Source organism: Pipistrellus kuhlii, unplaced genomic scaffold, assembly GCF_014108245.1.
Source record: "Pipistrellus kuhlii isolate mPipKuh1 unplaced genomic scaffold, mPipKuh1.p scaffold_m20_p_31, whole genome shotgun sequence".
NCBI lineage: Eukaryota > Metazoa > Chordata > Mammalia > Chiroptera > Vespertilionidae > Pipistrellus > Pipistrellus kuhlii.
This window is the reverse complement of record NW_023425531.1, coordinates 5,744,976-5,964,344: the sequence shown is the minus strand read 5'-3', so window position 1 is coordinate 5,964,344 and position 219,369 is coordinate 5,744,976. Positions and strand designations below refer to the sequence as shown.

At 49.6% G+C, this 219,369-nt stretch overlaps 13 protein-coding genes and 3 pseudogenes across 34 annotated transcripts; 6 read left to right on the top strand and 10 right to left on the bottom strand.

The window, feature by feature from the left end:
• The first annotated feature begins 2,094 nt into the window (after positions 1-2,094).
• PGAP6 (post-glycosylphosphatidylinositol attachment to proteins 6) lies at positions 2,095-12,223 on the top strand. Of its 4 annotated transcripts, XM_036460291.2 has the most exons (14): positions 2,095-2,249; positions 4,981-4,989; positions 5,454-5,631; positions 5,711-5,903; positions 6,121-6,248; positions 6,458-6,726; positions 6,821-7,140; positions 7,965-8,055; positions 8,135-8,258; positions 8,681-8,817; positions 9,397-9,575; positions 9,648-9,794; positions 10,901-11,017; positions 11,806-12,223. In XM_036460291.2, the coding sequence occupies exons 1-14, from the start codon at positions 2,135-2,137 to the stop codon at positions 12,100-12,102; spliced, it is 2,304 nt and encodes a 767-aa protein (XP_036316184.1). In that variant the 5' UTR covers positions 2,095-2,134; the 3' UTR covers positions 12,103-12,223. The 4 variants fall into 4 exon arrangements, with proteins under 4 accessions (XP_036316184.1, XP_036316185.1, XP_036316183.1 ...); XM_036460292.2 differs by lacking the exon at positions 4,981-4,989; XM_036460290.2 differs by lacking the exon at positions 4,981-4,989 and having other exon boundaries at positions 2,095-2,258.
• A 1,623-nt stretch (positions 12,224-13,846) lies between these two features.
• On the top strand, positions 13,847-17,047 carry MRPL28 (mitochondrial ribosomal protein L28). 3 transcript variants are annotated; one of them, XM_036460321.2, is made up of 6 exons: positions 13,847-14,003; positions 14,165-14,462; positions 15,162-15,314; positions 15,624-15,758; positions 15,848-15,934; positions 16,600-17,047. In XM_036460321.2, the coding sequence occupies exons 2-6, from the start codon at positions 14,175-14,177 to the stop codon at positions 16,705-16,707; spliced, it is 771 nt and encodes a 256-aa protein (XP_036316214.1). In that variant the 5' UTR covers positions 13,847-14,003; positions 14,165-14,174; the 3' UTR covers positions 16,708-17,047. The 3 variants fall into 3 exon arrangements, with proteins under 3 accessions (XP_036316214.1, XP_045426264.1, XP_036316216.1); XM_045570308.1 differs by lacking the exon at positions 13,847-14,003 and adding an exon at positions 14,021-14,039; XM_036460323.2 differs by lacking the exon at positions 13,847-14,003 and adding an exon at positions 14,035-14,056.
• A 12,375-nt stretch (positions 17,048-29,422) lies between these two features.
• Positions 29,423-110,828, top strand: AXIN1 (axin 1). 7 transcript variants are annotated; one of them, XM_036460282.2, is made up of 12 exons: positions 29,710-29,779; positions 33,822-34,777; positions 71,634-71,774; positions 80,542-80,638; positions 84,787-84,924; positions 88,769-89,298; positions 89,888-90,058; positions 92,169-92,414; positions 94,348-94,455; positions 96,046-96,213; positions 97,297-97,469; positions 110,810-110,828. In XM_036460282.2, exons 2-11 carry the CDS (start codon positions 33,903-33,905, stop codon positions 97,421-97,423), a joined length of 2,601 nt encoding a protein of 866 aa, XP_036316175.1. In that variant the 5' UTR covers positions 29,710-29,779; positions 33,822-33,902; the 3' UTR covers positions 97,424-97,469; positions 110,810-110,828. The 7 variants fall into 7 exon arrangements, with proteins under 7 accessions (XP_036316179.1, XP_036316180.1, XP_036316182.1 ...); XM_036460286.2 differs by lacking the exons at positions 29,710-29,779; positions 110,810-110,828 and adding an exon at positions 29,423-29,549 and having other exon boundaries at positions 97,297-98,122; XM_036460287.2 differs by lacking the exon at positions 110,810-110,828 and having other exon boundaries at positions 29,707-29,779; positions 97,297-98,122.
• Positions 98,465-101,671, bottom strand: PDIA2 (protein disulfide isomerase family A member 2). The gene is made up of 11 exons (XM_036460303.2): positions 101,458-101,671; positions 100,659-100,865; positions 100,443-100,576; positions 100,225-100,362; positions 100,038-100,154; positions 99,820-99,945; positions 99,554-99,751; positions 99,340-99,460; positions 99,078-99,259; positions 98,712-98,819; positions 98,465-98,587 (listed from the first exon to the last, which is right to left on the bottom strand). Exons 1-11 carry the CDS (start codon positions 101,654-101,656, stop codon positions 98,543-98,545), a joined length of 1,575 nt encoding a protein of 524 aa, XP_036316196.1. The 5' UTR covers positions 101,657-101,671; the 3' UTR covers positions 98,465-98,542.
• On the bottom strand, positions 101,806-104,241 carry ARHGDIG (Rho GDP dissociation inhibitor gamma). The gene is made up of 6 exons (XM_036460325.2): positions 104,035-104,241; positions 102,862-103,041; positions 102,700-102,783; positions 102,442-102,518; positions 102,295-102,358; positions 101,806-102,211 (listed from the first exon to the last, which is right to left on the bottom strand). Exons 1-6 carry the CDS (start codon positions 104,105-104,107, stop codon positions 102,012-102,014), a joined length of 678 nt encoding a protein of 225 aa, XP_036316218.1. The 5' UTR covers positions 104,108-104,241; the 3' UTR covers positions 101,806-102,011.
• Positions 106,802-116,769, top strand: RGS11 (regulator of G protein signaling 11). Of its 3 annotated transcripts, none has more exons than XM_036460308.2 (17): positions 106,802-106,880; positions 107,230-107,326; positions 107,407-107,457; positions 107,633-107,736; positions 108,564-108,615; positions 108,698-108,756; positions 108,971-109,047; positions 109,220-109,301; positions 110,328-110,396; positions 111,394-111,417; positions 111,491-111,552; positions 111,669-111,782; positions 111,878-111,993; positions 112,128-112,215; positions 112,303-112,441; positions 115,840-115,922; positions 116,008-116,769. In XM_036460308.2, the coding sequence occupies exons 1-17, from the start codon at positions 106,812-106,814 to the stop codon at positions 116,129-116,131; spliced, it is 1,410 nt and encodes a 469-aa protein (XP_036316201.1). In that variant the 5' UTR covers positions 106,802-106,811; the 3' UTR covers positions 116,132-116,769. The 3 variants fall into 3 exon arrangements, with proteins under 3 accessions (XP_036316201.1, XP_036316199.1, XP_045426265.1); XM_036460306.2 differs by having other exon boundaries at positions 111,388-111,417; XM_045570309.1 differs by lacking the exon at positions 108,564-108,615 and having other exon boundaries at positions 107,633-107,800; positions 111,388-111,417.
• A 1,958-nt stretch (positions 116,770-118,727) lies between these two features.
• FAM234A (family with sequence similarity 234 member A) lies at positions 118,728-146,371 on the bottom strand. 2 transcript variants are annotated; one of them, XM_036460300.2, is made up of 13 exons: positions 146,280-146,368; positions 131,635-131,720; positions 128,082-128,379; positions 126,006-126,122; positions 125,489-125,683; positions 121,676-121,806; positions 121,179-121,311; positions 120,786-120,915; positions 120,350-120,490; positions 120,031-120,106; positions 119,659-119,814; positions 119,080-119,182; positions 118,728-118,998 (listed from the first exon to the last, which is right to left on the bottom strand). In XM_036460300.2, exons 3-13 carry the CDS (start codon positions 128,344-128,346, stop codon positions 118,787-118,789), a joined length of 1,659 nt encoding a protein of 552 aa, XP_036316193.1. In that variant the 5' UTR covers positions 128,347-128,379; positions 131,635-131,720; positions 146,280-146,368; the 3' UTR covers positions 118,728-118,786. The 2 variants fall into 2 exon arrangements, with proteins under 2 accessions (XP_036316193.1, XP_036316195.1); XM_036460302.2 differs by lacking the exons at positions 125,489-125,683; positions 126,006-126,122 and having other exon boundaries at positions 146,280-146,371.
• On the top strand, positions 124,456-124,540 carry LOC118731672 (annotated as a pseudogene).
• A 2,179-nt stretch (positions 146,372-148,550) lies between the features above and the next one.
• LOC118731619 lies at positions 148,551-150,697 on the bottom strand (annotated as a pseudogene).
• Positions 150,698-157,232: 6,535 nt separating this feature from the next.
• LUC7L (LUC7 like) lies at positions 157,233-188,884 on the top strand. 8 transcript variants are annotated; one of them, XM_045570304.1, is made up of 11 exons: positions 157,236-157,416; positions 158,236-158,306; positions 159,298-159,392; positions 166,488-166,586; positions 176,615-176,725; positions 178,160-178,303; positions 180,374-180,550; positions 181,354-181,442; positions 186,760-186,795; positions 187,689-187,856; positions 188,539-188,884. In XM_045570304.1, exons 4-11 carry the CDS (start codon positions 166,491-166,493, stop codon positions 188,666-188,668), a joined length of 951 nt encoding a protein of 316 aa, XP_045426260.1. In that variant the 5' UTR covers positions 157,236-157,416; positions 158,236-158,306; positions 159,298-159,392; positions 166,488-166,490; the 3' UTR covers positions 188,669-188,884. The 8 variants fall into 8 exon arrangements, with proteins under 8 accessions (XP_045426259.1, XP_045426257.1, XP_036316210.1 ...); XM_045570302.1 differs by having other exon boundaries at positions 157,340-157,416; positions 158,236-158,653; XM_036460316.2 differs by having other exon boundaries at positions 157,349-157,416; positions 158,236-158,653; positions 186,766-186,795.
• Positions 188,885-195,844: 6,960 nt separating this feature from the next.
• HBQ1 (hemoglobin subunit theta 1) lies at positions 195,845-196,782 on the bottom strand. Its single transcript, XM_036460331.2, has 3 exons — positions 196,530-196,782; positions 196,191-196,395; positions 195,845-196,078 (listed from the first exon to the last, which is right to left on the bottom strand). The coding sequence occupies exons 1-3, from the start codon at positions 196,622-196,624 to the stop codon at positions 195,950-195,952; spliced, it is 429 nt and encodes a 142-aa protein (XP_036316224.1). The 5' UTR covers positions 196,625-196,782; the 3' UTR covers positions 195,845-195,949.
• Positions 196,783-198,509: 1,727 nt separating this feature from the next.
• On the bottom strand, positions 198,510-199,366 carry LOC118731627 (hemoglobin subunit alpha-like). Its single transcript, XM_036460328.2, has 3 exons — positions 199,198-199,366; positions 198,815-199,019; positions 198,510-198,732 (listed from the first exon to the last, which is right to left on the bottom strand). The coding sequence occupies exons 1-3, from the start codon at positions 199,290-199,292 to the stop codon at positions 198,604-198,606; spliced, it is 429 nt and encodes a 142-aa protein (XP_036316221.1). The 5' UTR covers positions 199,293-199,366; the 3' UTR covers positions 198,510-198,603.
• Positions 199,367-202,939: 3,573 nt separating this feature from the next.
• LOC118731626 (hemoglobin subunit alpha) lies at positions 202,940-203,804 on the bottom strand. Its single transcript, XM_036460327.2, has 3 exons — positions 203,642-203,804; positions 203,245-203,449; positions 202,940-203,162 (listed from the first exon to the last, which is right to left on the bottom strand). The coding sequence occupies exons 1-3, from the start codon at positions 203,734-203,736 to the stop codon at positions 203,034-203,036; spliced, it is 429 nt and encodes a 142-aa protein (XP_036316220.1). The 5' UTR covers positions 203,737-203,804; the 3' UTR covers positions 202,940-203,033.
• Positions 203,805-206,015: 2,211 nt separating this feature from the next.
• HBM (hemoglobin subunit mu) lies at positions 206,016-206,813 on the bottom strand. The gene is made up of 3 exons (XM_036460332.2): positions 206,650-206,813; positions 206,276-206,480; positions 206,016-206,178 (listed from the first exon to the last, which is right to left on the bottom strand). The coding sequence occupies exons 1-3, from the start codon at positions 206,739-206,741 to the stop codon at positions 206,050-206,052; spliced, it is 426 nt and encodes a 141-aa protein (XP_036316225.1). The 5' UTR covers positions 206,742-206,813; the 3' UTR covers positions 206,016-206,049.
• A 504-nt stretch (positions 206,814-207,317) lies between these two features.
• Positions 207,318-211,108, bottom strand: LOC118731524 (annotated as a pseudogene).
• Positions 211,109-212,976: 1,868 nt separating this feature from the next.
• On the bottom strand, positions 212,977-214,066 carry HBZ (hemoglobin subunit zeta). The gene is made up of 3 exons (XM_036460330.2): positions 213,912-214,066; positions 213,370-213,574; positions 212,977-213,209 (listed from the first exon to the last, which is right to left on the bottom strand). Exons 1-3 carry the CDS (start codon positions 214,004-214,006, stop codon positions 213,081-213,083), a joined length of 429 nt encoding a protein of 142 aa, XP_036316223.1. The 5' UTR covers positions 214,007-214,066; the 3' UTR covers positions 212,977-213,080.
• Between the last annotated feature and the right edge of the window lie 5,303 nt (positions 214,067-219,369).

Genomic DNA, 219,369 nt, shown 5'->3' with positions numbered 1-219,369 from the left:
AATCCAAAACAGCAGGAGAGGGGAAGGCCCAATCTGAAAATTCCAAAGGAACAAAGGATCTCTTTTGTGCTTCACACCTCTGGCTTCCTTCTTCCTTGGGCTTCCTTCCTCCCTAGGTCTCCAGCCTCCACCCCCCACTTCAGTGGCCTTACCTGACCTTGAGTTTGGTGAGTCAGCTTCTCCAGTTTACCTCACCCCCTCCCTCAGTACAAAGTTCAAAAGGTACAAACAGGTGTAGCACCCCACCCCCAATCCCATTACTAGCCACATGGCAGATGGTTCCCTTCCAGCTATTCCAGTGCCCTTGCTACTGGAATCTTATTCTATGCCTTTGAAATATATATATATTTCAATATATATTTCTATATATATATATAGAGAGAGAGAGAGAGAGGGAGAGAGAGAGAGAGAGAGAGAGAGAGAGAGAGGGCAGTCACTTTCTGCCCTTTCCTTTCCTGAGCTAAAGCTAAATCTGGTAGACCATTTCCAAACAGTACACAGAGCTTCTGGGTTTCCTTTTGAAGTTGCATCATGTTATAGTGTTTGTGTCACGGTATGGGCATCCATGAATGGAAAATTCCATCCCCTCATGACCAACCTCCACGGGGAAAACTCACAGAGTGGAATAACTGAGGCAAGGCTGCTCGGATTTGGAGGCTTCCTACAGGCTCACTACTCATAAGAATGTCTGTTGGCTCCCAATCTCCCCCTTCATGTTTGATCAATTGATCTTTGCAGACTTGTTAGGGGAAAGGCAAAAAGGAGCATCTGGGAACTTTTTAATTTGAACTGAAAACTATCAGGAGGGAGGTTAAGCTCGTTCCTGTTCATTTGCATTTCCTTTTGTATTGGAAGATGGGTATTTTCTCATTGATTTGTAGGGGTCTTTATGATTAATCGTATTAAGATTGGCCCTTTGTAACACAAGGTGCAAGCCTGTCCTCTCCAGTTCATGGCTTGAGTTTTGTTTGTTTTTTACTTCACTTAGGTCGTTTTTGTTCTGCAGAAAACGTTTCACCTAGTTGAATTTTCCAGGGTTGCCTCTAAAGACTTCTGAGACTGGGGCCATATTTAGACATGCCTTCGCTTCTCCAAGACTCGAAAATCTTAGCCAAGTTTTCCTCTAGTCACCGATCATTTCCTATTGACGCTTCAATTCTTAGTGTTTGGGATCTTTCCCGAGGTAAAGGGTGAGGAGTTAGTACCACTCACCAATGTATAATTCCCACAAGTCTATTTTCAAATGTGTGTGTGTGTGTGTGTGTGTGTGTGTGTGTGTGTTTACACTCGTTTCAGCTTCGGGGAGTGACAGCCCTGGAGTTCAGCTCTGGGGGGTGCACAGCCCTGGGGAGGCAGAAACGGGTGTGGGGCTCGCCAGCCTGTGAGCGGTCTCCGCTCCAGCCATCCCTGCCTGCCCTGCCGCGCCCGGCCCACGATTCAGTGAATCCACAAACACTCGCGTCCCGTGGGACCACTCGGCGCCTCCGGGAACCCCTGGGAGCTCCCTGAGCATCTCCCGCCGCCTGGAACCTCGTGTGCGTTTTCATTCCGCCCCGAATTCCCGCCTCGGCCCCTGGCCCCCGCGCGCATCCATCCCGCCGCGCACACCCCGTCTGCGCCAGCGGTCCCCCTCCGCCCACGGCCTCACTGACCCTTTTCCCCGTGTACCCTCCGTCCCCTCGGCGGCCCTGACCGCGTCTGCCCACCTTCCCCCGACCCCGGCCTCGGGTCCGCTCCCTGGCCCCGCGTCAGCCCCACGGCACAAGCCGTCCACACCCCGCACCGCACCCCGCGTCACCCCGATCCCACGTAGCCCTGATGCCGCGTCGCGCTCCGTCCCGCTCAGCCCCGCGTCGCTCAGCGACACCTCCTTCCCCAGGCCCCCGCCCCCTTCCAATACCCCCCGCCGCGCCCTCCTCCGGATCCGGGCCCCGCGCCCCCCGGCCCCCGCTCCGCGCTCCCCTCCGGCGGCTGCGGGCGGGGCGGGGCCTCGGAGGCGGAAGTGCCCCGGGCGCCGGTGTCTGGGACCGGCCGGGCGATGGGAGCCGGGGGCAGGGTCCGCGGCGGCTGCCGGGGCGGCGGGAGCAGGTGGCCCAGGACGCGGGCCGGGTAGTGCCGGGCCGGGCGCACAGCCATGGGCCGGGCGGGGAGCGGGGCCCGGGGAGCCGCAGCGGCGGGGGCAGCAGCGGGGCCGCTGCTGCTGCTGCTGCTCCTCGCTCGGCCCTCTCCTGCCGCCGCCGGCGACACCAGTAAGAGCGGTGAGAGAGCGGGGCTGGGGCGCCCATCCGCCGGCAGGGGCTCCGGGTGGGGTTGGGGGCGCGGCGGGGGCGGGGCCGGGATTGTGACTCACCTGGGGGCATTTTTGCTCTCACCTGGCGCGGGCTCTGTGCCCAGGTCCCCCCACCCCGGCCTGGGGGCGTAAGTCAGTCTCTTCCGTGTTCGAGCGATCGGGGTGTATAGGACGCGCTCGACCCCTCCTCTGTCCCAGGTTCGGGTTCGGCCTAACGGACCCCTTGGAGCGCGTCCTCCCTCTCTTCCTCCTCCTAACGCTGGGACGTGGTGGAGGGCGGGGGGGCGAGGGGTCCAGGGGGACTCAGCTGAGAGGCCGCTGAAAAGAAGGGTTAAGCAGTGCGGCTTGGGGAGGAGGGGGGGCAACTGGTCTGGAGAAGGAGCAGAGTTAAGGGAAAGTTGCACAGATCCTGGAGTAGGGGCCCAGGTGGGTGTCATGTTTCCAGTTTCCACCCTTCCCACAGTGACCACCGCCCGAGTGCAGCCTTTCAGCAGCTGCCTCGCTTCCTGGCGGGAGGTGGCCCTGAGGAGCTGGGTGGGCGAAGATGATTGGGAGGAAATGGGTACTTCACTGGCGCTGGTGAACTTGCTTCCCTTCATTTGCATTTCTGCATCCTTGAGAGGCCCCAATCTCCCCGGACCTGAGAGGGTGCCTAGACAGGAGGTGCTGCCCATGGGGTTCTGCCTGGGGCTTGGGGGTGTTGTGTAGCTCCCCTGACTCCTATGGCCTGAGACTCCCATGGGAACAGGAGGCAAGGCTGGCAGGGCTGCTTTGCAGAGGCCCAGGTGCCCTCCCTCCCTGGGAAGTTAGGCAGCTGTATCCAGCACAGCCTCGGACCGATTCACCTTGATCTTGATGCTCCCAGCCCCTCCTCCTTTTCTGAAATCTTGCTCCTCCAAGCTCCTGTTTCTTTGAAGACTGTGCCTTTGGTTTCTGAGCTTGAAACGAAAGGCGGTTTCTCAGAGATGACTCCTGATTAAGTTGCTCCATGAGATACTGCCACCCTTGTTTTCTCCATCCTTGGGGCTGGAGTGGGGTGAGGGGTCACTGGTGGACAGTTTATGGAGATGGAAACCTGGGGCAGCCCCTCACCTCCTGGGCCTGCTGGGGGGGCAGACAGCAATGCAGCGCTGGCTTCTGGGAACTATGGGTCTGCAGAGGTCCTGGCGCGGAGGGTGCCCTCACTCAAGTTCCCAGGTCAGGCTCAGGAACGTCCTTTGTTCTCACAACCTGTGTCCTTGGAGGGGGCTCTGGGGCAGGGCAGGGGTACAAACGGCCCTTACTCCCTGTTATCAGAGATGTGACTTCCGCATTAGCTCAGACTGATGTGTTAATGGCTTGGCATGTTTACCAAGATAACAGTGTGAGCATCTTGGGCGGGGAGATGGGGCTACAGAGATTAGGGGGTATCCTGGAGGGGCTCTGTAACCCTGGGAGTGCAGACCACTGCATCCTAGGGTGACCTTGAGCACATCTCTGATCTCTTGTGCATCTGCTGAGATGTCACAGCTGCCAGCTGGGTTCCAGCTGTCCTCCAGCTGGTGGTGCTCCAGGGCTGGCGGGGCCAGAAGGACTTGCCTCTCTCAGGTCAGAGGGCTGTGCAGTGCAGTGTGACCTCCGCTTTGGGACCCCCTCCAGAGGCTAGCCCCACTGGCTGACTGTTTCTCTAAGGCCCCATGGTCCTGAGGTGGGGGTGGGGAGCTATCCCGTCTCACCTCCCAGCCTTTGGCCCTCGTCATATCATCCTAGGGGCTGCAGGAGCTTCAGGAGGAACTTGGTGCTCGTTGAGTGGCTCCTAGCCGCTCACCAGGTGGGACCTGGTGGCCAGCAGACACCCAGAAAGCCTGGAGTGTGTCCTATGTGGAGCCTACCTCTGCCTAGCCCCCCCTGTTGGGCTCCTCTGGAGCTCAGACTCTGTGAAAGTAGGTTGTTATATTTTCTCAAGGTTCCTCCGTTGGAAGGTCAGGAGGCTGGCAGGAGAGCCAGCTGCTCTCCTGGCTCCCTCACCTGCTCACCTGACTCACACTGAAGGGGCCCCGGGCCTGCTGCTGGGGTTGCGTGAGCCAGCAGCTCCCTGCAGGGTAGAGGGCGGCACCCCCAGCCTGGAGGAGGGTGAGGCTGCCCTCTGCTGTGTCCACAGGGTATTTCTTTCAGAAGCTCTTGTACAGCCATTCACCTTGGAGGGAGGGACACCCAAGGGGAGGTGCTATTCACCTGAACCAAATCATGAGGAACCGGACCCAGAGAAAGGGTTGGATACCCAAGGTCATGGGGGGGGGGGGGGGGGGGGGGGGAGAGCACGTGTGCGCGCACAAGGCCTGAGCTGGTACTGGGTTCAGGATCCCTGCCATCCATCTTAGGGAGTTGTCTGGATCCCAGGCCTGGTAATCCACCTATGGGAGTGCAGAGCAGCCTGTTCTGTGGGAGTCCCAGTAGGGAGGGTCCTGGGTGGGCACCCCCACTCCCTCATGGGGAAGGTGATTACACTGTAGGACCCAGACATATGCTCTCATGGAGGTTGTGCCTAGTCAGTGGACACTCCAGGGGGCCCTAACCTAGATGGGGCTCAGGCCTTAGTGCCGAGTCTCAGAAGCTGCTCAGAGCTGCTCCAGGAAATGTTGGAATGACAGGAAGTGAGCAGGGAGGGCAAGTTTTTGGAGTGTGTCAGGGCGGGGAGCGGGGGGGCTGAGGCCACAGAGGTGGGGACTGAGAGTCACTGCAGGGATTGGGGTGTGGGGAGCCCCAGGTAAAGCCCTGGGCAGAATAGGGGCCAGGTGTCCTCTGGTCCCCAGGGCTGGATAGGTTTCCAGCCTGGGGTCCCCTCCACCCCAGGGTCTCTGCATGCCACCTCTCTGGGTGAGGGGACTCAGGCTGTGTCCCAAATCATCCTGGGCCTGAACTCCCTCACTTGTCAAGTGGGATCAGTTGCCAGAGGCAACTTCCAGGGGCTGTAGGGGGGGCAGGACAACAACCTGTGCCAAGGTGAAAGCTGGAGTGCCAGGCATCCCAGGGCTCTAGACCAGCCCACCATGGCTTCCCTCATCCTTCCTCTCTGGGGCCACGCCGGGGGAGAAGGGCCTCTGAATTCTCTGTTTGCCCCGCACATGGGGGTGGGGGCACCCTGGGGCACCCCTGGTCGGCTGACAGCGCTTTCCTCCCGCAGACACCCGGCTGGTGTCGGAGCAGTTCTCGCAGTCCCCGCAGAAGCTGTCTTTCTACAGCTGGTATGGCAGCGCCAGACTCTTCCACTTCCGCGTGCCCCCGGACACCGTCCTGCTGCGCTGGCTGCTGCAGGTGTCCCAGGGCGGTGACCCCACGTGTGCGAAGGTGGAAATCACCGTGTAGGTGCCTGCCCGCCCGCCTGCCCAAGTCTGGCCCAGGGCCGCCATCTGATGCCCGCCCTGCTGTCCTCACCTCCAGGTACTTCCGATATGGTGCCCCTCCTGTCATCAACCCACTGGGGACCAGCTTCCCTGCCAACACCTCCACGCAGCCCTCCTTCCTCATCAAGATGCTGCAGAGCAATGCTTCCATCAACATCTCTCACCCGGCACCTGGGGACTGGTTTGTGGCCGCCCACCTGCCCCCCTCGTCCCAGAAGATTGAGCTGAAGGTGAGGGGTCTGCTCCTTAGAGATAGAGGGGCAGGACACATCCATGCAGGAATGCTGGTCCCTGTTATTTACCTCCTCGGAGGCAGACCTTGTCAAGGTTCTGCTGTAGCCCTGCCTCCCCACCCGCCATCCCCAGCTAGGTTCCCTGGTCCAGCCCTCCCCGCCCAGCCTGGTCTGGGCTCTCTGCTCCTGCCCCATCTTCTCATTCTCTTCCTAGGGCTTTATTCCCACCTGTGCCTACATCTTCCAGCCTGACATGCTGGTGGTGCGGGTAGCCGAGGTCTCCATCCTGGAGCCCAACACTCCCTTTCCACAGATTCTCCTCTCCCGCCCCAGCTACCTCAAGTAAGTGAGTGTCTTGGGGGAGGCCCCGCCTCCGGGCTTGATGGAGTGGGTGTTACCACTTCCTCGCTGGGTGAGGAAGGTTGGGTTCTGGGTTCTGTGTCTTGGGATCGTACTGGGAAGTGGAGCAACCACCCGGAGTATGACCAGTGAGGGGGGGTGGGTCACTGGAAGTCACAAAGCCTGAGCGAGGCCACCCCCGTTGGCTGCAGGATCTTCGTCCCCGAGTACACCCAGGAGCTGCTGCTGGAGCTGCAGGGCTGTGTGTCCAACAGGAGCCTGGGCTGCCCGGTGCACCTCACTGTGGGCTCAGCCACTCTGCCCGGCAACTTCCAGAAGGTGCTCACCTGCACTGACCCCCCCCAGACCTGCCGCCTGCTGTTGCCCTCGCCGCCCTGGGACCGGTGGTTGCAAGTGACAGCCAAGAGCCTGGCAGGGCCTCACACGCTGGTGGCTTTCAGCACTTTAGCTTCTCTCACAGGTGGGCTGCATGGGGAGGCGGGCTGGGCGTGGTTCTGCCCCCTGCCTTCTGTCCCCAGCCCTTTCTCCGGCTGAGCGCCTCGTCCTCCTGTCAGTCTGCAGGCCTTGGATCATGAACTTCCACCACCTCCTGCAGAACAGTCCAAACCAGAGCCGAAACACTTCCAGCGGCCTGCTGCCCCCAAGCCCCGGCTATCAGGACCTTGGCAGGAGCAGCCCTGCGGGGGGCGGCCCCTTCTGCCTTCTGAGCTACCAGGTCATGCGGGAAGATGTGGACGTGCTGTCCGTGCACTTCAGGCCCCTGGACAGGGCCTCCGTGCTGGTGCAGTCAGACACGCCTTCGGTGATGCGGCTGCACCTCAACACGGGCATGGACAGCGGGGGCTCCCTCACCGTCTCCCTGTGGGCCAACAAGGTGAGACCTCACAGCCCAGCTCAGCTCAGGCCTCACACGCTCCCAGGACGAATGATGCTGCTCAGCCTTCCTGCCCTGACGTGATCATTGACACTGGGCTGGGGTGGCATTTCCGGTAACAGAGTGACCCTAGTAGTGGGCCTTGGACCGGAGTAGGAGCACCACTTACAGAAAGGGAGGCTTGTTTGTTTTGTTTGTTTCTTTTTAAAAAAATATATTTTATTGATTTTTTTACAGAGAGGAAGAGAGAGGGAAAGAGAGTTAGAAACATCGATGAGAGAGAATCATTGATCAGCTGCCTCTTGCACACCCCCTACTGGGGATGTGCCCGCAACCAAGGTACGTGCCCTTGACCGGAATCGAACCCGGGACCTTTCAGTCCCCAGGCCGACTGTCTATCCACTGAGCCAAACGGTTTTGGCGAGGCTTGTTTGTTTTTTAAATCCTCATCTGAAGATGTGTTTTCACTGACTCTAGAGAGAGAGGGAAGGAGAGGGAGAGAGAGAGGAGAGAAACACAGAGGTGAGAGAGAAACATCAGTTGGTTGCCTCCAGTACCAGCCTTGATTGGAAATTGAATCCGCAACCCTTCGGTACACAGGACAAAGCTCTAACCAACTGAGCCGCCCCAGCCAGGGCGAGAGGCCTGTTTGATAGGCCCCTGTCAGCAGTGTGAGGGCTGTGTCTCTAGAAATGGGACTGCGGGTGGGATCAGGGGCCGGGTGTTGCCTGGCCTGCAGGGGAGGGTCCTGGGAGGGCAGTGGGAGCCACAAAGAGCGCCCAGCATCAGACTTCGGATTGACACAGCACGGCCGCCCCTTTCAGAGTGTGATTGCCAACAACACCTTGGTAAAGGTCTGCGTGAACGCTGCCTCACCCTTCCTCGGCTTCAACACTTCGCTCAACTGCACCACAGGTATGGGCGGGAGCATCTGGCTGCGTGACCCGCCAGCCTCTCCAGCCGCCTCTTACGGGGCCTTCCCGCTCCCCCGCAGCCTTCTCCCAGGGGTACCCCCTGGCTCTGAGCACCGTGTCACGCAAGGCCAACCTCATCATTCCCTACCCCGAGACGGACAGCTGGTACCTCTCCCTGCAGCTCGTGTGCCTCCAGAGTCCTGAGTAAGTAAACTTGGGGGCTAGGGTGGGAGCCACCCAGAGCTGCCGGGTGGGGGAATCATTGCATTCAGGACCGTGACTGGGCTGCCTGCGTCTGAGCATGAAAGTGACCAGCAGCACTGGATAAGTTGCCTTCCGGGTACAAAGTTCTTTCCTTTTCCACATGGCCACCCCTCCCCGGGCAGGCCTGGCAGTCAGGCTCCTGAGGGGACTGGTTCAGCACAGCCCTAGCCAGACGGGGAGGCGGTGTGGTGCGAAGGGGAAGGAGCATCTTGGCTTCTGTGGGTCTCACGGCTGCTGTCTTCCAGGGCCCAGGGCCTGGGGGTCTCAATTCTGGGCTCATGTGTCCAGTCATGACTGGAGCCCTGGCTGAGACTGGCCAGCAGACCTCGGCAGCCAGCTCTCCTATGGCCCCTTCCTCGCAGGGAGTGTGAGAAGTCCTCAGTCCTCGTGGAGACTGCCTTGTCTTTGGTGCCCTGCTTGAATGACTGTGGACCTTACGGCCAGTGCCTCCTGCTGCGCAGACATGGCTACCTGTATGCAGGGTGTAGCTGCAAGGCAGGTGAGGGCCAGGCCTGGATGCCTCCAGACAGTACTGTTGACTTCTCAGCCCTGTGCCTTCCTCTCGGAGCCCATCCACTCTGCCAAGGCTGAGAGCACCCTCACAGAACAAGAGCAAGTGCCCTCTCCCACTCCTGCCACATGCTCCCCCAGGCAAGCACAGCAAGACACCCCCAGAGATGGTACTGCCTCTGACCGTGGCCTCCTCTGCCCACATCCACCCACAGACATGTCCCATCCCTGACTCCCACCTGCCTACATCTGTCCCAAACCTGCCCACACGTGTCCCATGCCTGCCCCATACCTGCCTCCTACCTGCCCCACACATTCCTATACCTGCCTCACACCTCTTTACACCTGCCCATGCCTGCCTCATAGCTGTCTGCCCCTGCCCACACCAGCCTATACTTACCCACACGTGCCCCACTACCTACACCTGTCCTCGCACGCTCCTCGGTGAGAAAGGGACTTTTTTGCAGGGCTGTGGGTGAGGGTGGGCGCTGAGGTTCAGAAGCGCCTTCCCCATTAGCCTGGCCTCAGTCGCCCACCCTCAGCCCGCTCGGCATCGCCCTGCCCACAGGCTGGCGTGGGTGGAGCTGCACGGACGACAGCACAGCCCAGACCGAAGCCCAGCAGAGGATGGCGGTGCTCCTGCTCACCCTCAGCAACCTCCTGTTCCTGGCTCCCATCGCCCTCTCCGTGTACCGCTGCCTCCTGGTGGAGGCCTCCGTCTACGCCTACACCATGTTTTTCTCCACGGTAGGCTTGCCTGCTCCCTTGGGGATGGGGTGGGAGGAGGTCTGGGCCTCCACTCACCGCCCTGCCCTGCAGTTCTATCATGCCTGCGACCAGCCGGGGGAGGCCGTGCTGTGCATCCTCAACTACGACACCCTCCAGTACTGCGACTTCCTGGGCTCCGGAGTGTCCATCTGGGTCACCATCCTCTGCATGGCACGGCTGAAGGCAGCCCTGAAATACGTGAGTGGCCTCCTGACACCCGCGTCTGGGTTCTGAGGGAGCAGAGGCCCTTGCATGCTGAGGACGAGATCAGAAAGAGGGTTCAGCTGCTGCCATTAGAGACCTCCCATCTTTCTTTCTTTTTTTTTCTTTTTTAATATATATTTTATTGATTTTTTTACAGAGGAAGAGAGAGATAGAGAGTTAGAAACATCCATGAGAGAGAATCATCAATCAGCTGCCTCCTGCACACCCTCCACTGGGGATATGTGCCTGCAACCAAGGTACATGCCCTTGATCGGAATCGAACCTGGGACCCTTCAGTCCGCAGGCCGATGCTCCATCCACTGAGCCAAACCGGTTTTGGCGACCTCCCATCTTTCTTAATGGCCAGTCTCCCTCTGGAAGAAGCCTCTGGCAGCTGGAAGGGACAGTGCTGGCTGCTTAGAGCACATGTGTCAAACACAAGGCCCGCGGGCCAAATCCGTCCCGCCAGGCCTTGCAATGTGGCCCGCACCGCGCTGTCATCACTGCACTCTGCTGCGTTTCCATCACAATGACAGTTTATGACTGTTCAGTAAACCATTCGGCCCGCGATTTAGGCTGGATTTTAGATTTTGACCCCTTCTCTGATTGAGTTCGACACCCCTAGCTTAGAGGATTCCAGAAAAAAGAAGGTGGAAGATAGAGTTAGGCGAGGACCTTCCTAGCCTGTTTCTCCCTCAAGGCTCTATTTAAATCAGATGCCTAGAGCCCCAACCCAGGCCAGACCTCCCTGAGAAGCCCCGGATGTGCTCCTGGAGTCTCTGGTGCTGAGAACACTTTGGAGCTTTTTCTGCCACCGCCGGGCGTGGCTGATGGGGACATGTGACCCGGTGTCCTGCCTGGCTAAGTTGTGCCTTAGGATGAATCAGTATCTGGAGGAGAGGTGCCTCCCTCCCTGACAGTGGAGCAGAACAGCGTGCCAGCAGCTCCAAGGGTGCGGGCAGAGGTATTGGGGGGCAGTGGGCCAGTAGCAGGATGACCAGCATGCCCAGGCCACATGCTCCTGCTGGACCGGGTGCCATCACAGACAACGTTGGCCTGGGGTTCCTGTGACCCTGTGCTCGTCTATGTGCCTTGCACAGGTTCTGCTTCTCCTGGGCACGCTGGTGTTCGCCATGTCCTTACAGCTGGACCGCAGGGGCGCCTGGAACATGATGGGGCCTTGTCTCTTTGCCTTCGTGATCATGGTCACCATGTGGGTAAGGAGTGCTTGCCCAGACCCCTTCTCTTGGTAACTGGAATAAGAGAATGTTGTCTCCCCACAGGCCTCCTGCACTGGGAGAGGAGAGCCTTGCCACTGATTCTGGCCATGTTCCTGGTCCTGAGTCTGAGTTCTCTCTCCTCTCTCTCTCTCTCTCTCTCTCTCTCTCTCTCTCTCTCTCTCTCTCTCTCTTTCTCTCTCTCTCTCTCTCTCTCTCTCTCTCTCTCTCTCTCTCCCTCCCTCCCTCCCTCCCTCCCTCCCTCTCTCTCTGTATGTGTGTGTGTGTGTGTGTGTGTGTGTGTGTATATATATATATATATATATATATATATATGTTTGGTTAATCCTCACCTGAGGATATTTTTCCATTGATATTTACTGAGAGAAGTGGAAGGAAGAGGGAGAGACAAAGAGAAACACCAATGTGAGAGAGACATCAATTGGTTGCCTCCCCCACATGCCCTGACCAGGGCCAGGGATCGAGCCTGCAACTGAGCCCGTGCCCTTGGCCAGAATCGAACCCAGGAACCTTCAGTCTGCAGGCCGACACTCTATCTACTGAGCCATACCGGCTAGGGCAAGTCCCCCACGTTTGCTGAGGCCTGGGCACTGGCACTCCAGGCCTGTGTGGCTTCATGCTGAGGCCCAGGCCTGAAGACCCGGCAGGTCTCTGTGCCCTTGAGCCCCTTCCAAGTGTTGCATATCCATGGTCCTGCTACCCATGGGTGGGCCCCTGGCTGGGAGCTGCAGCCCCTGTGCCAATGCTCTCGTGATGGTTCTCTCCAGGTGTACCGCTGTGGGCACCGGCGCCACTGCTACCCTACCTCCTGGCAGCGCTGGGTCTTCTATCTCCTGCCTGGCATCTCCATGGCCACTGTGGCCATTTCCATCTACTCCTCCATGATGACCAGCAGCAACTATTACTATACCCACAGCATCTGGCACATGCTGCTGGCGGGAAGCACGGCGTTCCTGCTGCCACCACGTGATAAGCACACTGAGCCCTGGACCTGCTCACAGAAGCTCACCTGCCACTATCAGATCTGTAAGAACCACCAGGAGGAGCTGTACACGGTGACATGATGCAGCCAACTCAGGGACATGCACAGCTTCGATGACAGCCTCTCCAGCCAGGGGCAGGACCAAGGGAGAGGAACCCTGTCCAGACAGATTTCCGACTGAATAAAATGGCCCTGCTCACCCATTTGCTTCCTCCTGCCAAGGAGAGGACCACATCCCCCAATTCCCTAGTGCTGTCTGGCTGCCAGCTGACCCCATCCTCTGCTGGTCCCAGCTGGTACCTGCAATAGCCCCTGGGGCCAGGGCCTGGCTGCCTGGAGATCACAGGTGCCATTGGGAGGCAGGTGCTGTGTTCTGCCGGCCAGGGGATGATTGGAGATGTGGAGAGCGATTCTCTCATCACCCTGTTCTTCTGTGAGGCTGTGCTGTGAGACCCAGGGAGGCAGAAGAGGCTTGAGCCCACCGACCCCCAACACACTGAGGCCTGCAGCTGTGCCTCTGAATGCCAGTTTATCTTGGGTATGGGGATGCCCCCTGCTGATGCAGTTGCCCTGGGGAGAGGTGACGTGGCCACCAGAGAGCTGATTGGCATTGGGGGACCTAGGGTTCAGCTGCCAGGAGTGGTGACCCAGGAGAGGCTGGCTTCTGGCTATAACGCCCTCCTCTCACCCTCCCTTTGGTTCTCAGCTTTGAAGCTGCAGGCCCCTGAGAAGAGCTTCCTGGGGAGGGGGCCGCCAGCTGCTCTGTGGGTGCCAGCAATGTAGGGTATACTCTGCTCCAACTCTGTGTCCCCACCCTTCCCCTGGGCCCTTGTCTGCTGAGCATCCTCTTGATTTGCTGTTAGGAGTGGAGGTGATGGCTGCCTCCCTGCGCTGGCCCAAGCATGTGTTTGGTTAGGGGGCTGCTAGTGAGACCTGGCCCAGCCTTTTCTCTCTTCTGTGGGGGAAGCAAAGTAAGAGGCAATGATCGCCCCAAGAAGCAGTTCCCTGCCCCTTCCCAAGGCAAGAGCACAGGGGGCTGCTGTATGAGGGATGTGGAACAGGGTCCTGGGAAGCATCTGCCACTGAGGCCAGGCTCAGAGCCCTTGGGGCAGGCATCTTCAAACTACGGCCCGCGGGCCACATGCGCCCCGCAGAGGAGTCTGATCCGGCCCGCCAGGTTTTTTGGGCAGTGAGCGCAGCCGAGGTGTTACAGTAGGAATTAGTAGTTCATATAGTCCGGCCCTCCAGCTCTCTGAGGGACCGTGATCTGGCCCCCACTTTAAAAAGTTTGAGGACGCCTGCCTTGGGGCTTCCTCCGGGGTGTTGTCCAGGGTGTAGCCTCACTAGAGGTCTCCACTTCCAGTCAGTCACTCTGCATGTGGCCAACGTAACATTCGCTAGGCTTATAAAGGGGAAACATTTGTATGTGGTGTTTTTTTGGGGGGATAAAACTATTTAAGACTAATATATTTTTAGCTCTGACTTCATTGTGATTCGTTAATTTAATATTCTACAGTTATATATACTTTTAAAATCCTCACCCAAGGTTATGTTTAGAGAGGAAGGGAGAGAGAGCAATGAGATCCTTTGCCTCTCCCATGGGTCCTGACAGGATCGAACCCGCAACCCTTTGGTGTATGAAATGGCGCTCCAACCAACTGAGCCGCCCCGCCGGGGCTACAGTTATATTTCAAGGCAAAAGTTTTTACTTTTTTTTTTTTTTTTTTGCGCTCCTGGAAGGAGAGCAGGTAGGCCCGGGGATGACAAGTCCTGTCCCCCAGGCTGTTGCTCGCCGAAACTGGCCTTTGTGGACGGTGCCTAGCGCTGCCTCCGGCTTCGCGGGGTATTTTTCACGGTCCCTAAAGGCGGAAAAGTGGGCGGGATAGCGATAGAGTGACGGGCTTTGCGGTCAACCAGTGACTGGCGGGGAGCACGTGACCGCAGCACAACTTCCGGTTCCGGCGGGGCGCGGAGCTCGGAAAGGTACTTGGGTTCTGGCGGGTTGTACCTCGCTGAGAGGTGAGGTCGGGAGCCGGGTTAGCTCGGGGGGGTTTGAGCTCGGGGTTGGGGTAAGGGTAGGGCTGGGCTAGAGTCCGGGGTTTAGCCGGGCTGCGTCGTGATGGCGGTCTTCTGCCCCCTGCCAGGCTGGCCGCGATGCCCTTGCACAAGTTCCCTGTCTTTCTATGGAAGCGGTTAAAGTTGCGGGAGGGCATCTACTCCCGCCTGCCCCAGCACTACCTTCGCTCACTGGAGGAGACGCGGACGCCCACTCCCGTGCACTACAGGCCACACGGGGTCAAGTTCAAGATTAACCCCAAAAATGGGCAGCGGGAACGTGTGGAGGACGTGCCCATTCCCCTTTACTACCCCCCAGAGTCCCAGCTGGGGCTGTGGGGCGGCGAGGGCTGGATCCTGGGCCACAGATATGTCAACAACCACAAGGTGGGTGAGCAGGGCAAGCTTCAAGGGGACTTGCCCGGGGTTTTGCTGCTCTGGACACCGGGCCGGGCTCCGAGGTATCCGGAGAGCACAAGGGAGACCGACCAGTCCCAGGAGGGCTTACAGTCTGGTGAGACAGCTCCCTCCAAGGAGCAAGCTAGAGTGAAAAGGCACAGTTCTAGGGAACACAGCTCTTTGTAAGACCAACTGGATATCCTGACACAGGGTATGATCAGGAACAGCAAGTGGAGAGGCCTGTGTGGTGAGGGGTGAGGGGTGTCTGCAGTCACCTGTCAGCTTGAATCACCATAGTTTTCCTCTGACACTGCTGACACAACCACCTCCTCATCGCATTCTGACACTCACCTGAGGGCACATCTCCCAAGTCTGTTGGGAGACATGCTGCCTTTGGTGGTAAACCTGGAGGGAGGGATTGCTAGCAGAACCCTCTTGGGGAGGCCTCCCAGGCAGGCGGCCCCCTTTGCCTTCTTGGTCCCTGGTGTGGCATGTGATAACTCATGTAACATGTAGTTATGATTGTGTGTGTAGTGTGTCCGGAACACACACCAGCAACCTTGGCAGTCTGGGGAGCCAAGTTGGCTGGGTAGAAGCTGACTTCTGAATGGGCAACCAGGTCTGTGTTCTGAGTCTCTGCTTTGTTGGGAGGAGCAGCGATACTCATGAAGACTCTTGCTTTCTCAGCTCTCGAAGAGGGTAAAGAAGGTGTGGAAGCCACAGCTGTTTCAGCGCGAACTCTATAGTGAGATCCTGGACAAGAAGTTCCCTGTGACTGTGACGATGCGCACCCTGGACCTCATCGACGAGGCCTATGGGTTTGACTTCTACATCCTGAAGGCAAGAGGGGTCTGATGGTCAGTCAGAGAGGGGAGGCTAGGTCACAGCAATCACTGGGGCTCGCGGGTCTCTGGATGGAGGCTCACCAATGAGATGTGAATGGGACCATGCCCCTTTGGGACAGCCCAAAGTTTGTTGCTGTGAGCATCTCTGTTGCTCTCCAGGGCCCAAGTGGACACAGCCTCCCCTTTTCCTGTTCTTGGCTCTTCCTTCCTCTGTTCTGGCCTAGGGACTGCCAGCTGCTGGGAAGTATCCGGGTGGGTGGGATCCTGGCAGCAGCACCTGGCCCCATTCATAGCTTCCTGCCAGACCCCGAAGGAGGACCTGTGCTCCAAGTTTGGGATGGACCTGAAGCGAGGGATGCTGTTGCGGCTTGCCCGACGGGACCCCCAGCTGCACCCAGACGACCCTGAGAGGAGGGCAGCCATCTATGACAAGTACAAGGTGAAGGTTTGGGCCTGGACTTCCGCTCCTCGTGGGCCCCAGGGACTGACCACCTGGCCTCACCACATGCTCCTTGTCTGCCTGCCCAGGAGTTTGTCATCCCAGAGGAGGAAGCCGAGTGGGTCGGCCTGACACTGGATGAAGCTGTGGAGAAGCAGAGGCTTCTGGAGGAGAAGGTGAGCTTGTGTGAGTGCCAGCGGCCAAGCAGACAGATGGGGAGGGAGGAAGTGCACTGCCTTGAATGAGGGGCTGCCCACACCATGTGGGCTTGGGAAAGAGCTGCTTCGGCCCAGCTCCCCAGCCGGAGCCACAGTCCTGTGGATTCCACATGGCACATTCCCGCCCCTCAAGGTTCTGACCCTCTCCTGCTCCCTGTGTCCCACTTCATAGGTTCAGGGACAGAAAGTCTCTCGATGATAAGAGCTGGAATCTTGCGCTGTTGGTTTACTTAGCATCCCTCAGGATCTTCCCAGTTGAGACCTTTTGTGTCTGTCCCTTAGGAGGGTGTAGAGCCTGTGGTAGCCGCCAGGACAGAGAGCCCCCACCTGTGGCAAAGCAGCTGGCTGCCTCTGTTCCCTCTGTTTAGTTTCAGCCGTTTCCATTAAGCCCTAAGCAGGGAAACCAGAAGCAGGTGCCTGATTCCTGCATCCCCAAGGGAAGGCTCTCTGTCTCATGACAGGACACTATCCTCTGGACTGCGGGCTGAGGACCCTCACGAGCTGTGGCCAAGCCTGAGAGGCCTAGTCCTCTAATTCCTAGTTCCTCCTGGTGTTTGGCCAAAGGCAGCTGGGTTTCTGTCCTCCCAAAAGTGCCTCACTGTGACCCCGTCTTGCCCCTGTAGGAGCCCGTCCCTCTGTTCAAGGTCTACGTGGAAGAGCTCATTGAGCGGCTTCAGCAACAGGCACTGTCTGAGCCGGCCGTGATGCAGAAGAGAGCCAGCGGGAAGTGACCACATAGTGACTGACCCACCCTGGCAAACTCACATTCCAGGCTCAGTGTGCCTTGCCCTCCGGCCAGCCCACTCCTCCACCTTTTGGCACCGTGGATATGGTCTGGGGCGATGGAAGAGCCACTGTGGGCAGTGACTGAACCGTTCTTGTGCGTGCTGGCTGTGAAGCTTCTGGGTGGGGTGGACTGTGTGGAGGCCCTAATGGGCCTCGGGTCCCAGGATCCCTAGCGGCCTGGAGCCTTCTCGCTGCTTCTGAGGTCTCTTTTCCACCTGCAGCAGAGGCCCAGGCGAGGAAGGTCCACCACATTTGGGGTCAGCACAAGTAAAGTATTGAGCTGGGCCATGTGTGTGCTGTTTTGCTTAGAGGATTGGAGTTCTCCTGCATATTCCTTGACCTCATTACCCCCTGCCCAGGGACCCTGGACATGGCTGAGAGGGGCGGTGGTCCCCAGCTGAGCTGTGGGACTAAGATTTGTTTTGGGGGTTTTCTTTCCTCTGGGGGAGAATCCTGAGAAATCGAAGGTGTTCCGTAATAGAGCAGGATGGTGCTTGCCTCTCTGCAGTGCACATCCTGCCTGTTTTGGAATGTTTTCCAGAGCAGAGGCAAGGAGGCTGTGGCCTGGCTCTGGGAGTGACCATTGTCCATGCTGGCATGCCCTTTGGTGTGGTGAGCACCTCCCATCAGCTCAGAGGTGCAGGGGCCCTCAGAGGGCATTAGGGGCAGTGTCTCGCGGGGAGAGGCTCTCACAGAAGCTCTCTCAGCATAGCCACCTGCACCTGCAAAGCCACACTTGATTTTAGGCCATTCACCCTGAGGCCTTTCCTGCTCTGAAATTTCGGGGTGACGTGGCCCTCTTCCCTGACCCTTACCTGGAAGTCCAGCATTGAGAGCCATTAAGGTCCCTGGGAGCACAGGGTTCCCCTGACTTGGTCTTGACAACTGGCTGAGGGACACTGGGCGCCCCTGAAAGGTGATGTGGAAGTGACAACACCCAGATGTGTTCTTGGTGTCGTAGGCCAGAGAGGGCATGCAGTTGGCCAGTAGGTATGGCTGGTCAGGGGTACAGCTGCAGGAGAGCCCTGGAGATTTCACGGCTCATGAGGTCATCATTAGTCAGCACCTGCCTGGGGGGCATGTCTCCAAGATCTCTGTCCTTAGCTGTGTACACTGTCCTAGTCCCACACACTTCCTCAACCTTCCCATATACACCAGTGACCTCTCATGTAATGCCCCTAATTTATGAATAGTTTTGAAAATATATGTTTTTATTGATTTAAAATCAATAAAAGGAAGGGAGAGGAAGAGAGAGAAACATCAATGAGAATCATTGATCAGTTGCCTCCTGCATACCCCCAACTGGGGATCAAGCCTGTAATCTGGGCACGTGGACCCTTGAGTAGAATCAAACTTGGGACCCTTCAGTCTGTAGACTCTTCTATCCATTGAGCCAAACCGGCCAGTGCAACAGGTTTTTTTTTTTTAGTTTTTTAAAAATATATATATTTTATTGATTTTTTACAGAGAGTAAGGGAGAGAGATAGAGAGCTAGAAATGTCAATGAGAGAGAAACATCGACCAGCTGCCTCTTGCACACCCCCTGCCGGGGATGTGCCCCCAACCAATGTACATGTCCTTGGCCGGAATCGAACCTGGGACCCTTCAGTCCGCAGACCGACGCTCTACCACTAAGCCAAACCGGTTTCGGTGACAGTATTTTGTTAATATGCAATTTTAACGAATTTCAGGGAGGAGGGGGAGAGAGAGAGAAAAACATCAATGATGACAGAGAATCATTGATCGGCTGCCTCCTGCACGCCTCCTACTGGGGATTAAGCCTGCAACCCAGGCATGTGCCCTGACCAGGAATTGAACCGTGACCTCCTGGTTCATAGGTTGACATTCAACCACTGAGCTGTGCTGGCTGGGCAACAGTTTTAAATATTTAAAAAATTTTACCAAAAGCTGACAGTTCCCAGTCTGCCCCTGTCCCAGCTCTGGGGGACCAGCATGACCAAGCCCCGTTGTCTGAACTACAGCCTCTGGCTTCAGCCAGATTGGCCAGTCCTCCCCATATTTATGTCCACATCACGGTCTGAATTGAATCCAACTGATCCCTTTCCAGCCCCTCAACCTGTCACCTAATGTTCCCAGTTCATTGACCTTGGTTCTCAGTCACCCCTCACTAAACTGTTTTCCACGTCAATGAAGGCCACAGGTCGGGGCTCCTGGTCAGATTCCTGCGATCACCAAGGGACCTGGGGCTGGCACAAGGTAGGGATGAACGTGGGCATCTGTTTCCCTGTCAGCACTGGTGGATCAAGGGAGTGTGTCCCAAGTCCTGGCTGGCTCTGCCCCCTGCTGCTGGCTCAGCATGGCTTTAGCAGGTCACTCATTTCTCTGTAACAGAGGCTAGACTGAGGTGGCAGTCTGTGGCCTTGGCCCTGAACTCTGAAACATGAGCTCTCTCCTGGAGGGAGGCAGCATCCATTTGTTTCCTCAAATTCTCACTAATACCCTTGACTCAGCAAAGGTTAAGAAGCCCTCAGTGATTGACAGTCATCCTCCACCACAAATAAAACAATAACCCAGCTCTGGGACAGGCCACTGGCAGACTGGATCCATTATACTGTTCCATCTTTTAGGAGGTGGAGGTGGGGAGGGACACGTGGACTATATGTGCTCACATGTCATATGGAACTAGGAGCTGAGCCATTGGAGCCATTAGCCACATGTCCCTGCCCCCATATAGTGCTCCAGGCCCTGGTCATCTCTGCTGTGTGTCCTTCTGAGAGTCTCCAATGCCCTCTCCATGAGATCCTGCAGCACCTCAAGTCCCTGAATTGGGTCAGTTGTACTGACCAAGGTCAAACCTGCAGAAGCCAGACTTAGCCTGTGCTGGCCTGGGTCAGACCCTCAGCTGTCTTGGAACCCTCTTGATCCCCATGTGTTTACGGGACAACAGCCCAACCAGTCAGCTTCAGTGTCAAGGGCCATGGTTGGGCTGTGGTCCCAGGGTAGAACATCACTAGCTACGGACTGGGGAGGGGTCCCTTGGGACTGGGGCAGTAGAGTGGCCGTCAAGACCATGTTATGTCCACTGTCTCATTCTGGTGTCTGTCTCAAGCACCAGGAAGGGTGCAGCCAGGGCTAGGGCTCTATAGCTCTCTTCATCCTGAGGGTGTTGCTCGAGTCCTGCTCTAGTATGCACTGGCTGCACGTTGGTGGTGCGTGTGGAGAGAGCAGATGAGGCCTGGGCACCTTTGTCCCTGCCCTTGGTCCTGTTAGGGTCCTGGGAGCTCAGAGGAGCCATTGTGAGGCCCACCCTTGTGCACCGTCTGCCCTTCCCTGAGCCTGTATTTGAACTTCGTCCTCACTATCCATTTCCACCCCTTTGAACCTTCTGCCGGCTCCAGACTCCCTTCAAATCCCTCCTCCACCAACTGCCTCCAAGCTGGAGCTCTATGCCAGATGAACCCCCTTAGCCTTAACCCTGTGCTGTCCAGCATTCTGCCACAGCAAATCGGAGCCCTTACCAGCATTCTATTCTCACCCCCAAGTTAGAGCTGCAGGTTCAGGGCCCTTTCTCACCATCAGGTGACCCAGGCTTTGCCCCTGGGTAAGTGCTATCTGCTGGTGGCATCCTATCCTACAGGGGAGGCCCTTAAAGTTGGAGGCTCAGTCATGTGACCAGGTAGCTTAGGGTGGAGGCAGTGTGAAGTGTAAGTTCAGGGGGCTACCTAAGCAGCCTCTTTGCTCTGGGGCTCTGGATCCAGCCTGGCCTTCCCTGAGGAAGGACCCTTGTTGATCTGTGTTCTAGGCTCCCCTAGCTCCTGGGTCTTCTGGCCTTGGCAGTGGCCTCAGCAGCCTTTTGGGCCCCAGAGACCTGCCTTAGTCCTGGCCTCTTCAAGGGTCTTGAGGCTTATGCCTACTCCTGGCAGCCCTGTGTTCAGCAGGTATGGACTGGGCTGGGCCAGAAAGCTGGGCTTCCAGGTGGCCTTCTTAGAGACCGTGACCAGGTGGTGCTCATCCCAGGAACATTGGGACAGGCCAGGGGCTGTCACAGAGATGAGGTGTGAATTGCTCTCTGCTCTGCAGCACCCAGGAGTGATGCTGTGAACTTTCTGAGAAGTCCTAGTCTTGAGACATCTGGGAAGGCTTCACCAAAGGGCCTGGGGTGCAGGTCAAGGAAAGAGCAGGTGCAAGGTCACAGGTGTGTGGCCAACTTCTGCAGGGCCGGAGAGTGTCTGCTTAGCGTGGCCCAAGTCCCAGAGTCCTACAGGTAGAGGCATAAGATCTGTAGGCAGCAGAGCTGTGCCAGGGCCTTTGAAGGCTGAGAGGGCACTGTGTAATTGTGTGTTCAACGGATTAATCAGAGAACAGAGGAGAGGTTGGCAGTCAGAGATAGAGCTGGCAGGCCCTTTGGGGTTTGAGGTGGATCAAAAGCTTGGCTCTGTCCACCTGGGGTTGGGCAGTTCCTTCTCCTCTTCCTCCTATTGCTCTCACCCATTATTTTCTCATGAGACTAGGCCTGGCCTTCAGTCCCTGGGGCAAGCCTAACCTGAAGCCCTCCTCTTAGCAGGTCTGTAAGGACGCTGTTCCTGTCTCCACTGAGGGGTCAGACAGGGTATGGAGCAGCCTGGGACATGTCCCGAGAGGGACAGGGACCCTTTGCACTGGACACTCATGAAAAGAACACACACACACATGCAAGCACATAACAGCTAGTGCGGGAACAGCCACCATCCCACCATGCCTGATCTGACCCTCTGAGGGGACCCTGGCGTGGACCCATCAGAGGCGCTGCCTGCTCCCTCAGCTGTCAGGAGTGGCTTGGGGGTGGCGGTATCTAAAGGGGCTGGTTGCCATGGCTACCATAGGGTTCTGAGGCCGTCATCTGGTCCCTGCCTCAGCCAATCGGCGGTGGGAGCCCGAGCTGCAGCCTAGAGTCACGCTTCTTCCTCCCAGCCACACAGTGGCCAAGAGCAGGGACTCGCTTCCTGGAGTGGCTGAAAGTGCTCAGACGGACAGCCAAGCCCATCATGGCGGACCGCAGGATGATGGGGCGCGAGCAAGCACACAGAGCCAGGCAGGTGAGGTAAGCCGGGCGGGTGGATGGACTGGCGGATGGATGGGCAGGCGGACAGGTGGACATGCTCCCTGCTGCCCTTTGTTCTTATGGCCGAGGCCCTGCCCTCAGCCGACCCTGCCCTCTGCACCCTCACATGCACGTACACGCATAACCGCACCCTCATTCTGAGGCCTTCTCCCCAAATGTCCCAAGGAAGGGTCATGGGAAGAGAGACAAAGGAAACAGCACGAGGCAGAATGAATCCACCGTACTACGGTTCCGAAAATCGCTCTCATGGTCTTTCACATTAGATTTCACATGGAGGCGGCATCAAAGACCCCCAACTGGCCAGGCCCTTGGCATAAAGCCTGCCTGCCCCTCTCCCAGCCACCGTTCCCAGGACTAGGCGACAAGCCATGTGAGGTTTAAGGGACAATTTTTCGAGAGAGAAAAAAAAAAAAAAGTAAAAAAGTGAAAAGAAAAAAAAAAAGGGAAAAAACGTCCACCTATAATGGCGAGCGGCCAGCTCAAGATGGATCAGAGGAGCCAAATCCCATTACTCGGGACTTCAGAGGACAGGCCCGGAAAAGACAGCTGCGATTAAGAGCTTGTAAATGGAGTGTCCTTTGGAGATCAAAGAGGGACATGCTTTTGTGTTTATATGTGTGTGTCTGTGTGCGCGCAAGTGAGTGTGTGTGTGTGTGTGTGTGTGTGTGTAGAAACGTGCATCGTGGGGGTGGCTGCTGGGGGGCCGTGTGCCATGGCATGGGGAAGTCTGGAATGTCACCTGCTCATCAAGGCCATGTTGCTGTGTCCTTGGTGCTGTGTGGGCATGTGGACACGCCCAGGGGGACCGGGCTGGGTGTAGGCAAGGCCTGGTCTATACCACCCCCACCTGGCCTCATGCTGCCAGCACTCTAGAAAGGGGTCCTGGTTGGGCTTTGTTCCCTCCACCTGGGCCTCCACTTTCGCTTGGAGTCTGGTCCGTCCCCAAGTTCAGCCCAGATGGGCCCGGCAGAGCCAAGAGCACAGGCCCAGACACACACAGAGCTGGGTGTGAGGGCGGCGGTGGCTGCCTCTTATGACCCCAACTGCCACCCCACTTTTCACAGAGGCCAAGAGCTCCCAGATGGCCTGGCAAGCGTGTCCAGAGGTTCAAAGCTGTCGGCACGATTGTTAGGTTATTAGTTAAACTCTAAGAAGCAAATCTTTTAATCCACTGTGGCAAATCCAGTGCACTTTTGTTTGCCAGGACAGATTCCGCAGCAACAAAGGGGCCTGGGGAACCCCGGCATGCATAATCACATACTTATAACTTGGCAGTGGCCACGCAGGGCTCCTAGGCAGCAGAGAGAGACATAGCAGGACAGCAAAGTGCAGGATGGGCAGTAGAGGGGTCAGGGGTGTGCGCCGGCTGGCCTGACGGGCATGTGCTGTGGTGAGGGCAGCTGGCCTGTCTTCCATCACCGAGTTATGCAGCTACCAACTCGAGAGGTTGCCCCTGGTCCCTGGAACTGCAGGCTTGGGAGCAGGGGGGACTGAATGAGATCCATCAAGTGGGGAAAATAAACTGCAAAGGATCGTGAGAGCTCCCAGCACTGGGATGAAGTGGTCAGGGTGGGAAAGGGCATTCCAGGTGAGGGAAGTCCCCCTGGTGTGAGGGTCAGTGCAGCTGGAGGGAAGGCAAGTCCAAGACCAGAAGGGGAAGTGGCCCAAGGCCACTCAGGAAGGTGAGACTTCTTCTGCTGCTTCTAGAAGTCTGGCCGAGGCCCTTCAGGCACAATACCCTTTCACTGGGACAACACCTTTCCTAGGAAATGGGCCCAAGGTTGGGGGTGTCTAGCAGCTCTTTCTTCTGCTTGTGATGTGTCTGAGACACAAGATCTGGGGCCTCAGCCAGCCATGGGCTCTATCCCATGGCTCAGGCCCATTCACACAGAGTCGCACAGGGCCCTCTGAGGCCATTGGGGTTGGGTCAGGACTCTCACTTTGTTGAGGAGGATATTCTGGCTCAAAGAAGTACCTACCTTGCCCAGAGCCACCCGCTAGCAAGACACAGGCAGACTGTATCTCCAGAGAGCCAGGAGCTGGGCCAGCTCTGGCCATACCATCGATGTCCCTGAGACTCCCAAATAGGGGTGGTACTGGGTTGGTGGTAGGCATGCGACTCTCCCCTCCTCTTTCCCAGGCCCCTGTAGCTGGCAGGGAGCCTGATCCTCAACAGTCACCCTCTAGCCCTAAGCCTACTTGACTATCTCCTAGACCCGTGGACACATCCCTGGGGTCAGATTCCTCCAGAAAGGCTGTGGAGGAAGGTGTCTCTGCTGTGTCCCTCATCCTGGAGTGACAGGACCCCTCTCAGGACACTGAGGATGAGACCTGAGTTGGGGAGTAGGTAGAGGGCACCCTGGAATAGATAGTGCTACCCTTGGGGTTCACATACCTTCTGCCATGCCACTGCTTTTCTGTTGGCCTTGGGACCACCAGAGAGGTGGGGACTGTGTCATGTCTAATGGTGAGTTGTCCATGCAAGGGACATAGGATGGAGCAGGAACCATCGGGACAGAATGACATATAGCATCAGGGTTAGAAGGGGACAGTCATGCCAGATATCATGCATGCAGTGGTGGACACTGAGCTGACACTGGAGCCAGCTTGTTTGAGACGAAGCCCTGTTGCTATTTCTATAATTCTCCAGTTTGACGAGGCCAGGACCACTCCTGGGGCATCTGCCTCAGGCAATATCATCTGAAGGCTAGGTGAGAGAAATCCAAACAGCAAGAGGGATGCAAAATGTCTGGACAATATACCTGCCCACAGACATAGAGGGTGAGAGGAGTCAAATATGAGAGCAGGTGGGGGACTGCCTGATATAGGGTTGCCCAGGGGTGACCCCAGCCTGGAGTGCCCACACATCACTCCAGGAAGCTCGAGATGGCACCTTCTTATTGGTCCTGGGGCCCAAATTGAGGTGACTGCAGCAGTCATAGGGTAGTCCCCCACTCTTCCCACCCAATGGGTCAGTTCTGTCCTACCCTTCTCCCTCGTCCCGAGTCCTCACCCATTGGTCTTGCTTTGACTACTGAAAGGTTGACACCTGCTGCAGAGCTTTGTAGTCTTCATGTGATCATAACAGTGATATCATATAGAACTTCCTGAACACAGAATGGAACCCACTCCTAATTCTGCTCTGCAGCTATAACCTGGTATTATTACCCTGGGCCAGTTGGTTAGTCTTCTTCCCTTTCTTTCTTTCTTTCTTTCTTATTTTATTTTATTTTATTTATTTTATTTTATTTTATTTTATTTTATTTTATTTTATTTTTAAATTTAAGAACTCGTTCTCTGATTAGCCATTAGTTCCACAAAATTTTTATTTTATTTTATATATTTTATTAATTTTTTACAGAGAGGAAGGGAGAGGGATAGAAAGTTAGAAACATCAGTGAGAGAGAAACATCAATCAGCTGCCTCCTGCACACCACCCACTGGGGACATGCCTGCAACTAAGGTACATGCCCTTGACCAGTATCAAACCCGGAACCTTTCAGTCTGCAGGCCGATGCTCTATCCACTGAGCCAAACCGGTCTTGACAGTCTTCTTCCCTTTATATGCCCATGTTCTTTTTTTATTTTTTATTTTTATTGTCCACTGAATTTATTATTATTATTATTATTATTTATTGTTTGAAGTAATACAAATAGTAGTACATATATCTCCTTTTTTTTCTCCCCCCGGCCTCCTCTACCCCTCAGTACATACCCTCACCTACCCACCTACCCTGCCCCAGTGTCTTGTATCTGTTGGTTATGCTTATTGCCCATGTTCTTTATTCACAAATACAGGAATCCTGTGTGTGCACTCTCCTAGCTTTTCTTCTTGGTGTTATATCTTGCGATGTGCAATGGTTCCACGTCCTTGGTTGGCTTAAAGTGGAGGCTCAGAACAATACCTGATCCCTTCCCAAGTTCAAAACTGATGGAAAAAGGACACAAGGAGGAGAGACAGAGGCCAGGGCTAAGCTTATGGTTGGGAAGGCGGCTGGCCAGCATTGCTGAAGCTGTGCTCCAAACGGAAGTCCACTCCTCTCTCCTCAGAACGGGATGAGCCAACGCCTCCCTCCCCCTACCTGCTTATCCACTCCTACCTCCCTCACTGTGGTCTGGGCTGAGGGTCCAGGGAATGGACAGCCTGAAAGGGGCTCAGTCTGAGGCTACCACCTCCACCTCCCTGTAAAAGTTGGAATCAGTACACTTCTTCCTTGTCCTTCCTCTGCACAGTATCCCATCTCTGAGGCTAGTCTCCTGCTGCTGGTTTTCACCATCCTGCATTGGGCCCTGCACACAAACACACACACATACACACACACACACCCTCCGCCCCCTGCCATGCCTCAACATACCTCCTTGGTGCATCTGGGATCTCTTTTTATAAATTGTCTTCCTCAGCCAAGTGCATGAACACATGTAAGTCTTCAAAGACCATTTTATTTCAAAATGTTCCTTTTATGTCTAAATTGAAGAAAAGAATTTCATTCCTGCTCCTAAGGTTTTTGTTTAGTCCTAGAGAGCCTGAACAAATGTCATCTACAGGTAATCAAATCCAAAGTCCTGCTCCCAGGGATGGGGAGTTCATTTTAAAGGGCCTTTGTAATGAAAAGGGGGTGCTTGATCTCGGAGTTGACCTGTTCAGAACAGAGATTTCTTTTTTTCTTTTTTTTAAATAAAATTTTATTGATTTTTTACAGAGAGGAAGGGAGAGAGATAGAGAGCTAGAAACGTCGATGAGAGAGAAACATTGACCAGCTGCCTCTGAGATTTCAGTAGATGTATCTGGTTTCAGCTTTAGGTGGTTGATGCAATCTCCCTGCCAGGTCATCTCTGCGTCATTGCAGGTCCCTAGTGTTGCCCTTCCTGCCTCCCTCTCTTCAGAGTCTTCCCAGAACTTTCTCCTCTGGTCTCCTTCCCCCCACCCTGCTGGTAACCTCCCCTCCATGACCACAGCCATAACACACTGTAGAGTGCTGGTGCATTATCTCCAGGCTTTCTGACACCCTTCCTGTCCCTGCAGGGCAGGGACCCTGAGGAGCCGGAGGCCCGAGGGCCCTGTTCTGGTCCCAGGGCCTGGGGACATCTGCCATCATGGGCCAGGAGGAGGACGGAGGTGGGCACAACCCCAGAAGCCTGGCCTGGCCGCAGCTGCTCTTCAGAACCAAGGCAAGTGCTGGGGCCCGTGACTAGGAGAGGGGAAGTGGCCTGAGGATCATTGTGTGGGGTGTGCTGCTGTCTGTCCAGTCTACCCAGGACTCCTGCACCCACACTGACCCTAATATGCCATGAAGGCCACCCATTCTGTCTCCTCTAAGCCTCTGAGGCTGAACAGGGGAGAGGAGGGGCTGCAGGGGCACCTACTGTGGGGCCTGAGGCCATCCTAGCAAGTGAGAGGGACACCCACTGCCAGACTCTAGTGGGGCCAATGTGGGTTCAGGCGTACAGCTCCTAAAATATGCTGTCCTCTCCACAACCTCTGCCCCTGCCCAGCCAGCTTCTAGGCAAGGTGATGGCTCTTAAAGGTGGCCTGGGTCCTCAGCAGACTGGGGATACTTCCAGTGGCCTCCATCACTCACTGCTCCCCTTTCCTACAAAATCCTGGGCACTGGGTGCTTTGTTGAGTCTTGGGAGAGGCAGGCACCACTGGTGGGCAGCTGTGTGGGAGGTTGGCTGGTGGCTCAGGCAGCCCTGAGCCAGGATTTCTGCTTCTGCCTGGGTGATATATACAAGGTGATGGTGGGCAATAAGGGTGAGCAGTGTTCAGGAGATGTGTTGACATCAGAGGTGACCTGGGGGCAGCTTAGTGGAAGCATGAAGTAGGCAAGAGCCCAGAGGTGCCCAGGAGTGTGTGGTGTAGAGAAAAACCACCAAAGGGGCCTGAAGGGCTGTGTGCACCAGAGAGCAGGCTGTTGGGGAAGGAATGAGTGGAGGAAGTGTTGGGGAACCCTGGGACAAGAAGAGGTGAGCCGGTCCTTAATGTGGCTGGAGTGGCAGCATCCTTGTCTGTACAATAGCAGTATAGATGTCCCCTGAGGGCTGCCAGTAACATTTCTCCATGTGCTAAGCCCAGCGCTTTGCAGGGGACAGGGTCTTGGGTGGTCCATAGGTGGTGGCAGAAGCAATTCTTTAGGGGCAGTAATCAATTCTGGGTGCCATCATCTTTCCCTCAGGGAGGGATGGTGGTGGGGGTATGCAACACAGATTTGGCAGCAGCTGGGCTTACAGGTTAGGCAGAAGCTGCCATGGTGACAGTGATGGGGAGAGGGATGGTGAGTGCAGGGATCAGGACACCCAGAAGCCTGTGTTTTCAGGCTGGTCTGGGCAAGGGAGGCCCGCAGGCAGTGATGGGAAGGGGAGCCCTTGTCTGGACCCTAGATGGTGCCTGGAAGAAATTGAGGCAAGTGGTCCCAGCCAAGGTGGGGCTTCAGCAAGCCTCAACCCACAGCTCTTTGGAAGTTGGGGCTCCTGATAAGTGACAGCTAGCATTTATTTGATGCCTAATACTATCGGATGTGTGCCCTGGCTTTGAGTCCAGATTGCCTGAGGACTCAGGGAAGGCAGAGCCCAGACCACCTCCTCAGCGTCCTGGCCAGCTGGGGGGAAGTGGGCATGAAGAAGGGAGAATCACGGGCTGGACATCACCAGGGGTTCAGCCTGGCTCTGCCCTCTAAGTGCCCTACTCCTGGACACCTGCTCCCTTCGGTGCTCTGGACACTTGTGAGGGTCTTGCTGTCCAGGGCCAGCCAGCCCCAAGTTCTCCAGTCCCTCTAGTTAGCCCGTCCGTCCACCGGTGCACGAGCTTGCCCCGAGGGCCTGTGGGTGCTAACTTTGGTATAACCCTAATCTGGCTGGTGGACATCGTGTGGGAGGCAGAAAAGGACTGCAACCCGGTATGCACCTTGCGGAACCGGCCATTAGCTTGATGCACCAGCCCAGGCCTTCCTGGTGACCACAGTCTTTAAGGAACCTCGCGGGGGGCGTCTCCACATGCCACTTTGCCCTCTTCCAGGTCCCCTTCTACAGTGTCATAGCTTCGCCCCCGCCCCCGCCCCGCCCATAGCAGCGCATTTAACCACGCCCACTCACTCCGGCCCCGCCTTACGTCCCAGGTCCGCCTGAACGCTTTTGGTCGCGCCTCAGAGCTCAGGGCCAACCCATTCGCCCAGTCCCCGCCCCCTCGACCGAGGCCCCACCTCCACGATCTTAGCCCCGCCCACCGCTCTGGCTCCGTCTCTCTCCGCCCCGCAATCACGTTCTCGGCCTCGAGCACGTGACCCGGCCCTGCCTCCTTGTCCGAAGCTCCACCCCCAAATGTGGAGACCCTCCCCCACTCTCTCCGCCTAATCCCTGCGCTCCGGCTCAGTCCCGCGCTCTCTGGGCCCAGTTCTCACTCTTGGCCCCGCCCCCACGTTTTTGGCCTCGCCCCCACGTTCTCGACCCACCCCCAGGCCTCCGTCCCGCCCCCATGCTCTCGGTTCCACCCCACGCTCTCCGCCCCGCTTCACGCTCCGGTTCCCGCCCCCACGCTCCCGGCCTTTCCTAATCTCGGGCCCCGCCCCTAGCCCGGCCCCGCCCCCGCACTTCCGGGCGGCGCCGGCGGGGGCGCTCGGGCCTGGGCTTCGGCACTCTGGGCTTGGGCTCCCCGCTCGGGGGAACGATCGCTGCCGCCGCCGCAGGACCGGCCGGAGTCGGGCCGGACTCGTGTCCTCGCGGAGCAAGCCGGCGAGAGTGGGCGGCCGGCGTCGGCGGCTCCGCCGCGGCCTGCCTGCGCCCGCCTCGGGGCCGCCGCGCCGCCGCCGCCGCCGCGATGGGGGCCGCCCCGGGCCGCGCCCCCGCCCCGTCCCGCCCGCCGCGCCGCCGCTGAGCGCATGGGCCGCGCCGCGCCGCGCCGAGCCGCGCCGCCTCGGGAGCCGGGCCCGGGGCCCCGCCGCCGCCGCCGCTGCCGCGCGCGGGTGAGTAGAGTGGGTAGGTCGCGCATTCCTGAGGGGCGCGGGCCAGTGCGGCCGCCTTTTGTAGGCCGCGCAGGCCAGGCCGGGCGCGGGACCCGGAAGAGGGGCTCGTCGAGTGCGGGCCCCGAGCAAGTGCGGGGAGGCTTTGCGGTTCGAGAGCGTGTGAGGGGAGGCTGTGCGGGCCGGGAGTGTGTGCGGGGAGGCGTGCTGGAGTGCTCAGGCTGTGCACGGAGGGTGTGCGGACTGCGGTGATGTTCGAGGAAGGTGTGTGTCTAAGGCCGGGAGGGCAGGTGTGTCAGAGAGTGGGTGCCAGCAGGGGGTAGAGAAGACCAGGGACGGTAACCCCGGGGGGAAGAGTGCTGCGTTTGGTTCAGGAAGGGCAGACTCCTGCTCTAGGTGAGTGGAAGGGTGTAAGGAAGACCCAAGATTCCGAGAAGAGGTGGGGATTCCTCCTGGAGGAGCCTGGGTCTGCAGCTGATGTGTTTGATTGGATGATGCCAGGTGCGTGTTGTGGTCTGTGGGTTTAGGCATGTTTCAGGGTGGGGGTAGCGTGCAGAGTAACTGCTGGGGTGAGACTTTGTGTGCAGGGACTCTGGAGAGGCTGGACAGAAGGAAAGTCTCTTTTTCCTAACTCCAGCAAACAGTAGGAATGAGTGAGTGCGAAATCCAAGGAGAGCTCTCCCTCTGAGGCAGAGGTGCCTTAGGCAGGGTCCGGCTGCTGGTTTATCTGAGTGGCTGTACTCTTTCAGGTTGATGCACCCAAACTCTGTCTTGAGAGTCTTAGATTCTACCTTCACATCATATTTTGGAATGCATCTTCCATGAAACCAGAGCAGGACAGCCAGGGCAGTGAAACTTAGTTCGGCACTAAGGACAGTAGAGAAAGGTAAATCAATTCTCTTGGAATTTTTCTCAGTTCACCTCTCAGATTTATAGAGCTCTTAATTATGCATCTCAGCCTCTTATTTGCTCCCACTTATGTTCTCTGCGTCTTCAGGAAGAGTCTTAAGCATCCTTGGACCCACAGGGCTTGTTTTAGAGAACACACACAGTCTAAAATCTGACCTTCCAAGATAACAGTATCAGGGGTTCACTTAAAAAAATTTTTTTTTATTGATTTCAGAGAGGAAGAGAGAGAGAGAGAGAGAAACATCAATGATGAGAGAGAATCATTGATTGGCTGCCTCCTGCACTCATCCTACTGGGAATCAAACCTGAATTCAGAATGGAACCTGGGACCCTTCAGGCTGCAGGCCAATGCTCTATCCACTGAGCAAACCGGCTAGGGCTGGGGGTTCATTTTTAAGAACTTATGTTCAGGAATAAGGATGGGGAAGCATATACAGTACAGTGTTTCTTATCAGGTGTTGGTGTGTCTTGGATTTTTAATTTCACAAAAGCTAGGTGGACTTTTTTTTTGGTTACATTGGTTATTTAAAATTTAGGTCGTGGTGGGGGAATGGATTACATGTAAAACGGTAGCCCTTCATCTTTCAAGAGTTTAATTAATGGACGGTTGGGAAAATGTCAGTCATGTTGTAGGACTTCCACACTCCATATAAATAAACAAGACGATCAAAAATTATATTTGAGCCAAATAAATAAATATATACACATCAATAGCATTGAGCTGGCTGCTATGGTACCCAGGGGGTATGTCATCTTGGCAGTGATCAAAGTAGACTTTAAATGTGGTATCAGAATTGTAGATTCCTTTCATGGAATCCCTTTATTGATGGTGGTTATATGCTGTTGGTCAGATTCAGTGCTTGTGGGGATTTACTCTAACCTGAATTAATGTAACTGCTTTATGTGTGGTATGTACATGTGTGCACACCAAATACTTGGTGTGCTTCTCTGTGGAAACCTGGAGGTTGTGGGAATTGGAGCACATTTTTATAACATCAGTTATTTGGGGAAATGTTCATGTGCTTCCAGAAACACCAAAGGTCTTCTGTCAGTTGATAGCTAAAATAGATATGAATTATAAGAAATGTTTCTTTTGGGCAATGAAAAATAGTGTAAAATGATTAGGGAAACTTGTTCACATGTGAGTTAAAATGTCAGTCTTTTAAGATAGACTGGTAATAAAGGGCTAAATCTTGAATTTACTGCTGTTTCTATAACATAGTAGTTCAGCATCTGTAAAGAGGTAACATTTGGCATCTGTTGCAAGTGTCATTTCCCTTTATGTCAATGAATTAATTATTTATTGGTATGCATTAGTCGCCAGACCTTGTGTTAGGTGCTGTGAGTCCTGCAGAAAATGTTTGAATTAGATTGCTACAGATCATTTACATAGAAGTCATAGCACCTTAAGAGAAAGTGACAGATTCATAAGTAGCTTTCCATTCCATCACAGTGACTTGGTTCTCTCTTAATGCCAGTGAACTACAGAGTATCTCTAGCTCAGGGGCTGTGTGCAGGCCCTCTCCCCTGAAATGGTGTCCTGGACAAGACGACATTAGACATCCACAATCTGGTATGGAGCTGAGACATACAGGTATTCATTCTGTGTTGAAGTGGTCCATGAACAGCAGGGTGCCACAGCACACCGGTCTTGACCTTAAGAACAGGCTGTTTCTGCTGAGGCTGAAATTAAGCCTACCCATTCATTTTCATAAAAAGTCATTAGCTGCAGAAATGTCATTTGGTGCACATAATTGTGACCTCCATCTCTGGATGCTTTTTAATCTAGCCTTTAGCAGCGATTGGTGGGTGAAGTGTGTGCAGTGTGAGAATGCAGGAGTTGGGAAAGGATTACATGTAGGCCAGGGCCCAGAGTGGAGTGATGGCAGAGAGAGCTACCCTTTGTGCTGGTACCAGATTTTAGGGTTTTATTTTGCTGCTTCTGGCTTTTTCAGTGCTCCAGGCATGTTGGACCTGACATGCTTCTCTCCATCCACCTCTAGGCAGGCCATTTACATCCTGGCAGTCACCCTCTTGGCCAGGTTGCGAGGCATGGCACAAGCTTGTGATCCCCCACAAGGATGTGTCAGGGAGGACCAAAGACATGGCAGGGTGCTGATCCAGGGCAGTCTTCCCTCAAACCTCAGGCAGACTTGTAGCAGCAGCAACAAAAACCCTCATGGTTCCCTGACTTCTAAAAGAGTGAGTGGTTTGGTGTTTAGTTTAAAAAGTTAAATCATGTGAGTTGTTACGCTTCCTTCCCTAAAAGTTATAATTGTATTGGATTTCATTTTTTCCATACCTTTTCTGTCCCTCAGTAGGATACTCTCATTATAAGCAAGGTTTTAAAGGTACAGTGCAGCTTTCTGATGGGAGCATTTTTAAGATTGTCCACATTGGTGACTTGAGAAGTCGTGCGTGTGTGTGAATGTGGGTGGTGTCCTTTGCTCACTCACTTGAAGATGCTGAAGGTGACCCAAAATTAACTGCTCTTATAGGCATATATTGAGCGTTAGAAGAACAACTCATTGTATGTTTGCACATGTGAGGCATACTATTATAAGTATGAAGTGATGGAGTGGGCAGAATGCACAGTGGCTGAGGACCTAGAGAATGTCGGGTGCAGACACAACTGCCCACCTAATGGTGTGTGATGTGCCATCCTTTCTGTATCTGAGTCTCACAGTGACCCATGGGGCAGGTAGGGTGGTCATCTTTAGTTCACATGTGAGGGATCATCTTTCACCCAAGTTTGTACAGCTAGGAGGACTAGAAGCACCTTTTTCCTCCAGTCCTCCTGCCTTCCTGAAGCTTGCAGAGAACTGGCCGCTCAGCTCTGTGGCCAAGATGGGAGGTCCCCAGGCTTCTGGTCTCCGTCATGTTTTCACAGACGACACTTGAAGGGTGTGGGCTCTCTATTTCTTAACACAGAGGAATTCTTGTTGTTGTAAAAGTTTCCATTAATGGTTTTAATAAGCAAAACCTTATGATGAAAGGTTGCAAATTTAAAAGGAATTTCTGGCTTTGAGTTCGAGTGGGAGGGCATCATTGCAAGTCTTGTCTTGAGAAAACCTCTATGGTCATGTTTCCATGGACCCACCTTTCCTAATCCTTGTCCTCTTAATGGTTTCAACAGGACAGATTGATTCACTTTGGAGCTATAAGTACTGATGTATTAGGGTGCAGCGCTCATTGTTCATTGACGCAGAGTCTCAAAATGAATATTCAAGAGCAGGGTTTCCCCTTGGACCTCGCAAGTTTCACCGAAGATGCCCCCAGACCTCCAGTGCCTGGTGAGGAGGGTGAACTGGTGTCCACAGACCCCAGGCCCGTCAGTCACAGCTTCTGCTCTGGGAAAGGTGTTGGTATTAAAGGCGAGACTTCAACAGCCACTCCAAGACGCTCAGATCTGGACCTGGGGTATGAGCCTGAGGGCAGTGCTTCACCCACCCCACCGTACTTGAAGTGGGCCGAGTCATTGCACTCCTTACTAGACGATCAAGATGGGATAAACCTGTTTAGGACTTTCCTGAAGCAGGAGGACTGTGCTGACCTGCTGGACTTTTGGTTTGCCTGCAGCGGCTTCAGGAAACTGGAGCCCTGTGACTCAAATGAGGAGAAGAGACTGAAGCTGGCCAAAGCTATTTACCGAAAATACATCCTTGATAACAATGGCATCGTATCCAGGCAAACTAAGCCAGCCACCAAGAGTTTCATAAAGGACTGCATTATGAAGCAGCTGATTGATCCTGCCATGTTTGACCAGGCCCAGACTGAAATCCAATCTACCATGGAGGAGAATACTTACCCCTCATTCCTCAAGTCTGATATTTATTTGGAATACACGAGGACAGGTGCAGAGAGCCCAAAGCTCTGTAGTGACCAGAGCTCTGGGTCAGGGACAGGGAAGGGCATATCTGGATATCTGCCCACTTTGAACGAAGACGAGGAATGGAAATGTGACCAAGACATAGATGAAGATGATGGCAGAGACCCTGCTCCCGCCGGCAGGGTGACACAGAAGCTGCTCCAGGAAACAGCTGCCCCTCGGGCCTCCTCAAGTAGACGGTACAGCGAAGGCAGAGAATTCAGGTGAGTCAAACACAAGCTCACCTCCCAGAGGGAGAACTGGCAAGGAAAGGTGCTGGTAAGGAATGGTGTTGTCTTTCAACCCCAAGTGGGTGTACTCCTGTTGCCATGGGTACATTGTGGTTTTAGTTCTTAGTCATGATATCTTCACATTTGTCATTAGATGTTTTTAACATTTTTATGTTGAGGATACTTTGAGAACAGACTAGCCTTGGCCTGTGTTGCTCAGTGGTTAGAGTGTTGACCCCATCACCAAAGGGTCACAGATTCGATTCCTGGTCAAAGGCATGTGCATGCCCTGTTGCAAGTTTGATCCTCAGCCCCAGTCAGGGTGCATATGGGAGGCAACCAACCAATGTGTCTCTATCACATTGATGTTTCTCTCTGTTCCCCCCAATTCTTCTAAAAATCAACAGAAAAAATATCCTCATGTGAGGATTAACAACAGCAGCAAAAATAATGACTAAAGTATGATGGAAAAATAAAATAAAGGGAAAAAAAGGACAGACTAAATATATAGCTTTCTAAGTCATTTGGAACATAAGAATTCTTTGAAGTTGTGACATTTACACCTTGTTAGCAGTAAAATTTGTATCCTCTTGCATAGAAGGTGGATTTACCTGGTAGGGGTAGTCCTTCTGGCTTAATAAAGGGAGGTGTGGACATTTAGATACATCAATACTTAGAGAATTCTGAATCATTGTATTTTATAATGGTCTAAGATTTTTCTTAGAGGCTGGGAAATGGTGGCGAGGAGGCTGTCAAGCAGCAGGTTGTCTGAGCACTTTGGGAACTTTTGTGGTTGCTTTTCTAGAATTGGGCTTTTTTTCCTTGCCAGCAAAATGTATTAGTGCTTGTGTGTGTGTGTGTGTGTGTGTGTGTGGTCAGTGCCCAGCAGCCTGGGGGCATTCTTTGCATGTTAGGCACATATGCAACTTTGGAGATATGAAGTGGTGCTATCAAGAAGTTGTTACAACTTAGAAAACTCGTTTCTTCATACTCTTCTTGGTAACCCCTTTTGTGGATACTAGAGGTATATTTGGGCATAGTTGGAGCCTGTTGCTGATGTTAGCAAATATTAGCAGGGCTCTTTTGTTTTCCACTCATTTCCCCATAGCTGGTCTAGAGACTACTGCAGGTGAAACTTTGAAAGCCCGGAATTGGCGTGACCCTGTTGATTTCATCAAGATTCTGAAAATACATCCCCAGGTGCTGGAATTCTGACATGGAGTTTTTAAAAACTTGGATCATTTATTCAGACTTACTGTGACAGAGAAATTGATACTTGCTAATAAACACAGGATCAGACATTTTTAAGGTATAACTATCCTTCAAGCGATGTGATTCAGGATATGCTCTTTTTTTGTTGTTGCTCCTCACCCAAGGATATTTTTTCATTGATTTTTAGGGAGAGTAGAAGAGAGAGGGAAAGAGAGAGAAACACTGATGTGAGAGAAATATATCGATTGGTTGCCTCCTGCATGAGCCCTGACCAGGGTTCAGGCCGGATGAGCCTATAACTAGAATCGAACCCAAGGATCCCTTGGTCCACAGGCTGGCTCTCTATCTACTGAGCCAAACTTTGAGATAGTTTTTGTATGCCTTTTTGCTACTCTCTTTAGCTAAACGCTGTTGGTTTAGCAAGGTTTTTATTTCTTTATTTGGAATTTAAAAAAATATATATATATATTTTATTGATTTTTTTTTTTTTTACAGAGAGTAAGGGAGAGGGATAGAGAGTTAGAAACATTGATCAGCTGCCTCCTGCACATCCCCTACTGGGGATGTGCCTACAACCAAGGTACATGCGCTTGACTGGAATCAAACCTGGGACTCTACAGTCCCCAGGCCAATGCTCTATTCACTGAGCCAAACCAGTTAGGGCTATTTGGAATTTTTATAGGTGTTTATTTGAACCAAAACTGTTGACATATGCCAGGGAATAAAGCTTTTAAGCAAGCTTTTTAGACTAGAGTATATCATAAAATCCTGTTAAGGCTAATAACTGACAAAGTTTTAAAAACTTCACCTAAAAGTTTTCATAATTGATTAGAACAATTTTAAGATGGGGTTAGATTTGAGGCCTGGGATTCAGGGGGGAAAAAAAATGGAGCTTAATTCTGATTTCTAACAAAATATTCCTGAGGGCTACTCCTCCTCCAACCATCTCCAGTCTGTACACTTTTCGGTTCTTAAACAACTTTGCTCTTTCTTTGGTTCTACTTGTTATAACGAGTCCTTGCTATCAGATTAATAGAATGTGTTGACTCTGCCCATCTGATAGTATCTTATCTAATAAAGAGGGAATATGCTAATTGACCCTCAAGCTGTCACAAAAGATGGCAGCTCTCCCAGCCAACCAGGAGGGAATATGCCAATTCACTGCTCTGCCTTCAAAGATGGCAGCGCCCACAGCCAATAAGGAGGGAATGTGCTAATTGACTGCCTGCCCTCAAAGATGGCGGCGCCCAGTCCCCTCAGTCCTACCACGGTGGCAGTTCCGCAGCAAGATCGTTGCATGTACCTGCCTCTGGAGTCCCCCAGTCCTCTCAGCCCCCCAGCCGCCCAGGGCTGGCCTGAGGTGCAGGCAAGCCTCAGATTGGGGCTGCCCAGCCACCAAGGGCCACCCGAGGCTCAGGTAACCAGGGCCAGCCAAGGCTTGCATTGCTGGCAGTGGCAGCAGCAGAGGTGTGTTGGGGGCATAGCCTTCCCCTGATCGCTGGGTCACCTCCCACCCCTGAGGCTCCCGGACTGTGAGAAGGGGCAGGCTGGGCTGAGGGATACCCCCTCCAGTGCATGGATTTTCATGCACCGAGCCTCTACTTCAGCTATGAGGACTGTGGCACACTTTGTTTTTAACATGCCTGTCCTGAGCTGCTGGTGGTGAGGGAGCCTGGAGTCCTGTCTACAACAGGATATTTTCCCATTTGAAGTTGCCTATGGTGCTTTTGTTTGTGGAGAATCTCCGATGTTGGGTAATCATTTATGAGCACTGACAGGATAGAGTTCACATTTCACTTGTTCTGTGGGATGTGCAGTTAGGGTGCACTAGTTGGAAGTCACAGAAACTCCAATCCACTCTGACTTAAACAGGGAAGGGGATTGGCTGACTCAGATGAAAAATGAAAAATCTAGAGGCAAGGCCAACTTCAGGTATGGTTTGATCTGTATTCCAGCCATTTTTCTTTTTAGGACTTCATTTTTTTTAGAGCAATTTTAGATTTCCAGCAAAATTGAGATGAAGGTACAAAGGCTTTCCATATATTCTTAGCCCAACACATGCACGGCTTCTCCTATTGTCAACAACTCCCACCAGAAGTATATTAATTGCAGCTAATGAACCTATATGGACACATCATAATCATCCACAGTTCGTAGTGTTCATTAGAGTTCACTCTTGGTAGTGTACAGTCTATGGATTTGGACAAATGTATAATGACATGTACCTACCATTATTATATCATATAGAGTATGTTCACTGCCCTAAAAATCCTCTGTTCTCCACCTATTTCCCTCCCTCCTAACTCCTGGCAACCACTGATCTTTTTATTGTCTCTATAGTTTTGCCTCTTCCAGAATGTTATATAGTTAGAATCATATAGTGTATAGCTTTTTAAAATTGGCTTTTTCACCAAAACTGGTTTGGCTCAATGGATAGAGTGTCGGCCTATGGACTCGGGTCCCAGGTTCGATTCCGGTCAAGGGCATGTACCTTGGTTGTGCAGGAGGCAGCTGATTGATGTTTCTCACTTTCACCTCCTTTGGGTACATACCCAAAAGGAGTGCAATTGCTTGATTGCATGGTGGAACAGGTTTAGTTTTTCTTTTTTAAAATATATTTTATTGATTTTTTTTTTTTTTTTTTTTTTAATAGAGATGAAAGGAGAGGGCTAGAGAGTTAGCTGATGCTTTATCCACTGAGCCAAACTAGTTAGGGCCTGGTTTCTTTTCTTTTTAATACTTTTTAAAATTTATTTTTAGAAAGGGATGAAGAGATAGGAACATCAGTGAGAGAGAACCATCATTGATTGGCTGCCTCCTGCACATCCCCTACTGGTGATTGAGCCTGCAACCTGGGCATGTCTGACTGGGAAATCAAACCAGTGACCTCTTGGTTCATGAGTTGACGCTCAGCCATCCACACCAGCTGGGGTTTCTTCATTTTTGCCTCTGCTTTCCTGTGACCACTTTCAGTAGCCTGCTTTCAGATTGGCTACTTTGTGTTGGAGGTAGCTGCCCAATGGGCTCCCTTTTATAATATTAAAAGGGTAATATGCTAATTAGACAGGACGTTCAACTGGCCATCCTTCCGGACAAAGCTGCTGCGGCAGGGGGAGGGCAAGGCCCTAGCAGGAATTTCATGCATTGGGCCTCTAGTGTTTTATAAACAAACTATGGCCCGGTGCACGAAATTCATGCACATTAAAAGGGAATTAGAAGAAAGCTTTTAATATTGCTATTTGCCCTTTCTCTATAATAGAAGTGTCAGAGATGAAAGAAAATTAGTAAAATGTATATGAAAATCTCCCTCCTGTCAGAGTCTGGGGCATACCTCGGGACCTAGAGCCAAGTCTCCACCCACCATCCACATGCACTTCCAAAACATAGGAGAGCCCTGACCATTTTGGCTCAGTGAATAGAGGGTCGGCCTTCAGACTTGGGGATCCCGGGTTCAATTCTAGTCAGGGGCATGTACCTTGGTTGGAGGTGCATGCCCATTGGGGAGTATGCAGGAGGCGGCTGGTAGATGTTTCTCTTTCATCCATGTTTCTGACTCTATCTTTTTGTAAAAAAATCAATAAAATATATTAAAAAACACACACATATACACACACAAAATAAACACAGGAGACCCAGCTGGCCCCACCCTTGTCAAGCCCTGCCAAGCGAGGGGCTGTGGCCAAAGGTCCTCTGTCAAATCCTGCCAGGCGAGGGGCATGGCCTGAGGTTCCCGTCAAGCCCTGCCGGGCAGGGGGCACAGCCTGAGGGCTCCTGTCAAGCCCCGCAGGGTGGGGGGTGCAACCTGAGGTTCCTTGCCCAGGCCAGTCACCATGCAGTCTCAGGTCCCTGCTGTCTAGTCATGACATTACAGCATCCTGGTTAATTTGCATATTCCTCTAGTATATAGATTATATAAATAGATGCTTCCCAAAGTCATTGAAGGAGGTACTCAGTTTGTTCTGAGTGACTAGGGATGCTGTGTGCTGCTGTGTCCTGCCCAACATAATCATACAAGGGCCTGATTCTGTGCTGTTGAGCTTACACAACCAAGTAAGGCCACCCTGGAAGTTAAGTGCGGTGCCCCATCCAGATAGCATGCCTCTCCTCAACAGGGGAGAGTGATCTTCCAAAGGAAGATGTGTTTTATGGGGAAGAGGGAAAGGTAGTGTGTGCTGAATAGGCAGCTTGTGAGGGCCCACTACAAAGAACAGTCTTGTTGGTAGGAAATGCATTTCCCGTTGATGACAGGTGCCTCGCTAAGTGTTGATTCTGTATGGAGTTGTTTCTTGTCCAGCTGGCCATCTCTAGGATAGGATGACTTCGAGGGACTCCTGAACCTAGAATTTACCAAAGGGCTGCTCCGATTGTACTGGCTGGTGGTGTTCTGTCTCCCTGTACTAGACATAGTGCTTTCCAGTCCCTGATAGGAGGCCACGGTGGTTCCTCATTTGGCTTTACGGATGTACATGTGGTTGTTTCTTTTATAGCCGACTTAAGAAAGGTTAAATGAGTCTTTTACTTAGTTAAGTCTCTGTCAAAATTGAGAAAACAGTGATGTTCCTGACCTTTTTCTACATTTATCTTACTCACCTGGGATCATTTCAGCCTATGAGCTAAGGCAGTGGTCGGCAAACTGTGGCTCGCAAGCCAAGGTTTGCCGCTCTGTTGACTAATGAGTTTGCCGACCACTGGTAAACTAAATGTTACTGTGTAGTTGAAAGCGGTGAGGATTAGGCAGTTGTGGCATATTGTGTGCAAAGAGGTAAAGGGTAGCATATGACAGTGGTCGGCAAACTTATTAGTCAACAGAGTGGCAAACCGTGGCTCCCGTGCAGTTTGCCAACCACTGGGCTAAGGAATTACAAATTCATACTTGTTTTCTTGTTCTATGTGTGGCAGATTTTGGCAATTATTGCCCTTTTTAAAAAATATATATTTTATTGATTTTTTACAGAGAGGAAGAGAGAGAGAGAGATAGAAACATTGATGAGAGAGAAACATCGACCAGCTGTCTCCTGCACACCCCCTACTGGGGATGTGCCCGCAACCAAGGTACATGCCCTTGACCGGAATCGAACCCGGGACCTTTCAGTCTGCAGGTCAACGCTCTATCTACTGAGCCAAACCGGCTTCGGCGCCACTGGTTTTGATCATCAGCAAATGCTTTCCATTTCTAATTTTTATTTATTGATTGATTTTAGAGAGAGAGGAAGGGAGTAGGAGAGAAAGGTTAAATGAGTCTTTTACTTAGTTAGGCCTCTGTCAATTGATTTGTTATTCCTCTTATTTATGCATTTATTGGTTGATTCCTCTATGTGCCCTGACTGGGAATTGAATCTGAAATTCTAGGGTATCAGGGCGATGCTCTAACCCACATGTGTCAAACACAAGGCCTGCCAGGCCTTGCAATGTGGCCCGCACCGCGCTGTCATCACTGCACTCCGCTGCGTTTCCATCACAATGACAGTTTATGACTGTTCAGTAAACCATTTGGCCCGTGATTTAGGCTGGATTTTAGATTTTGGCCCCTTCTCTGATTGAGTTCGACACCCCTACTCTAACCAATGATAGCTATCTGGCCAGGACACTTTCCATTTCTGCTATCTGCCCTTACCTTCCTCATTGGCTAAGTTTCCTGAGGACAGAGTCTCAGTGGACATGTTCTTGCATCTTCCTGTGAGGCATTCCTGGTCAGGGTTGGTTATCTGGGCTGTAGCCAGAGAGTGGACTACGGATACTCTTCACAGCAGAAGCAACTTGGTGACTTGTGGGTCCTTTAAAGGGTGGGCAACCAGCTCTTGTTCTCCAAGGTCACCTCAGAGTTTGGTTTATTGACTATATATATTTCTGATAATGCCTTCAAGAGTCAAGAAAAGAAATATAAAAAGAGGAAACACCCAAAAGGTATACAATATAATACGAAAGGCAGAAAAGTAAGATTGATTAGGGTTCTGATTTGAGTTCGAGTGGAGTGGGGTAGAATCTGGCCAGTGGCTCTGCTGAAGGGGGCCTAGCTGCAGAGGGCTCCACATCAGCAGGGCAGAGTGTGTGTCTGCTGTGCTTGAGGTATGGTTGGCCACAGGTTACGGGTGTCTCAGGACACACTTGTCTTGTTCATAGTGAGCCTGTTAAATTTACGCTCTAGCATGTTCTCTTCACTGTTGAATTTTATTTATTTATTATTTTAAAAAATATGTTTTATTGATTTTTTACAGAGAGGAAGGGAGAGAGAGAGCTAGAAACGTCGATGAGAGAGAAACATCGACCAGCTGCCTCTTGGAACACCCCCTACCAGGGATGTGCCTGCAACCAAGGTACATGCCCTTGACTAGAATCAAACCCGGGGCCCCTCAGTCCGCAGACCGACGCTCTACCACTGAGCCAAACCGGTTTCGGCTTCACTGTTGAATTTTTAGGCCATTTATGATGCAAGGTAGCTCATTTAATTCTAGCTCTCCCTATAAACACCCCCCCCCCTTGTTTTTTCTTTTCTTTTCTGTTGCTGTGCTTGTAATTACTCTAAGCGGGGGCACAAACTTAGGGAGGATGTATGGCCCTGCTGCTCTTCCCTTGTCATCTTCCAGATGTGTGATTTGTCTGACTGGATGAATTCTTTTAACTGTACAGATGATCCCAAAATATAATAGATGACTGGAGATGTTTTTAGACAAGGCTTATATGCTGTTGCAGGGTTTTCCAGATGAGTTTAGGAATCTTACTCACCTTGCTGGCTGGATGGGGAGAACATTAAGCTTGGTGGTTTAACTTAATGACCCCTCACTTGACTTTTCTAGTTTGCAGTGTCTTGTAGGGTCAGCATTCTGTTTGTGTACTTTAAGGGAAGTTAAACCTCTCTGTACTTATCTGTAAAGTGGGGAAGTTGAAATAAGAACCTGCCAAATGAGGTTGCCATGGAGGTTCCAAAAGATAATACCTGAAGGGTGCTTAGACCAGCTGCTGCCTGCACACAGCAGGTGCTTATTAAATTTCAGCTCTTGCTGTGGTTCTTTTTCTTCATCATCATTATCATCTGAATTTAGTGGTCTGCTAAATGTTGTGAAATTAGCATCTAGGTTGGTTTCAAAAATAGGGTAGAGGCCCAGCCTGTGTGCTCAATGGTTGAACCAGGAAATCACGGTTCAGTACCTGGTCAGGGCACATTCCCAGGTTTTGGGCTTGATCCCCAGTAGGAGGTGTGCAGGAGGCAGCTGATCAATGATTCTTTCTCATCATTGATGTTTTATCTCTCTGTCTCCCTTTCTCTCTGAAATAAATAAAAATATATTTAAAAAATAGGGTAGAGAATAACACATTCAGATTTTAGGAATCATATTTTCTTAAAATGGGATATGTTAATTCCCCACCCCAAACTTGTTCCTCTTGTAATCATTCTTCCTCCCAAGACAGATATCAACATCTAACAAGTCTACCCAAATCACCTGATTTCTGCTTTAGTGACCCTCACATTCAGTACAAGAGCACATCCTAGACTCCCCTCCAATGTGTGTTGAATTCCTCTGCTTCTCACTGTGCATTCTAGCTCCCATCTCCTGGACTGTCCACCTTTTGGCTGGGTCTCGGCCTTGGTCTCTTCTCCCCATAACACCGAAAGGATCTTTTATTTATTTTTATTTTTATTTTTAAATAAATCTTTATTGTTCATATTATTACAAATGTTCCTCATTCCCCCCCCCTCCATTGCTCCCCTCCACCAGGTTCCCACTCCACCCTCTGCCCTTTCCCCACCCCCCATTGTCCTCATCCATAGGTGCACAGATTTTGTTCAGTCTCTTCTTGCACCCCCCACTCCCCTTTTCCCCGAGAATCGTCAGTCCACTCCCCTTCCATACCTCTGATTCTATTATATTCAACAGTTAATATTCAACAGATTTTTTAAATAAATCTTTATTGTTCATATTTTTACAAATGTTTCTCATTTAAAAAAATATATATATTTTGTTGATTTTTTTACAGAGAGGAAGGGAGAGAAATAGAGAGCCAAACCGGTTTCGGCACAAATGCTCCTCATTTTTCCCCCCGCTCCATTGCTCCCCTCCACCAGGTTCCCACCCCACCCTCTGCTCCCCCCATTGCCCTCATCCATAGGTGCACAGTTTATGTTCAGTCTCTTCCCACACCCCCCATTCCCTTTTTCCCCGAGAATCGTCAGTTCACTCCCCTTCCATACTTCAGATTCTATTATATTCACCAGTTAATATTGTTCATCAGATTTTTTTAATTCCCTTGGTTTTTAGATTCATTTGTTGATAGTTACGTATTTGTTGTTCATAATTTTTATCTTTATTTTCTTTCTCTTCCAAAAGAATCCTCTTCAGCAATTCATATAATTCTGGTTTAGCGATGATGAACTCCTTTAGCTTTTTTTTATTTGTGAAGCTCTTTATCTGGCCTTCGATTCTGAGTGATAGCTTTGTTGGGTAGAGTATTTTTGGCTGTAGGTTCTTGCTATTCATCACCTTGAATATTTCTTGCCATTCCCGTCTGGCCTGCATGGTTTCTGTTGAGAAATCAGGTGACAATCGTATAGGTACTCCTTTATAGATAACTACCTGCTTTTCTCTTGCTGCTTTTAATATTCTCTCTTTGTCTTTTGCTTTTGGATTTTAATTATGATGTGTCCTGGTGTGGTCCTCTTTGGATTCCTTTTGTTTGGAGTTCTGTGAGCTTCCTGGACTTGTAAGTCTAATTCTTTCACCAGGTGGCGGAAGTTTTCTGTCACTATTTTTCCCAATATGCTTTCAGTATCTTGCTCTCTTTCTTCTTCTGGGGCCCGCATAATTCTGATGTTGATTCGTTTGAAATTGTCCCAGAGGTTTCTTACATTATCTTCAACTTTCTGGATTCTCTTATCTTCTTGCTTCTGTGGAGGAGTGCCTCTGGCTCTTTGTGTTCCAAATCTTTGACTTGATTCTTGCGATCTTCCATTCTGTTTTTAGGACTCTGTATAATATTTTTTATTTTAGACAATGTATTCTTTATTTCTAGTTGATCCCTTTTCATATCCTCATAGGTCTCATTTATTTTATCAGCCTTTTCTAGGAAATTCTTGAAAAACCTTATAACCGTGGTTTTGAACTCTATATCCAGCTGCTTGTTGTCATCCATTTCTTTCGTTTGTGATCTGTTTCCTTGTCTCGGCATTTTCACAGCTTCCCTGAGTTGGTAGGGTGGCTTTGTGTGCTAAGGTGTCCTATATCGTTCAGTGGGTCAGTCTCCCAGTTACCTGAGGTGGACAGTCTTGGTGTAGCCCTTTGTGGGCAGTGTAAGAATGTTGTTGTTAAGCCTTGCTATTGGTATTGTTGTTAAGCCTTGTTGTTGGTATCACTGGGAAACGTTGATCTCCAAGCCAAATAGCTCTGAGGATCAGAAGTGTCTCAGCTAGGAGGGTTTCTGTATTACTTGGATGGTGTGGAGTCTCGGGGTGGCACAGACAAGCTTTGGTGAATCCCGCAAGATTGGTTGCAGGAGCATGCAACTCTTTGGTATAGGTGCAGACAAGCTTGGATTCCTGTCTGTCCCTCCCTAGGAGAGTCCTAGAAGAGTCCTATTCGCGGCGAATGAGAAAGCTAGCCACTGGAAGGGCTTCTGTGCTCCGCTTGGATGGGGTGGAGTCTCGGGGTGGTGCAGACAAGCTTTGGTCAGCCCCTCCCTACGAGGGTCTGGTTTCTGAATCCACAATAATGGCCGCTGGCTTCACACACCTCCTAGAGATCTCTGCGCACTGCCTGACAGTCTGACCTCTCCCTGTCTGGGGCCATCTATCAGAGCAATAGGGTGGTTCTGTTTTCCTCCCAAACAAGAAAGCTAGCCGCGCATTAGCTGTCCGCCCTCTCTGCGCACAGGGAGTAAGCCAGTAGTGAACTTGGCCCGCCCTGTCCGTGCTCCACAAGCAAGCCAGCAGTGAAATCGGGTGGCCGCCTTTTCGCAAGCGCAGTTCACCGCACCTTCACAGTTCCTGAGATTCAGCGTGCCTGCTCTCTCTCCTTCCCAGATGGTAGTGCCTCCTCTCAGCCATCCGTTTGATGCTTCAGGGCGATGTTTCCCCTGTTTTCCAGTTCTGAATTCAAAATTGTTGTGGTAGGCTGCATTCAGGTGTCTACCCTATGCCACCATCTTGGTTTCTCCCCCAAAAAGATCTTTTAAAAATTCAGGTCTGGCCCTAACCAGTTTGGCTCAGGGGATAGACATTGGCCTGCAGATTGAAAAGTCTCAGGTTCGATTCTGGTCAAGGGCATGTACCTTGGTTGCAGGCACATCCCCAATAGGGGGTGTGCAGGAGGCAGCTGATCGAAGTTTCTAACTCTCTATCCCACTCCCTTTCTCTGTAAAAATCAATAAAATATATTTAAAAATAAAATGAAATAAAAAAGCAGGTCTGGCTCGGGCCAGTGTTGCTTAGTTGGTTGAGCGTTGTCCCATGAACTGAGAGGTCAACCGATTTGAGACCTGGTTGGGGCACATGCCAGGTTGTGGGCTCGATCCCCAGTAGGGGGCTTGCAGGAGGTGGTGGATTGATGTTTTCCACATTGATGCCTCTCCCTTCCTCTTCCACCCCCCAAAAAATTTGATTAAAATATTTAGGAAATAAATAAATAAAATAAATGCTAGTCTGATCACACTATCCCTTTGTTCAGCCCTGTTGGGACTTCCCACCGCACCTGGAGTCAACCTCAAGCTCCCCATGCTACAAATATGCTCACAGTGGATTCTGTCATAGCAGCATCAACATGCTGTGTGCATTTTATTTTTTAAAAATATACTTTTATTGATTTCAGAGAGGAAGGGGAAGGGAGAGAAGAAACATCGTGATGAGAGAGTAATCGATCGGCTGCCTCCCGCATGCCCCCCATTGGGGATTGAGCCACAACCCGGGCATACTGTGTGCATTTTATATACCTGTCAGTGGAGTAGGATTGGCCATTATAAATTTTTTTTTAAAGCAAAGTTTTAAACTAGTTACAGGAGAGTCTAAAAATATTGTTTTCCTTTGCTTTAGTCATATAAAACTCTGATCTTTGACAGGTTTCAACAAAGTCCAGGAAAGTGTCTGTGGTTAACCATCAGACTGAAAAATTCTGTAATAGAGGGGGCCCCTTTGCCTGTGCCTTTGTATTATTGGATTTATGAAAGGGAAGTGCTTACAGAGAGCAGACAAGCAAATGTTGACTGAGGTCCTTTGCATGGACCATGTTGCCACTGGCTATTTCAGGAGAGTGTGGGTTTGGTGTATTTGGTACAGTGTGCAGGCGTGTGGGTATTGCTTGTGTGGTTCTTGGAACTGCCTGGTGACCAGCCCATTGTCATTTTTATATGCCAGTCAGAGTCACAGAGATTTTAAAAAAAGATGTTTTTATTTTAGAGATAGTAAGGGAGAGAGAGAGAGCGAGAGCTAGAAACATCGATCAGCTGCCTGCTGCATGCGCTCTACAGGGGATTGAGCCTGCAACCCAGATATGTGCCCTGACCGAGAATCGAACCAGTGACCTCTTGGTGCATGGAATGATGTTCAACCACTGAGCCACACCAACTGGGCAGCATCATTGAGATTTGGTTTTAATTCATACACACAGGCTCCATTAATCTTTTCTGAAATCCTGAGTTTATTTATACCATGCCGTTTACCCTGCAGTTATTAGAAATGTGGGATTTGGCTGAGTAGTGGTGGTTTGGTTGGGAAAAGAAGGCTGTCTAATAATTCTTCCTTCAATCCGTGATCAGCATGAGGCTACATACCTGTGTGTAGAAGAAATGTGCTGCTTTGTTTTTCCCCTTTTTTACATTTCAGTACAAATGCATGGTTTTGTGAGCCATTTAGGGTCCTCTCAGAGCCTATTAATTCCAAAAAGTGTTTGATCTGAGGTATGCAATAGAGAGGTAAGGGAATAGAGAGTTTGAACTCAGTAAAACTCTCTGTTCCCTTTCTGAGACCAAGTCTGGCCTTCACACTGCTTTATCGTCTTCAAAGAGGCCACACACAGGCCGAGTTTAAGGACCTCTGTGCTGAAGAGGCTCAGCTTCTCCCCTCCTCATTCCCTCTCACAGTGGATCCCCATTGCTGTGTGGATTACAGCCTTGGCCACCAGCCTTCTCTGAACTGTTGAGACTTCTTGTAGCAGCTGGACTCAACTCTTGTTTGGACCAAACTTCTCCAGTTTTAGGGCAGAGGTGAGCTATGGCTGGTGAGCACCATCCTTAGCCCCCCAGCAGGAGGGGGCTCTTCTGCCCATTTCTGGGCCTTCTATTCACCCATTTTTGTGTGCTTATAATGTTGTTTTAAAAAATCACCATCATCATCATCATCATTATTAATTTAATAAGTCTTTACTGTTCATTTTATTACAGTTCCTCTTTCCCCCCTCCCCATATCTCCCCTCCACCCGGTTCCCACCCCACTGTCTTCCCTTACCCCTCCCCCCACTGTCCTCATCCATAGGTGTGTGATTTTTGTCCAGTCTCTTCCTGTACCCCTCACACCCCTTCTCCCCTGAGAGTTGTCAGTCCACTCCCTTTCTATGCCCCTGATTCTATTATATTCACCAGTTTATTCTGTACACCAGATTTTTAATTCACTTGATTTTTAGATTCACTTGTTGATAGATATGTATTTGTTGTTCATAATTTTTATCTTTACCTTTTTCTCCTTCTTCCTCTTCTTAAAGAATACCTTTCAGTATTTCATATAATACTGGTTTGATGGTGATGAACTCCTAAATTTCAGCTTGGCTGGGTAGAGTACTCTTGGTTGTAGATTCTTGCTAATCATCACTTTGACTATTTCTTGCCACTCCTGTCTGGCCTGCATAGTTTCTGATGAGAAATCAGCTGACAATCGTATGGGTGCTCCCTTGTAGGCAATTAACTGTTTTTCTCTTGCTGCTTTTATATTCTCTCTTTGTCTTTTGCTCTTGGAATTTTAATTATGATGTGTCTTGGTGTGGTCCTCTTTGGATTCCTTTTGTTTGGGATTCTGTGAGCTTCCTGGGCTTGTAAGTCTATTTCTTTCACCAGGTGGGGGAAGTTTTCTGACATTATTTCTTCAAATAGGTTTTTAGTATCTTGCGCTCTCTCTTCTTCTGGAACCCCCATAATTCTGATGTTGGTGTGCTTGAAGTTGTTCCAGAGGCTTTTTACACTATCTTCAAATTTTTCGATTCTTTTTTCTTTTTGCTTTTTCAGTTGAGTGATTTTCAAATCTTTGACTTGATTCCTTCATTTCTCTAGTTTGCTCTTTGGTGTCTGTATAATATTTTTTATTTCAGTCAGTGTATGTTTAATTTCTAGTTGGTCCTTTTCCATATCCTCAAGGGTCTCTCTCATATCTTCGAGGGTCTTACTAAATTATCGGCCTTTTCTAGGAAATTCTTGAAAAACCTTATAACCATGGTTTTGAACTCTTATCTCCAGTTGTTTGTTTTCCTCCATTTCTTTTGTTTGTGATCTGTTTCTTTGTCTCCGCATTTTCACTGCTTCCCTGAGTTGGTAGGGTAGTTTTGTTTGCTAAGTGTCCTATATGGGCCAGTGGCTTGGCCTCCCCAGTTACCTGAGGTGGGCACTCTTGGTGCAACCCTTTGTGGACTATGTGTACAGCTTTGTTGTAGTTAAGTCTTGATTGTTGTTGGTATCAGTGGGAGGATTTCACTTCCAGGCCAATTGGCTGTGAGGATCAGCTGTGTCTATGCCAGGAGACAGCCTTATTGCAAAATTGCAAAAGCCTCTGTGCTCAGCTTGTATGGGGCAGAGTTTCAGGGTGGAGCGTATAGCCTCGGCTTCCCGTCAGCCCTGCCCTATGAGGTTCCTGGGTCTCAGTGTCCCTAGGTACTCGCTGCAAGCACCACTGAGAGAAAGGCATCCTCAAGTTTCACCCGCTGCCAGACAGTCTAGTCTCTCCCCCAATGAATCTGGATTCCCAGATTCTCGCCCAGAACTGGGGTTCACTGCAGTCCAGAGCCTTTATCTCCTTCCCACTAGGGCAATCCAGCAGCACAGTCTGTGCACATTCACGTGTGCGCCTCTGGAGCTCTGCCTCTTGCTGCCCCCTGAGTTTCCGCCTTACAGCCCAGATTCCCCCTGTATGAGTCTGGGTCCCCAGAGTCTCTCCCTGAACTGGGATTCAGTGCAGTTGGAGCTGGGGCTCAGCGCAGTCCAGAGCTTTTATCTCCTTCCTGTTAGAGAATGCCAGCCAGGCTCTCAGCCACCCCATACTCTCCGGCTCTGTTCTCTCCGCTCTTGCGTGCCCGTGCCTCCATACCTCAGGCTTTTACAGCTCCTCTAATTTTCCTTGTGGTTTTCTCTTTCCTTCTAGTTGTAGAATTTCCAGTCAGTCAGCTTTCCGATGGTTCTTTTTCTTCTTTTTTAAAAAAAAATATATATTTGTGTGTATATATATGTGTGTGTGTGTGTGTGTGTGTGTGTGTGTGTATATATTTTTAATATATTTTATTGATTTTGTTCAGAGAGGAAGGGAGAGAGAGAGTTAGAAACATCGATGAGAGAGAGTCATCGATCAGCTGCCTCTTGCACATCTCCCACTGCGGATATGCCCGCAACCAAGGAACATGCCCTTGACCGGAATCGAACCCGGGACCTTTCAGTCCCCAAGCCGACGCTCTATCCATTAAGCCAAACCAGTTTCGGCTTTTCGATGGTTCTTGATGATATTTGTTTTGTCTTTTAGTTGTATTTTTGAAATTGTTGTGCGAGGCTGCAGTTTAGGTGTTTACCTATGCCGCCATCTTGGTTTTCCCCTTATTATTTTTTATATTGCCCCTCTTGTCTTCAGTCTCTAGGGCAGTGTCTTCTCTTGAACAAATATTTAAAAATAATCATAAAGGCCCTAGCCAGTTGGGTGCAATGGATAGACTTGTCAGCCCACAGACTGAATGATCCTGGATTTGATTCTGGTTAAGACCATGTACTTTGGTTGCAGGCTTCATTCCCAGTCCCAAAGGGGTGTGTGGGGGGCAACCAATTGATGTGTTTCTCTTACATCAGTATTTCTTTCTCTTTTTCTCTCTCTCTTTCTCCCCCCCTTCCATTCTCCGTAAAAATCAATGGTAAAGTTATCTTCAGGTTAGGATTAACAATAATAAAAAATAATCATAAAGAATGTTGCTTGTGCCCTGGCCAGTGTGGCTCAGTTGGTTGAGTGTCATCTTATGCACTGAAAGGTTGCTGGTTTGATTCCATGTCACACCACATGCCCAGGTTGTGGGCTCAATCCTAGATAGGGGGCAAGTAGGAGGCAGCCAATTGATGTTACACTTTCACATTGATGTTTCTCTTTTCTACCTTCTTCTTTGTCTTTATACACATACACATGCGTGTGCGTGCACACGCACACACGCACTCTAGAGGCCCAGTGCGTAAAATTTGTGCACGGGGTAGGGTCCTTAGGTCTGGTCAGTGATCTGGGCCAATCAAGTTCCCTGCTTCCCCATCTCCCACCTCCTTCTCTTATCATCTGCCACGTGTGGTGCCCCCCCCCCTCCTCTTTCCCTTACTCCCTCAGTGCCCCACCACCGCCAGTCGCCCACCATGTTCCGTGCCACCCCCTGGTGGTCAGCACACATCATAATGAGTGATTGAACTCCCAGTCTCCTGGTTGAATTCCCAAGGGGACACTTTGCATATTAGACTTTTATATATAAATAGACACACACACACACACACACACACACACATTTCAGTAAATTATTTTTAAAAAAATGCTGCTTACTACCTTGTTTGTAATAGAATGTCCCATAGCAGGGTTACTTGCACAGGGCTTTTTTTAATTTTTTTATTTTTTATTTTATTGAGTTTTTACAGAGAGGAAAGGAAAGGAATAGAGAGCTAGAAGCACCGATGAGAGAAACATTGATCAGCTGCCTCCTGCACACCCCCTACTGGGGATGTGCCCACAACTAATGCACATGCCCTTGACTGGAATCGAACCCGGGACCTTTCAGTCCGCAGGCCGAGGCTCTATCCACTGAGCCAAACCAGTTTCGGCAGCTTTTTTTTTTTTTTGTACAGTTGGAGAACATAGGCTTTTTATTGTCTTTTTTTGTTTATTTTTACATTTTACAAAATTCTATATAATATATTTCTTTATAATTATAAAGTATATTATTAAAATATGTACAAAAGTCTATCACAAGAAGATCTGAGTTGAATGCAGCTTTTCAAAAACATTTTTTTTTTAAAAAAAAAAAGAATGCATGTGGCTCAATGGATGGAATGTCAACTTGGGGACAGAGGGGTCCTGGGTTCATTTCCAGTCAAGGAAATGCCTGGGTTGTGGGCTCGATTCCCAGTACAGGGCGTGCAGGAGGCAGCCGATCAGTGATTCTCATCGTTGATGTTTTTATCTCTCTCACCCTCTCAATAAAAAAAAAAAAAGTAAGGGGTATATATATCCTGTAGTTCTGGATAATGTCCACTTTGTATTTTAGTTGTATTTTTTGAAATTGTTGTGCGAGGCTGCAATTAGGTGTTTACTTATGCCGCCATCTTGGTTTCCTCCCCTACATTAGCTTTTGAGGACTGCTCTTGATGGGTATAGAACACTAGGTGGGCAATTTCCTCTCCTTGCTTTACCAATATCTTTCTATTGCCTCTGGTCACCATTGTTTCTGTGGAAAAGTTAAGTGTCAGTCTTACTGCAGCTGAAAAATGGACCTTTAGAGAACTGACTTTGTTCTGCCCTCTTGCCCTCTATCTGAACCATAGGCATTCCATCTTATTCCCATAAATTTTATTAGGACTGCCTTTTAGGCACAGATGGTCCAGTGACCTGTTAATTCCAGAATATAAGTAAACCAGATAAGTAACTATGCTATTTCTAGCTTCTGTAAATATGCTTGCTTGAATAATGGGAAAATAAAAAGGAAGGGGGGCTGGAAATCTGAGCCTGTGACGGAAATCTGGTGTACATTCTTATGGTCTGGTCACTGCTCCCTCTTAAATCGTTTGTCTTGCAGGACCTGTTTGCTTAAGCATTGTTACCATATTGGAAAGGCCATAAACTATAATACTCCCAGACGGAGTTGTCAGGCCTGGCACCAGGCCAGGCCTTGAGATAGGGTCTCATGGCAGCAATCCTAGAGTTTTCCCCCCCTCTTTTTGCCTTTATAAGCTTATCATTAACTTCATTTTAGGACCTCGAGGTTTGGAATAGTGATAGCCCATTGCGGTTGCCGTAGGCTTTGAAATAAAAGCCCAAAATTCTACCCTCTGGCTGTGGTGTCTTCTAATGGATTCACTGAATTTTAATATAACATTGCAAATTGGAAAATAATTTGTAATTTTTTTTTTGGTGTTAATGTTAAAATTTTCTTTGCCTTTGGTAAAACTACTGAAGTTTTATTGAGTGTGTTTATCTTGCTTGAATTTTTAAAAAAGATATATTTTTTATTTCAAAGAGGAAGGGAAAGAGAATTATTGATCAGCTGCCTCTTGCATGCCCCACAGTGGGGATTGAGTCTGCAATCTAGACATGTGCCCTGACCAGGAATCGAGCTGTGACCTCCTGGTTCATAGGTTGACACTCAACCATTGCGCCACACCAGCTGGGCTTACTTGGGATTTGATGTGCTTTTTGAATCTGTGGCTTGCTGATTCTCATTAATTTTTTAAAAGTTTTTAGTTATTAACTTTTCAGATATTGCTTCTGCTCTAGTTTCTCTCCTCTCCTCTGGGATTCCAGTTATTCATGTTAATCCTTCCTTCTTTCTTAAGTCTTTTCATGCTTTCTGTTCTTTATTTCTTCACTATACGTCAGGGTATTCTCCAGCCCTACCTACCAACTCATTAATGCTCTTTTTTTATTTTAATTTTTTTTAAACTGTCTTTATTTGAGATGATGTGATAGTCTATGTAGGACATCCAATGGAATCTCCCAATTCTTTTTTTTTTAAAATATATTTTATTGATTTTTTACAGAGAGGAGGAGAAAGGGATAGAGAGCTAGAAACATTGATGAGAGAGAAACATTGACTAGCCATCTCCTGCACACCCCCCACTGGGGATATGCCCGCAATCAATGTACATGCCCTTGACCAGAATCGAACCTGGGACTCTTCAGTCCGCAGACAGACGCTCTACCACTGAGCCAAACCGGTTTTGGCTCATTAATGCTCTTTAATTCACTTCTTTCACTAATTTCCCTTCAGTTCTCTGTTCTCTACTATGAGGGTTGTCTGTTGAGTTCTTCAGTTATTATAGTTTTTAGTTCTAAAGTACTTATTTTTTAAAAAAGATTTACAATTCTCTGCTCAAAGTCTTCAACTTGTCTTTTTTTAAACATATATTTTTATTGATTTCAGAGAGGAAGGGAGAAGGAGATAGAAACATCAGTGATGAGAGGTGATCATTGATCAACTGCCTCCTGCACACCCCCTACTAGGGGGGATGGAGCCCGCAACCTGGGCATGTGCCCTTGGCTGGAATAGAACCTGGGACTGCTTAGTCTGTAGGCTGATGCTCTATTGACTGAACCAAAGCAGCTAGGGCTCCCCCCCCCCCTTTTTTTTTTTTAAATATATGTATATATATCAGAGAAGAAGGGAGAGAGATATAGAAATATCGGTGATGAGAATGAATCAATGACCAGCTGCCTCCTGCACACTCCACATATTGGGGATTGAGCTGGCAATCTGGGCATGTGCCATGACCTCCTGGTTCATAAATTGATGCTCAACCACAGACCATGCTAGCTGGGCAAAAAAAAATCCCATTTTTAAATAGTTTTTTTTTTTTTTTAAATTTTATTTAATATTATCTTTATTGTTGTATTACAGATGTCCCCCCACCCCATTACCCACCCCACCTCCCTACTCCTGTCTTCTCCACAGGCATGCACCCCACTATTGTTTGTGTCCAAGGGTTATGCATATATATGTAGTAGAGGCCCAGTGCACAGATTCGTGCATCAATGGGGTCCCTCGGTCTGGCCTATAGGGATTGGGCTGAAACCAGCTCTCCGACATCCCCTGAGGGGTCCCAGATTGTAAGAGGGCAGTTCTTAGGTGACACACCCCAGAATCGGGCTCCCCCCTCTCCGGTGTGTCACCTGAGAACCACAGCTGCAGCTTGGCAGCTCCTGCGTTGAGTGTCTGCCCCCTGGTGGTCAGTGCACATCATAGTCAGATGGTTGAACAGTTGGTCGTTTAGGCTGTTATATATGTAGATATGCATGTAAGTTCTTTGATTGATATCTTCCCCCAGCCCTTCCCTCTCAGGCTCCTCAGGTTGTTGCATGCTTCCGTATCTCTGGATCTGTTTTGTTTGTCAGCTTATTTTGTTCATTAAATTCCACATATAAATGAGATCATGTGATACTTGTCTTTTTCTGACTCGCTTTTTTCACTTAGCACAATACTCTCCAGGTATCTCTCTGCTTCAAAGAGTGAGAGATTCTTTTTTACTGCTGCATAGTATTCCATTGTGCAAATGTACCACAGTTTTTTTTACCCATTCATCTACTGGTGGGCACTTGGGCTGTTTCCAGATCTTAGCTATTGTAAGGAACACTGCTATGAACATAAGGGTGCATATATTGTTTTGATTGGTGTTTCAGGCTTCTTAGGATATATTCCTAGAATTGGGATCACTGGGTCAAATGGCAGTTTCATTTTTAATTTTTTGAGGAAATCACACTCCTTTTCATAGTGGCTGCATCAGTCTGCATTCCCATCAGCAGTGTTCTGGGGTTCCTTTTTCTCCACATCCTCTCCAGCGCTTAGTGTTTGTTGATTTATTGATGGAAACCATTCTGACAACTGTGAGAGTGGTATCTCATTTAGTTTTAATTTGTATCTCTCCAATGATTAATGGCATGCAGCGTTTTTCTATATGTCTCTTGGCCATTTGTATGTCCTCTTTGGAGAAATGTCTATATAGGTTTTGTCCATTTATCAAAGGGGTTATATTAACCCCTTATCAGATGTATCATTGGCAAATACGTTCTCTAATAGAGTGGGTTCCCTTTTCATTTTGATGCTGATTGCTTTTGCTGTGCAGAAGCTTTTTCATGTAGTCCCATTTGTTTATTTTTCTTTTGTTTCTCTTGTCCTAGGCATTGTATCAGTGGAAATTTTGCTACGTGACATCTCTGATATTTTGCTGCCTATGTTTTCTTCAAGGGTTTTTATGGTTTCACAATTTATATTTAACTCTTTTATCCATTTTGAATTTATTTTTCTGTATGGTATAAGTTGATAGTCGTTTCATTTTTTTACATGGAGCTGACCAGTTATCCCAACACTATTTGTTAAGAGACTGTTTTTACTCCTTTATCAAAGATTTAATTGAATATAATGATTTGGGTCTATTTCTGGGTTCTCTTGTCTGTTCCACGGATCTAGATGCCTGTTCTTGTGCCGGTACCAGGCTGTTTGGTTACAGTGGCTTTGTAGTATAGCTTGATATCTAGTATTGTGATCCCTCCGACTCCCCCATCCCCAAGATTATTGTGGATATTTGGGGTCTATTTTGGTTTTATATAAATTTTTGGAGTGTTTGTTCTCGATGTGTGGAATATGCATTTGGTATTTTAATAGGGATTACATTTAATCTATAGGTTTCTTTGGGAAATATGGACATTTTAATGATGTTAATTCTACCAATCCATGAACACAGTGTATTTTTCCACTTGTTTATATCTTCTATCTCTATTACCAAGGTTCTGCAGTTTTCTGGGTACAGGTCTTTTACCTTCTTTATTTCTAAGTATCTTAATTTTTTTCATTGCAGTGGTAAATGGGTTGTTTTTATTTATTTATTTATTTATTTATTTATTTATTTATTTATTTATTTTTAGTTTCTCATCTGAGAGTTCATTATCTGTACTAATAGCCTAGATGGTTGTCACACCTTCACGCATCATGCCTTCACGTGGTTGCAAGATGGCCGTCACAAGATGGCCGCACACACTGAGGAGGTGGGGCCCAGCAAAGGAGGTGGATTACCGCAGAGGAGGGCAGTTATAGGTGATCATGCTGGCAGGGGAGGGCAGATGGGGGCAATCAGGTTGGCAGGGGAGCGGTTAGGGGGCAATCAGGCTGACAGATAGAAGCAGTTAGGGGCAATCAGGCAGGCAGGCGTGCAGTTAAGAGCCAGCAGTCCTGGATTGTGAGAAGGATGTCTGACTGCCAGTTTAGGCCCAATCCTGCAGGGGACATCCCTTGAGGGGTCCCAGATGGGAGCCGATGCAGGCCGGGCTGAGGGACACCCCTCTCCCTTGCACGAATTTTGTGCACCAGGCCCCTAGTTGGTGTATAAAAATCCCAATGATTTCTGGGTGTTATTTTGTATCCTGCTACATTGCCAACATCCTTTATTAAATCTGGTAGTTTTTTTTTATGGAGTTTTTAGAGTTTTCTATGTACAATATCATGTCACCTGTGAATAATGGCAACGTTTAACCTTTCCAATTTGGATGCCTTTTATTGTTTCTTCTTGTCTGATTTCTGTGACTAGGACTTCCAGTATGTGTTTATTGATTTGAGAGAGAGGGGAATGGAGAGGGAGAGAGAGATAGAAACGTTGATGAGAGAGAAACATTGATCGGCTGCCTCCTCCATACCCCGTCTGGGGATCCAATCTGCAACCTGTGCATGTGCCCTGATCGAGAATACAACCAGTGACTTCTTGGTGCATTGGTTGATGTTCATCCACTGAGCCACACTGCCCAGCCATAAAGAAAATGCTTTAGAGACATTGTGGAAGAGAACTCATAAGCAGAAAAGTCAAGTACCTCCTACAGAAACAAAATACCCAAAGATTTTCTATTGTTCCCTTGGTATTTCACTCTCTGCGCAGAGGCTCAGAGTCAAGGAAACTAGACACAAGCTGCCTGCAGAGGTCAGGGCTGCCATATGAACTGTTAGCTTAGGGAGAAGATCTTGAGAATTACCTGATGATGTTATGAAGAGGGTGACTCAAGGCGTGGAATTAGTGATTTATTTTTTAAATATTTTTTTTGTATTTTTAAAAATTTATTGATTTTTGAGAGTGAGAGAATCATCAACTAGTTTTCCACTTATCCATGCATCTTTTATTTGCTTCTTGTATGTGCCCTAACCTGGGGTCGGACCTGCAACCTTGGCATATCGGGATGATGCTCTGACCATCTGAGCTCCCCGGCAAGGGTCATAGTGATTTCTGAATCACTTAAAGGGAACAAATTACACTGCTTCTATTTTGGTCTTAAAGCTTCTACACTGAGAACTAGTCTTCTTACCAGAGTTTTTATTACAGTGGCTTCGGAATTGTGGCTATTTAGCCTCTTACATTTTGATTTAGGTTATTAACAGCCTATGTTAGAGATTACGAGTATGGCCCTCGCTGGTTTGGCTCAGTGGATAGAACATTGACCTGAGGATTGAAGGGTCCTGGGTTCGATTCTGGTCAAGGGCACATGACCAGGTTGCAGGCTCGATCCCCAGTAGGGGGCATGCAGGATTAGCCGATCGATTCTCTCATCATTGATGTTTCTAACTCTCCCTCCCTCTCTCTTCCTCTCTGAAATCAATAAAAATATATTTAAAAAAAGAAAAGGAGATTTGAGTCTAACGTCCAATCTGCCATTTTGAAGTCAGCAGGAACCCAGGTCTAGAGTCTCCTGTGGTTCTCTAGCTTATGTCTTAAAGAGATCAGATAGCATCTCAGTAAATTATTCTAAATTGCCTGTAATTTGTTGAGAATTACCACTTCTTAAAGTTTGTCAAATAGTTTAGTGGCACTAGTAAATTCTTTGGAGCTTTTATTTGAGGTGTAAAGGCTGGAATGAAGGGCTGGGGTTTCCAGGGGAGAGCAGTGCTGGGTGCAGCCTGACCCTCATCATTACAGTGAGAACAATTCATTAAAGATCATGATGGCATATTCTTTAAAATGCTTCTGTGCCACTTTCAAAAATATATATGTTTTTATTGATTTTTTAGAGGGAGAGGAAGAAAGAGCTAGAAACATCGATCACCCTGACTACTGTGGCTCAGTGGTTGAGTATCAACCAATGAACCAGGAGTTATGGTTCGGTTCCCAGTTAGGGCACATGCCCAGGTTGATTTCCAATAGGTAGCTTGCAGGAGACGACCAATTAGTGATTCTCCCTCATTATTGTTTTTCTATCTCTCTCCCTCTCCCTTCTTTTCTGAAATAAATAATAGTATATGAAAGGAAGGGAGGGAGGGAGATCCATCAGCTGCCTCCTGCAGGCCCCCTATTGAGGATCGAACCCAACCCCGGGATGTGCCCAGAAATTGAACTGGTGACCTCTTAGTGCATGGAACAGTGCTCAATCCACTGGGTTACGCTGGCTAGGCTTTTGTTCCACATATTGAATACTATCACATAAAGTTCCTCTTTCTCAAATCCATGTAAAAATCTTAAAAATCTGATGTGAAACAGTTGTATAAGTCCAGGTCTTGAAGAGACTTCTCTGGCATTTAAGAAACTGGCAGTGAGTAGGGCAAAGTTATTTAAATGTGCAGTGTTTACTAAGCAGAAAGGAATGAGGTCTTTTGTTAACTCACCATGTTTGAACTTTCATTAGTAAGGTGCATAAGTGACTTCTATAGAGTGCTATAATAATTTTGAAAGTGATATTCATATTTATTCTATACATTTCCATAACTGCTTTGCAGGGATAACATACAGAGATATATTGTTGTCAAAGTTATACAGGCATACCTTGGAGATATTGTGGGTTCAGTTCTAGACTACTTCAAAAAAACAAATAATGCAATAAAGTGAGTCACAAATTTTTTTTGTTTCCCATTTCATATAAAAGTTATGTTTACACTATAGTCTATTAAGTGTGCAGTAGCATTATGTCTAAAAAATGTACATATCTTAATTAAAAAATACTTCATTGCTAAAAAAAAAATGTGTACCACTACTGAGCCTTTGATGAGTCATAATCATTTTGCTGGTGGAGGGTCTTACCTTCAATTTGTAAAAAAAATTAAAAAAGGCAGTATCTGTGAAGCATAATAAAATAAGGTTTGCCTGAGAGAAATAAATTTGGTGCAGGAAATTAGAAAGTGCATCCCGCCTAGCTAGTTTGGCTCAGTGGATAGAGCGTCGGCCTGCGGACTGTAGGGTCCCAGGTTCGATTCCAGTCAAGGGCTTATACCTTGGTTGTGGGCACATCCCCAGTGGGGAGTGTGCAGGAGGCAGCTGATCGATGTTTCTCTCTCATCAATGTTTCTAATTCTCTCTCCCTCTCCTTTCCTCTCTGTAAAATATCAATAAAATATATATTTTTAAAAAGTGCAGTAAGCAGCCGAAACCGGTTTGGCTCAGTGGTAGAGCGTCGGTCTGCGGACTGAAGGGTCCCAGGTTCGATTCCGGTCAAGGGCATGTACATTGGTTGCGGGCACATCCCTGGTAGGGGGTGTGCAGGAGGCGGCTGGTTGATGTTTCTCTCTCATCGACGTTTCTGGCTCTCTATCTCTCTCCCTTACTCTCTGTAAAAAATCAATAAAATATATATATTTTTTAAAAGTGCAGTAAGTAAAAATATGAGTTGATGGCCCACTGCTCAGAGTTATCACCATTTTATCTAGATTTTAAAGTGTTACTGGTTTGAGTAGTGTAACTACATGTGAGAATTATGGCAAAGAAAAAGATACCAGTCCGGCTCATGTGGCTCAGTGGTTGAGCTTCCACCTATCAACCAGGAGATCATGGTTTGATTCTAGGTCCTGGCACATGCCCAGGTTTTGGCTCGATCTCCAGAAGGGGGCGAGCAGGAGGCAGTTGATCAACGATTCTCTCATCATTGATGTTTCTCTCTCCCTCTCCCTTCCTCTCTTTGAAATAAATAAAAACATATGTTTTTAAAAAATGATACCAGGTGTGACCCACCTGTACCTTCTCTTCTACAACTGTCATACCAGCTGCAGCGACCCTTTCCAGTCGTGAGCTTAGGCTCCCCTAAGTAGGATATCCTGACTAAAGCCTCTAATTGGGTTGTTTTGACTCTTAGAGAAAGCTAGTTTGAAGTGTGGGATTTAACAGCAACTTGCAGCCTTTAATACCCAGTTCTTCTCCCACTCGGTGCTAGGGACAGTGTGCCCTGACTGACGTGTGATTGCCAGTCTGAGTTGAGGGCTTTCTATTATCATATGCCAGCAAGTGCTCCGTGTATGCTATTCGTAACTCTTGGAATCTTTGTGAAGCAACTGTTGTCCTATTTTGCAGGGAAGGAAGGAAAGGTCAGTTGGCAAGTGGTGGCCCTGAGAGCTGCTTAGAGCCAGCATTCTCTACTATCCAGCTCTGGAGGGGAACAAATGAGAATGGCCACCCAGCAGCCATCTGACCCAGTCTGTGCTGTGCTGTGCCTGTTCTACTGAACACACATCCTGTTTGATTTGACATAATGGGCCTTTGATGTGTTGTGCAATTCAGAGTTCATTCACAGTGGCAGGCAGGGTGCTCCAGCTGTATAATAAAAATAAATAAAAAGTCTGCACGCGTGTGAAGCCATGAAGTGACCTCATGGCACAGGTATCATGATAGCCAAGCAGGCAGCTTGCATCTGGTATAACCAGGTGACTTATTTTTCTCAGCCTTTATCTCCTCCCATCCTGAATTACCTCATCTTTATCACAGAGGCAGTAAGAGTCCATGTATGAGTGGAAGCGGTCTGTTCAGTTTCTGACATCACTTGTTCCTGCCCCTAACAGTGACCCCAAGTCTAAATAGAGCTCACAATGGATATGTAAGTGTAGTGAATGGGGGGCTTTATGGAGGAGTTGTTTATTAACCTTGGCTGATCATTTGCATAAAGGCCAAATTCCTGATTTTGCGTGGAGGACATAAAATAGAGATTTTTATAGCTGGCATTGACCTGATTTCTATTTCGTTTTTTAGTGTAAACTTTTTTATTGATACCTTCGGATGCAAAGCTGTTTGTTTTAGAAGTGATAGTATGTGTGCGTGAACGCAGGCAACATGCACCTAAGTCATCGCTGCTGCTACAAAACAAACAGAAGCTCATCTCACCCTGCATTTTGTACTAATCTGACAATCCTCACCCAAGTATATTTTTCCATTGATTTTTAGGGTGTGGAAGGGAGAGGGAGGGACAGGGAGAAACATAGATGTGAGATAGAGGCATCGATTGGCTGCCTCTTGAAACCACCTGGGTGAGGGCCAGGGAACCTGCAACCAAGGTACATGTCCTTGACTGGAATCAAATCAGTCCACAGGCCAGTGCTCTATCACTGATCCAAACCATTTTGTACTAATTTGAAATGAAGTGTTCTAACTATTCTGCCTCCTTTGTCTTAGTCACTTCTTCATGGTTTTGAAGATTATATTGTGAGAAGATAGAGCTCTAGGAGCAAACTGCTTTGCTGGGAAACAGCCTCCTTTCTTTTTTCTAAGGGTTAGGCTTGAGAGTAACGCTGGTCCAAAGGCGGGTGGTGTCTCTGGATGATAACCTTTTGGTTCAGGGGCGGCTCCTTGAGAGCTGTGGTCTGGAGCCCTGCATCCAGGTTTGGGTCTAGACTCCCACATCCTCCTGGGAGAGCGACAGAGCTATGTGGGTGCTGGTCCTGCCAGTGTGAAGTACTGTCACTGTGAGAGGTATGTACCCTTCAGCTCTAGGGACTATGCCGGTGGCCATTGCTGGACGGGTGGAGAAACAAGCCTCCGAATCACAAAGCACTACCTGGCACAGAAAGGATGACTACTGGCCCACATAGTGCCCTTCATGGATCGCAGAATCCATGTGCCAAGTGAAAGAAGCCCCCCAAAAGGGAACATGTACTCCCTGTGTGGTGCCATTTATGCAGAATTCTAAAAGGTGCAAAGTAACCTCAAGTGAGAGTGGTGGGGGTGGAGGGGGACTGGACAGAGGAATTATAAAGGTGCACAAGGAATTTTATGGGGTGATGAATGCATTCATTATGTTGGTCTTGGTGATGGTTTCATGGGTGTAGTTGACATACATCAGAATCATCACATTGTCCACTTTAATTATGCAAAGCTGTTTTTACAAAAGCAGTTCATGTGCCTTGATCTAGGGCACATGTGTCAAACACAAGGCCCACGGGCCAAATCCGTCCCGCCAGGCCTTGCAATGTGGCCCGCACCGCGCTGTCATCACTGTACTCCGCTGCGTTTCCATCACAATGACAGTTTATGACTGTTCAGTAAACCATTCGGCCCGCGATTTAGGCTGGATTTTAGATTTTGGCCCCTTCTCTGATTGAGTTCGACACCCCTAATCTAGGGGAATGTAGGCTTTTAGGACCAGAGGGTACAGCAGCATTCATTTCTCTAAAGGCTTGGACAGAGCTCGGCTGTTTGCTTCCATGAGGCAGTGACAGGTGTGGGCTTCTGTGTATGTAGGCTGTCGGTCAGGTCTCAGTGAGGACCAGGCTCCAGGAAACGGTGGTGTCTTTGGAAGCTGCTTCCAGCAGGAGACGATTGGTAACATGCAATGCTGTTCTTGCCTGTATGTCTGCCGGCTCCATGGCAAATTGATGGCAATTCTGCAGGGTCTGAGTCAGTGGATAATGTAGACAAGTCATTCAGTCTGGATGGTGCTCATCATGGCTGCGGCCGTTGGTCCCTGTGCACAACACCAGATGGCTGTCTGCTAAGTGGTGCCTTGTTCCTGACTCTCTTTCAATGAGTGCTTGTTTCCTGCGCTCCTTTCTACACTTCTTCTCAGGAAGATCAAACAGGAAGGTACAAACTTGATGTTACCCGAGTCTGTGGTGAGGTGGCTGTACACTTGTGCTGACTATAATATGATCACCCTTTGGCCCTAGCCGGTTTTGCTCAGTGGATAGAGCATCGGCTCTTGGACTGAAGGGTCCTGGTTTAGATTCTGGTCAGTTGCAGGCTTGATCTCCACCTCATTTGGGGTGTGTGCGGCAGGCAACCAATCAGTGTGTCTCTCTCACATTGATCTTTTCTCTTTCTGTGTCTCTTTTCCTTTCCACTCTCTAAAAATCAGTGGAAAAGTGTCCTCGGGTGAGGATTAACCAAAAAACCCTAAACAACAAACAAAACAACTACAACAAAAAAAGATAGGTGGAGAAACAGGCCTCTATATCATAACATACCTGGCTCAGAAGGGAGTGTTTGCCTCCTTTATGGGACCCTCTGACACTTGCTTTGGAGGCTTCTGGTCACTGCAGTGTCCTGGGCATGTCAGATTCGGCCCCTGTAGCAGGCTGTGCACTCAGGTTCTCTGCTGTGTGCCAGTGTTCAGTTCTCTTGCATAGTTTATGCCTCTTCCCCTCTGTCCACGAGATAATGAAGGCCGTGTATCCTCTCTTTTGGGATACAGGACAACACACACCAGAGTCCAAACCATACTCCTCTTCTTGGTTTACCTTTCTGGAAGCCAGTAGTGGTGATGTCCCAGGTTTCTGTCTGCCCAGTGACTGTCCTCTGCCCGTCTGGTGCCAGGGCCTTCCCTGGACACAGGGGTACGGAAGGGGTGCTATGGCGGGAACATGGCTAAGGCCAGTCCTTTAAGGTGTGGGCTCTAGGCTCGAACAGGAACAAGAAAATGTTCACAGACATGCCCTAGCCGGCGTGACTCAGTGGATAGAGCATCGGCCTGCGGACTGAAGAGTCCCAGGTTCGATTCCTGTCAAGGGCATGTACCTTGGTTGCGGGCACATCCCCAGTGGGGAGTGTGTAGGAGGCAGCTGATGGATGTTTCTCTCTCATCGATGTTTCTAATTCTCTCCCTCTCCCTTCCTCTCTGTAAAAAATCAATAAAATATATTTTTTAAAATTAAAAAAAATGTTCATAGACAGATGGGGCCATGATCAGGTATAAACAGAAATGAAAGGAATGGATTCTAAGCTACTGGATAAATAAGAATCTGACAGTCCACACTGATATAAATGCCAAATAATCAAATGATGACATTAGAAACTCACTGGGTACTCCAGCTGGTTTGGTTCAGTAGATACACCTGCAGCCTGCTCACTGAAAGGTCCCAGGTGTGATTCCTGTCAAGGGCACATGCCTGGGTTGAGGGCTTGATCCCCAGCAGGGGATGTGCAGAAGGCAGCCAGTCAGTGATTCTCTCTCATCATTGATGGTTCTCTTTTTCCTTCTCCCTTCCTCTCTGAAATCAATAAGGATATATTAAGGAAGAAAGGGAGGGAAGGAAAGAGGGAGAGAAGGAAGGAGGGAAGGAGGAAAGCGAAAATCACTGGGTGTTAATAGAGTATGCACATTCTCCATGAATGCCTATTAATTGCAAAGGAAAAATAATAAATTAAGAGTGGAAAAACTTGGCAGGCACTTGGTTTGCCTCCATTATGGAACTGTCAACATGATGTTTTTCTTGATGTGACACAGAATCATTTCTTTCATGTTCCTCCCAAAAGTGCCTGATGTGAATCTCATAGCAAGGAAACAATGAGACATTCTGCAGAACAACTGGTATGGGTTCCTGAGAATATCATGGTCAGTAGGGTGAAGACTGATGGCCTGTCCGGGTTAAAGGACATTGAAGACACATCACAGTCAATGTGCAGTTATGGCCTGAACCTTTTCCATAGAAATAGCTCTAAAGGCATTCCTGGGCCAGTGGAAGAAGCCAGAGTTAGGCCTTTCGATTAGTGATCAATATTGTATGGGTTGACTGCCTGTTGCCATTGGCTTGTGGCAAGATCAGAGCCATTATGAGTTACAGTAGGGGAATAATACCTCGCTTTAGCCTTAGCACTGGGAGTAGGCAGTCTGAGAACCTGCCTCCAGCAGCCATATGGTGGGTAGGGCTTGTTACCTTCCAAGGAGTGAAAGATGGACAAGCTGGCAGGTGGTATTTTTGAAGTGTCTGGGTGTACAAATCTCTTTGAAACCTGCTTTCTGTTCTTTTGGATACATACCAAGAAGTGAGATTACTGGATCATGCGGTAATTCTGTTTTAAGTTTTAGAAACTGCCATACTATGCTCCATTTTATGTTCCCACCAGTAGTGCACAAGGTTCCAGAGAAATTGAAAAGAACCAACAACCTAGAATTCTAATTCAGTAAAAATGTCCTTCAAGAATGAAGAAGAGCCCTGGCTGGTGTGGCTCAGTGGATAGAGCATCGGCCTGCGGACTGAAGGGTCCCAGGTTCGATTGCAGTGAAGGGCACGTGCCTGGGTTGTGGGCTTGATCCTCTCTAGGGGGCATACAGGAGACAACCGATCGATGATTCTCTCTCATCATTGATGTTTCTATCTCTTCTCTTTCCCTTCCTCTCTGAAATCGGTTAAAAAAAAATTATATATATATATATATATATATATATATATATATATATATATATAATTATTTATTTATTTATTTATTTATTTTTAAGAGAGAATGCAGGGGAGCCCTGGTGGGTGTGGCTTGGTTGGTTGGAACGTCATCCCATGCACCTAAGGGTCGAGGGTTCAATATCCAGGTGGGATGTGTATGGGAGGCAACCAATTGGTGTTTCTCTTTCACATTGATATTTCTCTCTCTCCCTTTTCCTTCCTCTTTCTCATTTAAAAAGTTTAAAAATATATATATTTTATTGATATTTTACAGAGGGGAAGGGAGAGGGAAAGAGAGTTAGAAACATAGATGAGAGAGAAACATCGATTAGCTACCTCCTGCGCACCTTCTACTGAGGATGTACCTGCAACCAAGGTACATGCCTTGACTGGAATCGTACCTGGGACCTTTCAGTTTGCAGACCGACATTCTATTCACTGAGCCGAACCAGTTAGGGCTTCCTCTCTCTTAAAAAAAAAAAATAATTTTTTTTTTTAAAATGAAGGGGAAATAAAGGCTGTTTCAGACGGACAAACACAGAAAGTTGTCACAAGCAGCCCCTTACTAAAGGAGATACATACCTAAGGATGTTCTTCAGGCAGAAGGAAAATGCTCTCAGGTAGAAACTCCTGGTCATTATGGGGTAACTCTAGTTGACTTTCAGTTGGTAAAACAGTAATAATAATGTCTTGTGAGGTTTATGACATATGTAGAATTAAAATACAGGATACCAGTAGCACATCAGTGTGTGAGGAAGGTGAAGGGAGGAAATTCTAACCTTGTGTTGCCTTGGAAGAGGTAAATGCATTTAATTGGACTTAATACATAAAGGCTACCTATTGTAATCGTTACAGGAATCACCATCAGAATAGTAAAAGGGTTACTTTATTGGAGGAGATGGAACATGAAAAATATTCAAAAAGCTGGCAAGAACAAACAATAGAACCAGTGACAAACAGAAAGCAAGTTAAGATGGTGCCCCACGTTCAGTGATCAAACTCAGTGCAGCGGGACAAAGTGATACAATTAAGAGAAAAAACTGTCAAACTAGATCTTAAAAAAAGACACAAAAGTAAGAGAATATAGAAAGATAAAGTGTAAAAAGATGGAAAATGCAAGTTCTGCGAACAGTAGCCAGAGAGCAGTCAGTACAGGCTTTCCTCTCTGTGAAAAGGGCCTGGGGAACATGCTTGTTTTGGATGTTTCCCTAGATACACCACTTGAGAAGTTTGCCATATTTGTTGTGCCCATATTCATGTAGGAGTTTGTGTCTGCACATCAGCACACAGACACACACACACACACACACACACACACGCACACACTTCCTTCCCACCTCTGATCCTGGAGTTTCCCACTTGACATTTCCTCTCACACCTCTCTAAGTCAGAATTTTCTGTCACATCAGCCTGCAGTGAAGGCCCAGCAATTCTGTTTTCATGACAAGAAGTGAGCACTAACCTGTCCCAAGAGCCAGCTTCTCTGTTTAGAACTTTAAAAAGGTCAACAGAGCTGGAACCTGTTTGGCTCAGTGAAAGGTCCCAGGTTCGATCCCGGTCAAGGGCATGTACCTTGATTGCAGGCAAATCCCCAGTGGGGGGTGTGCAGGAGGCAGTTAATTGATGTTTCTCTCTCATCGATGTTTCTAGCTCTCTATCCCTCTCCCTTTCTCTCTGTGGAAAATCAATAAAATATAAAAAAAAAAGTGAGCAGATGATGGGTAGCGCTTCCTCCTTTTCTTTTCTTCCTGTTGCTCTCTGAACTTGGAGTGCATGTACATAGTGGGATTTCATCTGCACTGGATACTATAGAAAATTAAAAATCCATGTTTTCCCTGCTTATCACCGTAAAGATGAATTTTCTGGGAGCTGTCAGAGGAGGAAGGCAGACATACCGGACGCATCGAAGTCTGAGACTTGGTCCTCTGCTGACCTCATTCCTGTCCCATGGCGGGAGGCGAAGGTGTCTGTGTGCGGGGGTGTGGGGCTCTTCAGTATGACCTGTGGGCTCGGGCTCCTGTGCTGTGAGTGCTATGACACCTTTTTCTCTTTAATTCCAATTTTTTTGTTTGTTTGACCAAATGAGTGTATTCAAAGTTACCAAAGTGTAATATTCCTTAAATGCAACAAGGAAACTGAAAAACACAGTTCAGCACTTAGCCTGTAATTTGAATTTCAATACGGTAGCTGTTGGGTGACGATATTGGTGGTTTTATTTTTTAAGTGCCAGAAGAATAACTGTCATTTAAAAATCTGAGTTCTTGATTTTTAAAGCAAAGAAGGTGACATTGCATATAATTTCTTGTGCTCTGTGTCAGATACAGTCTAGACAAGGAGGTGTAAATTGGACCTAGGGACACTGTCCACATCCTGAAGATATCCCTGTCCTTCCGGTAACTCTGGACATGATGCTTTCCTAAGAGCCTCATAGCCCTGCCTTTGCCCTCACTGGGCTGGAACATATTGGTGGCCTCCAAGGATGCCCTTGGGCTACATGGGGTGGGTCAGAAATACTGTGTGTATTGATTAGTGACTGACACCTCTGGGTGTTGCTCCCCCCTGTGGTGCTGGAATGATGAACATCTTCCTGATCTGGTAGGTAACTTACATGGCCTACTTACTGTCCATTGCTGTGACCTCGATGGCTGGAAGAGGAGGAGTACTGACCATAGTTGGCACTGTTTTGGGTTTGTGGACTCAGGTGCTGCTCTTGCCGAGGCCCCCAGGCGACATGGCCCTCCTCTGTGGGCCTGCCTTCCAAACCCACTGTCTGACCCAGCCCAACTCCACATAGTCTGCGTGATAGGTGTCCATGATACCAGGGTATCCTGCGGTCTCATTAATAAAAGTGCCTTTCAAAAGGTTCTGTTCATCAAGCAATGGTTGTCCATACGGATTCTGTCAGCTTAGAAGCAATCTGGTCTCTCCTCTTTCTACACTGAGGACACTGAAGTCCAAAGGACAGGGTGACACATCCCATGTCCTGGCAGTCAGTACAGCCTGTCAATCACCAGTACAGCAAGGGCTCAAGGACTGTGAGCAGCAACTCTAATCAGAAGTGAGGCTGGGGCTGTAGGGACTATGACTGGGGCCCATTGTGCACATCACTGAGCATTCAGCATGAAAACCCCAGCCTCCTACACAGACACAGGCCCTTCAGACAACCTTAGTGCTATCCCACTTTCATCATGACCTGTAGAGGCCTGGCAGAGGTGGCTGTTCAAGGACAGTCTGGGAAGAAGAGGTGGTGGTGGAACAAGGCCAAGGACAGCAGTGAGGGGGTCAGGAAAGCTGACATATAGCTAGATCAGTGTAGACACTAGAATAAATATGTGTATGAGGGAAGTCCAGATAAAATACAGAGAAAGACTCAGTATTTAGTGTTAACAACTGGCTTTCCATTTTGATGCAAGAAAGTGAGGTAGATTTTACATCTACGTGCATTTCAGGTAAAGATCTAAATTTTTTAAATTAAGATAAATAGAAGAATAAATTTATAATTTGGAATGAGGAAGGCCTACCTATGTAAGATTGGAGAAAAATCTATAAAAGAAGAGGTTTCCAAATCTGATTTCATAAAAATAAAACATTTTGTGTGACCAAAATTAACATAAATGAAATAGTTTTTAAAAGTGACTTTAGCCCTGGCTGGGTAGCTAGCTCAGTTGGTAGGAGTGTTGTCCCATATACCAAAAGGTTGCAGGTATAGGTTCAATGTCCAGTCAGGGCATGGACAGGAGGCAACTGGTCGATGTTTCTCTGCCCCATTGATGTTTCTCTCCCTCATTGATGTTTCTTTCTTTCCCTCCCTTCTTCCCGCCTCCCCTCCCGCTCCCTAGCTCTCAAAAATCAATAAACATATCCTTGGTTGAGGATTTTTTTTAAGTGACTTTAGAGAGAAAAAGTATTTTTTTATATGTAGCCAGAAGTCAGTAGTAAGAATATTTAAAGACCAATGTAAATCATTAAGAGCCCAGCTGGGTGTGACTCAGTAGTTGAGCATGGACCCAGGCACAAAGAGGTTACTGGTTCAATTCCTGGTCAAGGCACATGCCAAGATTGTGGGCTCAATCCCCAGTAGGGGGGCATGCAAGAGGCAGCCTATTAATGATTCTCTCTCACTATTGACTAGTAGCCCTGCGCACAGATCTGTGCACCAGGAGCTCTCTGTGAGACCTGGCCGCTCTGTGCAGCCCAGAGGCCCATCCATGGCTGGGCGCGGCACGCTTGCCTCTTCGCCACAGCGACGAAACGAGCCTTCTGCCAGGCCGCTCATGCTACCTGCTGTCAGCAGTCACCCCCCGGATGGCTGGGTGCCACCATCTTCATAACAGAGTGATGGTTAATTTGCACATTACCTTAAAAAAAAAAAATAAAAAAAAAATATATATATATATATATTTTTTTTTTATTTTTTTATTTTTTATTGATATAGAGAGAGATAGAGAGCCAGAAACATCAATGAGAGATTGAGAGAGAGACATTTATCAACTGCTTTCTACACATCTCCACTGGGGATATGCCGGCAACCAAGGTACATACCCTTGACTGGAATCGAACCTGGGACCCCTCAGTCAGCAGGCCAAATTCACTGAGCCAAACCTGTCAGGGCAACATTTTACCCTTTTATTAGATAGGATGTTTCCAACTCCCTCTCCCTTCTCTCTGAAATCAATAAAAACAACATGTTTAAAAATCACTAAGAAACTCATAATCAGCACAGTAGAAAATGGGCAAAAGCCGTGAATGGGTAACTTACAGAGGGAGGAATTTAAACGACAACCAAAACTGCCAACCTGACTGTTAACTACAATAGTCATTTTCTGGCTAATCACATGACAATTAGAGGTGAATGCCACTCAGGGAGTGACTGGAACACTCTGTTAAACTTAGGTACTTTCCCCCCGCCATCCCCTACATTCCATTCCGAGGCGGTTCTCAGACCTCTGCCCAGGAGCTCTGGCTGCCTTGAAGTGGGCCGAGGAGTGGGCGAGGGTTGACGCTGCCACTGGAACATCCAGGAGGTTGGGTGTACTTTGCAGCAAATAAGGCTGCTCTTGAGAAGGACAAGCAGAACAGCTGTGTCATGTTCCTAGTTACATGCATGAAAACGCAAATCCAAATAATAACCTGTGCGTTCACTTCACATCTACTTCAACACAGAGGAAAGACCTGGAAGATCCTGGGGCTTACCCGATCCCACTGGGGGTGGGAGGCAGGAAGAAGATGCCAGCCCTTTTTGCTCTTCTTGAATTGTTTGCATTTGTAGTTCGTATAGAAGGATAGCCATATGATTCTGAAAACGTGGATTAGCAGGAGATGATGCTGGGCTGCTGTTGACGTGCCTTCCTTCTTTGCAGATACGGATCCTGGCGGGAGCCTGTCAACCCCTACTATGTCAACTCTGGCTATGCCCTCGCTCCAGCCACCAGCACCAATGACAGTGAGCAGCAGAGCCTCTCCAGCGACGCGGACAGCCTGTCCCTCACTGACAGCAGTGTGTAAGTCCCCCCTGCCTGGGTGAGTGCAGCCCCGCTGCAGCACAGTAGCCTGTGCCAGTCCGAGCTGGGGCTTTATCTTGACAGAAAGTGACTTGTGCCCTTTCTCCCAACTTGGTGGTAGTACGTCTGACATACAGACAAGCTGCATTGTAGGAAGTGGTGTTTAAAATCTTAACATAGCCTGACAAGTATGGCTTAGTTAGTTGAGTATTGTCCTATGTACTGGGAGGTCACTGGTTTGATTCCCAGTTGGCACATGCTCACATTGCAGGCTAGACCCCCAGTGTGTGTGTGTGTTTGGGGCACCATGCGGGAGGTAGCCTATCACTGTTTCTGAACTCTCTCCTTCTCCCTTCTTCTCTCTGAAATCAGTACAAACTTTTTTTAAAAAAAATCCTAACATAAACTAGAATTGAGTTTTGCATTAGTTGCTTTTCTCTAAGGCCAAAGTTACAGGAACCTTTGAAAGAGGAGAAACCATGGGGTGACATTGAAACAAATTTTAGGGCTGCCTGGGCTAGAGCACTTTGGTTGTTTTTCTCTTTGGTTTATATAGTGTGGGGTTCGCTTTAAAGATCAGCACTGGTTAGCAGCCAAGCAGAGGGTGACTGCCTGCCCTGGAGGGCTGCACTGCTGTGCAGGTTCATTTCTTGTTCTCACTGTTATGCACTTACCAGTTTTTTAAGTTTAGAAATTGTCATATAGGTGAGCAGTCCCCTGTCATCTCACCATGGGGAGACAGGGAGATGCAAGCAAGGGAGGAAGTTGGTGCAGCTGGTTCTGTGTGCTGGCCCAGTGCCCGGATATTTCAACTGAGGTTTTGCATGTCCAAGAGGTCTCAGTGACCACAAACAGCCACGTTGAGCCTCCGTGTTCTCTGTGCTGGCAGCAGACCTTTCATCCTCTCCTTTTGTGGGAAAGTACCTGTTTTCTGACACCTCCTTCACCTTGGCAGATGGCTTGTTGGGGTACAAGTGTACATTAGAAGCTTGATGGTGTCAAACACTGTCTTAGTAGATGAGGGCATCGCCTGTCCCACCTGCTGAAGTCATTTGGGGTCTTGACCCTGCTGCCCATGATGTCAGACTTGCCCAGCTTTTGGTACTTTTGCCATTTGCTATCTGACCAGCACTGATAGGAAGTATTTGTCCAGGGTTGGGCCCTAGGGGTGGAAGCTGCCTCCTGGACACCCTCCAGCCTCAGGGCCAGAAAGCCTTTGGCTGTGACATTGAGCAGGTAGGTGTGAGCTCACTGACTGCAGGGTGTTAGGTCAATGCCGAGAGGAACAGGCCAAATGAATTTAAAAAGCAAAGTTTAGGCCGAAACCGGTTTGACTCAATGGATAGAGCGTCGGCCTGTGGACTGAAAGGTCCCAGGTTCGATTCCAGTCAAAGGGCATGTACCTTGGTTGCGGGCACATCCCCAGTAGCTGATCGATGCTTCTGTCTCATCAATGTTTCTAACTCTCTATCCCTCTCCTTCTCTGTAAAAAAATCAATAAAATATAGTTTTTATAAGAAGCAAAGTTTTTTGTAAGACCTGTGAACAGAAGGGTTGAGACCAAAGTAGTGTCAGCAAGTCAGAGTAGGGAGGGCAGGTATTTCTGTGTCTCTCGTGTGGGTGGGAGTGAACAGTTAAGCTGGGTGCAGCTGCAGCAGGTTGCAGGGAGCCAACTCTAAAGCTGCTCTTCTTGGCCCCTTAGCTCTCTCTTGTGACACCTGAAATGAGAAGAACAGGAAAACTGCAAAGAGGACAGGAGCCCCTATGGGCACAGTGGAAAAGTACTGAGTGCAGGGGAAAGCTATAGAATATACTTTACACGGCGTATTTCCCCCCAAGACTGAGACCTCATGGGGCCTAGAGCAGCAAGCTGTCAGCTGGTCACAGGGAGACTTCTCCATCCAGCCTATTTCATCATATGAAAAATTTGAGGAGTTATAGATTAAATAAGAAAGAAAATAAGGACTATTTGATGCAATAATCCCACTTCTAGGACTATATCTCAAGAAACCAGAAATACCAATCAGAAAGGATATATGCACCCCTATGTTCATAGCAGCACAATTTACCATAGCTAAGATTTAGAAACAGCCTAAATGCCCATCAGCAGATGAGTAGATTTGAAAACTGTGGTACATCTACACAATGGAATATTATGCTGCTGAAAAAATGAAGGAATTCTTACCATTTGCAACAGCATAGATGGAACTGGAGAGCATCATGCTAAGTGAAATAAGCCAGTCAGAGAAAGATAAATATCATATGATCTTACTCATTTGTGGTATATAATGAACAACATAAATGGATGAACAAAAATAGAGCAGGGGGTGAGGGGGTTGGGAAAGGGGAATATTCTAGAAAATAATAGAAGTAATCCTGTTATTTACAGATTTTTAATATTTCCTATAACTTGTGATATCATACTATGCTAGTACAGTTTTGGTAATATTATTATACTTAAAAAATTTTTATTCTTGAAATATTAATGTTTATTGCATGTGATATATATAAGGTAATTTTTCTTGAATAATTGGTGTTTATTGTATGTAACATCATATTTAAAATCATTTTTCTTGAGATATTAATGTCTATTGCATGCAACATATTTAAGATCATTTTTCTTAAAAAATAAAAACTTTTTGGCTGCCTCTTGCATGCCCCCTACTGGTGATTGAGCCCAAAATCCAGGTATGTGCCCTGACTGGGAATTGAATCATGACCTCCTGGCTCATAGATCAAGGCTCAACTTCTGAGCCATATCAGCTGGGCGAATGCATACTTTTAAGTTGTCCCACTTGACCTAGCTGGTTTTGCTAAGTGGGTAGGTAGAGCATCAGCCCTCGGACTGAAGGGTTCTGGGTTCAATTCCGGTCAAGGGCATGTATCTTAGTTGGAGGCTGGATTCCTGGCCTTGGTCTGGGAGTGTTTGTGGAGGCAACTAATCAATGTCTCTCCCTCTACCTTCTCCCTTCTCCTTTCCCCCTTCTTCCTCTCCCATTCTCTCTAAAACTCAATGGAAGAATATTGATTAAACCCCCTCTAAATAAATAAATAAATAAATAAATAAATAAATAAATAAATAGTGGGTTTAACAAACAAACAAAAAAATAGTGTCCCACTTGACATGCCATTTTTATAGTTCATACCTTTCGTTTGCCTGTCTTTGTGAGTGTATATATGTATTTTTTTGGTGGTTGTTAATCCTTACCCCAGGATAGTTTTTCATTGATTTTGTGAAACTGAGAGAAACATTGATGTGAGAAAGACCCATTGATTGGTTGCCTCCTACATGCACCACAACCGTGGCCAGGGATCAAATCTGCAATCCAGGTACATGCCTTTGGGAATCGAACCCACAACCCTTTGGTGTGCAGGCCAACACTCTCATCACTGAGACACCAGCGAGGGCACCTGCTACTTGTGTTTTTGGTGTTGTTGTTGTTTTGTTTTTATCCCATCTATAAATATTCTTGAATATTTTTTTCGACCTTCAAAACCAATCAGTAGTAGTTGAAATCTAATCGATATTTGTTAAATGAATATTTTTCAACTATAATTTACATTCAGTATTATTTTGTGTTAGTTTCAGGTGTACAGTATAATGGTTAGACAATCATATACTTTACAAACTATTCCCCCTGATATTTTCATAGCACCATACATAATTATTACAATGTTATTGACTATATTTCCTATGCTGTACTTGACATCCCTGCAACTGTTTTGTAATGAATCTTAAATTTCTTCACCTTATTCACCTAATCTCCCAAGCCCCCCTCCTCTAGCAACCATCAGTATGTTCTCTGTATCTATGAGCCTATTTTTAGTTAGTTTATTCTGTCATTTAGATTCCACACATATGTGAAATCATAAGGTATTTATCTTTCTCTAAATAACTTATTTCAATTAGCATAATATCCTCTAGGTCCATCCATGCTGTCACAAATGGTAAGATTTTATTTTTTATGGCTGAGTAATATTCCATTGTATACATGTATCACAACTTTTTAAAAAAAACATATAATCATCAACAACACTGCTTTTCTTTTATATATATATATTTTTTAATTGATTTTTTACAGAGAGGAAGTGGAGGGATGGAGAGTTAGAAACATCAATGAGAGAAAAACTTGGATCTGCTGCCTCCTGCACATCTCTTACTGGGGATGTGCCCGCAACCAAGGTACATGCCTTGACCGGAATTGAACCTGGGACTTTTTAGTCCGCAGGCTGACATTCTATTCATTGAGCCAAACCAGTTAGGTGACAACCTAAAAATAAATAAATAAATAAATAAATAATAAAAAAATAATAATAAAATAAAAATTTATATATATATAATTATATTTCTGAAATATATATATATTTCAGAAATAAATATATATATTATATATTTCAGAGAGGAAGGGAGAAGAAGAGAGAGATAGAAACATCAATAATGAGAGGAAATCATTGATTGGCTGCCTCCTACACACCCTCTACTGGGAACCTAGCCTGCAACCCAGGCATGTGCCCTTTAATGGAATCGAATCTGAGACCCATGTGTCCGCAGGCCAACACTCTGTACACTGAGCCAAACCGGCTAGGGCATATCACAACTTTTTTATCCATTCATCTATTTATGGGCACCTGGTTGCTTCCTTGTCTTGGCTATTGTAAATAATACTGCTATGAGCATAGGGGTGCATATATGCTTTTGAATTAGTGTTTGGGATATATATATCTCTATCCAGAACTGGAATTGCTAGGTCATATAGCAGTTCTATTTTATATTTTTGAGGACCTTCTATACTGTTTTTCAGGGTGGCTACACGAGGGTTCCCTTTTCTCCCTCATGCAGCCACTATGGAAAACAGTATGTTATTTGTTGATTTATTGATGATAGCCATTCTGACAGGTGTGAGGTGATATATCATAGTGCTTTTAATTTCCATTTCTGATGATTAGTGATGTTGAGTATCTTCATATGTCTATTGGCCATTTGTATGTGCTCTTTGGGGAAGTGTCTATTCAGATCATTGCCTAGCTTAAGGATTTTTCTGACATCTCAATTTTAGTGTACAGGATAGGTTATCATAAGCTGTTTCTGAACCAAACTTAGCCAGTCACCCATCATTGTAAGTCTTGAGCTCTCTCCATCTCAGTGACCATGTAGTGACATCACTAGATGAATCTGTCCCTTCAGGTTAAACTTCTAAATGTGGTATTTCTCATGGACCATTTCATTTTTATTTTGAATCTTGAAGATAAAATGTTGAGGTTTTTTGTTTTTGTTTTTAAACATATTTTATTGATTTTTTAAAAAAGATGAAGAGAGAGGGATAGAGAGTTAGAAACATGGATGAGAGAGAATCATTGATCAGCTGCCTCTTGCACACCCCCTACTGGGGATGTGCCCACAACCAAGGTACATGCCCTTGCCCACAATCGAACCCCGGACCTTTCAGTCCGCAGGCCGACGCTCTATCCACTGAGCCAAACCAGTCCGGCTGTTGAGTTGTTTTTAAGCAACTTCTTACTTGAAATTACTGGGGTTTCCAACAGTATCTGCCATGAAAATAAAGTACCATAAAACGGTTACATTCAGCTGCATCCTTGCAGATGTCCACACCTGCTAAAAGCCAAGATGGATAGCATTTGTATCACCTGGTTTTCCTCTTCCCCCATACTCTGTTACTACAATAAAAGTTAACCTGCCTAGGTAATTTTCAGTTTTCTTGAAAAGTATCTTAATTCTAGCCAATAAAGTAGGTTTGCTAAGGGGAAGATATAAAAATTTAAAAATGGCCCAACTGGCCAAGACCGGTTTGGCTCAGTGGATAGAGCATCTGCCTGCGGACTGAGAGGTCCCGGGTTCGATTCCGGTCAAGGGCATGTACCTTGGCTGCGGGCACATCCCCAGTAGGGGGTGTGCAGAAAGCAGCTGATCAATGTTTCTCTCTCATCGATGTTTCTAACTATTTCTCTTTCTCCCTTCCTTTCCGTAAAAAATCAATAAAATATATATATATTTTTAAAAATGGCCCAACTGGCATGGCTCAATGGTTGAGTATTGAACTATGAACCAGGAGATCATGAATCAATTCCTGATCAGGGCATATGCCTGGGTTGCGAGTTCAATCCCCATTAGGGAACGTGCAGGAGGCAACTGATAAATGATTCTCATCGTTGATGTTATCTCTCCCTCCCTTTCCTCTCTGAAATCAATAAAATAATATTTTAAAAATAAATAAATAAATAGCCGAAACAGGTTTGGCTCAGTGGATAGAGCATCAGTCTGTGGACTGAAAGGTCCCAGGTTCGATTCCGGTCAAGGGCATGTACACTGGTTGCGGGCTCATCCCCGGAAGGGGACGTGCAGGAGGCAGCTGGTCAATGTTTCTCTCTCATCTATGTTTCTAGCTCTCTATCCCTCTCCCTTCCTCTCTGTAAAAAATCAATAAAATATATTTTTAAAAATAAAATAAAATAAAATAAAAATGAATACATAAATAAATAAAAATGTTTTCCTCCTGATACTTTGTTCATCTTGATTTATAATGGGTCAGAAATGTAGGAAAGTCAAGAATTTGGAATTAAAATTATGACACACCTGAATGTATATTAGATGCAAAAAAATAGGATTGTGTGTTTTATTAAATTGTTGTTGGGGCAACTGCACTTAGTATTTTAATCTCATGACAAAAATGACTGACCACCTTAGTAGTAGTTTGTGGATTTTGGACATAGGTGTCTGAGGATAATGCCTAATCTCCATAGAGGACTATGGAATTTTTAAGTGCCCCATTAAAGTATATGAGAAACAAACAAGTTGGTTGCTCAGGACACCTGAACAAAACCTGAGGGCATGTAAAGACATTTTAAATGTATTTGACTCACTTTTCCTTGAGTCCCCTTGTACCCACTGGATCACTGGTACCAGGGATATTGAGGCGGTGAAAGGACGGAGAGACCATCACAGCCTCTCTCTGCCCTGTCCTGAACCAAAGCTCTCCTTTCCACCCAGACCAGGGTTCTGGGGAGAATGTTGCAGCCCTACCTCCCCATGAAACTGCTGTGCTGGTAGGTGTGGGGCTGGCCAAGACTCACCAAGGGGCAAGGTGGCCACTTCCCTAGTCCATCCAGCAGTTAAAGTGGGTTAGAACTGTCCTGGCTGCATGTTTGTGTCCACCACACAGGAAGAGCATGATGTGCTGGCAGTGGGCGGGGCTTGGGAAGGAGTCGAGGGGGTCAGGACATTAACAGCGCCCTGGAGAGCAGGGAGGCCCACCTGGGTTCCTTCAAGAGAGAGGAAGCAGGAGCCCAGACAAACCATGGTAGTCATCCCGCTTTGGCGGGCATCTTTTCACATGCTAGCTCCTGGTAGCCACTGTGTTCCCCAGAGTAGCTTTTATTTTTTATTTTTTAAAATATATTTTATTGATTTTGTACAGAGAGGAAGGGAGAGAGATAGAGAGTTAGGAACATCGATGAGAGTCGTCAATCAGCTGCCTCTTGCACACCCCCTACTGGGGATATGCCTGCAAACAAGGTACCGTATTTTTCGGACCATAAGACGCTCCGGACCATAAGACGCACCAGTTTTTAGAGAGGGGAAATGAAGAAAAAAAGATTCTGAAACAAATAGTGTCCTAAAATATTTTATGTGCATTAAAACCCAACATCACAGTCGTAAACACATGTAATCAACCCTGTAAAGTAAACAGCAGCATTTAGAACCATTTTAGAGCCGGGCAAGCACACAGAGACCACACAGAGCCGGGCAAGTAAAAAAACTTTTTTTTTAAAGTATATGTGTAGGCTATATTTGGACCATAAGATGCAGGGACTTTTTCCCCCCACTTCTGGGGGGAAAAAAGTGCGTCTTATGGTCCGAAAAATACGGTAGATGCCCTTGACCGGAATCGAACCTGGGTCTTCAGTCCCCAAGTCGACGCTCTATCCATTGAGCCAAACCGATTTCGGCCCCAGAGCAGCTTTTAAATGGCAGGGAAAGGACTGGAGAGTTTTTAGGGATTGTATACATGCAGTGAATTATGTGTTAAATCTGACATCTGTCTTGAATAAGTACATTTAATTATCTTAAAGGCAATATATAATTTGACATTTTTATCATAATCTTCAGAAGTTAAATCTTCATAGCTATGTCAGGAAAACTAATTTGAGCACCCCTCAAAGAGAGTACACTGCTTGATCAGTTTACCCTGGAAGAAAATAGGAAAACGAAGCCTTGGAAATCTCTCACTATGATCTATTGTTTTGGCTCCCCATTTTGCAGCTCTCAAATGTTTCCTGTCGACTCCCAGGTAGGCACATCATATCTTGCCTGGGCAATAAAGCAGGGTCAGCAAATTTGTTTTGTTTGTGTGTTTGTTTTTAGAGAGTGGACAGGAGGGGGAGAGACACATTGATGTGAGAGACACAATCCCCAGCCCTCAATTGACCAGGGCTGGGGATTGAGTCTGCAACCTAGGTACATGCCCTTGACCGGAATCGAACCTAGGGCCCTTCGTCTGAGGGCCAACACTTTATCCACTGAGCCAAACCGGCTAGGGCAACAAATGTTCTTTTAAAGAACGAGTAGCAAATATTTCAGGCTTTGGTCACATGCTGTCTCTGTCACATATTCCTTACCCCCCCTTTAAAAATGTAAGAACCTTTCGTAAAACAGGCCACATGGACCCTGCCCATGGTACAGCCGGCACAGCTGTGCTTTGTGGAGCTGTTCTGGCTGCGCTCACACCAGGCTGTCTCTTTCCTCTGGCAGGGATGGAATCCCACCATACAGGATCCGAAAGCAGCACCGCAGGGAGATGCAGGAGAGCGTCCAGGTCAACGGGCGAGTGCCTCTACCTCACATTCCCGTAAGTTCCACCGCACAGCTCTCACCCTGCTGTCCGAGTTTGAGGCTCACCAGTCCTCTCAGACCCATGTCCACCTGTTTTTCTCATTCTGACTGGGCTGGTGTGGCCGTGGCCAGTGGGAAAGGCACCTGCTTGACTTTCTGTGAGCTCAGCTTACATCCAGATATAGCTCATGGTCAGCACTTGGTCATACGGTGCAGGTTGGAGGGGGGCTTTTAGGGCCCAGCCCACCCGTCAGTTCAGAAGAAAGGGGTTTCCCTTAAGGCTGCCATGTGGCCTTTTCTCATTGTGCCAAGTGAGGTGTTTCTCCTGGAGGTGGGAGAGCAGCTCTAAGCCGCCCTCAAAAGCTCAGTCCCCAGAGCTGTTGCTCTGTCAGAAAGCCTGGCGGGGTGCCTCCAGGTCTGAGTTATTGTGAACGCTGCCTTATTCAACATAAAAAGAGGCCTTTCTGTGGTGAATGGTGAGCGTTATCACATAGACATCCTGACCTCAAAGCTGCCTCAGCTTCACCTTTTCGATAAAAATAAAAAGTGGTTCATCAGTTCCTAATGATAGCAGTTCTGCTTGTGGGGATTCACAGAGCCCAGCGCTAAGTGGCCAGGCACCGCCTGCCTCCACCTGCACATGGTTCCTTTATTGATGAATGGAGTGATTCTCTTTTCTTACTTTGCCACAATAACTTTGAATGGGAAAGACTTTCAGGGGAAGATAAGAAAAGTTTAGAGTAGCAGCGCCAGCCCATCAGTGCCTGCAGCATCTGAAAGCGACACAGGCCACTCATTTGTGGTGTCTGTGCAGGAAAGTGGTTGTTTCTTGGAATCACAGCACACATCCACTCTTCATGAGGATTCCTTGATTAGAGTCTCTGCAAATACTTTAATTTCCAGATAAGAAAAATGATTGCTTATGGTCGGGAAGAAAGGATATTGGTTTGTCCTTACTTCTGTGAAAATGATGGTCAAGCGCTTTGTCACCTCCCAGCTAACCCTTGGCACAGATTTGGCCTCACCTGGGCACTGTGGTGTCTGCTTAGGGAAGAGTGGAAGATGCTGTGTGTGGAGTGTATGTACATGTGTGTGTGCACACATACACATGCATGTGTGCGCTACAGGTGACGTGGGGAGCATCCAACCTCACTCATGTCATCTGGAGCAATCTGGTCCTGAGCCTTGGCATCTTCACCTTGCCCTGTGGTGATGGAGTATCTTCTCAGCTCTGCTCAGAGGATGTTTAAACTCGAGGTCAGAGCTGGGTGGAGGGTGCAGAAGAGGAGACTGGGCATCTAATGTCTCAGAAATTAAGGGAGTGGGGGCACATAGGAGCCGCTTAGAGGGGCTCCTGCTGGCCAAGCCCTAGATAACTGGAGCATCAGAGTTAGCAGCAGTGAAGTTGGAATCCATGCTGACATGATAAATGAATTGAGAGTTTGATGGGGACAAGATATTTTCATTTTCCAAATAACCGCTTACAGTGGGGAAAGGGCAGTTTTTGGGGAGGACCTGTGAGGCCCTTCTGAGTCGGGGTCAGATGCTGTCATCAGTGTTGGGACAGAGGGACACTGCCCCTGCAAGCAGAGTGAGCAGGGTGCTGTGCCCCCAATGCCTCCTGCCGGGGAGGTCGCCATCACACAGCCCAAGTTGCATATTGCACAAGAACTGGCCTCTGTTCGCTGTTCAAACACCCCACTCCTTCCACAATGTCCCAGTGCCCTGGGGTTTGCCATCCAGGCCCACCTTCTTCCCTGACCCCTTTCCCAGGACCTCTAGAAGCACTGGATATCCCAGCTTGGCCTTCTTGGGTAAGGTCTCCTCAACTTCAGCAAAGACCTCTGCTTAGTATTGGGCACACCAGGCCTTCCACACTAACTGTTTTTTTTTAAGAAACAGGTTGATGAGATATGTACACAGATAATAATTTAATTTAAAAAAAAGGAAAAAAAAGAAACTGATTGATTGGTTGATTGATTGATTGATTGATTTCAGAAAGGAAGGGAGAGAGAAACATCAATGATGAGAGAATCATTGATTGGCTGCCTCCTTCACACTCTCTAGTGGGGATAGAGCCAAGACCTGGGCATGTGCCCCACCTGGGAATTAAATCGTAATCGTAACCTCCTGGTCAACACTCAGCCACTGAGCCACACCAGCCGGCAGCACACCAACTTTTCCACCCCTGAAGCCGTGGCCTGTGCTGGCTGGCCCTCAGTCTTTTACCCTCTCAGGCCCCTCAAAGGTTTCTGCGGCCACCTCTGAACCCATCGTGGTCAGCATCAGCCTTACACGTGGACATTTATGTCTGAGCCCTTCACATAATCTTAGCATCTTAAAACTTCCTGTGGTTTTAGGTGTTGTCTTTACTCCTGTTTTGCGGATAAGAAACAGGTAGGCAAAGTTGCGAACTATGCCCAGAGCCCACCAACAACAGGCTGGAGGTGCCACCTCCATTCAGGCGTTAGCTGTCACCATGAGGCTTTTCTCTTCGCCTTGCTCCACGTCTGAAGGCCAGGGCTCTAAATAGCCACTCTTCACCCCAGATCCTGTGCCACCCTGACCCCAGGCCACCTCTCTTCCACCTGTCCTGCCTCATCTGAGGCCCCTCCAGACCTTCCCCGTCCTTATATCTTGGTGGCATAGGTTGTTGTTTTTTTAATCCTCAATATTTTTTCCCTTGGCTTTTAAAAAATATATTTTTATTGATTTCAGAGAGGAAGGGAGAGCGATAAAGAGAAACATCAGTAATGAGAGGGAATCATTGATCGGCTGCCTCCTGCAAACCCCCCCTCCCCCCCACTGGGATCAAGTCCACAACCCCGGTGTGTGCCTTTGACCAGAATAAAACCTGGGACCTTTCAGTCCATAGGCCAATGCTCTATCCACTGAGCAAACCACCTAGGGCTTTCTCTGATTGTTTTAGAGAAAGTGAAAGGGAGGGAGGATTGGGGGTGTGAGAGGGAGAGATGGATGTGAAAGAGATGCATCAGTTGGTTGCTTCTGCTCATGCCCTGACTCACGGGCGGGGATCGAACCTGCAACTGAGGTATGTTTCCTTGACTGGAAATCGAACCCACAGCCCTTCAGTCCTCAGGCTGACACTCTAACCACTGAGAAAAATTGGCCATGGCAGTGGCTTAGATTTTTAAAACATATTTTGCTATATTGGGACAGCTGGTGAAATTGGAATAAAATGTGATAACTAGGTAACAGTATTATACCAGGGTTTTTTTTTGTTGTTGTTGTTGTTTTGTTTTTTTAAATAATTGTCCTATTGTAGGTATAAGAATGTTCTGGGTTAATGTTAAAATACACTCTAAGGTGTTTAGGAGTAGCAGGCATCATATGTGCAGTTTGTTTTTGACTGGCTCAGAGAAGTGTGTGTGAGAGAGAATGACAGTGTGAGAGAAAGGTCAGCAGTCAGGGAATCTGGGACAGGAGCTCTTGTGCTATTCCTACAACTGTTTTAAATATGACATTACTTCAAAATAAAGCTACCCCCAAAAAAAATAAAAATAAAAGAATCTGTACAGTGTATCACTATAAAATACATTGCAGAATTATATTCCTTGAAAAGGGAAATCCTTTATAGTCCTACCTTTCCCCCCTGATTTTTTTCCTGTACCATGAATTTTTGTTCCACATCCCCGCAACAGCCTGGTCCACATACATCTAAGCGCCGGAGGCTGCTGCCCTCTTGTGTGCATGGTGGTCACTGCAGCGAGCCGACTGGTCCTGCCTGTGGGCTGCCTCCTGCCTCTCCCTCCTCTGTGGTCTTTGCAGCTCCTGGCCAGTGATATTAGAAGGCCTATTTTGGGTCAGTCTTGGAGGCCCTTTGTTCAAGGCACACTCACAGGCCCTTGCTGACCACTGCCCTGCTAATCTGACCCCAGGTGCCCTGCTCAGTGTCTCTGATTCTTTGGCCGTGGAAGGCAGTGCTCCACTCTCACCCCTGGATCAGGGCTGGGTGAAGGAGAGATTTAGTCTGACAAGAATAGGGGGCAGTAAGGAGATTAATTCCCAGGTAAAAGGGGGACAAGTAAACACACACTTTAAAATAAAATGCAGAATTATTATTTTCTCCCACCCCAAAAGTGCTAGGGTGCAGAGAGCAGTAGTTCATAGCTGTGCCTGGCCTAATGAGCAGTCTCCTTGCAGCGCACTTACCGAATACCAAAGGAAATCCGCGTGGAGCCCCAGAAGTTCGCTGCGGAGCTCATCCACCGCCTGGAGGCTGTTCAGCGGACTCGGGAGGCAGAGGAGAAGCTGGAGGAGCGACTGAAGCGCGTGCGGATGGTGAGTTGGCTTCAGTCAGGGAGGCCATGCAGATCGTGGTTTAAGTTACTTTATTACAGCTTCAGGCCCTGAAGGGCCCCCTCCAGGTTTTCCCAGAGCCCCCTTCCCCCTACTTGACTGCACACTGGCTCCTGACATGCTTTGACCTGTCCTGATGGTTAGCCATGGCACGCTTTCCTATGACATCTACCCCTTCTAAAGCCCCTCCCCTTGTTCCCAACCTGGACTGTCTCCCCGGGAAGAGGTCCTTATGGCTGGACCCTGAGTGTGGGCCTGAGGAGTGACCCAGCAGGTGTCAGAGCTGTGGCCTTGGTTGCCAGGGTTGGGGTATTTTTTCCACCTGCTTGTGCGAAGAGAGTTAAGGGGGAAGCCAACACAACTCCCAGTTATCGTCCCCAAAGTAGGCACCGCACAGCTCAACTCAGGGAGATTTGGCACAGGACATGTCCAAGTGCAGACTAACCACCTCTCCTTTCACCCCAGGATCAGATTCCTTCCTGCTGTCCTTGGTGCCCTAAGCTCATTCCCCTCTACCAAGGCCCTCCCTGTCAGACAACTGACCCTATGCGTGAGCACACATGACTTGCTGGCCACATCCCTGCACCCACAGGCCCCCTTGGCATGTGGAGCTGAAATTTCCCTGGAGTGCTGGCGGATGGAGGCCCCTCAGCACCCCTGGGTCCTGGCCACACGCATCTGCGCAGAGCAGAGCAGGCCTGTGGCAGGAAGGGCCCGCAGCTCCCACCTGTCACCTCAGAGCACAGAATGGCTTCAGGTTTGGATGTAGGCTTCTGTTTATCTTGTCTACTGACTTGTAGCCTCACTTGATGAAGTGTTGAATGCTAAGAATTTTGTAATATTTGTAATTCATTTGCTTAAATACCATTCTGCCCATAACTGCTGAGGAGATTCCTTGCTTTTGTTGTCCCGGGTATCATTCTACACATTCATTTCCATACACATACAAGGGCATCAGTGCTGGGACATCAGTAACAAGCGTGCCCCTGGAGTGAGGCTTCCCCGTGCCCCTTGCACTTCCCAGCTGTTGAACTTGATTCACTGAACCCAGTCCTTCCTGAATGCCGTGAGCTTCCATGTCACTGGTACACAGGCTTTTGCTTGTCTCTCAGCAGGTAGGAATTACCTGCTGGAGGTAAATGGTCAACCAAGTAAGTGGTTGCCTTCCATTCTTTTCTAAATATTTTATGCTCAATACCTGAAATTCAAAAATGTGATGTTTCTTGAAGGAATTATTTCTCTACCTGATCACCTAATATTCCTATTTAAAATATAGTACAAAGCCGAAACCGGTTTGGGTCAGTGGATAGACCATTGGCCTGTGGACTGAAAGGTCCCAGGTTCGATTCCGGTCAAGGGCATGTACACATCCCCAGTAGGGGACGTGCAGGAGGCAGCTGGTCAATGTTTCTCTCTCATTGATGTTTCTAGCTCTCTGTCCCTCTCTCTTCCTCTTTGTAAAAAATCAATTTCTATATATATATATATATATATATATTTTTTTTTAAGTGATCTGCTTTTTTAAAAAAAAAAAAATGGCTCTCAAAAGAAATTTCAATCGTTGTACTATTGCTATTTGGCTCTGTTGACTAATGAGTTTGCCGACCACTAACCTAGAGGGAAAAGCTCTCAGGAGCCGGTCAGAGACAGGCCATTTAGTGGGAGCCAGGGACACTGAGTGTGCACTTACTGAGGCCAGCTCTTAGTGTCCATCAGAGCCTTATTGAGAAGTTGAAGGAATAGTTAGGAGCATGTTTCATCATTTTACTGGCCTTCTGAACAAACATGCAGGGAACAGAGTCACCATGAAGTATGGGATATGTTAGAAGGAGCTAAATCCCAGTTTGCATGTTGTGGCAGAGCTGGTGTCTTCATTTGTGTAGCCCAGTGTTTCAATGGGCATCAACTCTCTTTGTGTGAGGGGTCCCCTGAACATATCCTAGTTAACAACTCTTTAAACAAATGTGCTCATTAAATAATGTATGTAATGTTTCTTAAGTGAAGTCTAAGAAAGGAAGAATTCACCACCTTTTTACTATAGAATTGAGTTATTATAATTGTTCTGTCAAGTTTTTAGTTTGGCTCAGTGGCTGTATGTGCTTGTGTCGTCAGCAGGTCAACATTCTGGGCGAGACCTTGTGAAGGCAGCTGTGGCTGTGGGTGTTGTGTGTTTTTCTGATGTCTGACTCAGATGTTTTTTTCTCTGTGGTGTCCTGGCAGGTGCAAGGCGGCTGTGTCTGGAACCACCACCAGCTCTCAGGATAGGGGTTGGACCCAGCTGCCAACACCTAGTTCTTTAACAGAAGTGTTCAAATGAACAGCCTTTTGTTTGTCTATCTCATTGTCAGTTTAGGAGCTAATCAGCCTCAAGCTCAGGTGGCCTTACTACATGCAGCAGCCTACAGTGGCCTTCAGAAATGGGTGCACGGACTCCAGGTCATGTGCTCCGCCCGAAACTGCTCCAGCAGGTTTGCTCCCACAGGTGTTCCTTCGTCCTCAGTTGGGCACACTGCCCAGCAGCTGTCAGTGCAGTCTGTATCATGTGCAATTTGTAATCTAAATAAATCATGCTATAAATAATAGTCCTTTTTTAAAAAAGGATAACTACACAATTTTTAAATAACTTTCACTATAAAATTTTGAAAAGCAAAGAAGAAAATTAAAACTATTAGCTGAACAGTTAGGTAAATCTGTAACATTTCCCAGCTGTAAAATTGAATTCTTACATATGCAGAACTACTAAGAAAAAATGGGTCTCAGCTGAAGGTTACACCCCCTCGCCTTTCAGGAATTCGGAGGTTTCCTCTTGCTTGCTGCTGCTTTAGGGGATAAATGGCTTTAATACTTTCAGTGCCCTGGGAAGACCCCCAGTAAAAAGTCTCCCGGTTCTTTGCCCTGCAAAGGGATTGGGATGGGGACACACGATGGGAGTCCAGGGGTCCAAGTCTCTGCTGAGGTGGCTCCAAGCTGTGCCCCAGGGGGGTGGCGTGCATTCACCCTCCATCTATTAGGTCCCTTCTCTTGTACTTTGTCCTCTGCAGTGCCATTCTACCCTGAGCCTGTTCTAATGACATTTAGATACTTTTGCATTAGTGTGAAATTTTGTGGTAAGCTTTTGGAGATCTTTTTATATTAAAGTATAGATTTAACTTAGTTCCACTTTCTTTTCAATTATTACCAAATTTACTGAACATTATTCTGGTTTGGACAATTTAATAAAGTGAGGAAATAAATATGTATCTTTTGAAATTAAGGTGATAGAGTGCTTCTGTTACAGTAATAGTTATATTAACTCGCGAGAATTGAATAAAATTCAGTTAATGTGAGAATTTATCAAGAAACACATAACAAGGAAAAAGCAAGAGCTCTTCTGTAAAAAGGCCTTTGAAAGTATGGCAGTATAAATTGAGGAATAGGAAAATTTCACTGAAAGAAAACGAAAATCTCTATTGTGAAGCATAAAAGAAAACTAAACCAGTGTGGAGGTTGCTCTGTGGTCTGAATCAGTGGTGTGTTCCCTGAATCATTGGGGTGTGGCAGTTGTGTGTCCTTGCACACTTGTGGGCGAGCATAGCTCTCTGTCATCCTGCCTGCGCCCCGTCCTGCAGCAGAGCCTGCTGAGAGCCTGGCCGAGTTTGTTCAGGAATTAGCAGGGACAGAAAAGCCTCTTGGAAGTCCGGCACTTCCCGTGGCCCTGACCAACTTTGTGGTTTGGGGATTTTTCATTTCATTTTTATTTTTGGTTGTTATTTGTTTATTTCCCAAAGTGTGAGATTTCCTTGGTGCAGCAGGTGCTGAGAGGGGACATGCGATCTTGTCTCCACAGGAGGAAGAAGGGGAGGATGGCGATGTGTCCTCCGCCCCCCCAGGGGCCAGCCATAAGCTGCCTTTGGCCCCAGCCTGGCACAACTTCCCACCCCGCTACACGGACGTAGGCTGCACAGGGCCGCGGGATGCACACGAGGAGAACCCCGAGAGCATCCTGGACGAGCATGTGCAGCGGGTCATGAGGACCCCAGGCTGCCAGTCACCCGGGCCTGGCCACCGCTCCCCTGACAGTGGACACATGCCCAAGATGTCCGGAGTGCTGGGGGGAACAGCCCTGGGGCACAGTAAGCACGTGCCCAAATTGGGGGCAAAGCTAGAGGCGGCTGGCCTGCATCTTCATAGGCACAGCCACCACCACAGCCACCACGGTGTGGCCAGGCCCAAGGAGCAGGCTGAGGCCGAGGCCATCCGCCGGGTCCAGAGCAGCTTTGCGTGGGGCCCGGAGCTGCACAGTCACTCAGCCAAGACCCGAAGCCACTTGGAGAGTGTGGGCACCAACCCCAGTGCCAGCGACAGCCTGGCCTACAGGTGAGTGTCTGGGTGGCCAGAGCCATGCTTTGAGATTGGGGCTGTGGGTTCTGTCCTTGGGCTTGTGTCCATTGCCTTCCAGAGAGAAAGGGGTTGCAATGAGAGACTGGCTCCTGTGGGCTCTGTTCTGATTTTCTAGAATTCTCCTTTAGAAGTCTTTGAATCAAGGTCAGCTGCGGAGACTACAGGCGTGTCGTGGCCAAGAGCTCAGGTGCCAGGTAGAGATAGGCACCAGGTTCTGCCTGGGATGGTGGTCCAGCCAGGGCTCCAGCTGTGAAGTGTGGTTAGATAAAGATCCATTTGAGAGCGTGGCGGGGCCCTGGATGTCTCCACCAGGCAGGTGACCTGGCCTGGGAGGACACAGGCAAGCGCTTCAGCTGATCTTTGGCCCCAGCTCTCCCAGCCAGTGCTGCCTTCCTTCACTTCTTGCCATGGAATCGCCCCAAACAAACCCCAGGAACCCCACAGAGCGGGGCCGGAGGCTGTGAGAACACGCCACTTTATTGAGGCCTCCATGTTCAGGGAGCCATCCAGGGTTAAGCAGAGGTAAGTAAAGTCAGTGGGTGACTCCCAGGTCTTGCTTTTGCAGTGGGAAGGCGGGCACAACCTCCAAAAGAAATGCCAAGAAGGCTGAGTCAGGGAAGAGTGCCAATGCTGAGGTGTCGGGCCCTTCAGAGGACGCAGAGAAGAACCAGAAGATCATGCAGTGGATCATTGAGGGCGAGAAGGAGATCAGCAGGCACAGAAAGGCTGGCCACGGGTAAGTCCTGGGGGAGAGGGCACAGGCATGCAAACTGGATGGCGACCCTCGAGAGCTGCTTTACCAGTGTCCAGAGTGGCGTAGCCCCACCTGCCGTCTTACTGCAAACCACGTACCATGGAAGCAGTTACTCAGAGGCATCTGGTCCGAGCTCTCACAGCAGAAACTTGATGACACCTGCCCTGTGCTGGGGTGGGGTCCTGGGCAGGAGTGCCCGCTGGTGAGGTCAGCCTGAAGTCCATGCCTCTCGCTGCTGCCCCACACTGAAAAGGGGGCAGCTGTCACAGAGCTGCTCTCACAAATGACACCTCCACATGAGAATGACCTAAGGCATTGGGGAAGTGAGGCAGGTACCTGACCCCTTACTTCAGCAGACGTGTTAGTACCTGATCATACCCTCAGCAGTGGGTGGGAGAAGGTTCTTGTTTAGTGTGCATCCCTCTGAGCTCTAGATTACCTCCTGGGCTAGTCCATCCTAAGGTGGACAGACCTGGCTTAGGATGGCACTAGGCCAGAGGTGGGTGACACCCAGGGGCCCTGGGGCTGGTAGCATCTGTCCTTCAGTGGGTGGGCCATCCCCTCCTTCCTCACTCTCAGATTTCCCTGACCCTCGGCATTCTTTGGCCATAGTTAGGGCGGACTGAATATATGTGTGAGGCAGGTGAGCCTGACTTTGGGAATGAGCCCCCCACCAGTAACAGCCACAAAGCCTGTCTTAGTGAGGGGGCCTCTCCAGGAGCCCCTCTCCTGCTCTGGTTGGAGTGGGTTCAATTCCCAGCTTCTCTGAATTTCTCCCTTATGGACTTAGAGAAGGAATGGGTCTGTCCGGCCAGTCTTCTCACCCGAAAAGGATATCTGTGGCTGAAGCGTTAAGAGGCACATCTAGAAATAGCTCCCAGGTTCCAGAGGCTCCTGCCGTCAGTCAGACGGGCTATTTTAAATTATGGCCTTTCTTGTCCCACCAGGCCCTCTCTGGCCTCCCAGGAGTTCTTACATAAGGCAGGTGGGCTGGGGGGCATGGGTGGCAAGGAAACGAAGGGGTGAGAGATGGGAAGTGAGGGGTGGGGAGTTAAAAGGGTTGAGAAGATGGGGGTGTAGGAGGTTGGGATGTGGGGTGTGGGGAGGGGGGCAGAGGTGGCTAGCCTTGTGGAGTTTTTTAGGAGGAGGAGTCCACCTCCCCGGGGTATCTTTCTTTGGGCAGTTCTGGTGCCAGGAGAGCATTTGGCCAGCCCACTTCCAAGGAGGCCATCTTGGGTTCCCTCATCTTTGCTCCTGGAGATTCCCCCTTTCGAGCTGTAGCTGCAAAAAGCTGATGTTTTCACTGGAATCCCATCAAGTGGTTGAATGATGGCGTGTTGCAGGGTATAAAGCATGTTCTCCATGTTAAACAACCAAAAGGAAGACATGATACCACGTCGAGAGGAAATTATGTTTAGAATTATGCCAAGTGTGTTCAGTATTTTTTAATGGGGAAGGAACTATATCAATATTATGAGTGGCTATTTCTAAATTATGGATTATTAATATTTTTTTCTTTGACTTTTCTACATATTTCAGGTTTTTCATAACATTAAATACCAAAACCTTTTTTATAGAAAGTCTTTGTATAGGATTGATTTATATATTCAATAAAGCTGTTAAAAATAAGTTACAAAAAAAAAAAAATGAGTTACAGCCCTAACTGATTTGGCTCAGTGGATAGAGCATTGGCCTGCAGACTCAAGGGTCCCACGTTCAATTCCGGTCAAGGGCAGGTACCTTGGTTGCAGGCACATCCCCAGTAGGGGTGTGCAGGAGGCAGCTGATCAATGTTTCTCATCAATGTTTCTAACTATCCCTCTCTCTTCCTCTGTAAAAAAATCAATAAAATATATTCTTTTAAAAATGAGTTACAAAGAAAGAAGAGTGCAAGAAAGGAATGTCTGTGTCATGTAGTTTAGGAGGAAATTGTTCATCTGGCTTCCAGTGGCCAGTATCACAGGGCATTCCTGACCCAGGCACCCAGGGATCAGTGCTAAGCTCAGCCTATGCTGCTGGCTCCTGCCCAGCTCCAGATGCCTGTCTAGGGCCCCAAGTTTCATGTTATGCCCGTCTGTTCTCTCTCTCAAAGGTCTTCTGGGGCGAAGAAGCAGCAGATTCACGAGAGCTCCAGGCCCTTGTCCATTGAGCGTCCTGGGGCTGTACACCCTTGGGTCAGCGCTCAGCTTCGGAACTCTGTCCAGCCCTCTCATCTCTTCATTCAAGACCCCACAATGCCACCCAACCCGGCCCCCAACCCCCTGACCCAGCTGGAGGAGGCCCGCAGGCGTCTGGAGGAAGAAGAGAAGAGAGCCAGCAAGTTGCCCTCAAAGCAGAGGTACAGGGCCACCGAGGAGAGCAGGGCTTGAACCTTTGAGGGTCCCTCCAGTTGGTGCGGCCAGGCTTTGGGGTGGAGCTCCCTGAGGCCTGAGGTTTATACATAGAGCCACACTGGGTGCCCACCAGCAGTACTGGGTTTTTCCTTCCCCTTTCTTCCACACGGCCCCGCTGGAGGCAGATGGCCATTGCACTGTCCTGGGGAGGAGAGGATGTCTGTCCTCTGATCACGCCTCCTGTGCTTTCTGAGCTTGCATTCACCCTGGGTCTTTATGGGTGGCTGTGGGGTCCCCTTAGTGGCATGGAACTGCTGGAGATCGCACAGGTCACCATTGGTTGCTGTGCATGCTCAGCTGAGGGGTGTTGGTCCCAGTGGATCCAGGAGCCTTAACCCATGCCATTTGCAGGTAGAGTAGTAAGCAGTGCTAAAGTATGTGCTAGTATAAATCCCTTCTGGAGAGACCCAGGCCCCACAGCCACTCCTCACTGTGCCTCTGGCTTTCGGGAGGCAGAGTGGCTCAGCCTGCTGCGTCTGTGGCCTTAGGCCGGGCCCTGTTCTCTCTTCCGGGGAAAGAAGGAGGCTACCCCTTTTAGTGACAAATCTTTCCAGGCAGGAGAGGGTGGCTTCCCTGACCCTTTCAGCGGGGCCTTGAGGTCACTTTTCACATAAATGCTGGTTCTTTGGGATCTCCGGGCAATAATGGTTCCTGAGGTGCCTAGAATCTGCAGCTCTCACCAGGGCCTGGCATCACGGCCACTGTTTCCTCAGATGTCACCGGCTCCCTTGCCCACTCTTCAGTCATTCGGTTCCTGACTCTGCCTCCCCTCAGCCTCACTGTGTGGGGCCTCTGCTGCTCTGGGGAAGCTGGTGTCGGGTGCAAACCTTCCCTGGCATCCACCTCCTCAGGCACAGGTGGAGCCTAAAGGGGTCCCCGGGTGGTTGAAGGTGAATATTTTTTACAGCCAGCTTTTTTACTCTGTGATCTTGTTCGGTCAGTATGGAGCCAGCTGGCTCTGTGCAGACCCTGTGACCTGGAGGCAGACAGGGCAACAGAGGGCAGCCTGGGGAGAGGCTGGGGCGGGAGGCTGGACTTCCTCTTGTTGCCGGGCTTCTTGGGCCATCATTTCTGCTGGGCTCTCCAGGAGGCAGGGCTCTCATCCCCTTCTCACCAGCACCTAGCCAGCTCCTCATCACACCATGTCTCTGTAGCCGGGGGAGCCGTTCGTGATTTGTGTTTTGGGGGGAGCCGCCTGTGGGTTTTAGCCAGTGGCTCTGGCATCTCCACGTGTCATCGGTCCAGGGCATGGGAGCCTTTTGTAAATGGCCCAGCGCAGAGGTCTGGATGTGACGGTGGGATTCTAGGCCTCCCTGAGCTCCTTGTTGGGTGACTCCCACCCAGATCAGTCAGAGCAGAAATTACTGTTAGGGTTGCACAGCGCATGCCCAGCGTGGATGGTCACTTGGAGAGGAGCTGCTGGCCAGTGAGACCCAGAACAGGACTCTGGCTGCTTCGGAGGGAGCGGTGACCATGTTTCAGGACCCAGGCCCATGTCAGAGGGCCAAGGGGGAAGAGCTATGTCCTCAGGGAAGAGGCTAGAGGCAGGTCTTCTCAGTGTGGATGAATGACAGGATCCTAGCACCTCAGATGAGGGGTTCCCCAAAGCACATTCCAGGGAAGCCAAGGGCTCTGACCACAACTGAAGAATGTGGGAAGTCTGAATGATGAAGGCAGCACCTGTTTCTTGACTGATCCTGACCGCTTCACCACCCAAGAAGGGGTTTGCCCGACTCACACAGTGGAAGCCTTGCGTGGTGGTGATGGAACCTCTTGGGGAGCACATGCTCCGCCTGCTGTCCGTCACCCTGTTGTCACCGCGGAGTGTAGAGGCCCTGCCCCAGGCCTGTGTGGCTCACTGACGCAGTTGTTCCCTAGGTATGTGCAGGAGGTCATCCAGCGGGGGCGCTCTTGCGTCAGGCCGGTGTGCACGCCCGTGCTGAGCGTGGTGCCAGCAGTGTCCGACACGGAGCTCTCCGAGACAGAGTATGTGCGTCCCTTGCGGGTCCTCTTGTACTGCTCGCCCCGCCTGTGCTGTGGGCCAGGGGCTGTGGAGCAGCAGCCGTTTCCCAGGGCGGGAGCCCAGCTCTGCACTGGAAGAGCTGGGGCTGCCAGCTGTTCACAGGCCTTTCCTTCCTGTCTCTGTCACACGGGACACTGACCATCCACGTGGTGACAAATGACGAAGAGGAGGTCCCATGTGTCACCAGCCAAGACTCAGGACTTAGGTCAGGGCTGCACCCCTGGTTCCTCTGACACACTGCTGACTGAAAGCATCAGCACCTGTGGTGCACGTCCAGCTGCTGTGTGCAGTGAGCCTGGGTGCATTCTCACGTGGGACCTATCTGTCCTAGGTATACGTAGAGTAGGATGGGCCTAGAGCACAATGCTGGCTGCCCATCCCTGCACTTCTGCTCAAGATAGAGCAAAAGGAAGTCCTCCCCCAAGCTTACCCCAGACAATGCCAGCCAGCTCTGATTGTCCCCACCAGGTCACCGGCAGGGGTGGCCCCTGGAGGAGCAGGAACTGTCTCCTGTCTGTAGAGAATGGGCCCACACAAACCCTGAGGCGGGCTCCCAGGACAGGCTGGGCTTGAGGTTTTAGGACTGTGGGGAGGAAAGCAGGCGCCATGGAGTGTGGCTCTAGGGGCACAGGGAGGGAGGGTCCTCATGGAGAGAAGAGCCCACTGTGAGTTAACGTGGCCTTCCTGATATGACCCTGGTTCAGGAAGCTTCTTACCATGTCCAGCTGGCAAGAGCCAAGGACTGTGCCCATGTGTACTGGGCAACTCCAGAGCAGTCACAGGACAAGGGTTCTGGGGGACAGAGAGTGCTACCTTTCCCAAACAAGAATGGCGGCTCAGGACCCATCAGGGTGAGGGCCCTACCCCAGCCTGAGTAGGAGGTGGTGCTGGCCTCACCCTCTCTGGGAATCTGGCTGGCTGCTGCCTCTGGTCTTTGGACAAGCTCTCCGCCGTGGGGCAGGTCCATTTCAAGACCCAGCACAATTGTCTGTCCAGTTCCTGCCTTCGGGTGGTTTTTATTCGGGAGCAGCAGGCTTCATCTGGGGTACAGGCTGTGTAGTTCAGCCCAGAGGCAGGCTATATTGGTTCCAGTGGCCTGGCCGCCTTAAGCAGGGAGAAGGATCTACTGTGGGCTCCAGCCCTGAGAAGCCTTCTGGCCCATTTCCATGTGGTCAGTGTCAGGGGTGCTGCCATTAGCCAGTCCAGCCACAGGGTGGCCAGGAGCTTCCCAGTGGCGGAGAGCAGCGGGAGGCACTGCGGAGATGTGGCAGGAGGGAGGGGGCGGTGAACTGGCGTCCACGCTGTGTCTATGCATGGGGTTGGCGCAGGATTAGAACCCCGGGTTGAGAGACCATTCAGGGCGAGGGCCCCTGGGGACTGGATGCAACTGAGTGGGTGGGGTGAGCATTGGGGCCTCTGGACGCATGACGGTTCCGAGTGTTGCAGCTCATTCCTGCAGGCCTTGCCCGTCGTTTCCTGGGGAGCCTGGGCCTGTTGGGGAGACGACCTGTGGACTCTGAGCTCAGCAGTAACCGCTGTGTTTCTGCCTCCAGGACGAAGCCGCAGAAGAAGACAGGAGGTGGGGGTGCCCAGTTGTGTGACAGCATCGTTGTGGCCTATTACTTCTGTGGAGAACCTATCCCCTACCGGACCCTGGTGAGGGGCCGGGCAGTCACCCTGGGCCAGTTCAAGGAGCTGCTGACCAAGAAAGGCAACTACAGGTGAGAGTTCAGGGCTGGGGCCTGTGACAAACAGGCATCCTGTCCAGGAGAGTGTGATGTGCTGGGTGCCCTGTTCCTACCCTGTTCTTATCCCGTCTAGTTCTGTTCCCCTCTTACCTGTTAACCACCCTGAGCTGTTAGCAGGAGCACCTTGCCGTGTGAGGTGTTGATGGCTTCATAGCTCCCAGCCTTCGGTGACTGAGGCCTCCAGGCCAACCCAGGGGTCTGGACAGTCCTTGCCTTAAAAGTGGGGAAGCAGCTGAAACCGGTTTGGCTCAATGGATAGAGCGTCAGCCTGCGGACTGAAGGGTCCCGGGTTCGATTCTGGTCAAGGGCATGTACCTGAGTTGTGAGCATATCCCCAGTAGGAGGTGTGTAAGAGGCAGCTGATCAATGATTCTCATTGATGTTTCTAACTCTCTATCCCTCTCCTTTCCTCTCTGTAAAAAATCAATAAAATATATATATTTTTTAAAAAGTGGGGAAGCAGGCCCAAACACCGTGGTCGGTCTGTCCTCATGTTAGTAAGCCTTTCTCCAGCCTTTTGACTCAACCCATTTTCACTAGATACAGAATCCAGGACCCCATTCCCAGGGTCTGCGGTGGGCTGCTCTGCCCTGCCAGCCCGAGACTGGCCCCTGAAGGCTCCTGAGTGAGCCCTGTGGGAGGAAGGGCCACATGGGGTCAGCCCCCTGCAGCCTGGATGGGTGGTCTCCTCTGTCCACTGAGTGGTGAGAGTGCTCTTTGGAGGCAGAGGGTATGGCCACTAGAGGAGGGCCAAGCTCCGCTGGCCTCTGCTTGGCCTTAGTGGGCACATCACCCCGAAGAGATGGGAGATGACAGGCTCAGCCCTTAGGAAACAGAAACCCCAAACCTGCCTATGTCCCCCACATAGCATCCTAGAAGCCGGGGCGGAAGACCCCCCAAGTGGTCACTGTCCTGTTCACTATCAACTCTCTGGCCAGTGGGCATCAGGCATGCCCTGCGTGACTGGATGTGGCCACCAAGTGCTGTGCGTGTGTGAGACCTGGGGGCGTGGGCAGGAGAGGAGTGGACTGGCCCTCATCTCTCCCCCTCCCCCAGATACTACTTCAAGAAAGTGAGTGACGAGTTTGACTGCGGAGTGGTGTTTGAGGAGGTTCGGGAAGATGAGGCCATCTTGCCTGTCTTTGAGGAGAAGATCATCGGCAAAGTGGAGAAAGTGGACTGACCCACAGGCCAGGCTCTGCACCAGGCGGGGCCCTCGTCGGGCGGGGATGGCCACACAGAACAGGAAAGGCTGCGCCATGTCAGGTGCAAACATGCGGCTTCTCGTGTGCGGCCAGGGACTGCCTGCCCGTAGCCACCCCCGTTGGTCCATCTGTGTCCAGGTGAGCAGGGGTCCCGCTGCGTGGTCCCACAGGTGTCTGTCCTGCTGCCGACGAGGGGGCCGCCCGCTCCTCCACAGCACTGCTCTGAGGGCCCGCCCAGCAAGCAGGAGCAGGCCCAGCGGGGCCGCCTCCTGACCCTCCCCAGCGGTCCCCGCTGCTAACCACGGGCTCTGCTTCTCCCTCGAGACTGCCCACCGTGCCCTGCTCCAGGCAGGGCCGGCTCAGGCCCGGGCTCAGGGGCCACTAGGGGTCTCTAAATTGTACATGTCACCCAGTGCCTTCAACACAGCTTGTCTCTTGCCTGCCACTATGTGGATCCGGCGACGGGGCACCTCAGTGCTCCCTCTCCACCCTCATTTCCACAGCGCCGGCTCAGCGGGTCCCGGGCTCTTCCTTCGTGAGGGCCCATGTAAATATGTACATTTCTCAGGCGAGGGCTAGCGGGGGCTGCCCCGAGCCCGTTTTTCATGCGCTGACTTGTACAATGATCTTTTAAAGGTACTTGGATAATAATGAAATAAAACCAGTTTTGAACCATCCCTGGCTACAGAGTGCACGCATCTTCTGTCGGTGGGGTCTGGTGAGTGGGTGCGCCATCCTCAGCCCATGTGACCCGTCTCCTTTAGCCAAGCCTGGGTATGCGCAGCCCATATCAGGCCTCAGCAACGAGGTCACACTGGCATCCAAGGGTCTTGGGAGTAGGGTGTCTTGAGGAGCCAAGATGGCAGCAGCACCATGTGGGGATCCAGAAGCATACCTAAGCCGGGATCCACTGAGGAGGTCTGGGGGCAAGGGCTAGGCTCATTCAACATGGAACCCCAGGAGGCTGAGATCTGGCCAAAGCCAACGGGGGGCCAGCCATGCTCAGGAACCACACGCAGTCCAGGGCCAAACTCTTTATTCAGTGCCCACAATTTCCCAGGTGCCGAGGAGCTGGCTCCCCTGCAATGGTGGGGTGGCTACAGCTCCTCCTTGAGATCCACGGTGGAGTTGGCGATTGTATCCTGGAAAGGGTCACAGAGGCCCGGCTGGAAGCTGTGCCCTTAGCCCAGCCTTGCCCAGTCAGTCCCATAGCCACCCATCCGAGGGCATGACCGAGGCCTGGCACCTTGCACTAGAGGCACTCACTGGGAAGGGAGCTGAGGCCTCCGGGGGCTCCTCTTCGGGGAGCTTGCCCCCGTTGTCCAGGAACTTGGAGAAGGTCTCTAGGTCTCTGGCACTTTTGTATTCAATCACCTGAGGAGGGACCGGAGGGGTTGGAGGATACACCATGTTCTGCCCAGACCACACCCAGTCTACACCCCACTGGCTGAGGCCCCACCCTACCAAGACCCTTTCCTGCCCCCAGGCCACACCCTATGCTAGCTAGGCCTTGCACTCTAAGACCACGTGCCATCCCAGAGCGCGCCTACTAAGGCCACACCCTCTAAGGCCTTGCCCCATCTCCATCTAAGGACTCAGACATCAGACCACGGAAGATGGGTCCTGCCTCACCTTCCGACCCTGCCCTGCTGGGAAGTACTTGAGGGTGGGAAAGCCTTGCACAGCAAAGCCCTCCACTTCATTGGCCGTGGCGTCTAGCTCGGCGATGATGATGTCTTCGTGGTCCTTGTACTTTTCGGCCAGTGCCTCCCAGGCTGGTGCCATCTCCTTGCAGTGGGTACACCATGGGGCATCTAGGAGAGGGGGATGTTGGCACAGCCAGCAGGACCCCATACTGCCCACCTATCCACTGTCTACTGCCCTCCACACTCACAGAACTTGATGAACACATTCTTGGTTTCGTCAAAAGCCACCTGCTCGAAATTCTTGCCCACAAGAGTCTTGACAGGATGCTGGTCCCAGTCAGGGGGGACCTCTTGACTCAGAAGATAGGGCTGGAGGGGACCAGGCCGGGCGCTTGGTTGGGGATCTCTCCTGAGAGCTGCTGCTCCCGCCCCCACACCCTAGGTGGGCCCTCCAGCACAGACCTTGACCTTGCCGCCGAGGACTGAGTCACAGAAGGTGGTGACCCAGGCAGCAGTGACCGGCCCGCTGTCAGCAGGCATGTACTTCTTGGTGGTTTCCATGTTGATGAAGCGCAGGGTGGGGGCCTCCTCCGCCCTGAGCCCGAAGTACTGTAGCACGTGGTTGTTGTTGGCACTCACGTCCACCGCCACGAACAGCACCTGCCAGGAGGGGGCATGCACTGGGCGCTGGCCTCCCCACCGCCTGCCCCGGCCCCTCCAGCCAGTACCTGCCCCCGGAATGGGAGAGCCGCCTCCCTGAAGCCTGCCAGCAGCTCCTGGTGCGGGGCCAGCGTCTGGTTGATGAACAGCAGCAAATGGTTGAGGATCCTGGCCGCAAAGATCTTGGGGGATGTCTGCAGGGGCGAGCAGGGCTCATGGGAGCTGGCTCTGTGGTCACCCTCCCCCTCCACCCAATGCCCATGCCTGTACCTGCAGCCCAACGCACCTGGCTGTTGAACTCCGTGACCAGGTGCATGCTGTGTGTGAGGAGGAAGTGGGACAGGTCACCCTGGTCCAGGCCCAGCTCCTCATCCACCGGGAAGTCTGCCCGCCCCTCGTCAAACTGGACAATACCAGGCGGGTCAGTAGGAGCCATAGCCCTGGCCCTGACCCCCGCCCTGGCCCAGACCCACCTTCTTGAAAAGGACCACGGTGTCCTTGGTGAGGCCAAACTTCTGAAAAAGCTGTGGACGATCAGTAAGGCCAAAGGTCATGTCCAGAGCATCCTGGGCCAGAGCCAGGAAGGTTGCCACGTCCTCATCCTGCAGGTCCTAATAGATCCACGTCTGTGAGGCCCTCTGGGGCCACCGGCCCTGCTCCCAAGGCCTGGCCCCTGTGCCCACCAGCTCACCTGGAAGAAGCCGATGACCACTATGTCGTGGGCATCTATCAGTGCTTGGGCACCCTCTTCGTCTTCCAGGCGTGTGGTGCTGGACCCCACCCGCCGCCTCAGCCACTCAGCAATGCCCGCGGCTTCCCGGGGGCCTGTGGGGAGTCCTGTCAGCCTGGGCCCAGCCCCGCCCTGGCCCACCCCACCACACACACACACACACGCCTGCCCCTGTACCAGTATAGTCCTCCGGGTCGGTGCGGTTCCCGTTGCGGAAGAACTTGAGTGTGGGGTACTCGGTCACAGCAAACTCCTTGGTCAGCTCTGGCTCTGAAGGCCCATCCACCTTGGCCAGCCTGGTTTTGGCTGACTCTGCTGCCAGCAGGGCAGCTGCCTTGATGTACTCAGGGGCCAGCGCCTTGCAATGCCCACACCACGGGGCATCTGGGGGACAGGGCCATGAGTGTCCCTGGCCTCCATGCCCCTGGTCGCAGCCCCGGCTCCCGCCCGGCCAGAGCCGGCAGACTGGGGGTCGGTCAGCTCCAGCATGGAGCACGCCCTGATGCCGCCCTCCTGAGCTCAGCCACACTAAACCCCACACCAGAGGCCGGGCTACTCCAGGCTCCCGGGTCTGGAGTGCAGTGGCCAGCACCTTCCGCACAGTGAGTTGGAGAAGAATCCTCCGTTGCTGCTCCCTAAGGCCGTGGCCCCTGCCATATGCCACTGCGAGGCCTGCCAAGCTCGATGGCTTGTACATGTGTAAAGGATTGTAAGAAAGCCACGGAAGAATATGCAAGGTGTGAGTTTCACCTGGCTCTTCACAGTCTTACTGAGGGTCTCCCATATAGCTGCCTCCCCTCCCACCTGCTCCAATTGGACCCCCAGACCAGCTCAGCCCCAAGGCTCTGCCTCAGGTGCCCTCTGAGGGAGCCGAGTGCCCATCAGGGAGCTAAGCCCCGGGGTCCACGCGGTAGGGGGTTGAGCATACAGGGTGACACCTGCGGGTCCCCCAGCCCTCCGGACCCTGTGCACTCACAAAACTCCACCAGCAAGGCAGGGTGCTCCTGCAGGGCCAGGCCCAGGGTGCGGTGGTTCAGCACCAAGATCCCATCCTCCTCAGGAACCTCCTCCTTCCCCGGCTCCTCCAAGGGCCCCCCTGGCTCCGGCCCCTGGCCCCACAGGCTCAGGGCCCTGAGCAGCAGCAGCAGCAGCACAGACGGGAGCTGGCTGTCCATGGCGGTGCGGGGCCCATGGGGCGGGGGCAGATAAGGGGGCCAGGGGCCAAGCAGCAGTTGCCACGTGTCACCCAGTCCTGGTCGCAGGAAAGATAAGGCCTCGAGGCTTCCCCCACCCCCGGGGGAGGGGAAGCAGACAAAGGCAACACTGGGCACTGAGACAGGGTGACGTTTAATAGGGCTATTCAGGGCACAGCGCCAGGCCCAGGAGGGGGTGTCCCGAGACGGGGCAGAGGGCGTGAGGGGGCTGGTCACGGGCTAAGGGGGCTGGGGATGCTCAGCGGTCCCTGTGCAGTGACTGACAGAGGCAGAGGGAACGAGGACTCCGAGTGGGGAGACAGCGGGGGGTGGGCGCTCAGCTCTTCCAGTCTTGGCAGATGTGGAGGCCCCACTCCCAGGACAGGTGGTCTGCCCTGTCGTCATCCGTGAAGAAGGATGTGACCATGTAGGCGCCCCTGGCCAGGGCGCCCCGTGGCGCCTCCTCCGCCGGAGTTACAAACTCATACTCCTGGGCTCTTGGGCCGTAACTGCCCACCATGTGCACAGCCTTGTCCACTGGGGGAAGAGGGGAGCATCAGAGGCTGCCCTCTGCCCCCCGGCCCCCGCCCCCAGCCTCCAGGCCCTCCGCACGGCCTCACCTCGCAGGCCCCTGCGGTAGGTGTGGTGCAGACACTTGAGGCCACTGACAATCTCCTTATTGACCTGAGGGACAAAGAGCGTTACGTGGTCCCTCTGGGGAGCTGGTCCTCTGGGCGGCTGGCATCGCCCAGGACGGCTGCCCTCACCTTAAAGGTGATCTTCACTCTGTAATCAACCCCCTCCTTCAGGACGAACACCCGGTTCTTCAGTGCAGCCAGCTCCCCTGTTAGCGAGAGCGCAGTGAAGGATCAGGCTCCTCCGATGGCTGAGGCCCTGCCCCAGGGGCCCCGAGGGGGCGGTGTCTGTGAGGTCCACGTGACGGGTCTGAGGACGAGGGTCTGGGCACAGGGTTCTAAGCCGTCTCTGCCCCGAAGCTCAGTCCCTGGTTTGCGGCAGGAGCTTACCTGTGAGGTCCATGGTCATGGGCGCGGGAGCCTGCTCAGACATCAGAGTCAGCCTGGTCACCTGCACGTTGGGCAGGCTTGGGTCTGGGGAGAAATGGGAAGTCTGCTGGATGCACCCCCGATCCCCACCCCGCCCCGCTCACACCCATGGCCCAGGCATACCCACGGCCGGCAGGGGGGGGCCCAGGAGCACCCGCTTGTACTTGGCCAGGCTCTCATCGTCCGGGTCCAGCTGCTGGATCTCCAGGAGGCTCTTCCTCCCTGGAGCCCGGTACCCGGGCACAGCCTCGTCCAGCACCTCCTCGGGCGGCAGCTGCGCCCCTTCCTTTTCTGTCAGAAGGACTGGGGTCGGGGAGGTGAGTGAGGAACTGCTGCCAGCAGCTGCCCTGGCATTCAACGGGAGCCCCATCTGACCAGGTGGACTGCCGGGCCCAAAGAAGCAAGAGGAAGCCGGTAGGGGCTCAGGAGGGAAGGTGTGAGCTCAGAGAGGGAGGTGCATGGGGGTCAGGCAGGGGGTGGGCTCTGGGGGTGGACAAAGGCTCACAAGAGCCAAGTAACGTTCCCGGAGGCATCCACTGCCTTCTCCTGGCCCAGCCACTCACCTAGGGATTCTGAGGCCAAAGGTGGGGGCAATGAGACCCCAAATGGGGGCCAGCTCCAAGGACCAGGGGCCCCGCCATGGAGGGGTGACCTCCAAGGTCTTTCCTGGAGCAAAGGCTCTGCCCTCAGTCCCCTGAGTGCCCCAGTGCTCCAGGCCTCTGCCCACATTCCCACGATGGTCTCAGAGCCTCTGCCCGCCCCTATAACCTGCTCAGCCGGGGACGGGGTCTCTGAGGGCCTCCCACAGTCCTGAGAGTTCCTTCCACATGTTCCTGGGGGGCGGGGCCCTCTCTAAACCCTGGAGCTTGTGCTGTGCGCCCCTCCCAGGTCTCTCAGCACCCCTCCTCACCTGGCTGCTCAGGGTCTCGAAGCCCTTCCTCCCAGTGTCTTGGGACAGGGCTTGTCTGAGTCCCTGCTCACTGCGCCCTGTCTCCTCAGGGATCGCCGCGCACCCAGCCCCACCCAAAGGAGTAGGCTCCGGGAGCAGGTGTCAGGGGGAGGGGGCCCCTCTGTCACCCAGGCTGCACCAGCAGACCCGCCCACTCTTGGCTCCGGCCCCGAGTGATCAGCCGGAAGGAGGCCCCCCACCCACCCGGCCGGAGCGCTGCCCGGAGGGTCCCCACGCGGCCCCCAAAGTTTCCGCCGGGGAGGGCCGGTCCCCACCCGGACCCCCGGCCCCGCCGGAGCCCCCGCCACGTGGCCGCCCGCCCGCCCGCCCGCCCGCCGGCCGCTCACCTGGGGCGCACAGCGCCCGCCGGAGCCGCTCCCACAGCTGCGCCCCCAGCTCGCACGCGTCCAGGCCCAGCATGGTGGCCGCGGCCCGGGCCCAGCAGCCGGAGGAGCCGCGCCCGGCCTGGCGCTCAGCCCCGGCGCGACTGCGGTGAGCTCATCCCGGCCGGCAGCGCCCCCCGCCCGCGCCGCGCCCGCGCCGCGCGCCCCCTCCGCTCCCCCTCCCGGACCCCGCGCCGCGCCTCCCCCTCCCGGACCCCGCGCCGCGCGCCCCCTCCGCTCCCCCTCCCGGACCCCGCGCCGCGCCTCCCCCTCCCGGACCCCGCGCCGCGCGCCCCCTCCGCTCCCCCTCCCGGACCCCGCGCCGCCCGCACAGACGCGCGTGTCGCCCGCACGGCGCGGCACCGGGTCGCCCTGCCTCCGACCCGCGGACACCGCCCTGGCACGGTCGGGCGGCCCCCCGCCTGCGCCCCGCGCTGGCCCTGGGCTCCTGACTCCCCGCGCCCGCGGGTGGGGCTCTCCGGGGAAGCCCTCAGGGCGGGGCCGGGCGGGGCTGGGCGCCCGGTGGAGCAGGTGCGCCCCTCCCGGTGTCCCCCGGCTCCCATTGCCAGGCTGCAGTGCAGGCCGCACCTGGGGCCCGGCAGCCGCACCCCCACCCCCCAATCCTCCGAGCTTCTGTCCAGGCAGAGGGGACCCAGAACCGCCTGGCCTGGGGCTGGGGAAGCTGTGTGTCTGCACAGCCTCCCTGCCCTGCACCCCGAGGTTCCAGTCAGCAGCACAGAGCACACACGCCCGGGGCTGGGGTCCCCACCCGCACAGCCATTTCTCGGTGTTTATTCACTGGCCTGGGAGGGTGGTGGGGTTGGGTTGGGGTCTCTACGCTCTGGTGACCCAGAAGGTTCTGAGGACCCCTCCTTGTCGGTGGGGAGAAGAGGACACTGATCCCAAACAGAGCCGGGTGTGGGGTGTTGAGAGGCAGGGCAGAGAAGGGGCTTCTGGTCTTGGCACCATAGCAAACCCCGGGGGAGTCACGGGAGCCAGGCCCTTGGGGCCATGGGTAAGCGGGACTTCAGGTGGGGCCGGCCGCTGGACCAGAGGCCTAGGTCTGAGTGGAGCAGCCTGAGTCCCCTTCTCCCTGGGCCCCTCTGCCCACCCCTGTTTCTGAGGACGCCCAGGGATTGGGCCCCGTCTTGCCCAAAGACGCCCTTTTGTGAACAGGAGGCCGTCAGGCCCTGGAGGTTAGGGGGCACTTGGACTTGGGAGGGACTGTTCCCCTCTAAGCCCCCCTGCCCCTGCCCCCCGTCTTTCCAAGCAGGATTCCCCTCTCTCTCCCCCTGCCCCCCTGCTGGGGCCCAGAAGGCCCTGGGCCCCATTTCTGCTGCCTCTTCTGTGGGGTAGGCGGGTCAGTCCCGGAGCTACTTGTCCCCGGGTGAGGGACAGCTCTGGCCTCCGTGGCCTTCTCATGAGATGTCCACTCACCCGGAGAGGACAGCGGCCTGGGCCCGCCTGACCTCACTGTGTGGGTGGGGCTGGGTGGGAGGTCACGGATCTGAGGCAGGACGGTGACCTGGCTGGGGAGGAGCTCCCTGCAGTCCGCAGACCCCAGCTCCTGCCCGCCGTCCTCACCAGCAGGGGACATGGACTCAGAGCACATGTGAAGGCTGCTGGCCAGAGGCTAACCCCGTCCTCCTGGCCCCCAAGCCCCTGAGGGGAGATGGCAGGAGGGGCCTCTTGTTTCCAAAGAGCAGAAATGGACCTGTTTGTAGCCCTTAAGATGGCCCCAGCAGCCAATTTGGCTCAGTGGATAGAGCATCGGCCTGCGGACTGAAGGGTCCCAGGTTCGATTCCAGTCAAGGGCATGTACCTTGGTTGCAGGCACATCCCTGGTAGGGGCTGTGCAGGAGGCAGCTGATCGATGTTTCTCTCTCATCAATGTTTCTAACTCTCTATCCCTCTCCCTTCCTGTCTGTGAAAAATCAATAAAATATATATTTTTTTAAATGGCCCCAACAAAGGAGGTCTGGGGTGGGGACGGCCAAGAAGTTGGAGGAAGGAAAGGGCTGGGACTGGCGTGTGTGTGTGTGTGTGTGTGTGTGTGTGTGTGTGATCCTTCCCAATAGGGATCTCTGCCAGGTCCCTAACTGGCCCCACCCAGGTCCTGTGCAGCTGATGGAAAGTGAGCCACCTTCCCTCAATCTCAAAGGACCCCTACCCAGCACCCTATGCAGCCACAAAATGCCATAGGTGCTGGTGGCATCCACACCATGACCCCCAGGGTATCGCACAATCGCAAGCACACCTCCTAGGGCAGTCAGACCCCTTGTCTGACCCCACAGCGCCCTCCACCCCTGGTCCCTGCAGGGGTTACCCATTGTCCCCCACTCCAGCCCACCTTGGTCAAAACTTCCCTCTCCTGGAAACCCCCCACACACACACAGCCCCCTCCCCTTCCCTGACCTCCCACCTTCCCCCTGAGTCCTCACCCCCTCTCTGAGTTCCCCTCCCTCTTCCCCGAGCCCCCACCCTCTCCCAAGCCCCACTCTGAGCCCACACCTTCGGGTTCCTCCTCAGGGCGCCTCCACAGCCACCAGCTCCCAGCAGGTCCTCTCCGTGGGGCCTCAGCTTCTCCCTGCGGCAGGCCTGGCCCGGCCCCTTCTCAGACCCCAGTGGGACCAGGGACCCACTCCAGACCAGGGAGGGTTAACTCGGACTCAGGGCGGGGCAGGGCGGGGCGGGGCAGGGCATCTCCGATGCCAACACCCCCCAGGGCTTCACTCCTCGCCATGGCCATGGCCGCCAGCCCCGAGACCCACGGTGGGTGCCGCCGAGCGCAGATGCCTCACCTAAGCAAGGTGGGTGCCGGGTGAGGGTCCCACGGTCCCAGGATTTCTGGCATCAGGGCTGGGAGGGGCAGGAGAGGAGTGGGTGCAGGTGAGCACAGTGTAGACTTCAACCTAGGGGTGTTGTGGGGCTGGGTGAGGCCGCAGAGACCCCCCCCCCGCCCCCCGCCAAGGACTGGGGGTTAGGGGAGGGTCCCTTGGCCTTCACCCCGCCCCCACCCATCACCAGCAAGGCCTGAAACCCCGCCATCTGTGAGCGCTAATCTCTGCCCACACTGATCCGGGCAGCAGGTCGGTGGAATCAGGATGTGGGGTGGGGGAGGCTGGCTGGGGCGACCCCGCAAGCATCCCCTTTGCCCAGATGGAGCGGGTGGTCGTGAGCATGCAGGACCCCGACCAGGGCGTGAAGATGCGGAGCCAGCGGCTGCTCATCACGGTCATTCCGCACGCGGTGACTGGTGAGGCTGTGGGTGGGGGTGGGGGCTGCTGGCCCTGCCGCGGCCTCGGCCTCCGCCACACAGTCTCCGCTACTCCGCAGGCAGCGACGTCGTGGAGTGGCTGATTCAGAAGCTCTGCATCTCAGAGGAGGGTGAGGGGTCTGGCACGTTCCATCCTGGCACCTGGCTCACCCTGGTGTCCCGGGCTCATGAGGCTGGGGCTCAGCAGGGTTTGGGCCAAGCCCAGTGTGTGGGGAAGGGGGACTCATCCCCAGATGAGAATTTGCCGCCTGCCTTACCCCCCCCACCCCCCCACCCCCGCCCCAGAGGCCCTGCACCTGGGTGCCCTGCTGGTGAGGCACGGCTACCTGTACGCCCTGCGGGACCCCCGCCCCGCGCTCCAGCTGGACCAGACGCTCTACAGGTTCCAGGTCAGACTCCGCTGGGGGCGGTGGGACCCCCGCAGCCCGACTAGTGGGGACGTCGGGGGCTGGGGTGATGTCCCAGCAGGCCTGGTGGTCTCCTGTCCCCTCCCCACAATGCCTGCACTGGAAGCTTCCTTTTTAAAAAAAATATTTTATTGATTTTGTACAGAGAGGAAGGGAGAGGGATAGCGAGTTAGAAACATCGATGAGAGAGAATCATCGATCAGCTGCCTCTTGCACACCCCCCACTGGGGATGTGCCCACAACCAAGGCACATGCCCTGGACCAGAATCGAATCTGGGACCCTTCATTCCGCAGGCCGACGCTCTACCACTGAGCCAAACCGGTCAGGGCTGGAAGCTTCCTTGTGGTAGAAGGAACAAGTTAAGGGGAGGGGCCTTCCCTTGTTTCTCCGGAGGGTGGTTAGTACCTAGGGAGGATTTTGCCAGCTCCCCGGGGCCTTAGCCCCACTCCAAGAAGGAGCTGTGTGGGGCACCTCAGCGGGTCTGTGTCCTCAGTCACGGTGGAGCTCCCTGCCCGCCCTCCCTGCCCACATAGGGACCCAGGTCAGGCCTGCCTTCGTCTGTCCCTGCCCCCCACGGAGATGGTGACTAAAGCTGGGGCTTGGGAAGGCCCCGCCCGCCCCTCCCTGGCGTGGAGGCCCCTGGAGCTGGGTCAGGGCCCCCAGGAGGTGAATGGAACTCAGTTCCAGGTGGGAGAATGGCGGGTGTCAGCCATGGACAGACAGACAGAGTCTCAGGCTCCCCACCCCCCAGCTCCTGGGGTGAGGGAGGCCCGGGAGGTGCTGACACTCCTTTCCCGCACGGCACCAGACCCCCTATTTCTGGACCAGCACCCTGTGGCCGGCGGCCGAGCTTGACTACGGTGAGTGGGAGCGGGGCCTCGGGTGATGGTGATGCGGGGAGGGGGCAGCGTGCTCCACCGCAGCCTCTCCCTGTCCTTCCAGCCATCTACCTCGCCAAGAAGAACATCCGGCAGCAGGGCGCCCTGGGCGGCCACGAGAAGGTGGGACCCCCACCCGGCTGAGTCCCACTCTGTCCCCGGGCCCCACAGTTTGGCCAGCGCACACAGCCCGGGCCCGGGGCAATGCGGCGCTCAGACACGCCCCACCACCCCCCACCCCCGTGGTCTCAGGGGGGAGGGGGAGGGGGGGAGGGCCCCGCCCGGAGCCCCGCCCGGAAGGAAGGGGCTTAGCACTGGGCACCTGAATGTCCCCCAGGAGCACTATGACCAGCTGCACCGGAGGATCAACCACGCGTGGGACCTGGTGGTGATGCAGGCGAGGGAACAGCTGCGGTGAGACCCACACCCCCCCGCCCCCCCGCCAGCGGGCACAGAGCCCAGATGCCCAGGAGGCCCGAGGCACTCAGCTGGGCACTGGAAACGGGGTCGGGCGGGTTGGCTGCCTGCCCGGGCCCTGGCCGGAGGGTGGGTGCCTGTCTCCCCAGCTCTGCCTGTCCCTCCGCAGGGCCGCTAAGCAGCGCAGGAAGGGGGACAGGCTGGTCATTGCGTGCCAGGAGCAGACGTACTGGCTGGTGAACAGGCCGCCGGTGAGCCTGTGCGGGGAGGGCTGGCCCTCGGACACACAGGTCCCGGAGTCAGTGTGTGCCCCAGTGGCGCCCTGGGCGGAGGAGGGTCTGTGGGAGCAGGAGGCCAGGACGAAGGCTGCCCCTCACACACAGGACACAGAGCCTCTCTGGGCCTGAGGGAGGGGCCTGGGAAGCGGGGGGAGGGGCCTGGCTTCGCTGCAGCTCCCGGGGTGCCGGTCAGGAGTCCGCCTGGCCCGGACCCAGTCCGGCAGGTGGGTGAGGGGAGTGGGAGATGATGGGTCCATGTGGCAGTCACAGCAAAGCGTGAGGGGAGCTCCTGTGGGAAGAACACCAGGAGAGAGGTTCGGGGGCACCCACAGGCCTGGTGACCTCACCAAGTGTTCGGGGGAATCTCTGGGTGAAAGGACGCGATCTTCCATCTGAGGGGTGATTTTAGCTCAGACTGTGTGCATGAGCTGAGGCCGGGCCCAGGATGGCCCAGGCCGGCGGTGTGGGTGAGTGGTGTGTGGGGGGCCGGGCCGGCGGTGTGGGTGAGTGGTTAGTGGAGGGGCCGGCGGTGTGGGTGAGTGGTGTGCGGAGGGCCGGCCGGCGGTGTGGGTGGGGACAAGGTTGGGACCAGTGGGGTTGGGGTGGAGCTGTCTCAGGTGCTGAGTCTCTGGCCCGAGCCTGCAGGTGAGGAAGGTGAGCCTGGCTGAGAAGGGAAGAATGGGGCGGTTAGGGGAGAAAAGTCAGGATTTCGCTGTGGTGGCACAGCCAGGCTGGGTGACAGGGACGTGTAACACAGGGACCATGCGCTGGGGGAGGGGCTGGGAGGAAGCCCGAGTGGCTGAGAGGGTGGTCACTGGGTGGGAACGGGCAGAGGGGAGACTCGGGTTTCTGGTTCCTCTGAGTGTCAGTTTCTACAATATGTCGAAGGGTAACATGTGGGCTCAGAGCTTCAATTAATGGGGGTGAGTAGGTGCAGGAACATAGCTCTAGGGTGGGGTCTTAGCAGCCCACCTGAGCTGTGCTCCCTCCCCTCTGCAGCCTGGGGTCCCCAGTGTGCTGGAGCAGGGTCCAGAGCGAGGCTCCTGCATTGCCCGGCGAGTGCAGATGGTAAGACCCCTGCAGGCATGCACACCCCCCCCGCACCCATTCCCCATGCCTACACACATGCCCCCCACTCCCCAGCCCGCACCCAGGCCTCCTGCCATCCCCACCCCCAATTCCCCCACGCACACCCCCTCCCACTGCCCTCCACCACTCTGGGACCACTTGGGGCCTTCCCCCCATCTGTGTGTTCATCTGTCCCACTTCATGTGCCCTGTCCCACTCCTGGTGCCTCTCTCCCCTCACCCCAGCCCCCCATTCCCAACCCCCCTGCTAACTTTTGTCCTCTCTCACTTCCCACTTGCTGCTCTGGGTGCAAGTAAGTGCGATGGGCCCTGGGGAGGGCGGGGGGCTCTCCCAGGCCAGACCAGCCCCCTCTCCAAGGCCTCTGCTGGCCTTGGGAACCAGCTGCACCGGGACAGGCATGGCCAAACTGTGTAGCAGCAGAGCCCCTGTTCAAACCCTAGGAAACCCCAAACAGAAGATACATTCAGCACCTTAATGAGAAAGCTTCTTCCTCAGCTCAAAGCCATGAGCTCATGATCCTAGGTTTCTAACTTCCCACTTTACGGTCAGTCCAGGAGAGCTGACCCCGAACGTGGAGATCACAGGCCCCTGGGGTGCCTTGTGTCTCTGCTCGCTGACCAGTGAGGGATGCGCAGTGTCCCATGGCCACGCCCCTCCACCTGGCCACGGGGAGGTGGCAGGCCGGTCCCAAATCCTGAACACGGTGAGTCTGGAGCACAGTCAACAGCCCGGGTTCCTAGTGTGACTCACCATAGGTCGTTTTTTAAAAGTAATTTAGGCACATAATTAGTGATAGTGATCATTGGGGCACCTCACGGCAACTTTGAGAACATTCTGGAAACCTCCAACCCATAGCTCCCGGAAAGCTTCCTGCATAGTCAGACCCTGCCATCAGAGGAGGGCGACATCATGGTGGGTGTCGGTCCCCGGGGGCCCGTCTTCTAACTGTAGCTTCCCCTGGCCCTTCCAGACCAAGAATGCGGATTTCTACAAGCAGGAGGTAGGTCCTGGGGCTGGAACGGGGGGGTGGGCTGGCCCCCCGCCCTGGCCCCGCTCACAGTTCCCTGTCGTAGATTGAGTGCTGCACCAAGGCCCTGGGCAGGATCCGGGTGAAGTCCTCTGTCTGCCTGGAGGCGTGAGTGGGATGGGGGCGGCAGCTGGAGCCCCCAGAGCCCAGACCCTTTCTCTGGCCCCCTTTACCCATAATACCCCTCCTCCCTGCATGGCCCCTGGCACCATCCCCACCCCCAGGTATCTGAAGTTCAGCAGTCAGCATGGCCCGCATGACCCCATCATGTCGGGGTGCCTGCCCAGCAACCCCTGGATCACAGATGATGACACCTACTGGGCCATGAACGCCCCCAAGTGAGCTGAGGGTGGGAGAGGGGGTCTGAGGTGTTCTTCCCACCCGTCCCACCCCCCACAGTCCTCCTGCTCCTGACACACTCACCCTCCTCTAGTGTGGCTGTGCCCACGAGGCCCCGTGTGGAGCGATGGGGCTTCAGCTTCCGGGAGCTCCTGGAAGACCCTGTGGGCCGGGCCCACTTCATGGACTTTCTCAGGAAAGAGTTCAGCGGTGAGAAACCCACACCTCCTATTGGAGACCCCGGCGAGGCAGGTTTTTGCCTGGGACTCCCCGCCCTCCGCCCCGGTTTCAATCAGCCCTGGCTGCAGCTCAGGGTGGGCCTGACCCCATGCTTGGACCCCCAGCCGAGAACCTCAGCTTCTGGGAGGCGTGTGAGGAGCTGCGCCATGGAGGGCAGGCCCAGATCCCCGCCCTGGTGGACTCCGTGTACCAGTGAGTGCGAGAGGTGGGCCTGGTGGGCCGGAGGGCAGGCCTGTGGAGCCTGGACCCCCGGGAGCTGTCCCCCATCCCCACGCGCAGGCAGTTCTTGGCCCCTGGCGCTGCCCGCTGGGTCAATATCGACAGCCGGACGATGGAGCGGACCCTGGAGGGCTTGCGCCAGCCCCACCGCTATGTGCTGGATGATGCGCAGCTGCACATCTACATGCTGATGAAGAAGGTGAGCACTTCCCCCCGGGAGGGACTGAACAGCCACGTCCACACTTCCTGCGTGTAGGGAGTCCAGGAAGCTCCTTACAGGACGTGGACCACCTCCTGCCTTCCAGCTGGGCTGCAGGTGCCAGCAGCACAGCCAGGACACACAGGCTGCTCAGTGTCCTCAGACAGCCAGTCAGGGCCGCACCTGCCCACCTGGCCTCATAGGTTAGTTTCCTGTTGCTGCTGTAGAAAATGCCACAAACTTGGTGGCTTAGATGAACACACAGTCATCCTCCGGAGGCCAGAGACTGAGATGGATGTCTCTGAGCTAAAGCCAAGGTGTCTGCGAGGCTGATTCCTTCTGGAGGCTTCAGGGGAGAATCCATTTCACTAACGTTCACCCCCATCCCGGGCTCACGGCCTGTCCTCCATCTTCAAAGACAGCAGCATATCATCTTTTTTTTAATTAAGAAGAAAATATCTAATTGAGAGAGAAACATCCATCCGTTGCTCCGCCCATCCAGGCATTCTTGGTTGCTTCCTGTGTGTGTGCCTGATGGGAGAGCAAACCAGTCCGCTCGCAGCCTCGGCACTTCGGGGCGATGCGCCAGCCGGCTGCACCACCCGGCCAGGGCTTTTCCTTCTTCCTTTCCTTTTCTTTTTTTAATTAAAATTTATTTTTCAATTATAGTTGAGATACATTCTAATATTATATTAGTTTCAGGTATAGCAGCAGTGTATCACCTTTAAATCTCTCTCTCTCCCCTCTCTCCCTCTCTCTGATCCTCCTGCTTCCCTTTCACTTCTAAAGATGCCTGTGCTTACACTGAGCCCACACGGATAATCCAGGCAGTCTCCCATCCCAACACCATCACTTTAATCACACTGCAGTCCCTTTGCCAAATGAGGGGACATACTCACAGGGCCTAGGGATTAGGGTGTCGACACCTCTGGGCAGCTTTAGTCTGTACACCACAGCCTACAGCTATCCATCTAATTTTTTTTCAATTTGCTTGACTTTGGATCCAAACAGGTTCCATACATTGGTGAATGTCTCTTAAATCTCTTTACGTCTTGTAAAATTGTTTTGTTTTGTTTGGAAGGAACTGGGTCCTTTGTTCTGTAGTTTCCCACAGTCTGGGTTTTGCTGAGTCCCTGTATTATCTTTTATGTGTTTCTCTGCCCCAAAATTGGTAGTTGCTAAAAATTGGTAGTTACCATTTAGGTCTTGATCAGAAGTCATTTTCAGTTTTGTTGCCTATTTGTTCAGTGTTGTCAAGAATATTTTCTTCAGTTTGGTGTGTTCTTCCATCAGGAGGTACATGAGATTGGCTGCCTCCACTGACAGTCATTGCCTAGACTCGTGATTTCATCAGCAAAGTTCTGATCCCATCGCCGCCTCTGCTTATGAGCCGAAGTCTCCCTCCCTGCTCTCTGCTGGCCAGTGGTTCTCTTATAGGAAAGACGGATCAATGCTTGATTCCTTCTTTTGTTACTGTTATTAATCCTCACCCAAGGATATTTTTCCATTGATTTTTTTGTAGTGGGAGGGGAGAGAAAGAAACAGATGTGAGAGAGACACACTGATTGGTTGCCTCCCACACATGCCCTGACCAGGGCTGGGGATTGAGCCTGCAACCAAGGTACACACCCAGAACCCTCCAGTCCAAGGGCCAATGCTCTGTCCACTGAGCCAATCCCGCTAGGGCTGATATCTTCTTTTAATTACTACTTATCAAAGTAATGAGTCTGACTCTGATATCCGCCGAGGGAGGTCATGAGTGTCAGTGTTTTTAATACCATCACAAACTCATATTTTTCACTGGATTTAATGGGTTTAAATCCATCTCAGTCTTATTTTCTTTTTATGTTTTTATTGATTTCAGAGAGAGAGAGAGAGAGAGAGAGAGAGAGAGAGAGAGAGAGAGATCAATGATGAAAAAGAATCATTGACTGGCTGCCTCCTACACGCCCCCAACGGGATAGAGTCTGCTACCTGGGCACATGCTCCTGACCGGAATCAAACCTGGGACCCTTCAGTCCACAGTCCGACGCTCGATCCAAGCCAGCCGGGGTCCATGTCAGTTCTTACTTTTACATGGTATTCAGAGGTCTCTGATGTGTCCCGTGGTGTATGGTGACTTCCTTGCTTCCTGGTGTGACACTGTCCAGGTTCATCCTCTCTAGACCTAGCCATTTCCCAGGTTGGTGTTTAGAAACCTTGACCTACACACCAGATGTGTTTGTGCCCCTGGGGTGGCCATCACTTCCCGGCCTTTCAGTGGACAGAATTAGGAAGCGTGTGCTTTAAGAAGAACGTATTTGAACCATACTGACACTGTACTTCAGCTTCAGATTAGACGTTCTCTTCCTCCCTGATCTTCTCTCTCTCTTTTCACTCCCACTGAAAATATTGGTTTCCAACAAGGCTAACATAATTACTCACTCATTTGCTTTCTCACAATCCACTCAGTAGTCTGAATGGAACGACACACAGCACCATTTACCACACATCCGCTGGCAGTGGTTTCCTTTCTCCCTCTTCGGTCCCTTGTGTGTGTCCTCTCGGATGTCCTCTTGACCGGCTGTCATTATGTGTGGTTAGGATGGTGTCACCCCTGGATATCCAGCTCCAATTGTGACCCTTTACTTCCAATGTTTGGGGATTGCTTACTTGTTTTACAATTATGTGAAATATCTACTTTCAAAACCCAATCTGTAAAGCAGGATAAATTCAAATAAATTTAGCTTTTATTGCTGCCCCCTACCTTTTCCCCTCTTTCCCAAGATAAATTTATATTCATCTTTTTAAAATATAACCAAGTAGGCCCTCACTGGTTTGACTCAGTGGATTAGAGTGTCAGCCTGCAGACTGAAGGGTCCCAGGTTCGAATCCCATCAAGGGCATGTACCTTGGTTGCGGGCACATCCCCAGTGGGTGGTTTGCAGGAGGCAGCTGATCCATGTTTCTCTCTCATAGATGTTTCTAACTCTCTCTCTCTCTTTCCCTTCCTCTCTGTAAAAAAATAAAATAAAAAATAAAAATATATATAATGAATTAGATTCGTAGATCTCACACACACTTGTCTACTGTACAGTTCCTCTTGTCCTTGTCAGCTGGCTCTGTGCCCTTGCCCTCACTACGGGGCAGACAGCTGCTCTGCATTCCCTTGCAGGAGGCACCCGGGCTCCCTCCTCCAGATGTGGGTGCTGGGCTCTTGCTCATCTTTGGGGGCTACATGGCCCCCCTGGAAGGGAGCCCAGGTCCCTCTGAGTCAGCTGACTTGGTCAGGGCCGGTCTTGGGTGGCCGCCTCCAGCAGTGTCCACTGGGAGCTCCGAGGTCAGAGCAGTGGCAGGCTGCGGCAGGGCAGCTGAGAGAGGTGGCGGCAGGCGGCAGGGCTGACAGCCGTTTCTTATAGGACTCCTATCCGCGGTTCCTCAAGTCGGACATGTACAGAGGCTTGCTGGCAGAGGCCAGGACACTCCCGGAGACCAAGAGACGGTGAGCCCGGTGGTGCCCTGTGCCCAGGAGCTGTGAGGCGGGACTCTTGAGGCCGCCCTGCACTGAGGCCCCTTCTCGCCCACAGAGTGTTCCCGTTCATGTGGAAGCCACGGCTTTCGAGCCCAAGCCCTGCTCTCCCTCCTGCTTCTGCTTCAGTGGAACCGGCAGCTACTGCCGGTGGCCCTGGGGCTGCTGATGGAGAGGCATAGGTGGGCCTGGGCCTGGAGGAGGAGGCTCCACCCCTCGCCTCTCATCACCCTCCTCTCACCCAGGGCCCTGGCAGCTGCCGAGACCCCCAGCATGGGCATCCCTAGCGCACAGAGGGCGTGGCCTTGCTGTGGGCACACAAGTCAGGCTGCCCAGAAGGGATTGGTCCAGGTGCTGACTGCCAGGGAGGGGGCGTCACTGGCCGAGCTTGGGTCGCCTGGGGAGAGGTGGGACGAGATGGGCAAACCAGACCAAGGCCACGCTCCTGGCATGTCGCCGTCTCCAGCTCCCAGTGCCCAGCCCCACCTCCAGACCGTTACATCAGCAGGCCAGTACCCGGGAGCCAGAGGCAGACAGCAGGCCTCAAAGCTAAGTCACCCGCTCCACTCTGCTCAGTGGGACCCCAGGGGACTCTCCTCAGCCCCCGAATGTCGCTGGGCTGGCTCAGCCTTCCAGTGGGTACAGAGCTGCCGCCACGGGGATTGCCCTGTCACTGCCGCTGTGTCCCAGGCCTGTCCTGAAGGTGCACCTCCGTTTGTGAAGGAACGCCACTCCCCTGGGGGTACAGCGCTGACGGGCTCAGCTGAGGCAGCGCCCCGCCTCCCAAAGCTAGCCTGCTCCTGCCCATTCCTGGCACAGAGACAGAAGACCCTCAGCCCAGGTAGCTAGTTGGTTAGTGTTCTGATACCCCAAGGTTGCAGGTTCAATACCTAGTCAGGGCACATAGAAGAATGAACTAATGAATACACAGTAAGTGGAACAACAAACTGATGTTTCTCTCTCTAAAATCAATAAAGGAAAAAGGCAGGCAGGCCTTCGGCCCTCACTGTGCTCGCCTGCTGTGGTCCAGATCGTGGTGTGTGTGTGTGTGTGCACCTGCTGTGTGTGTGCATGGAGCACGCAGCGGAGGAAGTGCAGGTGTCACGGAAGGCCAGTGTGGGTCCACAGAAGAGGAGACAGCCCCAGGCTGAACGCAGGCTGCACACTGGGGTGCTTGGTCTTTGCTCTGAGGGACAAGGATGCCGGGCTCCGGGGCCCAGTGCAGACACAGTCCAGACTCCTGGGACGGAACCCGTGTCCTGGGCAGGCTGTGTCCTAAGGCTGGGGAGTTCCAGGGAGCGCGGCATGCAACCCATGGCCAGCTGCTTTGCTTACAAGCCCGGGTGCGGGAGGCCCACTGATGAGGGCACCCCCTGGGCTCGGCCCCCTAATCCCTGCTCACTGTCCTGGGACCCAAACTGGGTGGTCCCTCCTGAGCCGACTCCTCTGTCCAGGGCTGTGGACCCCAACCTGGACCCCCAGATGCCTTGGCCTCCGGCCCCCAGCCCTACTGGCTCCAGGTGATTTTCACTTGCAGACCTGTCACTTTTCACAGGAACAGTTTTTTTGGGGGTGGAAGATTTTAGGGTTATAGGAAGTTTTTTGTATTTAAATGTCCACAGGAAATTCCATCAGGATTCTCTAAACATCTCCCTCATCAGTTTGGTACCCAAAGCTACATCTCACTGAAGCCTCCCCCCGAGCCCCTCCTGGGAAGCTGCCAGGCCCGCCTCCACCCCCTCCCTGGCCAGCCCTTGGAAGATGGGGGTGCCAGGGGCCCGGGTGGGGGGCTCCTGGCTTGCTGGGGGGCCTAGGGAGGGCCCTCAAACCAGAGGTGCACATGGAGGTTGAGCTGAACAAGACCTCGGGGCCCCCCAGTCTCTGACCTGGCAGGAGTGGGGGGCATTCCAAGAACACAGGTCCCCCACCCCTCAGCCACTTTCCCGTCCTGACCCATCTCACCCCCACAGCACAGACAGGAGGCGCACTGGTGCCCGCTGGGCTTTCTCAGGAGTGCCAACGTTTATTCCGGCTCCTCGCGCGCTACCAGGGTCGGCAGGCCGCGTGGTGCCTGGGCCGCGGAGCTGCGCGGTGCGGGGCAGCCCTGGGCGCAGCAAGGCACAGAGTGAGTCCTGCGTCAGGGGCCCCGAGGCCGCGGGCGACCCAGCACCAGGAAGGAGGGGAGCCACGCCTAAGGGTGCAGGGACTCCAGAGGGACAAGGGCTCCATCCAGTGTGTATCCATCAAGAGGGCGCGACATGACCCCAGTGTGCGTTAAGGCAGGTTTGGGAAGGTCACAGCACGGGCAGCGGCACAGGCTGTGAACTCCCCTCAGCAGTGCCCCCGCCCTGCCCTGCAAGCCCACTCTTCCAGAGCCGGTCAACGGGGCTCTGCTCCTAGGGCAAGACACCACCAACCGTGCTAGATCTCCCCTCCCTGCTCGGGGAAGGGCCGGGGGCTGCCCTGCTGCCCTGAGACCGCCTCGGGGACTACCCCCCTCTGAGCTCCGGGCCCCTGGGGGGACAGTGCAGAGGAGGAGGAGCTCAGGTGGGAGGCGGGGAGGGGCTTCTGCAGGTCGGATTTGGGCTCTTCCCGGAGGGAGGCCTTCGGCACGCGACCCCAGAGGGCGGAGGAGGGCCTGTGTGAGGACACGGCGTGCTGGCAGGACGGAGGCCTGGGTGTCCCTCTCCCACCGTGTCCCTGGGACTACGGAGACCCTGTGGAGTGCTGCCAGGCTCAGGAGTGGGAGGCAGGGTACAGAGCAAATGAACGAAGGGCCAACTTCCCAGGACATTTAATGGCAGCAGCCGAGCCCCTGGTGCTCGGACCGCCCGCAGCTAGGCCTCGCTCAGGTACCGCAGGCGGGAGAGCCGGTCCCTGATGTCCTGGTCGCTGTCGGCCTCGCCTTCGGCCAGGCGAACCACCCTGCTGCTCAGGATGAGGTCCTGCACCTTGAGCTTGGCCACGGAGACCGGGCCGGGCGCGGCCGGCCTGGCCGGGCCCGTGAGGAGGATGCAGGCGGCGTGGCGGCCTGGCTCCAGCAGGGCCGCTGTGGAGGACAGGGCGTCAGAGTCTGGGGACCAGCCAGTGTGAGCGGGTGGTGTCAGGTCCGCACTGAGGCTGCACTCACCTTGGAAGGTGACGATGTTGGCAGAGACGTTGGCCAGCTCCAGCAGGACGCCGGGCAGTGTGGGGTGAAACAGGTAGAGGCTGTGCTGGGGGTCTCCCGGCTCCTGGAATGAGAACCAGCGATGGGGCAGGAGGCGATCGGGCTGCAGCCACCTCTGCACCTGGGCCTGGCAGCTGGGCAGTGCCGTGCTCATCGCTGATGGGACACTCGACCCACTGACCACAGCCAGAGCTGTGTCCCTTCGGGTCCCCCAAACGCCAACCTGAACTCTGCACCTACCTGCTCTACCCCTTCGCCAACCTGACCCTGATCCTCCTCAGCACCCTCCACCCGGAACACGGCCCCTTCCCAGCACACTCTGCTTCTTTCCAGCTTCCCCATGTCCGCCCCCAAGGCAGAGCACGCCCGGGCCGCCCTGGGCCAGAGCACTGCCTCACCCCACCCCTCTCCCCGGCTTCTATTTATTTGTACACCTCCAGTCACCAATTAGCTCCTTAAGAGGGGGCCTAAGACTGGCTCTGGTCTCTGGCCCTGGCTTCTGGCACGGGCGTGTCCCCCGATGATGAACTCTGCCCGTACCATCTGGTTGGCACCGGCCGGCTCGTGCAGGCCCCAGAAGAAGAAGGCTGAGCGGTGGTCTGCGGTCAGCAGGCTGGCAGACGGAGGGAACCCTGGGAGGCCTGGAAGGGCCAGAGTCCAAAGGACCGCCCCGGTGTTGAGGTCCAGGAGCCGGATCTGGGAGGAAGGGGACAGCATGGGGCAGATGGGGTGGGGTTCGCACAGGCACGTGGGCCAGCCCTGAGCCAGCTGCTCCCTGGGCTCCACGAGACCGTCTCCTTGAGGCCCCTCTATCCCAGCCCAGCCTCCAGGCCACAGCCCCGTCCAGACACGTCCAGACTCGTTTTCCTCAGCGACAAACCGGGGCGGGACACAAAAGGAAGTGCAGCCAACCTGCCTGTCAGTGCCGGTTCCGTTTTCAATGACCACGGCTAAGGTGTCGGGTTTGTAGTGACCGAGGATGGGTTTCCTGGGGAAGAAGTCACGAGGGGTGTCTGTGAGGAGACGCCTGGGGGCGGGCATGCCGCCTCCTCTCCCCGGCGAGGCAGGCCCAGGGCCGGACGCAGAGGGGCTTCACCAGCGCCCCACGCAGGGAAGCGCCGGGGACAGCGGGCCGCCTCTGACAGAGGCACACCGCCCCCTCGCCCCCCTCCACGGGGCTGCCAGGGCCCGGCTTGCAACAAGTGCGCAGGCCGCTGGGGGAGAGCGGTACCTGAGGACCTGGGGCGCGCTGAAGGTCCACCGGGGCGCCAGCTCCTGGCCGCCCAGCAGCACGCAGGTGTCTGCACTCACGAGGAGGAGGTCCTCACCGCCCTTCCCGGGAACGTCCATCAGGTAGCGGATGGCTCCGGAGCTGGCGGGGGGGGGCAGCTGGGGCTGAGGCTGGAGGCGGGGACCCTCGCCAGAGCACTGTCCACCAGACTCCCACATGCAGCGCCCTAATCCTTAGGTCTCCGATTTGAGAAATAGAACCAGGCCTCACTGTGCTCGGAGAGAGGGGGAGCCCACTGCCGGGCACCTTTTCCCGGGTTTGCACGGAGCTTGTCTGTCCCAACTCCCGTGCCTGAGCCCAGCGTGGCCCCGCAGTACAGCAGCCAGGCCCGCAGCCCCTCCCGGGACCTGCCCTGTGTGCCGCCGCCCACACCGACCTGTGCGCCAGCAGCCTGCGGTTGGTGGCATTGAGCACGTCCTCCCAGCCGGGGTCTCTGCTCAGCGGGCTGTCTCTCCCGGTCACTCTTTCGTACAGGCCCTTCACAGAGTGCCCACAGAGGGAACTTGCTACTCAAAACATGGGAGAGCCTCAAGTCACCAGGGGCTGCTGGGGGACAGGACTCGCGCCCCGCAGCCCCGCTGGTGGGAACCCGCGGGGCCCCAGCCGGGGAGGGGTGAGACCCCCCGAGGCTTTCACAGCGAGTCAGCGATCACTTCGAATCCTAGAAGAGAGCAGGAGCCGAGGAGCCTCCCGGCAGCTCAGATCTCAGCTGAGACCCGGCCAGGCCTCGCCTGTGAGGCCGTTCGGGGGCCCAGCGGGCACAACGTACCGCAGGGGAGCAGGACGTAGTGGGCGCCCGCCCTGGTGGCATAAAGGAGGGAGCCACTGGTCCCACCCACACCGAGGCTCTCTTGGTGGCCAATCTGGTGCCCAGTGCTGCCCGAGTAGATGTAGCTGTTAACCTGCAACACATGGGAAGAGAAAGGGGTCAAAACCCCCCTGGTTTGGGGAGAGGTTGCTTTTAAGTGTCTGATACCAGGTGTGTGTGCGTGATCTCCCACACCGGAGTCCTTCAGGCTCCTCAGGCCCCACCCACACCTCAGTGGCACAAACGGGAAGGGCACTCCTGTTCTTGGGGAGGCCCAAGAGCTACGGACAGGCACAGAGCTGCCCCAGTGGGCTGGGTCTGCAGGTGCCAGGGCACAGGGCCTTGGGCAAGTCCCCTGACGGGTGATCAGACCCAAAATCTGCCGGGAAGTGGCAGACCGGGGAGCAGGAAAGAGGCTCCGGAGGCATGGGCTGCAGGGGCTGGGGGGAGAGCTGTACCTCCTCGTCCTCTTGGGTGAGAACCAGCAGATCTGGGGCCCCGTCGGCATCGAGGTCAGGCACCTGGAGTAAAGGGCTTAGGATGGTCGCGTTCCTTCTGAAGGTGTTGGGATGGTTCCACAGCGTCTCCCCTAAAAGCAAGCACACATCAGCGGGCTCTGGCCCCAGGTCCCCTTCCACCACAGCCTGGCAAATACACAGACCCTGGGCAGGTGCAGGTGAGCACGGCTGTTGCACACACTGAAGTGCACATGTGCGAAGACCAGGGGCTCACACACGTGTTCAAGCCTCACTTCTGGGAACTGCGGAACTCCCTACCCCATCTAGCTATATACATTTTATTGTTGACCCATCTAGCTATATACATTTTATTGTTGAGCCATCTAGCTATATAATTTTTTACATGTCTTTGTTGAATTCAGAAAGGAAGGGAAAGGGAGAGAGAATCACTGATCACCTGCCTCCTGCACAACCCCCACTGGGGATCAAGCATGCAACCCGGGAATTGAAACTGGGACCTTTCAGTCTGCAGGCTGATGCTCTATCCACTGAGCCAAACCAGCTAGGGCCTATCTATCTATCTATCTAAAAGGCTAATATGCTAAGTGTCTGACTGCCTGGGTAATGACATCACGTAGCAACCCCTGGCTTCCTCTCCCTAGTGATGACTAGCCTCCTTGCAGTTTCTTCACCCAAGAACACAACTTGCTTTATAGCCAGGTGCAAACATTTCACACTTTAGCCAAATGCCTGTATAGCATTTTCTCATGTCTCATTTCATTTGATCCTCACAGAAGTCCTGGAGTAGGTAGATAGGAGACTCTGTGGAATCCTATTTTCTTTCATTATCCAGAAAATAGAGATTTATTTTTATTTTTATTTTTTTAACATATTTTATTGATTTTACACAGAGAGGAATTGAGAGGGACAGAGTTAGAAATGTCAATGAGAAAGAAACATCGACCAGCTGCCTCTTGCACACCCCCCACTGGGGATGTGCCCGCAACCAAGGTACATGCCCTTGACCAGAACTGAACCTGGGACCTTTCAGTCCGTAGGTCGACGCTCTGTCCACTGAGCCAAACCGGTCCCTGCAGAAAATGGAGATTTAGAAAGCTTAGACACTTGACCCGAATGAAAAGTAGTAATAAATGGTGGACCTTGAAAATGACTTCAGGTTTTATCAGTGCACAGAATATAGTCAAACACTGCTGCAGTTAAATATTTTACCCTTTGGCCGAAACCGGTTTGGCTCAATGGATAGAGCGTCAGCTTGGGGACTGAAAGGTCCCGGGTTCGATTCTGGTGAAGGGCATGTACCTTGGTTGCGGGCACATCCCCAGTGGGGGGTGTGCAGGAGGCAGCTGATGGATGTTTCTCTCTCATCGGTATTTCTAACTCTCTTTCCCTCTCCCTTCCTCTCTTTAAAAGGTCAATGAAATATTTTTTAAAAGAAAGGGACTTGCCGAAACCAGTTTGGCTCAGTGGATAGAGCGTTGGCCTGCGGACTGAAGGTCCTAGGTTCAATTCCAGTCAAGGGCATGTACCTTGGCTGCGGGCACATCCCCAGTAGGGGGTGTGAAAGAGGCAGCTGATTGATGATTCTCTCTCATCGATGTTTCTTACTCTCTATCCCTCTCTCTTCCTCTCTGTAAAAAATCAATAAGATATATTAAAAAAAAGAAGAAAAAAAAGAAAAAAAGAAAGGGACTTGCTCATTAATTGTAAACCAGATCCCAATAATTCGAATGCCACTAAAATGAATCAAATAGCCCTAACCTGTTTGGCTCAGTGGGTAGAGCATCAGCCTGTGGACTGAAAGATCGAGGGCATATACCTTGTTTGCAGGCACATCCCAGTAGGAGGTAAGTAGGAGGCAGCTGATTGATGTTTCTCTCCCATTGATGTTTCTAACTCTCTATCCCTCTCCTTCCTCTCTGTAAAAAAATCAGTAAAATATATATATATTTTAAAATGAAACAAATCAGTATCCTGTTTCCTACATTGCAATGACGTATCCTATTCTTTTCCCACATTGTGGGAAAAGCTGGGGAACGGATATTGCATGAAGACTCAGAGATGAGCCTAGCTGGTTTGGCTTAGTGGACAGAGCCATCAACCTGCCAACTAAAGGATCCCAGGTTTGATTCAGGTCAAGGACATGGGCTCTTTCCCAGCACAATCCCCAGTGGGGGTTGTGCAGAAGGCAGCTGATCAATGATTCTCTCTTACCATTGATGTTTCTATCTCTCCCTCTTCCTTCCTCTCTGACATTAATGAAACTATATTAAAAAATAAAAACTTGAGTGTACTAATCACTTAAAAAAAAAAAAAGACTCAGAGATGACAGTGTAATTGACAATAATACTAGATTCAACAGTTGATGCCAAAAAGGAAAATTTTCCCATCAAATTTCTTACAAGTATTACTCCTTCAGGAATGCTGTGTCATAAATTAGAATTGAAAGTAGATGTAATCATCATGCTACTGAGAAATCTTAATAGTAAATGGGGTCTTTGTAATGGTTCTAGATTTATTATCAAAAGATTTTGACCTAACATAATCGAAGCTGAAGTATTAACAGGATCTGTAAAGGAGAGGTTGTTCTGATTCCAAGAATTGATTTGTCCCCCTCTGACACTGGCCTCAGTGTTAGAATAAATTTAATCAATTTATCAGTCATTGTTTTTATCAACGTAGTTTTTATATCATGTCTTTGTTGTTATTATATCATGTTGTTGTTTACTTAATAATCAATTTATATATTATTTTCATATACAATCGCTTCTCGGCCTTTTGGCTAAGATCAAGTGTAGTATATTATTTTCATATACATTTTACTAATTTTCTTTCATCTGACACTTTTATTATAGAGAATGGCAAATAGCGATATTAAAGTATTTCTTCTAATTAATTCCCTTTCAATGTGCACAAATCCATGCACTGGGCCACTAGTTTTCTAATATTTGGCTCTAGAGCACCTTAGGGCCAACGCTGACCCTCCCCACCTGGATGGACAGGGCCTGACCTCGCCATGTCTCGAGGCCCCTCAGGACTGTCTGCTGCTGGGCTCATAGGCGGGCCCTCTGCCCCCACCAAGGCCCTGGCTGAGTGGCCTGTGCCTGTGCCCTTGACACAGAGAGAATGACGGTCTCGGGGTTATGCCTGCGAACTGCAGGTCCTGAGGCAGCAGCTTCTGACCAGACATAATCTCGTCCTTTTCTTAATAGAGTGATTCCTCTTTTCCTAAAATACTTCCAACCTGCTCTTTATTTTTCTCCATAGTCTCAAAACCACAAGTTGTAAGGGAAATGTCAGCACCCACCAAATCTAGTGTCAAGGCACAGAATCCCTCAACACCCTGGTAAGCGTGAGTGGCCAATCCCTCGGGGCCTACACAGTGGGGGCCAGGAAGGGCCCAGGGAGCGCCCTCACGTCTAGAGCAGCGACGGGCACAGGTCTCCTTCCCACGCTGCCCGGCCTGTGCGGGCCCCGGGTGCTGCGAAAGCGGCTGCAGCCCCTTCCTCCACAACCGGCAGCAGCCGGGCTCCTCCTCCTCTCTGCCTCCCACCACGTGCTCCCACAAGCAAGATGTACACAGCAGGCGACAAGGCACAAGGCACGTGACCTGGCAGAGGAGCTGTGGTGCTGACTGCCAAGTGGCTGTGTCCTCACATGGGGGCTCCCTTCCACTCTGTGACCATCCTCCCATCCAACCACACGCCCGAGAGCACAGGCCGGCCCTCCCCAGAGCGTGCTAGCACCGTCCTCCGTCTGAGAGGCCCACGTGGAGCGCAGAGGGGACCAGCCTACCTGTGAATAAGTCGACTGCGACGAAAGAGCCACCGGATCTGCCCACCAGGATGCAGGCGGAAGATGCCGCACTGGCCCTCGGGTGCGGGACGTCGCACAGCACGAGAGCCCCGTCCTGGGCTGCCGGCCGCTCCCACAGGATGCTGCCGTTGGCCCCCGACGCAGCAGCCACAAAGGAGCAGGGAGAGGAGAAGCCTGCAGGGCACAGACCAGCCCTGAGGGCTGTGCGTGCAGGGCACGGCGCCCGTCCTCGTCCTCCCTCACACCTGGCTCAGCCCTGCCACCGGGCTCGTTCCCTTTATACCCGGGCCCCTAACCTCCCCCCATCCCCTGGGGGCCCCAGGGTTGATCCCGTGGGGGCCAGTAGCCAGACAGGGTGGGGGCTGAGACTGGCCTTGTCTCTTTCTAGTCCTGCTAACAAAGCAAAGACAATGAAATCCCAGAAATTCCACCAACTGCTTTCCCAAACATTGGAGAGCAAGGACTCCTCCTCGCATAGGGAGTTCCCCTTCCTTACCTTCGTCAGCGCAGGACTGGCTGACATTGCTGCTGCTGTTGGTGTTTTTATAAAGAAAGAGAACGTCTTGGACCCTGTCCCTGTTTATGTCTTTTGTGGCCAGAAAGTCGTAGATGACTGCAAAAGAAAACCAGACTGTACTCTGCAGGCCGGGCCGGGCGTAAAGGCCAGGCCAGGTCTGCCATGGCCTCTTCTGCCGGTGAGAGCCTGCCACTGTGAGATCACCACAGGGACTGGCATTCCCACAGCCCTTCAGAGCACAGCCATTCCTCACGCACACGACGGATGGCAGAATCAGAGGTTAGCCCGTAGGAAGGAGCAGGCAGGACACCTGGGTACCACAATGGATGTCTGAGCACCTTCTATTCAGGAATGAATTCCTCCTTACGTCAGTTTGGGATCCAGAGCAATCACACACACTTCAGTAGTCCTAAGGGTCTAACCCTTCCCTTCATTCGAGGGCTCCGAAGATAAACTAGCCCTGGATGGTGGTTCAGTGGTTAGAGCGTAACCTGTGGGCCGAAGTGTTGCGGGTTCAAAACCTGGTCAAGGGCACAAGCCTGGGTTGGAGAGTCAATCCCTGGCCAGGGTCGAGGTGCATGCAGGAGGCAACCATCAATGTGTGTGTCTCTCTCCACCTCCTTTGTTCCTTCCCTTCCACCCTCTCTAAAAACTAATGGGAAAAATATCCTTGGGTGAGAATTAACAACAACAACAACAAAAATTCCCACAAAAAAACCCAAAACTTTATATTTTAAAACCAATCACCAAAAGAATGGGCCTTTATCCTAAATGGATCAAAGAGCCCGGTGGTGTGGCTCAGGGGACTGGGCGTCCACCCATGAACCAAAAGGTCACCAGTTCGATTCCTGGTTGGGTTGCGAACTCAATCCCTGGCTCTTTAGAGCACCAGCAATTCTCATGCACATGATGGGCGTGCAGGAGGTGGCTGATCAATGTTTCTCTCTCTCAGGAATGTTTCTACTTCTCTACCCCTCACCCTTCCTCTCTGAAATCAATATATATATATATATATATATATATATATATATATATATATGAATGAAGTGGAGTGAGTGTCCAGAGAGAGGCTGATTCAGTTGCTTTTCATAAACTGCCAATTTTTTCTAAGGAAGGCTTTATTTTGTTTTGTTAATCCTCACCTGAGGATATTTTCCCATTTATTTTTAGAGAGAGTGGAAGGAGGAGGGAGAGAGAGAAAGAGAGAGAGCGTGCGGCACAACATCTTATGTGATACAGACACATCAATTGGTTGCCTCCCACATGGGCTGACCAGGGCTCACAACCAAGGTGTGTGCCCTTGACTGGAATAGAACCCAGGACCCTTTAGTCCACTTAGGTGATGCTCTATCCACTGAGCCAAGGGCTTTTTAAAAATTGTTTTTTTTTAATCCTCATTGAGGATATTTTTTCTATTGATTTTTAGAGGGATGGGCAGAGAGGGAAAAAGGGAGAGAGAGAGAGAGAGAGAGAGAACATTGATGTGAGAGAGACATATTGATTGGTTGCCTCCCATACGTGCCCCGACCCAGCCGAGGAACAAACCTTCAGCCAGATACGTGCCCTCGACTGGGAATCAAACCCAGGACCCTATGGTGCCCAGGCCACCTCTCTAGCCACTGAGAAACACCAGCCATGGCCTGACTGCCAATTTCATGAGACAAATGCAAGTGTGCTTTGCTGAAGCTAATCCAACTAGGATGTCACCAGCGCCCTTCAGGAAGACTGGACTACAAAACCAGCTGCATTTCTGCCACATTTCAGAATAGTCTTCTCTACATCTCTTCTGCCAGCTCCTGTTTCATTATTATTTCATTCTGAAAAGTAATCAAAAGGGCCCCTTTCCTTTATTGACCCACCCAACCCATCCTTCCTAAAATGGGAGAGCAGGGTGCTTTGCTCCCACAGCAATCCTTCCAGTCTCCCCCCAAATTCCAGGAAAACCATGGACACAGCCACTTAGGGTTGACTCACTGTCAAAGGTGACTTCCAGGCTCCAGGACACACATGCTGCCCACCCCCCGAGGAGAGCATGGCACTGAGGGAGAGGCGCACCTGCTGAGTTGTAATTGTTCCTCCACATGCTCTCTAACACCGGCCTCTCTGGACACGGGATGATGAAGGAAATCACAAACACCACCAACAGGCAGATGAACAGCGAGAGGAACAAGGCCACCGTCCGGCATCTGGAGAGGCGGGACTGCGAGGGCGCGCTTTTCAAGTTACCTCCCTTTTTCAGCTGGTTCCCCAGATTCTCCTGCAGTTTCCCATCTTCGTTCTTCAAGGGGTGGATTTCAGCTTCTATGTCCTTGCTGTCCATCGCGCACTCATCCCACAGGTTACCTTCTGATCACTGTGTCAACAAAGCACGAGGCAGTCAGCAGAGGCGGCGCCTCTGACCCCCAGGCCCCGCTGCAGTCAGGGCAGGAGGTCAGCTGCAGTGGTGACTGGGGGCGGCAGCCCAAGAAATAAAAGCTGAGTAAATGTTTAGGGTGTCACAGATTCCACTTAAGAAGGTCTTTTTAAACACATATATTTTATTGATTTTTTTTTTTTTACAAAGGGATAGAGAGCTAGAAACATCAATGAGAGAGTAACATAGATCAGCTGCATCTTGCACACCCCTTTCTGGGGATGTGCCTGCAACCAAGGTACATGTCCTTGACTGGAATGGAACCTGGGACTCTTCAGTCCGCAGGCCAATGCCCTATCCATTGAGCCAAACCGGTTAGGGCTAAACATATTTTTTAATTGACTTTTAGAGAGAGGAAGGGAAAGGGATAGAGAGATAGAATCACTGATGAGAGAAAAAAGAAAATCACTGATCAGCTGCCTCCTGCATGCCCCCCCCCCCCCCCCCCACTGGGGACTGAGCCTGCAATCCAGGCATGTGTCCTGACTGGGAAATCGAACCAGTGACCTCTTGGTTCCTGGGCTGACCCTCAACTACTGAGCCACACCGGCCCGGCAAGAAGGTCCTTAGTTCAGAAAGGCAAATGGGTTGTACAGAGTCAGTATAGGACTTATTTCATCCTTCACACACTGATACTCCTTGTCCATTGACCTGGGATAAGCAGGGCAGTACTGGGTCGGGGCTGATAACAAGTCCGCACACTAAACATTAACTAAGCCCAGCCAGCTCATGCCTGGCGACCTCGGTCAGCCTCTGCCAGCCTGAAGCACAGACGGAACCACCTGGTGGGATCCAGACCCCCCGTGAAAAGCGCTGAGTGAGGTGGGCTCTGGAGCCTCAGCCTCGCCCTCACGCCTGGATTCCTCATCGGTAAACGAGAAACAATGTCTACTTTAGAAGACTGGGTTAAGGGTTAAAGGAGTAAGTGAGCAGGAAGCAATTAGAACAGAATTTGACGCATATAAAGCACTCCAAACACTGGCTAGTTATTATTAATAACAAGATAAAATGTGTTACAAGTCCCGCGGAGGAGAGTGCACAGCGGCACGGGGCTGGGCACACCTTCCGAGGCTTCACGGAGGAGAACAAGCTCTCTCCTGCCCTGGCCCCTCCTGGGGCTGGACCTCGGTGGGCGAGGTGAGCAAACCCTGCGTGGCCACCTCGAAAAATAAGATGTAAAACAGTTTGAAGACGGTGAAGCCACAAAAAGAGCATGGGTCCTGACAGCTGGAAACCACCGCCATCAATGCTTGCGTTCTCTATCCTCTTCTATGTGAGAAGGAAACACCTTTTCCTCCCTGGCTGCTCCAAGATGAACCTCCATCATGAATGGCTCCATAACTACCCGGACCAGGAAGTCCATGACCAACAGACTACTTCACCAGAAGCAACTGGTCACTGATGTCCTTCACCCTGGGAAGGCAACAGTGCTCAAGGCAGAAATTCGGGAAAAACTAGCCAAAATGTCTAAGACCACACCCGATGTCATCTTTGTATTTGGATTCAAAACCCACTTTGGTTTTGGCACGACCACTGGCTTTGGCATGATGTATGATTCCTTCGATTTCGCAAAGAAAGAGGAACCCAAACACAGACTTGCAAAACATGGCCTACATGAAAAGAAGACGACCTCAAGAAAACAGGAAGCCGAAACCGGTTTGGCCCAGTGGATAGAGCGTCGGCCTGCGGACTGAAAGGTCCCAGGTTCGATTCCGGTCAAGGGCATGTACCTTGGTTGCGGGCACATCCCCAGTAGGGGACGTGCAAGAGGCAGCTGATTGATGATTCTCATCGATGTTTCTGACTCTCTATCCCTCTCTCTTCCTCTCTGTAAAAAATCCATAAAACATATTAAAAAAAGAAAACGGAGAAAGGAATGAAGAAAGTCAGGGGACTGCAAAGGCCAATGTTGGTGCAAAAAGTGAGCTGGAGATTGAACAAGGGTAAAGATGCTTCGGTGACAGTTGTGCAGATATTTCATGAAAGGATTAATAAACTATAAAAAAAGAAGAAAAAAAGAAATAAAAAGAAGAAGAAGCCCTGGCTGGTTTGGCTCAGCCGATAGAGCATCGGCCTTGGGGACTGAAGGGTCCCGAGTTCGATTCTGGTCAAGGGCACATGCCCGGGTTTCAGACTCAATCCCCAGTAAGGGATGTGCAGGAGGCAGCCAATCAATGATTCTCTCTCATCATTGATGTTTCTATCTCTCTCTCCCTCTTCCTTTCCCTCTGAAATCAATAAAAATATATTTAAAAAGAAAACCTGCAAACAAATATTCATTATTCACAACCCAAATGTCCATCAACAGATGAATGGATAAGCAAAATGTGCTAATTCTGTACAATGGAATACTATCTGGCCATAAGAGGAGTAAAGCAATCCTATACCTCAACATGGATGAAGCTTGAAAACATTTGTGCTCAGTGAAGTATTATAATCCAGACAGGAAAGGTCACATATTGTGTGACTCCATTTATGTGAACCATGAGGGCTGGGCCAATCCAGAGAGGCAGGAGGAAGATGAGTGGCTGCCAGGGGCTGGGGGAAATGGGGAGGGTTTCCTCGGGGGGATAAAAATGGTAGTGGTGGCGGCGGCAGTAAAACCAAACGTCACTAATGATAAATTTTACCACAGTTTAAAAAGAAAACCAAACAAACCTGTGTGCATTGTCCTGAGTGCGGAGACATGTTTAAACATCGAAGTTAGAAAAGGTGAACCTGTCAAAGGTAATAAGTTCACCACACGAAATGACAGTGACCGCACCAAACCCAAACACCTGCCGTGGGTATGGGGAGGCGGGGCGGGGTGTCTGCAGGGGTAACTCGGGGGGGTGGGCGGGGGGAAAGCAAGCCACAGAACCTGGGACCAGGCCTGACCAACAGGAGGGCTGCTTACTCAGCAAATCTGGTCACTTTAGAAATCACCAAAACACAAATTCATTGGCAAAGGAAAGAAAACTGAATGAGCAATCAAAATTCTGAGGTCCTTGATTTTAAAAGCTCTAATTTTAAAGTTAGAGCTTTAAAATGTTGGGCAAGAAACTCAAGCTCTCAGAGCTAAGAGCTGCCGTCATCTGTCAGAAGGCGAGCATCTAGCAGGAGGCAGCAGGAAATGGCCCTCAGCCTGCCTATGCACCTGTTCAAAACGACACAACCATTCACGCTCAGTCTCCGCCCCTCGTTCCCCAGGCCTACCTCTGCAGGAGCCTCTGGAACCGTGTTCAACATCAGCGTCTGGACGGCCACCGGTACATCTGGTGACTGGGTCTGGACAGGTGGGTCTGGGGATGAGAAAGCTGGAGGTGAAATGCATCTCGGGACAGCCTGTGGATGCGTCCTGTGAAGGATGTAGGTCCTTCCGGAGCCAGGATCCTCCGCCTTCCCTTGTCTGGTCAACCCATTTTGCCATCAGATGATGACTACTTTTTTCTTGCCTCCTGGCCTCTGAGTGGAGAATCCACTCCCTCCGCCAGCCAGCAGGAAAGAAAAGCCTCTTCCAGTAACCAAGCCGTCCGAGGCTGCTTTTGGGGTGCTGTTTTCCTTGGAATTGTCCGTAAGCTCAGGAAAGTAAATGCAAATGCAGAGCCCAATCTACGTAGTTAAATGTCTCCTTTTCCTCACCAGTCTTAGGATCCCTAAACTATGTGGGTCCCTAAAGCTAAGAACAAAGGAAAGTGAAAAACAAATAGAACTGATGATTTGGAAATTTTTTTTTAAGTCAGCAATATACATAATACATCTGAAAGGCATAAAAGTATAAATCTCCCTCCCTCTCATGGCCCCCAAACTCAAGAGGGGAAGCATGCTAGCAGTCTCTTATGGCTAGAAAGCCCACTGCACTGACATGCATAAAGTATGTTTTTTAAATGTGACTAGAGCCAAGGCTGGTTTGGCTCAGTGGATAGAGTGTCGGCCTGCGATCAGGTTCAAGATCCCGGGTTCAATTCCGGTCAAGGGCATGTACCTTGGTTGCAGGCACATCCCCAGTGTGGGGGGGGTGCAAGAGGCAGCTGATCGATGATTCTCTTTCATCGATGTTTCTAACTCTCTACCCCTCTCTCTTCCTCTCTATAAAAAAATCAATAAAATATACACACACACACACACACACACACACATATATATATATATATATATATATATATATATATATATATGTATGTATATATATATATATATTGTGACTAGAGCCCTAGCTGGTTTAGCTAGTGAGTAGGGCATCAGCCTTTCGACTTAAGGGTCCTTGGTTCGATTCCAGTCAAGGGCTCATGTCCACGTTGCAGGCTCGATCCCCAGTGTGGGGCATGCAGGAGGCAGCCGATTGATGAGTCTCTCTCATCAGTGATGTTTCTACCTGTCTTTCCCTCTCTCTTCATCTCTGAAATAAATAAAATGTATATATTTCAAAACAAAACAAAACAAAAAAATAGCCGGAACTGGTTTGGCTCAGTGAATAGAGCATCGGCCTGCAGACTGAAGGGTCCCAGGTTCAATTCTGGTCAATGGCATGTACCTTGGTTGTGGGCACATCCCTAGTAGGAGGTGTGCAGGAGACAGCTGATGGATGTTCCTCTCTCATCGATGTTTCTAACTCTCTTTCTCCCTTCCTCTCTGTAAAAGTCAATAAAATATATTAAACAAATAAAAAAAGCCCTCGGAGTTTGATAGGTTCTTATCTTTTGACAAATGTTATGCCACTTCCTTCTGGCCTCCAAGGTTTCGGACAAGAATCCTACTGTCACTTGAACTGGTTTTCCCCATTAAGTAACATGTCCATTCTTTTTTGTGGAATGGTTTTCAGAAGTTTAATGATAATGTCTTGGCATGGATTTCTTTGGGTTTACCCTGTCCAAGGTTTGCTTAGCTTCCTGAACCTGTCAGTTTACATGTCATGCAAAGTTGTGAATACTGCCCGCCATCATTATGGTTTCCGGAGCGGCAGCAGTGTCTGTGGGAGGCGTGGGGGTGGGAGAGCTGCAGGCCCTCTCGTGGGACCTGCTCTGAGCAGACTCAAAAATAAAGTATAGCCGAAACCAGTTTGGCTCAATGGATAGAGCGTCGGCTTGGGGACTGAAGGGTCCCGGGTTCGATTCCGGTCAAGGGCATGTACCTTGGTTGTGGTCATATCCCCAGTGGGGGTGTACAAGAGGCAGCTGATTGATGACTCTCTCTCATCGATGTTTCTAACTCTCTATCTCTCTCCCTTCCTCTCTGAACAAAATCAATAAAATAAATAAATAAATAAATAAAAATTTAAAAAATAAAGTATAAGTGGTTTCTTTCTAAACGAAATGTGTAAGTCTGTAAACTCAGAACTTTTTTTTTTTTTGGTTTGTTTCAAATGGCAATTGCCGAATTTCATATAAAGATGGAATAAGATAAACTTTAAGGTATTTTGCCTTTAATATCACAATGAAGAATCTCAATTATTTTCCATTGAAACCACACACCTGTTTCTGTGGAAAATAATATAGTAATCAATGAATAGCAATACAAAAATAAATTCTGTTTCTCTTACTCACAACGTATATGAAATTAAATTAATGCTTTCCAGATACCAAAAAGAAATTAAGCAGTTTTTAATCTATAATAAAAGCTGTGGGGGGAGAAACCAAGATGGCAGCATAGGGTAGACACCCGAATGCAGCCTACCACAACAAATTTGAATTTAGAACTGAAAAACAGGGGAGGCATTGCCCTGAAGCGCCAGACGGCTGGCTGTGAGGAGGCTCTGCCATCTGGGAAGGAGAGAGAAGGCACGCTGAACCTCAGGAACTGTGAAAGTACCGAGAACTGTGTGCGCGAAAAGGCGCTGGCTTAATCCCGGTGCGGAGAGGAAGGGCCGGACCGAGATTGCTGCTGGCTTACTCCCTGCACACAGAGAGGGCGGGCCGGGCTGAGTTCACTACTGGCTTACTCCTGGCGCGGAGAGGGCGAACAGCTAACGCGGCTGGCTTTCTTGTCCGAGAGGAAAACAGAATCACCCTATTGCTCTGATAAACGGCCCCAGACAGGGAGAGGCCAGACTGTCAGGCAGTGGGCAGAGATCTCTTGGAGGTGTGTGAAGCCAGAGGCCATTATTGCGGGACTTGGGGAGGAGCCGAAGGGAAAACAAAGTTTGTCTGCACCAACCCGAGACTCCGCCCTACCTGTGGCTGAGCACAGAAGCTCTCCCAGAGGCTGGCTTTCTCTAAGGAGGGACTTGCAGGAATCCAAAGCTTGTCTGCGCCTTTACCAAAGAGGTGCGCACACCTGCAACCAATCTTCCAAAACTCTCCACGAACAGGACTTTTCTAAGGCGAGACTGACAGGGAACCAAAGATTGTCTGCGCCACCCCGAGACCCCGCCCTATTCAAGCAGAGTACGGAAACCCTCCTAGCTGAGACACTGCTGATCCTCACAGCCAATTGGCTTGGAGATCAACGCTTCCCAGTGATACCAACAATAAGCAAGGCTTAACAACAAGACTGCACACACAGCCCACAAAGGGCTACACCAAGACTGTCCACTGCAGGTAACTGGGAAGGCTGTGCTACTGGGCTCTACCAGAACACCTAGCACACAAAGCTATTCCATCAAATCAGGGAAACAACTAAAATGCAGACAAGAAGAAGGACACAAAGGAAGGAGATGGAGGAAAAGAAAAGATTGGACATTGAGTTCAAAACTACAGTTATAAGGTTATTCAACAATATCCTAAAAAAGGCCGATAAAATAAATGAGACCTATGAGGATATGAAAAGGGAGCAACTAGAAATAATAAGGGATCAACAAGAAATGAAGAAAACATTGCCTGAAATAAAAAATATTATACAAAGTCCTAAAAACAGACTAGAAGATCGCAAGAATCAAGACAAAGATTTAGAACACAAAGAGCCAGAGGACACTCCTCTGCAGAAGGGAGAAGATAAGAGAATCCAGAAAGTTGAAGATAGTGTAAGAAACCTCTGGGACAATTTCAAGCGAACCAACATCAGAATTATGGGGATTCCAGAAGAGAGAGAGCAAGATACCGAAAGAGTACTAGAAGAAATAGTGATAGAAAACTTCCCCCACTTGGGGAAAGAAATAGACTTACAAGTCCAGGAAGCCCGCAGAACCCCAAACAAAAGGAATCCAAGGAGGACCACACCAAGACATATCATAATTAAAATTCCAAGAGCAAAAGACAAAGAGAGAATATTAAAAGCAGCAAGAGAAAAGCAGGTAGTGACCTATAAAGGAGCACCCATAAGATTGTCAGCTGATTTCTCAACAGAAACCATGCAGGCCAGACAGGAATGGCAAAAAATATTCAAGGTGATGAATAACAAGAACCTACAGCCAAAAATAATCTACCCAGCAAAGCTATCACTCAGAATCAAAGGACAGATAAAGAGCTTCACAAATAAAAAAAAGCTAAGAGTTCATCACCACCAAACCAGAATTATATGAATTGCTGAAGGAGGTTATTTAGGAAGAGGAAGAAGATAAAGATAAAAATTATGATCAACAAATACGTAGCTATCAACAAGTGAATCTAAAAACCAAGGGAATTTAAAAATCTGATGAACAATATTAACTGGTGAATATAATAGAATCAGAGGTATGGAAGGGGAGTGGACTGACGATTCTCGGGGAAAAGGGGAGTGGGGGTGAGGGAAGAGACTGAACAAAAACTGTGCACCTATGGATGAGGACAATGGGGGATGGGAAAAGGACAGAGGGTGGGGTGGGAACCTGGTGAAGGGGAGCAATTGAGGGGGGGAAGAGGATCACATTTGTAATAATCTGAACAATAAAGATTTATTTAAAAAAAAAAGCTGTGGGGATATAACAGATGAGGAAAAAATAATAAAGGAAAAAGATCATGAGCTTAAGAGATTTGTATCTTTCCATCATTTGCACCCAATGTGCTTTTCTTTCCCTTCTAACAAGCTACGCAGCGTTGGTGGTATAGTGGTGAGCATAGCTGCCTTCCCTTCTAACAAGCTAGTATTCTTGAGAACAGAAATTAGAAATCAAGTCACAGGATTTTCAGACCGTCACTGATTGGAATTTTCTCCTATCAATTCTGAGTTTCTGAAATGATAACTATAAAATCTGCATTTTAACTTAATGTCCAATAAAACAAAACAAGAAAAAAAGATGATGTGAGGGATGAGAAGGAAAATGTATCAATATGAAACACACATTGAGGCAAAATATGCGACTCTAAGGCTAACCTCAAGTGAGATGAAAACATACCCCTGTGTATGGATTTTCAAACAGACTACTCGCCCCCGTAGGCACTAAGGAACTATGAGGAAGCAGACACACCCGGCGACAGTGGGTGTGTCTGTTAAAGGCCACGATAGCCGCCACTCCTGTCCTCCTGGGGCCAGTAAGTCAGGACAAGTGGGACAGAAACACTGCGACAGGCCGCTGAACAAACTGGCAGCAATGCACAGCAGACTCAGAAGGCCCCTCGCCAGGCCTCAACTGCACTTCAGCTCCTGCCCGCCCCAGTGGGCGAAACCAGGTCCAGCTGCGATGATGACCAATCGGTGGAGGCCACAGGCCTGGAGGGGCACACCTAGAACACTGATGAATAGTCTGCTGAGACGCTCCCCGGAGACCCCCCATTCCAGCCTGTGAGACAGAGAGAAAGCCTCACCACCCAGGACCAGCTCCTGCTCTCCCTCAGGGGAGCAGCCCCCACCATTCCCTTCCCCTCTTCTCCCTCTTCTTCCCACCGCCCCCAGGCATGCACCTCCTAAACCCTAACGGACCCCCACAGGCTTGCAACCAGGGCAGCAATGGGCAGCAGCAGCTCATCCTGAACCTGATCCCAAGGCCCCGTTTTCTCTGACTTCCCGTGAGCTAGGGCAGCCCAGCCTGGGCGCTCCTGCTGCTTCTGCGCTAAGCCCCTCTGCTTTCACTGTCCCAGCGTTAGTAATTGTTCCTCACAGTCCGTCACCTGGGCTCGTGTTGTGAAATTTTTCCTGCATGAAGTTAAGAACCACCAGGGGCCAGGCCCCTTTCAAGTAACATTCCCAGAGGAATGACGCCATCCAGGGTGGAGACTCGAACTATGAGGAAAAACAATAAAATAAAACAACAGTTTATGTAACTCACTAACTTTCAAGGGCAGGAATGCTACGGTACACACAGGAAGGAAGTAAAGGGATTCTCCTTTTCCCCCAAGACTTCTTTCTCTAGGAAGAGAGAACTGAGTCAGAGAGAACATAAACCTAAAAAAAAAAAAGTCTCACTCTAATTGTGTGTGTGTTTTTTTAATAGATAAAAAAGCATAAATATTCTAACAAAAACAGAAGGAAAACTGCCAGAACAAAAAATTGGCAGCTCTACAGAGATTATGAAAGTAGGGGGTCTAATTTATTCAACTAAAACTTGATAACTGTTTTTCTGAGAAAAGGTCATTTCAAGGTACTTTAATAAAAACCCTGCCCTGCCCTGGCCGGTTTGGTCCAGTGGAGAGAGCATTGGCCTGAGGACTGAAGGGTCACAGGTTCCGCTCCAGTCAAGGGCACGTGCCCCGGTTGCGGGTTCGATCCCCAGAAGGGGGTGTGCAAGAGGCAGCCAACCAAGATTCCCTCTCATCATTGATGTTTCTATCTCTCTCTCCCTCTCCCTTCCTCTTTGAAATTAAAAAATATATATATTGAAGAGTTTTATTCTGTCTTAGAATAAAAACCTTGCTTTAATATTGTAAGGTGCACTGCAGGTATGCCATGCTGCCAGTTACTAGGGCACCAAATGCCCTAGTCAGTGACCCAGAGGGCTTGAAAAATGCATGAATTCATATTTTTAGAGCATGTAGAACTGGTATTTACAGTTTTTTTCCTTCTTCTTTTTTTAATATATTTTATTGACTTTTTACAGAGAGGAAGAAACAGGAAGAGTTAGAAACATCGATGAGAGAAAATCATTGATCAGCTGCTTCTTGCACACCCGCCACTGGGGATGTGCCCACAACCAAGGTACATGCCCTTGACCGGAATCAATCCCGGGACCTTTCAGTCCGCAGGCCGACGCTCTATCCACTGAGCCAAACCAGTTTCGGCTACAGTTTTCCTTCTTGAAATAGGCCCAGGACATCTTAAATAGTCTATAATTATTGCCATAGCACTTGCTTTGATGTTCAGAATGCCTCAGAAATGTGTTCAATATCATGATTTATGGGTCCTCCAAAAGATTTTGTTGTTAACATGCAGACAGTATTAAGCAATATTATCTAAATTATGGCTGTCAAGTACTGAAACTTAATAATGAAACCAAATTACAAAACATCTTCTTGTAGAGCTATATAAAAGATATAAAATTTAAAATGTCAACCATCTTTAAATATTCTAATTCCTTTTTAAAAAAATATATATTTTTATTGATTTTTTACAGAGAGGAAGAGAGAGGGATAGAGAGCTAGAAACATCGATGAGAGAGAATCATCGATCAGCTGCCTCTTGCACACCCCCTACTGGGGATGTGCCCACAACCAACGTACATGCCCTTGACCGGAATCGAACCCAGGACCCTTCAGTCCCCAGACCGACGCTCTATCCACCGAGCCAAACCGGTTTTGGCTAAATATTCTAATTCTACTGTGCAGTTTTCCACATCTTTATCACTACTGAGTAGCTTAAGGAGAAAGTTAACAAAATCAAGAGAGATAAGAATATTTAAATCTGCCGAAACCGGTTTGGCTCAGTGGATAGAGCATCGGCTTGGGGACTGAGAGGTCCCGGGTTCGGTTCCATTCAAGGGCATGTACCTTGGTTGCGGGCATATCCCCAGTAGGGGGTGTGCAAGAGGCAGCTGATCGATGACTCTCTCGCATCGATGTTTCTAGCTCTATCTCTCTCCCTTCCTCTCTGTACAAAATCAATAAAAATATATTTTTTTAAAAAAAGGAATATTTAAATCTTTGGATCCCTTTATTCCATGGCCTTCATAAAAACACAAAGGTGGCCAGATCTCTCCCTCCCCCCAGTATAGCTTAAACTTTAAGCCTTAAAGTATCAAAAAGATTTACTAATAATTTATAGTTAGCAATGAAGGTATTGCTCAATATCAATATAGATATTGAGTCATTTGTGAATCACAGGTCAAAGGACCAGTGTTATGATATCTGATAAGTTGCCAAAATAATTTCTAACACTCTGAATCCTCTTGAAATATAATGGAATAAGTCAACTTATCATGACAAAATTCCAGGCATCATCAGGAAGAACAGGTTAATTGATGCCTAGTTTTACGGTCTTAAAAAAAGGGGAGGGCTTACTTATTTGGAAATACAGCTAAGGACATTGTTATCTATGATTATTTACATTCATATACTGAAAATATCTATTATTTGGACAAATCCTGTGATATGCCATTTACTATAAAATGAAATTCTTACAATGAGCATAATTTATCTTTAACAAAAGAATGTATCAAATCTTCATTTGTATTCTAAACATTAAAAAAAAAAAATGTTGCCAAAACCGGTTTGACTCAGTAGATAGAGTGTCAGCCTGTGGACTGAAAGGTCCCGGGTTCGATTCCCGTCAAGAGCATGTACCTTGGTTGCGGGCACATCCCCAGAAGGGGGTGTGCAAGAGGCAGTTAATCAATGAGTCTCTCTAATTGATTTTTCTAACTCTCTATCTCTCTCCCTCTCTGTAAATAATAAAATATATATTTTTTTAAATCTTAAGCCTGGAAAGCTATAGAAAAAAAAAAAGACCCACCCATAACTCTGTTCTTCAGCACAACTTCTGCAAGGACACAGTATGTTTGCTGACTTTAAAGTGTTTATTCTTTAAAAAATTAGTTGCTTTTTATACAGCTATACAAAGTTCTTAATGTTTCTTTGGCAATGGAATATAATGGAATTTTATAACTATATAAAAAAGTTACCTGTCAAAACCAGTTTGGCTCAGTGGATAGAGCATTGGCCTGCGGACTGAAAGGTCCCAGGTTCGATTCTGGTCAAGGGCATGTACCTTGGTTGTGGGCACATCCCCAGTAGGGGGTGTGCAAGAGGTAGCTGATCGATGATTCTCTCTCATTGATGTTTCTAACTCTCTATATCCCTCTCTCTTCCTCTCGGTAAAAAAAATCAACAAAATATATTTTAAAAGTAAATAAATAAAAAATAAAAAAAGTTACCTTTGCCTAAGAAACAGTATTTACTGTGTGTACATAGTTGACTAACAAAATTCTCTACCATCCAGCACCCCAATGAACTGATGAAATAAGCTACCTCAAAAGGGATATTACAGGATTGCCAAAAAGAAAGGGAAAAAGATACAGACACATACACATACATACACATCCTTCTGTGGTTTGAAAAAAAAAACCTTCCCTCTCCATCAATTTTAAAATTTTGAATTTTACAGCATTTTTAAAGGAATTTTCAGACAATCAGCCAAAGAGATCAGATTTTAAAAGTAAATACTTTAACCTAAAAGGTAGTTTGCATATTTAAAAATTTATTTACTTTTTTTTTTTAAATTTTAAACTGCATGTCTTAAAGTCGTAACTTTGGTTTCATCTGAGAATTTTGAGAACGTGGTTCTATAGTTTGACCTCTGTGAGGGAATAATGAAGAAGGCTCACTTCTGTGCACCCAGAAACTCCAGCACAGCCAACTGCATGCTTCCCACCACTCAGAGAAGACCTACTTCTTGCATTCCTCAACCACAATCTTACAATTGTGAATTTGTAAGATTAAATCAAGGCTTCTTCAAATTCAAATAAATAGAGCAAGAGGGGGAAAAGTGTACCTGCAAATTAAAAAACAGAGAGAAAAAAATACATTCACATAAGCAGAGGAGATACTTTGGAGGAAACAGCAGATGCGTTTTTTTTTTTGTTTTTTTTTAAGCATTCTTTTTTTTTTAAATATATTTTATTGATTTTTTTTTTACAGAGAGAAAGGGAGAGAGAGAGAGAGAGCTAGAAACATCGATGAGAGAGAAACATTGACCAGCTGCCTCCTGCACACCCCCTACCAGGGATGTGCCCGCAACCAAGGTACATGCCCCCGACCGGAATCGAACCCGGGACCTTTCAGTCCGCAGACCGACGCTCTACCACTGAGCCAAACCGGTTTTGGCGCATTATTTTTTTAATGGAGAAAATATGTAAGGAATACTTAGAGGAAAGCTCTGATTACAGATTAACTTTATTACCTAGTTTCACCAAAATGTAACAGAAACTGAAAGGATCCTGTCAATGCTTGAAAAAAATCACTTCACCCCTTTATCACTGTGCATTGATGAAGTCAAAGGTCATTCTTAAAGTCTGGGTGAAAGAAGAGATTTCTTTGGGGAACTCTGACCTCTAGTTTATACCCAGCTGGACTATTTTCTGAAAAGTAGGAATTGTACAGAACAGCACACACTGCATCCTGTCATGTAGAGTAGTTCCCCTTAGCCATGGTTTCAGCTACTCATGGTCAACCCTGGTCTGAAAATATTAAACGGTAAGTGATCCCTTGAGTCAAGTGACCACATACACATAACCATTACAGTATAGTGTTATAACTTTTATTTTATTATTAGTTTTACTGTTTTTCTCTGTCTGTGCCTAATTTACAAATTCAACTTTACCATAGGTACATAAACATAAATATAAAGAAGAAAAAAAACAGTATACATAGGGTTTGAGTCTGTGGTTTTAGGTATCCACTGGAATCTTGGAATGAATTCCCCATGAATAAGGGGGGGGGGGACATTACTGTATTCATTGGACATTTGTGTGGTTTTTTAAAAAATAGACTTTTATTGAATTCACAGAGGAAGGGAGAAATAGAAACATCAATGATGAGAGAGAATCATCTGTCGACTGTCCCCTTCACATTTCCCCTGGGGATTGAGCCCGCAACCCAGGCAGGTGCCCTGCCCAGAAATGGAACCGTGATCTCCTGGTTCATAGGTCAACACTCAACCAGTGAATCATGCCGGCCGGGCTCTGTCGTTCTATTAAGTTGCCTTTGTCCACCTGGCTTGTGGGATGACTTGGCCGGTAAGGAATACTGATTTCCAGCACTTTCCATACGCTGTCCTCCTGCCTGGGAGCCCCCTCTCCGTCCTCCAAGCCTCGGCGGGGCAGCATCAAGCCTGTGCGAGCACTGCTGACCCGGGGTTATCCCTTGTACCCCAGAGAACCTGGCCTTTTTCTTTCAAAGCACTCCGATATCCTTCTTGCAGCCGAGCGAGAGCTATTTAAGGGCGGGAGGACTCTGTTGCACCCCCTGTGCCAAACACGTGGCAGACACTCAGTGTCAGCTAACGGGAGGGGAGAGAGCTTCATGGAGCCCTGGACCAGAGGACAAGCACGATAAGTAAACCACAATCCGTCCCCTCACTCCAGGGCCAGCCTTCTTGCAGACTTCACGATCTGTAATTTCTAATTGGTCTTACAGCACGTGTGCTCAAATGCTTCCCCCCTAGAGCTGGCAGTTATATAAAAGAAAGGGGTTAAGAATGTTTTTCACACAAGGAGGCCTATGTCAAGGCCAAGAGTGGCCCAAGTGTCCTGACAGTTCCACCTGGGTATTTGGGAGACACCCACAATATCCAACCGGGCGGCGTGGATTTTCCGCTGAGCAAAGCAAGAGTCAGACAATGACTGTTACTGTTCCATTGTTTACAGCTGAACAATAATTTCCTCTCTTCGCCAAGCAAATAAACCCAAAACAAAGAATAGGCCCTTAATCATATTTCAACTGGGAACACATTTTAAGGTGACAGTGCCCAGATAAAGGCAAATGCATTACAGCATATGCAGGCAACAGCACTCTCAAACCTCGAGACCCAGCTCCTTTCCTTTACATAAGTGCAAAAGGTTTAAATTTTGGCTCACAGTAGCTCCTAAAAAATAAGTTGAGGCACATGTATCTGCATTTCAGACAAATAGCTATTACATGAAATCAGTTGTGCAGGTTTGTCCAGAAAATAACATAGCGTAAGCTTTTCCCCTGAATTCTAAGGCAGATTTTATTTTCTTTGACTCCCTTAGGAATCGGTGTTACTTCCATCCATACATTAAGGGGTGAGGAAGCAAAAAGTTTTTTTTGTTTGTCCCCCGATCAGGGATGGAACCTGCGCCTTGGTTCCACACCACCTACCTACTGAGCTACCTGACCAGGGCTTCATTCTCCTCCTTTTTGACACCACATCCAGGCAACCTAAGCTCCATGAAGGATTTTACAAAGTGAAAGAGGGAACACAATCCACTAGATTTGTGGGCTTTATATAAAGACCAAGTTTGAGTGAGATATACAGTATGTTTTGAAACATCCAACAAATTCTGTAGATTCTAACGTATCTCTCTGTTCAATTTAGTTCCTCCTTCCAACAGCTACTGCTTTAGGTCATCCTATCCTATATAATAAAAGGCTAATATGCAAATTGACCTAACTGGCAGAATGACCGGTAGCTATGACGTGCACTGACCACCAGGAGCAGAGGAGCTGCCCCCGGTGGTGGTCGGTGCACTCCCACAGGGGGAGTGCCCCTCAGCCAGAAGACATGCTCATGGCTGGTGATCACAGCGGTGGTGACAAGAGCCTCTCCCGCCTCCGCAGCAGGGCTAAGGATGTCCAACTGACAGCTTAGGCCCACTCCCCTAAGCCGTCAGTCGGACATCCCCCGAGGGCTCCTGTACTGCGACAGGGTACAGGCCGGGCTGAGGGACCACCCTCCTCCAGTGCACAAATTTCATGCACCAGGCCTCTAGTATTTCTTTTTAATATATATTTTATTGATTTTTTACAAAGAAGAAGAGAGAGGGATAGAAAACTAGAAACATCGATGAGAGTCATCGATCAGCTGTCTCCTGCACACCCCCTACTGGGGATGCGCCTGCAACCAAGGTACATGCCCTTGCCCGGAATCGAACCCGGGACCTTTCAGTCCACAGGCTGACGCTCTATCCACTGAGCCAAACCGGTTTCGGCAGGCCTCTAGTATTTCTATAACTTACTTGAATTTCTGCAGCCCTCTCAAGTCTTCTTTCCTTGAAGTTGCAAAAGACAGCATTCTAAGATTTCTCCTGATCATGTCAGTTGCCTGCTTAAAATTTCTTGGAAGACCCCTCACAATTTTAGAAAAAAAGCTCAGAAACCCCCGTTTCGCTCCAGGTCTTTCACTGCCTGGCTCTTGCTTACCTCTAGTACCATCTCTCCCCAAACCCTATGCCCAACATTTGTTCCCCTGTCACACTGCTGATCTTTGGTACACACTGTCCTCTGCCTGTCTTCACCTAGTACTCCCACTCTGCCTGCCAAGCACAGGCAAACCCGACCTCCTCCTTCACACTGCTCCACACTCAGAGCTACAGGTGATAAGACCGCAAGCACCTAGGTTGTTCCCGAATGCCTGACTCACAGGAACTGTGAAATAATAAGTGTTTGAATTTGTGGATGAAAAAAGGTAATAAATCATAAATTCCTATATTTCTTTCTCTATCCCTTTCCCTCTCTGGAATCAATAAACATTTTTTTTTTAATCAATGATGATAGGGGGTTGAGGACACATATGTGATACCTTAATCAATAAAGAAATTTTTAAAAAATCAATGATGAGAAAGAATCATTGATGCACTGCATCTTGCACAGCCCCAGCTGGGATTGAGCCCACAACCAGGGCATGTGCCCTGATTTGGAATCAAACCAGCAACCTCCTGGTGCACGGGACAACGCTCAAACAACTGACCACACCGATTGGGCCAGGTTACACTAGTTTTAATGGTTCTTTGACACTTGAAGCCTGCAACAAGAACCCAGAAAACTGGTAAAGTGCCCTAATAAATGACCACTTAATATCAGGATAATCTCCCTTATTTCATTCTTCCCTCCTCTATATTTTCTCTCTAGCACGATCTATATTTTGCTTTATTTGTCTTATTTGTTATCTTTATGCGCCTATAGATTAAGAGCTCCCTGAGGACGGGAATTTTGTGTTTTGTTGAGTGCTGTATCCTCAGGATCTAGAACTATGCCTGGCACTAAGTAGACATTCAGTATTAGATGAGTTCATCTAAGCCGCTGTATGGTCACTGAGAAATTGCAATGCAAAAAGAAGTGGCACAATCTGGAGGTGGCATTAGAAAAACATTACAGCCAGTACTTGGAGATGAGCGGAAATCACAGGGTTTCCTAAAGAACAGCAAGTAACTGCACTTGACTATCCCGATAACTTATCACTCTCTCCTGGTTAGCTCTCAGCCAATCGGTTCACGGAGGAGCTAGAGACTCTTTCACTGTGTTCTCCCCCCTCCTCCCCCCGCCCTTGTAAACTCTGGCTTTTGTTCCGTAAGACAGGCTATCGCTGAGCGATCTTCCCCACAGATGAGTAGTATCAGCTGAGCTCTGGGTTCCTGTGCCAGTTGGTTTAACAATGCCCTGGCAAGGACGACATGCCTATCTGACTTCTCATGGACATTCCGTCTAGGGTAGATGTTTTTCATCAGGCAACACCCTCCGGAGTCTAAGGAGCAATGCCTCGCTCGCCTACCTGCTCAGGCAACACGGAGCGGGAAGTTTCCTAACTGCGACTTAAATCCCGTCTCTGAGGCAAAAGGGCTCCAACTCAACGCAACTGAGTCCAGGCTGTGGAAACCCGATCCGCTGACCCTCTGGGGCTGGACGAGCCGGCGGAACGGGCCGGCGCCAGCTTCTGCTGCAGCCTTTCCACCCACACCGCCGCGCCGACACGCGTGGACTCGCATGCCAAGCGGAGGTGGGCGCTACCCGGGCGGCGCCCCTCGGGGCTGCGGTCGCCGAGGAGGGGAAGCCGGGTGCCGAGTGAAGAGAAGGGCCCCGTGCGATGCACACGGGAAGGGGGGGGACGCGAACGCTTTCACTCACCTGCAGCTGCCGTGCCTCCCCTCGTCTGCACAGCCCGCACCGCCCAGCACTCCTCAGCCCCGCCCCCAAGCTTCACTTCCGGTATACAGGGGCGGGGCGGAAGCGCGCCGGAATTGGCCCCAGCCCGCGGCTGGCCTCGGTTGCTAAGCAACACTGCTTTTGGCCCCGCCCTCCCGGGGCAAGGAACTTGAGCCCTCAGTGCCACCCCTGTCTCTAGTCGCGCGTGAAGCGGGCGTGTGCATGGGAGTCCAGCGCCGCGTGAGCGTAAGGTCATCTCCACGCAGAGCTGGCCTCTACAGCCCTGTGGGTTTGAAGTAGATCTGCTTGTGGCATTATCCTCCTTCCATGGTTATTACCGCATCTTTCCACCTGTTTATTGGCCAAGACTTCCTCTTCTCGGGTCCAATTTTCTGTTAAATGGTTGGTCTTTTTCTTATTGTTTCTTAGCGCTCTATTTTTAGATATTAAAATTTTACCAGTGATTTGGGTTGAAAGTATCTCCGTGTGCATCTTGTCTTTTCACTTTGTGGTGCCTTTTGGTGAACAGTTTTTTTCTCTTGATGCTTTTAAGATTCTCTTTATCTTTTGCTCTTGGCATTAAAATGTGATGTGTCTTTGGTGTGGTCCTCTTTGGATTCCTTATGTTTGGGGTTCTCTGCACTTCCTGGACTTGTAAGTCTATTTCTTTTTAAAATATATATATATATATTTTACAGAGAAGAAGGGAGAGAGAGAGAGCTAGAAACGTCAATGAGAGAGAAACATTGACCAGCTGCCTCTTGCACACCCTGTACCGGGGATGTGCCCGCAACCAACGTACATGCCCTTGACCGGAATCGAACCTGGGACCTTTCGGTCGGTAGACCGACGCTCTACCACTGAGCCAAACCGGTTTCAGCTGTAAGTCTATTTCTTTCACCAGGTGGGGGAAGTTCTCAATCACTATTTCTTCAAATAGGTTTTCAGTATCTTGCTCTCTCTTTTTCTGGCACCCCCATAATTCTGATGTTGGTACGCTTGAAGTTGTTCCAGAGGCTCCTATCTTCAACATTTTGGATTCTTTTTTCTTTTTGCTTTTCCCGGTTGAGTGTTTTTTGCTTCTTCATATCCAAATCTTTAACTTAGTTCTTGCAATCCTCTAATCTGCTTTTAGGTCTCTGTATAATATTTTTTAATTTCAGTCAGTGTATGCTTAATTTCTAGTTGGTCCTTTTTCATATCCTGGAGGGTCTCATTAAATTTATCGGCCTTTTCTAGGAAATTCTTGAAAAAACATACAACCGTGGTTTTGAACTCCATATCCCAGTGTTTCCCAAAGTGTGGTATGCATACCCCCAGGGGTACGGGAAGAGTTTGGTGGGGATATGCATTGCACTGTACTTAGCTGCACCTAATTCTACGTTCTCATGAGTACGAGGGATACTCAGCGTTACGAAAATTATAGAAGAGGTACACATATGTCAAAAGTTTGGGAAACACTGCTATCCAGTCATTTACTTTCCTCCATTTCCTTCATTTGTGGCCTACCTCTTTGTCTCCGCATTTTGGCTGCTTCCCTGAGTTGATGGAGTGGCTTTGTGTGCTAGGTGTCCTAGCCGGGGCCAGTGGCTCAGCCTCCCCAGTTAACTGAGGTGGAGACTCTTGGTGTGCCCCTTTGTGGGCTGTGTGTGCAGAGTCTTGTTGTAGTTAAACCTAGATTGTTATTAGTATCACTGGGGGAGTTGACTTGCAGGCCAATTAGCTGTGAGGATCAACTGTGTCTACGCTAGGAGAACTTCTGTGCTGGAGACAGCCTTATGAGACAAGACTTGCAAAATTGCAAAAGCCTGTGTTCAACTTGGATGGGGCTGAGTCTCAGGGCTGAGCAGACAGTCTTGGCTTCCTGCCAGCCCTGCCCTATGGGGCCCCTGGGTCTCAATGTCCCTCCATAATCAATGCAAGCACCCCTAAGAGTAAACCATCCTCAAGTTTCACCCACTGCCAGACAGTCCAGTTTCTCCCTCAATAAATCTGGTTTCCCAGATTCTTGCCCAGTTCGTACTGGGGGAGCTTCCGTTTCCCACCCACTAGAGATAGCCAGTGGCATTCAGCAGTCAGTCCTCTCTTCACGCACTCTCGAGCACATGCCTCCAAACCTCTGCCTTTTGCAGCTCCCCTGAGTTTCTGCCTGACAGTCCAGATTCCCCCCGTATAAGCCTGGAATCGAACCTGGGACCCTTCAGTCCACAGGCCAACACCCTATCCACTGAGCCAAACCAGTTTCGGCTACAATAATTTCTTAAAAGTGAAGGTTAATCTTGGGAGATAACAATTCCCTTCCCCTCCCCTTCCATCATTTCCATTATGGTTAAGCCTCTAACCTAGCATTTAAAAAAGAAAAGAAAAGAAAAAGGAATATAGGAACTTTTGCAAAAAAACAAACAAAACAAAACACACACACACACACACACACAAAGGAAAGAAATTATTTCCCGCTCACATAGGACTCTTCCTTGGCACCTAATTACGAGGCGTGCTGAGCGGTGGAGAAACACAGTTTTAGGGTGTAAGGGTTTTTCATCTGGTAATGGTTCAGGAAGTCAAAAGTCTCCAGGGCATTACTCTTGGATTCTCATTCCAGCATCCCAGCGGAGCTGCATCCACTTTTGCCTGAGAATACTTTCACAGAAGATGGCCGCTTCACTCCCAGCTCATCACAGACCTCAGAGAAGTTCTCCCCCGTCCCCTCCAGAGGGGCAATGAAGAAGTACAGCACGTTGCTAGGGTGCTGGATGCGGTTCTTGGCTGCCTGCTCCGGAGTGGAGAACTGATTGCTCCTTGATTCACTGAAGTCTTTGTAACTGGAGGACCCGTCTTCCAGCCCATGTGACTGACCAGGTGTGATGGCAGGTTGCTTAGAGACACAGACTTTCAGCTTCTGTCCAAACATGAAGTTGTTGTTGAGGTGAGTAATGGCCGGGTCCACAGCATAGCCATCAGCCATCTCCACCATGGCGGCCTCAGCTTGCTTTTCATGAATTTCACCTTCTCCACATTGTTATACAATCAGAAGAGATTGAAGACTCGGTCACAGTTCATCTTAGACTGATCCAAGCCATAGACCACGAGCACAGGGCTTTTGGCATGAGGGCCGTACTTGGGTGGTGGGGGAGGAGGTGAGAGTGCCCATATTGGGGACCATAGCGACTTGGGCCCCGGCACTAACCCCCCCCACTGGTGGGCCCATCCTTCTCCTTTCGTAGTGAGGTGGGGGAGGGGGGAAACCGTAGCCCTCATCATGGTAATGGCAGTGATACCCACCATGGAGCCCTCCATATTCCGCGGGATGACCTCCCAGGAGAGGGGGCTGCCTCTGGCGTTTGTTAGGGTTGCTGCCAGAGTCATCTTGTCCACTGAGGTTGGGGTTTGTATAGTCCCAAGTATCTTGATCATTTTTTAACACATTCAAGTGTGTAGGCTTCGCATATTCGATCTTCAGAGTGCAACAGTCAGAGTACATATCAGCCCCATTGAGTGAGGCCTTGGCCCGCTGGGCACTCTGCACAGAATCAAATTCCCCCATGGCTTGGACTCCATTCTTCCGGAAAATGACAGTTCTCTGGACAGGGCCACAAGGGTTACGAATAGAGTAAAGAACATCTGTGATAATGGAATAGATGGGGTTCAGAATGGTAAAGAGAAGCACACTGTTGACACTTAGGGAGTCATCAGAGTCTCCTGGGAGAGGGATCTTCTGGCTGGTGGAGTAATTTGCAAAGGCTGGGTGACCTTGTGGGCAGCATAGTTCACAGCGTTGCAAGCCCCCAACACATCTTAAAACTCCACCAACGCCTGTCTCTTTTCAGGCATTACCACCACATGGCTGATGGGTCCAAAGCCTGCAAGGTCTCCTCCTCCACAAGGTCAGCTTCCAGCACACTGTCAACCAGGACAACTGATGTGGACAGCTGGGGAGGCAGGGTTTTGTGTGGGTCATCGTAGTTCTCCCCGCCACTGCCCGCTGCCCCGGTTCCTCCACCACCGTCTCTGTGCTGGTCGCCAGGCCTTGTCAGTCTTGAGCTGCTTTGAGGCCAGGCCGCCCTCACTGCCTGTCGCTGTCGTCCTGTTCACCATCGCTCCTGGTCGCCTCCCCTGCTCCTCTGGCTGCTGCCTCTGCTCCAGCCGCTTGTCCTCAGCCCAGTTTTATACAGGCAGTTTTGGGAACTCGGTCAACACCACCCAGAGTTGAAGAGCCCTGGGCCCAGCTAAGCCCTGGATGAATTCCACAGAATTATGAGCAATAATAAATGTTTTTATTTCACACTACTGAGTTTCTAAGTAGCTTGCCATACAGAAATAAATATTTGACCTGCTTTACCATGAAGTGGATCTCTTGTGCAGGATTCCATGTCAGTGACTCAGAATTTTGCAAGCCTTTGGATATGTGGGCTGAGGAGAGGTGCTGTAGTTAGGAAAAGCCAACACACATCTGGGTATGTTGATGGTTCCAAAAGGACGAAGCACTGTCCCTTTGGAGTAGGAAGAACCCAATGTAATCAACCTACCTGTAAGCAGTGGGCTGCTCTCAAGGGAGAGTACCAGGTCCAGAGTTCATTGTCAGTCTCTTGATGTGGCTAGGACTAGAAGAGTTTGGTGGATGGCAGGCGATGAGCTCCCAGGACAATCACAAAGCAGCAATCATAAACCTAACACTAATTCTACACTTTAACATTCAAAGTCATATGTCAGGCACCTTTAGAATTCCCATTTCACAGGTGGGGGAAAAAAAATGAATCTTAGAGTAGCTAAATATGTTCACAGTTTCATAACATCAACCACAAACAAAAGGTCAGCCAGGTATTCCTTCAGCAAAAAAAGGTTTCATTCAGGAAAGAAGAAAGGATTGCAATTTCATATGTGCAGCTGTGGCAATCAGACTACACAAAGGAGAAGTTCTGAACAGGAGAAGAACTTGGGGGATGGAGGATTTTAAAACCATAGAGTTTGCTGAGACCGGTTTGGCTCAGTGGATAGAGCATTGGCCTGCGGACTGAAAGGTCCCAGGTTTGATTCCCGTCAGGGGCATGTACATTGGTTGCAGGCACGTACCCAGTAGGGTGTGTGCAGGAGGCAGCTGATTAATGATTCTCTCTCATTGATGTTTCTAACATTCTATCCCTCTCTCTTCCTCTCTGTAAAAATTCAATAAAAAAAATAGTTTAAAAAAAAGAAGTAGGATATAAGGAAACAAATGCCTGGGTGGAATGGATTAACTATTCTGTACGCACCTAAATAAAAGTCACTGTTATGCTTGTGCAGCAGGAAGTCTAGAAGCCCAAGTGGTCCCATTTCCATTTGTATGGATCTCAGACAGTAATGGGATGAAATGTATGCTTGCCCTGTATCAGGAGGAAACTGCCTAAGGAAAAGCTTCCTGCAAGACTCGCTCCCTGTTGTTCCCATCCAACAGAGGTAAAGAGCAAGGTTCCCCCAGAACAATCTGTCCCCCATCTTCTGATGTAAACTATGCTTCCTGCCTCCCAAGGGGGAGAGCAGTGCTCAGAGTTTATGGGAAATTTACCTGAAATGGCCAAGTATCCTCAGAAGTCAATCATTCTGCATTGTCTGTACCCCGTGCGGATGTCTGGTGGTGTTGTGGGGGATCATTAATTGTGTCCTGGCCCAGCAAATGGAGCAGAACTTGCACTCTGATACTATTGGCTATCCCTTTCACTTTGGCATATCATAAACCTTTTTCAATGGAAAACAGACTAGGAAGAGGAGAGAGAGTCCAAGGGGTTCCTTTGACACCCATATTTACATAGATTCCATTGGGGTTCCAGGAGGAGTGCCAAGGAGTTTAAGGCTAGAAATCAGATTGTTGCAGGATTTGAATCTGACCTATTCTGGTGATCTACTGTAAACAAGAATGTGGATTGGATTAATTATCTATATACCAGAGGCCCGGTGCATGAATTCCTGCACCAGTGGTATCCCTCGGGCTGGCCTGCAGGATTGGGCTAAAACCAGCTCTCTGACATTGCCCAAGGGGTCCTGGATTTCGAGAGAGTGCAGACCAGGCCAAGGGACCCCACTGGTGCACAATGGGGGTTGGGGAGGGACACAGTAGGTTGGCCCAGCCAGGGAGAGACTGAAGGAGGGATCCAGGATCTGTCTTTCTCAGTCCTGATCAGCCAGACTCAAGCAGCAAACTAACCTGCTGGTCAGGGCACCTGCCCTCTAGTGGTCAGTGCACATCATAGTGAGCAGTTGAGCAGTCTTGGTATACCACTAGCATATTACACTTTGATTGGTTGAACAGACGACCAGATGACTGTACAGTTAGCATATGAGGCTTTTATTACATAGAATATAAAAGCCTAAGTGACTAGCTGACCGTTTGGCCATTCGACTGGTAGCTATGATGTGCACTGACCACCAGGGGGCCTGCTCAATGCACAGGCATGGAAACATGGAACAGACTGATGAATCTCAGAGGAAGGGGGAAGGGCAGGAAGAGATTAACCAAAGATCTTACACTCATACTAGAGACCTCTTACACATGGGGCCCCTCAGCCTGGCCGGTGGGAATCAGGATGAAGCCGGCAGTCTGACATCCCCCAAGGGCTCCCAGATTTCAAGAGGGTGCAGGACAGGCCAAGGGATTCCACCAGTGCACAAATCCCTGTACCAGGCCTCCAGTATTTACTATAATAAAAAAAGGTTTGTTAACTATACATGAGATGAACAGGTATAGGTATAGCTGAACAACTAGATGCTACCAGCAGGATTACATGGGAGAATAGATTGGCCTTGGATGTGATTCTGGAAGAAAAAGAAGGAATATGTGTAATGTTGGGAGGCCAGTGTTGTACATTCATCTCTAACAACACAGCTACAGCTGGAACTATTACTAAGGCCGTGCAGGGATTAATAACTTTAGGCCATGAGTTAGCTGAGAATCCTGGGATTGAAGATCCTTCCTCCAATCTACGAGAGCAATGGTTCAGACAATGGAAGAGGATGATGGTATCTATATTCACCTCTTTGATAATTGTGTTAGGAGTTACAGAGGTGGGATGTTGTATCATCCCATGTATGAGGGGCCTTATCCAAAGGTTAAATGAAATTGCATTGACCAAACAGCAAAATAATCTCATCCTCCTAGACACTGAAGAGCATGAAACTCAATGAATGTTAGCCGAGTTTGAAGAAAAGAGTTAAATAAGAAAAGGGGGCCCTAGCCGGTTTGGCTCACTGGCTAGAGTGTCAGCCTGTGGACTGAAGGGTCCCAGGTTCCATTCCATCAAGGGCATGTCTCCGGGTTGTGGGCTCCATCCCTAGTAGGGAGCAGATGGGAGGCAGCCAATCAATGACTCTCTCTCATCATTGATGTTTCTCTCTGTCTCTCCCTCTCCCTTCTTCTCTGAAGTCAACAAAAATATAAATAAAGAAAAGGGAGGGAATTGTGGGAATAAGCATGTAATCTTTTCTGTCAGAAAAGGGAGTTTAGGCAGCCACCATTTTGGCTTTCCTAACTTGCAGCTCCCCTGGGGGCTGCCATTTTGAAATGGCAAAAGTCAACCCCTTCCTTTTTCCTTTAGATTAGCCAATCGTGCAAGACTGTGAGCCTAAGCTCTGGTTTTTGTGCTGGCCTTCTTTCTAACAGAAGCATCAGTGATGAGAGAGAATCTTTGATCAGCTGCCCCCTGTATGCCCCCCACTGTGGATCAAGCAGCAACCCGGGCATGTGCCCTGACCTGAATCAAACTGTAATTTCATAGGTGGATGCTCAACCACTGAGCCACACTGGTCAGGTTAGGATTTATTTTTTAATTGACTTTTTGGCAAGAGAGAAGCAGCAATCAGTAGCCTCCTGTATCCTCGAACAGGGATTGAACCTGCATCTTAGGCATCTTCCCTGGGGGGAATCAAACCCTAATCCTTTTGATATACCAGATGGTGTACTGGATGAAGCTCTAACCAACCAAGGCTCCTAAAAGGATTCTTATCTTGGTTTAAATCTTTTATTAATTTTGGCATTTCCCCCTTTTGATGGAGATCTTTGAAGGCATAGCTGATCAGCAGTCAGATCTTCCAAAATCCTTCCAAAAAGCCTTTTGTCCCTTAATACCAGGAAGGGCCTTTTCAGGGTCTCCTGTTGAATGCCGGAGGGAAAATGCATGGTCCAAAAATGCATGTCCAGGTTCAATAAGCAACAGGTACAAATTTTAACAGAAAAAAAAAAAGGCAAAATTAAAAACATAACAAACTTAGTGTATCTGATAGTTTTAAAACAGGAGCTCAGACCTGAAAATAGAGAACTAAACAGTCATTACATTATAAAAGTTGAGGGGGAAGTTCCCCATAATGGCCATTGATGCTCTAAATTACTTCTGGTCATAATAGTCCATTTAGTTAAAAATGTACATTAAAGACCATGGTTTTCAAAATATTTTTAGTTTTTTATTCTATTTTTTAAAAATATATTTTTATTGATTTCAAAGAGGAAGGTAGAGGGAAAGAGAGAAAGAAACATCAATGATGAGAATCATTGATTGGTTGCCTCCTGCATGCCAACTATTGGGGATCGAGCCTGAATCAAACCTGCGTCCTCCTGGTTCAGAGTTTGATGCTCAACCACTGAACCATGCTGGCCAGGCTATTTTGATTGATTTTCAGAGAGAGAGGAAGGGGGAGGGAGAAACAGAAACATCGATGTGAAGGGGGAACCTGGACTGACTGCCTCCTGCATGCCCCCTACTGGGGATGGAGCCAGCAATCTTTTGGTGCAGGGGATGATGCCCAACTCACTGAGCCACACCGACTGGGTGGAACCATGGTTTTTAAACATAAATTTGGCTGGAAGCTCTATAGGAGGGAAATATTTAGATACCCAAGACCCCATTTTTCAGAGGCTTTTCTCTAGAGAAAGGGCCCAAATTTGCTAAACAATTCAAACAGTTAGCTTAGACAACCTGCAGCCTGAAAAACAACCAATTCCATTAAATATATATATATATATTGTTGATTTTTTACAGAGAGTAAGGGAGAGGGATAGAAAGCTAGAAACATCCATGAGAGAGAGAGAAACATTGATCAGCTGCCCTCTGCACACCTCCTACTGGTAATGTGCCTGCAACTGAGGTATTGGACAGGAATTGAACCTGGGACCCTTCAGTCCAAAGGCCAAAGCTCTACTACTGAGCCAGACTGGTTAGGCAACCAGTTCCATTTAGAACAGTCAGATCCAGTCCTGGCCTGGGTAGTTCAGTTGCTGAAAGCATCCTCCCCTTATACCAAGATTGTGAGTTTGATCCCCAGTCAGGGCACATACAAGAATCAAACAATGAATACATAAATAAGTGGAACAACAAATCAATGTTTATCTCTCCTTTCTACTCCTTCTAAAAATAAATAAATAAAACCCTGCCAGATGGCTCAGTGGTTGAAGGTCAATTTATGAACCAGGAGGTCGTGGGTTCATTTCCTGGGCAGGGCACATGCCCAGGTTTAGGGCTCAATCCCCAGTAGGGGGCGTGCAGGAGGCAGTCAATCATTGATTCTCTCTCATCATTGATGTTTCTATCTCTCTCTCCCTCTCTCTTCCTCTATGAAATCAATAAAAATATATTTAAAAAAAGAGAACCGTTTGATCCAAAGAATAAGGGGTCCGGGCCCCATGCTGAAGTAGCAGATTCAGAAACCCAGCTTGAGGTGGTCAGGCATAGGCTGAGAAGCAATGTAGTTCTATTAAAATAGCCTGCTTGGGAGAGAGCCTGGCCAAAGGCTAAAGGACACGGTTTCAACAGAATAGGAACAGAATCAGGCAGACAGACAGCTCAAACCTCCAGAATCTAAAAACCAAGTCCATGGCTAATACAGCCCCAAGGAACAGCCTAATCCCCTGGAATCAGGCCAAAGTATGAAAGGCAGAGCTCACAGACAAACAAGGCCTTTTAATATAAAAAGGGGAAAAAATAACTCTCTAAACAGATTCCAAATAAAACCCACAGAGCTTTAAAACACAAGACACCTGGAAGCTGGTACTAGAGAAAACTTACCCTCAAGCTTCCGCCGAGGGGAGAAAATCAACCAGCTCAAATAGCTGGCTCTTTGGGCACCACTTTTGTTTGTTCACCAGCCCAGAGCTATCAGGGTCTTCTCTGGACACCAGATGAGCCCTCACTGTGTTGACCACAATCGAAGCCGGCCAGGTATTCCTTCAGCAAAAATAATATTTAATTGGAAATAAAGTCAGGATTGCAACACAGCCCTTGCCACCATAGTGAATCAGGTGCAAGTTCCTGGGTAAGCAATGGAGAGGAAGTCTTTTATAGAAGGGAAGAGGAAGTGTGTGGTAGGGTTGTTATAACCTAGAACTCTCTTGTAGGGCTTTCTTTCACCACATAGGGCATTTAGAGCTCCTCTAGCAGGACTTCCTGATTCCTGTCCAGGTTAAAGACTATCATTAATTTTGAAACTGGCTAGCAAAAAGACCCATGAGATTTATTTTGTTTGGTTTGTCTATATTTACTATTTTGTTTAGTTGGAGGTTAGCCTCTATAGAGTTAATAGGTCTTGTGCTGAAACCGGTTTGGCTCAGTGGGTAGAGCGTCGGTCTGAGAACTGAAAGGTCCTGGGTTGGATCCCAGTCAAGGGCATGTACATTGGTTGCAGGCACATCCCGGTCCGGGATGTGAAGGGGGCTGATCGATGTTTCTGACTCTCTGTACCTCTCCCTTCCTCTCTGTAAAGAATCAATAAGATATATATATATATTTTAAAAAAGAGTTAATAGGTTTTGGGCTCCAGGGTAAAATCAGAGTAGAGACTATATCCGCTGCTTAGACAACTGGCTTGGACTATTTAATCACAGTCTCCTGTAGAGCCAAGTTCTGCATCCACCAGACCCAGGAACTACATTTCCCGGCAGGCCAAACGCCGGTGCTGACGTACTTCCTCCCGACGTCCCCCGCGAAGGGAAAAAGCCGAGTGGGATCGAGGCCGACGTGACAATCCTTCGTCGTCGCCACCACCACCGCTGCGGATTGAGAGACCTTGTCAGGGCCGTTCCTGCAGCTCCCGCCCGTCACCATGTCCGCCCAGGCGCAGATGCGGGCCCTGCTGGACCAGCTCATGGGCACGGCCCGGGATGGTGAGTCGGGGCGGCCAGCCAGGCGAGGGGCTGGGGCGGGAGTGAGGCGAGGCCACCGGACGGCCTGAAGCGGGACCGCAAATGTCTGCGCCTGCGCCCTCCCTTCCCCTCCCCCACGCGCCGATGGCAGGCGCCGCGCCTTTGTGTGAGCGGCTCGCCTGGCGGGCGACCGCGGCCGGCTCTTCTCCCACCGGCGGCGGATCCTCGGCGAGCTCCTCCTCCGAGCCCGCTCCGTCAGCGGGGCTCCATCCCCCTTCCCCATTTATGGTCGCGCCATTTCCGACCGGGCAGTTGGCGAAAGGCTGGAGCCACCATAGGTTTCAGGTCGTCGGCAACTTTGGAGAAGCTACCCCCAAGGGAGCCGATGGGCCTCGAACTCCCTCCGTTCTGGTTCTGCACCATTGCAAGGAGAGCCGTAAATTGAGCTTTTCTTATGAGGGTTCCTGCCGAGTACTTTTCCAAGCCCACTTCCCACTTAGGAGAGGCTCTGTTTAGCCAGCGCTTGTCAGTCGTCAGGTTAGGTTGTCTTGTAGGGAGGAGCGCAAGATCATTCATGGTGGTTGTCTCAGGAGAAAGTGATTGCATCTTTGCAAAACTACATACCTGCTGTGGTTTGTGTTTTCTTTTCTACCGAAGTAATGCAGTTGTAAGTTCACACTGGCACATTCGCAGGGCTGTGCAAATTCTTTGCACTATATTTCAGTAGGTGAAAACGTGCTTTTTAGCTTTCTTTGTATATTGAGTTGCTTTTGAATTGCTTCCCATATTTTTATTTCATACAAACTGAACAATTGTGGCCCCTCTATTTTATTTATAAAGGTTCAGTGTATCTTTGCCTGCCTACATCAATCTGCAAGGGAGTTGCAGAAAAGCCTCATGTTCATCGAGCCGTGAGTCACAACCAATTTCTAAGCTGTTATAACAAAAAAGTGTTTGCTTTTTTTCACACGTATCTTTAAAAGTGTAGTTTAGAAAGAGAGCATTTTCAATAAAAAGACACTACATTAATCCTGGATGCTTGCAAATCCTAAAATATATTCTCCTCCTTTAGTATTACACAGCTCTGTGTCCTATACACAGATTAGCTTTTAAATTTGTCACATTCCACTTTGCCTTTACTTTTATGTATCATTCCCCTGACTTCCTTACTGCAGGTTGGGCAAGAAAACTTTTCCTTTAAAACTTTTCAACTGCGGGCATAAAATTCTGCAGCTGAGGTCTTGAAGAATGCAGATGGGTACAGTATATGTTGGAACTCACAGTGTGTATTGACTAACCTAGTTCCTTTTTGCCTTTTTTTTTTTTTTAAGTTTTTTTCTTCTTTTTTTTAAGTATTGTCTTGTTAACAGTGACTCCCAGGTGCCAACGCTCCTTTCTTAAGGGTGGGGGTGAGAAGGGGATAGGGAGACTAGGTCTGGATTATTTATTAGTGGTAGAGTTTGAAAGCTTACTTGGTATTTTTGAGCAAAATGCTGCCTACACATTTTGTCCACAGCAAAACGATTAGACTAATTAATAGCTTTGTTGGCGGAAACTACCAGCTATAGGTCATACGTGGTGATTCATGGCCCTCTGATTAACATGGGTTTTGGTATCATTGCCCACATGTATGTGTGGGTCTACTGACCTTTTGGTGTTCAGCCTTTTACTTCTGACTCCTTGACTTCTTTGGCACAATGATTGAGTCAGATCTTATTAAATGTGATTCTTCATGATATATTTAGCATCAAAAAACATTTGTATTCCACTGCAGTTGTAAATATCTCTAGATCAGCTTTTCAGTGTATTTGGTAGTCTGCAAATCATCCAGGTGACTGGTACCAGATATGCTTTTGTATTTAACATGGTATTGTCTTATTTAAAACCACAAATAAATTTCAGGAGATGAAACCAGACAGAGGGTGAAGTTTACAGATGACCGAGTCTGCAAGAGTCACCTTCTGGACTGCTGCCCTCATGACATCCTGGCTGGGACGGTAGGAGCATTTGTGGGACATTTCGGGGGGTAGAGGGAGACATCAGAACACTTGGTTTGGGGTGCTGTGTAGGCAGTATAAGTTTTCCAGGTTGAATTCTGTCTTCCTTTATCAAATAGAAATCACTTTTTTAAAAAAAATATATTTTATTGAGTTTTTACAGAGAGGAAGAGAGAGGGATAGAGAGTTAAAAATATCGATGAGAGAAAAACATCGATCAGCCGCCTCCTGCACACCTCCTCCTGCAACCAAGTTACATGCCCTTGACTGGAATGGAACCTGGAACCTATCAGTCCGCAAGTCCACTGAGCCAAACCGATTTCGGCAGAAATCACTTTTATTGCCCCTTCAAAATTATAGGTTCTTTTAGTTTAATGGAATTTTAAAAAAAATAAACAATAGGTTTTTATTGCTTTTTCAAAAAGAGAGGAAAGGACAGGGAGAGAGAGAGAGAAAGAGAGATGGAAACATTGATGAGAGATGATAGAAACATGGATCAGCTACCTCCTGGACACCCCTTACTGGGGATCCAGCCCATAAGCAGGCATGTGCCCTGACCTGGAATCAAACTGACCTCCTGGTTTATAGGTTGGCGCTTAATCACTGAGACAAACAGGCCAGGCAAAAGTTATCAGGTTTTTGTAGAATCAAACAAGATAACATTTCTTCTCCGAGTTTAGAAGTTTTCTAAAAATCAGTTGGGAATAGCATTGATTTTTCTAGTTTTGTGTTATGCAACTCTTTCAAGAAAGTAACACATGATTCAATGATTATAGACCCCTAAAATTTTAAGTTCAGTTCAGATGAACAAAACGGGTGCTAATTTTGTAGAATTGCATTTATTCAAAATTAGATAGGATTTAAGAAGACTAAAGAGTGTAGGATCTATAACTATCTAATTTTAAGATTTCACAGCCACCTCGTGGATATAAAAACTGTCTTCATTTTAAGGCTCAAATGTGCATGTACTAGTGAACGTTTTCTTTGTGATTAATCATTGCTTTATTAATATCATTGTAGTGGGAAACTGCTTAGGTGTATTAAATCTTCTCAAACTGGCTCTTCTGACAGCAAATAGGAAATTAATGCCAAACCTTGTGACTTTGATCTTATATAGGAAAGCATTGTAACTCGTATTTGCTACAGATTTTTGTGTTGCTCTTTGTGTATCAAAGTCAAGCAGAATAGGCAAATTCAGAGCCAAAGGAATCCATCAATGTAGATGTCTAGCTTCCATTAGTTATAAACAGTTCAGCTATAGGATACTCCTGTAGGAGAAGTTTCATAACCTGGAATTGTTGATAGATCTTAGTGGGAGAAGTTTGGAGATGAGGGACATGAACCAGAGTGAAGCAGTTCAACCAGGTTTTTCTTTATTGATTAAGGTATTACATATTTATCTTCAACCCTCCATTCCAATCCCGCACCCTCCCCAGTCATAATCCCACCCCCCTATTGTCATTGACTTCTGGTTAGGCTCATATGTATGCACACAAGCTTTTGGTTGATCTCTCCCTTTTATCCCCACCTTCTCTCTGATGTCCAACAGTCTGACCCATGGCTCCTTATCTCTGGGTCTGTTCTTGTTCATCAGTCTATGTTGTTCACCGTTTCCCCTAGATGAGTGAGATCATGTCCTACTGGAAATACACTTGTAAGAATAAAAAATGAGACAAGCAATAATGGTTATGCTGAAAGGTAAATGAATCAGTCTGTAGTGAGTTTCTTTTTGGGCCAACAGTTATTTTGAGTCCCAATTTCAATGTCAAAACAGTTCTTTATGTGTATATGTCAGCAATGATATTTCAGTTCTGTATGGTGGACAAATGGTGGTAATGCAGGTCCGACCTTCTCTGGTTTGGTCCTGGGCAACCTGCAGTGATAACACAGCTGCTGACTGCTATTATGGCAAGGCGTCATCAGCGTCTTCCATCCCTGGACTGCTTCTCTTTTGTCTTCATGGCTGGAGTAGTCCTGTCAATTGCTGTCTGTTGCCAGAGTCCACATGGTCTCGGAGTTGTTTTCTGAAAATATACAAACATATTCTCCACCAAAAGTTAATAAAGGAATCTTTTCTATAAATTTGACTTGGGGTCCTTTTTCATTTTTTGCCCATGTGATTTTCCTCTGGCTTGTTTTGACACCATGTGTGTTTTTCATGGGTGTCTTGCTGTTAGCATTACAATTAATTTTCTAAAGTACAAATTTTCTAGATGTAATTTACTTACAGGATATTTTTCCTTATATGATATTCTTCTACTTTCCCCCTTTTTTGATTTAAGTATTAGGAGGCTTTTGAAAATTTTATAAGTCTTGATAGCTTTTAAATTTTATTTTTTTGCACTATAATATGACTACCTTAGGTTCATTTCCTGTTGTGAAATTTTATCATCAGATGAACTACCAATAAAAATTTTAGTTAACACTTTAAGAACAGCTTTTTGTCCAGTACAATTAATTTTTCTAGAATATTCGCTTATTTCATTTAACCAATTTAAATTAGCCTGAAAACTTGTCTACTATTTTACTGTCAAATTTATCACTCTAAAACAATCTTATTTTACCGTGTAAATATTAGTGGAAAGAATTATTTGCCTTCTTGAGTAGGCCCTAAGCATTCCTGGTGGTAGGCTGGATTTAGATATCAAAAACCCACTACCATGGGTATAAGACAACTCAAATAAAGTCTTGTTATAGTGAGAGTGCAGCTGCTGTCAACCAAGTCTCTGTCTTTTACCTGGGTCCCAAGGGGGCAGGAGACTCCCTCAACAGGGGTGAGGGTTGGCTCCCAAGTTCTCTCCTGATGGCCCCTCTTTGACTGTGCAGTCTTAGGTTGTTCCTTCCCTGAGGAATCTTACCCGTGTCTGGCTAACCAGCCATCCTCCAGGGCCAAGCAGGGTGATGTGAGGTTCAGTTCTGTCTCGTTGGTACCCTATGCCCCCGTGGCCTCCATGTTTTTCTTTTTAGTATATATATATTTTTAATTAACTTCAGAGAGAGAGAGAAACATCAGTGTTGACAGAATCATTAATGGGCTGTCTCTTGCATGCCCCCCACTGGGGATGGAGCCGACAACCTGGCCATGCGCCCTTGACCGGAAACGTATCCAGGGGCCTTTCAGTTTGCAGGCCAATGCTCCATCGACTGAGCCAAACCAGCTAGGGCCAATGATGTTTTTCTTAAGCAGATCCCTGTGTAACATTGTACCAGAATGCTAGTGAGAAAAATAACCAGAATGAGGCCGTTTCCTACCAATGTTTATTGTGTTAGGTTTATTGTAGATTAATTCACCAAGCATTTACTGGACACCTACTCTCTGCGCCAGACAGACACTGAGGATATGGTGCCAATAAGACAAAGTCTTTGCTCTCATCTAATGGTGAAAGAACATAAAATAAATAATGAGTAGGCAATGGACTATTCTAGATAGGGTGATAAGGTAAGGACTCTTAGGGACATTGGAATAGAGGCTTGACCGGTGAGAAAGAACATGTGCCTGCTTTTGAGGATATAATGCTCTGGGTAGAGGGTAGAGATGAAGGACAGCAGGAATGCCACTGGTGTATCTGGACTGGTGTGAGTGGGGAGAGGGAGGCAGAGGCTGTGGAATCATTTGAGTTATGAGAAGCCACGGACTGATCTGTTTCACTCTGGTGACAGGTTGGGCAGGGGCATCTCAATAGGAGCAGTCTGAGGAGAAGGAGACATGTTCATGTGAAGATGCAAATAAATCTCAGGAGCCGAAACCGGTTTGGCTCAGTGGTGGAGCATCAGTCTGCAGACTGAAGGGTCCCAGGTTCGATTCCGGTCAAGGGCATGTACATTGGTTGCGGGCACATCCCCAGTGGGGGGGTGCAGGAGGCGGTTGGTCGATGTTTCTCTCTCATCGACGTTTCTGGCTCTATATCTCTCTCCCTTCCTCCTCTCTGTAAAATATCAATAAAATATATTTTTTAAAAAATAAAAGAAATAGGCTACCTATTTCTTAAGAAAATAAATCTCAGGAGTTGCCAAGAATCCATTAGGATGAGGATTGGGAATTCAGAGGGAGGTTGTAGTAAAGGTGGAGCCTCCTTGGGTGTGGGCTACATGGGAGTGGAAGGTGAGGGCAGAGTTGAAGGAGGGTCTTATGGGGAGTTTGTGTTAAATTGGAATGAATGTAATTCTGTAGAGTGGAGCTGCAAGATGAAAGTGGTTATAACCATCAGCCTGCTAAGGGCTACGCCAGGCCCAAGTTTTTGTTCAAAACTATATCCTGTCATTGGGGTAAGGCAAAGAGGGTTGGAAGCAATAATTTTATTGGGACCTACTGGAAAAATATAATATTGGTTAGTAAGTTTGGGAGAATACAATAGCTGGAGGGAAAGTAGTATAACTTGTCTCAGTGGAAGAACTTTGTTTTCCAAGAGTCCTGGAAGAAACCGTTATTGTCTTTTCCTGTTGGCAGTGTCATCACTAGCTAACACCGGTGTTTGTGAGTAAAAAAGGTCTGACAGGCTAGATTTAACAGCCACTTGGGATATTTTGGAAGGATCTAATGAGTGTGATGTTTCAGCTCTGTTTGGTGTTTAGCTGCCAGGGTAGTTAGCTGCTACTGCCCTGCCTCCTTGGCAAAGTGGAAAAATACTAATCCTTCCAGAGAGTAACCATGGCAGTCAGGCCTGTCCTGCTTGCTTTAGCTTGAGGCTCGCACCCCAAGGAAGACAGTGGTGAATTTTGCTTCATTTGTGGTTCCCTAATGTAAAAACTTTCTTGGCATTTGGAAGTTTTCAGAGTGGAAATTTGATTTGCACTTAAAATTTTTAGCACTTAAGGTTTTAGTGCTTCCTGTGGTGGTTACTTCATTAGCTTTTATTTTATTTATCTTAGAGTGGAAAGGAGAAAGGGAGGGACAAAAACATCAATTGGTTGCCTCCTTTACACTCCCCCATGGGGATGTAACCTGAAACCCAGGCACTTACCCTTGCGTTTGACATGGAATTTAATCCTTGATCCTTTGGTGAGAGGGCCAATGCTCTGACCACTGGCCAGGGCAAGACTTTATTAGCTTTTACGTATTTCTGATAGCCGCCATTAATTTTTCAGCTAAAGTGCATAGTTTTATTTGTGGGAACTGTATTTTAAATAATCTTAGTACTTAAAAGAGTGAATGAAGCAAAAGTTCGCTTTACAGAGACAGTGATTCTAGTTGCAACTTTGGCTTCTAGAACCACTATTGCTCTTCCTTTAGGTCTTCTGTGTAACCAAAATACATGAGCTATATATGACTTCAGAGTAAGAATGATGAAGGAGAAAAGGTTTTAGCATTTAAAAATCTTTGGTAGAAATGAAGATAAACATGCTAGGCAGCTTACTGACATTATTACTGTCACTGGTGATATTGAAGGGGATATATATATATTCCCCCCCCCCCTAATATACTTTTATTAATTTCGGAGAGGAAGGGGGGAGAGAGAGAAAATCAGTGATGAGAAGACAGTCTTGGATAGGCTGCTTCCTGCACACCCTGGGGATTGAGCCCCCAACCAGACATGTGCCCTTACCGGACTCGAACCTGGGACACTTAGTCCGCAGGCTGATGCTCAATCCACTGAGTCAAACTGGCTAGGGCTGAAGGATATTTTGTTAGTGAGTACGGCACATACCTTCTATAACATAGGCCCCAAGAGCCAGGCACTGTGAGCCTCTCTAATTTTCCTAAAATGTTACGGATTTTATAACCCATGAAGGTTTTGATATCATTATGAACACAATTTGAGCTCAAAGGAGTTCCTGGGTTCCATCATTTTTTGTTTACCAGTTAGTTATGAGTTGTCTCATTGGATTTTGGGTTTTGTTAACTCGAACTCTATTATTTGATAAGCATGATCCTCAGTATACAAACTTCCCTGTTGCTGTTTAGATGTCAGAGGCAGTGTTTGTGTCTGTGCAATCTTGTACTCAGGATTTACATAAGAACTGTGCAGGGCCCTAACCAGTTTGGCTTAGTTGATAGAGCATTGGCCTGTGGACAGGTCCCAGGTTCGATTCCGATCAAGGGCATGTACCTTGGTTGCGGGCACACCCCCAGTAGGGGGTATGCAGGAAGCAACTGATCGATGTTTCTCTCTCATCGATGTTTCTAACTCTCTATCCCTCTCCCTTCCTCCCTGTAAAAAAAAATCAAGTGTGTGTGTGTTTTTATTAAAGAGTCTTTTGTTTCTCAAAAGGGCAACTGAGTGGCCCAATTATATGTCCAGGGTCATTTACCAGGTTAAGAGAATGGAGGATTCATTTGGCTCTGAATCAGCCTATTCTGCTTTCTTCCCTTTGGAATACAAAATGCTACACAAAAGCCAAGTGTTAGGTTGTGTTGTAATTGCCAAAACCTGATTTCCGTCTGCTCTTTCCTTTTCTTGTCTCTGCAATGTGAGCATCTTGAGTAGTCAAGATTGCATGAAGGGATGCCTAGGACTAGAAGCTTGTTGCTATCAAGACACTCAGGTTTTCTTGCCTTTCTTGCCACTCCCACCCCCAATTCTGCTATTAAAAAAATAGAAATTTTTTCTGTGACTGATGCAAAAATAAAGTTGGCAAAGTTAATGTTTTCATTTGTCCAGTTTTCTCTGGGTCTAAAAGAGATATAGCCGAGACCGGTTTGGCTCAATGGATAGAGCGTCGGCTTGGGGACTGAAAGGTCCCGGGTTCAATTCCGGTCAAGGGCATGTAGTACCTTGGTTGCGGGCATATCCCCAGTAAGGGGTGTGCAAGAGGCAGCTGATCGATGACTCTCTCTCTCATCGATGTTTCTAACTCTCTATCTCTCTCCCTTCCTCTCTGTACAAAATCAATAAAATGTTTAAAAAAAAAAGAGATATAAACCTTTACACTTGTTATATGCATCAGTTCTGTAGTCACGGTGGTAAAAGAAAAATAAGGCTTTTCAGCCATATTCTATTTCTTAATTTTCTTATGATAGATTTAATATTTATTATTAAATATTATTAATATTTAATATTAAAAAGTATTGTTTATATTGGTGACAGTTGAGATGCCAGAGCATGTGCTTTCTAATGGGTAGATGTTTGTGTGTAAACTTCTGTTTGTTTCTTACAGCGCATGGATTTAGGAGAATGTACCAAAATCCACGACTTGGCCCTCCGAGCAGATTATGAAATCGCAAGTAAAGAAAGGGACCTGTTTTTTGAATTGGATGTAAGTTTTATTTGGTGTTAATTAGTCCCTATTTGAAGAGCCAAATATTGAACTAACAGGAATAATGCAAAATAAGTAAGTTATGAAACAAACAAAATAGATACCTGTTATTCCATCACTCTAGCTAAGGACTGGAACATGGCCAATACCATTTTGTGTCTGCCTGTGTGTCTACCTCTCCAACACTATTCTATACTTTGTGTCATTTCCTTTTAAAAATATTTTTATTACATATTTTTATGATTCCTTGAAGATTGTTTATTTCTTGTCTTTGAGGCTTTAAAATGGTTTCATAGTGTAGACAGTTGTTAACTATTTTTTTGTTCAGTAGTGTTTCTATTTACCCATTTTGCTGGGTATTTTGTTTTGATTATTGATTGAGTATGGCTTAAACTATCCATTCTTTATTCATAGATAAAATTAGTGTTTTTTACTATTCTGAAGAGTATAAATATTCTTGAATATCACCTTGGTGCATGTGTACAAGGATTTTCCTAGGGTATATTCTATTATCTAGGATATATTCCTAGGAGAGGTAGTTTGTAAGGGATGCCCATGTTCATCCTTCTAAGATAATTCTTTTCTTTTTTCTCTCTCTTGTTTGATAAAGTGGCTATATCAATTTACACCCACAATAGAGGTGTATACATCCTTACCAACATTGGTATTATCAGACTGTTAAATTTTTGCAATTTAGTGGTTATAAAATGACATTTCACAATTTTTGTTTATTTTCTCCCAAAGGAATCTTTTTTAATTTTTTTTTATTTTTTTCCCTGAATTTGGCCCCACTCCCTCTGTGATACCCTGGAAATCATGATAATCCATGCTGCATGTCAGTTTATGTACTGTGATTCTTTCCATGCTACAACCATTGTAATATCTTAGATCTCCCCCCCCTCCTTTTACCCCTTCCCTTATGAGAATGCATGATTTAGAGTTGTTTTAATTTTTCCCCCCCTAATCCGCCAACACTATTATGAGCAGAAGTCATCAGAAGGGTTTGATGCCATTCAGTTTCCTGAGTTGAAGACTGAAAAAATGAAACCCAAAAAAGACGTTTCCCCCTCAAAGGACATTTTAAAGGATATATTGTTGCTGGAGTAAATCTGGTTAAGCCAGTAGTCTTAAAAAGTGATTAGAATGGAGAATTTTCCTCCCAAATATATTCTTTAATAGCAGTGTGCTCTCAGCATTGAATCTTTGAATGTCTAGCAACAGTTCAACTAATAGATGGGACTTAGAAATGGTAATTTTCAATGTTATGATTTTTAATTCTCCAATAACCTAAAAATGATTATATAAAGAGGCTGTTACCTAGGGATATCAGGTTTAGTAAACTGATAAATATACAGATACAGGTTGAAATCTCAGTTTTAGTTAATATATTATTTGGATCACAAACCTTAGCATTTCTACTAAGTCAGAAGGTCAGTGTACTTTTTAAATGGCCTGATTAATTTAATATCAGACTAGGTAAATAGAAGAAATTGAGGCTACAGAAAGAGATTGAAATATAAATAGTAATTGGATTTATTATGAGGAGTATATATTCAGTCAGAGTAGAGAAGATGGGTTTTTAATGAACAGCGTTGGAAACTGGATTAGCCAGTTGGAAAAATACCAAGTTGGAGCCCCAAGAAATTAAATTTGTTTTTGTCATCTTCAGCTATTAGAAAGCCTAGAAGCTATGAGAAAGACGATGCATTAGTCTATTATATGAAAACTTAGGATACTATTTTATGAAAAATTCCCATACTTAAAATCAGACAATAAACTGAGGCAAAATATTTGTATATATGATGATGGGCTAGTTTCCTTTCTACATTAAGTCTTCACTTAACGTTGGTAGGTTCTGTGACTTGAGTGAAATGATGTAAAAAGAAACCAACTTTACTGTAGGCTAATAGTAGATATAAGCAAGAGTAAAGTTCCTATAGCATCTCATGGATGTTCAATGAAATGATGTTATAAGGACCTGCTATATATAAAATTCATCATAGTTGCCATAGCTTAATAGAAAAGGGGTGAGGAATATTTCCTAGCAGGCTTCTAATCCTGTAACGTGCTGACTTTCACTCAGAACTAAAGAGATGGTGGGTTCAGTAATCCCGATACACCTGGAGAATTGAACATCTGAAGGTGTGAAAACACGTTCTGCCAGTGCCAGTTGTGAGAGTATATCTGACTGAACACTTGCATATATACTAAGATAAATGTGCTCCAGAATATTCTTATAGCATTATAACTTCGGAAAGCAGGAACCAAGAAGACTTCCCACAGTAAGGGACTGGCTAGATTAGTGGAATGATCTATAACTGTGAAAAGAGAATGGAGGTAGTTTAGTGTATGTTGATGTGAAATTACCTCTAAGATTAAGTGGATAAGCAGAATGTGGTATGATGCTTCCATGGTGTGTGTGTTGTTTTTTTAACTTATTGATTAAGGTGTTACAAATGTCATTTTTGTTTTATACTCCTTGACATGGTCACTCTTGTCTTAGTTGGAGGGCTAGAACAGGTCAAAGATCTTTTGGTGCTGTGTGAAAATATACCATATGGAAATTACTTTTTCTTTTGAAAAGGTAACCACCCCTTCTGCTATCTCCTTAAAAGTAATTTTGACATTATGGAAAGCTTATATTAAAGTGCTTGGTAACCATGCTATGGACACATGGAAGGGGGCCGCCTACCCAGAGCCTGAGGGTAACTTGGAGTAGCCGTCTCTGTAGAAGGGCATCTGTCAGGAACTGTGGGCATGTCCAGTGGACATACACTGTATGCTCCTCCCAGGACTCTACAACTGGGAAGGTATCTTGGGGATTTGTGCAAGTGAATACACAGAAAAGAGGCTTGTTGCAACTTTTTTTCAGGGGGCAGGAAAGCTATGATAAAACCGTTAATGGGGGCTTGGTACACAATTTGTGGTCCTATCATTGTTTCATGAAGTTTTAAGCAGGTATCTCTGAGTGTTAGGGAGATTTTACCTTAAAAGGTTTTTTTGTTGTTGTTGCTTTTACAGTAATGGCTTTAGATATAGTTCACGTGCCAGAGAATTTGCCCTACCTTAAAAATTTATATTAAAAACTATATTTTTCTAAAATATATTTTCATTGATTTCAGAGAGGAAGGAAGAAGGGGACACAGAGAGAAAAACCAATGATGACAGAGAAGCATTGATAGGCTGCCTCGTGCCACGCCCCCCCACCCCCCACCCCCCCGCGCGCGCGCACACACGCGCGCGCGCGCACACACACACACACGCACACACACACACGCACGCACGCACGCACACACACTGGGGATGGGCTCACAGCCCAGGCATGTGACCTTGACCAGAATCAAATCTGGGACCCCTCCTCGGTCTCCAGGCTGATCCACTGTGCCAAACTGGCTAGGACTGAAATTTATATATATATGAATAATTGATTTTTTTACAGAGAGGAAGAGACGGGGACAGAAAGTTAGAAACATCGATGAGAGAGAAACATCAATCAGCTGCCACTTGCACACACCCTACTGGGGATGTGCCCGCAACCAATGTACATGCCCTTGACGGAATTGAACCTGGTACCCCTCAGTCCACAGACCACACTCTATCCACTGAGCCAAACCAGTTTTGGCTAACATTTACTATTTTAAAAATATATATTTTTAAATTGATTTCAGAGAGAGGATGGGAGGAGAGGAGATAGAACTATCAATAATGAGAGAGAATCATTGATTGGCTGCCTCGACTTCCTGGTTCATAGGTCAGTTCATAAGTCCACACTCAACCACTGAGGCATGCCAGCTGGACCTATGTTAAAAGTTTAAAATTTATACATATTGGTAGTGTTTGGATGTGCCTGCGTTATTTTAATAATAAAAGTGACCTGACTTTAAAATGTCAAGCTATATTAACTTTTATTTCCTTAGTTTTGCAGAATAAACTTAGAAAGAAATATAAAGTTTTTTTCTGAAAATATAAATTTGTTTAATTAATTTGATGAAAATGATTTTCGGTGGCTAATACACACTCGCTGTTACTGATTCCAGCACTCTAGAAGGCTCTGAGACTTTTCACATGGAAGTTTCCCCTTTCCATATGACTAGCCATCCAGTATCTGTCTACTGAGATCACTTGTAGCTTTCAAAGAACATTTATTCAGAATGAATTCTCATAGAGGCTAGTTGTGATTGGTGGGGGGAGGGGGGAGTACACGTGTTTCAAAATTGCAATTTTGATAAGCACAACATATTAGCTTTTTGACCAGATGTGGTTCATAGACCAACCCTTGATAGACCCTGCTGCTGCCTCAAGATAACCTGTTTGTTGGCACTTAGCTCCCAACCTGCATGTAGCCCATAGGCTGTCTTGAGACTCAGGCTTGGGATGGAGAGCTCCCAAGTGTCCATAATGAGGTTGGCTTCTGGAAGAGCTGCAGTGTGATCAGCACTATTGGGAGATAGACTCATGATTTTCACAAGTTGTGAACCATCACTAACCTGTGATTTGTTCTCATTGTTCTTCACACATTTGTGTTGCTCACCAAATGTTTCTGCAGAATCTCTTCATTGTTGGCAATATTTCAGTGAGGTGGGTTAAAGATTTACCTCCAAAGTCTCTGAAAGTTCTAAGTTTAATGTTCTTTGCCAGAATGAATGGAAGCAGCAGGTGATACTGAGTAGGAGAGGAATCAGATCCCATTCAGTAGATCAATCAAGGATATTTAGGAGCTTTTTTAAAACCCGGTTTATATTAGAAAGCTGACAAAAAAAGTGTATAACATTTTTATTGTTTTAATATTGAAAAAATTTTAATCAAATATGTTCAATATAACAAGGATTTGAATTATATTTTAAATAATTTTTATTTATTTAGTAAAAAAAATGTTTTCACTGATTTTAGAGAAAGAAGAAGGGAGAAGGATAGAGAAATAGAAACATTGATTGGCTGCCTCATCTACACCCCCCTACTGAGGATTGAGCCCACAACCTGGGCATATGCCCTGACTGGGAATTGAACCAGTTACCTCTTGGTTCATGGGTTGAAACTCAACCACTGAGCAACATCAGCTGGGCTACATCATTTTTACTAGGCAAGGGGTGTTTTTTCAAAATAGGTTGTTGACATCAGGTCAAAATGGAAGTTTTGCAATCTAGATGATATTAAGATACCCATGTCTTGTTTATTTTATAAAAGAACTCTTTAAAACTGAAGTTCATAGTTGATTTATTAATTCATGATGCAATGGTTTAAAGGAAAATTCTCTTAAAATAAGAACTAGTCAGCCCTTTTAATAAATTTAAAATACTACGGACTTTGAATCACTTCTAAGCAATTTGTAAGAAATTGTCCTAAAAGAGTATTTGCCTATATATGAGAAGATATAAGATGTTTATTGCTATCATTTTGAAGGAATAAAATTGAAAAATCCAAACTTTGTATTTATTAGAGGGGTTATTATAGTTGTGTTAAAATGTAGTGAAAATACTACACAGCTGTAGATCTTGGATGTGTACATTGATGTGAAAAAGATAAGGAAACTTGCAAAACCTGTTTAGTTGGAATAAAAATGTGTTTTCATATACTTTTTAAAATTTTATTTTTCAATTACAGTTTACATTCAATATTATTTTGTATGTCAGGTGTACAGCATAGCAATTAGACAATAATATACTTTACAAAGTGGTCCCCCAATATTTAACATACCCACCTGGCATTGTGCATAGTTATTACAGTACTATTGACTATATTCCCTATGCTGGATTTTACATTTCTGTGATTATTTTGTAACTACCAATTTATAGTTTAACACAATTTAAAAAGGTATATACCAAACTCTTAAATGGATAATGCCATGGTGAGAACGCTTTCACCATGGTGTGTGAGAGTTCCAGTTTTCACATCTTCACTGACAGTGAGTTGTCAGACTCTGGGACTTTGTCAGTGAGAGACCCAAAAGGTGTAAAAATGTATTTCTTTGTGGGCCTGATGGAGTTGTCATCAAGATACTTCTTTGTGTAGGTATGCCCTGCCTGTATCCTCAGTTTGAGCGTGATGGACAGGACTTCTGGCACCTTTCCACTCAGGAGCCGCCCAAAACTCAGGTGTTTTATGTGGGAGAAGGTGCCTCCCATTAGCTCCTTCCAGCCTAATGCAGTCTCAGCCTGATCATGTTAGGAGCAGACCTTGCTTTCTTGAGTGTTTTGTCCAGGAATTTTCTAGGAAAGGACATGTAATATTTGCTATGAGGTACTTTATGTAAATGAATTTCAAGTTTCTCAACGTGAACACTGGCAAATAAACAATGTTAACTCGTTAGTTTAACCTATGGAGAAGTTACAGAGCAGTACATTTCTCAAGTATCCGTATGTTGAAAATGTAAATAATTTATTTTTCTTTAATTTAGTGTAAATACAGTTGATCTTTTCTTTAAATTATCTTTTTCTTTGATGTTTTATTTGACAGGTTTCTAGAACAACACACCATGTTAACTAATTTCCAAACTGTTTTAATATACCAAATGTGACCAGTTCTAATTGTACTTAGTTTTTCAGTCTTATATATGCACAGTATTATTTATTTATATGTAGTTATTTATATATATATAAATAATACTATGCATATACTGCACAAACATATATATATGTTTGTGTGTGTGTGTATGTGTATGTGTGTATATGTATATATACACACATACATATATATACATTTTTTAATAGTTTTATAAGTCAGATCTCTTGGATTAGAATCCCTGTGTCACCTTAGGCAAGTTATTTCACCTTTTTCTACTCATCTAGAAGCTGGGCTGGTGATAACTATCTCAGACTTGTGAGGATTAAGGTGTAGGGAGCTAAGCCACAGTGGTCCTTGCATCCTGATACTATCACTTAGTAGTTTGAAACCTATACCTCAACTTCTTCATGTGAGAAATGGCAATCTTAAGAGTCCCTGTACAGCTATTTTGAGTCATGCGTGGCACAGGCAACACTGTCCAGGGGCACATGTTTACTGTGAACATTCTGACAACATTGTTTTGTCTCAGGCTCATGGATTGCTGGCTGGTGTCACTGCTGCTGGCCTGGCAGAGTCAGAATCAGCACAGTCACAGGCAGTCCTGTGTGTGCAGGGACAGCCTCCTGCAGCGGCAGTGAGACCTGGTGCCAATGCCGCGCTGTGCTCAAGCACCCTTAGTAGTTCATGTTTCATCTCATCACTCTCCAGTTATGAGAAGTTGGATGACTTTCTAGTAGTAAGTGGTAGGTTGTGATTAGGACTTAATTTTTAGACGCAAATACCTTTAAAAAAAAATTTACTGAAATACATAAAAGGATACCGCAATAAATGGTCATAATACAATGACCCTGGAAAGGATACCTCTATTTTTTTAAAAATATATTTTATTGATTTTTTTTATAGAGAGAAAGAGAGAGGGATAGAGAGTTAGAAACATTGATGAGAGAAAATCATTGATCAGCTCCTGCTTGCACACCCCCCACTGGGGATGTGCCCGCAACCAAGGTACATGCCTTTGACCCAAATCTAGCCTGGGACCTTCCAGTCTGCAGGCCGAAGCTCTATCCACTGAGCCAAACCGGTTTCAGCGGTACCTCTATTTAAAAAAAAAAAAAAAAAAAATTTTATTAATTTTAGAGGAGAGGGGAAAGAGAAACATTGATGAGAGAGCAACATCGACTGGCTGCCGCTTGTACACCTGGTGCTGGGGATGAGCCTGCAATCCAGGCTTGTACCCCGGCTCAGACTCAGACCAGCAGTCCCTCGGGCATGGGTCTCAGCTGTTGAGCCACAGCATCTAGCAAGGGTGCCTCATTTTAAACGGCTTTTTAAAAGAGCAATTTTTGTACAATAAAATCAATATTTAAAACTGCACTTTGATGAACTATAAAACCTCAAATATATTTCAGTAACGTTTTTTAATAGTTTTTAAATTTTTTAAAAAATTTTCATTGGTATTGAGAATTAGATCTATTTTTCACGGCCTTTTTAGTTTTTTAGTATAGAAGAAAGTGGATTAATTTAAATATTCATCTTTCAATTTTCTGCTGAGATGTCTGTAATAGAATTTTTTAATCCATTATAGCAATTACTATTATGTGGAGAATAATCAAGTATTTCAAGAAATGCAACATTAAAAAAATCATTTAGACCTGCTCTTTGGTTTAGGAACCACTCTGAAATTGAGAAGCACACTGAAGGAGAGGGAGGGGCAGTAGAATCTGGCAGTTAGCCCTGGCCGGGTGGCTCACTGAGTTGGAGTGTCGCCTGGTCAGGGCACAGATCTAGGTTATGGGTTCGATCTCTTTTGGAGGCCTGTACAGGAGGCAACTAAATGATGTTTCTCACATTGATGTTTCTCTCTCCCTCTCCCACCTCCCTCTCCAAAATCAGTCAGAAACATCTTCAGGTGAGGGTTTTTTTTTAAAGTGAGAATTTAAAAAATAATAAGAAGAAAACCTGGCAGTTAAAATACCTCTCTGTGGTCTGCCTATTCTGTTTTGTGAACTTTACTGTTTAGTTTATAACTGATCAGAAATCTGATTCTGATTTTTTACCCCGCCAGTTGAGATTCTGCTTGAGATACAAGTGGTTTCTCTGATTGGTAAAGACACTGGCAGTGTCGTCAGATGTCTGTTTTCTATTGGCCCCTGAGGAGTGGGTCCCTGGATCTGCCCTAGGTGTGAAATGGCTGTATTTGTGTAGACAGAGGGGCTCCGCACAGTCTCAGTGCCTGTGTGAGGGTGAACTGAGGCCTCAGGCTATTTTCTTAGGCACCGTTGTCCTAGGTGAGCACAGATGGTATGAAACACATATCAGCTCATTGGAACTTTGATCCTGGTGAGTTCAAATTTGTCAGCACAACTTACTTACTCTATATTTTTCCAGGAAATACAGTGCATCCAGGCAAACAAATGCCAATTATTTGCATTCCTGATTGCTTGATTTGAACATAGTGAAATGTTATTCCAGTGTCAACAGATCCTTGTGGAGTACTTCCTTAATAGCTCACCTGCTCTCTCCCGGCCATCTTTGGGAGAGGGATATGGATTATCATCACTTGGTCTGTTGGCCTAACTTTTATCTGTCTTGTTATCGTTACCACCCAAAATTTCTTTTCCCTTTTTTTTTTTTTTTTTTTTTAATGCTAGATCATACTGTCTGACCCTGTTATCCATGGCTATCCTCCCTTGCTTCCAAGGTGATAATGACATTAGCAGACTGGCTCATGGGTATAACTTAGGAGATGCTGCTTATTACTGGTGGTAGCCTGGAAGTTGGACAAGTGATTTCCTATTTGTATGTATATAAAGCTATGTTGGGCCTTTGACTAGTATGGCAATTTAACTGTTTAGTATACTAGTATGTGATAACCCGTTAATTAGTATTTTATTGTTCCCTATCAACTCTCTCCAGAGTAAGACTTAGATTTCTAGAGTTTCTTTTCCTTTATCACTCTGGGTAAGTAGTATACCAGTTTTCCTGGTACTTTAGACAGTAGGCAATAACTAAACGTATTCACAGCTCTCAGTAATATTTGTTCTATTGTTTTGTTTTGAGGTGGAAGGGGGAGCTCTACCCTCAGAACATGAGGGGTAATATTTGCGTGGCTCACAAAGACCAGTGAGTACATCATCTGCATTTCCCACAGCTCACCAGAGGAGGGCTCTTACCACCAGTCTCGATCCAGCCTTTTCTGTCCCTCAGAGAAAACTATTCATTATGGCCAAGTGTTGTAATTTTCCTTAGTATTTTCTTGGAAATGTTATTGAGGGATGGGGTACCTATTACGAAATTTGGAAATCAATAAATCAGATGAGAAGACTATGCTCCTGAATGCTTATTTGGTTTAACAAAGCCCCTTGATTTAATATGACTATGGATGTGTTGGCTGGAGTGTAGTTTCAAATCTTCCCACTGAACCTACAGGCTTTAAGAAATCAGCCCAGGAGTATTTTCCTGTCGAACAAATGGGTTCTTAGATCATACATGTAATTGATCCCAGCTCTCTGCTTCTCCTGAGCCAGGCGATGGATCACTTGGAGTCCTTTATCGCTGAGTGTGATCGGAGAACTGAACTTGCCAAGAAGCGGCTGGCAGAGACACAGGAGGAGATCAGTGCAGAGGTTTCTGCGAAGGTACGCTTGCGAGGTTTTTGCCTCGATTTACTGGTACAGATCACTGGTAAGAACTGGGCTGGCTGCTGATGGACTTACAGCTCACCATCTGCACTGGTAGTGCATCTTTGGGGTGGACACTACACTGCCTTGAGTGTTTCCAGTAAGAAGAATGGCTGTCCATGAGCTCTCAGCTTACCAGGAGCTACTGCTGCTATCCTTGCTCCCACCATACATACTTTTTTAAAATTTTTATTTATCTATTTTTTTTATTATTGTTGATTATGGTCTCACATAATTGTCCTTATTCCCCCATTCTCATCCCAAACCCCTCCCTAGATATGCGTCTCTCCTCCCCCCACCCCCCCCAAATCCCCGTTGTCCATGGCCACTGACTAGACCCATATGTATGCACACAAGTCCTTTGGTTGATCTCTTCCCCTTACCCCCATCCTCCCTTACTTTCCCTTTGAGGTTTGAGAGTCTCATCGCTAGTTCTCTTTCTCTAGGTCTGTTTATGTTGTTCATCATTTCCTCTAGATGTCTGAGATCATTTGATCCAAGAAATACCCTTGTAAGAACCTAAACTGCAACAAGCCCTAATGGTTATGCTGAGAGGCAAATGAATCAGTCTGTAGTGAGTTCCTTTCTGGGCCAACAGTTCTTTTGAGTCCCAATTTCAATGCCAGATAGTTCCTTATGTGTACATGCCAGCCATGCTATTTCAGATCTGGTTGGTGGACAAATGGTGGTGATGCAGGTCCGCCCGTCTCTGGTTCATACATACTTTTTAAAGTGTGCTTTTAGTATCCCACATACACAGGAAATGGGAAGTGGGGAAATGTTTGAACTGTAGTACATCCATGTCACGGAATGAAGGAAGATCTGTATATAATTGGCCTGGGTGGGTGTCAGCTGCATTACTCTTCTGTACTCCCTGTGCAGTGGAACTAAAACTGCTCATTGTTTTTTCCTTCCGTTTTGTAAAAGCATTTCTTAGAATATATGCAGTTGCTAACTGGACCAAAAGTGCTGTTTATTTCTGAAAGTAAATAAAAATAATTAGGCATCTTGCTTATAGTATAAGTTTCATATATTTAAACCTTGACATTTTATTACTCTTACCCTAAAATATCGAACTGTGAAGGAGACATAAAAAGACACAGCCTAGAAAATGACCAATATTGATCCTTGCAGCCAAATTGGAAATGACAGAGATGTTGGTGCTTTTAATTGAAACATAGTGTACAGGTTTAGTTTATGGTCAGAGTCTCAGTGTTGGCAATAAGGATGTTGTAATTGTCACAATTTATGTGAGCCACCAAGGATCTATAACTGTTCTGTTTATTTTCAGTGGAACAGAGAAATTCAGCAAGAAACACACTCATTTTCTTTGTATTAAGAATCGTTCGCTATTTGGATGCTTCTTGCTTGATTGTTTCTCTCTCTCCTCAGGCAGAAAAAGTACATGAGTTGAATGAAGAAATAGGAAAACTTCTTGCTAAAGCTGAGCAGCTGGGAGCAGAAGGAAATGTGGATGAATCCCAGAAAATTCTTATGGAAGTGGAGAAAGTCCGTGCAAAGAAAAAAGAAGCTGAGGTTGGTGAGAAAAATGTCTTAGAGAAAGGGGAAACTGAGGAATGCCAGAGGCCGGCATTATTGTACATGTAACATAATCTTCAATTCTGTCTTTATACTTTATTACACATGTATACCCACAAACACTATGCATGTGTGTGAGGGGGATGTACTTTGTGCATTAAAAAATGTCCTACATGTCCCACTGGTGTGGCTCAGTGGCTGACTGTGGACTTGTGAACCAGGAGGTCATGGTTGATTCCAGGTCAGTGCACAATGCCCAGGTTGCGGGCTCAATTCCCAGTGTGGAGTGTGGAGAGAATACAGAGTCCTGTTACCCTTTACCCATATCCCCCGATGTAAAACTCTAGCACAACATCACAGAAAAGACACTGACATTAATAACAATCAGGATACAGAACTTCATTTATGTTTCCATCTCCCTCTCCTCCCTTCCTCTCTGAAGATAATAAAAATATATTAAATTTTTAAAGTCTTACATAAATTCTGTTCACACTATCTATATTTTTTATTCACTTGCATCTTTTACTCAGCATTGTTTGTGAGATCTCTCCATGTTGCTGCCTACAGATCTGTTCTTTTAGCTTATTGCTGTAGGATTCCATTTTATGTCCTGTGCACAAAATATGTGCATTCAGGAGGGTCCCTCAGCCCGGCCTGTGCAGTCCGGGGGCCCTTGGGGGATGTCTGACCCCCATCACTGCCAGTGAGTGGAGCTCCCTTATGGGAACATACTGACCACCAGGGGGCAGCTCCTGTGCTTTGCACTTGCCTCCTGGTGGTCAGTGTGTGTCATAGTGACCAGTTGTTCCGATGTTCAGTCAATGTGCATATTAGCCTTTTATTATATAGGATAGGATACATATATTGGTTATTATGTAGGATAGGATAGGACGACTGTCCATTGGCCGTTTTGTAGGTTTTGAGGATTTCTTATCTTTACAAAGAGTTATACAGTGAGTGTTCTTGATCCTGTCTACTAGTGCATGTGAGAGTGTTCTAGGACATAGATTAGGAAGGAGAGTTTCTGGTAATAGCATGTGTATGTCCTCCTTCCATTAGATAGATCACTAACGTGCACTGCACATTAGTTATACCAACTCAGGCTCCTCCTGGCAGTAATGTATGAGAGTGCCTGTTTTTTTTATATTTGCCAGTTTAGTGAGAGTGATGTGGTATCTTATTTTAATTTGTCTTTTCTAGGAAATGTTTTGAATGTGCAGATTAATAGATTACTTACAAGCAAGCGTCCCTTTAAGGATAAGTGACTATTGTAATGCATATCTTAAACCTGGATTTTGAAGGGGCATTTTAACTTAGGCACAGGCAGCAGTTTCCATGTCATGTTTCATTTTCTTTCGTGTCTTATATATTTTGAGCCTGAGTGAGTTACTTCTTGTGATTGGACTCAGACTGTAGTGGCTGCAGGAGGGAATTGGTTTTGTTCTGTTTTGTTGTGCACTTTCTTCTTTGAAGAGAGTGTCTAATATATTTGTTTTAACTTTTGGTGGTACATTGGGATATAGTTTCCTAGACCTTGGGACACAAATTCTGTGGATGGTGCTCGAGTTTTTTTCCTTGTTTATTTGGTTTATTTTTTGAAGGACCCTGTTAAAGATTCTCCTGTCTTGCTTCTCTGGTCTTCACTCCCTACAGTGCCTAGAGACCTGCCTTCACTACTCTTTCTGAGAATAGGCAGCATCCTGTTGGTCTGGATGTTTTGAATTTTCCTTGTTTTAAAATCATGACGGTTGGTTCTTTCAAAAAAATTTTTTTTAAATTGATTTTTAGATAGAGAAAATTGATCTGTTGTTCCGTTTATTTATGCATTTATTGGTTGAACCTGCAACCTTGGCCTATTGGGATGACCTCTAACCAACTGAATTGGCTAGGGCTGTTTGTTTATTTCTTATATATATGATGAGGATAAATTGGTTAAAAAATATCTGAAGCTTTGAAAGGATCAAATTCTTATTTATTTATAACTCACTTCTCTAGTCCCTTTAAATATTTTCATTTTAGTGGTTGACTATTTGGTGGCATTTTCACAACTCCATTCTCTTTTTCCAGGAAGAATACAGAAATTCTATGCCTGCATCCAGTTTTCAGCAGCAGAAATTGCGTGTCTGTGAAGTCTGCTCAGCCTACCTTGGTCTCCATGACAATGACCGTCGACTTGCAGACCACTTTGGGGGCAAATTACACTTGGGGTTCATTCAGATCCGAGAGAAGCTTGATCAGTTGAGGGTACGTTAATGTATTGTGTTTTTTGAGAAACCTAAGAAGTCTTATGATCTTCACATTTATATCCTTCAAGAAAACTTTTGTTCTTATCCTAAGAATGTGCCTTGAATTTTATAGTGCAACTAGAGGCCCAATGCGCGAAGATTTGTGCAAGAATGAGCCTTCCTCCCCCTGGCTGCTGGCACTGCCTTTGCTCAGCCTGGCGCTGCCTTTCCCTCTTCCCGCCTTCCCGCCTTCCCGCCTTCCCGCACTGTCCAGAGGCCCAGAGTGGCTGGAGTGCTGTGGAGCTCTTGTGACCTGCCCCGGGCCACTCTAAAAATTAATGGGGAAACCGCCCCACTCCTTAGGTGAGGATTTAAAAAAAGAAGGATATGCAGTATGTCACTGAATTTATAATGTAATGATAGTCCAGCAGCCAGTATGACTCCGTGGGTGAGTGTCAGCCTATAAACCAGGAGAACCTAGTTTGATTAACAGTCAGGGCACATGCCTGAGTTGTGGGCTCGATCCCAGTGAGAAGCATGCTGATCGATAATGTCTCTCATCATTGATGTTTCTCTCTCCCTCTCTTTTCCTCTGAAATCAATTAAAACATGTTAAAAAAAATTTAAATATGATGATAAAGCATTTTAAAATGAGTTTTTCATTGTTTAAGAAGTTTTTAAATTGACCATGTTCTTGTTTAAGACTTTCTCTTAGATTTTTAAATTACCAATATTGAGGTCATATAAATGTGCTTTATTAAACAATATTTATACTCTATGTAGCTTTCTCTTCTCTTATTTTCCAATTTTCCATTTATTTAGAAAACTGTGGCTGAAAAACAGGAGAAGAGAAACCAGGATCGCTTGAGGAGGAGAGAAGAGAGGGAGCGTGAGGAGCGGCTGAGCAGGAGGTGAGCCCGAGGTAGCACATAGTAAGGAAACCCTTACTTCCATTGCAGTGTTGCTGATAACATTTGAGGTTGCTACGTACCTAAGAGGCAGTTAAAAGAAAGTAAACTCACAGCATGTCCAGTTGAGCGAGGTCTTGACTGGCCTGGAAAGACCTGTGTGTGCACAGCAGTGCAGCACTGGACTGGGCTATCTTCGGCTGCACGAGAGCTCTGGGACCTAATTCTTATCTGGAAAGGTGTAGATACCACCCTCCCCCCTCCCCCTCCCCCTCTCCAGGGTAAAGAGTAGAAGAGGGAGAGGAACCTGCTACATCCGGATTCTTGTGGATGTAGCACTCGGCAAACAGGACCAAACAGGACAGGCAGAAAAAGGTGTCACACTGCTATACCTAGCTGTGGGAGAGGGACCCTTGGGGCTATTTAGCCTCTGGCATTGGCTTGAGTGAAATGGGGCCAGTGGAGGACATTGGGACCAGCTGCCTTGTGAGTAAGTGCAGGTTGTAGGGGCAGTAGCACGAGAATAGTGAGGAGCCAGCTGGGAGAGCCCAGAAGGAGGAGGTGGAAGTTTGAATCAGGTGAGGGTGGGAAGGACCTAGGTATAGAGCTGGTAAGATTTCTTGGTAGTCAGTTGTGAGGCAAGCCAAGGGGGAATGGAGCTGGAGTCATGGTTTCCGGCTTTAAGTGGCCATCTTCGGAGGTAGGAAAGACTAGGAGCTGTGTGTTGGCGTGAGGAGGATGTAGGGAGTATAACGACTCTGGCCATACTCAGTTTGAGATGTGTAAGAATCTGGTCGGAGTTTAGGGAAGAGACTTGAGCCAGAAGTAACTGCTCTCTTTGGGCATAGCTCATTGTCGTTGAAAGGCCCAGAAACTGGGTTTTCCTGAAGGAATTCCTCAGTGTGTAACTATGGAAGGATAAATAGGAATTTAGTGTATTTTTTCTCATTAATTACCTAACAGATTCTGATTGTAAAGAAACTCAAGCAGTATAAAAATATACAAGCACAACATGCAAGTCCCTATTTACACAGAGGTGACCACTGTGGTGTGGTTGTGTCTGTGTGCACTGGTACCTGTGGGATCCTCAGCTGATATCTGAGCTCATCCCACAGCAGGTGTGTCCTTACAATGATGTGTCATAACAGTATTCTCTCCCCCCATCTTCACCCTTTTCATTCACTTCCCCATCCCCTGCCTCCACGTATAAGTGAAATCATATAGTATTTGTCTTAATTGTCCTATTTCACTTAGCATAATGCCCTCAAATAAGCTGGGGTTTTTTTCCCCCTATATATACTTTACGGCTTCTCTTTGGCACATTCAAATTGCCAGCATCATTACTCTTGTTCTTTGTGGCCAATATCAAGTAGAATAAAGGTGACTTGAACACAAGCAGTGTGGTACTTCACCACTTGTTCACAGATGGCTACTAAGTGACTTAGCAGGCAGGTGATGTATATGGCATGGATGTGCTTGACAAAGGGATGATTTGAAGAATGGAATGGGATGCTCCAAGATTTCATCAATCTACTCAATGGTGTGCAATTTAAAACTTATTTTTTATTTCTGAAATTTTCATTTAATGCTTTCAGACTGAGGTTGACCATGGGTAACTGAAGCTGTAGGAAAGGGGGGACTACTTTACCTGGAAGTGGAATTGCTGGGGCATTGGTGGTTCTAGTTTGAATTTTTAAAAAAATATATATTTTATTGATTTTTTACAGAGAGGAAGAGAAGAGGGATAGAGAGTTAGAAACATCGATGAGAGAGAATCATCGATCAGCTGCCTCTTGCACACCCCCTACTGGGGATGTGCCTGCAACCAAGGTACATGCCCTTGACTGGAATTGAACCTGGGACCTTTCAGTCCGCAGGCTGACGCTCTATCCACTGAGCCAAACCGGTTTCGGCTCTAGTTTGAATTTTTAAGGACTTTCCATATTAGTTTCCATAGTGGCTGCATTAGTCTGCATTCCCACCAACAGTGTATGAGGATTCCCTTTCCTTTTTTTTGGGGGGGGGGGGCTCCCTTTTCTCTACAGCCTTGCCAACACTTAAAATGTCTTCTTAAAAAAAATTTTTTTTTAATTGATTTCAGAGAGGAAGGGAGCGGGAAAGATTTCAGAGAGGAAGGGAGAGGGAAAGAGAGAGAAAAACATAAATGATGAGAGAGAACCATTGATTGGCTGCCTTCTACACACACACACACACACACACACATACACACACCCCTTTGGGGATAGAGTCCACAACAGTGCACGTGCCCTTGACCAGATCGAACCTGGAACCCTTCAGTCAACAGGCCAGTACTGTCCACTGAGCCAAACGAGCCAGGGCTAAAATGCCCCATGCTTTTTTTTTTTTTTTTTTTTAATATATTTTGATTTCAGAAAGGAAGGAAGAGGGAGAAAGAGATAGAAACATTAATGATGAATCATTGATCTACTGCCTCCTGAATGCCCCCTATTGGGGAACGAGCCCAAACCCAGGCATGTGCCCTGGCTGGGTAGCCAATCGTGACCTCCTGGTTCATAGGTCTATGTGCAGCTACTGAGCCGCACTGGCTGGGTCCAAGGATATTTTTTCCCATCATTATTATTACTATTATTATTTTTAAGTGGAAGGGAGGGATGGGGAAGGAGAGAAACATCAATGTGAGAGAAAGAGACATCAATTGGTTACCTCCCGCACGTGCCCTGACCAGGTCTGAGAAAGGAACTGTCAACCCTTAATTGCACTAGCTGATGCTCTATCACTGAGCCACACTGGCCAGGGCAAAATGTCTTTTTGATCATTACCAGTCTAACAGGTATGATCTTTCATTGTGGGTTTGATTTACATTTCTCTGGTGATTAGTGATATCGAGCACCTTTTTATGTATTTATATATCTTCAGAAAAATCTCTATACAGATTCTCTGCCTGTTTTTTAATTGGATGTTTTTCCTTTTGAGTTTTAAGAGTTCTTTATACATTTTGTATATTAAACTCTTATTTGATATAATTTACAAATATGTTCTCGAGCCCTAATCGGTTTGGCTCAGTAGAGCGAGCATCGACCTGCTCAGGAGTCCCGGGTTCGATTCCGGTCAGGGGCATGTACCTTGGTTGCAGGCACATCCCCAGTAGGGGGTGCTCAGGAGGCAGCTGATTGATGTTTCTCTCTCATTAATGTTTGTAACTCTCTCTCCCTCTCCCTTCCTCTCTGTAAAAAAACTAATAAAATATATTTAAAATAAAAATATATTCTTGTATTTTGTAGTTGCCTTCTCGTTTTGTTGATGGTTTTTTAGTTTGATATAATTCCACTTGTTTTTGCTTTTGTTGCCTATCCTTTTAAAAAAAATTTATTGATTTGAGAGAGAGAGAAACTTATTGTTCTACTTACTTATGCATGTTGGTTGATTTTTATATGTGCCCTGGCCCAGGACCAAATCTGCAATGTTGGTGGGCATATTGGGACAATGTTCTAACCATCTGAGTTATCTGACCAAGGCTATTGCCTATCATTTTTATTTTTTTATTTTTTATTTTTTTAATATATTTTATTGATTTTTTACAGAGAGAAAGGGAGAGAGATAGAGAGCTTGAAACGTCGATGAGAGAGAAACATCGACCAGCTGCCTCTTGCACACCCCCTACCGGGGATGTGCCCACAAGCAAGGTACGTGCCTTTGACCGGAATCGAACCCGGGACCCTTCGGTCCGCAGACTGACGCTCTACCACTGAGCCAAACCAGTTTCGGCTGCCTATCATCTTTAATTTTATTTTTATTTTTATTTTTTCGGGTTGGAAGGGATGATATTTTTTAAAAAAATATGTTTGTATTGATTTTAGAGAAGAAGGTGGGGGGGCATTGATCAGTTCCCTCCTAAATGCTCTCTGACTAGGGACCGAACCCACAACCTGGGCATGTGCCCTTACCAGTGACCTTTTGGTGCACTGGACAGATGTTCAAACTGAGCTTCACCGGCCAGGGCAACCAATTTTAATTTGTTTTTTAAACATTTTTAAAAATATATTTTTATTGATCTCAGGGAGAAAGGGAGAGGGAGAGAAAGAAACATCAGCGATGAGAAGGAATCATTGATTGGCTGCCTCCTGCATGCCCCCTACTGGGGATCGAGCCCGAAACCCCAGGGCATGTGCCCTTGACCAGAATCGAACCTGGGACCCTTGTGTCCCAGGTTGATGCTACAGGCGTCTTCAAACTACGGCCCGCGGGCCACATGCGGCCCGCAGAGGAGTCTGATCCGGCCCGCCAGGTTTTTTGGGCAGTGAGCGCAGCCGAGGTGTTACAGTAGGAATTAGTAGTTCATATAGTCCGGCCCTCCAGCTCTCTGAGGGACCGTGATCTGGCCCCCACTTTAAAAAGTTTGAGGACCCCTGCGTCTACACTGAGCCAAACCATCTAGGGCCAACTTTAATTTTTATGACTATTTTTATGTTTTTATAAAACTATTTTTGAACAGTTACTCAGAGATCATCTTTATATATGTTTTGAGCGTTTTATAAAATTCCTTAGAATTCCTGGCATAAAAGAATTTAATAAAATATTGGTAGGTGTTACAGAAATTGCTTTCCAAGCAGCTTTATTAAATCATCTTAAACCACACAGTATAAGAGCATGTTCTGTCACTTCCTCCTCAGCCCATGTTGGTGGCAATCATGTAAGCTTTTGCTGTGGACACTGTAAAATGAGATCTCATTACTATTTTTTGGATTGTTGATTGTATACTATTCCCCAAGGACCTCATCTGACCTTCCTCTGGCAGTGAGCCTGTGTTTGGAATTTGAGATTCTGCTTTAACTTTGGTGTCATGGTGACTTTCACTTCTACCCAGCCCTATGTCTGTTAGGTGAGCTAGCGTCCACTCTAAAGACTTAGCAGAGTCAATTGTTGAATTCAGGGTGCCAGTCCCGTCCTTTGCCAAAAGCAGCTAGGAGCTGGGGGCTGGAGGTGCACCTCATTCTGTAAGCATTGACACTTGGTGTGCCTGAGAACAAGGGAACCTCTAGAACAGTGTTTCCCAAAGTGTGGTACGCGTCCCCCCAGGGGTACGGGAAGAGTTTGGTGGGGGTACGCACTGCACCGTGCTTAGCTGCGCCTAATTCTACGTTCTCATGAGTACGAGGGGTATTCAGCGTTATGAAAATTATAGAAGGGGTACTACACATATGTCAAAAGTTTGGGAGACACTGCAGAAGATAACAGGTTTCTGTGGGAAGTCACCTTGTAGAATTGGGACTGCTCCCCTTAGATGTGTGGGATGGGGCTGTTTGGGGGAAATTGTTCATTTTTTTTTTTCTGCCTTTAGTTTTAGGTCTGGATCAAGAACCGGAGATCGAAGGAGGTAGGTTTCAGATCCAATTAATCCCTAGCTAGTTTTGCTCAGTGGATAGAGCGTTGGCCTGTGGACTGAAGGGTCCTGAGTTCTATTCTGGTCAAGGGCATGTACCTCAGTTGCTGGTTGGATCCTGGGTCCTAGTCGGGTTGTGTGGGGGAGGCAGCCAAAGGATGTGCTTCTCTCACATTGGTGTTTCTGTTTCTCTCCCCCTCCCTTCCACTTCTCTAAACATCAATGAAAAACTCTCAGGTGAGGATTAAAAACAAACTAACATCCATTTAAGTGTTCTCAGTCACATGATCTTTTCCACATGCATTTTTCTTCTTTATTTTAGAGAGGAAGGTGGGGGAGAGAGAAAGGAAAAAAAAACACAACACATCAATTTGTTGTTCCACTTAATTTATGCATTCATTGGTTGATTCTTGTTTGTGCCCTGACTGAGGATTGAACCCACATCGGGAGGACACTCTAAACAACTGAGCTACCTGGCCTGAGCACACATGCATTTTTCTTAATATTTAACCTTTATAACTTCACATTATTATCTGGTGGGTAGGCTGGCTTGTGGGGGAGCATGGGCACAGGTCAGACTTGAGCCCCATCTGTCGTTGGGTTGATTGGGGCTTAGTCCAGCAGAAAGATCCACAGTCAGTGATGTCAGGGAGAGGGAGGCTTAGCGCTGCGGAGGTCCTCGGGCGGCCAGGAGTGTCCCAGCAAGATGCTTTGGTGGGATGGGTCTGGTCATATTCTTTCTGACCAGAGAGTAACTGATGGGACTGTTGTGAGCCCACACTGTAAGTTTTAGGAGGGGAGGGGGGTAACCAGGAAAGCACCAAGCTCATGTGCAGGGCGAGGAGGGCAGTTCGGGTGGAGCCTCCAGACCCTCTGGTCTCCTGCAGGTCGCGTTCCCGGGACCGGCGTCGGAGGCGGTCAAGATCTCTCTCCCGAGAACGGCGAAAGCCGTCCCGGTCCCGGTCCCGAGACAGACACCGGCGTCACCGCAGCCGTTCCCGGAGCCACAGCCGGGGCCACCGCCGGAATTCCAGGGACCGGAGTGCGAAATACAAGTAACTACTCTGACTTCTTCAGTAGCTGCGACCAGGAGTGAGCCCTTTCTCTTTGTGTTCCCAGGGGCTGCTGGGGGCTGTCAGCGTGCCTGTGGCTCAGGAGGCTGGCTGGGCATCTGTGGGACTGAGTGTGGGGCCTTAAGGAGTGGCAAATGGAACTCAGAGCCCTGAGAGTCCTGAGCTGAGAGCAGCGGATGGACTCAGGGCTGGGACAGTGGAGAGGCTGTGGGTGGTCACAGGAGCACAGCTTCACGAGGTGTCTGACACACAGGCTGCCAACTCACCGTCACTTTGATGCATAGAGCCCCTGATTGTGCCCTGCTCCTCTCTGTGCGGCTTTTCTAAAGTAAATACACCACAATTAATATTTTGGTATGCTTGCATTTAGTCTTTTTTTCTTTTGTTTACATAATGGGTCATATTCTGCATGTGAACCTTTTACTGCATTTTCCTTTGTTTTGTTTATATTATAGCTGCTCTGTTTATATAAGAAATATTTTCAAATGTCACTTTTTTGGGTTATGGGCTGGGCATGAGATGGCAGGCCTGTCTGCTCTCTGGTGCTAGGGAGCCTTGGTGGGGTGGGTGTTGGCCTTCCGTGGCCTGGTGTTGAGGGGCATCTGAGGAGACAGTCCGAAGGGAGACTACAGCCTCTGCTGACCCTCTGGTTCCCATCCCCCAGGTTCTCCAGAGAGCGGGCATCGAGGGAGGAGTCCTGGGAGCGAGGTCGGAGTGAGCGTGGGGCCACTGACTGGAGGCTTGAAGGCTCCAGTGGGAAGACGTCGGAGGAGAAGGAGGCTGGAGAGGTCTGAGCCCATGCCTGGCGCTGTGAATGGTCTGATGAGTGTGTGACAGCCTGAGGTTACCCTTTATATTTGCCGAATACAGCACATCTTTTGTAGTTTAAAGTTTCTATTGTTTTGGAGCTAGCTGTGAGTTTCTAGAGATGTACAGAATTACTCCTGTGTTCCGGGGTTATGTTGAGTAGGAATAAATAAATCTGACTGACTGCCTCCTGACTGCTGCAATGGAGTCTCTGCCATTCCTGTATGTTCTAGGCGCGGCACCTCGGCCTTCACATGTGGTGTCAGTGAGCATTGTCTCAGTGAGCTTTGCTCATCTTCAGAAATTATGACTTCCTGTTGGGACTCCCCTTTGATTTTGGCCATCTGACACCCCCACCTCCCCTTGCCCTAATGACCGGATCTACTGTAGATATGCCTGGCTCCACCCCTCAGTGCAGACCACGGGCTCCACTAGGAAGGAGGTAGGCACCCCATCTGCCCACATTTTAGGAATTTAGACCTGACTAGCCTGTTCTTCACATAGCTTTGACCTGGCACTAGCTCAGGGGAGCTACACTGCAGTGTCCAAAATATCCACATAACAGCCACGGGCTCCCCCGAGGAGGATCAGGCTGTGCTTTGACTCACACTCAAGAGGGCCAGTGGTGGTATCCTCTCTCAGCTCTTCACATCTCCACGCTAGAATGAGCCCTTCCGAAAGGATAACGGGGAGTCGTTCCCTTTTTCACTTCAGGGAGGTTTTTGGGTTATTTTTGGAAGGAGCTTCTGATGGCGGATTATGAAAACAGTCCCCACCCCTTCTATGCAAAGGCTGGTTGACTCAATGAGCACCGGGCACTGGGTCTGGATCATGTGACTACCAGCACCGTAATGTGGCTGGTGGTCCTGCTCTGGGCTCCCTGCTGCAGTGAGTCCCCTTCTGGGAGGACATGCAGGTAATGCACTTGCTCTGCTGGCTTGTGACCGGTTTCCCCTGGCGGGGAAAGCAGTGCATTGTCATAGGGTGTCCCTCCACCCAAGCCACACTGCCCCTTCTGCAGCTTAAGCTGGACCGGAACAAAGCGTCACCGGAGCTCTCTGCTTGGGTGGACACCAAGCTAGCTGGGTAGAGGCATGCCCGCTTGGGTTTGGGAAGTGGACACCAGTGGTGGGAAGCCTTGAGTGGGTTGAGGGTGGTTCTGGGAGGGAAGAGTTAGAGGGAAAAGGAACTGGATAATGGGTTCTGTCTCAGTTGCATAGCCTAGCTTGGCAGAGGCTAGACTGAAGCTGGCAGAAGATATCCCAGCTCAGGCAACTGGGTGAATAGGGGGTATACAGGTAGGGTGTTTTTTATTTTTATTTTTCTTAATATATTTTTGTTGATTTCAGAGAGAAAGGGAGAGGGAGAGTTAGAAACATCAGTGATGAGAATCATTGATGGGCTGCCACCTGCACACCCCATACTGGGGAGCCAGCCTGCAACCCAAACATGTGCCCTTGACTGAAATCAAACCCAGGACCCTTCAGTCCACAGGCTGAACCAAACCAGTTAGGACTCTCTTTATTTCTTTTAATCCTCATCCAAGGAGTGAGGATATTTTTCCCCCATTGATTTCTAGAGAGAGTGGAAGGGTTGGGGGTGGGGAGGGGAGGAGAAACATCTATGTGAGACATTGATTGGTTGCCTCTCACAGGCACCCCAACTGGAGGTAGGGATTAGACCTGCAATCCTTGACCAGGAATCAAATCTTTGACCCTCCAGTGTGCTGGCTGACACTAGCTACTGAACCACACTGGCTAGGGCAGGGTTTCTTTTTATTATAGTAAGATATATGTAAAATTTACTATTGTAACCATTTGTAATTACATCTGAAGAGCATTAAGTATGGTCATGTGTCGTGCATGGAGGGGTGGTGGTTTTGAAAAGGCAGATGTCCCTGGATTTAGGAGTAGGCCTGGGTCCCAGCCAGAAGGCAGGTGGGGCCGAGGTCAAGACAGCTGTTAGAAAGCCCTGGAAGGCCGAAAGGTTTGGCTCTGTGGCTAGAGCGTCGGCCTGTGGACCGAAAGATCCCGGTTTCGATTCCAGTCAGGGACATGTACCTTGGTTGTGGGCATATCCCCTGTGGGAGGTGCACAGGAGGCAGCTGATCGATGTTTCTCTCATCGATGTTTCTAGCTCTCTATCTCTTTCCCTTCCTCTCTGTAAAAAATCAATAAAATATGTATTTTTTAAAAAGGCCTGGAGGGCTACAGCCCCTCCCTGCACATCTGGCCTTTCTCTAGTTAATCCAGGACCTGTGGTCTGAGCTTGTGCTGGGAGGATGGGGTCCAGACTCTGTGCCCAGCTCTTTCAACCCTAGTGCTGAAGGTACCCACCTACCTGCCCCTGGCGCACCCAAGCCCTTGAGTCTCATGGGTTCCAAGCGCTCGCCAATCTCCTGGGTGCCAGGAGAGCGAACTTGCCCTCTGGGTGGGCACAGTGGAGGTCAAACTGATGGGGGCAATGCACAACATGGCCCAGGCTGCTCTGAGGATGCTACAACCTCATCCTCACCTGGGGTCTCAGCAGAGGGGAGTTCCCAGGTGGGAGCTCCAGGGGCATGGCACGGGGGGTGCCAAAAGGAGGCCACCCACGTACCATGAGGGGGCTTGGCCCAGAGGGACCCACTCCACCTTGAGCCCCCTTAAAAGATAAAACAATGTGGGAAATACTGTGTACAGAGGAGAAGCAGGGATGCAGGTCCGGGCCATTGCAATCCCTGAGAACTGGATGGGCAAAGCCAACAGTGGTGATAGGTTCCAGGCCCCTTTCGTTTACCCTAGTTCCGCATTCTTAGGGACTCCTGCCTGTACCTTGCTTCCTGTCGGTGGAGGGAAGGGCTGGAGAAACTGCCGGCTCTGAAGGCTGCACGGGAGCTCATGGGACCCAGAGCAGAGGAGAGCCTAGCCTTGGGTGGCACCCACCCTGGGTTTCACCAGCAGGTCCTGGACCCTCTGCATCACGTGGAAATGTGGGTATCCTCTCTCGGGGGCAGGCTGCTCAGGAGCTGGTGCACTTGCCTGGGTCTGGGATCTGGGGGGGCTTCCTAGAGGAGGTGGTGCCTGCATAATTCAGGCAAGTGGGGGAGGGATATGCGGGGGAAGTGCCTTCCCCGGGAAGAGGATGGAGGCCACAATGGGGTTTGGGATGTGGAGATGGAATGGCTCTCAGACTTGATAGTGTCTGAGTTATTAGAGGACTTGCTAAAACAGGTTGCTCTTCCCTCTTTCCTGCATCTGCCAGCTCCCCTCCTGCCTTTGTCCTTTTGCCCATGTCACCCTGCCTGCCTGACTTCCACACTGAGCACCCGTGGGGCTGCCCTCCCAGGGAGGCTGTGCAAGGGGCACCGTGCTGTGCCATCCAGGAGCAGAGCAGTGGTAAGGGGATTTCTCCCACCATGACCGGGGCCACCTTTTGTTTTTGAGATATCATCAATAGATAACTGTATTAGTTTCAGGTGTACAACATAATGACTTGACACTTGTATAATATATTGCTAAATGGTTGCCACAATAAGCCTAGTTAACATCCATCACAACAGTCACAATTTTTTTTCCTTATGGTCAGAATTTTTAAACTACTGTCAGCAACTTTCAAATGTAGAATACAGTATTGTATATATAATAATACTGTATAATACAACAGTATTATATTTTCCTGGGCCTCCTGAGGCCTCAAGTCTCTCCTTTGGGACACTCATGCAACGCTCCCCCACACCCCACCCCCATGTCCCCCAAAGGCCCAGCATTTTTCTGTGACTTACAACCAATCTGCCCCCTCCAGTCAGGCCCAGCCTCTCCCTACTGAAGAGAGCACAATGTGTTTACCACTTTCTTTGTTAATCCCAGTCTTCTCTCTGGGTCACTTTCTTTCTGCCACAAGTACATTCTGTAGTAGAGTCAGAATTGGGTGAAGCAAGTAAGGCACCAGGAACACAAAATTGAAAGATGTGCAGGGGCTGCAGTCTAGATAATTTATTCTGACGTTTTTTTAAAAAACAAAAAAATCCCCAGCAATTTGGGCATGTGCTCTGACCAGGAACTGAACCCTGACCTCCTGGTTTATAGGTCAATGCCCAACCACTGGGGCTAGCTAACCATTTCGCTTTACTATATATATATATACACACATACATATATATATACACACACACATACATATATATCTATATATATGTATATATATATATAATTTATTGATTTTTTACAGAGAGGAAGAGAGAAGGATAGAAAGCTAAAAACATCAATGAGAGAGAAACATTGATCAGCTGCCTCCTGCACACCCCTCACTGGGGTTGTACCCGGAACCAGAGTACGTGCCCCTGACCGGAATCGAACCTGGGACCCTTCAGTCCACAGGCCAACACTGTATCCACTGAGCCAAACCAGTCTCAGCGCATTTTACTTTTTGATGGCTATATTCTTCATTTCTTTCTTTCTTTTAAAAAAAATATTTTATTGATTTTTTTACAGAGAGGAAGGGAGAGGAATAGAGAGCCAGAAACATTGATGAGAAACTTCGACCAGCTGCCTCCTGCACACCCCCTACTGGGGATGTGCCCGCAACCAATGTACATGCCCTTGACCGGAATTGAACCTGGGACCTTGCAGTCTGCAGACCGACGCTATATCCACTGAGCCAAACGGGCTTCAGCTATTCTTCATTTCTAAAGTTTATTTTTCATTTCCAGTAGGATATGATCTCACTCATCTAGGGGAAATGATGAACAACATAGACTGAAGAACCAAAACAGACCCTCATGGATCAGACTGTTGGACCTCAGAGGGAGTGTAGGGGGAGGTGGGGACAAAGGGGAGAGATCAACCAAAGAACTTGTGTGCATACATATGAGCCTAACCAGTGGTCAAGGACAACAGGGTGTGGGGGCATGCGTGGAAGGGGTGGGGATTGGAATAGGGGGATGAGAACAAATATGTGATACATTAAATTACAACCCATAAAAGTGGAATGGTTTGAAAAATATGACTTAGTCACACCAATGGAATATTATGTGACCATTAAAAGACAATGAATTATGATTCCGGTCAAAGGCACACACTTTGGTTGCAGGCCGTGGTTGGGGTACGTGCAGCAGGCAACCAATTGATGTGTCTCTATCACATCAGTATTTCTCTCTCCTCTTCCTTCCACTCTAAAAATCAATGGAAAAATATCCTTAGGTGAGGATTACCAACAAGACTGAATTAGAGCTATTCCAGGTGACTTAGAAGAGTTTCTTTGAGGCAGAAAAGTGTTTGTAATATGATCCCATTTTCAATGTTCCATGTGTTGTATGTGTATATGTAAAATGGGTGGGGGGTGGGGCCCAGCTGGCATGGCTCAGTGGTTGAGCATCAACCTGTGAACCAGGAGGTCACGGTTCAATTCCTGGTCAGGGCACATGCCTGAGTTGTGGTCTTGATCCCTAGTAAGGACATGCAGGAGGCAGCCGATCAACAATTTTCTCTCATTATTGATGTGGTAATAACCTTTTTTCTGCTGTTTGTAGCAAATATTTTTCTTCCAGTTTGTCTTTTAACTTTATTTTTCTCTCTCCATATCAAGTATTTTTCTATTTTTATAATCCAGTGTGCCCAGTTTTTCCATTGTCACTGCGAGGATATTATTTCTTTAAAAAAAAAATCTTGCGCCAAAACCGGTTTGGCTCAATGGATAGAGCGTCGGCTTGGGGACTGAAAGGTCCCGGGTTCGATTCCGGTCAAGGGCATGTACCTTGGTTGCGGGCATATCCCCAGTAGGGGGTGTGCAAGAGGCAGCTGATCGATGACTCTCTCTCATCGATGTTTCTAACTCTATCTCTCTCCCTTCCTCTCTGTACAAAATCAATAAAATATATTTTAAAAAATAAGTAAATAAAAATAAAAATCTTGCCAAAACCGGTTTGGCTCAGTGGATAGAGCATCAGCCTGTGGACAGAAAGGTCTCAGGTTCAATTCCGGTCAGGGGCATGTGCCTTGGTTGCGGGCACATCCCTGGTGGGGGATGTGCAGGAGGCAGCTGATCAATGTTTCTGATTATCCCTCTCCCTTCCTCTCTGTAAAAAAAAAAATCAATAAAATATATTTAAAAACAAACAAACAAACATTCCCCCCCCCCAAAATCTCTAAATGTCCCTAAAACTATATATTAAATATTAGTTACATTTCTGGATGGGGCTGTTCTGCCATTGTGTGTTTATATCTGTTTGTGTGTGGTCTGTCAATATGTGTGTGTCACAAGTATGCCCTGGTATCTGACTCCATGTCCTCCATTTGTCCACACATAGTTTTCCCAGTGTCAAGTGGGAATTAAAGGAATAATAGATGTTCTCAACCCACTAGGATATATAAGAATGTACAGTAAGTAGAGTAGTTACTGCATTGTCTTAAGTTTCTACAGTGACCATGGTTGATTTAATGAGAAAAAATTTTTTAAAGAAAGCAGTTCTGATCTCTGTCTCCTTACAATTGTGGATCTAGGAAAGACTCTGGTCCCCCTAAGTTACTGGGTGCTGGGGCACCAGGTGCAGAATCTGGCAAATGGGGGCTTCACCCCAAGCCTCCTAGATCCCCAAATCCCCAAAACCCTTTTTAGAGCCTCTGTATACTGTTGTGCAAGTTGCGTTCTGTGTAAGTCCTGTCCGCACCAGCAGAGGGCGCCATTCCCTAATTTTCTCTGGGGCCGTGCCCCGCTAGCCCCCACCGCGCCCTCAGTTGTAGGTGAGTGAGGGACGAGGTCCCGCGTACCTAGATTTGTGTGGAGCGCCCCGTAGCGAGTAGCTCTGGGGAGGGGCCGGGCCCGGTCAGCTAGGGCGAGCCCATGGCCCGCAACGTACTCCCGAGGGGCCGAAGCCTTTGGCCTGTTTTCCGAGTGGCTGCGGCCAAGGGCTTGGCGGGTGGAGGTTTACAATACGGCATTTGGGACCCGATGTACGAAGCGTCTCAGGCCGCCGAGGGTGGGATGACCTGAACCTCCCCCTCAGCCCCCGAGGGCGTCCAGAGAACGCGGCCCAGGGGCGCCCCGATCTGAGCACGGCTGGATGGGTGTGCAGCGCAGCCTCTTCAAATCCCCACTTTCCTCCGCTGGGAGGGCAGGCAGCGCCTCCCCAAACCCCATCAGGACCCCGGCGCGCGCCCCCGGAGAACACACGAGCGCACGCGGGGGGAGGCTTTCTCTCGGGGACTTTACTCAAACTCTGAACAGTCGTCGCAGGAAGAGAACGCCGGGGCTGGGGGGGAGGGGGGTAGCCGCCGTCACCCACCCCTCGTTCAGCGGTAGCTGGAGGCCAGCGCCGAAGTCACGTGGCGCAGGAACCTGTCCAGCGAGGCCTGCAGGGAGGGGCTGAGGTCTCCGGGGTAGTGGCGGGCGAGGGTCACGAGCAGGCAGTGGCCCAGGAGCTGCGGAGGGACGGAGTCACCCCCACCGTGGCCCACCGGTCCCCCCACATCCTTCCCTGGGAACCCCTACCCCTCCTGGCAGGAGGGCCCGGCCCCCACCGCACCGGCTCACCTCGAAGTTGGCCGGGTTCACGCGCAGCTGGTGCGCGTGCAGGTCGCTCAGCGGCGCCAGGGCGCGGGGCAGGTCGTCCAGGTGGGCCACGGCCAGGCTCAGCGCGTCCGCCACCTTCTGGCCGTGCGCCTTGACCTGGGCGGAGCCGGGGCGCAGGTCCAGGTGGGCGAAGTACGTCTTGGTGGAGGGGAAGGCCAGGAAGGTCCTGTGGGAGGGATGGGCATGAGATGCGCCCCTGGCGTCGGGGCTTGGGGAGGAGGGCAGCGGGAGGGCAGGGACCCATCCCCGGGGCGAGCGGGAGGGCAGATGGGCCCAGAGGGCGCTGGGGCCTGTCCGCACCTCTCCAAGGCCTCCGTCGTGTAGACGCCCACGTTGTTGTTCAGTTTCCTCCAAAGAGCGCGCACCGCAGCCTGGTCCGCCGCCGCCAGCGCCATCCTGTAGCCGCGGGCCCGCGGAGCGCGCTGAGGCCACAGCTGCGCCTGCGCCAAACGGCCAGCAGGTCCCCGTGGCCTCCAGGGGGCGCCACGCCACAGTCTGGTCCAGAGGGACCGGGTAGCATCCAATTCTGCGCTGGCCTGGAACCTTTCCAGTCTCTCTGGACCCTGAGGGCCCGTGTTTGTAGTGTTTTTGTATGGGAACTAATACGTAGTTAATACATATTATTATCAGGTAACACAACTGTTTAGCATTGCATGTCAGCTTATTCTACCTTCCAAGTCTATGCTGACACCTCCCTCAGTCTATTTTTTTTTATCATTTATTGTATAGAGTGACTATAACCTCTTCCCAAGGTGCTTGTGTGGGTTAAATAGATAAGAAATGGTAAATGCTTCATATAAATGGTAAATGCTTCATATAAATGAAGCAGATATCCCTTTTGGGACAGTGAACATTTATTAATTGTCTAAGGTGTATGGTAATAATAGCTAATGCCCATGTGGCACCACTCTTTGTAGTTGTGGTGGTGGAGGTGGTAAAATTCATGTAACACAAAATTTATCATCTTAGTCATTTTAAAGTAGACAACTTGGTGTCCTTAATTACATCTACACTGTTGTGCAACCATTACTATTATCCCATTCCAGAACTTTTTCATCATCCCAAATAGAAACTCTGTATTCATTCGCAGTCATCCCATAACCTTCCTGCTCTTGCCCCTGCCAACTACCAACCTGCGCTCTGTCCCGGTGGGTTTGCCTGTTCTGGGTATGTCGTATCAATAGCGTCATGCAGTACATGGTCTTTGGTGTCTGGCTTCTTTCACTTAGCACATTTTCAAGGTTTACTCACCTTGTATTATGTATCTATACGCCTTTCCTTTTTATCAACGAACAACATTTTGTTGTATCACCCTTTGTTGGGCTATTTGTTGATGAATGTTTGGGTTGCTCCTTCATATTTTTCCTCATAATAAAATAAGGAAGACTGCCTCTTTCCGAGAACTCAGACTGTGCTAAACACATCACACACTGAGGCAGGAGACCTGCTATCTTATTTTTCAAAGACCACTATTTTTCATCCTCCCCCCACCCCAAGGACCACTCTGGAACCCAGGGAAGTAAGGGCACTGCTTTCCGTTGGAAGCTTGGGACTGGACAGCAGCCAGGACCAGACCTTCAGGCCCTCCCTCTGAGGCTGCAGTTAGAGGCCTGCTCCGTGGGGAGGACACACATGGGAGCGCAGGCTCCTTGGCCCTCGTTCTCCTCTCCCCGCAGCACTGGGGGAGTCAGAGGGGCCAGCCTGCCGTGGATGCCCAGCTGGGCCCCAGCACTGGGCCCCCAGGCCCATGAGGGTTCCGGGACATCAGTAAATATAGAGTGAGCACCCTGGGGGTGGACCCAGGAGGAAAGGGTGCCTGCCGGAAATTGCCTGCCGTCTGCAACCGCCCTGCTCAGACCCAGTGTCATCCAGATGTGGCTGTATGTGGGAGGCATGTGACGGAGGAGCGCCCAGTTAGTCCCTGAGAGAGTGTGACTTCCCCCTGTCCAGCTCTGCGAGGAGCCACAGGAGAGCTCAGAGGCCCTGGGCTGGAGACCCACCCATTCTGAATGTAAACGCTGCAGACGTAAGAATGGAAAACGAATCCTGTCAAGTCCTGTTGAATAGCGAAAGCTCCGGAAAGAAATGCGGGAAAACACTCCAGGGTGAGAGTGGAGGGTTGCTCAGTGGATCCCAGGAAGTGACAGCAGGACAGGCTCCATTCCCTCCCTCCCCTTCCCTCCCTTCGCCTGCTGCGGAGAGGCCCCCCGTCCGGTCTCAAGCAAGGAGAACCCCCATCCCCAATGCACGGTCGGGCACACAGAACAAGGCCACACAGGCTGCAGTCCACTCAGACTTTATTCAAAGATCAGGATGTGCGGGTGGAGGGGCGCCCAGGGGCCCCGCCCCGGGGTGGGGTGGCCGCGGCTCCAGCTTAACGGTACTTGGAGACCAGCACGGTGCTCACGGTGGCCAGGAACTTGTCCAGGGAGGCGTGCACGGCCGGGGTGAAGTCGCTGGGGTGGTGGCAAGCCAGGGTCACCAGCAGGCAGTGGCTCAGGAGCTGTGGGGAGAGGCGGGATGAGGGGGCGCCAGGGCGAGGCCGCCTCCTGGCGCCCAGGGGAGCGCGCGGCCAGGTCTCTCACCTTGAAGTTGACGGGGTCCACACGCAGCTTGTGGGCGTGCAGGTCGCTCAGGGCGGACAGGGCGCCGGGCAGGTCATCCATGTGGCCCACGGCGTTGGTCAGGGCGTCGGCCACCTTCTTGCCGTGGCCTTTGACCTGGGCAGAGCCGTGGGACATGTCGAAGTGGGGGAAGTAGGTCTTGGTGGTGGGGAAGCTCAGGAACATCCTGCGGGGAGAGGAGGGTGAGAGCGGCGGCGGGTGGGAGGGGAGGGGGGTGCAGGGCAGGGGCCTGGGCCTGGGGTTCGGGTGGAGGCGCTGCTGGACCCTGAGAGCCTGGGGTGCGGGGTGCGGGGTGCGGGGTGCGGGTCGGGGTGGCGGTGGAAGCAGGCAGAGGAGGGCCTCACCTCTCCAGGGCCTCAGCGCCATAATCGCCAGCGCTGCCGCCAACCTTGGCCCAGGCGGCCTTGACGTTGCTCTTGTCAGCGGCAGACAGCACCATGGTGGCTTCTTCTGAGTCTGTGTGAGGACAGAAGGGTGGCGGGCGGCGGGTGCGGGCGGCCTTTATGCCTGGGGCGCCAGGGGCACGCCCGCCGACGCCTTGCTCATTGGCCGGATCGGAGCCGGGCTGCGCTGCTCGGCCGGCACGACAGGGGGCGCCCCGCGCCGAGGCTCCGTCTGGCTGGAGCCGCGGGGGCATTGTTCCTTGCTCCCAGTTTGCCGAGGCGCCCAGGGTCCTGGGACAGGACTTTTCTGCCTCGCAGGATGCGCTGCTTCTGAGCCGCTGCATCCAGCTCCCCCAGAAGGAGCATTATCGCTTCCCAGCTGGTGGGGGACGGTTTGCAGAGCGGTGGGTCAATGCTGGCTCTTCGATTACGTGAGCTCATGACACCCTTTGGGTCTCTGAGCTTCCTCAGCCCCAGGTCGCTCTCACTTGAGGACCCGCCCTGGACCCAGGCTCGGTCCACGCTGGGCGTGTACAGAATCGGTGATGAATGGGCCATTGAGTGCGGAAGGAAGGCCTGCCTAGTCCCGGACAGAAAGGGACAGACAGGTGCACAGAGAGGTCGTTGCTCACATGTTGTCAAGAATTCCCGCCTGACTTGGGGACTGATGGGTCCCAGGTTCGATTCCGGTAAGGGCATGTACCTTGGTTGTGGGCACATCCCCAGCAAGAGGCAGCTGATCGATGACTCTCTCTCATCGATGTTTCTATCTCCCTTCCTCTCTGTAAAAAATCAATAAAATATATTTTTTTAAAAAAGAATTCCTGCCTGAAATCCTTCCTGCTTCCCTTTAATCTTGATTCTTCCAGCCCCCACCCCCAAAAAAAAATCATTGTCATCGACCACCAGCCGGGGAGAGACAGATACTGAGGAGCATGGTTCCATGACTGTCTTGCTCCATGGCTGACCCGACGGCCCCGGTTCCCCATGACAACACCCCCACCTGTCCCCCGAATTGTGCCTGACACAAGACTCCCTAGGTCAATAGTGGTTGACTTGGTCAAGTTGCTGCTTAACAAGAGCTGAGCTTTCAGCCTAGCCAGGGACATAGACAGCCATCAGACCACCACACAAGTACAGACAGTCTCAAACCTTACCAAGCCCTAAGGAAGTCTGAAGGGAGTGGGTGAGACATTCCGGGATATTCGGGTTAGTCTGAGGGTCATGGTGGGCTTCCCTGAGGAAGTGAGATTGGAGGATGAGTATTAGGTAGAGTAGGGTAAGGGTAGTGCGCCCCCCATCCATGGCTTGTAGGGGGAGTGAGGGCCTCTGTGGCTTTAGAACATAGGTGGGTGGGGGTAGGTGTGAAGAAGCCCGCCAGACTCTGCAGGATGGGGAAGGGAGGGATTCTGGAGAAGCAATGAGAAGGGGCAGAAATTCCGCTGGTGCAGTCCCCTTACTAGTGACAAATGATAGCCCCTTGGTCTAGTGGGTGGGAGGGAGCTCCTGATGAGGTTAAACACAAGAACTGGGTGAAGAGAAAGGGAGTGAGAAAACACTGACGTGCCCTTTCTTAGGCGCTTGGAGGAAGACTTAGCCTTGAGGGTGGGTTGGGTGGGTTTCCTTCAGTCCACCTCTCTGCCCCCATCCCGCCCCTGGGACCTTCACTCATGACGCCCTGTGTGTCCTGGAGGAATGGATGGTTAAACAGACTTGGAGAGAGAAGAAAGCAGCTCAGACCAGCCTCAGCAATGCTCCCCTGGGCTCTGCCCTCTGTGCCTGCTCTTATCATTTTGTTCCTCCTGGACCCTTTCCCCACTTCATTCCGTTTTCCCTTCCTACTATTCTGCACTCTTTTTCCGGTTCTCTCCACAGCCTCAGGCCCCATCCTGGCTCTGAAGACCCGGGGGCTAAGGACCACCAAACCCCATTCTGCAGCCGGCTGGGAGGAACCCCTCCTTCTGCACCTTGCTCCAATCCTCCTGCCTGCGCCCCCCCCCCCCCCCCCGCCCCAGCCCTTTTAAGGAAAGACTTAGAGGTCATATCTCAGTCTATAGCTTACACTTCTCACATGGGGAGAACTCCCACATATTAATAAGGAAAAAATGGTTTGAGAGAACAATTGACAAAGGAAATTAGCAAAAAATATAGAAATAACCATTACTTTGCTGAAAACGACACACTTGCATAAACTAGCCAGAAGAGATGTAGAGAGGACAAGGCTGAGTGAGAAGAGCAGGTTGCAGACACATATTTATGTTAGGATGACATTTTTGACAAAAAAGAAGAAAAAAGTGTAGTTGTGAATGTAGCGTGTTCCCTCAGCACAGGATAGGAGCCAGGGGGCTCAGGCCCAAACTCTTCACTTGGGCTTCCGCAGTAGGAGGGGGCGAGGGGCAGGAGGGCAGAGGGACACTCTCATTTGAAAAACATAAAAAGGGTGTGTGTGCGTGTGTGTGTGTGTGTGAAAACATAAGTGGATTTTAACTTATTTCTTAATTGTTTTTTCTTTTTAAATAAAAGTAAGTTGGGTCCTAGCCGGTTTGGCTAAGTGGACAGAACCTCAGCCTGCGGACTGAAGGGTCCCGGGTTCGATTCTGGCCAAGGGCACATGCCTGGGTTGCAGGCTCGATCCCCAGTAGGGGGTGTGTGGGAGGCAGCCCATCAATGATTCTCTCTCATTGATGTTTCTCTCTCTCCCTCTCCCTTCCTCTCTGAAATAAATAAAAATATGTTTAAAAAAATAAAAATGAGTTGGACTGTGAGGCCAAGGAAATGTGTATGGTGGAGGGGGGAAGCAAACTCCTCAGCTACTCAGAGTCCCATGTCCCCCCAAACATTGGTGAGCAAGGGGTTTGTCACTCTCCCCAAACTTCCATCCAGCACTGTGCGCTGCCCTAGAGATGGGGGCTGGGCTGGGGCACCAGGCTGAGAGGGTGTCCCTTAGGGGGCGGCAGAGGCAGGTGGGTGTGGAGCCAGGACTTCACACTTGGGACCCGGGACTACCTAACCACAGTGTTGCTCACAGTTCCATAGACCAGCTGGGAGACCCCAGGAGTCTACAGAAGGGAGACCTTGGTGGGGGATACGGGGGCAGCAAAGAGCTGGGGACACAGGCGAGCTATTGATGTGCACTGTGAAGTGCAAAACAAGGGAGCCAGGTCCTCTGCTGAGGGGCTCCCCCAGTGCGCCCTCTCTGCTTCCCAGGCCATCTGCCCCCTGGCTGCAGAGGGTTTCTGTGACCCAGGAGGGGTGCTGCGACTCTGATCCCCATTCCAAACCCCCCCCCCCTCTGCTGGGGGGAGGAGGGAGTCGCATAGAAGTGGTCTAGCACCTGGTGTGCGGCAGGAGAGGCATGTTTGGGGGGTTTGGTGGTTTTGCATTGCTTTATTTTTATCTCCTTTATTTTTATCTCCAGGGTCTGTAAAATTTTACAGAGATCCATGAGAGGCACTTCAGAGTGGGCGGCAGTTCTTACACTCCCCACCTCTGCCCCCAGGGGACCCTTGGAGGTCTGGCACCTCCTAGGACCAAAGCAGGGCTCAGTCATTCCTGGAAGTGCCAACCTCAATCCCTTCCTTCCTTCGTCCTCCCTCCCCTTCCCTCCCTTCGCCTGCCGCGGAGAGGCCCCCGTCCGGTCCCAAGCAAGGAGAACCCCCATCCCCAATGCACGGTCGGGCACACAGAACAAGGCCACACAGGCTGCAGTCCACTCAGACTTTATTCAAAGATCAGGATGTGCGGGTGGAGGGGCGCCCAGGGGCCCCGCCCCGGGGTGGGGTGGCCGCGGCTCCAGCTTAACGGTACTTGGAGACCAGCACGGTGCTCACGGTGGCCAGGAACTTGTCCAGGGAGGCGTGCACGGCCGGGGTGAAGTCGCTGGGGTGGTGGCAAGCCAGGGTCACCAGCAGGCAGTGGCTCAGGAGCTGTGGGGAGAGGCGGGATGAAGGGGCGCCAGGGCGAGGCCGCCTCCTGGCGCCCAGGAGAGCGCGCGGCCAGGTCTCTCACCTTGAAGTTGACGGGGTCCACACGCAGCTTGTGGGCGTGCAGGTCGCTCAGGGCGGACAGGGCGCCGGGCAGGTCATCCATGTGGCCCACGGCGTTGGTCAGGGCGTCGGCCACCTTCTTGCCGTGGCCTTTGACCTGGGCAGAGCCGTGGGACACGTCGAAGTGGGGGAAGTAGGTCTTGGTGGTGGGGAAGCTCAGGAACATCCTGCGGGGAGAGGAGGGTGAGAGTGGCGGCGGGTGGGAGGGGAGGGGGGTGCAGGGCAGGGGCCTGGGCCTGGGGTTCGGGTGGAGGCGCTGCTGAACCCTGAGAGCCTGGGGTGCGGGGTGCGGGGTGCGGGGTGCGGGGTGCGGGGTGCGGGTCGGGGTGGCGGTGGAAGCAGGCAGAGGAGGGCCTCACCTCTCCAGGGCCTCAGCGCCATAATCGCCAGCGCTGCCGCCAACCTTGTCCCAGGCGGCCTTGACGTTGCTCTTGTCGGCAGCAGACAGCACCATGGTGGCTTCTTCTGAGTCTGTGTGAGGACAGAAGGGTGGCGGGCGGCGGGTGCGGGCGGCCTTTATGCCCGGGGCGCCAGGGGCACGCCCGCCGCCGCCGCGCTCATTGGCCGCCGCGGCTCCGGGGGGCGTGGCCGGGGCTCGGTCCGGAGGAGGAGGGGCGGGGCCAGGCCCCCTCACCCGCGGGGTCCCAGCGGGCCGAGCCCCGGTTCTCAGGGGCCCCTCCGCCGCCGCTGCAGAGTCCGGTCCCCGCACCGGGTCCGGGTCACCCCCCCACCTTGCCCCCGCGTACGGCCGAGGCGGTGAGTTTCCAGGTGTCCGCCTGCCTGTCCCGGCGGGGAGCACAGTTTTCCTGAAGCGGCACATGCTGCCTTCGCCCCGGACTTGGCCCAGTACCCACAGCGTGGGGTGGAGAGCCTGTTTCCCGACAAGGGCCATTGGACACTCAGAACATCACCGGCGGCCACACAAAACTATCATCCAGTTAAACATTAGTCTGGCCCTGGCCGTTTTGGCGCAGTGGATAGAGGGTGAGCCTGCAGACTGAAGGGTCCCAGGTTTGTTTCCAGCCAAGGGCACATGCCTGGGTTGCGGGCTGGATCCCCAGTGGGTGGTGTGCTGGAGGCAGCGGATCAATGATTCTCATCACTGATGTTTCTATCTCGCGCTCCCTCTCCTTTCCTCTGTGAAATCAATAAATATCAATGTTTAAAAATTAGTCTGATATATTTGGTCAGCCATGTAATGGACTCTTCCCCTAATGCCTCGGCAGGGCCAGACCAAGTGATTTCGCGGCCTTAAAGGGCCCCTGGGCTGGCGGTTCCCCACCCCAACAATAAAGGATAATATGGGTGAATCTCCACACCCTCACCCTCCTACTCCCAGAGGTGGGCAGGCCTGCCGGTCAGCAAGGGGAACTCGGCTGAGCCATTGTCAGGGCCCAGCATCCCTCTCAGACGTGGGCGCCCACCTCTCTGCCGGCTCCAATCGGAACCCCACCCCACCCCCACCCCATCCCACCCTCAGTACAGATCCGGCCAGTCCTCACTCAGAGGCTGCAGAGCACCGGAGTCCGCTCCCTCCCTCTGTCCCTGCCCGCAAAGGCTATGGGTGGAGCGCAGTCTCCTCTCCCAGCAGCAGGAGATTGGGGTGAGGGGATGGGAGGAGGCCTGGTCCAGAAAACCCAGAGACGGAGCCCCTGGGGCTAGGATGTGGGGTGGGGTTGGGCTGTCATGGTCCTGCCAGGCTCGACCCGCAATTATGTTCTCAAATATTATCGCAAAGTCAAGCAAGGCTGTGTGCCCCCTCCCCGCTCCCCCTCCCCCCAGGTGTGCCAGGCTCGGACCACAGCTTGTTGGTGTGACCGGTTGTGGCCATTAGGAGTTCCTCCGGACTCATCCCCAGCGCAGGAGGTTCAGAGCGAGGGGCTAGCTTGGCCCAGGCGAGGGCTGCTGCTGAGTGAACGTGGTGGGTGTGTGTGGGGGGGGGGGGGGGCGGATGTGGAAGGAAGCGGTCCAGGAGCCTTGGGCCCCGAATTCTGTTTGACCCCAGGCCAGGAACTTGGCCCCTGCGCCTGGCGCCTAGTCTTTCTGCGCAGGAGGCTGAGATGCATGCTGGCGGCGCCCAGTGAGGGATGTGTAGGAGGCAGCGGGTCAATGACGGGGTGCGGGGGGTGGGGGTGGGGGAAATAAATGAATGAGTGAATGCGATGTGCTTTGCGAACGGTATGATAGGGCTCTGGTGTCAGATGCGCTGAAACCTTAGAGCCCCCCCCCCCCCCTCATTCCAGCATCCACTCTGTTCCCCCCCCCCCCAACACCCCCACCCCTCTCCGTCACAGGAGGGCAACTGCTGTGTTCACGCCTTGGGATTTCCTGTCCAGACCCGGGATTGGCAGCCCAGAACCATCCTCATTCCAAGTCTGGAAGCTCCCAGCGTCGCTCCCCGAGACCCCAGGAGGCTCCCCGCGGAGGGAACCTCTCGGCCCAGCCCCAAACGGCGGCCCACCGACCCACAGACCACACTTGCTCAGGGTCTCGCCTCTGGGGCCTGTTTATTTATTTTAATATATTTTATTGATTTTTTACAGAGGAAGAGAGAGGGATAGAGAGTTAGAAACATCGATGAGAGAGAATCATCGATCAGCTGCCTGTTGCACACCCCCTAATGGGGATGTGCCCGCAGCCAAGGTACATGTCCTTGACCTGAATCGAACCCGGGACCTTTCAGTCCGCAGGCTGAGGCCGCCGCTCTATCCATCGAGCCAAACCGGTTTCGGCTGGGGCCTGTTTATTGACACGAGGGACCCGGGCCTCAGCGGTGCTGCTCGGTCAGCACGATGGCCACGCCCGTCAGGAACTTGTCCCACGCCGCCTGCATCTCCACCGTGAACTCGCCCTGCAGGTGGGAGGCCAGCACCACCTGGAAGCACTGGATCAGCAGCTGCGGGAGAGGGGGCGGTGAGAGGGTGCCTGCCCCTCCAGCTCCTCCCGGACCTTCCCCCCCCCCATCCTCAGCGCCCCGCGGCCGGGCGGCTCACCGGGAAGTTGGCGGGGTCCACGCGCAGCACGTGGGCGTGCAGGTCGGCGAGCGGGCGCAGCGCGGCGCGCAGGTTGTCCAGGTGCCGCACCGCCACGCCCACCGCCTGCAGCATCCGCTGCCCGTGGCTCAGCAGCTGCACCTCGTCCGGGAAGGCGCCCAGGTGCTGGAAGTAGAGCTTGGTGCTGGGGTACACCGTGAAGAGCCTGGGGGGGGGGGGGCGGGTCAGAGGGGAGAGCGGGCAGCGGGAGTCCTGCAGCTCCTGCACCGCCCAGACCCCTAGACATCCCCCCCCCCCGTCTCTCCCCCGCGCCCCCCTACCCGCCCCTGTCTCCCCCCCCCCCCCCCCCGTCCTGGAGACTCGCCCCCACCCACCTGAGCAGCAGCTCCGCCCCGAACGGCGCCTCGTGCCCGGCGATCAGGTCCCAGACCTGCGCGATGTGGGCTTGCTCCTCGGCACTGAGCATGGTGCGGGCTTGGCGGGCTCTGCGGGCGCCGCCGCCGCCCGGCGCCTTATAGCGGCCCCGCCCTCCGCCGCCCGGCGCCCTGCCCGCTGCAGGCCCGGCGCCCCGGGGCGCGGGGACCCCGGCCGGAGGCCCCGGGTCACCGGCACGGACGGCGCTGGCGCCTTGGCTGCCATGCAGGCTGCAGCGGGGTCTGCCAGTGCCTCCCTGCGGGCAAAGTTCCTGCTCCGGGCGCCAGAGGGGAGTCCGTGGGAGGATCCGGAGAAAGAGCGGGGAGGGGGCAGGGAACCCCCTTTTCCCCGGGGCCAGGCAGGCAGCGCGGGCGGTGGGACAGGGTTTGAATTGAAGTCCCCTGAGCCCGCCCACAACCAGCTTCACCTCCGGCGATTCTGAAGCCCCACGAGGCACAGACGCCCCTGAGAAACAGCGGGGGCCCCCGTGCCTGGGCCGCGGGGCTCTCTCCCGCCTGCTCCCCTGGGATCTGTGGGTGCAAGGACCCCCCAAAGCGCCGAGAGTGGCCCCCAGCCCCGGAGAGACGCCCCCCTCGCTCTGTTGCCTCCTTTCCCCCTTCCCCCAGTGCTGAGGCCGCGGGGGGCCCATCCGTTAATTGGGGAGTCAGGGGGGGACAGTGGGAGGGCTCAGAGGTCAAACAGAGGCCGCAGCCTGTCCTCTGGGGCTGTGCTCAGCGGTATTTTTCGGTCAGGACGCTGGACACTACGGACAGGAACTGGTCCCAGGGGCGTGGGCGTCGCCGTGGAGTCCGCTGGGAAGTGCGGACCAGCAGACAGGGGACAGGAGCTGGGGGCGGAAGGGGCTCAGCGCGGAACGGGAGGGGGCTGGGGTTCTTGGGGTGGTGAGAGGGAATGGAGCCCATCGCCCGTCTCGCAAAGACCCTGCCCTCCTCGCCTCCCGGCCTGGCCTCTGTCCTGACCAGCCAGGACCCCTGTCCCCACGCTCATCTTGAAGTTGACGGGGTCCATGCGCAGGATGTAGGCATGCAGCTCACTCAGCTTGGACAGGGCGCTGTCGATGTTGTCCATGTTCTTGACCGCGTCGCCCACTGCAGCCACCACCTTGGAGCCGTGGGAGCGCAGGTGGGCAGAGCCAGGGTGCAAGTCTAAGTGTGGGAAGTAGGTTTTGGTCTGGGGGTAACAGGTGAAGAGCCTGCGGACACGAGCTTAGGAATAGGGGGTGCCATCTCTCCACCACCCCTTCCCCTTCTCTGAGCTGGGAGAAGCCAAGTTTAACCCTGCCACAGGCCTGGCAAGCTCGGCAGGCCCCACTTCTCCCCCAGCCTGAAGTCTCCCACCCAAGCTCCACCCTCCTTCGCTGGAAGCCTCAGGCGCCCCTCCCACTCCCCCACCTTGCCTGTCCCAGACCACTCAGCTCCTGCCTGGTCTCCTAGCTTCCAGCGGAGTCTGCACTGCCAGCCCTTCCCTCCACTGCCCTGGCATCCAGCCCCGCTCACCTCCTGTCACCAGCGGGGCCCCCTTCCAGGCTTGAGCAGGCTGCCCACTTCCGGTCTGCCAGAAACAGTGCTCTCTCCAGGCATCCCAGGAAGGCTCCTCAGAGAAGCCTCTTTTGACCACGGTCTCCTCAGGGTCACAGACCCCAAATCAGCACTCTAGGCCTCAGAAGAAACTTTGTGCTCCTCCAGGTGCCTGTCCTGCGCAGGCCCCAGGGGGCCAGGGCCAGATGTCTGTGCAATTCTCTTCCCCAGCTCACCGACCCTCTCCAGGGAACCTCTGAACTCACTGGCCCTCCACACTGTCCGTCTTCACTGACCTTTAAAACATTCGTTTACAACGATATGGTATGTTTTTTAATTAAAGAGGTTTTAAATCATATGCATTTGCATGGGTTTCATATTTGCATCTCTTAGGTAGCATAGTTTCAAAATTATGAAATCAAAGTTGGCTCCATTGGGATATTGGTAATATGCGAGGGAATTGGGCAATAAGTAAGGGGTTTGTTTGTTGTTGTTGTTTTTTTTGCTATTCTTTTTATTTTTTATTGTTTTATTTATTTTTGTTTATTTTTTTTTTACAGAGAGGAAGGAAGAGGGATAGAGATTTAGAAACATCAATGCGTGAGAAACATTGATCAGCTGCTTCCTGCACACCCGCTACTGGGAATGTCCCCACAACCAAGGTACATGCCCTTGACCAGAATCGAACCTGGGACCCTTGAGTCCACCGACACTCTATCCACTGAGCCAAACCAGTTAGGGCAATAAGTACGTATTTTGAGAGCAGTGGGAGCCAGGTTTCTCACTATCGCAGAAGGGAGGCGTGAACATGGAAAGGGAGAAGACAGGATAAGCCCTGTGACATTGGACTGTAATTAGAGATGCTGGTATGAGTCAGGGTTTCTACTATCCTCAGCATAGACAGAATAGATACATGTGTATAGTTACTCATGTGTATGTGTGTATAAAAATATATCTCTCAGTTCTGTCCACAGAGACGAGCAGGAATAACATTCGGATAGCAATGAACACACCCCGCTCCCAGCTCCTGCTTTGCAAACATTCTTCTGCACTAAGATGGCTAATTTCACGCTGGTACACGAGGAGCCTAGAGCTTCCTATAGGAGAAATTAAGAGTGTACTCAAGGATGATGGGATATGTCAAAGGACACAGAGTAGCCAGTTTGAAGGGACTCCCACTGTCCAAACCTGGGGCAGTTTTAGGATCAAAATAAAGAATGATTGGTAATAGGTTATAACCCACTGAATAAAATGGGAACCAAGTTAATATGGTATATTAAAAAATGGAAAAGGAAAAGTTTCTCCTTTCAGTAGAATGCCTACTTATCAGTGCAGAAAAGACGATGGAGAATTGCACCGGGCAACATCACAGAATCAATTGATGTAGGCAAGAACCATTCATGAATGCTAAGACCAGTGGGTGAAATTATATAAACAGATGGTATCTGAAGAAACCCAAAACACTAATTTGAAAGCATATATGCACCCTATTGCAGTGTTATTTACCACAGCCAAGATTTGAAGCAGCCCAAGTGCCCATCAGTAGATGGGTGGGTAAAAAGCTGTGGTACATTTACAGAGTGGAATACTACTCTGCCATAAGAAGAAAGAACTCTTACCCTTTGGGCAGTATAGATGGACCTGGAGAGCATTATGCTACGTGAAATAAGCCAGTCAGAGAGAGTTACGTACCATATGACTTCACTCATATGTGGAATCTGATGAACAAAATAAAATCACACACAAAATAAAAACATGTTCATAGAGAACAGACTGACAGCTGTCAGAGGGCTGGGTGAAAAAGGTAAAGGAATTAAAAAAACTCACACACAACCCAAACTCATAGGGACAGACAACAACAGCATGGTGATTACCAGAGGAAAAAGGGGGAGAAAGGAGGTGGAAGAGGGTATAAGGGGAATAAATGATGATGAAAGGATACTGGACTTGACTTTTCTTGAACACGTGATGAACACAGAATACAATATACAGATGATGTTTTATAGAATTGTACTTCTGAAACCTATGTGATTTTATTAATCAACGTCATCCCACTACATTCAATAAAAAGAATAGGATGTATACACAGTCTCAAAGCTTCACCCATAAAAATGATTTATTCATCAATGAAAAGGCATAAAGTACTAATTAACTTTGCAGTGGAGAAACCTGGCAGACCTCATTTTAACTGGTCAAAGGGAATATGACCAATATTCAATAGCACGTGCCCTATGGGATGCATGGACATGGACATGGCACTTCTGTGATGTTCCTGCCAAAGTGCATCACCTGGATCTTCATGGGGACACATCAGAGAAACTCAGGCAGAGGAACATTCTACACACTAAGTGGCATGTACTCTTCAAAATGACTAAAGTCGTGCAAGGAAAGACTGAAGAGCCAGACTGAATGCCAAGTGTGACCCTGGGTAGGAAAAGGATGTGGCTGGGAAGGACAGCAGGTGCATGGGGTCTGTGCCTTAATGGGTTTGGGTCGGTGGTAATCTCCTGATTTTGGTGGGTGTTTTCAGGCTATCCAGGCAAGTGATCTTGTTGGTTTTAGGAAATTCACAAGATATTGAAGAGTATTAAAGAGAAACCTTGTCTGCATCCTACACTCAAATGGCTTAGAAAGAGAGACAACGTGAAGGCAAATGTTAAAATCAGGAATCTCAATGAAGAGTATTTGGGAATGTTTTGTCTTATTTTATTTTACAAATGCATGGAGAAATAATTCACATACCATACAATTCACCCACTTAAAGCATATAATTCAATGGTTTTAATATATCCGTATGCCCAACCATCAATACAGCCAATTTTAGAATATTTTCATCACCCCTTTAAAAACCTGTAATAACTAGCAGTCACCATTTCTTCATCTTTACCTTATTCTTGCAGTTTCAAATATTTTGAAAATATTTCAACTAAAAGTTTATGAAATTACAATATCTGTGCTATTTTTTAAAAATATATTTTATTGATTTTTTACAGAGAGGAAGGGAGAGGGATAGATAGCTAGAAACATCGATGAGAGAGAATCATTGACCAGCCGCCTCCTGCACACTGGGGGTGTGCCCGCAACCAAGGTACATGCCCTTGACCGGAATCGAACCTGGGACCCTTCAGTCCGCAGACAGACGCTCTATCCACTGAGCCAAACCGGTTTCGGCTATCTGTGCTATTATGACCAATAAACTACTGAGTGAATGCTAGGATTTATTTTATTTATATTTTTTATTTTTTTTTGCTATTCATTTGTTCACAGCCAAGGTACTATGTTCAGAAGTAATTTTTTCCTTCTGATAATTATATTACTATATTCTTACAGAGGTTCTTTTAAGTTGGTTTTCAGTTTTGGTGTTCTCATTTTTTGCTCTTTTTAATTATATTTTTGATGATGTAAAATATTTACATGATTCAAAGATTAAAACTGTAGGACTTCCCTCCTCCCAATTCTACCTCTCCATTCCCACTGGTTCAATCATTTGTAATCATTTCTAGTTTGTCCTTCTGTAGATTATTTTTTTTTTAATATTTTATTGATTTTTCACAGAGAGGAAGGGAGAGAGATAGAGAGCTAGAAACGTCAATGAGAGAGAAACATCGACCAGCTGCCTCTTGCACACCCTCTACCGGGGATGTGCCTGCAACCAATGTACATGCCCTTGACCGGAATCGAACCTGGGACCTTTCAGTCCGCAGACCGACGCTCTACCACTGAGCCAAACCGGTTTCGGCTGTAGATTATTTTTTAAATGCATTTTTATTTATTTCAGAGAGGAAGGGAGAGGGAGATAGAAGTATCAATGATGAGAGAGAATTGATCGGCTGCCTCCTGCATGCCCCACACTGAGGAGTGAACCCAAAACCCAGGCATGTGACCTCCTGGTCCGTAGATCAACCTGCAACCTCTGAGCCACCCCAGCCGGGCATCTTTTCCTTTTTTATTCTTTTTATTCCTGTGAACAGTGACCAGACCACAGGGCAGGGAGTTTTGCTGATTTTAGCTGCTTTATTCATAGCCTAGAACAATGATTTTCAACCTTTTTCACCTCATGGCACATGTAAATTAATTACTAAAATCCCACAGCACATATATATCTGTGGGATTTTACAAAAAGAAGGTATAATTTTGACTTGTTCACATTGGCTGGCTATTGTTGTGTTGGCTGTTGTCATTTTTAAATTTGACAACTTAAGGAAAAAAAGGTTAGTGCCCCTGACTACATAGGTATTGCATGTGTTAAAAACTGTTGCAGCACACACTGGCTGAAAATTGCTGGTCTAGAAAAATGCTTGGGTGTCTGAGATGCCAATAAATGTTTGTTTATGGAAGAAGCAATGGGCCAGCTGATGAATGAAAGGGTGGGGAATGAATGAGTGAATGAGTGAGTGAATGGATGTATGAGCACCTTCATTGCTCCTTTCTTCCTGGTTCTTAAGTGAGGAAATAGTAAATATTCCAGAGGAAGAAGAAAGGGTAAGGAACATGGTGGGCCCGGGGGAGAGACATAGGGGCCAGGTGGGCTCTGGTACTGACCCAGAAATAAATACTGAGGTGCCCGTTCTGCCACCTGCAGGAATCTCAAGTGCCCGTCATTCTTAGGGTGCTGACCTTTGCCCTCTGAGAGACCCTGGGGTCAGTGCAAAGGGTTCCTGCAGCCCCCCAGGCGACCCTGAGGTCCACCCTCCCCCTCTCCCGCCCTCCGCCCGCAGGGGCCCCAGTGACCACAGAGGCGAGGAGTAGGTTCATTCCTTTATTGATGGGTCACCCAGAAAGAGGGGGGTGAGGGAGGCCCCATAGAGCAGTGGAGGGGTCGCAGCCTGTCTTCTGGGGTCCCTCAGCTGCGCTCAGCGGTATTTCTCGGTCAGGACGGTGGACACCACGGACAGGAACTTGTCCCAGGCGGCGTGGGCGTCGGCCGTGAAGTCCTCGGGGAAGTGTGAGGCCATGGTGACCAGCAGACAGTGGGACAGGAGCTGGGGGCGGGAGGGGCTCAGCACAGGGCCGGAGGGGGCTGGGGTTCTTGGGGTGGTGAGAGGGAATGGAGCCCATCGCCTGTCTCACAGAGACCCTGCCTTCCTCTCCTCCCCACCTGGCCTCTGTCCTGAAAAGCCAGGATCCCTGTCCCGGGCTCACCTTGAAGTTGACCGGGTCCACGCGCAGGATGTAGGCATGCAGCTCGCTCAGCTTGGACAGGGCGCTGTCGATGTTGTCCATGTTCTTGACCGCGTCGCCCACTGCGGCCACCACCTTGGAGCCGTGGGAGCGCAGGTGGGCAGAGCCAGGGTGCAGGTCGAAGTGTGGGAAGTAGGTCTTGGTCTGGGGGTAACTGGTGAAGAGCCTGCGGGGGTGGGAGCAGAACAGGACTCTGGTGAGGCCAGGAGGACCCTTGCCTTGGGTGCAAAACTGCACTATCTCACCCTCACCGCCCCATCTCTGTCTTTCTCATTCATTCGTTCGTTCATTCATTCATTCATTCATTCAGCAGATGTTTGTGGAGACCTGTGTGCTGGGTCCCATTGAGAAACACAGTCCTCAGTTCCCTCCCCATCCACTGCCTCTACTCAAACTCACTGATCCTTCTCACTTTCTCCTCCCCACTGTTTCCTCTCCCCATCCCCTGTCCTCACTCACCCCGCATTGTCACCTGGCCCCGTCCCGGCCTGTCTGGCACTCACCTCTCCAGGGTCTCGGTACCGATGGCCTCTGCCTGTCCAGAGATCTTGCCCCACATGGACATGATGATGGTCCTCTCGGCCCTGGTCAGAGACATGGTGGTGTTGGAGCCGGAGCTGGGCAGGTTCGGGACTGGCCTTTGTGGTGCTCAGCCCCAGGGCCCACTTATATGCACAGAGTCCACGTGGGGGCCAGGCTGCGGGGGCTTAGGGTGGGGACTCTTATCAGATCCAGCGACAATGGGCAGTCAGAGCCTGGTGGGACAGGAGGGGTGAGGGGTTATCACCCTTGCCATCCTTCCTGGGTTTTAGAGGGGGCGTTGGCCGCAGCCTGACCAGAATCCAGCAGAGATAGGGGCCCAGCCAGCCCAGATGGTCATGCCTGCATCTGCAGCCCAGCTCTGCATTGGCCTTGTCCATTTCAGACTTAAAAAATGAGGGAGACCGCAGGAGCAGGGCCCAAAACACACCTTCCTGGGGCTGGCACATGCCCCGTGCTGCTTGCATGGCTCCTGGGTAGGATCCTGGGGCTAGATCACCCTGGTCACGTGCCAGCTCCCTCCCTCCCACAGCTCTCTCTGTGATTCTTGGGTTTTCTGAGGAAGCAATGGTTTTACCCTCCCAGCACCGAGGAGAGATGTACTGACTGGGTGTGTCTCCTGAAAAGCTAGTTCAATAAAAAAGAATTATCCTAATATCATCTGTTATTAGGGACTGCACTATTTTTACTGACTTCAGAGAGGAAGGGAGAAGGATAGAGAGGTATAAACATCCATGATGAGAGAGAATCATTGATTGGCTGGTTCATTCATGCCCCACACTGGGCATCAAGCCTGGAACCTGGGCACGGGCTCTGACCAGGAATCAAATCATGACCTCTTTGTTCATAGGTCAGTGCTCAACCACTGAGCCACATTCAGCCACGCTGGCTGGGCAGGATTGCAATATTGCTCACCATGTCGTCATTTTAACAGTGAGGCAAATAATTCCTTTTAATGTTCACATACAACGAAATTGACTTTTTTAGTGTACTGCTCTGTGAATTTTGACATGTGTGTAGAGTTGTGTAACTGCCACCAAAATCACTGGCTCCATCACTCAAAAAAACTCCACCTGCCACCCCTTTGCACTCTCACTCTGCATATAAGGTCTTTGTCAGTTTGATGTGTCATATCTCCCCCAAGTCTGTGGTTTGCCTCCACTGTCCTAATGCTGGTTTTGTTGAATGGATGTTTATAATTTTTAAAATTGATTTTAGGTAGGAGAGGAAGGGAGAGAAACATCAATTTGCTGTCCCTCCTATTTACGCATTCACTAGTTGATTCTTTTTTTTTAAAAATATATATATTTTTATTGATTCCAGAGAGAAAGGGATTAGGAGAGACAGAAAAAAATAGAAACATCAATGATGAGAGAGAATCATTGACTGGCTGCCTCCTGAACATCCCCTACTGGGGATCAAGCCCCAACCTGGACTTGTGCCCTGACAGGGAATTGAACCATGACCTCCTAGTTCATAGATCGCCGATCAACCACTGAGCCACGCTAAGCAGGCAGGTTTTATCTCATTAAAAAAAACAACAAAAAACAAACAAACAAACAAAAAACTTGTCAAATATAGACAGTTGTAGAGAACTGTCTATATTACCATTCTAAGAACTCTACTGTTTGGCATCTGATTGGGTGAGAGTCCACCTTGGACTAATTTTGTGGGTTGAGGTAAGGTCTGCTGCCTGGTGTTAGCTGACATTTATCAAGTGCCTTCTAAGACCTGGGCATGGCACCAAACACTCTTCATGTTGGGTGCTTGACCCTTAACGTCTCTGGGAGAGAAGTTTTGTGTTGTTACCATAGCATGTTTCAAGCTCAGGAAATGGAGGCTGGGAAAGTTATGAAACATTGGAGGGAACCACTCCTGATGGGAGAGGAGACCTAGGTTTGCTGCGGGCCAGGCTGCTGGCCCTTTGGGGGTTGGGTAAGTCTGTTCTGTCTCTGGGCCTTGGTTTCCTGTGACACAGGAGCCCAAGTCTGTGCTCCAGGACACTGAGACCTACTGGTCTCTGAACAGAATTCAAAGCCCCAGAACTTTTGTAGCTGAAGCTCAGAGAGGTCCTCAGTGGAGACCCTCCCCTGAAAGGACCCCTGGGTGACTCTGGGCAGGCTAATGAACATTGTGAGTCCCGGTTTCACTGTGTTAACTTCTGAGGTGGGTGTGTAGAACAGCCTCCGCCTCACTGTTAGGAGAGATAATGGCACTGTGAATTCAAGGTGATTGTAGTTGCTGTTGTTGGTGAGTGATCTCTCCTGGACAGGAACACTGACCAGAGAAGGTGGAGGTGTGGGAGTGGGTCCAAGATAGGGTCTCTGAGCCCCGCCCAGTCCTCGGACAGAGGGTGGGAGCTCTATCAGGCCCGGACTGAGTGGCAGGACTGATAAGGCCTGGCCCTGCCTAGGGGACCTAAGCTGGGAGGAAAGGTCAGGAGTTTAGGATTTCAAGAATCAGTTTCCCTTCAAAAAAGGTAGGTTACAAAAGAGTTACTTAAATTTAAAGTGAGGATTTAGAGTCGCAGGGTGTTCCCAGCGAAGGGTTTGAGGACGTACCTTGTAGTGAGAGGAGGCTGGCCCTGGGTACACGGTTGTCCAGGGGACAGTGTGAGGGCCTCAGGCTAAAACTGCACCTACAGGGGTTGTGAGGAGAAAGAGGACCTAATATGTGGTGACAGGAGAAGATCTGACTTTGGGTGATGGACACACAGTACAATATATAGATCTTGCAACATATAAATCTACACCTGAAGTTCATATGATCATGTCAACCAATGTCATCCTAATCAATTTAATAAAAGTTTTTTTAATATATTTTATTGATTTTTTTACAGAGAGGAAGAGAGAGGGATAGAGTTAGAAACGTCAATGAGAGAGAAACATCCATCAGCTGCCTCTTTGCGCCCACAACCAAGGTACATGCCCTTGACCGGAATCGAACCCGGGACCTTTCAGCCCGCAGACCAATGCTCTACCGCTGAGCCAAACCGGTTTCGGCAAATTTAATAAAAGTTTTTTAAGAAAAGACCACACGTATAGACTATCTGCTCCCAGCCCTGTTACTAGTGGGGAAGCTGAGGCCGATAGCATGGCCAGTCCACCTCAGAGTCCTTCTGGCCGCCAGCACCAGCCTGGACTGGAGCTCTGGTTTCTGTAACAGCCTAATCAAGTCAACAAATGGAGACACTGAGATCCTGCTGGTGAGGGTGGCGTGGGAGTCAGACCCCTGCTTGCTCAGTGCAGCCTGGACATTCCTGCACCTGAGCCCTGTGAGGGCAGCCTGGGAAGCAATGTACCCGAGCCCCTGTGTGCTGGCATCCTGGTGACCTTTCACCTCTCATGGACGCCAATGTGCGCTACGATGAAAAGATATTAAGCATTTAGCCCGAAAAACAAACAGTGAATGCTATTGTGAAAGTAGCTAGCAGTAAGTGGGCCCAGAGGGGTAATTGGGGAATGGTGGATTCCTCCAATTCTGGGCCTTCTCCCAGCTCAGAGACAGCCTCCCCGAGTCCCTGGACACGAGCCCTGCTCCTCCAGGTTTGGGGGCCATGGGACTGTTTGGTGGGCTAGCAGCATGGTCCAGGGAAGCTGGAGGAAGGAGGCTGGAGCTAGGTCCTTATGTCTAAGCATGTGCAGGTTCCCGGTGCCCTTGTGGAGGTACCTCCAGTACCACAGCTGGCCATCTCTGCAGATGGTGGGCTCTCCCTTTCCCATTGGGCCAGCTCCCCCAGCCTCACCTCTTCCTTCTGTGCCCTCGTTTCCATTCCAGAAACACTTCTGGGAACTGTGTGAGAACTCAGAAAACTACTGATTATACATAATGTCAAAACAGACTGGGAAAAAGGCTTGCAGGATCTGTAACATCAAGATAACATGTCCAAACCATCAAAGAAGAATAAACATCCCATAAAGAAAACAAGAGGGCAATTCGGAGATACTGGCAAATAATCAAGTGACACAGTTCTCCACCTCAGTAATAATTTTTAAAAATGTAGCAACACTTGGCCAGCTTGGCTCAGTGGTTGAGCATTGATCTATGAACCAGGAGGTCACAGTTCAATTTCTGGTCAGGGCACATGCCCAGGTAGCGGACTCGATCCCCATTGTGGGGCATGCAGGAGGCAGCCGATCAATGATTCTCTCTCATCAGTGATGTTTCTATCTCTCTATTCCTTCTTCTCTAAATCAATAAACATATATTTTTAAAATTAAATGCAGCAAAAAAAGAGTCACACCATTTTCCTTTTTGGGAAATTTTTGGGGAAAATTAAGTCAATGCTATGCATCCTGTGTAGGGCAATGGCTTGGTTGGTAATGTCTGAGGCATTTCAAATGTCTGTACTCTTCATCCTGGGAGATTCAAGCCATAAACCTGCCTTGCAAAATACATGTTTGTGTCAGCTTTAATGCAAGAGGTTACCTCAGCCATCCCTCGGTCCAGTGATTACCCCTCATGCATTTGAAATGCTTGAGAAAGATTTGGAAACAGCCACAGTAGACGGTTAACCACAGTCACTTCTGGGGAAGACTTGGATGGGGTGCATGGGGTGATTTTAAAAACAGCTGTATTGAGATATAATTTGCGCCCATTTGAAGTGTGCGATTCAATTTCTTTGTTTTTGTCACATCTACTGCAAGGATGAAGACCATTCTCAGCAATCAGACTGCTGACATCCCAGAAAATGTGGGCGTCCCCCTGCAGGGACCACAGTGACTGTGCAGGGCCTCACAGGCGCCTGCGGAGGGACTCTGGTCACATCCGTATAGAGCTCAGTCTCCCCGGAAAGAAAAGGAAGCGGCTCCGAGTTGACAAAAGTGGGGAAATGGAAGGGCACTGGCTACCGTTCACACCACCTGCGGTCACGTTCAGAACAGGATCAAGGTGTTACCCTGAGCTTCCCTTACAGAATGAGCTCCGCGTCCTCTCCCTTCCCCATCAGTGCCGTTTTCAGGAGAATGGGTCTCCTGTTGAAATCAGAGATTTCTTGGGTGAAAAATACAAGGTTCGGATGAGGTCAGGCATTGCTTGTTAGTATCTCAAACCCAGATAGATGAGTTGATTATTTTTTTAAGATGAATTAATTTTTGAAGGAAATGACATTGAACTTGTATCAAATTCAGCTGCTTTGATTCAGCAAGCCACAAAGTTAAAAACAAGAACATTAGAAAAATTTTAGATGCCATCTATGTTTCTGAAAAAGGAACAGTTCAGTAGGCTGATGAGTGAGATCTAAGTTGTCCAGCTACAGGAACAGCAAGATGCCAGATGATATTTTTGTTAATACTCATCGAGGATATTTTTTCTATTGATTTTTAGTGAGAGTGGAAGGGTGAGAGGGAGAGAAAGTGGGAGAGAGAGAGAAACATCAAAGTGAGACACATCGATTGGCTGTCTCCCCCATGAGCCCTGACC

What these genes read in the sequence shown, in the direction of transcription:
- LOC118731627 (XM_036460328.2), bottom strand. Translation starts at nt 199,292, where the DNA reads ATGGTGCTGTCTGCCGCTGACAAGAGCAACGTCAAGGCCGCCTGGGCC. An exon ending in GGCGCTGAGGCCCTGGAGAG is followed by an intron (nt 199,020 to 199,197) that starts GTGAGGCCCTCC and finishes CTCTCCCCGCAG; the next exon opens with GATGTTCCTGAGCTTCCCCA. An exon ending in TGGACCCCGTCAACTTCAAG is followed by an intron (nt 198,733 to 198,814) that starts GTGAGAGACCTG and finishes CTCTCCCCACAG; the next exon opens with CTCCTGAGCCACTGCCTGCT.
- ARHGDIG (XM_036460325.2), bottom strand. Translation starts at nt 104,107, where the DNA reads ATGCTGGGCCTGGACGCGTGCGAGCTGGGGGCGCAGCTGTGGGAGCGG. An exon ending in GCGGGCGCTGTGCGCCCCAG is followed by an intron (nt 103,042 to 104,034) that starts GTGAGCGGCCGG and finishes CCCCGACCCCAG; the next exon opens with TCCTTCTGACAGAAAAGGAA. An exon ending in CATGACCATGGACCTCACAG is followed by an intron (nt 102,519 to 102,699) that starts GTAAGCTCCTGC and finishes TCTCGCTAACAG; the next exon opens with GGGAGCTGGCTGCACTGAAG.
- LOC118731626 (XM_036460327.2), bottom strand. Translation starts at nt 203,736, where the DNA reads ATGGTGCTGTCTGCTGCCGACAAGAGCAACGTCAAGGCCGCCTGGGAC. An exon ending in GGCGCTGAGGCCCTGGAGAG is followed by an intron (nt 203,450 to 203,641) that starts GTGAGGCCCTCC and finishes CTCTCCCCGCAG; the next exon opens with GATGTTCCTGAGCTTCCCCA. An exon ending in TGGACCCCGTCAACTTCAAG is followed by an intron (nt 203,163 to 203,244) that starts GTGAGAGACCTG and finishes CTCTCCCCACAG; the next exon opens with CTCCTGAGCCACTGCCTGCT.
- LUC7L (XM_045570301.1), top strand. Translation starts at nt 157,356, where the DNA reads ATGTCCGCCCAGGCGCAGATGCGGGCCCTGCTGGACCAGCTCATGGGC. An exon ending in ATGACATCCTGGCTGGGACG is followed by an intron (nt 159,393 to 166,487) that starts GTAGGAGCATTT and finishes TGTTTCTTACAG; the next exon opens with CGCATGGATTTAGGAGAATG. An exon ending in GAGGAGCGGCTGAGCAGGAG is followed by an intron (nt 181,443 to 186,759) that starts GTGAGCCCGAGG and finishes TTCTGCCTTTAG; the next exon opens with TTTTAGGTCTGGATCAAGAA.
- HBM (XM_036460332.2), bottom strand. Translation starts at nt 206,741, where the DNA reads ATGCTCAGTGCCGAGGAGCAAGCCCACATCGCGCAGGTCTGGGACCTG. An exon ending in GGGGCGGAGCTGCTGCTCAG is followed by an intron (nt 206,481 to 206,649) that starts GTGGGTGGGGGC and finishes CCCCCCCCCCAG; the next exon opens with GCTCTTCACGGTGTACCCCA. An exon ending in TGGACCCCGCCAACTTCCCG is followed by an intron (nt 206,179 to 206,275) that starts GTGAGCCGCCCG and finishes CCTCTCCCGCAG; the next exon opens with CTGCTGATCCAGTGCTTCCA.
- HBZ (XM_036460330.2), bottom strand. Translation starts at nt 214,006, where the DNA reads ATGTCTCTGACCAGGGCCGAGAGGACCATCATCATGTCCATGTGGGGC. An exon ending in GGTACCGAGACCCTGGAGAG is followed by an intron (nt 213,575 to 213,911) that starts GTGAGTGCCAGA and finishes CCACCCCCGCAG; the next exon opens with GCTCTTCACCAGTTACCCCC. An exon ending in TGGACCCGGTCAACTTCAAG is followed by an intron (nt 213,210 to 213,369) that starts GTGAGCCCGGGA and finishes TCCCGCCCCCAG; the next exon opens with CTCCTGTCCCACTGTCTGCT.
- AXIN1 (XM_036460282.2), top strand. Translation starts at nt 33,903, where the DNA reads ATGAATATTCAAGAGCAGGGTTTCCCCTTGGACCTCGCAAGTTTCACC. An exon ending in TGCCTCTACCTCACATTCCC is followed by an intron (nt 80,639 to 84,786) that starts GTAAGTTCCACC and finishes GTCTCCTTGCAG; the next exon opens with CGCACTTACCGAATACCAAA. An exon ending in ACGGAGCTCTCCGAGACAGA is followed by an intron (nt 94,456 to 96,045) that starts GTATGTGCGTCC and finishes TTCTGCCTCCAG; the next exon opens with GACGAAGCCGCAGAAGAAGA.
- MRPL28 (XM_036460321.2), top strand. Translation starts at nt 14,175, where the DNA reads ATGCCCTTGCACAAGTTCCCTGTCTTTCTATGGAAGCGGTTAAAGTTG. An exon ending in TTGACTTCTACATCCTGAAG is followed by an intron (nt 15,315 to 15,623) that starts GCAAGAGGGGTC and finishes GCTTCCTGCCAG; the next exon opens with ACCCCGAAGGAGGACCTGTG. An exon ending in AGAGGCTTCTGGAGGAGAAG is followed by an intron (nt 15,935 to 16,599) that starts GTGAGCTTGTGT and finishes TTGCCCCTGTAG; the next exon opens with GAGCCCGTCCCTCTGTTCAA.
- RGS11 (XM_045570309.1), top strand. Translation starts at nt 106,812, where the DNA reads ATGGCCATGGCCGCCAGCCCCGAGACCCACGGTGGGTGCCGCCGAGCG. An exon ending in AGATGCCTCACCTAAGCAAG is followed by an intron (nt 106,881 to 107,229) that starts GTGGGTGCCGGG and finishes CCCTTTGCCCAG; the next exon opens with ATGGAGCGGGTGGTCGTGAG. An exon ending in CTCCCGGAGACCAAGAGACG is followed by an intron (nt 115,923 to 116,007) that starts GTGAGCCCGGTG and finishes TCTCGCCCACAG; the next exon opens with AGTGTTCCCGTTCATGTGGA.
- FAM234A (XM_036460300.2), bottom strand. Translation starts at nt 128,346, where the DNA reads ATGGACAGCAAGGACATAGAAGCTGAAATCCACCCCTTGAAGAACGAA. An exon ending in GAACAATTACAACTCAGCAG is followed by an intron (nt 126,123 to 128,081) that starts GTGCGCCTCTCC and finishes TTTCTTTTGCAG; the next exon opens with TCATCTACGACTTTCTGGCC. An exon ending in CGGCCGGTGCCAACCAGATG is followed by an intron (nt 119,183 to 119,658) that starts GTACGGGCAGAG and finishes TTCTCATTCCAG; the next exon opens with GAGCCGGGAGACCCCCAGCA.
- PDIA2 (XM_036460303.2), bottom strand. Translation starts at nt 101,656, where the DNA reads ATGGACAGCCAGCTCCCGTCTGTGCTGCTGCTGCTGCTGCTCAGGGCC. An exon ending in CGACCCGGAGGACTATACTG is followed by an intron (nt 100,577 to 100,658) that starts GTACAGGGGCAG and finishes GACTCCCCACAG; the next exon opens with GCCCCCGGGAAGCCGCGGGC. An exon ending in CCGTGGTCCTTTTCAAGAAG is followed by an intron (nt 100,155 to 100,224) that starts GTGGGTCTGGGC and finishes GGTATTGTCCAG; the next exon opens with TTTGACGAGGGGCGGGCAGA.
- HBQ1 (XM_036460331.2), bottom strand. Translation starts at nt 196,624, where the DNA reads ATGGCGCTGGCGGCGGCGGACCAGGCTGCGGTGCGCGCTCTTTGGAGG. An exon ending in ACGACGGAGGCCTTGGAGAG is followed by an intron (nt 196,396 to 196,529) that starts GTGCGGACAGGC and finishes TCCCTCCCACAG; the next exon opens with GACCTTCCTGGCCTTCCCCT. An exon ending in TGAACCCGGCCAACTTCGAG is followed by an intron (nt 196,079 to 196,190) that starts GTGAGCCGGTGC and finishes GTCCCTCCGCAG; the next exon opens with CTCCTGGGCCACTGCCTGCT.
- PGAP6 (XM_036460291.2), top strand. Translation starts at nt 2,135, where the DNA reads ATGGGCCGGGCGGGGAGCGGGGCCCGGGGAGCCGCAGCGGCGGGGGCA. An exon ending in TCCCGCCCCAGCTACCTCAA is followed by an intron (nt 6,249 to 6,457) that starts GTAAGTGAGTGT and finishes CGTTGGCTGCAG; the next exon opens with GATCTTCGTCCCCGAGTACA. An exon ending in TCTCCCTGTGGGCCAACAAG is followed by an intron (nt 7,141 to 7,964) that starts GTGAGACCTCAC and finishes CGCCCCTTTCAG; the next exon opens with AGTGTGATTGCCAACAACAC.